Source organism: Microtus oregoni, unplaced genomic scaffold (genome assembly GCF_018167655.1).
Source record: "Microtus oregoni isolate MIOR12 unplaced genomic scaffold, Mior012 000045F_ref0000178, whole genome shotgun sequence".
Lineage (NCBI taxonomy): Eukaryota > Metazoa > Chordata > Mammalia > Rodentia > Cricetidae > Microtus > Microtus oregoni.
Window position 1 is genome coordinate 1,789,658 of NW_024543219.1, and position 288,358 is coordinate 2,078,015.

At 41.9% G+C, this 288,358-nt stretch overlaps 3 protein-coding genes across 14 annotated transcripts; 1 reads left to right on the forward strand and 2 right to left on the reverse strand.

Moving 5' to 3' along the window:
- Positions 1 to 6,820: 6,820 nt before the first annotated feature.
- Cab39l (calcium binding protein 39 like) lies at positions 6,821 to 110,563 on the reverse strand. 6 transcript variants are annotated; one of them, XM_041633817.1, is made up of 12 exons: positions 110,443 to 110,563; positions 98,422 to 98,560; positions 97,168 to 97,237; positions 69,589 to 69,783; positions 58,203 to 58,344; positions 54,935 to 55,099; positions 43,841 to 43,959; positions 34,053 to 34,221; positions 26,377 to 26,436; positions 24,279 to 24,344; positions 17,116 to 17,259; positions 6,821 to 7,825 (listed from the first exon to the last, which is right to left on the reverse strand). In XM_041633817.1, the coding sequence occupies exons 5-12, from the start codon at positions 58,311 to 58,313 to the stop codon at positions 7,646 to 7,648; spliced, it is 1,014 nt and encodes a 337-aa protein (XP_041489751.1). In that variant the 5' UTR covers positions 58,314 to 58,344; positions 69,589 to 69,783; positions 97,168 to 97,237; positions 98,422 to 98,560; positions 110,443 to 110,563; the 3' UTR covers positions 6,821 to 7,645. The 6 variants fall into 6 exon arrangements, with proteins under 6 accessions (XP_041489751.1, XP_041489752.1, XP_041489750.1 ...); XM_041633818.1 differs by having other exon boundaries at positions 97,168 to 97,267; XM_041633816.1 differs by lacking the exon at positions 69,589 to 69,783.
- A 37-nt stretch (positions 110,564 to 110,600) lies between these two features.
- On the forward strand, positions 110,601 to 176,563 carry LOC121434852 (histone-lysine N-methyltransferase SETDB2-like). Of its 3 annotated transcripts, XM_041633815.1 has the most exons (23): positions 110,601 to 110,933; positions 113,448 to 113,781; positions 117,349 to 117,474; positions 118,738 to 118,797; positions 122,046 to 122,139; positions 129,646 to 130,206; positions 132,145 to 132,261; positions 134,567 to 134,736; positions 135,819 to 136,017; positions 136,648 to 136,747; positions 137,276 to 137,366; positions 140,136 to 140,473; positions 143,851 to 143,939; positions 145,522 to 145,609; positions 157,275 to 157,394; positions 160,467 to 160,574; positions 166,960 to 167,093; positions 169,000 to 169,049; positions 170,133 to 170,197; positions 171,137 to 171,200; positions 171,773 to 171,904; positions 173,694 to 173,765; positions 175,905 to 176,563. In XM_041633815.1, exons 2-23 carry the CDS (start codon positions 113,766 to 113,768, stop codon positions 176,087 to 176,089), a joined length of 2,979 nt encoding a protein of 992 aa, XP_041489749.1. In that variant the 5' UTR covers positions 110,601 to 110,933; positions 113,448 to 113,765; the 3' UTR covers positions 176,090 to 176,563. The 3 variants fall into 3 exon arrangements, with proteins under 3 accessions (XP_041489749.1, XP_041489747.1, XP_041489748.1); XM_041633813.1 differs by lacking the exons at positions 143,851 to 143,939; positions 157,275 to 157,394; positions 160,467 to 160,574; ... (5 more) ...; positions 173,694 to 173,765; positions 175,905 to 176,563 and having other exon boundaries at positions 145,522 to 146,363; XM_041633814.1 differs by lacking the exons at positions 110,601 to 110,933; positions 113,448 to 113,781; positions 117,349 to 117,474; ... (9 more) ...; positions 143,851 to 143,939; positions 145,522 to 145,609 and adding an exon at positions 153,131 to 153,242 and having other exon boundaries at positions 157,273 to 157,394.
- Positions 176,564 to 178,708: 2,145 nt separating this feature from the next.
- Positions 178,709 to 220,022, reverse strand: Rcbtb1 (RCC1 and BTB domain containing protein 1). Of its 5 annotated transcripts, XM_041634012.1 has the most exons (14): positions 219,623 to 219,643; positions 218,898 to 219,045; positions 207,316 to 207,384; positions 207,034 to 207,202; positions 206,581 to 206,731; positions 202,287 to 202,453; positions 197,500 to 197,658; positions 194,526 to 194,633; positions 194,015 to 194,157; positions 192,351 to 192,541; positions 190,908 to 191,034; positions 189,349 to 189,500; positions 188,580 to 188,710; positions 178,709 to 180,870 (listed from the first exon to the last, which is right to left on the reverse strand). In XM_041634012.1, the coding sequence occupies exons 4-14, from the start codon at positions 207,157 to 207,159 to the stop codon at positions 180,730 to 180,732; spliced, it is 1,596 nt and encodes a 531-aa protein (XP_041489946.1). In that variant the 5' UTR covers positions 207,160 to 207,202; positions 207,316 to 207,384; positions 218,898 to 219,045; positions 219,623 to 219,643; the 3' UTR covers positions 178,709 to 180,729. The 5 variants fall into 5 exon arrangements, with proteins under 5 accessions (XP_041489946.1, XP_041489945.1, XP_041489947.1 ...); XM_041634011.1 differs by lacking the exons at positions 218,898 to 219,045; positions 219,623 to 219,643 and adding an exon at positions 219,884 to 220,022; XM_041634013.1 differs by lacking the exons at positions 218,898 to 219,045; positions 219,623 to 219,643 and adding an exon at positions 217,403 to 217,452.
- Between the last annotated feature and the right edge of the window lie 68,336 nt (positions 220,023 to 288,358).

Here is a 288,358-nt window from a genome sequence, read left to right on the forward strand (position 1 = left end):
CCCAAGCCTCAGGCCATCAGGAAGCTTTCTGTCTCTAGACTCCTGTGTTGGACTTTCTATGTGAACAGATCATTTAATGTTAGCCTCTGTGACTTCAATGGTTCTCCCAAAAGTTGCAAAAGGAGAACGTTTGTTTGTTTTGTCCTAGTCAGGTTTGTTTTTATTCTATCCTCTCTTTTAATTTAGATGTCTGTTTTTAAATGACAGCAGGAAAGGATGTGATTTTGGGAGGGTGGGGAGGACCTGGGAGAGGGGAATCACACTCCAAACCTATAACAATCTACAAGACATAATGCTCAGGTCATGGGCTCTGCTTTCATGCACAACCACGGTGCTGCTATCTGGCTTCTGCGATCACGTGTTGATGTAGTGAGAGGGTCCTTCCGGATGATGGTGCCTTGGCACTGAACATCCCAGCCTCTGGAATGGTGAGCGGAAGCATTTCTGCTCCTTTCACAGGACTGGAGCTCATACACTCTGTTACAGCAGTAGAAAATGGGCAGACAATGAGCTTTGGTGTCTGGCTTTTTTTACTTAGCACAGTGTCCTCGAGAATCTCACACAGTGTGTTGTGGATCAGAGCGTCCTTTACTTCTGTGACTGATAGTGTCACTGTGTGGCTACAACAGATTCTGTCCATTTTCCAGCCTTCAGCACTCATCAGAATGCCTCTATACACAATTCCTTGTGTGAGTTCCTGTGTGGCCATGTTTTCATTTCTCTTGAGTGTACAGCTGGGAGAGAAATTGCTGAGCCATTGGTCAGCATGATCAGCACTGTGCTTCACTGTATGGGGAACTGCTAGACTGATTTCCACGATTTCATATCCTCACCCAGAGCATGAGTCTCAATTTCTCTACATCTGTATGTTAACTAACCATTTGATTCTAGCCATTCTAGTGAGTATGAAGCAGTGTTTCTGGTATCTTAGCTTGCTTCTTTATTTGTGTGTTCTTTAAGGTTAGCACGGAACTCACTATGTAGTCAAGGCTGGCCTCAAACTACAAATCAGACTATTTTATCCTCTTTATCTTGGCTTGTTTGTCTATTGATCATGATGGTTCTGATCTGTGTTTAGCTTCCTGAGCTAGGATCCTGGAGGAAGTGAATGAAATGGCACTGTTGGTATCTCTCTACTTCTCCTCTCTGGAAGCTGCATGTCTTCCCACCATTGCTATGGTAAAAGTAAAATGGCACTGTTTCCCAAGTGGCCCACTGTCCCCCAAGTGGCCTGTGGGCCACGAGGGGCAGCGGATCTCCGGCAGAGAGCCACGCAGCAGGTGAGAGACCTCGGCGGGGCAGCCAGTCCCATGAGGAGCCACAGCCACATGTGAGAGACAGACAGATAGGCACACCATGCAGAGTGAGGTTGGATATTTATTTAGTGGGTTATGGAGGGAAAAGGGAAAAGAGGGAAGGGAAGAAGGAGAGAGAGAGAGAGAGAAACAGACGGAAGGGGAAGGAGAGGAGCCATGGTACCAGCTACCTCTTTGGGAGAGAGCCAGAAAGGAAAGGGGCTTGGGCTGCAAGCAGAAAGGAAGATCTGCCTGCCTCAGTGGTGGATGGAGAGGGAGTGGGAGGGGCTTGTCTTTTAAAGGGACAGGACAGATCATTACAACCATGATTGACTATACCTTGTAGTAAGAATTTAATTGTTCTCAATAATAAAAACCCAGAGTCAGATATAGGGGTTAATGCTGAAGATCAGAGAAGCAGAACAGTCAACCACTAGAGAGTTCTTACTTCTATCAATGCTCAGACCACAGGGGTGATCCTGTCTCTATGAATCCTCAGACTGCTGCTGTCTCTACAAAACCTCAGGCTACATGCTCAGACTGAATCCTCAGACTGAAATGAGCTCCTGTGTCCTCCTGATTTATATTCCCCTCTCTGCCCAGTCATATCACTCCTGTCTCCACCTCCCTAGAGCTGGGAATAAAGGTGTGTGCCACCACTGCCTGGCTTCTAAGGCTAACTAGTGGCTTAACTCTGCACTCTGATCTTTAGGCAAGCTTTATTTGTTCAGATCACAAACAAAATATTGCTACAATACCCTTTAACTGTGACCTCTCCCTTCGCTGTCAAAAAGAAAACAAACCAAAACAACCCCCCAACTCTTTTCTCCTTAAGTTGCTCTAGTAGAGCCTTTATTCCAACAACAGGAAAAGAAAGACAAAGTGCCATATTGCTCCAACTCCATAGTGCCCTGTTCCTGGCCCCGACATTCTTTCTGTATGTGACAGTTTGCACAGGTCAATGTTCAGGGGTTAGCATGATCATCAGTAGCCATCAGAGCCTCATCAGGAGAGGAGCTAAACAGACACTGGGTGGAGGTCTGTCTCCTTTTCAATGATGTGCCACTGTGTATTGGCCTTGGAAGGTCAATAACACCCTGTTCAACATGTGACACATCTTGTCTAGGAGTACAACCATATATTTAGGGTTGTGGAAAAGGGCCCTAATGATGGGGCTTGAGTCTCTGGATTCAGCCATACCTGAAACTGGATCCTAGGAGGTCCCAGGTACGTGCGTGCATGTGTGTGTGTGTATGTGTCTCTCTCTGTGTATATATATATATATATATATATATATATATATATATATATATTTCCCCTTAAGCTAATTTAAAATGTGTTTTTATCTCCTGCAACTTACAAAGGTCCTGTCCTATTCGGGTCCCTTTAGCCACTATGACTTGGTGCTCCTGAGCTGAATGAAAGATTGCTTTATGATGAGTCGGAGTGTAAACCCTTCATAGGTTGCAAAGGACTTAGAAGGGGGCAGGGAATCTCTGGCTGGCAAAGGCAATACAGTGAAACAAGGAGCTGTTAGGGGGTGAGCCCCCAGGCTGGCAGGGCAGGAGAGGGTGGTGGCGAACTAGTAACTGAAGATGCACTCTGAGAAGTTCAGTAATGAGCATGAGACAGGCTGAAGGGAGAGCCTAGTGGTCCACACAGGTAAGGTAGTGGACTGTGGGAGACATCTCTCTCTGCCTAAGCGAGCTGAGGTGTTAAGCGAAAGCAGCTGCCTGTAGATTCAGTCTCTGCGAGGACAGATGGAAACCAGGTCTCAGCTAAAGCAGTGCTTCTCAACCTGTGGGCTGTATATCTGGTATCCTGCATAGCAGATATGTATATAATGATTCATAATAGTAGCAATCTTACAGTTAGGAAGTAGCAGCAAAATCAGAAACCGTATCAAAGGGTCACAGCATTAGGAAGATTGAGAACCATGGAGCTGATGGGTCTGGTTGAAGACTCAGAGCCACGGAGAACATGCAAAGAACTCGGAGAGGCAGAGGCAATGCCTACTACTCGTGAACACCAGTCTCTTTCTGTCTCCAAGGCAGCCCCTCTTTCTTCCACGTGGGCACTTTCTTCTAAACTAGATTTTGAACAATCTGAGCAGGAGGTGCCCAACACCAGCGCAAAGGGTTAGAGCAGAATGCCTTTGAGTATGGATGTGCAGACAGGACCCCAGAGCCAACCAGAGCCCTCAGGGCGAAAGGTGACCTCTCTCTGTGCTCAAGTAAAAGTGACACCAACTGCCCTCTTACCCACCCAGTTCAGAACAGAGCAGCAAATGTACCTGAGTGCCAAAAATGTCCCCTCCCTCTCCGAGTTGGAGAGATGCACCTGGGATGGGACAAGTGGAGACACTCACAGTTGGACACAGGCCTCTTGGGGCTCTGGTTCTCTTGCAGCCTTTGTTCCCAGATGAGTCACTGTTTAGAGGGCAAAGTTAGCCTCACTGCAACCCTTGACACCGCTCCAAGCTTAACCCCCAAGGAGGTCTCATTTTATGGCAAACTGGCACACTAGCCTTAGGAGGTTGGTACCCCCCCCCCGAAGGTCCTGGTAGGAAAGGGACAGCATCTGGCCAGTGGGCTGTGGTCAGAGTGGGAGCGGTTCCCGTATGGAGGCTCAGGGTGCTGTTCACTTCCTTTGCCCTGGCTTTCTCATCGTGTATACCCTCTGGCTGCTAGCCACACGCTCCACCTGAATTCAGACTGGCACAGCACACTGACAGCTGGGTAAAGTTGCTCTGCCCTAGTCAAGGTGAAGGTCACAGCTGGAGCTGCCAGAAGCAGGCCGGCCAGCTGTGGGTGTGCCCTTATTTTTCCTCCCACACCCAAGGCAATACAGAGGCTCATTCATCCAGGCAGGGCAGGGCACGGCCATGTGAATGTCATACTCTGTGCCTACAGAGACGGCAGAGGCTTTTTCCCTTCACAGAGACAACAGTTTGCAGTTAGAGCTTTGCCCTTCCTCTGAATCCCGGGTCAAGAGGGCAGGCTGGGCACACAGAGAGTCCCTGGTCTGTGGTCAACTACGTGGACATGATGGCACTTGGGTTTTTTGTTTGTTTTTCTTTTTGCTGGTTTTGTTTGTTTGATAGGGTCTCATGTATCCCAGGCTGGTCTTGAACTTGCTATGTGTTGAGGATGATGACTTTGATTCTTCTGCCTCTATCTCCTGAGTGCCAGCATGCCTGGTTTACACAGTGATTGAACTCATGATTTCAGGCTTGCTAGGTAAACATAACTAACAACTCAGTTACACCTCCTGCCTTGACATTCCCTTTGGAGACAGGTCTGAGGATGCTGCCCAGGCTGGTCTGAAGTTCATGAGCTCAAATGAAGGAAGGAAGGGCCTGCCTGGGACGGAGGCTGAAGCAGGGCCTAGTGGAGACAGCCTATCTTCCAAGATTCAGACTTTTGGGTCAGAGGTGGCCCTGATCCTGTGGCCTTGATCTTGCTGCTCTTTCTGAGGCTACGTGTTCCCTGCCAGGGCAGGTACGGCTAAGTCTGCATAGTCCAGCATAGGTAGGCTTAGCTCTGCTATCTTTAATCATGGCAGACACACACAGACATTCTCCATACTTCAAAACTAAATCACACTCCTGTACGCGTCCTTCAGCCTGTCCAGTCGCCTCAGGCAAACCAAGTCTAGCCTTCCAAGGTCTTTATCCAAAAACCTTCCGGAAGGAGTGCCAGTGAGGAGGTGTGGCTATTCACACCACACATGCAGGTAAGCAGGAAAAGAACCAAAACACATAAAATGCTAACTGTCTCTGATACCATAGTAGTCTGCATACTGAAACAGTTCACGGTGGAGAGTATTAGGGAAGAGGAAGGAGAGCAGCGGGCCGGGGAGGGGATGGAAGGTAAGGGTCACAAATACACTCAAAGTGTATGATACATGCATGAAGATGTAATTAAGCCCATAATTTAACAGTGAATACACACCAAAGACAACAATTGTGGTGGTTTTGAATTCCGTTCCCTTCACATCCTAACCACTCCTGGGACTTGTGGACTTTTCAGGTGCCACCGTGGCTACGGCAGCCAGCATGGCTAGTGATGGAGACTTTGAGATGCTCACACATCACTCCCCAGAGGCACCGCAGGATGAGGAACGGCTGAGGCTTAGAGTCAAGAACATTTACGAGGGGTGTATGCTGCTTCTCAGCCTTTTCTCCAAGAACAGTCCTAACTTTGGGCAGATGCCTGGCTTTAGCCGAGAGCCTCATCCAAGAACATTGTGATCTCAGTCCCCACTGGCTGCGTTCCAGGACCCTGACACTGAGAACCTCCCAGGTCTCAGTAGGGGAACACCACATAGCTCCAACGCCACGACCTTTCTCAGGTCACTCTGCACGCCTGTGTGGTGTGTCCCACCCTAGGTCTGGAACATTCTTCTTATGACTTCCACATCTGTTGATGGGAATGGCTCCTAACTGAGGAGGCAGCAACAGTGGCTAGTGCTTGGTCACGGGATGCAGACAGGGTCTCTGTTGTGTTCAGTGTGGCTCTGGGGTATTCCTGGCCTGGGCCCTTTCCTGTTTGGAGACAGGACAAGAATCCAACCACACCCGCACGAGTAAAGAGAGAGGAACAAGACCAACAGAGTGTGTGGTACTTTTTATTCAGTCTTTAAGTTGTGCTTCTTATTAAATGTGACCTTCGCCGAGCTCCAGTCTCACAGTGTGTGTGGTGACCTTTGTGTGCGCACAGCGTGAGTGAGTTCCAGTGCCATTTCGATTCAAACCCACACTCCGGCCACTTCACTGACTGTAGAGCATCTCAGGCACACAGCCTCCATAAAGGGATGCTGGGAGAGAGCCAGTTCAAACGCAGAGAAAAGACATGTTCTTAACTGAAATAAAATTAGTACATGGCCTTGTCTGTGTTCCATGGTGCTACAGAAACACATTTAAAAAGTTTTTTTTTAAATCTCTTTTAATCAAATAAGCAAATCCAGAAAAGTAAAAATCTAAGGGCCTCCATACTATCAGGGAATATTATAAAAATAATCTGACTTCTGTGACTGGAAAATGCAGGTTACAGGGGCTGCACGGAAGCAATACACCTGAACCGTGGACAGAAGGCAAAGGGCCCTGCTAGGGAGTTCTCTGCATGGAAAACCCACTAGAGGCATTTACGCTGGAGAACACATTCCCTTCCTGTCTCTGGGTGGAGACATATGTGGCCAAAGACAAGAACGACGGCAGTTAAGGGTCATGGGGACTCAGGCAATGGAGAGCAGACAAGCAGACAAGCAATCGCAGCATTAGCATCTGGGAAATACCACTTTCAAATTCCATTCCAGAGGTTTGAGGTCTGAAAGCCAATCACGGACTTAAATGAATTTTTCTTTCTATGCCTGTGGGGCATAGAGGAGCGCCTCAGTTCTTCTAGCACACAAGAGGGTGTCTGGGAGCAACACTTTCAGGCTTTTTAGCTTCTCACGGAAGACACCGGTGGGCAATTACGGAGTGCAGTTTATTACAGAACAAACTGGACGAGAGAGAACCTTCGGTCATTTGAGAATTTTTATGCATGAATCACTTCCCCCTCTACTGATGAAAGCCTACCACAGCCCTCTGGCCCCATGGTTTGCATCCACTATGACCCCCACCTCTCCAGTCACCACAATGCATTCTTCCCACGACAACAGATGCTCGTGAAATACCCCCACACTCACCGACTCTCCCAGGGGTGCACAGAGCAGTGCTCTACAGCCACCTGTCTGTATCTCTCTTCTGAAAGTCACACCCACGGATGCTCTCTGCCCCCATGGCCCTCGCTGACCTCACCTGGTCCTCAGCTGCTCCCAGGCTAGCCATCAACAGTGGGAATGGGCATGAGCCCTGGATCAGGCTTGGGACACAATGAGGGACAGTGAGTGGAAACTGAGCACTGTTCCTCTGCAGCGAGGAGGGAGCAGACAGAGGTCAAAGTGTACACACATACAGCCTTGTCTCCCGTCTCTTTGGTGTCTGAAAAATCCTGTCTAAATGAATACACATAGACATGGTTCCCTCCCCGTTCTGTCTCAAGAGACACTTGTGGTCCTTCTACTTGGTGACCTGGGTGATCCAGGGTCCAACTCTGGAATTACACTTGCTTTGATCAATGTTTAATATAATGGCTGATTCCATATAAGCAATCAGAGATTTGATTAAAATGAATATATTATTCTAGATTGATTTTTTTCCATTCAAATGTTTATATTCCATCTACCCTGAACAATCAGCTGAGGAAACAGGCACCTCCAAAGCCTCCCCAAGAGTAGAAACTGTTGAAACAGCATTGTACACACTGGACAAGGGAGACAAACAGCCGTCAGGGCAGGGGCCACCTTCACGGGGCTGCTTTCTTCAAGTCTCGAATCTGTTTAATCAGGTAGTTCTTCTCGTCAGCAAACTGCTCGTCATCTGTCCTTTCTTTCTGGAAGCTGCTCAGAAATTCAATGAGTTTGGGCTGATTTTTTAACAGAATCTCCACAATAGGCTGCGTTTTGTGAGGGCTGGCCACGAACACCTAAAACAGAGGGAAACATTTCAGCAATGTCTTTCTGGAATGATTCACACGCCACCGACAGGAACATGACTCAATAATGCTTGTTGCTGGTTTCCTCCATCACCAGCCTTGGGGCGTCTGCTTCCTCGACAGGAGGGAGCAGCGCAGCTCCCCCGAGAAGGCCATGGTCTCCCTGGTCCCTACAGCTCATGATGGAACAGTCTCTAGCATTGCTACCCACAATGCCTCAATCCCTAGAAGGAAGAGGCTCCCGAGACTTCTACCCAGTAGGTCCAGAACCATAAGGAGACAAGGCTTTGGCCTCCTGGTTACACAGTATCTTAGGTTCTTCCTAGCCACCAGAACAAAGAAAGCACAAAGGTGATTAGTAAACACCTTAAGACAAGTGAAAATGAAAATATGAGAAACAGCACTCAGGCAGGCAAATCGTGGCTGTAAATGCCTACATTCTGAAGAGAGTTAACTTCACACTTTAAGAAACTAGGAAAAGCAGTGAATCGAAGCAATAAACAGAGGAGCGAGACAGAGGAGAGAAATGACTAAGCCAGAAACTGGCTCTTGAGATGAAGCACCTTGACAGGCCTCTGCCTAGACTGTTAGGAGCCGGATTCTGAAAGGTTAAACTTAAGAGTGGAACACTGCTAGCAAATTGACTGAGACCAAAGCTGACCAGCAGTGGTCCAGGCCAGATAACGCCTAGTCCCTGGTCTCCGTGGAGGCTGCAGAGAACGTGAGGCCAGCACTCCTGTCCCCTCCTCACCCAGTCCCTTCCTCCAGCCACAGGAAGACACTGTCTACATTTAGGGTGGGGCTTTCCACCTCAGACAAACTGATCTAGGTAGTTCCTCACAGACGTGCCCAGAGCTTTGTCTCTTCTGTTATTTAGGTCCTGTCAAGTGGACAAGCAATATTAGCCACCACAGATAGCTGAGAAAGATATTTAAATTCCTCAAGAAATAGAAAGTTTCAGCAAACTTATTATAAAAGAGATCAAGTCAGTAACCGAAACCCACAACAAAGAAAAAGCCCAGGCCTGCTGACTTTCACTGTTAAAATTTCTATCGAACATTTAAAGAAGAAAATGAATGTAGTGTTTCTCAAATTCTTCAAAGGAGGAGGAGCATTCCTAGCCCATCCTATGAGGACAGCAATGTCTTGACATAAAGCCAGACAAAACAAGGAAGAGAGCTCTCAAAGGCCAATATCCCTCATGAATGAAAAGGCAATTAACAGAGTCACACAGAGCAACCAAGTGGAACTTAGTTCCTCATAAGACATTGAAACACCAGATGTACTGTGTTCCCCATCCAGATTCATTTACAGCCCAACCCTCAGCACTGACGGTGTCATTTTCTATGGCAACATGAACGTTACAGATTCATCAGTCTCAGATGATGTCATACTGGGTTAAGGGACCCCAGTGTCACGACTGGTAACAAGGAATTTCAGATACAGAGGTGCATGGGCACAGAGAGGAATGGAGTGATGTGTCCACGAGGAAAGACTGCTGGCAAGCACCAGGAGCTAGGAGAGAGGACAGAAGGATTCTCCTTGAAGCCACCTTAGCCTTGGACTTCTGGTCTGCAGAAGTGGGAGAGAATACATTCTGCTCTTTGGTACTCTGTCATGCCCTAGGAAGCTGATGTCACACCGAGTAAATGCAGGAAAACCATACGGTTATCTCAATTTTTTCAGAATTTGACAAAGTTCAATACTTTTCAGATAAAAAAATATTACAGAACGAAGCTGGGTCCTCACCTCACACCCTAAACAAAAATTCTTAAAAATGAACCAAAGGACTAAATATAAGAGCTACTGGGACATTTGGAGAAAACTACAGAGGACGCAGTCGTGACCTTGCCCATCAGATGAGCGGCCCTGAAGTTAACTCTTTGGTATAAAGGACCCTGTTAGGAGGGAGGGAGAAAGTATCTGCAAGTCATAGATCTTATGGATCTCACATCTGAACTATGTAGCTCAACAAGGCATAATCTATCCACGGAGCAAAGGACTTGAGTAGAGCTTTCTCCAAGGAGAAATAAAAGTGACCAGTAATCCACAAGAAAAGAGATAGGGCAATGCAGGCCACACTGCCGTGGGGTGTACAGGCATTGAAATATAAAACAGAAAACGTGTGCCGAGCACAGGAGACCCTGCAAACTGGGATGCACATGGTGTAGCTGCCATGGAAAAGTCTGGCATCTACCCGGTCAGCTAAGCAGCGAGGGACCGTGTGACTAAAGCATGCTGTCAACCCAGGCAAAAGGAATGTCCAAATAACACCCGTGTTCAGTGCTGACTGCAGGAGCAGTCACCAGCCCAAATGTTAACAGCCCGAGGACCCACCAACTGATTAATGATACCACGCCATGGGGTCTGCCATGGACATCACAGGAACAATGTGTTGAACAAGACACAACATGGATTTGACTCCATGTATATAACTGTCAGAATAAGCGGATCCAGAATGAAGAGCAGCCTGGTGGCTTCCAAGTGTAGCGGAGAAAGGAATGGAGAGGCTCCCTAGTGCACAGGCCTTCCTTTTGGGGTGCTGGAACACCCTGATATAACCTGTGTGTGTGGGGGTGACAATTCTAAACACAGCTCTGCCTTTTCTGCCTGCTGTTCACACAATACCTGTCACGATCTGGCCTTTTCTGGTTGACATTTGTTTATAGGAGAGCTGCTAAAGTTCTCACTACAAACGGCCTGGCGTTCTGTGGGAACTACAGAAATAACTCACAAAAGCTCTGCTTACAAAGGAGAGAGACCAGCGCACTGGACAAACCAGACAGGCATGCTGGAGGAACTCTAGAGCCCACAGCCTAGACCCAAACCTGCAGAAACGGTCAGGAGCTTGCAAGCTTCAATATTGTCCCTTTTATTTCTGCTGATGACTCCTGAGCCCCCTGTTCAGAAGGCAGTTGGTCACTAGACTCTCACACTGCCACTGTCTAAGGCTTTACTGGTGGGGTGGCAGGACCACCAGCTGACGTGTAGGAGACCTCAGGGTGGAAACTCAGTGCTGACTGATGTATACTGAATAGCTGTTGTAGCTCCCATCCTACATGCGATTTTCAGAGTCCCGCTAAACCATTGTAAACACATGAAAACTGCCTGCTGTGTTTTGGATTGTTGTCTCATGGCCTGCATCCCTCAGTTTACATGACAGGTCTCAGAAATGTAATTTACAGAGTTTTCAAGCCCAAAGGAAAAGGCAGTAGCCACATTCAAATATTTAATTCAGGAAACAAAATATTTTATTCTTCATTTTAGATTCGAATGCTTCTTATGAATATTAAACCTTGCATACATCTTCACTGATCTCATCCAATTTTTTTTTCATCAGTAAGGATTGGAGCTGATGAGGCACAGGAGGGTTTTGCCCAGCTTTGCTGTCCACTGGAACACTTTGTACATGTGACATGGAGTTCCACAGAAGTAAAAATAGTCGTTCTTACACACACACACACACACACACACACACACACGCACACGCACGCATGCACGCACACACACGCACGCACACACACCCCTCACACGTGCACACATACACACACAGAGGCACACACATATGCATGCATGCACACACACCCCTCACACGTGCACACATACACACACACAGAGGCACACACATACGCATGCACGCACACACACCCCTCACACGTGCACACATACACACACACACACACACACACACACACACAAACACACACACACACACCAGAAACTGGTGATCTTAGAGACGGCTAGCTTGCTTCTGTTACAGAGTGACTGGCCAAGCTCTACAAGGGAGGTGCCCATGCCATGGATGACTAGGCTCCCTGAGCACCAAGGCAGGAAGCGAGGGTGACAGAGGCCAGCGGCTGGAAATTGACTCCCAGAGCGCTCACAACAGAGACACTGTTCTGTCACTGCTCTCTTGTTGTGAGGAGGAGAGAAACCAGGGAAATGACACGTGAAGTGAGCAGAGCAGCTACAGTGGCGGGGAACTTGTAAAGCACTGGGTTCCATCCCAGCACCACAATAAATAATACTAACTCAGTCCTCCAAACCCCTCCACTCAGACAGATTCACTACGAAGAAAGACTTACGCAGTCTTTCATCTTAAAGAAAACTGAGCTTGCATTTTTTTTTTTTTACACACTGGTCTGTACTCTGTTCTATCATTCTGCATTTTTGCTGTTTTGTTCTGTTTTTGTGGTACCAGGGGTTGAAGGTAACACCTCATACATTACAGTCAAGCCTTCTGCCTTTGAGTCACACACATGCCAGCCCTGTTTTACTTTTTGGGACATTGGTCAGACTGCTCCTGAAACCATTCTATAGCCCAGGCAGGTCTTGAACTCACGATCTTCCTGGTCAGCTGGAGCAGCAACTATTACAAGCCATTACAGGCCTTCAACACAGAGTCTCTGTATACTCGGAGCTGGTCTCCACTTGAACAAAGCCAGGGTGGACTCACTGGGAACTGGCTAGCTGACTTATATATGCCGTAGGCTCTCATCATTACAGGTCTGGGGTAGGGTAGGGTCGGGGAGAGGCTGCTTGCTGTGCTCTCTAGGTGAGGCTTAGAGCACGGATACAGGCAATGGCTACTGCTGGTTGTCAGGCCAGCACTGTGCCACACACAGGCAGATCATGCCTTTGGTTTAAAGTGCGTGCTCTCACCCACAGACAAGAGCAAGGAGAGGGAAGGGTACAGTCACAACTCTCCTCTTCTGTAAAACAGCTTCAAAAGCAAAGAGCAGGTCAAGGGAACAGGAGTGCCTCTGACCTTCCTTCTGAAGTTTTGTTCAGCTTTCTTCATATTGTCCTTGGATGTCTCTAGGAATTCACTTAGAGATAATGAATACATTAATTTGACTCATATAAATCAAGCCTTGCAAGTCTGTTGAACGGATATGAAGCTTTCTGATGACTTGCAGGCCATTTAGGTTTTAAAGTTTTTTAGAACCAATCGTATCGACACATAATTCATATACCATGTAGTCTGTCCATTTAAAAAATATATCCCAACAATTTCTGTATGGTCATAGAATGTATGGTCAACACATTGAACTTTAAGATACTTTTATCAACCCAAAGAAGCCCTACACCCAGCAGCAGTCACATCTACTGTGCCCCCCCCCCTGCCACCTACCTCCTATCAACAGACAGTCTACATCAATGACAATGTAGCTCAGCACGGCGTTCTCATGACCTGTTCGTGCTGTGGCAGCAGTAGTTCCCGGCATGCTTATTGTCAAAACATTACTGAGTTTTGAGAAGGATTAGAGGATGCCATTCCTGCAGTCACCCTCACACAGTCACTGCTGACTTCATTATTATCTATCTCCTTTCTTAAATTGTCACCAAACCACACAGCTGTTTCCCAAATACCCAAGGTCACACTACAGCCCCACAGCTAGGAGATGAGGTTCAGTGGCAGAATGTATGCTAATAAACTTGTCCTTGAATCTCCCACACAAACAGCTTCCTCAGCCACCAAATGAGGGTCCTCCACCTGCCCAACTTTAGGAGCGTGAGAGGCATCTTCTGCCGGGGAAAGCAATGACCAATGCAGACGATGCAATGCTGGCACTGCCCTTGACTAGCAGGTATTCAGATACATCTTGGAGACTTCACACAACTGGGGAGATAATGTAGGAGATGATGTATCCATTCCAAAATTATATCAAAAGCAACCTAAAATTTTCTAGCGCTGAAGTCTACTCAGGTTGTAGAGTAACAGCTAAGCATGCATGAGGTCCTGGGCTCAATTTCCAGTACAGAGAAAAATGGTTATTTTCTTATTCTGTGTTACAGGTACTAAATATGGGCTTCACTTTTTATTCTCCTAAAAATGTTTTGGGACGCTCTGAGTACTTTCACAACACCAAGCAGAACCCTACTAAGCTGTACACTCTACTTTCACGTTAGGAATTTCTTTTTTATTGAAAAATTTATAAAATATATTCTGAATTTGTTTTTCCCCTCCCCCAATTCTTCCCAGATCCTATCCACCCGACTTTACGTTGTTTCTTAAAATCAATCTCTCTCTCTCTCTCTCTCTCTCTCTCTCTCTCTCTCTCTGTCTCATGCACACGCACACACACACAGCAAAGAAAACCTTTGATGACTCTCTTAAGGGAAGCACGTTTTAAGTAGGAAGAAGCAGCGTCTTGACTGCGCGTTCTCACTTCCCTGCTCGGCCTGTGTTAATAACTGAACGGAGCCAAGCAACACCAAATGAGGACAGCATGAAGGCGAGCAGTCACTGTTTAAATCATGCCTTGAACCATTAAACCAGCAGAACTATAAACAGTCCATGTGTTTTGAGACAGTCTCACTAGCTGCCTAGGGAGGCACCAAACCCCTGGACTCAGGCGACTGTCCTGCCTCAGCCTTTGGAGGAGCTAAGATGGTCAGGTATGCACCACCACGCCCAAATACACACTCCTTCAGGTACTGTTACAACATAGGATGTTAGTAAATCATTGCCAGTCCTCAAGCTCACTTAGTCCAGGAATGTCCTTGGAGCTGCTGCCAGCAGAGCAGGTGTTCTGGGGAAAGCTGTCCTCAAGGAAGTGAGTGATTCATGGCTGGTTCTTCAGCAGCTGACCTACGGTCTGGCATTCCTTCCAGAGCGACTGGTAGGAAAGCTACTCCTGTCCAGAGGCACTGTGCACCAACTTTCAGCTGGACTGTCAGGCTGGCTTCTGTACCTGACATTTTCATATACATGTCCGTCTGTAGTAACGGGGGCTTGAGTCTTGTCACTGGCCATATCTGAGTTCCAGTGGCTTTAGGGGTCAGTCCATGCCATGGACAAACCCCTCTCAAGGTTTGGTGGGAAGTGGCAACATAGCCCATTGTTATTGGGGAAACTGGAAAGGAAAGGAGCAGGGAGAGGTGAGCTAACAGCGGCTCAAGTTCTTTTCTGGGACAGCAAGGACACAAAGACACAGGCCTGAGAGCCCAGTAACTTTGTTTTTAATTTAAGCACTTCATTTTCAAATAAGAGAGCAGGTGGATATGCCCATGCCTTCTGCTGGCCCTGGCGCACAACCCAGACTGCTTCTCCTGACTCTCACCCCAGGATTTCCCATGTTGCGGCTGCACTTCCAGGGCCATGGACTTCCTGAAGTGGAGTTGCACAGAATCCCTGAACTCAGCCAGGTAATGGGATTGGCAATGTTGGCCTGAGAAGGCATTTCCAGGAGCCTGTCCCAGATTCTGTAGCTCTACAGAGGACCCTTTGAGGGGAGAGCAACTGTTCATAAAGAAGTGACAAGGTCTGGGCCTTTTGTTTTTCTAAATAGCAAAACATTATTTTTGGGAAGTAAACAAGTCATACTTGAGTGGAAGAAAAAGCTGAGGTGCAGGGTAGGCCCAATTCACACACACAAGTAAACAGTGGTCAACTATTTTTAAATGTTCCTACTCTGTCCACTGATTAGGGAAATGAAATTCGGATTGTCCGAGGACAGGAGCAGGCCATTTCTGGCTGGCAACACACTAAATCTTTCTATATTCATGCTTTCTGAACAAAATGAGACACAGAGCAGCCTGGCACAAGGCTTTCTGTGCTGTCATTCCTCAGGAGAGTCTGAGGCACGTCTGCTGCTCTCTGCCACTTGGGAGTTTCCCGGAACCACACGCTCACACTTTGTTTCACTGTTTGTTTACTGTTCAGGAGACAGTTTTAACACAGAGAAGAATGTAGAGTAAGATGACACGCGGCACCTCAGACACACACAAGCTGTACATCGCCTGTGGGCTGCTTTCAACCACAGTGCAACTGCTGGACACCTCCCCTGTCCCCACTCCTTTCCTCTGTGCCTGCAAATGTATGAACCTAGGCAGAGTCAAGTTTTCAAATAAAAAAAAAAATCAGCTTGTCAATTGTGGGAATAAATGAAATTTTTAAGTTAACATTTTAATTATTCTAGTGGCTTCTTGGAAAATACCTGGAAGCAGAAATACTAAGTTTCTAACTTGTCAAAGCAACCATAGCCTTATAAACTGCTATGCTCTCCACTAAAAGACAAAGAACTCTGTCTCTGAATATACACTTTTAAGACCAAAAATTCCTGAAGCTCACTGAGCTTTTTATGTCTACTCTACACATCAACTTCCAGAAAACAACCTGAAACTGGCAAAAGCTGGCCAGATACAGAGTGTGAACTGCAGTAGTAAGAAATCACTCGGAGCCATTTATCCTAGAATAAAATGCCCAATGACTAAGGAGGATGCCTACTGTTCCGACATTACACATGGCACACATGTTCACGGATGGCACAGCATGATGTGATGAACTAGGATACATTAGTGGGATAATGTCAATACAGCCGAAGGAAATATGTCCATAGTAGTTAGGAGTATGGGATTACAAACTACTTTTACCTTCTATCTGTATATATTTAAGTCTATTATCTAAAATTTCCAGGAGATAGTTTTATTACTCAATGTTAACAAAAAGACCCCCATTTCTAAAGAAGTAACAAATGAACCCTAGGAGCTGGGTGCTCAGGACGTCCCCTGGGGTCAGAGAGGAGACTGGCAAAAGCAGAAGGCAGCACTCAGGTCTTCCATGCTAGCTAATCTCGGATCACACTTGTAACCTGTGGGGGAAAAGAAGTCTTTCTTTTTAATTATGTGTAGGTATGTGTGTCTGCATATGGGCATGTGCATATGACTGCAGGTGCCTTCAGGGACCAGAGGCATGAAATCCCCTGGAGCAGGAATTACAGATGGCAGTGAGCAACCACATATGGGTACTGGAATCTGAACTTCAGTCCTCTGGAAGAGCAGCCAGTGCTCTTAACCTATGAGCCATCTCTCCGGCCCTATGAGGGAAGGAAGCACTGAGCTGCTAAGTATGGTGGCAGAGCCACAAAGCTTGGCCTCGCTGCGCTTCCCATCCTCTTGGCTTCTAGTGAATGCTAAAGAGGCCTTTACCAGGCAGGTCAAACATCATTTACTTTTCAGTGGATTTTAATTTGAAAACAACTGCTTATCTTACTGCACGATACTGCGTGGCAGACCCTCTAAAGTTAGATCAGCTTGTTGCAGATGTCAAACTTCTCTAAAGTTACATGTAAAGACCAGAGGCAAATTTAAATTTGCCCAGTTGTGGCTAGAACTGAAGCAATGGTTTTCTGCAATTAGATTAGTGGAAGAATATAATCTAAGTTTGCAAAACAAAAGAATTATCTAATTTTCTCCCAAGTAAAGTAAAGGAAAAAGCAGATACTTTGCCATTTCACAGCTGAAAAAAAACTCAGTCAGGTATCAGCTCTCTTTACCTTAAAGACATGGAAGGCTTCAAACTGGATGTTAGGACTTTTGTCTCGAAGTAGGTTCATCATCAGTTTCAGGTTCTCTGGCTTGCTGATGTACTTGGTCATAATGGCAAAATTGTGGCGGTCCAGGATTAGCTCACCTAGCAGCTGCAAGACACAAAGCCAAAGCCATTATCTGACTCTTCACATATAGCTCACCAGGACGGAATCAAAACCCAAGGCTAGTGTGAAAAGTTGTGAGGCACCGTAAATGACAGGTGTGTGCCAGGCACAGTAGTGCCTGCTGCAGCCCCAGCTACTTGGGAGGTGGAGGCAGGAAGAGCACTTGAGTCCACAAGCTGCAGACCAGTGAGCATAGCGGGGGACCCTATCTCAAACAAACAAACAAACAAACACAAACAAACAAACAAACCAAGAGATAAAGAAACAACAATCAACCAGTCTGTAGTGATGATGCCAGCAGGCCGCAGCCCGGCTCCCACATGGCTAGCTTAACACCTGAAATAACAACACACAAATTGTATTCATTTAAACACTGCCTGGCCCATCAGTTATAGCCTCTTATTGGCTAATTCTCACATCTTGATTAACCCATTTCTAATAATCTGTGTACCACCAAGAAGTGGTGGCTTACCAGGAAAGATTCTAGCCTACATCCATCTTGGGACAGAGCTTCATCACGTCTGCCTCACTTCCCTTCTTCCCAGTATTCTGTTCTGTTTACTCCGCCTACCTAATTTTCTGTCCTATCAAAGGGCCAAGGCAGTTTCTTTATTAACCAATAAAAGTAACACATAGACAGATGACCCTCCTCCATCACCAGTCAGGCCTGAAAATGATATTGTTGCTATTTCATTAAGCTTTCCTATGGCTTGGCTACGAAATGATTATTATTTATTGTTAATTCTTGAAGCAGTTTTTCAGTCACTTACTGCTCAGCATACTAAGAGATAGCCTGATCCACATCTGCGTCCGTCACCTTGCTTCCCAGCCTCGTACTGTTCTAAGAACATTCAGGCAGAACACAAGTAACAAAACTGATGCAGGAAGTCTTATTTTATCCTTGTCTTAATTTTTTTAAAAATCAGATGTGTTTTATTTTATGTGTAAGTGTTTTGCCTGATTGTATGTATATGTAGCGTATATATGATTGGTGCTTAGAGAGATCAGAGAAGGGTGCTGGATCTGTCTGCCTCTGCTGAGGTAGTGTGTTAGGGGTATGTCACCACAGCCTGGTGCAATATATGTTTTTAACCACAGACTTTTATTATAAAACCTGACCCAAAGCCAAAAAGTAAACAAACATGTATCCTGAATCTATATGAAAAGTTCTCATTCCAACCACCCCTGGAGAGGGAGACAGGAGTGTCGCCTTCCTGAACTAATTGAGGGCAAAGGGCTCTTCAGCCTTCAAGATAAAGCAGCCCTGACTGTCAAGCCAGCAACTGCTTTCCAGCACTAAAGCTGGAACCTTTCTACCTGGCAAACACACAATAAAACAATGCGACACAAACATAACACAAGTAGCAAAGGGAAGCTCTAACCGTGTGGCTTCATTTCATTTTTATCTCTAACCGTGTGGCTTCATTTCATTTTTATCTCTAACCGTGTGGCTTCATTTCATTTTTATCTCTAACCAACTGTGTGGCTCTGTTTATTTCTCTGCTCTCCCATTCTATGAATCTGCGTATCTGTTGTCATTATGACAGCTCTTCAGATTAACTTGGACTCTGGTACAATGATTCCTCTGGCTTCCTTCCTTTTACTCGGGCTATTCTTTAGCTTTGGCTACCTGGGATCTTTGGTGATTCTATACAGAGTGTATTCTTCTATTTGGTACATATTGAAGAAAATATGAGAAATGTTACACATAGCCCAGGCTGGCTTAGAACACACTGTGTAGTTAGGATGACCTTGAAATTCTGATCTACCTCCCTAGTGCTAGGATCACAGGCATGTGTCATAACATTTGGACTATGTACTTTTGGTGACTGAATCCAGAATTTTGTGCACATTAGGCAAGGACTCTACCAACTGAACTAAAAAATCCCCCTACAGTGGAGTTTCATTTAGTCATAAAGAAGAATGAAGTAAGTTCTTTGCTAGAAGTAAGTTGTTAACAACTGGAGATCTCCACACTAAGCTAAACAGATCTGAAAAACAAAAATCACCTGTTTTCTCCCATTTATACAGACACATAAAATCACCTGTATGCACATGTGCCGTGGAGATTAAAGTCAAGACTGGGAAAATGAGGGGACTACAGGAGGTAGAGAGAAATGAGTATGTTCAAAATGTATAATATACTAGTATGTAAATGAATCTTTATGAAGCCCCCATACTACATACAATAAGTATACTATAAAAATTTTTTACATAAGAATTTACACCGATTCTTCAGTAAGGATTTGTTGAGGTTCCATTGATGACTTCAATTGGATTAAGTCATTCCAATTTTATTTTCTGCTCATACAAGCTTTAGCCAGGTGTGTGGTGCACTTAAAAATCCCAGCTGTGGACACAGGAAACAAGTTCAAGGCCAGCCTAAGCTCCATGAGGAAACCCTGTCTTGAAAAACGAAGGGTGGGAGTCTAGCTAGGTGGAGGAGCACGCACAACACGCTCACAGCCCTGTCTCCAGAATCCTATACTCTCTCTCACAGACACACAAAATATCCATGACCTTGAGCTCAATGTGTTCCAAAACTGCTATTACTAGCTTTCCTTAAAATAAGCATGCTCAGGAATGCGTTTTTAATTGAGCATGCTCAGTAGTACACCCACCCCTAAAGTGATTTCCTACATGGATATTCATGGATATGCATAGCTTATATCTCTAACTCAACATTACTTTGGAATTAGTAATTAGGGCATTACTTTGGAATGACTCCTGTGTTCTCCTTAGTGCTGCAGGCAACACATATTTCTCTATTCTTCTATTTTGGGGGGGCCATGCTTATCCAAGCTTTGTGTTAATTAACATGTGAACAATATGTTTAGTTTTTAAAGTCTTTTGGCCATTAGCTGTCAATCTACTTTAATTAGCAGTGACAAGGACAATGGTGACGCACTGCCGTGCAGCACAACACATCACAAAGCCGCACTGTTCTAAGGAAATGGAACACATCCGCATTTTACTTAACCATGAGGCTAGTGTAATTAAGAGGTTCTCCTCTAAAATGTGCTGTTTTAATGAAATTGACCAAAGCGCCAAAAAATTCCACCAAGCTTCTTTTTAATCACAATCTTTCTTGCTAGTAATTAAAGCCAGGCTTCTGAAGGTCAGAAATAAGGTCCTTAGCTCTAGCGCACGAGGGAAAGGAAACTCTCTCTTAATTAATTTTTCCTGGCCCAGGAGTCTAAGCATCCCAAGACCAAAGAAAGTCTAGGAAACTTTAGAACATGACTGACAAAAGGCAGCAGTAGCCAACGCTCTGGAAGCACAAAGTGACTTAGCACTCCAGCCTGTTCATATGATGAAGCTGTTTGCCCCTGCGACTATCTCGCTTCTCATTTCCTACAGCTGGGGACATCACAGACACAACCTTACAGGGTCCGTATTTGTAAATGTGGTTACTGGGACAGCAGCTACTGAGACCATACATCTAATTCCTCAAAGGAAAAATCACGCTGGCATCAGCAGAGCTCCCCAGAGTAGCACTTTTCTCTGAGAAGGGAGCCAGCATTGCTGAGTAAGCTTTACGCTGACATGTGGACCACTTCAGTCCACCACCCTTCAGCTCCCTTGCAAGGGTGGCAGCCGCAGCACTATTTTCAGCAGCATCCCTGCTTCTAAGCCAGCATCTGAAGCCAACTTGCCCTTTCATAGCTCTGCATTTCGACACACACTTTGGTCTGCTCCTCCCCGTCCCATCTAAGCAATGCTCTACTTTACCATGTGTGTCCGCCAAATTTGAGATACCTGGTCTAGAAAGGAATTCGGACAAGAAAAGCAGGTCTCAGGGGAGATTAACGAAGAACAGCAAACAATACTCTTGGGTACACAGGAGCATTTGTAAATCAGTAGGAAAGGGAGAGTTACAGGTGTTTCTGAACTAGGTACAAAAGTCTGCTCCAGGCCTGAAGTGGACGTCTAGGCAGGGGAAGGGCACTGAGGCAACAAGGACAGAGAACTTCTTGTCCACTCTACTGTCCATCACTCTGTTGGAAGGAGGCCACTAGTTGGTTCCTGGCTGCTTTGCCCCGAAATAGTCACACAGAAACTGTATTAATTAAATCACTGCTTGGCCCATTAGCTCTAGCTTCTTATTGGCTAACTCTTATATATGAATTTAACCTATTTTTATTAATCTGTGTATCGCCACATGGTGGTGGCTTGCTGCGGTGGGGCTACATGATTTCTCTCTTGATTCCGCCTTCCTTCTCCCAGCATTCAGTTTAGTTTTCCCCACCTACCTCTGTTCTACCCTATCAGGACAAGCCAGTTTTCTTTATTCATTAATGGTAACCACAGCATACAGGGGGATCCCACATCATCAGTCAGGTGCTGGATGGGTAGGTTCTACTCTTGGGTGCAGATGTGCACTGTTGAAACCAGTTTCATAAGTCCACCAATCCCAGCTTTACCAACAGAACATTGTTAGACCCTTCCAGAAACTGACTGAGGAAGATGAATTCTAGGGTTAATGACTAGCAATATTTACTTGAACAACTTAGTTCGATTCATTGAACAAACACCTGTAGTTCCTACTTCTAGGCAGGGATATAGCTCAGTGGTGCTTGTTGACCCAGGTCCTTGGGTTCCATCCCCCGTACTATAAAAATAAACAAATAGATTAAAAAGCCAGTATGTTCTTACAAGTAAGGCTCTGTTCTAATCTATTAAAATATGGACAGGAAAAGAGGACAAGATGGGGCAAAGCCAGCTAGAGAAAAGAAATGGAGAGGTGGGTGGGGAGACAATCTGCTAGAAAGAAAGGGCAAGACAGGCCAGAGGGAGAGCTTTCTGACTGGGCCTGAGGTCTCAGAGACAGGAAAAGTTTGGTCCGGTTTCTGGTCGTTGCTGAAAATGGTTTGAGGATAACATTTTAGGACCAAGGATAAAGTTCAAAGACCATCATCTTGGGGTGGGGCTGGGAAAAAAAATAAAAATAAAAACAAAGACCCTCATCTTTCCTCTTTTAATTTGGTTCAATCACTTAGTGTCATACAAACTCTACTTTGGCGCAGTATCTGTCAGCCTCACATTGAAAACAGGGACTTGAGGCTGAGCAATGGTGGCGCATGCCTTTAATCCCAGCATTCGGGAGGCAGAGGCAGGTGGATCTCTGTAAAATTGAGGCCAGCCTGGTCTACAAAGCAAGTTCCAGGACAGACAGAGTTACACAGTGAAACCCTGTCTCAACAAACAAACAAACAAACAAACAAACAAAGAGGGACTTGGGAAATATCAAAGGCAGTGGTTCAACTTTCTTAATGCTGTGACTCTTTAATATAGTTCTTCATGTCATGGTGACGCCCAACTATAAAATTATTTTTCCTGATATTTCATAACTGTTTATTTGCTACTGTTATGAATCACAGTGTAGGTGTCTGACATGTGAACCCCATGAGAGGTCTGCTCAGCTCCCAAAGGGGCTGTGATCACAGGCTGAGAACCACTGCTCTAGGTCATCTCTCATGCTGGTCTTTCTTTACTATTCCAGTGCCCCTCCCCTCCAGCACCTCTCCTATACTTTCTCTGGCTGTCCCTCTGTCCCTTATATAGGTCTAAAGCTGTGACAGTAGGGTACATCTTAATTTTCTTGCTAATTTTCTCTGTGACAACTCTGTGTGTGATACATTTCTGTTACTTTTAGCCCCTACTCTCATCTCCCTCCTGTTAAGCCCCATTCATCCCCACAAGTTCTTTTCTACATTCAGGTGTTTCTGTTTAACCAGGGCCATTGATGTGGTCATGGTTTGGAGCTATCCAGTGGAGCTCTGATGGGTACACCAGGAGATACACAAGTAAAAACAAAGATTCCTGTCTCAGAACTTTCAGTAGTGGCAGTTAAGCAGGGGGCTTCAGCACATCTCTGGACATAGTACAACACAGTTTTGAGGTCACTGCTCTGCCTAAGGTCAGTTCCTTGGCCTCAATATGAGGAGCTCTGGAACAGGATGAAGTTTCTCTAAATGGATCACCTTTCATTGGTTTCTACGCAAGGGGACCTCAATAACAAGTGCTGAATGATTGGCTGAAAACTGACGTCAACTAAGTCAGAAGCTGGGACAGCGAAAGCATGAATAAAGGGAAACACAGCGTGACTAACGCAAACCACAGGAGAAGAAATGTAGAAGTCTTACAAAACAGACTTAGTTCATTACCTTACTTTAAAATTGCATCGAATATTGAGAATATATGCACTGTCTGTCCTGTGGTCACCACCATCCTGACATCCCAAGTGAGCTGTGCAGTGACTAGAAGGTATACAACCTGCACGGCTGATGCAGGATTACTAGCTGATAAAAAGGGTTCTGACAATGAAATGTGGTTGGCAAATGCATTTCAGGAAAATAGTTACAACCCTGGGGGAGAGATGTTTCTCCTAACATAGAAGCCCCATGACAGTTCAACGCTATAAGTCTGTATCATAGCTAGAAGCAAAAACATTAGGTTTATCATCTCCAAACTAAAAGCATTGAGAGGAATTTAAACATTTGTGTTTTGTGTGCTATACTTTGGAATTGCCACTTCTCTGAGTGTCCTGCACAGAGATGCAGGAGAGGCACTGGATTGGTTCATTCTGAAGTTTCTGTTGTAAGGTACACTGGCGTGATTTCTAGGGGCTTTTACTGGGTTGTCCTGATAGTCACCCCATCCCAGTCACTGTGACCAGTTTCTTCCTCTTCATCTCTAAAATATTCTCAGAAGAGAACCATGTGGTTCTGCTTAAGTCAGCTTAGGTTTGGTCATCTTCCTTAGTGAAATATTCCACATCTGACTTCAGCATATACTTATCATTCATGTTGCTGTTTCCAGAGTATCTGAAGTAGGACACTTCCATTATTTTGCGGCAAAGCTCAATCAGAGCATAAAAGCATAACTGCTGAATTACTTCTCAAACTGAAGGACCCTGAATTTTCTGTATTTACTTCTGCAGAGTAGACACTGTTTGTTAGCAAGATGCCAGCTTACAAGGACTTAAGAAAATTTGCTATTACCTTTAAAGATTGTCTCTTAGTCACGTAATTCTCCGACTGCAGCAGTTTCTCATACTCTTCAAAGACCTAAGAAGAAGAAAGGAAGTCTGTAAGAGCAGCAGTGTGCCCTCTGCAGCAGGAGTGTGCTCACTCCTCCAGAGGTCCTCAGACCCAGCCCCATCACCGCTGCACACAGAGGGCTCAGCAGCTCACTCCTCATATGGACACAGGACCAGGACAGGAAACTGAAGGCATATGGGATACATGCTGACCATTAGTTCTACAAACCAGAAATTCAAAAAAAATAAAAATAAAAAAACAGAAATTCAGTTGAAAGATAGGATAATTTTGTATCCTCTAAATCTATTAAAAGCTTCAAAAGAACACATTTTAAAGAAATCTGTTTCTGTCATTTGGAGGCTGCAGGTCCACACTTTGAGAAAAGAGTAAACTATACTTAGGCCTTGCTTAGGACTGTCTAATCCATAATGTCAACAGGAGTCAACAGGTGAGGCTTGGGCTATGTAATGACCATATCACTCCTTTTGGCCCGTGTGAACTTTCGCCATTCTCACAAGAAGCCATGACCCCGGGACATGGATCTTCCTGCATCTCATTGCAGTCACTGGTCATGGGCTAGAGCCTTTGGAGCACAGAGCACAGCAGCTGGGGAAGCTTGTTATCCACTTCCCTCCGTTTGTGGGCGCATCATTCAGAGAACATTAGAGCTGGAGGAGCAAACAGACAGAAGCAAAAACCCAGGGGATAAAGAGGGACAGGACAGCCTCAGGGGGCTGAGTCACAGGCTTATGTGCACACCCATCAAAACTTTTGATTTAGAATTGAGAAGTACAAGTATGCAGCTCAGATTAAAGTCACGGCACTATTCTCTTTCATAAGCCATTTTGTTCTCTTGAACGCAGGGAAAATATTATCTATCGCTCAGCTACGGAGGTTCTCCCTAAAAACCCATGTATTGAAAATCTGGCCCCCAGCTTGTGGTGCTATTAAGAATGATTAATAGTAAGAGTGTTAGTTTCTTCAATAGACTAATTCCTTGATAAAGTCATAGTTGAATGGATTTTTAGGAGAGGAGAGATACGCTTCTAAGGGTCATGATCGCTCTATCTCTCTCTCTCTCTCTCTCTGTGTGTATACAGTATACATGTTTACACTGATGGCTGTCTTCTTTGATTACTCTACAGTATATACTGAGACACGGTATTTTATTGAACCAAGAGTTCACCAGTTCAGCTAGTGGCTAGTCTGCTTGTTCCAAGGATCGTCTGTCTGTTCATCTGTTTCTGTCTCCTATGCACTAAGATTGCTGGGGTTCTGCTATGCCCATCTGAGTTTTTAAGTGGGTTCTGGGGACCCAAACTCCAGTCCTCATGTTAAACCTGCTGAGCCCTCTCCTCCAACCCCAGGGGCATGCTTTTGAAGGGTGCATTTTGTCCTGGCTGCCATAGGGTGAGCATCTTTCCATTGCCACATGCTTTCCACTGTGAAGCTCTGACCCACAGAGTCAGTAGCAGAGCCAAGTGACCATGGTCTGAAACCATATTCCAAAATAAACTAAGTTATTCTTCTTATATTCTGTCACAGCAACAAAAAGAAGACCAACACTTGACATTTTATAGATTAATATAGTCACCAGGCAAATTATGTTCACTGTGAATCTAAAATATAAACACAGCGGAGCCAGAGTCCTCCTGGTTCTTTCCCACTGTCCCTCTCAGCCTTTCCTTCTGGTCCAGCTCCATTTCCTTGTGACACCCACCTGCTGCAGAAACATTTTCTACCACAGCCACCATAGAGGGGAACACCCATCCAAAACAGACAAGATCAGATATCTATGCTGAACACAACTCCTTCCAATGGGCAATCTGAACCCAGAGCCATAGGCCTCTAGCCTGGTCACCTAGAACTGCAAATTTCTGGCTTCAAAGGACACAGGCCTTTAGTGCTCAGGTCTTAGAACTAAAAGCCTCTGAGACTGCCAGCTCAGGCCCCAAGCCTTCTATATTTCCTATCTATATGCAGGTTCCATCTAAACAGCCAGCCATGAGTAACAAATCAGAAGTAAAAAGAAAGAAGTCTTAAAAATGACTTTACTTACAGTGTCATAATTTTGCTCTAAGAAGTCCGCTACCAACACTTTGTGTCTGGTTAACAAATCCTAAAAAAGAACAAGCAATGAAGACATATTACTACAGCTAGTGACCTTGCTCATTAAAATGGAGGATAGTCTTTGCTTCTATGGGGTGATAAATCTATTCACTTCAAACACAGAAGTTGGAAAAGAACATTTTCATTTACAAGACAAAATTATTTCCATCCACACCTTAAGATAATGAAGCCCCAGTTTGTTTCAGATTAAAACAATGGCAAAACACTGACTGTCAAATCTAGTGTTTTAAATAGTAGAAATAAAATTTAAGTGGTACACACATCATCTATGAGGTAACTTTACAGAATATTTTTACATTATGATTATAATCAACATCCAAATAAAGTCTGATGATCTTTATCAAGGCCAGTAACTAATCGTCAAGCCCCACCACAAATACAACTTTGGAGAAAACTGCAAAGAACCATGAAGGAACTTCTGGTTGTCTTCAACTCACACCTAAATCACATCCCTATTTCACCCCAATGTTTGGAAAAAGAAAATAAGCCTCATCTAATCTCTTTTATATACTTAGAGGCTAAATACCCAACTTAGGTTATGTGAAAAATTTAATTAAAAACAAATTTTTAACCTGTCCAGAATAAGTATAATACTTTAATACAGTTAATTAAAATTCTCCCCCTCCCTTGACACACAGTAGGTGGGGGGAGGGGCATGTGAGTGGAGCTGCCTGTGGAAGCCAGAAGAGGATACCGGATCCCCTGGAGTTAAGAGTTACAGCTGTGAGCTGTAGGGCAAGGTGCTTGCGACTAAACTCAAGTCCTCTGAAGACATCCCCTGAGACATCTCTCTAGCCCCCTACTTCTATTTAAATAATAAAAAAGGAAACTGTTTAAAGCAGTTTGCACAGCCTTTAAGGGACCTTGTCTGTTGGCTGTAAACACCTTCACTGTATGTGGATGATATGCTGGTGCACTGTGCACTGGTCTGTGGCTTGCTGTGCTTTGGATCATCTCCCCATGGTGCTGAGGATCACCTACACACACCGCGGGGTATGGGGAGGGAGGGAAATGAAGTCTCGCTATGCCGGCTCAGGCTGAACGCCTGGGTGGCAGTGGGACTTGTAGCTAGGACTACAGGCTGTATACACGAGAGCTCAGCTGGAGGAGTGGGGACTTTGAAGGGACCGCATTTCCACTCTCTTTCCTTCTAACTGAAGCGTGCAGCACTGATCCACCACACCCTCACTGCCAGGAGTTTCTGTTTCACCACAGCCCCAAAGTACCAGTCAGCTAACCATGTTCTGAAACTGTAAGTGAAGATGAAGTTTGTGTATCTCAAGTATTTTGCCATACAAAGCTGTGGAAAGGTAACACATGATGCAGTCAGGTAATTTTAGCATATGCATTACCTAATATATTTGCTTATTTGCGCTGATAACAAAAATACACTCAGCGATTTTCACAACACAACACATTGCTATTAACAGGCACCAACATGTTCCATAATAAACCAACATTTATTTGTATGCCTAATGGAAATCTTGTATCCCTGGACCAGCTCTTACCCCAGGACCATTCTGGTTTTTTGCTTCTATGAGTTCAGTATCTTTAGATTCCACATATAAATGATGCCATGATTTGTCTTCCTGTTGTGTCTTATTTACTTACCATAATTCCTTGAGGTTCATCAACGTTGACACAAATGGCAGGGTTTCTTTCTTTTTATAGCTAAATAGTACTCCATTGCAATGAACAACACATTTCTTTTCTTTTGTGTGTGTGTATGATGTGTATATGGTGTGTGCCAGTACAATGCAATAATGGACATCAGTGGACAATTTTGGGGAGTTGTTTTTATTTCGTCTTCAGCCTTTGTTTTGAGCAGTGTTCTCTCATTTCTTAGTAAGCAGAACACTCCAGGGTTCTGGGTGATTCTCCTCCCTCTGCCTCCCATCTCACTACTGAGGTGCTTCCATCATCAATGCATGCTACCACATTTGACTTTTAATGTGGCTTCATTGTGGGGATAAAATTCAGGATGTCAGGCTCGCAGTGGGCCATCTCTCCGGGCACTACATCATCTATGTATTCACTTGTCTGTCAGTGGACACTTAGGCCGATTCCTTTCCCTGGCTATTGTGATCAATGCTGCAATAATTACCCTTCGACACACTTACTTCATTTTCTTTGTCAACACCCATGAATGGGACTGTTCGTCCTATAATAACACCATTTTACATTTCTGAGGTTTGTCCATACTGTTTTCCACAGTACTTCACTATTTTGAATTCATATAAATAATATACAAACATTTATTTTTCTTCACATCTTTGTCTCATGCTGTCAAGACTAGTTTCAAACTCATTATGTAGTTAAAGCTGGTCTTCCTGCATCTACCTCCCAGCTACTGAGATGACAGGCCTGTGTAGCTCAGCAAGCTTCTGTCTTTCTTAGAATACCCTTTCTTGAAGATGAGAGGAGGCTATTTGTAGTTTTATAATCTTCAAGCTCAACCTTTAACTTGACTGAGCCTTTAACCTGACTGGTCCCTTTGCTGATATGGTGAAACTTTTCTTAGTTGAGCAGAGCACTGAGACCTGTTTTGGAAACGGGCTTTCAAGTAGGGAAACACTCTATGGGGCTCCATTCCTACCCAACTGGAGTCCTATCTAATGAGTTCTGTGTCATCCAGGAGACATTAAGCTGTTGCAGAGCATTTGGGGCAATCTCTAAGCAGATATGAGATCTTCATCTGTAGCTGCAGCTACCCCCACATCTGGCAGGAGCCCCTGTGCAGCTTGGGGAATTTTCCATGCTCAGAGAAACAGAAGCTGTATCTTTATGAGTTGCAGCAGACACTGTAAACTGTGCACCTGTGGGGGCTCTCTAACCGCTACATTAGCCTCTGAGCATATGATAAACACATCAATAAACCCTCAAATTCATATATATGGAGACCATGTGCTAACACTGAGGGATCATATCGCATGTGCATGCCTATGTACACGGTTGTTAATTTTCTATAAATCATAATATAATATGAGGGGGGAGATGCAGAAACATTAGCTTGAATCCTACCCAAGAAGGAAACAGTAGAAGCATGCAAAGTAAAAACAAGTAAATTTTAAAAGAATTTTAAATTAAAAAAAAATTACTGAGTGAATTCTTTCATTTTATTTCTTAACAATTTGGTTTGATGGGGAAAGTTCTTCACAGTATCAATATTAATTTTAAAAATCTGCTGTTGACATTTCTAATGAGTCTGCCGTGGAGAAAGTGGTATGAAATGATGAAGACACCTGACAGCAGGGGCGGGTTAAAAAGTCAGTGGGGAGATGCCACCTGCTGCGGTTTCTCCAGATCCCAAAGGAGGAAAATGAAACTCATAGGCTCAATCTACCTCAAGAACCATTATACAACCCATCCTACCACAGAGACACTTGTTTAACCATGTATACTCACTGCTGCTCTATTTACAATAGACAGAAATTGGAAGCAACCTAGATGTCTGTGTATGGATGAACAGATAAAGAAAATAAGCAACATTTACACAATGGAACGACATTCAGTCATTAAAAAATGAAATCATTAAATTCTCAGGTAAATGGGTGAAATTAGAAAAATTATTCTAAATAAAGCTACTCAGACCCAGAAAGACAAATATGTATTTGTTTATATGTGGGTGTTAACTTTTAAGTCATTCATAAGCAAGCGACAACTCCTACAGTCACAGAGTAGTGTGTGAGGGACTAGGGCATAAGGATGGATTCCCCTAGGAAGGGGAGATAGAATAGATCATTAGGGATGGATGAAGAGGGGCCCTGGAACAGGAGGATTAAAACAAGGAGGGAAAGGAAAGAGGGTGGGACAAGGGAGGGAATACAGAGAGGGCCAGATAAAACTAAGCTATTTGAGATGTAATATGAAAATATAATACAGTAGAAGCTTCTTAAAATATATACATATATGAAGGAGTTCTAAATGAAATTGCCAAATAATGGGGGAAGACAAAGACCCAACTGGCCATCTCTTGCTACCAAAGGAAGCTGCCAATACTGGGAATAGGATATATCTAATCGAGTTCTTGGCCAAAGGGGTCCCACAGGAACACCCAAACAATCCAGGCTATTGCTCAGGCCATTGGTAGCTTCCACAAACTGACGGTAAGGACCTACTGCTAAAGACAACACCTGCACAATCCACTAAACATGGAGAAATCAAGAGTGCCTGCCTAGAGCCTTCACTACCCCTATTGACTAATGTCCATGGTACGTAAGGTACTCTGCATGCTAGCATTCGAGAAAGGTACATACCATGCCAGTTACAAATTCTTCAACCTACAATGTTGCCCTGCCTACATGAAACACTGGTGCAATACTAGCATAAAGTTTATGAAAGTAACCAACCAATATTTGATTTGAATTAAGGTTCACTCCATGAGATGGAACCCATACTCAACATTGCTTGGGTGGCCAAGAACCTGGATTAGATAGGCCAAGGACCTAGGAGAAAACCATATACTACTGTTCTACTAAAGGAATGTAGCAATAAAATGACTCCTAATGACATTCTGGTACACTCATTGATCCAGGCCTTGCTCAGTTATCATCAGTGAAGCTTCATCGTCTAGCAAATGGAAGCATAGACACAGACCCTTAGCCAGAATGCTTTGCCCTTTGAGGCTCAGTTGTGTGTTTTGGTAGTAAGCCTTCGAAGCCTCCACACTTGGCGCAGTTTGTTCCCAGGCTCTTCTTCCTCGTCCCTGGTCTTGCCAGTTTTCCTTCTTCACACTGCATGTCTTTCTCTGATTTTCATGGTCTCCTTAATTCTCCCCTGGATGGATCCAGCTCAAGATGGCTACAGAAGTCTTAGTTGTTATAAACATCTTGTCTGTCAGGGAACCTTAAGAAGTTCCCAAAGTCAGAAGGGTAAATCAAACTGTTAAGATAATTGGCCATGCTTTTATTGATGGCCACCTGGGTCTGAGCTGTTTCCTAACTAACGCTTGACACGCTAATTGTTTTGGAGAAAAGTCAAGTACATTTCAGTTGTACAGTGAATTCACAGCTTACCTTTGCATAGCTTACATGTAAACCCCTTCCCCCTGCCTGCTGCCCAAGACTTGCTCCTTTCCATGAGTTCCCAATAAGTTGCACGTTGTGTAGCTCTGAATCTGTCCGCTGTTTTTTGGTTCTGTCATTTACTACTGACTCTCACACACTAGGCCTGACTTCTTCTGAAATAGTCCCCTGCCCCGCGTCCTCAGTCTTGCTAGACTTCCTGTTCATGCAGATTAGTTGAGATAAATCAAATAACCCTAATGGGCTATGCTGGCCCTGCCTTCAAGCCCTGTGTTGTTTACTGCAGGCCAGCCTGCAGTTCCTTTCTTCTATAGCTCCTGGAGATTCGGCATGTCTACCAAGCAAATACACCTGTTGGTGCCTATCAATACTTCCATCATCTTAACCTGTATTCTTCTGATGGTTCTTGTCAGGTGAGTTTCCATTATTTCATAAGATTCCCAGGTAGCTGCTCAGATTTGCTTTCCCCGTGACCATACTCTGGTTTTGCTCACCAGCTCCCATCATCACAGCCCCCACTCCACTCCAGTTTCAATCCTTTCCCTATAGCAACTTTCCTTCCCTTCAGTCCCCACTTCTGCGTTTCCCAGCCCAGTCTGAGCCAGCTCTGGACTCTTTCCATGTTCTGATACTTTCCCCTACTTAGTTTTCATGAGCTCACACACTGCTATTTTTTTTCAAACATTCTCAGAATAGGCTAAGCAGGTTCTTAAGGTGCAACTAATAATTTCCTGAGCTGAAAACCACTGTTCTCCTTTCTCCACCTCTAAAGAACTACTCTGTAAAGAACTTTTTATCACCCAGTCATTCCAACTGTATAAACTCTAAGTTCACCATGATGTACAGAATAAGGGACCGAACAAGGTACTATCTGAATGGATACTTTAATTTAGTTGTGTGATGAGTTTCTTACAATAGCAGTTTTATTAAAAAGTAAGATTAGAGTATATGTCAATATTAGAATATAAGTGTTATCACTATTGCTGTAATGCATATTTAAGATAATATATAGAAATTAAAAGTAACAAGTTAAAAGTTTTCTAAAAGATGTCATGTATTTATACCCTGAAAAGAATAATAGAAGTACATTTACAATTATGTGAATGAATAAACTGCTGAAATGTTTTTGAAGAAATGACTCAATCTATATATTTAAATGAACTTTATCCACTTCCCAATGTCTACGTTTCTAATGATGCCTTTACACAATTTTTGGAATTTCTTTTCAGAAATTACCTTCAAAAGAAATGTGATAGACAGTGAAGAAAACCAGACTCGATATTAGTTACCTTAGAATTTACTTTTTTCCATTACGACTTCTGTTATAAGCCAAAAGAGAAACAGCTGTAGCTAGCGAATCGTTTGCCTCGTCCTCTTAACTTGGGTGTCAAATAGCTTTATGTTCTTCAAATTTAAAAAATATATATCTGCTTACTTATCTATTTTATGTGTTGGTGCATGCACCCAAGCATACATATGGGAGTTGGTTCTTTCCTTCTACTATGTGGGTTTCAGGGTCAACAGGCTTGGTGGCAAGTACACTTAGCTGCACAACGACTCTGTATGTATGACCATTTCCAAAACTTTCAGCTGTCTTTGAAGGAAAAGGTTTTCCATTATAGAAAAACTGAATATATAACTGCCATTGATACCAATTTCAAACAAATTAAATAATAGCAGAATCATAACCATAAATGGATTGCTTTCTAAAATGAAATCCTTAAAGGTGAATGTATCATTGAAAACATAAGTTCCAGTAGCTTCATTTGCAAATTAGCTACGCTATTTTCCGACATGCTCTCTGAACATCCTTTTGATGGTAAAACACATAAAAACAGAGAGTGGAATCATGGTTGGGGACTAGAGGGAGGAGAGAAAGGGAGGTTAAGTAGGACAGAGTTTCAATGCTGCAAGATGAAAAGCTTCTGGAGAGGGATGGACAAAGACTTAGCCATTTAAATATGCATAAAGAATGGCTAATGGTACATACATTGTACCATGACTAAAACATTTTTAAATTAAAAAACTAAGTTATGTGACATATACCCACAAAATGACAAAGGAGACAACAGATGATTAAAAACACAGATGATTATACTGTCAACATATAAAATATAAGTACACATAGATGACCGATCATATCAAAATATTAATATACTTATTAATATTTTGCTTACCCCATGGAAGTGTGAAAGCTACACCAATACAGTGACTTGATGTCTTCATACTCCACGGTGCTGGTGCCTATCTCCTCCTCTCACCCAGTTCCGCCCAGGAGGGAGCCTCTGCGGCTGGCTTCCCCACACCCTTCCAGAGCTACCCTGAACACGTGCCTGAAGTGGGGGCTTATCACCTTAACCTATTCTTAATGTGCAGCAGTGCTAACACACGGGAACATATTCCTTCTGTCTCTTCAGGGGACACCATTCCACTAAGCTTGGGTTAAGTACTTTACAAATGTGAAAGGCTGGCCTCACCTCATCCGTGGCTGGTGACATTTAGGCCTAGGGAGTAGAAGTGCCTCTCTGAAGGTCAACTTAGTTGAAATAAATATCTTCTCTGACTTAGGGGGGAATTTTACCTTAAAAGTAGCAAAGGCATCTGAAGCGATATCAAATGTCGACAGCTCCACATACTTGAAGAAGTCTCTGAACTGACTAGAAAAGAGGACGATTTTGGCAAGTGGTTCGTGTCGAATACATTCTCTTAGCATAATCCCACAGCGTAGGGCAATCTGTGGGGCTTCATATCTAAAGCACAAACAAGAGAGAAAGCAGAACAGTTATTCTACTAACAAAATCCATCAATGGCATCAGAAGCACCAGCTCAGTTGTGCTGATCACAGAAACACAGACACTATTTGTCACAGTTCATTCGAACACCATTCATTCAACCCACGGCCTGCTATGTGCTGGGCACTAGTCCCGATGTTGGGGACACAAGAGCACACAGGGAGGTCACTGTCACTGCAGCCCCAGCATTTTAGTGAGGGTGTGTTTGTTGGGAGGAAGAAGCTGAATAGAAAGAATATACAGGTCATTTGCTAGGCTCTGAAGTGCTGTGAAAACTGAAGGCAGTAAACTCGGCTATCTCAAGTGGACTACTTACATGTATGCCTGTGAGAATATGAGGGAGTATTTTAATTTATACTGAAGGAGGAGGAAGAAGCTTCAAGGCAAGAACAAGCTTGGTGAGTCAGAGGAGAGGAAATGTAGCCAGCATGGTGGGATGGAGAAGGCAGTGAGGAGGATCACAAGAGGGCAGGGCAGGACCAGATCATACACATACATTTGAGAGCTAAGGTGAGCAGTTCGGTTTAAGTGTGATGGAGTGTTTAAAGCAGTAAGTTATTTTGTTTTCAATAGAATGCTCTAGGGGTGGGGTGTAGTGCAGTGAGAGCGATTTTCAGGCATGCTGGAGGCCCTGGTTCGACTCCCAGAGTCATCAAAATAATTTAAAAAGGCCCTGGCTACTTGTGAATAAGGAGTAGACTGGGCAGCTAGAGTGGAAGCTGGAGGCAGTGAGGGTGAGGAGGGGATGCCTAGCAACAGTAATGACAGCCTGGTACGGTGGCCGAGGGAGAAAACAAGACTGTAGGTAGACGTTGATGATGCTGCCTAAAAGAAGAGCCAACAAGATTTAGAGATACAGGAAGTGGGGTTGATGAGGAATGAATCCATGCTAAGGATTCAAGAATGATTCCTGTGCTTAGCTGGGTGGATGGTGGCACCATGCACAAACTGATAGAGAAACGAGATAGTGAAAAAGTTAAGAAATTGCCACTGACGGTCGGCCTCAGTTTAGAGATGGCTAATACAAAAGCATTGATAACTCCTTGTCAGCAGAGTACCCGTCTTGAATTAAAGAAAAAGACAGGAGAGAATTATATATAATATAGCCTGTAAGCAACAGATGAACAGTAGAGGACTACCTCCTGACTGGCTCACTGACATCATGAAGTGCAATTATGGCTCATAGAAAAGTACACTAGAGAATTTCTACAGAAGAAACAGAGAAAGGCTGGCACACCAGATCAGCCCCATTTCCAAATAGCATGTCTTTCAAATGTTAAATTCAACATCTGAATGAACACGGGACTGCGTTACATTCTACTTCAAGAAAATGGTAACAGTCCAGATAAGACAATTCCTGTATTGAATGATCCAGTGGCAACCATGTGCTAAATTCAGAGAGACAGAGCAGAGGCAGCTGCCGCTGGAGAACACTGGAGAAGCAGAGTCAAGACAAAATTCTACCATGGTTTTACAGATTGACATTTTCCATTTCAATCAAATTCGCACTAAGATCTGGTTTCAGTGCAAGGCCTACAGAGAAGACTGCTCAATGTCTCTGCTCTTGAAAAGGCATCGAGTGCAGTGTTCTCTGAGAACAGGATGGTGTGGCACCCACAAAGGAACAGGCTTATCTTTCAAACTTACCACAAGTTATGAAAGGGGATATACAACTTATTGTTCTTCTAGCTCTGGTTTTAATATGGATGTTTTGGGTTTAGTGATGGATTAAGTACATAAATTATATGTGACACAGAAAGTATAAAATTTAAGGTGAAGCTCCACAACTTCCATTTTGAATGCCAATTCTGTTTATAAGCTCATTAAGCTATATAGATTTTGGGTCTGGTTTTTGATGTGTTTTTTTTTATTTATTTGCAAATGTTTTTATAATAAAGTTTATTTTAAAAATTTAAAATGAAAAATATCTACATAAATTAATTTTGTCACAGATTATGTTTTTGGTAAATAAAATAAAAAAATCAAATGTCTGAAAGCCAAAACTAAATAATTCTTAAATAAAACTTAAAGAGGCTGGGGCGAAGGCTCAGCGGTTACAAGCACTACTGTACTTGCAGCGGAGCTGAGCTGGGAGCCCAGCATCCCTGTCAGATGACTCACAGCTGTGGGCAGCTCCAGCTCCAGGGGAAGGACAACACCTCGGCCTCCAGGGCATTGGCACTCATGTGCACATTCCCACACACAGATGCGTTTTATACATAATGATAAGTAAATATACAAACTTTAAGATAGTTTATGAAAACTTACCAACTACTAATGCTAACATTTTGTTAAGTAATAAAAAACAATGTACCCTTTTTCATATGACCATATTATTTTTGCATGAAATTCAGATACAAAAAATAAAATTCCGTTTCCTACACATTAGGAAGTAGGCTACTTTACAAAATTCAAATTGCCAAAAAACAAAACCAAAAAACAAACAAACAAAAAAAAACAACCAACCAAAAAACAGTAAGGTAAATAGCAAAGAAAATTCAGGGTGGTACGGATTTAGTGTCACGTATGCTAAATGAGAACCGCTTTGAGTACTATTTCAGTGTTCCTTCAGTAGATCACAGCAGCACAAGATGCGGATATGTTCAGATAGACGTAATTCTCTTTAGAATGGAAAGAGTGGCCATTTCTATTAGCAATCTCTTATGAAAGGAATTTGGAAATCAGCCTACTGGAATTCACTGCTGTTAGATATGAGATGTTATAAAGATGTAAAGAGGGGCATATTTTCTTAAATGTCAAGGAAAAAATACTAGTTACACTTACCTTACTACGAGTAAGAGTATTAGAGGCCATAAAGTAAAGGCCAGTGGCCTAGAGCAGTGTCCTCAACCTTCCTAATGCTGTGACCCTTTAATACGGTTCCTCGTGTTGTGATGACCCCAACCATAAATCTTTCACTGCTACTTCATAGCTGTCATTTTGCTACTGCTATAAACTGTAAGGTAAACATCTGATATCACACTAAAGGGGCCCTGACTCACAGGTTGAGAAGCACTGGCCTAAGGGGTGAACAGGACTAGATAAACACACTATCTAGGACTAATTAAAATCTACACTCACTGGTGAGATATCTGTGACCTTACAGGATCTGGCTTGAGGCCACCAGTTTTCTGTCCCACCTCAGCCCTTGTGCCCATAGAGGACGAAGTTCTCTCGGGCAGAATGTCCCTCACACGTCTGGCACCACAGTGCATCCTCCAGCACTTCCAGGGCCCATTTCAAGTCCTTCGTACTCTTCCTCCGTTGCACCCCACAGAGCCGTCCCTAACCTCACACCTGCACTCTTCCCATCGCGCAGTATCCTGTCACACTGTACTAAGTCCCGACAAGCCGGCTTCTATCACTTCATTTCAAACAACTTCATGTCTGGGGATGTGTTCCACTCGCCCTTTTACATTTCCCTGTTCTTCCAGTCCCAGTGGGCGTCTATGTCCTGCTTATTGTTACTTCCCCTCCCCCATGAGCTCCAGTGCCTAGCATGCTTTTCAGTGTAGGCACATGATGACTCCAATGACCCTCAAGCTCAGACTCAATCTACCGATACCAGAGAACTCTAATGGGAGTCCCTCTGCCTTACACAAAGGCTGCATGATCTCCAGCCAACATCTCTCATTCCTGAATTTAGTTTCCAAGCTGAGACCATCTATAAAAAGTTTCCACTCCAAGTTTTGGGTATAATTAGTTCTATTTTTCCTTTCAGTTCAAGAAGTTTATTGGAACCATCTGTGATGCGCTGATGGTTTAGTTTTGAGAACCGAGAGAACATTTAAAAAGTACTCCACTGGGGAGAGAGTACTTACCAATTCATCCCAGGAGTTTACCCCAACAGTGGAAAATGTCATTCTCCGACACAGCACTTCTTAAAGTAAGGAACACAGTGGGATGTTTGGGAATTTTCTGATTTTCCTCAATATCGTCTATGGGGTCCATAACTCACATACATCACTTCAACCTGACAATCCTGGTTTCCTAAGTTAATGCTTACTATATAAAGACATGTTCCATGCACCAAGCCTGTCTTAGGTTTCGAAATTAGTCTTTATCCTTCCTAATCTGTTCTATTCCTGTCACAGGGCCTGTGACTAACCACACCACAAATGGCTAGCCTAGGGCGGGTCACTGTTTTATAAAGCTGAATCATATCTTCCCTGATTTATAGGTTAGACAACCACAGTCTGAACCCGACTAGTTGTGTCAGCGTGGAGAAGGCGCACTACAACATATGCATGTTCACTATGGCAGCAGATCAGAGAAGATCTTTCTAAACTTACTTAAAGCAAAACGGAAGAGTGAGCGTCTTTAGAGAAATCAACCTCAACTGACCAGGAGTCTCTCTCCCTGCTGTCTAGCTTAGGAAGTACAGGAGGGTACTCTGCATGCTGATGGAGGAGAAAAGACATCAGCAGTCTCACCCACCACTGGATCCCGCACGTCAGAATAACAACCTGGCTGGCACGATGTCCCCATTGGTGCAAACAGTGGTGTGATGGTTACGGGGTAACAAAACACTTTCTTTCGTCTTTTTCTTTAAATTAGATAAGAGGCCTGGTCCATAGGAAGGATTTCAAGGACTGGTATTGTAAAACTGGTATCAAAAACCTATGGTCAGGGAGATCAAAGGCTCTACAGGGAGTACTTACTATTGCTATTAAATGGTCATACTGTTAAACTGCTTTCTAAATGCTTGTTTATACCCACGGATTTGTGTTCTTCTCAACTTTGCTTAAAAAAGTCGCTTTTTTTTTGCATTGCACAGCATTGAATGCAGAGTCTCACATCTGGTCAGGGTGCTGGGTATAAGAAACCCTAAGTGTTCAGCTGAAAATCTCTATTAACTCTTCAACTCCCACACCAGGTGCAGGGAAAAGTTAGAGTGGCCAGAGAGAATATAAGAGGTGACTGATGGGGAGGAGAGCTGTGGAGTACAGACTTCTGGACATGACATGACAGCAGCCCACTCAATTCACAGAACCTGTGGTTATTTGCATAATACCTGCACACGATTGTAGTAATAAGGGCGGCGGGGCTGTGTTCCCAGCACCCGGGCCGCCTGCTCGGCTAGCTTATGCCCCAAAATAATTACACAGACACTGTATTCTTTTAAACACCGCTTGGCCCATTCTCTTCTAGGCTAATTCTCACATATTAATTTAGCCCATTTCTAATAATTTGTGTATGGCACCCCAAGGTGCGCTTACCAGGAAGATTCTAGCCTATGTCCATCCTGGGTGGGAGCTTCATCCCGGGAGCGGGGCATGGCGTCTCTCTCAGGCGTCTGCTCCCTAGAGGAGAGCTGTCAAGTCTCTGAGCTCACTTCCTCTTCCTCCCAGCATTTTGTTCTGTTTACTCCTCCCACCTATCCTCTAACCAATAAAATGGGCCAGGGCAGTGCCTTTATTAGCCAATGACCTTCCTCCATCATACGATCAAGCCAGTAAGAATTTTACTCGGAAGCCCCACCCTAGGCAAAGGAGCTAAAAGCAATTCATGGTTACTGAAGGAATGAGAGTCACTCTCTTTTGGGGATGCAACCACTGATAGTTTGCCCATACCTCAGTGGATGGTTCCATATCTGTGTGCATGTGGACAGCATTAACTGGACTCAAGGTATGATTTTTCCTATATTATGGTGTTATTAATACCAAAAGGCATTCATTGATATGATAAAAATATTTTATATAAGTATATAACAGTTTTAAAGAATAAAAAGCATTACTAAAATAAAAAGGATAAAAAGAGCAAATGTTTCAAATGGTCATGAGTGCAATGACAATTACATAGAAAGTGCCAGAAGAAAAATCTTGTGTAAGAGCATCTCAAGAACAAAGACTGTATTATACAAAAGAAAATGACTTGTTGTTACTGCTGGGAACAAACAATGCCATGTGACAGCCGTTGGCAAATGTCTTATAAAATGTCATTTACTGAACATTTTACCTACTTAATAGTCAAAAAGATCTACTTCTAATCTGGAAGCATTTACATAATTTAAAAATAATTAATTACCTTGTTCACTGTGAAAGGTTAGGAATGGTAACAAGTCAATTTAAGAACTGGGAGTCTAAACTAATTTCTCTAAGAACTATTCCTCATCAAAGAACCAGAGGCCAGATCTGTGTCTGGAGATGTGAAGTTGGGTCTAGTAGATCTTCTTGCATCAGAAAGCAAAGAAGTTCTTTCAGAATATTTTGGTGAGGTGAAAAGACTGTATCCAGAAAAGGCCACAGTTAATTCAATGTAAAGAAAATTCTGCACAATACTGAACTATGTTGGAATATTTCCTCAGTTAATAAGATGCCAGATGGGCATGCTTGTGTATGTGAGAGGAGATGGAAGTAGAGTAGAGACAGATGCAGATAGGGAGAGAGGAGAGGCAGGAAGTCACCAACACCAATGTAAGTTCCTAGGACAATTACTTATCCAAGCTGAAAAGGAAAATAAGTATTTATTCTGCCTTTCTGATATGAATTCTACTTGAAAATAACAGTTATGGTGTATGAAAGTTATTTTTCTTTTTAGAAAACTAATTAACAAAAGATTGATTTTGAAAATTACTTTCTGTGACCCCTAACAAAATAACTAAATTAGACAATGCTTATCACTGGTTGATAAAAAGATCAATGTAAGGATGACAGAAGAGCCTTATGATTAATTAGATGCTACCATCTGAGCCCAGGACCCAGTCTCAGCATCTTTAGAGGGATGTCTACTGATGTGATGGGAATGTTGACTACGGGGAACTACCAGTATAATACTACTGCCAAAATAAAAGCTCAGTTTGAATCTAATAAAGTCTTTAAACAGACCGAGTCTAGAAGCAAGTAAAAATGGAAAGATTTACTATTATTTTAAAAACTTATTTAATTCAATATTATGGGGAGGGACAATACATATGCCATGCATAGAGGGCAAAGAACATCTTTCAGGAATGGGTTTAGTGTCAGGCTTGTACAGCAAGCACTTTTACCTGCTGGCCACCTCATGCCAGATTAAGTAACAATTTAAATTACTCTATAAGAACGCAGTGTGACAAGTCCACAACAGAGGACACTGTGCAGGACAATCACTTATCAACAGACTCATAGCACAGAAATGTGTGGATGGATGAGGTGTTGAGTGAGAGGGACTTAACATTTTTTGGCTAACAAAAAATCATAACCAAATACACTAAGTAGACCTTGTTAGGATACTTATTTCAATATGTGAAGTATAGGGAAAAAAAAACTATAAGGAAAATTGAGTGTAGGAAGGGTATTGTTACAGAATTTTATTAACTTTTAAATATACTGTGGATAAATGAAGTTATCTTTCTTTTTGAGATACTTATTAAAGTGTTCAGGGAATTGCTTTTTAAAATACCTCAACTAAAAAGGTTGGGTGCCACAGAGACACTGATCTGAACTCCTGAGAGCTCACAGTCTCTAGACAGACAGCTGGGGAGTCTGCATGGGACTGAACTAGACCTTCTGCATGTGGACGACAGTTGTGTGGCCTCATCTGTTTGTGTGACCACTGGCAGTGGGACCAGGATCTATCCCTGGTGCATGAGCTGACTTCTTAGAGCCCATTCCCTATGGTGGAATGAATGCCTTGCTCAGCCTTAATGCCCATGGGAGGCCTTACCCTTTCTGAGGCGTGGATGGGGGGATGGTGGCTTGGAGGGAGGTGGGCAGGGAGCAGGAGCAGGGGAAGGAAGGGGAACTGTACTTGGTTAAAATAATAAATAATAAAATGAGTAAAAAAATAATTTAAAAAAAGAGGGTTGGGTGCTGCACAGTGGCAAGATGGCGTGTACCAAGCTAAGTAGTGATGGCTGAGTGATGGGAACATGAGCTGTTGCATTTGGTACTTTTGTAGATGGTTGGAAATTTTTGCAATGAACTTAAAAACTAAGATTTGGGGAAATATGTGTGGTTTTAACATTAGGTAGAACATCTCATCATAGCTTTGATTTCTTTATGGAACACCGAGAGAACTTTAACGACCTCATTTGCAGCTGGAATGTCACCTGTCTCAGCCAGGAAAAAGTTAATTTAGAATGAAATGGTCCTTTAAAAAGTCCTTTTTATAAAATGTGGGCACTAAGTTCCTTATGCATCACATGTAGATTCTTCTTATTATACAAGTATCAATTTCTTTCTACGTGATACTCCATGTGGCTGGACTTGTGTTTAGTGTAGCATATTACCATTGAGCCCCTAAACAATGCCACTGTTTGATATACAAGTTATAGCCTAAATTTTCAATGACCTTCACAACAAGTAATTTAGTAAAAATGCTGACTTTAACAAAGGGCTAAACAGGAAGTGCCCCTTCCTACACTGGATGAGTTAAAGCTAATCCAGCCAATGTGTCTCCTTATCCACCCTGTCCCCAGAAGCACCAACAATTTAAACTCCTCCTCCCCCCACTTACATCTGAATGAGAATACCTGGAAAGAAGTGGTGTCTGCAGAACTGACTGGCTGAGGACTACAGTGGTGTGGTGGGGCTTTTGTACTGCAGGTCTGAGCCTTATCTTGGGGCTGGATTTAGCCCCTAACTAGTCATTTTCTTGCTTATTTCTGTGTCAGAACACCCTGTGACTGACAGATGAAAACCTTTAGGAATCTATTAACTTGATAAACCACTAGATTCCACCAACTCAAAAGCTAAGAATTATTTGTAATGCAGAGGTAAATGTATGATTTTTATAACTCAATAAATAAATAAAAGAGAACGGCTGACATTGGGCAACGGGACAGAGGGATGGAGAAAGAAAGAGCAGACTCTCAAACTGTGTATATGCCACTAACACAGTAAGACATTTACACATAGGCAGGGGAGGAACGCGACACAGGTGGGAGAGACTTCACGTGCGGCACAGCACTGGAAACAAGAATACTAGGCAGTGAAATGAGCTGTGCTGGCTTGAGATACGGAACAGGAACAGAAAGGGAGCACGGGAGGGGGGAAGGACCGTCACCTGCTGTCTGCATGTCTCATGGCACCTAGAGCACCAATGTTGAGGATTCAGAGTGGCTTCGATATGCTCAAGACACGTGTGTGAGTAGACTAAAAAAGCAATAACCAGGAATTCCTGGAGTTCAGTGTTCCTCTGCCCCTTTATAGCTCTGTGTAAACATCTGTTTATACCCACAGAGATCATTTATCTCCACTCTGACATGTTAGCTACTGCAAGAAGGCTTAGCCCTATCGTTTGAGTTGGAGAACTAGAATATGTATGTGCGCCAGTGCATCTGTGTGTGCAATGATGGGACAAAAGATCATGCAAGCAGAAAAACAGTAATAGGGCAGGTATGCACGGGGAAGACGAGGAAGCAGAAGAAGTATATAGAAAGACATGGACAGCAAGAAGGCAGAGGAAAGAGAGGCAGGAAATGCAAACAACACTGACAAGGGGAGAGCTCAAAGGAAGGATGTCCTCTAGGTTTACGCCATTTAGAGCCGGATCTGGAGGGCTGCTCTTACCTTGCAGACACTGACCCTGCAGTTCTGGGGCCAGGGGGCACACTGCATACTTTTTAACAGCTACGCCTGAGAAGCCAGGTACCTACCCTTTGAGGAGCATGGACAGGATGTGAGGGTGAGAACTGATGTACTCCACAGTAGGACTCCGTGCACCAATCTGTCTTCTCAGGATGTTGTTGAATATCTGGGTCACATCTTTTTTTCCCTGTTAAAGAGACATGTCACCATTAAGTAATACACTTTAAATGGATGAACTGCATGACGTGGGATACAGACACACATTCTCATACAGATAGTGTCACCCAACATGAAATGAAGAAGCAGTAGTTTATTCTGTTCATTTATCTTCACAAAGTAGACTAACTGGGTGCAACGCTTCACCCAGTGCACACAGTGGGGACCTTAACAAGCTAAAGTCCATTTACACAACTGGAAATAGGAAGGCACAGATGGGTAGAAAGTAGCAGTAAGAATTGAATTTTTATGCTTTTTCTCCTTTTAGTTCTCCCAAGAAGAAAACAGTAACTGATATTTTTAAACCTCCATAAATGAGAGAAAATAGAACAGAAGTTAAAAATAAATAAAATGTGAGGGTCAGATTCTTCTTTCTTGACATATAATTCTGGGGAACACTATCCCTTCAGTTTATCTACTCTTTTACCTTGGATCCTTTAAAAAAAAAAACTATGTTTTAAATGATATATACATTTAAATTGCAAGTTTTCCGTATGTAATATATAGTTTGCATGTATATGTCTTACCTATGTGAAAATAGACTAGAGGAGGAGAAGAAGAAACTTTTGGTCCCAATTGACTGAGTGAGAACTACTGCCAATCTTGGAGAGAGACGGTTTTTGAGTTCTTACACATCTTACCACCTGAGCTGAGCCTGATCCTCTAAAAGAATCCATGAGCTGGACCATGCCTCACATATAGAAAGAGAGGCAAGAATGACACCAATCATCCTGCTCTTTGTCAACTGATGGCCAAAGGCTCTGACAGTTACTCTGTGTCCCCTTCAAAGCATCTTCACTCTGCAAAACCAGCTACCAAGAAGTGATGGCAGTCTCTTCCCCTAAGATCCTCAATACCTCCCTTAGGCTTAGAAAAGTCCAGTGCCTTCCATTACATGGCCCTGCCTGTTGCTTTGCATTTCTGCACCAGGCTCTCTTACTTCCAACTGACCGTATGGCGTATGCTCACAGTCTTCAGTATTCGTGCAGCTCTGGCTCATGTTCTCCTTGTGTCCTACATGCAGTTCTACAGTTCATTTTTTAAGACTCAATAGGGTATTCTACTCTGAGATGAATGTCCTTACTATATTTAATAATACATGCAGATCTCTGAGTCTGAGGTCTACAAAGTGAGTTCCGGGACAGCCAGAGCTGTTCCACAGAGAAACCCTGCCTCAAAAACCCAAAAACCAGACCAAAACAACAACAACAAAAGGTAAGCAAACAAATAAGAGTGTATCATCAGATACATGGAATACCCATATATCTCTTACCATAAATAGGGAACTGAACCCTCTCATTTTTAAATTTGTCACTTTTCAATACAAAAGACACACTTAAAAAAAAAAGACCCAAAACCCAAAAATGAGATCAATAAGGTTATTCATTATTAACTCAGTCTTAAAACTGTTCCTGTCCTCTCCAGGATCTCATATATTCCTAGTTGGCTTCCAACTTGCTCTAGCTAATAATAACTGAAACTTGTAATCCTTCTGCCTGTACTTCTTGAGTGCTGGGATGATAGGTCTGCACCACCACACCAGACTGATGCAAGATCTATGATTAGGCAGAAAGTTCTTAGCCTTCACAGTAACAAGATAATGAAGTAATAAACTGATTTCATGCATGCCTTTAATCCCTGGGAAGCAGAAGCAGGTAAATCTTTGTGAGGTTGAGGCTAACCTGGTCTACAGAGTGAGATCCAGGACAGCCAGGGCTATGTTGAGAGACCCTGTCTCAAAAGAACACACCCACCAAAACAAACAATCAGGGGCTGGGGAGATGGCTCAGCAGTTAAGAGCACTGATTGCTCTTTCAAAGAACCTGGGTTCAATTCTTAGCACCTACACGGGTGGCTCACAACCACCTGTAGCTCTAGTCCTAGAGGATCTGATACAACCTCTGTGGGCACTATCCATACATGGTGCACAGTCGTATGGGCAGGCAAAACATAATACACATTAAAATAAATAAAATTAAAACCTAACAAACAAGCAACGCTGAATCCAAAACAACTTTTGTTCTCAAAAAGTTTCTGTCAATAAGATGAAAAGAGGGCAGAGTGGGGAAAATACTGTAAAAAGCATCCACAACGAAATACCAGTAGCTAGAGTACAGACTTAACAGGTGAAGACATGAAAGATACTTCATTCACCAAAGAGGCCATGTAGCTAAAGACAGGAACATCATAACCTTCAGGAAGTGTAGGCAAAAAGCGCCACGAGATGTATATTACTCATTCTGACAGATATGGCTGAAATGAAAACTAAAGACAACGGGAAATACAGCAAAAATGAAACTCACACTGTTAACGGAAATGTAAAAGATGGGGCAGGGAGATGGTTTGGTGGATAAAAGATAAACGCACTTGCTGAGGGCCTGAGTCTGATACTCCCAATCATGGCGGGAGTGGTGCAGGAGAATTGACCATACAGCCAATCCACTGTGCCAATAAAGCAACCTTGAATCAAAGGATGGAGTCAATGATTGGCTCACCAGGACTAGCCATAAAGTTTTTGGAGGGTTTAGGAGCCCCTCCCCCAAGAGGAGGAGGAGGAGAAGGAGTTCTGGGGAGTTTCTGCTGCTGGTGGTTCAGAAAAAATGTGGAGAGAGGGTCAGTCAATCACTCTGCTTTCATTGGATTTTTCAGGTCTTTATTTCAATTTCTGACTTACGAGGTTTTATTATACTAGAATAAATTGGGTAATCATTACATGTAACAGCCTCATGGGAGAGAACCCACTCCTGAAAGTTGTCCCGACCTTCACAGGAGTGAGCTGTTGCAGGTGTGCCTATGCACACATACAAAAATAGAAATAAATATGAAGTTTTAGAAAGGAAATGTAAAACATTTCAGCATTTGTCTAAGAAACACATAACTAGCTAGCCTATCAGGCACTTAGGCAATCATGATGGAGGAAGAAGTACATGATTACCCGACCGTGATGCTCATGCATTACTTGTAGTAGCTGAGCTGGAAACAGCCAGAAAATTCTGCAGCAGTCAAATGGTTAAAAAAAACTGTGGTCATTCAGCAGCCAGAGTAATAAACAGATTTAGTTTAGTAACTTCGATGGGTCTTGAGAAATTTGTCCATTATGAAAAACCAGAAGGAGAAGGTTCCACACTAGAAAGCTCCATCTATATGAGGATTTTGAAATAATCAAGTTCTAGAGAACAGTCTAGTTTGAACAGCTATAAGTCAGGGATGTCTGTGGTAACGGAAAAGATCCACATCAGATGCTGTCAGCGTTGACAATCTGGCTGTGTCAGTTTTGCAGGACTTTATTCTCCCAAAAAGAAGGTGAGGTCCATGGAAGTTCTCTGACCCATTGCTTACATACAGGTAATTAACTACTTCAAAACAAAGAGGTTAAAAAAACAAAGAGGTCAAATTTTTAAAAGGCATTTTTCTTTGTTGATCATGTTTTAAATAACAAAATTCAGCTCTATTTTTATGTAGACACAAAGAACTATCCTAGTTGCTACAATAAAGAGCAGCCAACTGCTCGGTATGGTAGCTCACAACCATGATCCTAGCTTGAGCTACACACTGAGACTGTCTCAAGAAACAAATCAACAAAATAACTAAGCAATAAAAGACTTAGTAATGAACCTAAGTTCAATCCTGGAAGGAGAGAACCAGCATCTGCTGTAGCACACACCCACAAATACATGTGCTAAAAACTGTGGTCTAACTAACTAGTAGAAGTAAGAAATTGGAATGTCAAAATATCAACAGATGATTTAATATCAGAAATAGCTACAGTTTTCCATTGCTGTCACTTTCTTTCAGAAATATTAAGAAATTAGGGCAGAAGGGGAAAAGAGGGTGGAAAAATTAAGTGTGTGTGGGGGGGTGTTGGTTGATTTAGGGGACTGAGAAGACAGGGAAATAAAAACTCAGTACTGTAAAAGCAAATTATTTCTTTCTTTAAAGTATCTCACCATACCCAAATGCAAATTTTAATAAAAAAAAAAAAGCAGGACTCTTGAGAGCCTGTGATGTACTTAGAGGAGAAGGACTGCGAGGCACGCCCTAGCCCCGTCCTACCCCCACTTTGGGAGGGGAGCACTTCAGTCCATAAAAAATGTTCATAGTACCTGAACTTCTTTTATGGGCGCTGTAAGTACTATATTCGTTGTATTAAAGAGGCATTTCTGTAAGCATAAATGTAGCTTTAACTGAGAGCAATCCTGTGGTATGCAAATCTTCCTAGACTCTGCAGGGCAGTACCGTGGACTAAATGCCAGCCCTGTTCGAAATGTCCTAAGGCTCTGTTTTTCATACCTCCCAGTAAAATGCCACAAAAACATTTCCACAAGGCATCCCGGTGACCAGCAGCAATGCAGCTCCACAGAGCTCCGTCCAGCTTCCACACAGAGGGAAGCATTCTTCCAGTTCCTTAGCAAGTACGTGCAGAGGCAGAGGGAGCCCCTGTGGGTAACAAGTTTTGCTACTAGAGACCACTTCTCAAACCAGACCAGAGGGTCCAGATAAAGAGAATTAGAGAAAATGGGAATGCAGAAGTTGCCAGAGAAGTAAAAAAATAGAAAACGACTAACATGTTGTAGATTATAAGGAAGCTACATCCCAAAAATGAACAAAAATAATGCAGTAATTTAGGATTACATATTAATTAATGGATTTTCAGCCTAAAGAGCACTTTTCAAGCAGGATTTTGCTGTAGCTTTGGAGCCTGTCCTGGAACTGGCCTTGAACTCACAGAGATCCATCTGCCTCTGCCTCCTGAGTGCTGGGATTAAAGGCGTGCACCACCACCGCTAGGCTCTGAAAAGCACGTCTTAGCTGGCAAATCCATAAAAGGTGGCAGCTATCTGTTTAATGAATTAATGAATGGCATGCCAGGGAGTAGCGACTGAAATCAAACAATAAACTGAGCAAAGGAGTAACATGGCCAGAGTAACTGCTGGTAAGTGCAGAGACAAGGGAGGACAGGGTTAGAAAAGACTTGATTTAAAATTGCGGGTGTTGACTTACAGACAGCATGCACTAAAGAATTCCTGGGCCAGCAGGATGGTTCAGCATGTAAAACGCTTGCTGGGAAGCCTGACAACCTGAGCTGGATCCTTGGACCTCCACAAAAACGGAAGGAGAGAAAACTCCATGAAGTCATTCTCCTGTCTCCATACACATGCTGTGGCAGGCATGTCCACGCACTCACACAATAATAAGGAAAACAAAAGTATTCTTCAAAAAAGGGACAAAAGAGCCCCCACTTTATAACAGATATTATGGTAAATAAACACAGGAAAATAAACTCATTCTGATTAGTTATTAAGAAATTGCAAAGCGAATTGGCAGTGAGAGAACACTAGCACCTGGACAGGTAAATGAAAAGACAGAAGCAAACAGCAACACCCAGCCATCTCACTCATGGGCACTTTGTCTACGGGAAAAGAAAATCTGTTTTCATATTGAAAAACACTCTACACAAATGGACATACAGCTTTCCTTGTACATGATAAAACTGGAAACACAGCAAGTATCCCCCAGGGAGGGATGAATGTCCAATGCAACATCCATACAATGAACCCATCAATGAGAAGGAGTCTGGGCAAGGCAAAGGCTGAGGAGAATCTCCAGGGCGTCACACCGAGTGAGAATGAGTTAATTTCTCAGTGAGAAATCACTACACACTTCTAGGCTAACAAAAGGAAAATCTCAAGTATCCTGTTATTCAACAACAACAACAACACAGACTAACTGTAACAGTATTGTGGTACTGTGATTACTTTTAAAGGCCTGAAGAGAAATCTTGGTATTGTGTTCATGAGGACCCAAATCCAGTCCCCAGAACCCATGTAAAGGTAAAGGGATGGAACTGATTCTACGAAGTTATCCTCTGACCTCTACAAGGAAGGTTTGGACTGTCAGGTTTTATGATTTCAGTTTTTCAAAGTAATAAAATCAAAAGCAAAGAATGGCTTTAAATGGGGCCAGAGAGGAAGGAAATATGTTTAGTGACTAAAGATTTTCATAAATTTTGGACAATGAAGCATCTTACTGAAATGATGAGGAATCTGTCTTGTGGGGCTTTCTACCATGGTGAAGGTACATATAGAGGAAGAGGGTTTGAAAGCCCCCACTGTGCTAGGCAGTCATGGTTACCATAGCAGCTGCATGCTCTGGGACTCTGAAATCTCATGATCTGGCTAATTTAACCTTGAACGGGTTCATCCTGGTTCTGTGTCGAGAACTAGTACTATTAGAAAGAGTTAAGTAGCTTGAAAAATGCTTTCTTCCAGCTTATCACCAGTTCTTTCCTTGAATGTGTAACACCAGCGAGCAACAACCGGTCAAGAGCTTGTGCTATTCTTGTCAACCAGCCCAACTGTACCAACCAGTTCTCTGCACCCCTCTTTTGTTCCGCTTATCCTTGGCTCTTCAGGTGGCTCTCCTCATCTTGGCTTGAAACCCTTCGCTCACACACTCTTGTTGACAGTGACTTGTTCCCTTGCATTCTAGTTTGACAATAGGAAGAAATGACCGCTAGATCGCAGTGTCATTTTCTGCCACTTGGAGTTGGTTTCTCATTTAGCCTGAACACTCGACTTTTGCACCCACCCCTACGTGGCAAGGCATACCTGCCTTTAAAGCAAATGTATCAGTCCTGTCGTGCAATACATTTTTAACCCCTTCATCTCTTACCACCTGCATTACAGAATATGAAATGACCTAAAGCTATGTCTTAAGTAGTGGCCAAACTTCAAAAGACACAGTTCTAAGTTTAATCTTGAGCCCACAATATCAGAGGTCTTGACATTTTAGTCTTAAGTGCCATGTTTTCTTTTGTAACACAGGGTCTAACAATGTTGCCTGGCCTGGCACTTAATGTATATGCCAAGCTGGCCTCAAACTCAGAGTTTCGGTGTTTCTTCCTTTTGAATACTGGTACTAAAGAATAAGACGGAGCCACCAGTTACAAAATGGCACCATATCACTATTTTTTGGAGAGAATACAATAAATTTTCTGTTGTCTTTTTTGAGGATCTGGAGCATTATAGGAGGCTGATCTTGCCGCTGAAGTTGAGGCTCTTGGAGCAACGGCAGGAAGTAGCAATGGCATTGCTTATGGAAAATTCATGTCCTAGGACTCCGACCTAGTGCTACTGGATCCTTTACAACAATCTTCAGTGAACGGGCTCACTGCAGTTTCCCAAAAGGAAAGAGCATGCCACAGTCCCCTTGCTGGTCCACGGGAGTTCAGCAGCATCACAAAGAAGGTCTGGGAGGTCACCGCCCTCCAATCTGTATCCCAGGATGCTCTGGAGAACCTCTCTGTCAGTACAAAACATGCCTACACTCCTTAGTCTCTCCTGCCTTACAGACAGTACAATACACATCCTATAAGCTCAGTCAGTATGTGCAACTCTTCTTCATGTTCATCTGACTGAGATAGATGCTGGCAACTGCTCCTGACACCCCATGACTCTTCCCTTCCTATTTAAACTGCTTCTCAACCTCCAGACTCCAGGGTCAGTCCATGGTCTAACTGAATGACTTTCCTGTCCTATTTTCCTTCACTTACTATCAGCTGTCACTCAGACTTACAGTCTGAATAAAGCAGTCTCCAGGTTTTCCTCTCACTGTGCTCCAAAATGGGCTCTGTTCTAATGGGGTCCAGGAAATGTCTGGAGGCGTTTGAAGGGAAAGCTGCGTCACTACCCCTTGGCTCTATCAGTCTTTCTGAATCTAGTAAAGGTAGGTCAGTCTGTCCTTCCTTCCTACCTTCTGTCCCTCCCTAAACCTTATAATATACTCAAATGATTATTTTCTGTCAGCAAATTTAAAGCTTAAAGGATTAGTTAAGAATTTATGGCTGAGGAATGAGATTTCTTTTTTATACTCAGGTCTGTCTTTTCGCTCTTACTTACTGATGGCAGAATCTTCTCCTCTTGTCCCATTCCCCACAGGTCACTTTCCTCTGGATTCTTGAAGGAGAAATGAATTTGTCACATACTCCTGCGTTAGTCCCAGATGTCAACTCTGATGTCACTGCTTCCTGAAGCACTACTGCTGCCAGTGTGAGCTCTGAATCTCTGTCTCCCAGTTTGCAAACCCTGTTAACTGTCTTGCTCCAGCAACAGGTAATTCTCATCCTTCTGAGCGTAGAAAACCATTCTTTGTCCTTCCCTCAGTATACACCATTCACACCAGTCCCCATGGAAGGCTCCAGGACAATAACGGTGAAGCCCGGACCCATGAAAAACACCTTCAGTCTGCCCCGTCATCATTTTCCTTATACTCCTTCCTTTCTGGTGGTGGTCTCAAGCCTTCTCTTTCCGTGTTCCAAATGCTTCTCTTCTGCTAAAGAAGACTACTCTCCTGTTTCTGTCACCGTTCTCTGAAAGGGGTAGCTAAGTCCATTGCTTTCCTGCCAGTCATTGCTCAGAGACTGTATACAACCTTTACAACTAACAACCTGCCTCATGCCCACCACAGTGGACACTAAACAAAAGTTCATACTTTTGTTGTTCCTTTCCCCCTGCTCTCTGCAAGGAATGTTTCTTCCCCTGGGTTATCTGGTAAGAACAGGAGCCCATCCCTAAAACAGTAATTTTCCTCCCAGTTATACAAACATCAGAAATTCTAGTCAAATGCCTGCTGTGCTCTTCAAAGACACACGGTGAAAGATTTCCCCTTTTGGGAAATGCTATAATCACCATTCAAAGGAGCCTGAATTGTCTACCAAATAATTTATTAATTCCTTAAGAAAAATGGCTTATTGATGTCTTTTTTTTTTTTACAGTTTTCTAAGTAGCCCCAACAAGCCTAGAACATCTGATCCTCTCAGCCCAGCCTCCTTTCTGATTGCTGAGGTTGTAAGTGTGCAATTGTGCCTGGCTAGGATACCTTCTTTTATTCTACCAACCAACCTAACATTTGTCTCTTTCCAGAGGGCTGCTGGAAAGAATATGACCAAGGGCAGGCGCAGAACAGCATGTTCAAAGTGCTATGTAACACTGGACGGAGTGCACCAAAGAAAATTCCAGGTGCCTCACAGCTTTGATTAGCAGTAGCTCAGTTGTAGGAAACACAGTCCTAACATGCAAGGTAGTTTCAAAACAAAAGGGGCTTCTGAATGCTACCTATGACCCGAGAGACAAGGGTTAGGGGTTCTGTATGGTTAGAATACATTTTGAAACAAGGAAGAATTTTATCAAGCAGTCATTGGCTTGAATTGATACTCTGGTCTGAAGAAGGAACGGTGTGGCCTCTAGGCTGCGGGGCCTTGCCTGCGCTTCATGGAGATGCATAGCACATTCCCGTAGGCAGGCTAGGAAAGTTGGAGAGACCGCCTCCATCCTCACAGCTCTGCGTGCACGTGACGGGATGCATGTCTTCACATAGTTTAGTGCTGTCAGAAGTGTCACCAGTTCCCGTCATTGCGCTACAGAGACGAGAAGATTTGGGCTAGAAGAGTTCATTTGCTGGCTGTACAATGAGCAGCAAAGGCTGGACTCCAGACAGCTGCATCACCAAGTCAAGTGTTTTCCACTATGCCAAGCTTCTACTATGTTCATGCTATCTAATTTTAAACTAAATAAGAAACATTTACATATATGAACATAGTAAAGGCATGCTGTGATTCCATGCCTAGCCAGGGTGAAAAGGAAAATGGGAACAAGTGGAGGGAGATGGAGATTTAACAAGTCAAGCCCAAGGAACAGAAGACACTATGCGTCAGAAAATGCCAGATGGAGAAACAGAACAAGGGAGAGAAAGAGACAGCCAGTTGTATCTGAAAGGAAGAATGAGTTAAAGCCGGGATTCTTTGAGGCCCTTCTCCAGCACACGCTGATTTTATACCCCACCAGTCTTGTCTGCTCTTTTTATGTCCACCTTATCTGTCCAGGGAGCTGTGGGTTAGTTTTCCACAGATTCCTAGAACCCTGACCTTATGTCAGCTGAATCACTGTAGTTAATTTTCTTCTGTTTGTAAACAAAGATAACATCAATTTGCTTTAAAAAAAAACCTGCATTACCTACTGTCCATAAAAAGCAACAAAAAACAAAAAACAAACACCTGACACTACCAAGTATACTGGTAGAAAGAAAGAGATAGGAAAACAGGCTGACTACCATACCATCTAAACAGTGGATATACAAACCTGCCACAAATATTCCCATTATTCACTATTAGATAAGGTATACAATAAATAATAATATAATAATAAAATGCTTATAACATACTTACTGCTTTTATTTTATCTAATTGCTTAGTAAATTTGGTTTAACTGCTTTCAAAATGATGTCAAAACATATGACCATATTGGCATTTAATAAATTTTTGGTTTTGTATAGTATTTTAATGAGAACAGGCTTGATAATACAGTCTTTGGATCACAGATGCAGCTTAGCAACTCCATGGCTTTAGGAAGATTATTTAAAATCTTGAGTTTTGGGTTCTTTATCTATACCATGGGATAAACAGGGCCAATGAGATGGCTCAATGAGAAAAGGTTCCTGTGCCTGATGACCTGAGTTTGACCTCCTGATCCCGCAAGGTGGCAGGAGAGAACTCACTCCAAAGAGTTGTCCTGACATGGACTAGGACACACAACTACCTGCACACACACATACACACACACTAATAAATGAATACAATTTATTTGCCATAAAGGTTGTTCTAAGAATGAGTTGTGCGCTTGAAATTGTACCTTGTGTACCAGTAATTGTTACCTCCTGTGAACAGTGGTCACTGACCCAGCTGCAGAAAACTTCATTACAGTTTGCCTTTTTGCCTGCTAATGAGTCTGCCTGTAAAGGTTTTATGAAAGCTGTTTGTACCATATGTGGACATTAACTGTGTTAAGTGAGAACTTGTTTACTGCTAAGACCCAGGAGGAACATCAGTCACTGTAAGTCAAATACAGACGCTCACTAGTTACTCAAGAAGCAGTCTCGGACAGAGCCTTCACCTCAAAGTCTATCAGCTGGAGGTCAGCTATCAGTGTCACCAGCAGTCCACTGCTGTAGAGCTCTTGTGCCAGCTGGGCCACTGCCTCTGTAGGGGGTTCCTTGTCATTTGTACCACACAGAATCTCCTTCATTGCTTGCAGGGACTTCGATACTTCTTCTGAAGCCTAGTGACCAGAAAGCATGTTAACAGTTAGAAAGAATACAAATTTTAGGTTGTAAGGGAGCACACAACACATACACAGCAAACAACTTCCAACAACAACAACACACACACATACACACAAACATTTCTTGGGCCTTGTCTATTTATAACCAAAGATCATTTTCTGACTATAAATAAACAATAGCAGCAACATTAGTAGGTATTGCTTTCTTTAATCTTGAAAAAAAGTTACTAAAATTTATGTAAAAAGATTCCTTATATTTCCTCTTAGAAATATAACTGAAGTCTCAAACAATATTATTCAGTCTAATTTGAGACAAGCTAAAAACAAAGTGTATTCTTGAAAAGTCGAGTATTTTCAGGAATTACCAAGTGCTACAAAGTTTTTGCTACAATTTCTCAATGGCTCCCTACTCTCTTGGTCTTCCAACAGTCCAGGCATAAAACCCCAAATTGTTATATACAACTCATAATCTTTTGACATGTTTACTCCTCCTACACAGTCGTATTTTTTCTATTTGTAAAACTTGTATCGGTTTACTACAGTTCAAGAATAATAAGCAGAACTCTAGAGGCAGAATGCAGCCAGTGTCAAGTCGGGGAGTGGGATGTGAGGAATGACTACTAATGGGTGTGGGTTTCTTTCAGGAATGATGGAAATGTTCTTGATTAAATAGTGGGGATGGTTGCACAATCTTGTGAGTTGTAAAAACCCAGAGTTGAGAAATTATATGGTATGAGAATTCTACCTCAAAAGCCCTCATTAAACTAGTACAGTTGACAAAAGAAAGACTTATTTAGTAAACAATTTGTGTTTCTATTTTTAAAAAAGTTTATTTTGGTTGATTTTATATTGCAAGTATCACATCACTAAAAATGAGAAGAAAATGAATGGAAAATAAGACATGATTACAAAAAACAACTTCTGTCAGCATGGCACTACTTTTTAAAAGGCATTTCTCAAATTCTTTAGCTTATTACAAGCTTACGAATACCTATAAAGAAAAGGTCTCTGCTCTCATGAGTCCAAGCCAGGAGACCATATTTTCAGCACCCTGTCACCTTGTGCACCTTTTTATACTTCATGAGATTATAATAATTTGGATTTAAATGTTCCCCAAAGGCCCATATGTTCAGTGTGGCAATCCTGCTGGTGGCGGGCCTCAGGGGAGGTCTCTCCTAGTCACTGAGAATATGCATTTGAATGGGATTGTGGGATGGGCCATGATCTTTTTCCGTTCCTTTCCCATCCCAGCTACAAGCTCTGTCACAGGTTCCCTATATGATGATGGGCTGTCCCTACAAGAGGCCCCAGAACAATGTGGCCGATTGGTCACAGACTGAAGTTTCCAAAACTCGGAGAACAAATAAACTTTGCCTTTGTATAAGCAAGTAACCTCAGGCATAATGACTGTTTCACCTTTCTCTACTTTCCTTACCTTTGTGCTGCTGTAACCCCTCTAACTTGGGAATTTAAGGAAGACCTGTACCCTTACACACTCTACTCCTTTCACTCAGCTTCCCATTGGGGGAACTCCTCTCTGCCGCTGCATAGAGGCAGCAGTTTATCAAGTGCCCCATTTCTACTCCTCCACTCACAGCTGGGTATGCTGCAACGTCTTTCTTGGTCCTATTGTTTGTGAATTTGGGGGCTGTTCTCTCATTAAGAAGCCGTGAACTACAATACATTCGCATGTGTTTCTCCTGGTGTGCTGTTGTGGAATATTATTTTAACTAGGCAAAGATATGTTACATGTGTTTATGCTGCGGAATATTTATATATAACTGTATAAGGGGTGTTACTTTTGTTTCTGCTGCGTTTGCTTAATTATGTAAAGATGTGTTGCATTTGTTTCACCTTGTCTTCACCTAAGACACCTGATTGGCCTGATAAAGAGCTCAATGGTCAACAGCTAGACAGAGAAAAGATAAGTGGGGCTGGCAGGCAGAGAGAATAAATAGGAGGAGAAATCCAGGCTCGAGAGAAGAATGAAAGGGAGAAAAAGAGGAGAGAACAAGAGAGATGCCTGGGGTCAGAAGCCAGGCAGTCGCCAGCAAAGGAGATATGAGAAGCAGTGAAAGGAAGATATACAGAAGAGAGAAAACTAAAAAGCTCCAAGGCAAAAGGTAGCTAAAGAGAAGCGGGTTAATTTAAGTTAAAGGACCTAGCCAGAAATGAGCCTAAGCTAGGGTGAGCATTCAAAGTTAATAATAAGTTTCTGTGTCATGATTAGGGTGGTGGTTGGTGGCTGAAAAGAAAAAAGCCTGGTATAGTGGGCATATTCAAAAGCATGCCCACAGAATGTGTCCAGGTATCATTAGTGGGCCAGTAGGATCTTCGCAATGCATATTTCCCACTCATCAGATAATACTGAACATGTCTCCAAAGCTCAGACACATGTACACTGTCACTTGCAGCGAGCAGAAGCGGTCCTGCTCTTAATCCTCGTCTGCGGTGCTGCGAACGTGAATGTTCTGGGCTTAACTGACCTTCTCCCAGTTAGGAATGAAAACCTGGAGGCTTTTAATTTTTCTTTTTAATGTTTGCCATTTAAATACTTCATGAAGGTTATTTTTAGTTTGTATTTAAACCAAAAATTGGCTGTCTCAAAGACTGTCCGAATTAGAACAAGATATTTCTCCAATTCCTTAGTAAGGTTAAGGATTTATCACACACTGAGATAGAAGCACACTATGACCCTAAGGTCTTTTATTTTATAACAGGTCATCTTGAATCTAGTCATTGCAGAGAGAACCAACCATGTGGGGCTTAAAATTCCTTCAAAGAATGAACAAAGGCCTCTCTATGAGAAAGTCCCTTGGTCAGACCTCAGAACAATGTGGAAGAACTGTGCCAGTTCTCTCTTTCCCATCACCATAACACAGTACAACGAGACAGCTCTGATGTCTACAGAGACTTGGGCTGGGTCAGAGGGACACTGAAGAAAGGTTCAGTACAACAGACCCAACATTTACTAGCTGCATAAAAACCCGAAACAACCTATGAATATGACAGGGACCACACTTAATTCTTCATTAAGCTTTTACATGGGCGTGGCCTTAAAATACACACATTTTAATAATGGCTTTGTTTTAAATCATACCTTATCTGTCTTTTTGTCTTGCTTTTCCAAAATGGCCAGGTTGTCTTTCAGGATTTTCACAATTTCTGCTGGATTTTTGTGTGATTTACTAAACAAAGGCATTTTTTTCATGTCTAATAATCTCTTCTTCCAATATGGAATGCTAAACAAACAAAGAAAAAAAAAACAAGCCAAGTTAAAACATGGTAACTTTCAGCTCCTAGCATGCCCACTTCTCCATGGATTGGCCAGTCCCATCCACTCTCAACTGGATACCTTTCCCATGGCACACACTTGGCTACTGATTTTACTCTCTGGGCACTGTTTGACCTGTGTCTAGTTCACCCACTCACACTTAAAACGAGCCAACTGTGATGCAGAACCATTTGCTACATAAACACAAGCTCAGGCATGTGGCTCAGTTGCCTAGCATATGCAAGGGCCCTCCACTCTATCCCCAGTACTGGGAAAACAATACTTAGTTCTTATCTAGTCTTGATGAATAGACTAGATTCAGAATATTCTTGACTATCATTTTTCTATTTTAAAATGAAATGGCTCTTAAAGTAAAGAAGGAAAGGTTAGATAATGATAATGGTAACTTTTTTTTTTTTTTGGTTTTTCGAGACAGGGTTTCTCTGTGGTTTTGGAGCCTGTCCTGGAACTAGCTCTTGTAGACCAGACTGGTCTCGAACTCACAGAGATCCGCCTGCCTCTGTGCTGGGATTAAAGGCGTGCGCCACCACCACCCGGCTAATGGTAACATTTTTAAACCTAAAATGATGGCAAAGAATATAAATGTCCATATATATTATTATATGTGTGTAGGTACTTTATAGCAATATGAAGAAAATAAAGTGTTATCTTAAAAAACCTAACAGCAGAGAGGGTAGTGGAAAAGTCAGCCACAACAAAAGGAAACAAGGAATAAAATCTCAACAGCAAAAGATATAATGTCTAATATGAAGAAGAATTCTTTAAACTCCATCACTTAAAGGACTTTTCTAGTCAAGATTAATGATCAGATATAAACGTAAATTTGTCTTGTGGCTTTTAAAAGAAATAAAAATCCTCTTTCAAAGCACATTCCAACAGAATGGCCTTTCAAAAACAACAGCAATGTGCAAAAAATAAAAAAAAAATCTTTGGACTGGGCAACCCCATGCATTCTCACAGAACCATAGGAAAATAAACATGGTTCTGGGAAGGAAAGTGTACAGCCTCACAATTAAATCTCTAGATAATATACAATGGCTGCACACACAGGTTGTATATGTCTACAAATATAATGCTGAAAAGATTAAATGGAATCAAGCCCACAAATAGCTCAACAAAATTAATGCTAAAAATCTGAAATGGTTCTTGAAAGGAAGCCTTCATATAGTTGGCAGGACAAGTGGGAGGGTGTGAATTTACAATTATAATTCATTCATATGAGAAGAACAATAAAAAAGAATTTAAAAAGTTAAAAAGGAAACCACGCCAAATATCTCCAAGAAAAGAATAGAAATAGTGACAGAATCAGAAAGAACTAAATCAGAGACAAGGAAACAATCCCTGTAGTTACTTCATCCCTGTTCTGGTAGCATCTGTCTGCCTTGGGCCACACCCCAACCCCTGGGAGGGAGGGATGACCACCTGCGCAGTGCCAGGATGCTCCACACCATGCTCCATAATTAGGTCTCAAATGAACTGTGACACAAGCCAGCCAAATACAAAAAGATGAAAGGCAACAAGTGTTAGTGAGAACATGGACAAAAGGGGACTCCTGGGTGCTGGTGGTGGAGATGTAAACTGGAATAGCTGGGACAAGAAATGGTGTGGAGGTCCTCAAAAAAATTAGTGGTAGAACCACCAACTAGTTGGTCAATATTTTTCCTCCAGGAGACATATCCAAAGGGATAAAAGTCAACGTGTGAAGGGGTATCTACATCCCATGATCACCGAGCACCACTCCCACGGCTAACACACATCACACTTCATAACACACATGTCTATGAATGGATTGATAAAGACAGATATCACATAATGCTATTTGATCTTAAAAACGAGGGAAATCAGGCCAATGAAATGGCTCCATGGGTAAAGCACTTGCCTACGCAAGTCTGACAACCTGAGTTCAATCCCTAGAACCTATGTAAAGGCAGAAGGTGAAAACCAATTCTTTGACATCCAGATAACCCACTGTGGTGCATGCACACACACGAACAATACTGAAGGGGAGAGGGCTATGTCACATGTGACAACACAGATCATTACTGTATTATGTCAAGCAGAGAGAGACAAGTATTTTAAAACAACTGAATACACAGAAATTGGGAGTACCATGATGGTTGCCAGAGGCTGGGCAACTGAGAAGGGAGGGAATGAGCAGGTGCCGATTGAGAACTTCAGATAGACAGAAGGGATTGATTTTCAGATCTAATACTATAGGATGACTAAGAGCAATAATAATGTGGTCTATATTTGAAAATAAAATTCTTCACTAGCACTTTCCTCAGTGGTACTTTAAGCTAAATGAAATAATGTATTCTAATCTAAAGAAATTGCTATTTTACTATGATATTTTATTATAAAGTTCTAAGGCTCTAAATAAAATGGTTAGATTAATTTAAATAATTTAAATTTTTTTCCATCACTTTTAATTATATGTATGCATGTGGGTCTGTATGTGGTACGTGCATATGAGAAGTGCTTGTAGAAACCAGAGGCAAGAAGACCTCGTGAAGCTGGAGTTACAGACATTTGTTAGCCAACCATCATGGAAGCTGGGAACAGAACTCCAGTACTCTGAAAGAGAAGTACATGTTTTAACTGCAGGGCCATCAGGCCCCTAAATATAATGCTTTTAAAGGAGTAGAAAGCTTCCTATCCATCTCTTAGAAAGAGGTGAGACAGAGCAAGCTCCCTGGCTGCTCGTGGAGCATCCTATTGTATAACTATGTCCCAATGATCTCATCTGTCCTCCAGATTCTTACTGCTCTTAACTACTAACAACGGCAAGAATTACTATAGCACATATTCCTTTGCCTGTCTGCTTGCACATATGTACCGGGGTTTCTCCAGAGCAGCAGTTTCAATGCTTGACTGGCAAGTCTACATAATATCAAAACACCAATGATTCCTAAAATTCATGGTTTGATATAGTTCCAATCACAGGTTTAAAAAACACCCCTAACTGAAATTATTAACGAATAAAAGGTAAGCAAGCACAATAGATTTGTTTTTTTTTATATTTTTGCAAACGTAAATGAAACTAGGGCCGTGATTATACTAAGCTTGTTTCCTACCACTGCATCTTTCCCACAGACAATAACAAAATTTAAAAAGATTAGCAGGGAGGAAATGAAAAGCGCAATGAATTACTGTAACAGTGACATCAAAAACACACAGATTAATGGAGAAATACCAGAAACAAATACAGATAAATTTCTAAAGTTTTAGAAACAATGAAATAAATCTCAAAGAAGGGGCTGGGGGGGGGCGTATAGCTTAGTAACAGAGTGCTTGCTTAGCCATGAGGCTCAAGGTTCTATTATTCCCAGAACAGCAAAACAGACAGACAAACAAACAACTCAAGCAATGAGATTGGAAAGTCAACGTTATTATAAATAGACTACAAACATAAAAAAATTGAATTTCTTTACAAAATTAAAACTTCAGGCAAACAAGAAAATTCTGTGCTAGGAATTCGAAAGAGAGTTGGTTAGCAACCCTCTAAAGGAAGACCTCAGCCAGGTTGAAGACCATCGTGAAGTTGAGGCAGGTCATGAGTTCAAGGCCAGACTAAGCTTCACAATAAGACCCTGCAAATTAACCAGTTAAAACTGAAAATCTCTTTGAGAATAAAAACAATTCATCAGAGAAATAACATGTAGATAATAGAAAAACACAGAAATACAAATACATAGTAAACATTTAACCACTCTCTTTAATTTAAAACTGAAAACTCAAGGTGAAAATTACTTTCCCCACAACACAATAAAGTGAGTTTTGGTTTTATGTTTTATTTTGTTTGAGACAGTGTCTTACTTAGTCCAGGCTGGTCTTATAATGACTACATAGTTGAGGCCTTGAACTTTTGATTCTTTTGTCTCTATCTCCTAAGTCCTGGAATTACAGGGGTGCAGAGCTATACCCAGCTAAATAATGCAGCCTTTTGTTATTATGTTGACAAAACTCTACCTGGATGATGGTGCAATGCAACTGGTGAGGGTTAAAGTTGTGCAATAATTTGGCCTTATGGTTCTAGAATATTAGATACAACCTGACTTAGGAGTTAAACGCATTTCTGACAACCTAAGATAATCAAAATATGAATCTTATTATCCCACCTTAATATTCAAATTTGTATAGAGCAGGTTTATTGCAATATTTACTGTAACAGTGAAAACCCCCAAAAGAGCCTAAACATCTCAAAAAAAAGAAAATAGTGCTATAACCACTCTATATACTAATAGTGAATGTTGTGATCTTTTCCAACTTGGAAAAAAAAGTTTTCTAAATACTAACACCTCCAAAAATGAGGTGCGTCTCTTGGTTGATAGTGCTTCACACTAACTAGCAACGTGTCCCCCCGCTTTAGTGACAGATAAATCAGTCATGTTCTTTACCACCAAGAGCTTCTTAAATTTGATGAAACATGGTTTATGACCATGATAATGTTTCTAAACAATGTGAAATAGAATGGAAATTTAATGTTAGAAACACTGTCATGTTCATGTTACAGGGCACAACTGCAACTATGTAAAGCAAACAGAAATACAAACCCACAGAGCCTATGCACAATAAGAATACTTTTAAAAAGCGAATAGTTTGGCTCCATTTGCAAAATGCTTATTGCACTAGCATGAGGAAACACATTCAGTCTCTAGAACCGACCTAAAAGCTGGGTGAGGTGGTATGTGCCTGAAATTCGAACACTGGGAAGTAGAGATAGGCGGATGTCAGGGCTTGCTGGTCAGTCAGACTAGTCAAAACTAGTCTAAGGTCCAAGTGAGAGAACTATTTCAAAAAGGTTGAGAGCCGCCCTGGGGTATACCTCAAGCTGTCCTTTAGTTTCCAAACATACGCGTGCATGTGGATCTGCTCCACCACACACACACACACACACACACACACACACACACACACACACACACGGAGCCAATAGTAGCAAGCTCTGGAGAACACAGTCAAACTATTTAATGAAAGGCCAACGCATTCATCATGAAAACACCTCTCATATAGTACTTCAAACTACTAAACAGCCTTTTTGTTTTAAAGTCCGCACTGGAATTCTGATCCTCCTCATCTTTCCAAGTCATCAGTCAAATAAAATTTCTGAGGCTATGAAGTTTCATGAAGAGTGGTACTTGGCTCAGGTTCTAGAGAGAAAGCCAAAAAGATCGTTTAGCTCTGTGCCCAGCGAACACAGGCGGGGAGGTTGTGTGGAAGATTTTGGCAGCACTCCTACCTTGTGTGTAAGAGCCACTAAGGATGGCCCAAGGTCAGTCATCTGAGCAACTTCAATGGAGAGGTGTGCTTGGAGAGGGGTGTGTGAGACACTGCATGTCCCCGCTGGTATCTTACATCAGACATTTCAAAGGGGTCTAAGTATCTGGCTGGGGTGGGTAGTGAATATTTCTAGACCTTTTTTCCCCTAACTTCCAACTGTGCTGTTCAATAACAATTCTCAATTCAAAGGTTTTGCCAGCATTTTGAAGGGAGTGGTAAGTCTATCTCTGAAGAAATCTCAGGCTTTGAACAAGCACAAAAGCATCTGTATGACCTCTACTGCCAAACTCATTATTTTAAAAAACTCAACTCAGGTTTTTTTTTTTTAACCTAAGTTTATTTTTCAACCGACAGAGAACACGCTGAGACCATTTCCAAGGTTCCCACAGCTCTTTAGTTAAAGCATGTGTGTGTGTGTGTACTTGTGTGTGCACATGTTCATGGGAACTGAGTGTGGGTGTCTCTGTACGCTAGGCAAGTGCTCTATTGAGCCACATCAACAGTCCCAAACAAACCCAAGTTACTACTTCTGTTGCCTTTGCAATGCTAGCGATGACGTTCTGGCTTCACAATCGCCTTCCACTAAGCTACACCCCAGTCTTCCAAATGCACCTTTCTTAAACACCCTCAATATCCCCACCAATCACCACATTAAAAAACATTCAGGAAGTCCCAAGGGTTGGCATTCTTTTACCTGTGTTCTAAGAGGACCACAAACAGAAATAAATACAATAAAAATGCATCAGGAGCAGATGACTAGGCATATAAAGATGTATTTTTAAACTCAATGGCTGGGAGTTATATCTTGAGTAAACAGTGCTAATTAAATCGTTCTTTTACAATGGGTAATTTGATTAGATGTGAATTAGAAACTGAAAAGTGTACCTAAAAGTTCTATATTTGCTGTGTCCAAAGATACCCCTACCGAATAAAAATTGAGAAATGCTGTCACAGATAAATTACAAAATGCATCACTATAGTTAGATAGGCCACAGCACCAAGTATGTGGCAAAGTATCTTCCAACCTTATTTCAACTTTTAAATATGCATACCAATGTTATTAGAAACCACACTGAATTTAAATATGCATACCAATGTTATTAGAAACCACACTGAATTTTGTATTTTGACAGACAAGTGAAAATCAGCAGACTACCAATAAAGTATAAAAATGATTTCACAGGTAACTCTTACTCTAGAGCAGTGGTTCTCAGCCATCCTAATGCTGCGACCCTTTAATATATACAGTTCGTCATGTTGTGGTGATCCCCAATCATAAAATTATTTTCACTGCTACTTCATGACTGTAAATTTGGCTAGTGTTGTGAATTGTAATGTAAATACCTTTGTGCTCTGATGGTCTTAGGTGACCCCTGTTAAAGCATTGTTTGACTCTCCAGGGGCTCGTAACCCCCAGGTTGAGAACCACTGCTCTAGAGGTTCAAATTAATTTGAATACCTCCTTTTTCTGGGCTCTTAATAGCTAGGATTACAGCTGTGCACCACTAGGCCTGACTTCACTTAGTTTTACGTTTTATTTTGTTAACAGTGTCTGTGGGGGAGAAATATTTTCTAAAAATGAATAATTTACACAGAAATAGAATATTTGTGGAAAATGTCTTATGAATTTTCATTCATCTAGACACCTTGGGTGACTTATATGAGAATAAAAACTCTTTTATGAGAGACTCATGTCTTTTAGTAATTATGCTTTATTTCCAGTGCACCATGTTACATAAATTTAAAACAGAAATAATATATGAGCTTAATTAAGAAGACATAAAACTACCCACATGAGTTTAGGAACATATTACTCTTCTAGAAAAGGCCAGGAACTTTATTAGTTCCACATTAATATTTCTGCTGACAGCTTCGGCTGTTTACAGGAGCAAAAATGTTCTACATTTAAAAACCATGAATGACTTTTAATGAGGGATATTTTGCATTAGAGTTTCACAGTCGCGATTTGTAGTTAGATCAGCATTCTCCCAAACCAGTAGCCATGTCAGCATTCAAGCTCACTGAAATCCCCAAATGGTTTCCTTTACAACAGAATAATCAAGGGCTGCTGAGATGGCTCAGGAAAAAATTGCTGCTGAACCTGGTGACCTGAGTTCAATGTCTGAAACCCACGTGGTGCAATGGAAGAACCAGCAACCTCAAGTTATTCTCTGACCTCCATAGTCACGCCATGGCACATGAGCAAGTGTATGTGCATAACACACACACATACACACACACGCACGCATGCACGCACGCACAGTAAATATAAAAAAATACTCAAGAGACTGATACTCCAGCATTTTTCAGTCTTCTGCAAGCACTACGCAGTGTACACAACACTTAATTGTGGTTAGATCCCGTTCTTGACGTTAGTCTGATTTCTAGGGATACTGTAAAAACAATTATTTCATAGCATCAGGAAGTTCTGCCCTTGTTACTGCCAGTCTACAAAAATATTACCGAAGGGTATAGACATGAAGGTGACTCAGCTGAAGCTAATTACTCAAAATACACCCACAATAGGTATAGTTTTTCTGGCTGATATATTAATATAATCCTTTGTCTTTCCAAAGTTGGAAGAAATTTGTTGAGTCTCTGCTAGAAACTTAAATTGCAAAGTTAGGAAGTTTGTTTTCTCACTTATAGACAGTAAATATTTCTGTTTAAGCCATTCTTTAATTACCAATTGAAGAGTATAACTATAATATGCATGTCAATAAGGTCATAATAGATCTTTTTGCTTCTAGAGGAAATAGGCTAGTTTCTCTAAGTTGCAATATAAATATGTATTTATGTGTATACAACAGGAAAGCATCCAAATCTATTAATTTATTTAATAAGTACTAATTAAGGACCTATTATATGTCACTTAGGACAACTCAAAATCACTACTTTTAAATTATTCTGGAATGGAAGGAAGAAAGGGTGGTTCCAGCTAAGTGTAGCCTACAACTATTTATTGGCCCGTGAAACGCATAGATGGTACTGCTAGCTTTCATATTTTATGTATTTTGTGCATGAACACTTTAAAGAAATTCCAGGTCCAATCTAACTGAACTGGATAGCTAAACTTGGATAGAGTTAATCTGAATTTTTCAAGTAGGCCATGTTTCTTTATATTGTTCCTAGTATACATATGAAATAGATAATCCCTTTGAGTTGACACCTGACTTCTGACTTCAAAATGTTTCATGTATTCAAGATACTTAACACATACCCTGGCCTCCTTTCATCACCAAGCCATTAACTCAGGACTGCCACCTAGATGGGCTACAGTCTTTTCTAAGTTATGACCACTCTGTCCTATTTTGCTTGTTCATATCTCATAATTCAATCCATTTACTTCAGGCCATTTCTTTCTTATAATGGAAAGTGTGTGCCCTTAGGCCCCTATACTTCTTTGGACACTTTGAGAAAGCTATTTCTCTCTCTCTCTCTCTTTCCCTCCCCTCCCTCCCTCTCATGGGAAAAGCCTGTGTGTGTTGTTCATGTATGCATATGTATGTGTGAGTGGGTATGCATATAGGTACACATACAAACAGAGGCCAGAGGTTAATGTTAATTCTCTCCACCGTATTTTACTAAGACAGGGTATCTCATTGAATATGGAGCTCAGCAGCTCGGCAATTCAGCAAGACTAGCTGGATAGCAAGCACTGGAATCCGATATTCACCTCCCCAGTACTAATATTGCAGGAGTGTATTACTACACCTGGATTTGTAAATTTTTTAAAAAAGATTTATTTGTTAATTATGTATATAGCGATCTGCCCTATGTATCCCTGCAGGCCAGAAGAGGGCACCAAATCTTATAGATGGTTGTGAGCTACTGTGTGGTTGCTAGGAATTGAACTCAGGACCTCTGGAAGACCAGTCAGTGTTCTTAACCTCTAAGCCATCTCTCTGACTCCCTACACCTGGATTTTTAAGAGGGTGCCGGGGTGGCAAGCACTGTACCAACTAATCATCTCACCAGCTTCTCCATTCCATTGATGCAGACCAAAGACACAGGCCAGTCCTCAGGTGGTCTCTTATCAGGCACCTACGGTGTGCTACTCACACTGTACTGGACTCCAGAACTGCTACACAGAGAAGCAGAGGCTAGACCGTTTCATATACCGAAAGAAATCTCTGACAGCAGTGTTAGATTGGGCACTATAAAAACTGAAACCAACTTTGGAAATAACTAAGAATCCCATTTAAGCATCCTTCCAAATGTACCGACTTTGTATCATACTTGCTGTTCTTAAGCATTGATACGTGGCAGAAATAAGCACCTTCCCATGGTTGGTTCTCATTTGGTTCTGGCACTAGAACTGACTTTTTAGTCTCTTGAAAAGTGACAATGGTCTTTCTATAGCATGAATAAATTATATTCTCAGCCTAAAATAAAAACCTAACAGCCACTTGATGAATGATTTCCCAGGGAAACGGGCTCTTACATTCAGCAGTCTGCTTACAAAGGAGCTCCTGAAATAAAGCGTTTGTAAATTGTGATGGCACACTCTTTCTCTCTGTGTTTACATTACTGTGTGCCTAAGAAGTGGTGACATCACTAGGTAACACTAGCAAATTACTAAAGCAATTTCCCCCAGAAGACTGTCAAGTTTAATGTAAATTCCATCCATCTAAGGATGGAGTATTGAGATTATGTAAAGAAATAAAAGTGCTGACTTTAATTGTATAAGAGTTTGTTCAGAAGTTTCCACAGGCCCTGAGTTGCTTCTTATATGTTAGATCAACAAACTGGAGGGGAAAAAAGCCACAAAAGAAAACCTGTTCTACAGGGTTCTGTACACGTAGACCAGAGGAGCTACTGGAAAAAGCAAGCCGTTCTATGTCCAGGCTCTACGCCTGTCCAGAGTTTACTGGCTCTCTGCAGGAGCCTTCATTTTCATTAATTTTTTTCTGCCTTAAAAGACTCACTTGAATCAATAGCCAAAGGCACACATTTCTTGAGGCTAGCACAGGGTAGAATAGAAACTTTGCTCAAAATAGTTGTCTTTATGCAATGAATCAATTTAATAGTTAACAATATATATACTTCCTTCTACAGAAGAATAATCACACACTTATATGCATACTTTTTATATAACACATATGTCTACACCTATATGCAGCTGTAGAAAATATACAATATCCTTTTAAAGATTATACAAATGAAGGCTCTATTGAAATGTAAATAAACATAGCAAGAATTTACTTTTTTGCTCTTTACACATATACTTCTAGTTATATCTCTGCAAGTGAGCTACATGACCGACTATATGGGAACTTGGTGTCACTATAAGAAGAAAATGCCTAACTCTTTTAACTCAAAAATGTATATTTATTCATCTTACATGAATGATAAGTTATACAGGTAAATTATCTCCTTTTTATTTTTCTCACAGAACTTTGGAAAAATCAGGTGTTACTTTGGGTTTCATAGTAGCATCTAACATTTAAATTATATGTACTTTCAATTAATGCTAGCAATACTTTAAGCTGAATTATGGTAGAAGGATGTAATTCATAATAACTTATAATATCAAACACTATGACAATAGCTTTAAATTTTCTGACAATATATAGATAGATAACTTACAAATTTTCAAACACGTGATAGGAAAACATGAAGAACAGAAACTGCCACTATTTTTGGAAACTGTAAATAAAAAACCATTTCCAAAATAAGATATTTGGAGGACACAGAAAAGTTGGTAAGGATTCAAGTGCCTTAGGCAACAGAGAAGTACTGTTTTGTAGTTGTTGTTTTTCCGGACCTCTCCTAGTAACAGCAGTTCATCGTGCAAAGAAACAAGCAACAGTCCAATTTAACATATAAGTATTGCTGTAGAACTCAATTATCTCTTATTAATTCACTTTCCTCAACCCAAACCAATACAGAAAACTTTGCTGTTACTCACCAAGGGCTATAGAAACTCCCCAGCGTGTCTAAGCAACAAAACGTAGAGCCATGGTGAGGTGCTGAAGACAGCTCTTTTCTCGGGGTCAAAGCACTTCAGATGAAGTAGCCTTTCTCTTCCATTTAATAAAGGATGCCTCCTCCTCCTCAAGTGTGGTGGAGAAAGACTGCACAATTCTGTCTTGACTTTCTGACTCTGAAGAGTAACAGTTACCGCCGGAAAACGTTAGCAGAAAATGATCACTTGAACACTCACAGAGAGCCGCAGTAAATTTCCACTCTGCTAGCTCTCGGATTCCAAACCTTGCTTGTCTCTTAATCTGTCATAGGCAGTTCTGTTTCTGGTCAAACCAGCTTGCTTATTCGCTCGCTCTCCCTCTCTAGCACGGGGCTTGAGATGCACACCACACAGTCACAGCTCCTTTTCCCCCCTCCCTGCCGCCCCTGTTGTGTAACGTTACAAGACTGCCTGTCTGTAAAGCAATTAACAGAGACAAAATTAATTCTCGGGCAAAAAGAAAAGTCTGAAGATAAACAGAAATTTGTCATCACTTTTTCCCTCCAAGTCTTGAACCAATTTCTGTATGGGATTTTGTCAGACGATTAAGCTGGCTCGACCATCTTACTCCAAAATATAAATGTAGATTCCCAGCAACTGCTCACTGACGGTAACAATAACAGGCCTGACGGCTAACGTGTGGGCTCCTCAGGGAGAATGCTGTCACAATGAGAACGCGCAGTGAGGAGATATGCAGGCACTACCAGTGTAACCAGAAAGCAAGGGAGACCTCAGAGTGTTAATAACTGAATTTTAACAGTGTAATTTTTATAAAAAGGCAATCAATTTTTTAGTACTTTACGTTTTCAAATGCAGAGTAACACTTGCAGTTATAATGAAAAAATTATAAGAACAGAAAACTACAGACACCAGAGATCTAACTAGAGTCTCTTATGTTTTATTGCAAACTAGACGCAACTATTTCAACAGAAAGTTTTCTATCTAAGCATTTGTGGTCAAGCTCCGCTATTCCTATTTAGTGAGAATTGGAAAGGCCACAGAGAACAGTTAAAAATTCTCACATCCATATTCGTATAGTAAAACACCTTCAAATTATGGCTTCGAGACTAGGCTTTGGGGAAGGCAGAGTGAAAAGGTGACTTGGACGACATTTTCAGGATTCTTTGGAACTGAATTCCCAGGTCTGTACTGAAGCCAGTTACAGCTGCTTTGGAGTGTCAGCCCCCAGCCTCCAATATGCAAGAGTCCTTGGTTTCTCTCCCCAGGACTCCCCATTACGGACCTGACAACAGTAGTTATGGACCTATTACTCAGACACTAATGCTTCTCGACAGAACTAGTTTATCTCGGAGTATGAGCTCAATTAAAGTCTAACTACCTCTAAATAGCTGTTTAAATGCCTGAAGAAAAACAAGCATATAAAATTTGACTTTAAAATAGAGATTATTGGGCTAGTGGTGCAGCTAGGAAGATAAAGGTGATTGCCATTAAGCCTAGTTCAATCTTCAGGACCAGACAGCAGGAGGAGGGAACTGACAACACAGGTTGTTCTCTGAACACATGTACAGAGCGGCACATGCACAAATACACACAACAAAATAAATGGAGTATATATACTTAATGAGGTCCATTTAAAGCAGTGAAGTTGGGGTTAGTAAATTTTGTTTTCCCGAGCTGGAAATCAAATCCAGAGGCTTGTGCTAGGTAAGTGCTTTATCATTGAGTCAAAGTCCCAGCTAAAACATAGTTTTGAATTTTAAATATACTATACATAATTAGTTAGGTATTTCTTAACATCTAAGAATAGGTATCAAATTTGTCTAGAGATCAGCCAAAAATTATTCTTTCAATCACATTTGAAAATAAATCAATTTTATGTCCTAGTCTGTAAGTCTTCCTTTTTCTCACCTTTCACAACAAGGCCTCGATGTTTAAGTCAAATCTGGCCTTGAATTCCTATCAGCCTCCCAAGTGCTGGGTTAACAGACATGACCAGATCTTGATGTCAAATGCAAATTATTCTAAACTGGTAAGGACTATTAATGCCTTGTACCCTGGATATATTCTCAAGAGTCCTACCACAATCAAAGAAATTCAGAATTTATAAGAGTGGTTCTTAAAAAGACTTCAAGGTAAATGTTTTAAAGTATTTTTGAAATCAGAAGACCTATGGCTTCAAAACTCAGCACAGAAAGTAATATCCATAGGGGATAGGGATAGGCGCAGAGCACTAAGGGCAGAGCACTCACCAATCTATCCTGTATCTACAAAGGCCCAGCGCTCCACTCCAGGCCCCATTGCCCCTCTCATATGAATACATAGACTTAGTAAGAAGGCTATTAGACCACAAAGACATCGATTTTACTTTTTCTAAAAGACAAAATGGGATGGGCCTCCTTCTCTGACCACAGTAATAGAACAGATGTTATAACCAGAAGTTGCTGGCCCCACTCAGGCCTGATTCACTGGTGGACACAGATGGCACCTACTCCCCCCACTACTTCTGAGTCTGCAGGGGTCACAATCAACCAGGAGCCCACATGGTGCCAGATCTCTAGGCCTAGAAATGGGAGAGAGGAAAAACAACGGCTCCACGCTATACCTTGTGGCTGAGGCGGCAACCCAGTCAAGTGCCACCGTGACCCACCTAAGAGCCCAGGCAGTGGGCAGCTGAGCATCAATGTGGTGAAAGAGTACAGGGTGGGATATGGAAGAGAGGGAGAGGCAGATCAGAAGAGGTGAGGGTGCTGAGGAACGTGCTGATTGAATGACCAGCTGGCCACCCGAGTCCAGGGAGATATCAGGGCCTGGGCTATGACTCGGCTTGATCTGTGGCCCTGGAGCAGCCAAGCAGGCCGTGTTGATTATCTGTGTTTCATGTTGTGGCTAGGGGCCACCTGGGGCCACGTTGGTATCTGAGGGTTGTACTGCTGCGGGGGTCACACCAATCTGGGTGGCGTGCACAGCCACTTGGGGTCAAGCTGGCCCAGGCTGTCAAGGACCATGTCTGGGTCCATAGTCCTGCTGTGGCTGGGGTCTGTGTTTATATCCCTGGCCCATGTTAGTGCTAGGGCCCACATGGATTCTAGAGGTCTGGGCAGCAAGGCACCTGTGTCCATGTTGGTGGCTGAGGGACGGTTGTACTGCTGCCAGGGTCAGGCCAATTGGGTGACTAGGGCTGTCAACTGGAGCCATGTTTGTGTCCATGGCCCTGCTGCAGCCAGGATCTGTGTTGATGTCTGTGGCTCCTGAGACAGTCAAAGACCATGGCCATGCTGGGCCACCTGGGACCATATTGGTGTCGGAAGGTCACGTTGAGGAGGGTTGCCTGTGCTGCCATCTGGGGCCATGGTGACAACCTGGCTGTGGCCATGGTCCTACCACACCCAGGGACTGTGGCTTGTATTGCCACCAAAAGCCACATAAATGCCTGGGATCTGGGCTGCAACCTATGGCCACGAGGGTATCCGAGGGCCATGCTGCCACCAGGGGCCATGGTGTTGTCCAGTGACAGGCCACTGCATAGGGCCATGTCAGGGTCTGTGGCCCTGTGAGAGCTGGGGTCTTGGGTGGTGTCTGTGGCTCCAGTTGCCACCAAAAGCTCTGTGGATGCTGGGGTCTGGCTAGCCATCTGTGACCACACTGGTGACCTGGGGCCATGCTGATTTGAATGGTCTGTGCTGCCACAGGGGCCATGATGCTTGGGCATCTGGGCCCAAGCTGCTGCTGAAATCCCTGTCTGGGCCTGTGGTGATGTCCACTGCCTGGATTAACATGGGGTCACTGGAACTATGCTGTGCAGAGCCAGCCCCACCCTTCACTGGCCCTGCCTCTTGCCTGATACTACAGCAGGTGAACTGGCCAAACCCCTCAGGGGAAAGCTCACCCCCTCCCCTGGGAAAGATGGCCCTATACCTCTCGCCTACCATGTGGGGGCATGGGTAAGAGAAAGATGTTCTCCCCATCTCACCCATTACCACTTATAGCAGATGAGAGAGCTAGGTGGCCCTGAGGTCACAAGAGTGGGAGAGCTAGCCCTGACCCCCACCGGCTACAGTGAACGAGAAAGCAGCCTCTGCTTCCCCTATGGGCAGCACACTAGAGCTGGCCCTGCTGTTGGCGAAGCAGGTGAGCCAGCCCTGAGGGTGTGAGAGCAACAGAGCTAATTGCCCCCATCTGCCATACGGTGGACATAGCTGTGGAAAAGATGTCCTCCCCTCTGTCCCTTGCTACTTGCGACCCGCGACAGAGATGGCCCCAGGGTCATCAGAGGGAGAGAACTATCCCTGTGCCACACCAGCTGCAGCACACTCAAGAGCAGGCCCTGCTCCCCGCCTAGGCAGCACACTAGAGCACACTGTGTTGTTAGGGGCACATGTGAGCCATCCCCGAGGGCATGAGAGCAGGAAAGCTGAGCCTGCTACATCAATCACCTTGCCTAAGCACAACAGTAGGGCTGGCCCTGGTGATGACAGTGAGAGAGACTCACTCTGAGGGCCCTAAAGAGAACTGATCCAGCTCTTTGCTGTAGGCTGCACTGGGTGAACTAGCCGACACACTGCTGGAGAGCTCATCTGGGGAGTAAGGATGAGGCTGACCAACACAGCTACTACCCAGGCCCAGAACCAGGGCTACGAGTTGGCCTACCCCAATATCCGCACAATCTATTAACTGTTGGAGCATGTGAAGGGGATGAGCAGACAGATCCAAAACAACAGGATCCCCATGACACAGGACAACAACAGGATATCCAAGAGGAGCCCCATGACACAGGACAACAGGATATCCAAGAGGAGCCCCATTGGAGCCCATTATTGGTTATGTAGCAGAAACCCGAGGCCTGGAGCTGACAGAGGCCTCGTGGCAATGTGTTGTGGAATACTAGTTAAAGATGTGTTACATTTATTTATGCTGTGGAATGTTTGTTTGATGATGCAAAGATGTGTTGCATTTGTTTAACTCTATGAAGCTGTGTTACCTTGCCTGTTGAAAACACCTGATTGGTCTAATAATGAGCTGAATGGTTGATAACTAGGCAGGAGGAAGGATGGGCGGGGCTAACAGGCAGAGAGAATAGGAGGAGAACTCTGAGAAGATGGAAGAGTGAGCAAAGAAGGGGCCAGTCACCCAGCCACACATGAAATAAGAAGGAAAAGCCGGGTGGTGGTGGCGCACACCTTTAATCCCAGAGGCAGAGGCAGGCTGATCTCTGTGAGTTCAAGGCCAGCCTGGTTTAAAAGAGCTAGCTCCAGGACAGGCTCCAAAACTACTGAGAAGCCTTGTCTCGAAACCCGCCCCTCCACAAAAAAAAAAAAAAAAGAAGAAGAAGAAGAAAAAGAAAAAAGAAGAATACAAAAATAGAGAAAGTAAAAGCTCAGAGGTAAAAAGTTGGCAGAATAAGTTAAGAAAAGCTGGGTTTTGAAGATGCTACAAAAATTGTAATCAAAATAAAACATTAAGAGAAGAACCATTTCCAAACCAATGAATAGAGTGTTCTTAAACTATGGGAAACCCCAATCAGACTAAAGTATAAACAAAGCATTTGGATCTCAGAAAGAGAAACAGAATAGGAAACACAAAGCAATGCCTAGGGGATGAATGTCTTAAAAACTTTAATTATATTTACTTATTCATGGTGCATGGGCAAAGCCACTACTGCATGTGTATGAGGCAGAGGACAACCTACAGGTTCTCTCCTTCCACCATGTGGTTTCCAGAAATCAAAGTCAAGTTGTAAGTCTTGCTGACAAAGCCTTTCTTTACCTACTGAGCAATCTTTTAGTACTGTTTTCAAATTTTCATGAAACCATAAACACACAAATCCAAGTACAAAAATCACCAAATGTAAGAAACAAGAAGAAACTAATTCCAATGAATACTATAATCGAATCACTTAAGAACACCTCTAAAGTACTTTAAGAAAAAATCTAGACAAGAATAATTCAGATGTGCACATGTACCACATATGGTGCATCATACACACAAACATGCATGTGTGCAACCAAGAAACTAAACCAATGCAAGAACCAAAGAAACAATAAAGAACGTATCAACTAAATGAAAAATAGAAATAAATGAAAGAAAAATAGATCCTTTGAAAAAATTTGATAAAATTTAAAATATCTAGCAATGTGTCAAAGGAAAAAAGACTAAAACATTAAATTATAAAACAACTAAGAGAGACTATAAGGAAATATTTATCTAGTTACTGGATGTGTATGGTAATTATTCAAGCTAGACATAATTGTTTGGAAATCACCCCTCCCTACCTGCTTTTTAAACTGATTCTTTGTCAAGAAATGAAGTATAGTCAAGAATTAGATAAAACTTGAGAACATGCTGAAGGTGGTATCATTTAACCCGCTCCTTTATCCTGTGTGTCCTATAAACAAGAAACTAGATATAAAAAGTATAGCAAAATAAATGCTTTTGTCAAGATAATTTCATTAGTCCACCAAGAATACACTTGATAATGTTTCAAGATGTTCTTGATTGTCATAGCTAGTATCTACAGAGAAAAGCCCAGGGGTGTTGGTAATCATCCTGTAATCAGAAAACATACATCCCCAATGAAGGATGATCCAGACTAAAACGTCCACAGTAACAAAAATGAGAAAGCCTGGATTAAAAGCTGACTCAGTTCAAGCTTAAAGAGTGTCATGGAGTTAATTATTTTTCTGCATTCCTATCTCCTGAACTTTCGTCATTCACAGTTGCGATCTCTCCACGTGGTGATGGTTCTGATAGACCCTTGGTCATCAATATCTCAAAAGCCTCTTGATAACTGTGTCAGTCTTTGAATCAGGACCCTGGCCTTAACCATGGACCCACCTGGCTAGGTATACACGAGTGGTATGAGATTGAGAATCCTAAAAGGTGAGAAAGGGATACATCAAGAGGCTTCTAGTATATGGCTCTTAGGGACTGAGGAAAGGACAACTTAAATCTTCTATTAGTTTCCTGTCAGACATTAAAGGGAACACTGGGCAAGATCAAATGCACCATGATTTAACTGCAAGGAGCACACAGTTAGCTGGTCACATTCATATACCAGTCCAATCTAGCTGCTGAGCATCCATTCCTATCCTTTCCCAAATCTATACTTTCAAGAACAGTTCTGCCTAACATTAGACAAGTTTTCCAGATGAGATTAATAGTGTGCTCACCCCAATCTGTCGGCTGGCTATACCAAAATTATAAAATTACTGCCTTCCTCACACATTCAATGACAGGAATTAGGAGGTGTGGCCTTGGTAGAGGAAGTGTGTCACCGAGGGTAGGCTTTGAGGTTTCAGAAGCCCACGCCAAGCTCAGAGTCTCTCTCTAACTGCTGCCTGAGGATCCAGACGTAGAACTCTCAGCTACCATCTCTGCTCGCACTCTGCCATGCTCCCTGCCATGAGGACAATGAACTCAACCTCTGAGACTGCAAGTCAGTCATATTAGAAATGGTTTCCTTTATAGGAGCTGCTATGATCATGATCTCTTCATAGCAATAGAACACCAACTAAGACATACATGAAAAAGCAAAGACGAAGAAACATCAACATATATAGTCCACCCTATAAGGGAGGAAATATGTTTCTTTTGACAGGCACTGTTGGTGTTCCTGTCTGAGATCTTTCCTATCAAACAAGTAGGTAGGTGTGTGTGTCTATGTGTGTGTGTTTATGGAGACCTCTGAAACTGCCCCAAAGCACACAAGATACCTACATTACGCTCTAATTATTCTCAAATAAAGCAATCATAATACAAGTTTATGCTCAAAACAAGTTATATCGGAAATGGCTGTTGTACTTTACCTTCATAAAATACATGTATATACATGCATGTTCTACACTACGAGATATATTAAAAATGTGCTGGAGACCCATGGTCAGTCTCTTCTAAAATGCATAAACACAAACCTTTGGCTTTTAAAGTGACATTTATGTCTCTTTTCTCCCCACTGTCTTTCTAAAATTTAATTTTCAGAAAGACTTTAATTTTCAATTAGGTGAATGTGCAGGTCTGTGAGGGGTATGGATACATGAGTGCAGGTGTTGTGAAAAATAGAAGAGGGTGACAAACCACCTGGAGCTGGTTGTGAGCTGCTTGACATGGGGCTGGGAACCAAACTCTGGCCCTTAAGGGAGTAGTGTATGCTCTTCATCCCTGGGCCACTCCAGTACCCTCCCACTGTCCTGCATACTCACTTTCCATTCATGTTTTATTTCAATATTTTTTGAATCCTTAAGCAACAGAGCATAGATATAAACTATTATGGATTTACCTTTGGCTGATATAGAGCACAGGATTAATTCTGCAATAGCCTGACACAAGAAAAGAGCCACAGAGCAAAGAACCTGCTATCTGCCTTTTCTCCTGGCAGACTGCTGGAACATCTGTATGTGGAGATGCCTCTAGCTTTTCTTTCTTTTCATTTTTATTTTAGGAAGAGTCAACTATGTGGCCCTAGGAGTTGCTAAAGACATTTAGTTTGGTTTTCATAAAATCAGAATATGGAGGAACCTCTAAATGATGAATGCTTTGGGAATATCCCAAACCTTAACTGTTCTGGTTTCTCCTGGCTCACTTCCCATCTGCTATGGCTATTTTTGGGAAGGAGGAAGCTGAATAACAAATCAGGGAATCTCCCATTCTAATTTAATTGGTGGTATCTGTAGCTGAGAAGTGATTCTTTTCCTCTTTCCAGGATAACTGTCATTTTGCTACAGTGGGACAAACAGACATAGGCACAGACTCTGAAGGAGCAATAGACCTGGACGGACAGCTTGTTCAGCCAGTGGAGTATGAGAAACAGAGACAGTATGGGGCTGAGAACAGTAGCGAAGACACAATGGCTACGGAAGGAAAGAGCAGAGAGTATACTACAACACCACTGTTGTTGGGAAGAGACCTTCAAGAAGAGGAAGTGTTCGCTACTGACTGAGGAGAGCACTCACTCTGGTGTCCATTTTTAATTGCTTCAAGGCCTTCAAAGGAAAAGGGGCCTTCAAAGAATCCCTCAGGAAAACAAAAAGGACTTCTTAAGAAGTCATGTTCTCTAAATTCCTAAAATGACAAGCTCTCTCTATGTATCCCATGCTGCCTTGAACTCATAGAGCTATTTATACTCCTGCTTCAGCCTCCTGAAATTAGGAGAGTGTACCACCACGTCTGCAGTTTCTTTTCAGTGAGAAGGAAAGTGTGAGGATAGGCACCGTCCAGGTAAGAGGAATGAAGTTAGGAAGCGCATGTTGGTTTCTGTCCCCCCCCCCCCCAAAGTAGAACCCAAATCATAGAATAGAATGTGCCACACCAACTCCAGTGTCGTTTGTGTGACATGACATATGTCATTATGCCGGACGGGAGCTCCGTGTCCCATGGGACTAGGCTCCCTGGAGGTCAATGGTAGACAGCCTGGTATTGGCCGCTCTTGGGGCCTAGACGGATTTCTCGATTAGCTGGCTATGTGGGATATGGGCTTTGCACAATCTCTTTTATAATAATGATATTCTATATATCTACAAGACAAGGATTATCTCTTCAGGAACAGCTCTGGGATAGGGAAGCACAGTATGGGAATGTATAAGACTACAGCAGAACCTTTGTCATACACGAGGTGTATGATGAGCAAGGGAATAGATGGGTTAATGTTGATGGACAAAGACTGTTATACTTTGAACTTTATGGATAGACTTGCTAGATCCCAACCCCCATGGTGTCTGCTGCATAAGAAGGTACTAAAAAGTATATTTCAACAGGTGCAGAGAACTGATTAGGTATATTTGGTAACTAGATGAAATAAAGGGTTAGAAAGATAGCAATAATGAGACAGAAACTTTCTATTCTTAGATAAGATGAAACCACTTGTCTGAGGTTTACATTCCCAAGGACAAGATTTCCTCTTCTAAGGATGCTTTATGTCTAACACCTGTTCCTGATGATATTCTTTTCTTAAATATTGCTGATGTGACTAAAAGAAGCTTTCATACCGTGCCAACCAATGATACATGACCTTCTGATTTGTTCTTTGTTGAATACTATATAATGAAAACATGAATTCAGTAAAATCGCAACAGATTCCAACCACTCTCTTGTGTGTTGTGTCTGTCTGTCATTCGCCGAACTTGTGCCTTCCTGTTACCAAGACCCTGCTTCTCCCACGGTCTGAGTGGCTCCCCTGAGCCAGTCTGTGGAAAGAATGCACTTAGGTAAAGCTGTTCTCAAAAATCAGAAAAAAACATATGAAAAAATATAATATAATTCATGTATGGCATATACTGAATTCAACAGTTACAATTCCAAACAATATCACAACACTAAGTGAAATACATTCTATGGTCTTCCATTAAGTTCTCAATTTCAAAAATAACATACCAGCATTATAACCAACAGAATGGGCTCAGTGCTATATCTACAGACCACAGTAACAATATTCATTTTGTTCCTGGATCAATTTTCTTTAGTTGTTTAGGTAAGAATGAACAATACATTTTAACAAAAGAGTATGAGGGTGGGTCAAAACTATAAAATACCCTTTAATAAATAAACAAAGAGGTTGTAGAAGAGATGGTTCAATGGTTAAGAGCTTTCCCTGCTTTGGGTCTCAGCATGGATTACAACCACCTGCAACTCCAGTTCTGGGGGATCCAACTTTCTCTTCTGGTCTTGACCTCCAAGAATATCCTGTATGCATGCAGGCACATACCAATACTTACACATAATTAAAAACAAATCTTAAAAATAAATGGAGATAAAAATGTAAGTCCCACCCTGTGGAGAATATACCTTTTCTTTTCTTTTCTTTCTTTCTTTCTTTTTTTTCGAGACAGGGTTTCTCTGTGGCTTTGGAGCCTGTCCTGGAACTAGCTCTTGTAGACCAGGCTGGCCTCGAACTCACAGAGATCCGCCTGTCTCTGCCTCCCGAGTGCTGGGATTAAAGGCGTGCGCCACCACTGCCTGGCTTACCTTTTCTTTTTTAATATGGGGCATAACGCTCTAATTTTCTAAGTTCTCACAAACTTTCACTTTTCTAAAATTCGTACAATACTGTATACTATACTACAAAATACCTATAATATTCTTTTTCTGGACAATCATATCACTACTGTAATAAATCTAATGCTCTAAAGCAAGACCAAAAATAGGATCTAATAAAAATACAGGGAAAAAAAACCCTCACAAAACCAAAAACAACCGGAAAAAGAGGAGGCTGAATAAAAGGACAGAAAAATGAAAATGTCAAGGGAAACCAGTCTCAGAATGTCTCCTTCAACAAAGTTAAGAACTGGTAATAGGAATACTTTAGACAGCATGGAAACATCGGACACAGCCATAAATAAACACAGTATTTGAATAAAGCGTATTCAGAGTTCACTGAACAGCAAACCCTCTACAAAACAATCATAGCGGACTTCATTGTCATTGTATGTGGCATTGAGCTCAAAGTAGGATCTCGCCCAGCAACGGTGGGTTGAGTACTATGACCAGAACTCATTTCCAGTCCTCCTGCCTTGACTTCCTAAGGATCACCTTCAGGAGGTCCTACGCACAACTTCTTTTCAAAACTGTTAATCACAGAAAACAGCTTTTCTAACTGCAATCAGAACTACATCTTGTTCCACAACTCAAACACAAAATAAAGCTTTTCCTAGTTGATTACAAAAAGTCTTTTGCAACCCCATCTACTGTTTGCAAATGCCCTGCTTTCTTTTCTATTGCGCTCCAATCACCCACAAGTACCAGCTGCTCTCTGTCCTGCAAACCTTTTTCTTGGGCACACACACATACATGCCTGCTTGAATTCCTAATGAGATAAGTCTTTAAAACTGAACACACTGCTTTATAACTTATTTTTATTTCTTTATAGTAGATCTTGGATTTCTTCACACACTAGATTTGCTAGATCTTCATTCTTTTAAAAAAGCAGCATGGTGTTCACTGTTGAATCCCAACTATTTCTTTGAGCCATTTAGGTTTGTTTTCCTAATTTATACTATACTCACTTATAACAGGAGCACAAATTAGGATTTATGTTCAAGTTACAAGAAATGATCATCTAAGAGAAACAATCATTTTCTTACAACTGATGTGGGCTCCTGAAAACTAGCAATCATACAGGAAAAATCCCCTAACTACCCACTGTTTTCAATACACTCTTATCAAGAATTTTGAAAACTTAACACATAGAACTGTTTCTCAAATTAGCTACATACAAAGCCTTCTGCAATGCACCGCATACCCAGTGTGATTTGAGAACTGAGTCTCACTAATTCTCCATCATGTTGAACTCTTTTCCAGTGTTTTTGTAAGCCTACTATGGCACAGTGTTCTCTAAAGAGTCCCAAAGAAGTCTGTGACAAAGGACAATTTAGGGAAGCTTGTACCACTCTGGGGAGAAGGTGGAAGTCAGGAAAAGGAAATGAGCGGCAGAGCAATGCCCTATTGCATGTTGGCTCCCGGATCAGTCCCCAGTACAGAAGGATAGAAATTTGAAATACATTAGTTTTGTTTCTTAATTTTTTTCTTTTCTTCTTCCTTTCCACTCCCCCCTTTGTTAGTGCCAGGAATCAATTCTAGGGCTTCACATACGCTAAGTAACTGCTCTACCAATGAGTTACATCTCCAGCCCTTCAAATTCAAATTATGTACATGCAACTGCATATGTACATGTACATACAGCCATATGTATATTACATGTACACATAACTTTATGCAGCTGAAATACTAACAGGAAATACAATAAATTTTTAATGGTACTGTCCTTTGATTCTTAAGATTATGGATTAGTTTTTTGTTTTTCTATACTAACCAAATTATCATAGCATAGAGAATTATAATGAGTCACATAAAAATGGAAAATACATAGAGTCTGGATCATGTATACTACTGTGTTTTCTTTAGATTTTTTGACTATTAATGAGCTAACTGCAGAGAGACATTTCATTGTGGGGGCTGCTAAGCTAAACCAACAAAAAGGTATCTTGACTTTAAAATTTGGGTCTAAGGATATGTTGCTTTGGAAAAGAAGTTCTGCTTTTGCTTCCCCAGAAGATGAGAAGCTATGGATTCCTTCCAGAATAATATGGTTTGATCAAGTAAGATCCCGAGAGGTCTCCATGGGAGTCATGGCCCAGGTGAGCCAACATCCAGAGTAGGCAACTGACTGAGACAATGCAGCCTCATAGACTACTACAGCCAAGATGTAAGCATAATTATAAATTTTCTCAGGATCCCCATAAGATTACCAGTGCCCCCAATCAGCAGGAAGTAGTATAAAAAATTACACCTAAATTCCCAAAATATTGCTTATAAATGTTTGTTTTCATTTCAAGGGTGTTGGCTATAAATAGTTAATGGTCACTGTCCATCTCTTTCTAAAGAAAAAAGGAGGATATGATATAGAAATGATGAAAAAGGCAGATTATTGAATCTACTTTAATTAGAAAATAACTTAATCTCGAAATACTTTATATTGGTATGGATTTTGGTTTATTGATACAAATTTAAGGTCAACTATACTGTATGTATGTTATACTGTATATATATTTCTACTCTTGTTTAAGGCATTATGTTTGTGCAGCTCATTTGAAATGTAATATAGAGTAAAGAAATACAAATTAATAGTCATCTATAACAGTCAAACTTATGGTCATGTTAGTTTGATTTTCTAGATATACAGAGATATATTTCAGATGGATAAGTAATCTTCATACACTTCAAAGACCTATAGAACACAGCTAAAATGTTTTAAGAACTTAGACTTTATTTGACAGTGAAAGACAGCATCAATTACTTCAAGAGGATGATGGACATGGAAGATGCTCCTTATGGAGTTTGCTTTCAATGTGGCAAGGTTAGCCATTTGGGCAAGAAACTGTTCTTGCCTAGACTGCTTGATAGTATGCTGTATAAACTGGACATGCAGGACCCACAGGAAAGTGACTGCTGAACTTGCCAAAGCAAGATGGGACAGTCTTTCAGGGTTCCTGCTTCATGGAAGAGACTGCCAGACATTCTGCAGGATACAGAAAAAAATGACTAACAAACTGTCAATATAAGTGTGACAATTTCAAATTTCCTGCTTCACCGGGAAATCTGCCAGATACTCTAGGCATATAGGCTGAAGATGGATGTCCTGAACTTACAGAATAACTTTGGGTGACTGTGCAGGCAGCCAAAAATCTGTTATTTCTAGAGTTTTAGAAGTTGCTTACAATGTACTTCCTGTTTACTTAGGTAATATTATAGCCTTCTTGGGCCTTTGATGGAGTTGAAGACTAGATAGTTATAATTATAATTTTCCTAAGTTATGATAAACAAAAAATTACATATGAAACATTAGACTCACAAGGAGAGAATAGATGATAGAATATTTTCTTTGATTTTGTTAAATACAAATAGACCAAATATTGGAACTGTAATTCTTGTCTAATAACCATTTTGCTTATGTAATTTTACTATGCTAAAGTTAGAACCTTATTTTTTAATTAGACAGAAAAGGGGAGATGTTGTGGGATGCCCCTCTGTATAAGGTGAATACGCTTTATTACCATTAGTTAATAAAGAAGCTGCTTTGGCCTATGGCAGGGCAGATTATAGCTAGGTGGGAAAGTCAAACTGAATTCAGGGAGAAAGAAGGCAGAGTAGTGGAAGATGCAAACAGCCACTGGAAAAGCAGATGTAAGGTAAGAAGTCTCAAGCCTCATGGTAAAATAGAAACTAATAGAAAAGTATTAATTTAAATGGTAAGATCTAGTTAATAACAAGCCTGAGCTAACAGGCCAAACAGTATGTAATTAATGTTAAGCCTCTGAATTGTTATTTTAAAAGCAGCTGCCAGGACCAGGTGGGACGGGAAAGCTCCTGTAACAGTTAAGATTATGGATGACTTTTTTTGTGTGTTTTTCATTTATGTTTATATAACCAAATTCTCTATCATAGCATTCATAAATAAAAAATAATACATCTCAAAAACAGGAGCTAAGTATATAAATAGCTTAGACAAAATATGAACTCTGCTGGGCACAGTGGCTCATGCTTGTAAATCTAGCACTTGGAACAGTAAGACAGGAAGATTGTGCCAAGTTCAAAGCCAGCCTGAGGTACACAGGTAGACTCTGTTTCAAAACATAGGGAAAAAAACATGGGCTCTTACAAACTAAGCCCTCTGCACTACTGTTTATAGTTATTTTTTTCATCAATTGGACAAAATATTTTACATAAAACCAACATTAGGAGGGAAGGATTCATTTTGGTTTGTGGTTTAAGGAGATCCACCCCATCATAGCAGGAAAGGCTGGTGACGGGACTGTGAAAGAGCGGGTCACATGTCTGCAGCCAGAGAGAAAGGGATGCTAGCCCCCAGCTGCCTTCCTCATTTTCCCTTTCTTCAGTCCAGGACACCAAGTCATTTGTGGTCTTCCCTGCTCTGTTCATTTTCTCTGGCAATGCCCACAGAAATGCCGCTGACTCTAAATACCATTGAGTTAACAAGGAAGATTAACCATCATAGCCATGGTATCTTATGCATGCATTTTATTTAGTGAGGCTGAAGGTTTGTGTTTCTGTTACAACTCCATCCTCAGGAAGGGTCCTGTTGAAGCTAAGAGCTGATGTCAATGCCTCTAGGATATAAGCTGTGTGAGGGCTGGTTCCATCTGCTTTGTTTACTGCCCCATTCTCAACTTCTAGAATAGTGCTTGACACGTAGTCAAACAAATATTTGTTTAAAATACCCTATTTGAAAAAAATTGTTATTTATTTTGTGTGTATATGAGTGTGTGTGTGTGTGTGTGTGTGTGTGTGTGTGTGCATACTGTGTGCATACTGTGTGCATGCCATAGCAGGCAGGTGAATAGGGACAGCTGGCAGTAGTCAGCTGTCTCCTACCACGTGGGTTCAGGGGAATTGAACTCAGGGTGTCAAGCTTGGTGACTTCTCCTGAAAGACATTGGAGTACTTGGGTTCATTCATAAGTACTTGACTTTAGGACTCACCTGCCTCATAATAAAAGAATGTATGCTAAACCTTATCTTCTAGGAAAGTCGTGTTTTTATCCCATTGTTTTGCTACTTACGGATGAGCAGAGGTATCTAACCTGGCTCACAGGAAGAGCAGAACATGTTGTTATTCCTTCTAAAGAGGCTTCAGAACAAACACAGAGCGGCAGCCTGGTTCCAAATGAGAAGAATTTGATCCCCTCCCTGTGCAAACCTCTTCCACCTGCACCATGACCCCTAATAAAAAAGTACACCTCACTCAAGCCCCAACAAAAACTAGCATGCATGTAATTAAAGTACAAGTCCCACAGAACACTTCATGAATTACAGCTGATACACTCTGATATTGTTGAAGTTATTTAATTTCATATTATTAAGATACAAATTATGACCTACCATGCTGAATCTACAAGGTTGGTCAATCAAGGACCCTTATCTTGGCTAAAAGGGCAATATCAAACTTATAGAAAACATACTGATTCAGATCCAAAAGCTCCTAAGCATATAAGGATGGTCACCATGACCTTTTCGAGGATAAAGTTTGAAGGGGCTGTGAAGTCAAGGTTCTCTAGAGTAGCAGAACTTATAGAATGAATCTCTCTCTCCTCTGTCTCTCTCTCCACACACACGCACACACATACACACACTATGCAAGCAATATATAAACATAATTATATACAATGCATATAAGACATTATATAATATATATTATATAGATATATGTGAAATTTATTAGAATGACTTACAGGCTGTGGCCTAGCTAATCCAACAACGGCTGGCTCTGAATGGAAAGTTCAAGAATCCAGAAGTTGCTCAGCTATGAGGCTGGATATCTCAACTGGTCTGCAGCAAACTCTGGAATCCCAAAGAAGTAGGCTCGAATGCCAGAGAAAGAAGGATTTGCAAGCAAGGAAAACTGAAAAAGCTTCCTCCTTCTACACCCTTATATAGGCTTCCAGTAGAAGGTGTGGCCAAGACTAAAGGTGTGTCTTCCTGCTGGATCAAAGGAGTGTGTCTTCCCACCTCAAAGGTCAGGACTAGAAGAGGATCCACCCACTTCAAACCAAGCCAAAAAACAAATCTCTCAAAGGTATGCCCTCAATTTCTGTATTCTAGTTAATTCTAGGGGTAGTCAAACTGACAACCAAGAACAGCCATCACAGGCTGTAAGAACCAACCATTCCCAGCAGGTAAATATAGCACATAAAGTTTATAATGACTGTGATGGGAAAGATGCAGACAGACAAATTATCATCTTTGTTCAAAACATCCATGGGCAGGGATTTAGGGCCACAGACTTTATTCAAAAAGGAAGCCCAGTATACAATACATAAAGAAAATAAGACACTGCAGAAACAGCTGTCCTAAACTCCAACAAAAAGGGTCAGTCTATTGTGGAGCTGGGCAGAGCACCAGAAGACAGAAGAATGGTGCCTTCACCAAGGACTAAGGAGTCTCATGACTCCGAAGGCTGTGATCATTATTGCCCCACAGGGCACACAGGTACAACTGATGGTAGGGATACTCACTGACTTGCTCGCCAGCACTAGGGCTATAAATCCCTAATCTTGCATGTTCTGAGCAAAGATGGTAGACTGCCTGTCTCTAATCGCTCTTAATTTTGTTTTTGTTTTTTTCAAGATAGAGTTTTTCTGTATAGCTTTGGTTGTGCTGGAGGGACTTACTCTGTAGACCAGGCTGGCCTTGAACTCAAGAGATCCACTTGCCACTGCCTCCTGAGTGCTGGGATTAAAGGTGTGGGTCACCAATGCCCAAATGTGAGCTCATAACTTTGACAACAAATGTTAGTGTGCTTTGAAAACTCTCAAAAAGGACACTTGGTGTGCTTCATGCATCTTTAATCCCAGCACTTGGGAGGCAAAAGTAGGCAGATTTGTACAAGTTCAAGCCCAGCCTGGTCTACATTTAGAGTTCCAGGCCAGTCAGACTACCCAATAAAATCCTGTTTCATTAAAAAACAAAACAAAAACGTAACAGCTCTCTAGGATGATTTGTGTCTGCCCCAAGTTTGAAACTCCAAAACTTAAAGAGGCCATTTAAACTACCAGTAGCAAGGGCACTGACAGGCAAGTTCTCCTTCAGATAATGGGAAAAATTCTTCAATATGCACTGATTTTTCAAAAACCAGAGTACACCCTCTTACTGCTGGGCAGTAGCAGCTGATGGTGTTTTTCTAAAGGAAACAAAAAAAAATTGTATTTATACAGTTAAACAATTATCTCTGAGCCACAATGTTTTACTCTGATTAGAACAAAAGGGTAGATACTAGCAAATTACTAGGAAGCTATGTAAATAATATATCCTTCTAATGCGACCCTTAAAACAATACCAGCATTGAATGTTGTAAAAAAAAAAAAAGCCAACTTGTTTACAAAAGAAAACACTAAAGATCCCTAAAGAGAAACTTAAAAAGACGGAAAACCATGGAATAACGTATTACAAATCTGAAATGATGCCAATGAACGTTGTTCTATCTAGCAAAATTACATTAAACATCACGTGAGAGAAAAGAAACATTTCAAGACACACACAAACTAAATCAATTCATAACCAGCAAGTAGGCTTGCAGAAGATACATAGAGAAATCTTGAACACAACGGGTAAAAGGTCTCACCCAGGAGAGCACAGCATGGAACTTCAGGGAGAAACAGATGAACAGCCGGGCACTGGCTGCTCTTGCACAGACTCAGGTTCAGCATCGACATGGCAGGCAGCTCACAACTGCCCATAACTTCGGTTCCAGGGAATCTAATGCCCTCTTCTGGCCTCTGCAGGCACCAGCTATATACTCGGTGCATGGACATACATGTAGGCCTGCCCCTGGGGTCCCGACAGGCTATGTCCTCAGCTGCAGCCCCTAAGAGCACCTCCTGTGCTTATTCACTACGTTCCCTTCTAAAAGGGCCCTGCCCACCTCCCATCTCTCTGTCTCTGTCTCTCATTTTCTGCTGCTCCTGTACCCAGAGGGCGTTTCCCACTCCCCTTCCCTCTTTTTATAGTGCCTTTCCCTTAATAAAAACCCCTCCACATGAACTCTGTTGTATAGTGTCTTTCTCTCAAGCACTGCTTTTTTCTAAATTACAATAAAGACACCTACACAATAAAATAACTTAAATGTTTTTAAAGATATAGACATAAGAACTTTCTGAAAAAACTCCAGTGGGTCAGGAAACAATAGCCAGAATTGATAAGTGGGACTGGGATGTATATAAAAATATCATAAAGACAGCCATAACTTTCTACACTTACTAAATGAAACAATAAAAAAGTAAGAAAATTCCAGAAATGGCTAAAATAAAATAGAAACTACCTTAAAATAGAAACTGTGACCTTAAAGAAAAATAACAAGCTCAGATATTTGAAAACATCAAATTTTCTGTACAATTAATAAAGCAAAAAGACAGGATGAATTATAAGACTATATCCCATTACCCCAATCACTCCCTGTGAAAATTCATGCATGTGTAGCTACACATGCATATGCTTATATACATAGAAAGATGAATATAGAATTCAATTATGTTATATAAAGAGAATAATTTCTAATACAACAAGTGAACCAAGACACAGAAAAATGTGTTGTAGGCACATTAGCTAAATGATTTGGTAAATTCCAAGGGCAGGCAAATTTACAACAATCCCCCACTATATAAGGAGAGAATAATTTCCAAGACACCTAGTGGATATCGGAGTGTTTAGATAACAGTGAACCCTGTCTATTTTGATTTCCTCCAATATGTACATATTTGTGGTAAAGTTTACTTTATAGATTAAGAGATTAACAATAACATGACAAAATGGATAACTATAACATTAGATTTTAAAGCTACTGGCAGCATGTTCTCTCCTGTACCCTTAGGCTATTACTGAAGAAAGGAAAGTTTATTGAGTGCAAAAACTGTGATGAAGTGTGGACACCCTGAACAAAGGGACGACTCCTGCCCCAGACAGGACAGAGTGACAGCAAGAGGTCTCATCACACTATACAACTTACACTTTCGAATGATTTATTTCGGGATTTCCTACCTGCTACATTTGAACCACAGGTGAGCATGGATCAATGAAAGTGAAGAAAGCAAAACCACAGGGAAAGAAGACACAAATGATGATACACCCTTCAGCTACAGCTTTATGGAAGGCAACATGGTAATAACTCTATAGTAGTGAACATATCCAACAGAATTAAATGTAAGAGGGAGAAGTATTATCTACGGAAGACTCTCAAAGCAATGCTATTTTTAAAAATGCAGTCTTTGTTTTGTGTTTATTATTTTATGTGTATGGGTGTTTTGCCTGCATATATTTCTGTGCACCTCTATCCACCTAGTGCCTCAGCAGGCCAAATGGGGACTTCAAATACCCTGGAACTAGAGTTGCAATCCACCATGTGGATGCTAAGAATCAAAACCAGATCCCCTGGACAAGCAGCCAGTGCTCTTAACTGCAGAGCCATCTCTCCAGCCCCAGCAATGCTAACTTTAATTAAGAACATCTTGAAAATCTCAAAAGTCTATGTGGTAGTTTGAACAAAAATAGGGAGGAGTGGCACTACTAGGAGGTGTGGCTTTGTAGGAGTAGGTGTGGCTTTGTTGGAGGAAATGTGTTTTGGTGGAGGCAGGCTTGGAGGTCTCCTATATGCTCGTCAGGTCTAGTGGTTCAGACCACTTCCTGTTGCCTGCAAATCAAGATGTAGGAATCTCAGCTCCCTCTTCAGCACCATGTCTGCCTATACTCCACTATGCCACACCACAATGATAATAAACTAAACCTCTGAAAATGTAAGCATCCAAATTAAATATTTTAGCTTGATAAGAGTTACTGTAGTCTCTTCATAGCAACAGAAACAGTAAGTAGCCTAAGAACTAGTAAATTGTAAAGTAATAAATTAGTTACAGTTATAAAAAGAAAAATATGGACCACATCAGCAAATGTACACAGTTATTTTTCTATCACCTTTGTCTGCAGTTAAAACAAACTGCCATGCTAACCAGAAGAACTCTTCAATGAACCCACAGAACACACATAAATGCTGGGTGAGCTTCCCACCCATAACTCCAGCCTCACCAGGGAGACAGGATCCATCCATGCAGCAAGCTGGCTAGTTAGACTAGCTTATTTGTAAGCTCTGAGTTTGACTAAGACCATGCCTCAACAAAAAACACAGAAGATCAACTGAGGAAGATTCTTGATACCAACTTCAAACCTCTATTCACTTGCTGCATACACATGCGCACCCCAGATATAAGTCAACCTGAAAATCTATACATGTACACTATGCAGACGTGAAAAGAATAAAAAGAGGGATTTAAAGGACTTTAAGTAATTCACCTAACAATAGAACAGTGTATTAGTTCTTTATTGCTACATGATAAACTATCCCAAACATAATGGTTTTAAACAAGAAGTGTGTACTGTGTCACTCAGCTTTGGAGCCATCAGAAATTTGAAAGGGGCTCTGTGAAGTCTTCTGCCTCAAAGAATCTTCTGAAGTTCCAGGGGACCACAGGTATCTGGGAAGTCTCATCTTTAATTTGGAGACCTTCTACTAGGGCTCCTCAATCAGCCTAAAGCCCTGCCCTACTCCCTCCCAGAGCTGCTTACAGAAGGGCAGGTAACCTCCCCCCCAGAAAGTGTTCTCTGTGGGAAAAGAAGAACCTGCAACCTTCATAACAATCTCAGAGTGATGCTATCATTTCTGTCACTTTATTCAACCAATATACCAATTCTGGTCCACTGTGTGTTGGTATGGGAAGTGTTAAAGGTAAGCATACGATCAGGCAAGGACATTGAGGATTATGTTAAAAGACTGGCTATTATGCCTTCTGACCCTTGGCAATGTGATGTTTTATGCTGAATTCACTTGTCAATTTGCAAAAAACCTAAAATATCATCAGTATCTCTGCCTTTAACTCAGATCCAGGTATCAGGCTGTTCCTGGCCTGTGTTTCCATAAGCATTCCCTAGGATGGTTTCTGTTGTTCTATGACAACAGCACTTGGCAAACCAAATTTGGGCCAAGTCTGGTCATAGTTCTCCATTCATTGCCTATAGTTGCTTTTATGCTATAAAGTTTGGTAACTGCAATGATAACCAAGTGGCTCACAAAGTCAAAGTACTTATTGTTTGGCTTTTAACAAAAAAAGAATATCTTTATCTTTTATTTATTATATGTATGGGTATTTTTATTGTGCCTGACCTAAAGAAACTGGTTAATTAGCTTAAAAGATTTGCTTTTGGTTAGATACAGATAACCCTATATATAATCCTATTCAAAAATGGGAGAGGGCCAGGGATACAGTTCAGTGGTAGAGCATGTACTTAGCAAGTTTGAAGCCCTAGGTTCAATTCTAAGTTTGAAAAAGGAGAAATGGAAAGTACATATGAGGAGGTCACTGAAATTCAGCCATGTATAACTTCATTCAAAATTTTTATCTTATACCTATAACTATATATTATATATGTATTTTTATTATTTATTTATGTATAAGTATCTGTCTAATGTGTGGTTGCCTGTAGAGGTCAGAAGAGAGCACCATAGTTCATGGAGCTAGCAAACCAGGTGTCAGTCATGTGGGTGCTGGGATCGAAACTTCAATCCTCTGGAGAACAAGGGCTCTAACTACAGAGCCATCTCTCCAGCCCCTATATATGCATTTTCAAGTATAAAATAGTATAGTTCCCCATGACTTTTTCAATCAACCCTGGTATTCTTTATTTTTCCTCCTTCCTCTCAATCCTTACAAAGCTCCCTTTCCCATTTTTCTCTTCATAGTACCTTTTCTCTGTCTCTACAGCTCCTTCCTCTGACCCCCCCACCCCCACCCCACTGTGGTTCCTTTTTATTTCCCTGGTTTCTGTGGCTATTCCAGGTCATATACTCATTCTCTTAAAGATTTGGAGATAGGATCCATGAGTAAGAAAATCATGTGACATTGTGCTGACCCTCAAGAGCCATAGATTAACAAAAGCCCTGGATCTAGGCATTAGAAACTACTTCAAATTGCTGATCAGGGAAGTCAAGAGACTCCCAAAACAATATTGCCCTTGGTTACTACCCAGAACTTGAAGGAAAAAATCTAATACTGAAGATATCACACACTTGAGACACAGGACTTCAAGGAATTGAGCCACAACTGATCTAGATACCTCTTCTCTGATGTCTGGCTCTCACAGTTTCAGAGGGTGTTATGTAAGCTGGCAAGAGAGAGAAGCCATCAGCAGCTCTACTCAGCTGTAAAGCCTATGAACCACAACAATGCTTAGAACAGTAAGTTATCCACAATGGTGCAATAGTGGCACTTTTATCTTGGTGGTAACAAGCAGCTGTCTAATTGGATTTAGAGCCTACTCAGCAGAAGGGAATTTATGTCCAATACTGCAAACCTAGCCAAAGAGCTACGGCTGGAGCGGTCATAGACCTTAGAGATGAATCTTCAACTGCCATGTTCCTAAATCAATATAATTTCTAACTGTATTCTAAATATCTTTACACCCATAAATAATGTAGCTCTCACTCTCACATTTTGTCTAAGAACAGTTCTATTGGGAACTATTTCTGGTGGAGGCAGAATGGAGTCTTAGTAACCTTACAGTTGCGGCCTGCTTAGGTTGTGAGTTAGGGACCCCACAATCACTTATTCTCTACATTCTGACCAGTTGTGGGTCTCTGTAATAGTCTACATCTACTGCAAGAAGATTGTACAATTTTTTAAATACTGCACAAAATTCTCAGAAGCTAATAAAAAAACACAAAAAAGAAATGAAACTGAAGTAGGTGGGCAACTAAAGTAGGTGACTGCTCTTTTGTTTCCCAGCTGCCCAGACCTGAATAAACACACAGAAACTATATCAATTCCAACATTGCTTGGTCAATGACTCTAGCAGCTAGCTCTTACATCTTAAATTAATCCATTCCTATCAATCTGTATATTGCCACGAGGTTGTGACTTACCAGTAAGGTTTGTAGGGTTCCGGCGTGTCCTTCTCCTTCAGCAGCTACATGGCATCTCTTTGACTTCACCTACACACACACACACACTCTCTCTCTCTCTCTATGTGTGTGTGTGTTCTTGCCTAGCTATATTCTTCCCTGGTATAGGCCGAAGCAGTTTTATTCATTAACCAATGGCAATAAAACATATTCACAGCATACAGTGGGGAATCCCACATCAGGTTACAGCTGTAAGCTCCTTATTAAGACTGTACCAGAAATAGTTCCTCATAGATAAGGTCAATATCTTCATGACTCAACTCTTTGAGTCATTCTTTTCCATGAATGTTAGCACATGTTGAACTGCCTTACTTGCTCTTCCTATTTATGTAAGTCTGGGAGGAGAGGTATCTTTGCATTTTGTACTCTGTGCAGCCCTTAAGTTCAAGGTGGCATGAATCTTCAAAACATAGTTTTCTTAAAACTTTGCAGGTCTCTTAGGAGTCTCACTTTTTTCCCAGCATTAATCTTGACATTCTGATGAAATAGCAGAGATGAGGATCATTCCCTTAAGATTCTTAGAAGACCTATTATTTACTAAATGAATTCGCCAGTAACACTATTAGCCATTAAGGGAGTAGGACTCAAAAGAAACTCAAGGGAATCTGAAAATACATCTGAATGGAAAGCCCTTTGGGGCAGTACCTTTCTTATCAACAAAGGATTTTATGACAGAACTCTCAGCATATCCTCAGAACTTATTTTCCTGACAGCTCCTTGGACTGAAACCAGCTTCTCCCTACCACAGCTCTGTTGGATATGGAACCCAGAAACAGCCATGCTGGGAAAGCACTCTACTACTAAGCTAAATTTCCAACCATGAAAGGAGCTACTTCTTAAATTTTATGCCATTTGCTGAGTGATATTCTTCATGTTTACTGATCGATCCCTTTGCTTGTTTTTGAGTCTGATTCTAACGAATGCAGTCCTGGCTATCCTAGTACTCACTAGATGGGCCAGGCTGATCTTGAACTTGCAGCAATTTTTCGCCTCCACCTTCTGAGTGCTGGGTTGCAGGCATTCACCACCCTACCCAGAAGACCTTTCTTTACACACTTCTCTCACATTTTACTGTAAGAAGCAACAATAAACTAGGCAACACCTTCAACTCTGTGGGCGGTAATTTGCTCATCCACATCACCCAGTTCATAACATACCTTTTCTAGTTTGTTCATAACTATGGTGACAGTGCTATAATGATCCTCTTTCCTCGGTTTTAATTAGATTCCCCTGAGTTTCCTTTGAGTCCTAATTGGCGACCTCATCAAAGGACATGAGTCTACAGTTTCCTTAAAACTGGGACTTCATGCTTTCATTCAAGTGGATCTGCAAAACCCACTATAATCATCAGTTACTCAAAGCTGTATCTACTCCAAAAGCTATTTGTTCTGAGGCAGGAGAGATGGTTCAGTGGCTAAGAACACTGACTGCTCTTCCAGAGGACACATTTCAATTTGTAGCACCTACATGGCAGCTCTGCAATTCCAGTTTTTGGGAAACTTAAGCCATCTTCTGGTCCCTGCATGCATTGCATGCATGTGGTGCACAGATATACATGTAAACAAAACACCCATATACATAAAATAAAATAAACTCTTTTGTTCTGACAGCATCTGTCTTGATCTGCTTAAGCTACTACGATGGAATACAGATATTTCCACCCTGGTTCTGAAGGCTGGAAAGTGTAAGATCAAGGCCATAGCAGATTCACTAACAAATAAAGCTTGCCTGAAGATCAGAGTGCAGAGTTAGTCATTAATTAGCCACAGCGGTCAGGCAGTGGTGGCACAAACCTTTAATCCCAGCACTCTGCACAGGCAGACAGGTCTCTGTGAGTTCAAGGCCACCCTGGGCTACACAAAATTGATCCAGTCTAAAAGAGAATCAGAGCCTGCAGTGGTGGCTCATACCTTTAACCCGAGTACTTGTGAGTAACATCCCAGCACTAGGAAGGTGGAGACAGAAAGGGATATGGCTGGGCAGAGAGAGGAATATAAGGTAGGAGAAGAAAGGAGCTCACAGCATTCAATCTGAGGTTTTGTAGAAACAGCATTCAGTCTGAGGAGTTCATAGAGGTAAGAACTAGTGGCTGGCTGCTCTGCTTCTCTGATCTTTCAGCTTTCACCCCAATATCTGAATCCAGGTTTTTATTATTAAGACCAATTAGAATTCGTGCTACATAAAAATACTTAAGTACTGGATATTTCTAACAGCTGAAATCTTTTTTTTTTTTTTTTTTTAGTTTTCGAGACAGGGTTTCTCTGTGGTTTTGGAGCCTGTCCTGGAACTAGCTCTTATAGACCAGGCTGGTCTCGAACTCACAGAGATCCGCCTGCCTCTGCCTCCCGAGTGCTGGGATTAAAGGTGTGCGCCACCACTGCCCGGCAGCTGAAATCTTAAAGATGCTAGTTTTTTGTTGTTTCTGCTGAGTCCTGATCATATAGTACCTTGATTTTCGCTCTTACATTCTGTGATTTTCTCCTAACATTCTGTGTAAGAGTCTTATGTATAATTATCTTATGGCTGCATATGTCAATCCACAGAGAATTTGTGATTGTTTCTACCTAGTATCTAAGAGTATTACAGAACTATATCCAGTTTTGATTAAACTTCTCCATTTGTAGAGTTTTAGAACTGTGAAAATATTATAATTCGAAGCTCTAAAGTTCAAGAAAGTAAAAGCTCATGGCCAGGGCTTATTAGCAGAGTTATTACCTACACGTAGACCTGAAGCCTCAGCAGATGGCCTGACCATCCTTCCTACTTTACTGCAGAACACAAGATGTTTTTCTCTAGGACCCAGCCACCATGTACAGAAGATTTATGCCAACAGAAATGTGTTGAAGGAAAACATCATTCTGGTGTTACAGTAGAAGGGAAATGGTCCTGAAAGGACCATGTGGAGTAAAGGAAGTAACTGTGAGTGAAGAGAAGGCGATAGACAAGCGTGTCAAGCCAAAACTGAATGGAGGAGGAGACAGTGACAAAGTTAAACTAACTATTGTATTAACTGTCAGTGCCAATCCCCTACCCGACTACTCCAATAGGTAGCTGAATTTAAAAAAATGCCATATCATCAAGGAAGACAGTGGGAATGCGAAGGGCCAGCTTGGGGAAGGAAACTCAGATCTCTGTAATCTCCACCAGCACCTGAACCCAACATCAGGAAAGAAAACTCATTTCAGGCCATCCCTTGAGAAAGTCTTTGCTGGTGAGAAAACACTCTTTCTGTTGGCACTCTGAGGATATCCTCAAAGTACCCAGTGACTCCAGCACCCGATTACCTTATAAAATACATGGGTTTTGGTTCTACCTCCAAACGCTTTTATTTTTTTACATGCCCATCCATTTATTTTAAAGAACATTTTGCCTGTTTGGTAGAGGGGGGAGGTCCAACTCTTGACTGAACACTTCGGCAAATAAAATTCTATTATTTCTAAAATGGTTTTGTAAAATTTCAGTTTTGAATAGTATATTCATTCTTGCTAAATTCTTAACGTTCACTATAGTTAGCAAATTGTCAAGAGAAATGATAATCCAGACCTTGGGCTGTTATTATCTCACCTCAGAAAGCTTGTGTCTTCTGCAAATCTCTTCCAATGCGTGCAGCTTCCAGTCACTGGTCAGCACAGTTCTGACAACCAGAAAACGCTCAGAGTTAATTCTGTAAACCATATAGAAAAGATTATAGCAAACCTAATACTCTTTCCCATACTTTTCAGGTATAGATAATTACAAATTACATTCTCTAGCATAATCAAATACAGAGAAATCAAAACAAAACAAAACTAAATCCCTACTTAACTACACCAATAGGTAGCTAAATTTAAAAAGTGCTTTATCATCAAGGAAGCCAGTTCCCATGAAGGGTCAGCGTGGGGAGGGGAACTCTGGGACCAGCACCTGAACAATAACACATTTCAGCCCATCTCATCTTCTGCAAAAGGATGTGGAGAACGTTGGCTGATGTAAGACTATTTTCTTCTTATCACAGCCTGGTAAACTTCAGCTCTATTATTTCACAGCAACAAACAAACAAACAAAAAATAAAACAAAACCCCTACAACTTTGACTTGTCACAAAGAACATCTGGGCTTTAAAACTGTTTGCTCTTTTATTTTTCAATGTTAATATTTGTGTGTGTGTCTGTGTGTGTGGTTGTGTTCAGGGTGTGTATATGAAGGTCAGAGGACAATTATGAAGTTGGTTCTCTCCACGTTTTTGTGGATTCCAGTGATCAAGCTCAGAATGTCAGGCCTGTGTGGTAGACACAATACATAATGAGTCTACATGACAACCAAGTTTTGTTCTTTTCAACTTCGCCATACTTTTAATTCAAACGTTTTACTCAGCCATTTGGGACGTTGTAATATTTATCTCTACATCAATAACAGTTGTGTATGCATCACTGTGCTGGCTGGTTTTAGGCCAACTTGACATACAGGGTCAGTGGAAAGGAGAAAACCTCAGTTGAGAAAATGCCTCCATAAGACCTGGCTAGAGGGCATTTTCTAAATTAGTAACTGACGGGGAGGGCTGAGCCCACTGTGGGTGGGGGCCATCCCTGGGCTGGTGGTCCTGGTTCTATAAGACAGTGGACTGAACAAGCCATGAGAGCAAGCCAGTAAGCAGTACTCATCCATGCCCTCCATATCAGGTCCTGCCTCGCTTGAGGTTCTGTTCTAACTTCTTTCAATGATGAATAAACCAAATAAGCCACATAAACCCTCTTTCCCATTTGTGTTGGTCATGGTGTTTTATTATAGCAATAGTAACCCTCGCTAAGAAAATCCCCTATCAGAAATTAGGAAAACTTACACTTCTCTCCTTTAGTACACTACTCTTGCATGAAGAATATATAAACCACCAATCTGGAGTCCGCATCTTCATTGTCCAAGCAGGTTTAAACTGACCCTTAGCTCCTGATGTTCTTTGTTCTTCAAGGTGGATGTTTATCCTGCAATAATGTATAATAATAAATAAAAGTAATTTAGGCCTGAGAGTCTCATGGACCTGGGTTTAATCTCAAATCTTCCACTTAATATTTGTATAAACTAATCAAATTACTTGAAAACTCTCTGGACCCATAAAAAGAATCCTAGGTTGCAATGTATAGATCAAAAGACACAACAAAAATGAAAAAATAAATGCCAACATAAAATAAAACTGCAGCATAATTGGTCATGTCCTCTCTGCCCCCTAACCTTCTCTCTGACCCTTCCCTCTGTCTCAACAGGTTCTTGGTCTGTAATCCAGGATGGCCACAAGGTCTCCCTTTGCCCACCACCACCTTGCCAGTGCTGGGGCTACAAATGTTGTGAGAAGACATCTGACTCGGGGGACAACTATTATGTTTGGTGCTCTTCTAAGTCATTTTGACTTAATTCAGTCTGTACAAAATGCCTTTCCAGTGTAAATTTTCTTAAGTCATAGACTTGATGAACTTGCTTCGAATGATTATCAACATTCAGCAACACAAAATATACCTAGTAATGCATATACCTCTCTAAAAAGTAACACACCCAAACTCTACTGCCAAACATACCACACACCACTGTATAGTCCAAATCTATGCCCAAAAACTACTAGAAAGTTCCTTTTGTGTTGATGCTCCCAAAGTGTAAAAATCTTTTAGTTTTCAGGTTTTTTTCTTTCATCCTATCATTTTATTTAATTTTGTGGCTAAATGTGTAAATAGTAATGATTCTGAGGTCAAAATATAAGCAAGTTATCTCAAGAGAAAGCTCTCTTTAATTGTTGGCATCTTCTGTCTTTAGGGGATTCTATGTATTGTTTCTCCGGAGAAAGAGGGTGATTTGGAAGGGCACCACCAACCTAGAAACTGTCCTTTTATTTATTGTTTGGCTGCACTACACAACAGTATATCCAGTCAATCTCCTATTAATGAGCACTTGAAATGTTTCTGATTTTTTAATTAAGTGTGATAGTTAATATTAAATGTCAATTTGGTGAGATACTGAGTCAATTAAGAGACACGATTCAGGGTAGTTCTGTGAGGGTTTCTAGAAAGGACTAGGTGAGGGGAACAAACTCTCCCTCAGAATGAGTGCACCTTCCAACAATTGGCCCAAATATAGGGACCAGAGAAAAAGATGTAGTGGCCAGACTGCCTTGTTTCTTGCTAGTGAGTATGGATGTTGCTGCTGCTGCTGCTGCCGCCGCCATGTTTCAGAGCTCAGACTCCTGCTCCTTTGGCCTTCCAAAACTGAAATCCAGAGATCCTCCAACAATCTTCAAGGTCTTGAGCACCAATTAGGACAGAGGCATCCAGTTCCATAGATCAAACATCTACCGGGTTCTTACCCTCTCCAGCATATGGATAGTCATTTTTGGAGTACCTACCTGCTAACATGTAAGTCACTTGAATGAATCTTTTTTAAAAAATGTATTTTACTGGTTTTGTCGACCAGGGCACCCTGTCTAGTACCAGCAGTGCTCAGTGACCAACAGTCCAAAACTGTGAGAGTGTATTTTCTTAGTGTTTCTAGAAGAGATTGCTAAAAGTTTAATGCCTGTGCTAAAGGATACATGCATGTGACTTTCCTGGATTCAGCAGGATTCCTTCCCAGATACTTTTTTATGTATCCACATTTACAAGCAATGTACCCATGTGCCTATTTTCCCACCAGCTGGTCCTAGATTTTGTTGAGAAATGCTTAAGAGCAGTTTAAATTGTGTGTGTATAAATATTTGTAGGCACATGGACACGTAGGCAAGAAGTTTGTTTTAGTGTCTTCCTCTATCTTCCCATGCCTTAAGTTTTGAGATAGGAATGCTCACGGATTCTGAGTTCACCCACTGGCTAGGCTGGCTAGTTAACTCCAAGGACCATATCTCTACCATCCCCTGCTCCCTAGTCCCTCACTCCTCCCAGTGTTGGAGCTGCAGAAACAGGCTGCTCTTTCTGGCTTCTATGTGGGCTGGGATCCAAACCTAGGTCCTAATGCTCGCAGAGCAAGCACATTACCAATGAAGCCATCTCCCTAGCCCTCCCTCAACAGTCCTGACTCTTCAGCACAGCTTTAATTTGAACTTCTTTGTGACTGAAGCTGGGACCTCTTTTATCCAGCTATCATTATGACTCCTCTTCTTGTGAGGTCTCTTCAAATCTTGGCATGAGTTGCCTAGATTTTCAAAAACAGGTTTTAATTTACACTAGCTTCAAACATTTACCTCATTTTGTCATCTGTCTTTGCTTGCATTTTTCACCATGTAAATACTTTTTTTCAACACATTGGGATTTATACTGATTTCCCTGGCAGTGAGTCATGGTTATAAAAACCTTGGCTTATGATTTCACACTTTAGCCAGGTTGTACCACAGCTGTTTTGCTCAGTGTTGCTATTGAGAAGTCTGTTGCTAGCCTCTTTTTTTGCTGGAAACCCAAGGGAAATTTTCTTCACTGTCTTGAAAGTTTCCCTAATCTATAACTTGATGCTGATCACTATGGGTCAACATTCCTAACACATAGAATCGCTTTTAAAATGGGGGAAGGGTCAGCATTGCCTACACAGTTTTGGTCATGCTAGGTCACCACTGTACCAATGACACCTTTAGTCTGAAGGCCTTTTTAGTGTGAACACTTGAGTCGTCTCTATTTAAAGGATGCTTCCATGGACAGAAGTTTAAATATCAGCCCTACTATTGTTTTACTTCTCAGGAACTTAAATCTTTCATCTTGTATCTTAACCAACTCCTAGATATTCATGATGTGACTTTGAAGGAGAACACATACCTAAAATATAAGGCCCTGGGTTCAATCCTTAGCATAATACACATCTGTCTGTTTCTTTGCTGTGTGCACACACACCTGTGTATCTTTCTAGTCCCATTTTCTTTTCTTTTTTTTAATGGCTGTCTTCATGACTTGTTCAGTGTGCCTTATTTCCCTTTATGTACCTCAGAGTTTAGTTTCATTTTAAAAGATATATTTTCTTAGTTCAAAAAAATTCATCTTCATACCCTTTTTGTTTTTGCTCTTTTGGGGTATGAGTAGGCTAGGTTTGCTGGCAAGGGGGCCCCCAGGAACCTACCATATCTGCCTCCTTAGCAGTGGGATTACAAGTCTGAGTCACCAAATCCAGCTTTTTTACTTGCGTTCTGGGGACTGAATTCCTATCTTGGTGCTTGCTTGCAAGGCAAGCACTTTCTGATTGAGCTATCTCTCTAGCCCTAGAAGTTCCAATTATCTGATGACAGTTGGTTCATCAGGCAATCAACCCCAATCTTACAAGCTTCTTTCCTGGTGGCTAGCTTACATGTGCTAGAAGCTGCCATGTATGTAGGCTGCCGAGGCAAGGAAAGTCATCAAGTCTTACCCACTGTGGAACCTGTGAGCTATAACATCTGGCCTGGAAGGTGTGTCCATTAGTGCGATAGTGGCACAAATGTTACAGAGTTAACCAACAACTTTCTATTTAGACTTCAGTCTCACTTCATGTCTGGTACTTTAAAACTAGGCAAGAACCCATGGCAGGGGAGGCCATAGCCCTACCACTATTATTTTGCTCAAGGAAATCAAACTCCCTTCTACATACTTATCCTTATACCCATAGACCAGTGCAACTCTCACCCCTCATTGCTTCTTTACATAGTAGACAGAAGTTAGTACAAAGACTGGTAAGTGGTCAAGTGCAGAGAATAAATGACTGTGCTTGGCCTAAACGGGACCTCTGCACCACACCCCTTAGTGCCCTCCCTCAAAAGGCAGGGAACGCTGCAGGAAGGATTGGCGGTCTGGTGACTGCTATGAAGTGCTGTCTTTAGGACATGGTGACACCACCGCACTCATGAACTCAGTGCAGCTGTGGCCACGAGATATGCACAAGTTCCAGCAGATGAGCAATCCAGCACGGAAAAGGGGAGGGGCACATGAGGACAGTAGACAGAAGCTGGAAAAGGAAGTCTTCCTCAGGGGTACGGCCCAGGGCAATCTGCCCATACGCCAGTGGATGGTAACCTATACCCATAGGTATATGGGCAGTAGCTAAAGGACTTGGGGGGGAAAAGGGAGGGGGAGGAAGACCTACGCTGTTGGAGGGGGATGGAGTCTGGGATGAGTTGGAGAAGGTAGCAGGAATGGATATGATCTAACCACATTACATTGTATTTGTAATGAATTAGCAGAGAATAAAATAATTTAAATTGATTTATGACTTTCTGTATCTATAAACTTCATGCAGTTCCTTCCAGAAAAGACCTCATCATCAGAACAACCTGAATCCATCCATCCTCCCAAGACATGGCTACTCATATTCAGCTCGGGCACATCTAGAACTTTTATTTCCTCTAAAATAGATTTCCTGACATTTTTTCCAAGTCACTTGTCTTTTTTTTTTTTTTTTTTTGTCCATAACTGAAAAAAGGTTCAGTTTTAAAATCCAACCATTTTACGACTACATCTCAGTGTTAAGTGTTCTGGGCTGAGTTCCAGATTTTGGGGTACCTTTCAACATAGCCAGCCTTTAGTGTTAAATGTTCAGGAACTGTGGCTCTGACAGTTATTGTAGTCCAATGCTTTGCTTTACAGGGTTCATTATGAAAACATGAGCACAAAGTTTACCATTTAAACCACTTTTAACCTTTCAACCTACTGGCAGTAAGTATACAATGTTGTACAGCCACCACTGGACTTCAGTTTACATGAGAGAAACCCTTTATTTGGCCGTCTGTCCTGTCTTTTCTTTTAAGAATGTAGTCCCTGACTTGTTAGGAACTCACAGAGGAGCCACCTGCCTCTGCCTCCCAGACTCTGGGGTTAAAGGTCTGTATTACCCATGGCGGTTTTTGCCCTCTTTTGAGTCCTTATTTCTTTCTCTCTTATTGTGCCATCTGTGGTGCGTATTTATCATTTTCTAATTGGCACTAAAAATGCCTGCTTTTCTCAAAATTTCCCTGAGTTCTATAAGCCCTCATTTGTTATTCTTGTATGGTATAGCTATGTTACTTCCAAGATCCCTTTCTTTCTGATATTCCTGTGTCTTTAGAAGATTTTATTTAGACTAGACACAGTGGCTCACACCTGTACCTCTAGCGTTATGGAGATAGAGGCAGAAGGATCAAGTTCAGCCAGCCTCAGCTACAAAACATACAAATCAAAGAACAAAAGATTTCAGCGTCGTTACAATTTCTCTAAGCTGAAATACTTAAAATTACCATTTTTATCTCCTTTGTAGCCACATTTCTATAGTATCTTTTCATAATATAATCTAATGTATGAACTTTTATTTTTCCTTATAATTTGTTATATATTTACATATTTTCCTGATTGAAAGAGGGCTCCTGTGTTAGTTTTACGCATGAGTTGGAGCTTTTGAAACTGTATTTGCCCAATGACCCGAGTTGTTTCCAGTTTTGGCGGTGGTGACAAACAAAATTGCTATAAATACCTACATAGAAACAAATACAGGTTTTCATCTCTTCATCAGAGAAGAACATCATTAAGAGAAATGCAGATTAAGATGTAAGATACCAGTCTCTCTCTCCTGCTGTAACAGCAGAAATATAAACAAACAAAGAACCAAACACTGCCAGTATCAAATGCCAGCTGAGCTTTCAATGTGCAGATGTACTTCCCCAGGACCTGAAGGCGGCAGCGGTGTGCAGATGCTGACCCAGCCAAAGGCTGTGCTCTTCGTGCTCTACTTTAGAACAGCAGTCTAGTCTATACATTAGAACAGCAGTCTAGTCTATACATTAGAACAGCAGTCTAGTCTATGCATTAGAACAGCAGTCTAATCTATACATTAGAACAGCAGTCTAGTCTATGCATTAGAACAGCAATCTAGTCTATACATTAGAACAGCAGTCTAGTCTATACATTAGAACAGCAGTCTAGTCTATACATTAGAACAGCAGTCTAGTCCGTGCTGTGCGGTGCTCTTTTCGTCCTCACAAGCTGTTTCTCCAGATACCCACGTTTTCATTGAACATAAAACAGCTACCCCAAGAAACCCTTGCAAAAAGTCACGACTCAACCCACCATGACGATCATGCCATAATGCACAATGTATAGACCATTCTGGTAGCTCCATTTTCTCACAAGGATAAAGCTATAGGAGAGCATAAAACTTGGATTTAATTTCTTCAGGACTCTCCTAGGAAAGGTCAAGACAGACTTCTTGGTTGATGCATCTTTGAAAGGTGCTTCCTGAAAAATGATGCAAACCCACCTGAACCAGTTACTAAGGACTTTTATTTCTTATATCCCGGACTTATTTATCTAGAAATTAAAAAAATTAATTTCACTGATTCCATATGTCCTTCAATTTTTACAAGTTCTTGTTGTTTTCTATTGAAGAAGTTGTTTTTCCTCATCCCTTTGTGTTCTTTTCTATTTGGTTTTGTCATTGATACTTACTTTCAATAAAAAAAACAAGACTATGAATATACAGACTTTCTGCACCAGTGTGTCCTACGTTTTGGCAGTGCAATACAATGCTGTCAACCATAAACTCAAGTCTGCCGTAAGATACTGCACAATCAAGTTACAAACAATAGCTTTCCTGGGCCTCAATTTGGACACCTAACTGTAATGCCTGAGAAAGTCTTTATCATGCCTCTCCACCGAAGCTTTGATTTGAGACATACTTTATTTTTTTTTCATTTTCCCATTTTTCCTGTTTATTAGACATAGATTCTTTTCTCTTACAATCTATTCTGATTATAGTCCCCCCTCCTCCTTCCAGTTCTTCCCTACCTCCCCTCTCCTCCAGACCTACTCCCTTTTTGTCTTTCATGAGAAAACAGGCTTCTAAGATATAGCAAACAAACAACAAAATAAAATATAATAAGAAGAAGCAAAAACTATTATATCCAAGTTGGCCATGGCAATCCAGCAGGAGGAAAATAGTCCCAACAGCAGGCACAAGAATTAAAGACCTACTTGTTTTCATAGTGAGACGTTCCATAAGAATACTAAGCTAATAGTTATAAAATATATGCAGAAGACCTGGTGCAGAACCATGTCAGCCCTGTGCTTGCTGCTTCATTCTCTTTGAGATCATATGGGTCCTGATTGCTTTAAAGTCTATTTTGTCAAATACTAAAATGGCAATACCATCTTGCTTCTTAAGTCCATTTGCTTGGAATATCTTTTTCCAATCCTTTACCCTGAGATGATGTCTATCACTGATGTTGAAGAATTTTTCCTCAGATGCAGCAGAAAGATTTTATTGGGGAATAAAGACCATTGATATTGAGAGATATCAATGACCAATGTTTACTGCTTTGTTATTTTGTTGTTGGTGGTTGTGGTGTTTATGAGTGAGTGAGTGTGTGTGTGTGTGCCTGTAGGGTTGGATTTGTAGGTGTATATTGTTTAAATTTCACTCAATCATGAACTATCTACATACTTTAAATGAGCAGAAATTTATCACACAGGATATTCGTCATTACTTTTAGTAAGAGGCATTTCCTCTCAAGGAATCCCAAGTGGCTTAACTAACTTAACTTCCTTAGCTGAAGGAACCCTTAAGAGCTGAGCCTGGCACAATAACCCAAGGATATATAAGCTCTCCTGCTTCGCTTCAGTTGTTTTCATTTTAAATAAAGCAAAACTTGACTAATTCTGTCTGATTTGTTAGGTTAGGCCCTAGTCCCAGCATGTGTCAGGCAGAGACACTCTCAAGTCCCAACCTAGTCTGGACTACAGTAAGACCCACCCTCAAAAATAAACCAAGTAAGCAATCCCCAGTCTCGAACACAAAACAAGCAATCACTGATGGTGATAGGCATTGATAATGCCAGCGCTCAGGAAGTTGTCAACCTGGGTTACATAGCAAGATTCTGATCAGTCTCCCACTAGCTCAGCTGGAGCTCCTAATAGTCTCAAATTATGTCTTGCTATTTTCCTTCAGGAACGTAAGCTTTCAATTGTTTTATGTCTTCTAGTCCCGGTTGGTCTGGACCTCATGATCCTTATGCCTCAGCCCGGCATTGCAGGCATGAGAAAACATGCCTAACTTGCTACTAGTAGCTTAGTGATTAACAGCAAGGTTAGCTATTCCTGGGCAAAGGAACTATCTGCAGACAGACATCTTTTTTTTTTAAGAAGTCAGTGACACTGTTCTTTTCACAGCTAAGGTCCTTAAAAACAAAAACAACAAAAACCATTTACCGTGTGTGTGTCCCTGCATGTGCAGTTCAGAGTGCAACTTGTACGAACTGGTTCTCCACATCCACCATATGGGTCCTGGAACTGAACTCACTTCACTGAGCCATCACTCAGGCTCCAAGGCCAGCATCTTAAAACTTTCTTTTCTCTAGATTTAGAGAACTAGATTTAGGATATCTGTCTTTGGATGGTATCAAAGTATAGATTGTTGGGGAATGTTATTTTCAGGCGTGTGACTTTTGTTTACACTGCATTTGTTTAACTCTGTGAAGTTGTGATTCTCTGCCTGTCTAAAACACCTGATGGTTTAAGAAAGAGCCAAATGGCCAATAGTGAGGCAGAAGCAAGGATAGGCGGGGTTGCCAGGCTGAGAGTATAGAGGAGAACTCTGGGAGGAGGGAGAATGAGAAGTGAAGAAGACATTAGTGCCCAGCCAGCCACGGAGAAAGAAGTAGAGAAAGGTATACAGAAGTTAAGAAAGATAAAAGCCCAGAGGCAAAAGGTAGATGGGTTAATTTAAGAAAAGTTGGTTAGCAACGAGCCAAGCTAAGGCCGGGCATTCATAACTAAGAATATGCCTCCGTGTTGATTTACTTGGGAGCGGGGTGGTGGGCCCCTCAAAAAGCCAAAAGAGTAAAAGACCACACAACAATAGATCATGGATTTGCTAATCTTATTCTCTAACTAAAAATAAAGCATCTTTAACTGGCTCAGAAATCACCTGAAAAACTACAGAAATTGGCCTAAGAAGACAAGAGGTGATTGATGCCTCAAGGTTAACCCAGTAGAAGAAAAAACAAAACCCAGGCTCTGGGTGAGAGAGAACCTACTCATCCAGAAGACTTCCTGACCCTTGCTTCTCCCCTACCTCTCTAGTAAAGCTCTTTGCACCCAAATTCTTCTCTAAGTGCTCTTTGCTGGTGGCAGTTTCCCATCTTCTTTGATATCTGTCATTCCAAATCTTTTCCTGAATCACTGAGGAGCAGTGGGGAGAAGCCAGACCTGATCAAGTACCAGCAGCAATTACTTCCAAAGGAATGTACTTGTTAGTATTGGGAACCACTGCTGCAAACACAAATAAATGAAAAGCAAAGAAAGCTCTATGTCCACAGATAAATAAGGGGCCATACACATGATTTTTGAGGGGGACAAATTCGACCCACCTAGCCCCAGAGAACCATCATGAATGGTACCAAAAGGGATAAAATTATTACATGAATTTGCATGACCATGTAAAAATTACTTGAAATAAATGAAGGCACAAAATTCGGTTATTAGCATTTGCAAATACTTGTCCTCTAACAAAATAGATTTTATCATTCCATTAGGAACGTGGTATGTATATATACACAGGACACGAAGCAGCCATATCGGTTCATAAAGGGAGCCACGTGGTGAGAGCATCGGAAGGGTGGGAGTGTGCAACATGGGCACCTGCATAGCTAATATTCTTCTACGTGGGAAAGTTCACCCTCTAAGGCCACATTTACTTTTTAGTATCTCTATCATAGTAGCCAAACTGTATCTTAATCCCAAGCTAAGGACTATAGGACTTGTCATGAATATAGTGACATATAAATTGTTTTACTAAGACAGGGTCTCACTACAAAGACTAGACAAGACTCAACACTGGAACTTGCCTATCCCAGTCACCTTGGGGACTGATACCTGCACTGTCACACCCAATAAAATGTTGAATTTAGCGAAGGAGAAAGAGCAGAAAGACAAAAGGAAAGCCATTGCAGAAACTGCAGCTATAGTCAAGTTATTGTGTAAAAAAGGATTAATTTAATTTTAAATCTGACCACACAGAAGACTCCCCACATCAATGATCAGGATAATACAAAAAACACGAGGGAAGAAGTATGTTTGTATTAAGATCTGTCAAGACTATCTGAAATGTGTTTTTAGTGCTTGAGCAAAAATTTGACATATCGCTCTCACTTGCATTAAAAAGTTAGTTTAAGTAACAGGAACAGATGAGATTGTGAACACAGAGTTAAAGGATAACCAGGAAAGGGTGCCTCTATCCTGTAAGAAAAATAAAGCAACAAGGAACACAAAGGCTTCCCAGGATGCCTTCCACTTAATCCTCAGTAGCTAGAGGGACACAAAGCCAGAGCTAGGATGTAGATGGGAGATCAAGTGCTCAACCTTTTCTTTTTTCCCCAAGAAAAATTTAGTATGGCTCATAACTTTGAAAAGTAAATTAATAAATTTGGGGTTTTGTTTGGTTATTTCTGTCACAAAAGACACCCTCCCCTGCCCTGTTGACTCAGCGGAACCTCCAGGTAACCTTGAATAACTAAAAACCAAAGTGAAGGAGCTGAGGAAAGTATCAGCTTCTCAGTATATCAGAGCTGCGAAATTAATCACAAAATATTTCTAACTGGCTAGATTTTCAGATCTGGCAGTCTCTTCCAAGAGAGATACAACAAGTGTTTTCTACTTCTCAAGGGGGAGGAGGCGGGAGTCAATTTTTTTTTCAAGAGCAGAAGAATCTAAGAGGAAAGGGTAGGGTCCTGCTCTTCCCAGGAACACTGCAAACTTGAACATTCTCCTTAAAAAAAAAAAATAATAGTCTTCTACGATGAAACCACCAGGCATAGCAATGACAGATCCAGAAATTTACGACTCTGTCGTGTATATATTTTGGTTTTGGTTGTGGCTAAGTGCATTATCACATATTCAATATGTGTAAATTCAAGGTGAAACTTCTCCACTCCGTTTCTGAAGGCCAGTTATGGGTGTATTGAAGTTCATTGAGTTGTACCGAGTTGAAGTTCGGTTAATTTTGGTGTGATATTTTTATTTATTATTTTTATTTATTTATTTGCAAGCTTTCTTATGATAGTTTGTAAAATAAAAAAAATGTGTAAAGAGGAATTTACACTAAACTTTCAGCGCACTTGAAACAAGGACAGGTTCTAAGTGAAGCAATCCTGTAAACCCGTAACTTGGGCAGTGGCGGCAGAAGGATCAGTTCAGGGCCAGCCTCAGCTACATACTTAGCTTGAATCGAATCTGGAGTATATGAGTTTTGTTTCACAACAAAAAAATTAGTGAAATTCTCCCCTCACTTTCCGTTTCTGCAGACCAACAGTTTCTGTTTCGTTTTGAGCCACTGAAAGAATGTTGGCCGTACACTTACGAATAAAACTCTCCCACAACCTGATGCCCACTGAAACCAAGGGATGTGACCATAAGTCTAAAGGGCTACTCCCACGAACTCTCGAGAAGGGCAATAAATAGTTCAGCAGTCAGTCCCTGGCAATTGACAAAAAAAGAAGGGTTCTCTATCGCCCCGGGGATCAATTGCTGAGATATCTCCCGCACCCTTCCATGACCGGCTTTTTCCGTTCCGAATCCCGCAGTCAACCTCCTTCAATCAGGAGAGGGATAGATCGATGGCGGAAATCTTCCCGCCGCAAACGCTGCCGAGAATTCTCGCAAACCCCGGAACCAAGGTTAAGGCATGAACGTCTCTAAAGAGCAGCAAGCCAAAGCCCGGGCTCGCCGCCGCCGCCACCCAAACCCGGGGAGGAGGCTGCGGCTGAGCAGAGCCCCTGCTAAGGAGGTCTCCCCATCCATCACTCCCGACAGTCCGGTCCCCGCGCGGGGTCTCCTAGAACCAGCCGCTACACACACTTCCAGGGCAGCAGGCCCGCCGCCAGCCACACACAAGATGGCAGCCCCGCACCTACCGAGTGAAGAGCCGCACCGCCACTCCAGCGAGGCCGCTCTCTAGACTGCGGAGAGCCCGATTGGCCACAGCAGGCAGCGTGAGACCCGCCGAAAGCGGCGCTGACCAATCAGGGAGCGGCGCTCTCCGAACAGCGCCTCGGGGCCACGGGACGCGCGTGTGGCGTCAGGGCACTGAGTGGCAGGAGCTGTAGCCAATGAGCGTCTGGCGAAGGCGGGCGCTGCGCACCGGCGGAGCTCGTTGTGGGTTCGCACCTGCCGGATAGATGGGAGGACGTCTCTTGGCGGGAGTGTCAGAGTGTCGCGGCGTGCGGGGCGCGCTGCGGGTCAGCCCGGCTGTCCCTGCGCGTGCGGGAGGCTCACAGTCCCGGTAGCTGAGGCGGCCCGGTTCCCGAGCAGCTCGGCTGTAACGGGCTGTGTGCTGCGGAGTGCAGCGTGAAACGCCGGAGCCGGACTCGGAGGGTGACTAAAGCCAGGTCCGTCCGTTCCACAGGTAAGATGGCACACGCCCCTAATAAATGAAATTGCTTACCGACTGAAGTCGATTGATGTCGTCGGAGCCACCGACGGGCTCCCCACCCACAGTCCGCGACAGAGTCCATGATTGACAGCTCTCAGGCGTGAGGAAACTTAGGGCGGTTCTCTTTATGTGAGTGAAGACCAAAGTGGGGAGCTTTGTTTACGTTTAGCCGCTCTAGGCTGCCACATGCGATCTGACATGCTTTCTACCCCAGAAGCTGTTTTCCCGTTATTACTGCTGTGTGGGTTAAATGGGAACCCATGGCGTAACTTAAAACCTGCCCGACCCCCGACTGACACGCGTAAATGTCATGCCTGTCAAGGAACCAACGGGGTAGTGGTAACTTAGCCTTCTTAGTTTAGAGCCTACTCCCCCTCCACACACACACTAATAGCCTGAAAAGTAAAAAGGAAACTTAGAGATCTAAGTAAAAGGGGATGTGTTTTCTACAAGATAAAAGCAGCACGAGACTGGAAAAGAGCCAAATTTGCAATTTGACTGCTAACCTGGTGGAGGTGGCTCACGCCTTTAATTCCACCCCTCCGGAGGCAGAGTCCACCTAAGAGTTCAAGGCCAGCTTGACCGAAAGACAAACAAAAATTCCTCAATGAACTGTTAGTCTTATCCCTGGAAGATGAGTCTGTGGTTTAAATTTTTTTCTTAACATTTCTGTTTTGCAAAGTTTTCCAGTGAATTATTGTTTTTTTTTTTTTCTAATGTAAATCAGTCCCTAGAGAGAGCTGCTTCTTCAGTTTCTTGTTTGCTACCTGGGAGCTCAGTCCAGCAGAGGATGACCTTGAACAACTGGGCCCCTGTCTCCACCCACCCTTTGCTGAGTTACTGGAACCACCCTGGAAGGCAGCTGGGCTGTGTCTCTTAGGGGTCCTTGGACACCTGTAGACTTAATTTACAATTGAAAGTTTGCTTGGCTAGAGGTACAGTTCCTGATTTATATTTACCTTTTAACATTTTGCATTTCTGATAAGTCTCATTACCAGTCTGCTACACACCCGTTTTTGATTAAGAGATTTTCTTTCAAGTTTCTAAGAACTGTTTCTTCTTTTGGTACGCGGAAGCGTCTCGTGATTGGTGGTGGCTGCGGAGCCTGTTCTAGGGTTTCACCTAGGTAATAGCCCTGGCTTGGATCCTGCACACCTTTGTAAATCCAGTGTGGTCAGGAAGATCAGAAGTTCAAAGCCACCTTGGTGTAGTAGCCAATTTAAGGCCAGCCTGTCTCAGAAAACAGAAAAAGTGTATTCTACTTGGCACTCAGTGGACAGCGGCTTATGTTTTCCATTTTTGAGAAATACTTAGGCATTATCACTTCATTATTTTTTCCCCATAATTTACCAACTGTGATTTTCTAGAGTACTAAATGGCTTTTCCCATGAGTCTTTGTTGTTTTTACCTAAACAGTTTATTGGAAGAAATGTTTTTATATCCACGAGACTTCATTGGCTATTTTCGGAATTGTGCATCTCCTCAGCCCTTTGAGGAGATCAAATACATTCACATTTGTCTTAGAAATATTTAACCCTGTTTAAGCACAACCCCAGCAGTTTCGTGAGCTTGTTACTTCTCATTTTCACGGTATAATCCTCTTCATGTATTTCGGAGCTCTCATCTCATGGGGAGGCTTCCTGTCATCCTTTTGTGTTACGATTTTGCTTGGCATATCTTGAGTGTTTCCTGTTTCATTTCCTCACAGTGGCCTCACAGCCTGTATCTGTTGAGAGTTCTCTTTTAGTTTTAAACATGACTGTACATAAGTTTAAAGTTTTCTCACGTTCCTCTGGTTTGTGATGTAGAAAAACCAGAAAAATTTATCATGTATTTACTGACATTGGGATAATTCAAAAAAACTGTATTAGTTCTCCCCTAAGGATACAATCAGAAAAATGCAAGAAAAAAAATCCAAAATATTTGTTCCAGTATGATGTATAACAGTTTAAAAAAATAAAGTTTAAATGAATGATACAGAACTTTATATTGCCAATTAATAATTTTAAAATATTTATTAAAACTTTTTATATGAATTATTATCCAAACTATATAAAGTGGCCATATAGTTATATAAGAATATTAATGAGGGGCAAAGAATAGATATTGTGAGCATGGAAAAAACATAAACACTGAAATCTAAATTTTGTTTTAGAATTCTAGTCTGAGAATAATGGTAACATTGAATTCTTCCTATATGTCAAATACTATTCTGTGTGATAATTTTATTCTCACAACAATATAATGAGGCAGATACCATTATTACTCCTAGTTTTTAAAGTTTTATGAAGTACTAAGAATAATAGTTTGTTGATTAGTAATGCAGTATAAGGTTAACTAACATGTTCAGCATGAGCAATGGGATTATGGGTGATTCTTCTCTATACTTTTCCTAATTTTGGTGTTTGGTAGTTTATTTTCAAGTTAACTTATATTCTTTTCATAATGCTTTGTATTATTCTTAAAGGTTCTTTGTTTTCCCTGCAGGATGTTTCATGCACTTGTGGACCAGAGCATAGGATTAATTTTCATATTTGAAAAGACAATGCCAGTGGTCCTGCTGCAGCTGCCAGTTTGGCATTGACGAAGATGCTGTGCCTGTCTTGCTTGGACTCGTCGTCATTCTGAAAGTCTTTTCAAGCACAGCTTCTGTTCCAAAACTCAAGTATCAAAGAATATTAGGTAATGGCATAGCAACACACTGAGTTCATAGAGACGCCATCTGGACTCCAGTATACTCTCCAATCAAAGTGGTTCTCTTGGTTCACTGAGTTTTGAAGAATTTTATGTACGAAACAGCAAAAGATGGGAGAAAGAAATGGTAGGTCATGGAGCGTGTTGTTATATCATGTCCAAATGTCTGTAGACAGTTTGTTCTAAACTGTGGACTCTCAGCGTTTTTACTCTCAGGCATGTCATTTTCCTTTCTACCCCCATTTGGTGTGTGTGTGGCCTATATATACATTGTGTGTAGAAGTCCACACTCATGGATGTCAAATGTCAGAAATGGGTTATCTTCCTGTGCTTACAATTCGCCTTTCTTCAGTGCACAGTGTTCGAACAATACAGGCCATTGTCAAGTCTTTCCCAACTTCTTGGGTGATCTCTTCTATGCAGTCCAGACTAGCCATGTCACCCTCAGAGTTGTGCTTCTCCTTCTTCTGCTGTTTGCCCAGTGCTGGGGTCCCAGGTGTGTGCCAGCACGCTTGGCTTCTAAGTGCTGGAAGGAAGGGGCTTATCTAATCACAACACAGTATGCTTAGACCTGAGTAGCCTTATCTAGAAAAATAAAGTTAGCATGACTCTTGTGTTGGAAATGGCTTGGCTAGATCATAAGAGGACAGTAACTAAAACTATCTAATCTTCAACCCCATAGAAGGCCTGAGAAGGGAGATAATATTACTTGAGCAGGCAGGAAGTACAATCAGGCAGCTTCCAAAGCGAACAATATATGACAGAGACAATCAGCTACCTGAGCAATCAGTCACCCAAAGTCTCATTTTGCAACGTTGAAGCAACCAACTTTGGCTAAGGCCTAGAGTAACTGGCAGACCATTTTCAGAGGCAGGAAAAATTTTTCAAAACTGTCTTATCCTGTCTTGGCAAGATTTGACAGTCCTGCTTATCCATTTCCAGACATCATGTAACTTGTCAGTGGTTGAGGCATTGTCAGTCCCTTGCCCAAAGACCAGTTTTGCCAAGAAGAAAACAAGGTGGAGTATTGTTTGGTGCTCAGCATTTTCTCAGGAATAGATTGGTGCTGTCAGAAGCAGTTGTGTCTCATGTCAACGGAACCCTAAGTTATTTAAATGCCATGTTCCACAGATCTTTGAAGTGGTTGAAGATTACCTATCTAGACAGAATACAGGCTCTATATATCTAAAGAACCTAATTGATCTGACCGTATATACAACAAACATGAACAACTATTGACCTGTAATAATTAATACCCGTATAACTTAAAGACTAAAATTTTATGTCAGAATATTAAATAACCTGTAAACAAATGTGCAACAAATGAGGACAATGACCTCAAAATGTAAACAATATATAAGTATCTTGATCAGAGGTAGGAGTAATATATAATGCAATATGAAAATATATCCTAAAAGTTGTATCAATTTACAAAATGTCCTAAACAGGGGTAATAACATACATATATAATCTGACAAATAACTTTGTGTAGATGTGCAAATAATGTAAACAAAAGTAACAAATATAATTTGAACTTGTATTAATATACAAAAACTATACCAATGTAAATTATCCATGAATAATAGCTCACAAGTATTCACTCTATTAGGCCCTTGGTGTCATCGCCCCTTCCTGGCCTGTAAGTACCATTTGCCATCCATTTTGCTCTCTCAAGTTTCTTTTGTTTCAAATCTTAAAAAACCTTGTAGCTATGCTATGGGGAATTACAAGTAGGCTTCATCTTGTGGAGTACGTATCAGAGAAATAGCACCCCTCTTGAGGCTACTTGGCAGTAGTTCTAATTAACCAGAGATCTGCTTTGGGAAATCAGAGGGCTCAGATTCTGCCTCCATTGTCAAACTTGTGCATTTAGGACTCAATTTTTATTAAGTATACGATTTATGTAACTAAATTAATACATCAATGTTCGCAGGGACTACTCAAGTGGCCTTTCCAGATTACAATTATTTCTTGTTTGCTTAAGATCCTAATAATGTTAAGTAATTTTATTTTGTTGTTGTTTAAGACAGAGTTCTACTGTGTAGCCTTGACAAGCCTGGAACTCAGAGGTCTGTCTGCCTTTGTGTTTGACATTTTAGGGTTTTCTGTTACATTTAAGTGTAAGGTAAATGTGAGATTTGGGTCTTGTTAACCTTGGTTACTTGTGTCACTTGTTTTCAACTTGAAAAACTTCAAGAAAAGTTTGGACTAAGATTTTAGCTTGCTGTATAGCAGAAACGACAGCCCTTAATTTATGTAAATCCCCTTGGAAAAACCAGGTAAAGTTAATATAAAATACTTTTAAAATTATTTTGTAAATATTTTAAGTGTAATTGTGAGAGACTGAGACATAGTGAGAGACTGAGATATAGTCAGAGTGACAAAGACGTAGTCAGAGAGACAGAGCCGTAGAGAGAGACAAAGTCATAGTGAGAGAGTGAGATAGAGACAGAGAGAGAGTGAGATAGAGATCGAGACAGAGTGGTCTTAAATGCAGGCATCTTTGGAGGTCAGAGGCATCAGAACCAAACTCAGGCCCTCTGGATGGGCAGTATGTACTCTTAACCACTAAGCTATCTCTCCAGCCCTGATGAAAGACGTTTTAAAAAGTTATTGTTAGACATTTTATGATTTCAACAGTCATTGAGATGTTTCTTTCTTTCTTTTTTTTTTTTCGAGACAGGGTTTCTCTGTGGTTTTGGAGCCTGTCCTGGAACTAGCTCTTGTAGACCAGGCTGGCCTTGAACTCACAGAGATCCGCCTGCCTTTGCCTCCCGAGTGCTGGGCTTAAAGGCGTGCGCCACCACCGCCCAGCTGAGATGTTTCTTTCTGAAATGATCTACTTCTACACATAGTGGAGGTTGTATCTTAGGAATGTTAAAGATGGATATTATCTGTACATATGCCCTACTATGATTCTAACCTGGAGTCATTCTTGTTTCCAGTTAAGAAATAGTGGCATTGCCGGGCGTTGGTGGCGCACGCCTTTAATCCCAGCACTCGGGAGGCAGAGGCAGGCGGATCTCTGTGAGTTCGAGACCAGCCTGGTCTACAGAGCTAGTTCCAGGACGGGCTCCAAAGCCACAGAGAAACCCTGTCTCGGAAAAAAAAAAAAAAAAAAAAAAAAAAAACAAACAAAAAAAAAGAAATGGTGGCATTGAAGTTTTTGATTTTTTTTTTTAAGATAAGCTGTCTTGTAGGCCATGCTTGTAGGCCATGTAGCCAAGGATGACCTTGAAATTTTTGTCCCTGCCTTTACCTCTTAAGGGGATTATAGGCTCTACTACCACCTAAAATTCAGGGCTTCATATGTGGCATGCAAGTACTCTCTACCCACTGAGTTATATCCCCAACACCACTTTCTGTTTTTGTTGTTTTTTGAGAAAGGGTCTCTCTGTGTAGCCTTAGCTGTCCTGGAACTTGTTCTATACACCTGGCTGGCCTGGAACTCATAGAGATCAATCTGCTTCTGCCTCCAGAGCACTGGCATTGAAGGCGTGCACCACCATAGGTAAGATACTTGATTCATATTCTGTATGTCTTCATAAGGAAATATGACCAATTTTTTTTTCCTCAAGAAAAGTGATAGACCAAGTTAATCTTAATCTTTGTTTAGAAATGAAGTAGATTTTTCTGTAACTTATGCCTTAGAGAAAGTGATGCATTTCTATTAAACTTACCACTTTTATTTTAGGTGATGCACGGACTTTCTGGCTGGAGCTACAAGATGATGGTAAAGTGGACTTTATGTTTGAAAAAGCACAAGATGTGCTGCAGTCTCTGAGGAAGAAGATAAAAGATGGCTCTGCCACCAATAAAGGTCTGGAAACGACCCTCTGGCACTTCCTGCTGGTGTTATATGTGACATGAAGTGTGACTCGACTTGAGTTTACCTACTTTGTATATGCTTTGCTTCTACAGACTTGCTTTTCACATACATCCCGTAAAAGAGGGTAAACTTGATTTTTGTAGATGATAGCTATTGAAAACACACACACACACACACACACACACACACGTGCAGTTCCCCCCCTTTAACCTCTTCCCTAGTAGCTGAAATCAGGCCACATTTTTCTCCTTTATTTATACTTCATATCTTTGAAGTGGAGGGGAAGGATGTTACATAGATAATACCTGCTTCTTGTATAAGTTTAGCATAAATAGGACAATCCAACAAAAATAGTCTTATCATTTAGACAGCTGGTCCATGTGGTCTATTCATGGTAGAAGGTGTGGTCAGCATGTGTAAGGCCCTAGGTCCTATGCCAGCATACAACAGCATAAATATTGCCTGTTTCAAACAGAACTTTCTGGACTAGTTTTATGAAAACAAACTTTTAGTTCTTGATTTTCCTATGTGTTTTCAACTCTAGTTGGTTGCAGAACGTTAGGCTCTAAACGTAAGCTCCTCCTCTAGCTCACGAGGATATAGTTGTAAAGCAAAGAGGTCCCCAGCTGTTGATGTTCTCACCAGCTGTAGCCCTTGATCTTAAAGAAAATCAGAAGATGGACTGGTAATGGGAGGATTTTTTTTCTTTTTTACAGTTTTGTTTATAAGTGGTAAGAGAAGAACTCATGTTTCTCTACCTATCCTGGAACAGTATTAAATTGTATGTGAAAAATGAAGTGCAACCAGCATATAAAATATATGTAGATTTAGCAAAGATACAGGTTAAAAGTTTCTTTGGGAAGGAACAGGTAAGGTATCTCTTGTCACTGCCAGAAGCCTTTTCTCTCACCTTGGGGTCTCTGCTATGCTATGCTGGCATTCCAGACTATGACAGTTCCACTGTTTGTTCATTTTTTTGTTGTTGTTGTTGTTTGTTTGTTTTTTATAAAAGAAACTTTCAATCCTTCATGGGTCAGATATATGTAAATTTGAAACAGTTCTATCACTTTTAGTTTATTCACCTAAATAGCTAACCTCCCAGCCTCATTTTTTTTTTTTTAAATTACAGATAATCATAAGGTTCTCTCAGGGGAGTCGTAAAGATTAAATGTAAATTGTTTAGTATTATAGCTGGTAACCTGAATAGAGGTGATGGTGATTGTGTTTATTCGTTTATTTTTTTTATTTTAACAGACTATGTCCAAGCAATGATTCTGGTAAATGAAGCAACTATAAGGAACAGTGCAACAAAGGGTATGTTCATTGCTTACTCCAATCCTAATATCTCTGTTTTTTCCTTGCCAATCTTAATCTGTCAAGTTAATTAAAGGTAACTTGAATTAACATAAAAGATTTGCATTGCTAAGTTTTATGAACCACAGTTTTCCTTTATGAAAAATCCTACCCCTCCAGAGATAGGGAACACAGTCATGCCAAGGGCCCAAGGCAAATAGAACTTTATTTCTTTTCTTCCTAAATGCCATGTAAAGAGGGCAGACAGATTTCTATAAACAGCACTGTTAGGAAGGTACATCCCATTATAGGTAAGTTGATGGCTAATTTTTTATTCATCTTGGTTTCAAACTACCAGTCTTTGAAGAGCCAAACATGTTTGGTTTTAAAAGATCAAAGATAACAAATGAAAACTATTCATAAGACTTCTGCCATCAGATGTGTGCATTTCCTGCAGCAAGCAAATTTCCAGTTTTATGTAGCTACCTTTGAGATGTGAGATGTCACATGTTAAGTTGTCAATGCCCCGAGTTTTATGTAGCTACCTGTGAGATGTCACATGTTAAGTTAGTCAATACCCCAAGTTTTATGTAGCTACCTGTGAGATGTCACATGTTAAGCAGTCAGTACCCCAAAACTGGCCCTTGAAATGTCAATCACATGCCCTAGGCCTCTGTTATTTCTGACTTGCCTGAAGATTGTTGTGGGGAAGGCTCCCCATAATACCCACCATAGGTTTAATAATTTGCTGGAGAGGTGGTTTAGTTGTTAAGAGTGCTTTCTGCTTTTTCAGAGGTCCTAAATTCAGTTTCCAGCACGCACACTGGACACCTCACATGCACCTGTAACTCCAGCTCCTGGGGCTCTGACACTCTACTCTGGCCTCTGTGGGCACCTGCACTTGTACATGTCCTCCTCCACACCATCCACACACAGACAGACATGCATGCACATCATATGAAAATAAATGTAAATCTCTTGAAATTTTTGCTGTAATTACTTAAAAAACTCAAGTAAATGCATTCTGTCCTCTTAACAGTTTATTATGAAAGTGTTACAAAGATTAACAGCCAGATGAGGAATGTGGGAGACATCTGGCAGAGCCTGAATGCAGGTACTCCAGCCTCAAGTTTTGGGAGTTATGAATGCTTTCACCAACCTAAAAGCCTCTGACCCACATTATGAAGAGCATTTGTGGGGATCTCATTACATAGGCATGAATGCGTGAATCACTGGCCACTCGCGATTGACTCTGTCTCCTGCCTTTCTTACTTCCTGCACTTGGTTCAGTCTGAAAATTACAACCCTGTAATTGTGCTTTTTTTCTGTCTTTCTAATGGAACAGCCACCATCTGAAGCTCTCTAGAGATTCTAGGTAGCAGTCACTTCACTAGCAAACGACAAACATTACCCTGGAGGGCCAAAGCCTTTTGGCAGTGTTTGGAAGTAAGAACAGAAGTTGTAATAGAAGATGCTGCTCTCACTGTCACGGGGGAAATCACAAGGACTGCAGTAATTCTATCAGGAACTAGGACAGACAAAATATATAATTCTTATTATGCCACATATATCAAGAGTAGAAAGCACAGTTTGAAGTTATTTTATCAGCTATCACCATTCCATAAATTTTAATCTATCATAACTTTGCTGTAAGTGTTGAAAGAGCATTTACCAAATCTTCATTTATACTGTTAAGTATTCTTAGCAGATTTTGCTGGGCTTTATTTTCCTATCAAAATTTGGAGCCTTAAAGTTTTTAACTATGAAAAAGTTGTCTAGCATGATGCAAGTGTATTTTGGGATTTTTTTTTCCCTCAGTATTTTCCATTCATTGCTAATATGTATTTTTAGGGTAGGTTTTCTTAGAAATTCTTTCTTTTCAGTATTCTTCAGTAGCATTTGTAGTTATAGGGGAAGAGTGTGCTTGCGTGTGTGCGTGTGTATGTGTATTGGAGCCTGTAAATTAAACTTGTAAAAGAATGTTTGCAGTCTAAAAGGTATGCAGATGTATTAATTCATTGTACATAGTGGTGGATACTCAATGTAGCTACAAGCTTTGAAAGCTGGGGTCATGTTAGTAGGGAAGGTGGACAGAAGGGCACTCTAGGGCAGGTGACTTCTTAGAAGAGAGTAGAGAACAGTGAAGAAGGTGTGACTTGAAAGGTGAATGAGCCCTGAGGAAAATAGATGGGAAGTACTATAGACTGTGATAGGGTCTGTATGGTTGTGGTGTGAGCATCCTGTGTTTTCATGTGATAGTCTTCTGGTTGGATCTTCAGGAAGAGGAGGTTATAGCTTTCCTTCTTTTCCTTTGAGGATCCCTGTTTTAGAATATTAAGGGGAGAGAAAACCTTTTCCTGCATGTGTTGATTCTCAGATATTTCAGCTCAGAGCAGTCCTTTCGCTACTTCCGGGAGCACCTCTGTGTCTTTCATAATGAACACACCCTTAAGGGACTGCAGTAGTTTTACAGGAGAGGAAATGGCGACAAGGAATTAATCCTAAGAGATATTTGTTTTCCTCTCTAAAGCATTTTATTTTCAACTCAGTTTGGAGTCATTGTCAATAGAAATACTATATCATAATTCTAGGTTTTATATAGTCTGTTCACCTGAATTGGAACAGTTTTATCAGAACAAAAATATATCTATTTGCCAGTATAGAAAAACAAAAAGACTTGGTGTTGAGGTCAAAACAAGCCCTTAGAGATCTAGTCTGTACTCCCTAGATACTGATTAAGCCACTAGTTGCCCTTTCTTCCCTTGCTTAGTTACAACTTTAATCACTTGTTTCCCGGTTTAAAAAAAAAAAAAAAAAAGAACAAGCAAAAAATAGACTTGGGTAAAAAAAAAAAATAAGAAATTACAAATAGATCAAAAGAGTTAGTCACATGCATTAAACCCTTTCTCAAACAAAAGGAAACAAAAGTTACCCAAACTTAACGCTTTTTGACCTATTTGTCTATAAAATATAAGCAGAATTACCAGCACTTGATATTTGCCTGGAATAACTTACTTTGATTAAGTTGATATCAAACTCATTCTCCAGGAGTACTTTCTTCAAAGGTTTTAAATTTATATTGAATTTATTTTCTTGGTACTTTTGAAAATATCTACAATCTTATTGCCGAGTCTCAAAAATCTTAGTATCTTTGGAAATGTTAGTGTTCCGTATGATCATGATTTCTAATCAGTGAAGACACTGTTTGGCTGTTTTAGTGAATGATTTTTAACTCTGTGTTTGTTTTGCTCATTACTTTTTCCATGTAGATCATATACCTGTGACTCAGACTGAGCAGGAACACAGATCAAATGCATTTCCCTCCGCATCATGTGAGAGCTTTCCTGAGGACTGTACCACTCTGTATGTATATTACCCGTGTTACTGCCCCCTTAGTATGCTATTTCCTAAATATCGCTAGGGAATGACCTCCTTCTCTAAAATTTAGCTTAAGATGTCTGTGTTTTGTGAATCGACTGAAATCTGCCAAATCACCTTTGAGAAAACCCTTACATTTGGAGTATTAAAACTGCCTCCAGTGTCAGCTCAGCGTTGACAGCGCCTGTAAGAGTGACAGGTGTGAGGAGAAACCTGGCTGCTTTACCCCAGAGTTCAGTGAGCGTTCCTTAGCTCTCAGGAGACTTAGGCAGAGCAGATCTAACACCTGACAGACTAGGTAAGGCCTGCAGCACAGCCTCCTGTCATTGTGGTGAAGCTCCTGGTGTGTTGCTCTGATCTGACCCTTTCAGCTATAGAGTTAACGCTGGCCCTTGTAAATAATTCTTAAGAACTCTGGTCTGTGATGATTGTAGATAAACACTGTTACATGTGATTTGTATAGTTCTATGGACGGTAGAACTGTCTTGTGGGATTTTGTTGTTTTGTTTTTCCAAACAAGGTCTCACTAAGAGCTAAGACTGTCCTTGAATTGGGACCTTAACCTACCAGTTGAGAAGTCAGTGTAGTTTAAGTCTCAAAATAATTTAATATGCTCTTACACAAATCTAAGTTCACATTTCTTATAACTCCCCTCACTGACTTTTAGTAGCTCACAAAACTTATTATTATTAGAAGTGATAACCCAATATACAGCCTAAAACCTTGTTAGTTTTTCAACACAGACCCAGCCATTCTAATATAAGATTTCTTTTTTTCACAAAAATTTCTGCCCAACAGGCTGCCATCCAGTTTCTGTTAGGCAATAACATATTTTTAAGGATACATTTTGTTTTTTAATTATGTGTATACATGCGTGGATATGTACACATGTGAGGGCAGGTATGTTGGGGACACCAGCCTTGTCAGAAATACCTCAGAAATAATAGCAAAGAGGAAGAAGGACATGAATAAAACAGTAAAACAGAAAGCAAAGGATAGATAGTATCTGGAGGGAGTTCCAGTGAATACTGTAATTTTTTTTAAATGCATTTTTATACCCCATTCCAAAAGGGGGAAGGCAACAAAAGACTTCTTTAACATGATACAAAGGACAACTTGGCCAATTAATTGCTTCACTACTTTGAGACATTAAGTCATTAGCATTCTGTTTCGGTAGACCAAATACACTGAAGGCAGCCGTTCTCTCCTGTTACAAAAGAAGGAGCAGAAGTATGCTTGCTTATCCTGATCACCTGTCAGGATGGAGTGGATCTACCTGTATGCGCCATCTTAATGTCAAAAGAACCAAGTAACCACATCCTGGGTCAGGAGTGTACCCCTGGTCTTGCAAGCTATTAAAGCCAGTGAGGGAATTATAAAAAGTGTGAAAACTGAGACCTCCGTTCAAGAGGGGTCCAGTCCTCTGGGACTGGAGTTACAGGCAGTTGTTAGCTACCTAGCATGGAACTGAGCCATCTTCAGCCCCAAGCAATTATATTTTAAACCTAAATTTAAGCTTTGGTTTATTTCTGGTAAACTTTACCTTTTGGACAAGTTCATTATAACAGCATACCAGAAAGCTTTTAATTTTAGACTTGTTTGTAATGCTCTTTGTCTTTCTAACTTTTCTTGTATAAATACTTTTTGAACCTTTTGTTATGATCACTGAAAATATATTGAAGTGTGGCCAAAGCCAAAACCCTCTTGCTTACTTACTATATCAGAGACTCTTTTTTATCCCTTTTCAGAAAGATCTGTTCAAACAACTTTAAATTTGCTTCACTCGGTCACTGTCTTACATACATGTCTCTTGCATGGCTGTCATGCGAAACGGAAGTTTACTGCTCTAGAATTCTGTAATAACATCACACTCTCTTAAAACTTGCATACATACACACATAGAGTCTTCTGATTGACCTAGAGTTTTCTGACTTAACTGTTGGTTGACAACAACTAGTGTTGGCTTCTTTTTAAATTCTAAATACTTAGAAGTCATGTGCTTGGTGCCCTCTTCTAGCAAATCAGGGTAGCATTTTCTCTATTTTGTTCTTTAGTATTTGAAGTGCTTTCCCCCCCCCCCGCCCCCCCCCCCAAAAAAAACCTCTGGAGTTGAATATAGAGACCTTGATACTTTTAATACAGTCAAATTCTATTAATTCTTATAATTGTTAGACCCTCAGTTCCTTTCCATTTGTGTCTGATCTTCATAACCTGAGAGCCATATTTAACAGGTGAAAATGGTAGCAACAAATGGATAGAGACTCTTCATTCTGTTATGTGCCATGTTTCTCCTAATATTAATTTCTTGTCCTAAGCCTAGGATTAATTTTTAAAATTTTTCATTTGCACTTTTGAAAGCCTCAATTGTTATCAGATTTGGTCTTAACAGTACCTTCCTTACAGATTTAGACCAGCATTTTTGCTCATAACCGATCATCCTTCCTTTGTCATATTCTTTTAAAATTTCAGTGGGTCATAGAGCGCATAACTGTCATCTGAGCATTGAGGAGGCAGAAGTAGGAGAATCACTGTGAGTTCAAGGCTGTTAGTGAGTTCTAGTCCAGTGAGGTCTCCACTGGGAGACCTTGTTGATCGATTAACTGATTGATAGGTAGGTAGGTAGGTAAGCTTCCCAGAGACATTCGATTAGCCATGCTCGTGATTTCACACTCAAAACTTCATTTCTGTACTTCTGAGAGCTCTCGAACTGGGCTGTCACTCAGAAATAAGACCCAAGTTTGCAATCTGGAGAGATCTTTCCAGATGAAAGTACATGTCTAATTAGACTCATAATTTTTTTCTTTGTGTTAAGAATTCCAAAGCTCACTCTTGACTAGAATTCTGCTTCTTTCTTTCTTTTTTATTTTTTTCAAGACAGGCTTTCTCTGTGTAGCTTGACTCTTCTGGACTGCTCTGTAGACCAAGTGACCTTGAACTCAGCAACCTGCCTGCCTCTGTGTCTCCTGAGTCCTGGAATTTTTAAAGGGAAGTGCCATCACTCTAGAAACTAGAGTAATTTTAAAATAATTCCATTTGGATTTCCCCTGGAGGTTATGGGGGTATTTTGTTTAGGGGTGTGTATGTATGTGTATTTTGTTTGGTTAGTGTGTTTAGTTTTTGTTTTTCTTTCAGTAGTTAAACTCCTTAATGGATAGTAGTCACATAGGCAGACTAATAAGCTACATGGTTGATTCTCAGCCCCTGAATTGCTCAAAATAAACAATATATCCATGTCATAGTGGCAAAATCAAGTATGAAAGTCTTAGGGGTAGGCGGTAGACTTTCAGCATTTCGGTTTTGAGTTTAATTGGATTTCCATTCCATATAGGCGATATTTCAAATTGGTAAATGTAGTAAAACGTTTAATTTTTTTAAAGGCTCTCTCCTTTTATGAAAACCAGTTTAATTTATTTTTCTTAGTCAAGTGCTTTGGTTTATCAAGAGCATTTTGGTAGAACTTATTAGGTGCAGTTCTGGCCATCACATAGTGACAATGAACTTGCAGGTGCTAAAACACATGGGTATAAATATAAATCCCTTGGTTTCTATTAGATGAGCACATGAATCTGGCAGATTAACTTTTATATATGGATATACACGTGCATACCTGCATACATTCACAAACGCCCAGAGTGTGGCACAGCAAGCAGTGTAGGCACTAAATTGGAACCAGGAAATGGGTGCTGAGATGTTGCTTCCTTGTTCCTGGTTCTTGTTGCCACAGTATTTTATATAGCTGCCCAACTAAACTCTTACGATCCTAATTTCATGTGTTACTTCATGATGTATTTTTAATTTATATCTTGAGAGATTATTTTAGATATTTAATGATTGTATGTTCCTAGTGGCTGCTCAGCCTACTTTCTTATAGAACCCAGGGCCACCAGCCCAGAGGTAGCCCAACTCACAATGAGTTGGGCCCTTCCCCATCAATTACAAATTTAAAAAAGGCCTTACAGGCTCTCGAGTGCAACCCAATCTTACGAAGGCATTTTCTCATTTGAGGTTCCTTCCTCCGCTGACATAAAACTAGGTAGCACAGTTTATTAAATTATAAATTCCATTCATTCTTAATCACATTAAAAGTCAGCCTGACACTTGCTGCCATATAGCCCAATTATTTTGGATATTAGTACATAGGAGAGGAGGCATCAAACACTATACTAGTTAAGTACCAGGATAACTCAAAAGAGTTAGGAGATTTCTTCTTTGTAAAATAATTTCAGCCAGTGAGATGACTCAGGAGGGAAGTACACTTGTCTCAAACCTGACAATCTGAATTTAATCCTTGGAATTCACAGGATGGAAAGAGAGGACAGACTCCCAAAAGTAGTCCTCTGACTCCACATGTACACACAATAAACAAATACATGTAAAAAGACAAGTGTTTAACCACCACAGCCCAGAGAAGCCCGTAATAAAGATGTATTGGTTCAATTGCAAGTCTGTGTCCTCCATAACACAAGCAGGACCAATAAGGCGCCTCCCATCTAGTGGTGAGGACAGTGTTCTGGTTTGAAAGTTGTAGGGCGTGAAGAAGCAATAGTCTTATAAAATGTAGCTGTAAAAGTTTTCACGCACTTTAAATGATGACAGGGCCTACGTGAAGCAATCCTGACAGTTTGGCTGAGACCCAAACTCCACTTAACAGTCTTTGCATCTGGAAGAGTGACACCAGTGCCGGGGACTCATTCCTTCCTGCCCTCCTCCCCCACAAAATTTTGAACTTGAATCTTAGTTTCTAGGACCACCAACTAACTTACATTATTGTAGATAGAGAATTGAATTAAATATCGTCACCACTAGGTGGCATTAGCTAATTTCCAAAATGTGACAAATGACATGGAAGAAGTGACAAAATTCAATTTTAACAGATATTATAAAACGAAGGGGAAGATGCACTGATACTACGCTAAAGGAAAAAAAAGTACTAGAAGCATGAAGTTTGGGTTTGGACAAATAGGTGATGTGGGTCAGTAAAAAAATACAACTTTGTTAGAAACACCTGCTGAACTGTTTTGGGCAAAAAGATGTGATGACAGAAGCTTACCTTAAACTATTTCAGAAGAACGTGGGTGGGCAGGAGAAAAAAAGAATAGAATAAATTAAGTTAAAAGGTCTATAATTAGTAAAGTCCATTGCCAACGATCAAAGTTAAAGGTTGGTACAGCCATGTTAGTGAGACTTCAATTAATAGTTACTGACAGTAAAGAAAGAACTAAATTCCAATCTTTATTGTGTAGGAGTGACTGGGCATCTAACAGGGTTATGATTAGAGAGTAATTTGGGTTCACGTAAGCACTTAGGAATGTTTGGTTGGTGTGAGTGATTAGAACAGCTGTGTCTATTAGTTAACATTTAACATTATTTTTTTTTAAAAATTTATTTATTGTATTACAGTATTCTGCCTACAGGCATGCCTGCAGGCCAGAAGAGGGCAACAGATCTCATTACAGATGGTTGTAAACCACCATGTGGTTGCTGGGAATTGAACTCAGAACCTTTAGATGAGCAGGCAATGCTCTTAACCACTGAGCCATCTCTCTAGCCCCCTAACGTTATTATCAAAGTGAGGATGTAGTGAATTGCTCGAGCCCATGACTACCATGCACAAGGTCTGCTATCTTTAGCTCAGAACAAAATACCATTGACATTGAAGTTAGAATTCCATTCTCCTTCAGAAACTGGAAGACTGATGACCTCAGAATTACTTTTGTTCTCCCAAAGCATTGTTTTCATGTCTTTGAGAAAGAAAATTTTGTGTTAAGAGACACATACATAGTAAACTGGAAGGAATAGGAAATTCATGACTATTAGCTCCTAATAGTCCTCTGAGAAGGTGTGGAGAAGACTGGTAGTATATCTTCCCATCGTTATATCCTGGAACAACTTTACATTCTCCTGGTAGTATGGACCTTCCTCAGGAAGAATTTGGGTTTTGTTAGTGTTGTTTTGTTTGTACCATTCTGTATAACCAACCCAAAACCTATGCATGCATGCTAAGGTGTAGTGTATCTCTGAGCTGCAATCCCAGTCCCTCGGGCTTTTTAAAGGAAGGCATGGAACATCATGGGTGTGTATCCTTATGCTTACTAGAAATTATGCCAGAGTTTAGTTATTCTAGTGCAGAAGTTTTGATAATGTCCTTATTTGCTAAGATATCTGTAGTTCTCAAAGAGACATTTGGGTCTCTATAAGAAAATATATTCTTGGGGGCCGGAGAGATGGCTCAGTGGTTAAGAGCATTGCCTGCTCTTCCAAAGGTCCTGAGTTCAATTCCCAGCAACCACATGGTGGCTCACAACCATCTGTAAAGAGGTCTGGCGCCCTCTTCTGGCCTTCAGGCATACAGACAGAATATTGTATACATAATAAATAAATAAGTAAATATTTTTTAAAAAAAAAAAGAAAATATATTCTTGTATGTGTTTGATTATTTTTATTAATCAAGATTTTGTTGTTGTTTATGTGTATTCCTATTGACTAGTAATTCCTCTAAAGGGATGCAAGAATAATCAGGAACTTGGTCAAGGATTTATGTCTGAAGATGCTCATCAAAGCACTTACACAGAGACAAATTGAAAATAGTTCCAACATTCAAAGATTTACAAACAAGTGGTAGTGTATTGTTTTATCCATTAGACTGTAATCCAGAAACAGAGACCCCCTTCATTGATGAAACTGTGTATATAAGCAGTTGAAGGAACTTGTCCCCTGAGGAAAAATTGGCAATATTAACAAAATTGTTATACAGTAGTATAATGTGATTGACTAACAGGAATGACAGGAACAGCTGTACACCATGAAGTTGCTTCACATGCCACTGGTCATCGACTGATGTGTAACCTCAGAAAGTTCAGTGTGTTTCAGTGTCTAGTACATACTAAGATGCAGGTGTTTGGGACAAAATAAAATACCTATTTTAATGTATAATGACACTTAATGAAATAAAATTCAAGTTCTTTGAAGAAATTTAAAAATTGGGTTCAAAATACAAGAACTTTCTTTTTATACTTCTTCCCCTTAAATTGAATACTATCTTTTTTTTTGCCAGTTTGCTATTATTCTCAGAGTATCAATATGATTGGCAGCTGGATTACATATTATGGGGAAAAATTCAGCTAAACAGTTGCTGAATGAAGGCACTAAAAGGAATCTTAACAAATTGTCTTAGCTACCTTAGTTTGACGAGGCAAAGGTGTGACAAGTCCTACGTGAAGAAATGCTGCTCCCAGCTTGTGAACAAGGGCAGGCTCTCAGTGTGTATGTCAGAGCCTAGGAGAAAGACACAGCTAGCTCCAGCTCCCTGGAATAGTCTTAAGTTACACCTCATCTTTGAATGCCTCAAGGATGTATGAAATGTTTCAGAGTCTAGATTATCTTCCTGCTGTCCAAGAAGATATAGTAAGGCAATTGCCACCTTAGTCTGCGTTTTAAAAACTGAAGCAGGACTGTGACTTTGAGATACTGATGATTAACTTACTCTAATAGGTCTCCAGGACAGAAAGCACTCCCGCCTGCGAACAGTAAGGCTGCAGACCTGGGGGAGAAGGAATGCCCTTTGAGCGTATCTTTCCAGAGCCACATCTGCTCCAGTGCTTGTCTGATGGAAACACCGCTGTCCTTGAAGGGAGAAAACCCTCTGCAGCGACCAATCAGATGTCACTTCCAAAGACGGCACGCAAAGACAAACTCTCATTCTTCTGCCCTCCACGTGAATTATAAAACGCCCTGTGGACGGAGCCTACGGAACATGGAGGAAGTTTTCCATTACCTCATTGAGACAGAGTGTACCTTTTTATTCACAGACAACTTTTCCTTCAATACGTACGTTCAGTTGACTCGGAATCACCCAAAGCAAGATGAAATTGTTTCTGATGTGGATATTAGTAACGGAATGGAACCAGTGCCGATTTCCTTCTGTAATGAAGTAGACAGTAGGAAACTCCCACAGTTTAAGTACAGAAGGACAGTGTGGCCCAGAGCATGTTATCTAAACTCTTCCGGCATGTTTTCTGTTTCATGTGACTGTTCTGAGGGCTGCATAGACATGTAAGTAGAAGAACGTGATGTTACAGACAATCCACACCTAGACACATTTGTCTAGTCTTACTGTGTTCCTGGTTGTCATTTTGTCTGTCTAAAACCTGTGCACAAATTGTCTAAAATAGATGAAAAGATAACATTTCATTTATTATAACTGCCAAAAATGGTAATTTGAAATTTATTTTCTCTAAGGATGAGTATTTCCTTTTATGTGGTAATTTAGTTATAATAGCAATTGCAGTGCTGTTTTTTTTGAGTATCACGCATGCCCAGACTCTTGAAATACATTCATTCTCTTTGTCACCACACCAACCTGTGTGTTAGGTGATGTATTTCTATCACACAGATAAGGAATAGGTCTATGAAACAGATTCAAAGAGGTCACAGCAAACAAGTAGGAGAGGCAGTATTTGAACATTTATTCCTAATTTCTATGTCATTTGTTATATTTTACTTTTACACATTAAGTATCATTGCTGGCTAATTTTTTAGAATGCCAGTGTGCTCCCAGCTTCTACTCTTTAACCATTGTATTGGCATTCCATCAAGAAAATGAAAACATGTTCTGATACGTCAAGACCTTGAGAAACATTCTTTTAAAGATGTGTAATTCATATGCATCTGTAGGTTTGCAGGTAATAGGGTAGATATGTGTTATATGTATAGTTATCTCTCTTCAAATTATCTACCTATACTAAGTAAAAGAGAAAGGGAAGTTATTTTAATATTATTTTTCCATTATTAGCTGAGAGGTACATTCAAGGACCCCTGAGTGTTTAAATTTTTGTATTAGTAACAAAGTCTGTTCATTTGTATTTCCCGTATGTACCCTGAAGCACTACAGGTATCTTGATCTGATAATCCCTATGGTCGTTTAGTGACTGACTGACTGATAAGCCATGGGGTCTGCCTGTCATTTTTCATTTCATATTGGAAAGATGATGAAGACTATCTACACTACAGCAGTTCCTTTACTGTAGCTTCAGTTCCTATGGTCAACTGTAGTCTAGAATTACTGTGCTGGAGGGTTGTTTCAGAGATTAAGAGCACTGACTGCTCTTCCAGAGGACCCAGGTTCAATGCCCAACACCCACATATCAATTCACATCCAGTACCAAGGGATCCACTATCCTCCCTGGGCAGCAAGCATCAGGCACACAAATGGTGCACAGATAATAATAATAATAATCAATAATCATTTTGTGGAGAATTCTACGTACACTCATTTCATAAGTTTTAAACTACATGCTGTGTGGAGTCATGTGATGGAATGCCCCACTTCATCCCCCCTGCAATGTGAATCATCTCTTTATCCACACTGTTCATGACCTGCCAGGTAGTCACTTAACAGCCACATTGATCATCAGATCAAGTGTCATACTTGCAATATATCCAAGTAAGACTTATTTTCCTTAATAGTGGCTCCAAAAGACACAAGTAATAATTAACATGCAGGAAAATAAAGCATGCAAGGACAGATTAATTCTGGCATCATGTGGCAATGTTTCAGACTATTGAGAAAAGCACAAATAAATAGACTTTGGTACTAATATAAGACTTTAAGCATTCAGAGGTCCTTGAATATACCTCTCAGCTAATGAGGGAACAACTATTAAAATAACCTATGATAGACAAGCAGAACTACAGCTTTCAACAAATGAGTATTTGCTGGATAAAATGTCCATTTTGAAAAATTAAAACCCATATAACTAAATATCTGTTGCATGGTCAGATAGCTCAGTGCAGTTGATATTAGTTGTAATAAGCTTTTTGTTGTTATTATTATTCATATTGTGTCTAGAGGAGTTTCCATATAATCCTTGAGCAAAAGCCGTCTTATAAATAAAAGTATACCATTTTTTTTATGTCATTTACACTTTTACCGAGTCTCATAACTTGGTGATTTTTTTTTTTATTCTGACTTCTCTACTGCCTTTCTTTTAGACAAAAATGTGCATGTCTTCAGTTGACAGCAAAGAATGCCAAAGCATGTTCCTTGTCGCCTGATGGAGTATGTACTGGATATAATTATAAAAGACTGCAGAGACTTATACCTACTGGGTGAGGAACCTTAGAGATTTGTTGCAGGGTGCATGTCTGTGGAGGATGGTACTTTTGTAAGTTGTGTGCATGGTGCGGTCATCTTTGTGCCTGTGTGTGTACACACTGGGAGTCAGAGGTCAAAGTCCAGCATCTTCCTCAGTCACTGTCTACCTTATTTTTTTTTCTTATACGTTCTCTTTCTGAGACAGGAGCTTCCAACTTTGGCTAGACTGGCTGTCCAGCAGGCCCCAAGGTCCTACCTGCCTCTGCTGCCCTCCCCACACCTGGGGTTGCATATGGTCTCTACCGTGTCCAGCTTGTATAAGAGTTCTGAGCAGCCAGGCAGTGGTGGCGCATGCCTTTAATCCCAGCACTCAGGAGGCAGAGGCAGGCGGATCTCTGGGAGTTCGAGGCCAGCCTGGTCTACAGAGCTAGTTCCGGGACTGGCACCAAAGCTACAGAGAAACCCTGTCTCAAATAACCAAAAAAAAAAAAGAGTTCTGAGCAGCTGAACTCAGGGCCTCATGCTTCCATAGCAAGCATTTTAACTGCTGGCTCATCTCCCAGGCCCAGAGAGTACTGGCTTTCAATATGGTCTACAGGCTTACAGGTTTTGTTTATATTTGTTTCTCATACTAAAAATTTAAATTACTGATAGTAGCTTAAAAGCATTGTATATTCTTAGAACTGGAACTCAGATGCCACACATATATCAAAATATATAACACTCATCTGCTTCAAGCCTAGGTCCTCAGGAAATGAGTGAGTCTGAGTTGTCAATTTTCCCATTAAAACTTACACCTCCAGCACATGGGAGGCAGAGGCTGGATGATACTGAGTTCAAAACTAGCCTGAGCTACATAGAGAAGCTGTTTCAAAAACAAATGAAGGGGCTGAGGAGCTAACTCAGTGGGAAATAGCATGAGGACATGGGCTCAAATACCCAGAACTTAGATAAAAAGCTATACATGCCTATAACCACAGTGCTATTCAAGGTTCAAGATATAGGTCCTCTGGGACTTGCTGGCCCTAGCGTGGCTTCAGGTTCAGTGAAGAGATCCTGTCTATAGGGACCAATGCAGACAGTGGTAGAGCAGGACACCTGACATCCTTCTCTGGCTTCTGTGGTTGCATGGCTGTGTGCAACACACGCATGAGCATGACCACACACACATACATACACACATGCACGCACATACACTAATATATATTTATTAAAAAGAAGAATGAAGGAAACTAATTTGTCAGTCGATAATTTTCAGTCTATCAAAATTGATGCTAAGTAATAAAACAGAACTAGAATTAGAAGAGTTTCATCCTATAAATTTCCTTTACACATTTAAAAAGCTAACATTTCCTGTGTGCTGAGCACCATGTTACATATCTGGGAAATATTGTGATGTTGAAACAGTCCTGTAGGTTAAGCTCTATTATATAAACTTCTCATTTGAGGTTGGAAAGATGCCTCAGTGGTCAAGAGCACTGGCTGCTCAGGTTCAAATCCCAGCACTCAAATGAGGGTTCACATTGGACTATACTTCTGGTCTCAGAAATCCAGTGCCCTCTTTTGATTTCCGTGGGTACTAGGCATGCAGGTGGTACAGTTATGCATATAGGTAAAACAGTCATATATATAAAGTTAGATAGATAGAAAGATAGATAGACTCCATTTTAAAAACATAAACTATGCTGTAAGCCATGTTGGGCTGCCTTATGCCATACGCCACCTTTTTGGGGTGACTACTGTTACCCTAGTCACAGAGAGGTCTAAGTCCTGAGTTTGCCCATGTTTATTTTTCCATATACTTTTAAACACCAATATGAAAGGGAGAAAGAAGGCAAAAGACTGCTTTAACATGATACAAAGGATGACGGGAACAGTTACTTGCTTCAATACTTTGAGACGTCAAGTCATAATTCTTGAGAAAAACATTCTGTTGTATAGGCAGTGGACCCTTTAGGCATCAAGTATCCTGAAGGGAGCCACACCTCCTAATTTAGAAGAAAAAGCAGACGTTGCTTCAATTCTCTGACCTTTGTTCAGGGTGGAGAGGATATACCTCTAGGCACCACCTTAAGGTTCAAAACACCAAGAAGTCACACCCTCGGTCAGGGTGTGTAGCCACAGTTGTTACCAACAACTTTGAGCAACCTCAAAGACTCTGACCTTCAGACAAGGTGGAATAGGCTCACATTTTGGGCCTCCACAAAACTAAAGCTAGTAACCCAGGCAATCTAGCCCTAAGTTAAGTGAAGTAGCAATACACGTTTCATTTTGCTTTTTAGGCCATCTAATTTACATTGTCTTCTGTGTTATTGCCAGCATTTACGAATGCAACCTGTTGTGCAAGTGTAGCCGTCAGTTGTGTCAAAACCGAGTTGTCCAGCATGGTCCCCAGGTGAGGCTGCAGGTGTTTAAAAGTGAGAAGAAGGGCTGGGGAGTGCGCTGCCTGGATGACATTGACAGAGGGACATTTGTGTGCATTTATTCAGGTAAAGCAAAGATTTGTTTTCTGGTTATTTCCCAATTGCATCTGTATACATCTGAATCTACATTGTCCTAGTCAGCATTGGCACCTTTTAGCCGGGTGCTGAACAACAAGATGTAGGGGAGAGCACCAAAGGAGACAAGTCACTGGGTCTTGTGTCCAAAGGCCATAGGTGCTTCAGAAAGGAAAGACTGTGTTGCACTAGGCCTTGGGACTTACACTGTCTTCACAGCCACAGACACTCTGGAGTAAGGTAGGGAACATTCTAAATAAGAGATCTGCATGGCTCACTGAGGTAGAAACAATCAAACCAAAGCTCCTCAACGTTAGTATTGTAATGAGTATTTGCACATGATGATTCAGACAGTTGGTCTAAGCATCTCACTTGGTTCAGGGACTCCACACCACTAACTACACTACTCTACCCAGCCTGCCTAGACATTCGTCCTGTTTCTCAGAGTAGCTCTCGAGTGGAAGCTGCCTCTGCACCCTAAGTGGTGTCCAGGAAGCATGATTGGCAGTCTCTAAAGACTAGAACATACACCTAAGGTTGACCTAGAAAATGAGTGGAATATCTAGTTACAAATTCTAACCTAAGAAGTATAATTTTGAATCCTGAAAAAAATTGCATTCAATGAGACAAAGATTTTAATATTAAACTGAATATGAGCATAATAGGTAGATCTCACACATTTTAAATAGATCATTTTTCAAGAGTCTAAGGTTTTAAACTTAAAAAGAATTTAAACAAGTTTGCTTTTCATTGTCTAGAGGACTTTTTTCGTTTTTATTTTACATTACTGTGGATTTCTTTCTTTTTAAATTGCCAAAATAAAAGACTATTGCTTCTTTTTAAATAGTTGATATTTATTATGAATGTAAGACAATGAGTCCCCCATTGGCCTTTTTTAGTGTCTTGGAATGGTTTTCTTGGATGAGTTACCTCAAGTCTAGACTTTGTAGGGTGAGTTTATCTTTTCTAGAAACACAGTACACTTAGCACAGAGTTTTTATTTACAGAGAAGCTGGTGCCTACTTGTTGGAAGTGGTTGTTTTCTGTTTTGATCACTGTCTGTTGTATTTCAGGAAGATTACTAAGCAGAGCCACTCCTGAGAAAACCAATACTGATAAAAACAGAAGAGAACAACAAAACCATATGGAAAATGAGCTTTCCAAAAAGAGGAGAATAGAAGTTGCATGTTCAGATTGTGAGACACAACCTAGCAGTCCTAAAACAGAGCAATGTTCTCTTAAGTTTAGCAGTGATCTCAGAGAGCCTGTAATGTAAGTGAAAACTTCAGATCATGGTGTCCTCCCTTGTTAAGGATCAAGAATGTTTGGGTTTTTCCCTGTTTGTGTGTATGTGTCTCTCTCTCTTCCCACCTCCCCTCCCCTAAACATCTTCTCACCTTACAAATTAAATTTAACACTCCTAGAAATCCAGTATTCTAACCTTAAAAATCTGGCCAACACATTTCCTTTGGTGTCCCATTTCTGAGTTCACTGTGAATAACTTTCATCTGACTCTATGAATGTTATAAATTTTAATTTTACTTTTATATCACCATTCTATTTGAAAAGCTTTATTGGGATCATTTTTTAAAACACATTTTCAAATTATTGGTAGCTAATGATTACCTTTTCCTTCCTCGAATAAATAATATAGATGTGATATAGATTAATTTCTTTTTTTTTAAATTTTTAATTTTATTTTATGTATATGGTGGTGCATCAGGGACCAGGGTGGGTGCTGGGAATCGAACCCAGGTCCTCTGGAAAAGCAGCTAGTGCTTTTAACCAATGAGATATCTCTACAGCCCATAGATTAATTTCTAACAATAATGGACATTTATGAAGTAGAGTTGTTACCTATATTTTAGTGATATACAGAATAAATTTTCTTTTCCTTTTCAGAGAAATGAACTGTAGAAATATTTCAAAAACTCGGCGTCACTCAGTCATTAGAAGTCCTAAATCGAAGACGACTATTTTTCACTGCAATGAGAAAGACATGGTAAGAACTACAAGAACAGACTGCATGGTTGCATGCCTACTGTGCTAGTGCTTGCAGGCCAGTTCAGGAGGATCATGAGTTTGAAGTCAACTCAGGCTACATAGCAAGACATTATTTTCAAAACAAAAGGAGCTATGCCTTTCCAAGGCCCTTAACTATGATCTTACCTTTCTAGCCTTCACTGAAGTATTTATGCTACATAATACAATGTAGGATTGACATTGTTTTGAGCATACAGGCTATTCGAGTCTGAGATACACACAGACTTATTTTTGTATTTTTAGTTCAAAAAGTATCTTGACAGTTGTTGCAGCTGTCACTAAGGTGCCTAGAAATAGACAGTGGGAAGGGGGTACATGTGTTGGCTCCACTTATGTCAAGACTCCTTACAATATCAGCTCTGGGGCTTTTCAGAACTAACCTAGTATGTACGGCCTATAAAGGGTGATTCTTGGTGAAAGAGGTTCAGCTGCTTAGTACTTTCTCCTGACTTCGAGAGTAGAGCTGTCTTTCTTATTTTCTTTGAAGGGTTTTGTTTCTTCAGAGTCTACCACCCCTGAAGATGGGAATGGATTTAAGCCAGCTCCGGAACACCTAAACTCTAAAGCTAGAGCTCACGGTAGGCTTTATTTCCTCATGGCTGTCCCTCTCTTGCCTCTTTGTCCCTTTTGTTCAGTGTCTACCACTTCTTTCCATAGACTTCATAACAAATTGGTGGGTTTGTCATGTGGAAACTGGTAAACTGTATCCAAATCTGACCTGCCAAATATTAATTATGGTTGGTAAAAGATGCTTTTTACATTTTTAAATAATTGAAAAATCAGATGGTGCATAATATTTCATAACACTTGGGAATTATATGAACTTGTAACACCAGTGTCTGTAAAAAAAGTTTTCGTGGAATGTAGCTACAGGCATTGATTTACATGTTTCTACTTTCCCTCTACATCAGCATAACTGAATAGTGACAACACAGATTCTATGACCAGTCCTCCGTTCACAGGAGTTTGTAGACGTCTGGTCTGGTTTCAGCAATGACTTACTGCATGGCAGAAGGGGTAGAGTGCATGGCTCTCACCATGTGGTCTGCAGGTGTTGTCTGTGGCTCTGGAAGCTCTAGCTAAAGCGGCCCACTTCAATCTTTCCCTATGGACCTCTAAAGATGCATTCCTCTAGCAGTTCTGCCCATACCACTGTATAGGGTCCTCAGTATAATGCTAGTGAGGGTACAGACTCCCTCCACAGAGTACTGTCTTTTGGAGTACAGCCTCTACATGACAAATGTTACAGCTTGGGCAGACCGGGGTTTGCAACTTTTGTATTTTGATGAATCCCTCAATAGGGAGATGGATGACAAATGCCTTGTTTTGGAGAGCAGGCCGGCCACTGCTGCCTCTTCTCCCACCTCATACCCTTAATCTGCAACCCCAAATCCCCAGGTAGTGTTACAGGGTAGATTGGTGGAGGTATGGTTGCTCCTTACTGGGAAATTCTATTAAGAAAGAGCATTTTACGTAATAGTTATTTTACCCTTTAATACACATGAGCCAGAGTGAGTACAGTTGCTTTGGCTCTTTCCCCATTTTCACCAGTTGTTAAGTATATATAGCAGGTAGATCAAATAACAACATCAAATAGCTATTAGAAACTATCAGAAATCTTTGACTAAAAAAAGTACTGTAGGAGCAGCATCCACATGATAATGAGTAAACCATGAGCTTTTATTTTTTAGTAAGTAGAATTTCTTTCTAAAAGTATTTTTACTAGTTGCATGTATTTATGAGTATGATAAGACAGTTATTATACAGTGTGTAATGATCATTTACCTCAGAGATTTGTTATTTCTTGATGCTGGGAACATTTGAAATTGTCCTTATTGGCTATTTGGAAATATATCATTAGTTATTGTCAACCATTGCTGTCTTACTGTGCTGTCTGGGACATTAGAATTAGACCTCCTATTGTACTGCGCCCATGCACTTACTAGCCACCTCACTCTGCCCCCTCTTCCTCAGCTCCTTCCCAGGCTCTAGCAACCACTGTTCTGTTTCCAGCTTCTTTGACATTAACTTTTTATTGTTCTTGAGCCAGGGTCTCTCTGTGTAATAACTCTGGCTGACCTAGAACTCACTCTGTAGACCAGGCTGGCCTCAAACTCAGAGATCCGCCTGCCTCTGCCTCCCGAGTTGTGGGATTAAAGGTGTGTGCCACCGCCACCCAGCTAGGAAAATACCTTCAAAGATTTTTGCCTTCCCTCTTTTAAAAACAATATTTGCCCATTTATTTGAGGGAAAGGAATGTTCACGTACACATGCCATGGCATGCCAAGATTAAAGGACAGCTTTTGAGAATCTGTTCTTTTCTTCAACCACATGGGGTAGCAAGGGTTGAACTCAGGACTCCAGACTTGGCAGCAAGTACTTTTACCCTCTGTACCATATTGGCAGACTAAGATCAACTTTTTAACTAAAGTATAATTTGAGGGGAGGGCACCGAATTATATAGGCCTGAGTGGGTTGCTTTTTTTCTTTTAAGTACATGAATTTAGTTATTCTGCCTGACATGTATTCATACTTTGGATATTCACTAAGGGTTAGTTCCATTATTGATACAAAAACTGACTAAGTTCATCTCCTTTGTTGGTTTATAATAGTCCAGTTTTTGACTGGTCTTAAAGGCACCACACATCAGTGTGTGCAAGCCCCTGGAAACACGGTTGTTTTTGCTGGAGTTTGAGGAAAAGAACTCCTGACAGTGTTCTTAGAACTACGACAATGAGCCGGGCGGTGGTGGCGCACGCCTTTAATCCCAGCACTCGGGAGGCAGAGGCAGGCGGATCTCTGTGAGTTCGAGACCAGCCTGGTCTACAAGAGCTAGTTCCAGGACAGGCTCCAAAACCACAGAGAAACCCTGTCTCGAAAAATCAAAAAAAAAAAAAAAAAAAAAAAAAAAAAAAAAAAAAAAAAAAAAAAAAAAGAACTACGACAATGTTAACGGCCTCTCCACTCTCTTGTTGCCTGAGTCTAGAATATACTTAAATACAGAGTCCAGAGTCAGTGAAATGAAAGCCACTTTTACCAAATTTGATATTAAATACATTAATAAGGAAACAACACGTAGATGCATGAAGAGCTGTGATGCCAGGGAAAGAAAATGGGCTTTAGAATTTGGGCATACTCGTGCATTTCTCTAGTTCTCTGTGTGAGTCAGGGGAATCTTTTTAGTCCTCGAGACTCAGTGTTCTCATTTATAAAAGTCAGGGAACACTGCCTACCTTAACGCGTGATAAGGGTTATGCGATTTAAAGCAGCTGTCTTCTAACCTAATCTTAGCACTGTGACTCAGCCAAGTGTATGCCCTGACAATTCTTCCTAACAATGTCTACTAGAGGACTTAAGTTCAAACCAAGTTGGTTACTCCGAAGACGGACAGCTCGTTGAATCAGACGTGATAGATACAACTAGAAGTCAAGAAGACACTTCACCAGAGGGCAGGTGGAAGCATGTAGCCACGGTGAATAATGAGAAAACTGAAAAGGTGCTTGAGGTTCCAGTGAAGTCCCGAGAAGAAGGACCTGCAGCCTCTCACAGTCAGCCGGGCTTCTGCGATGAAGAGTTGCCAAATGAAAGGTCAAAGACTCTGTTACCTTCTGTAATGAGCCTCGGTAAAGAGAATGTGTTCCTATTGGATGCTTCAAAAGAAGGAAATGTGGGCCGTTTCCTTAATGTGAGTATCAGGGTTAAGATTCCTATTTCTAAGCACCCCTTTCTTTAAAATTTATCAGGAAGGGAGAATTAATAGTTTCTAAAGACAGACCGAGCCAGTCTTCTGTTTATGTACCTCTGCATACTACTTCTTGATACTTAATTCCTAATATGGAATTAATATGGGAATGACTATTTAGGGTTTTTTGAGGATCATACTAATTATTATAAACTGCTTGAAAGTGCTACCTGATGGAGGAAGGTCATTGGCTAATAAAGAAACTGCCTCGGCCCATTTGATAGGCCAGCCTTTAGATGGGTGGAGTAAACAGAACAGAAGGCTGGGAGGAAGAGGAAGTGAGCTCATATGCCTTAGCTCTGCTCTCTGAGGCAGACGTGATGAAGCTCCAACCCAGGATGGACATAGGCTAGAATATTCCCGGTAAGCGCACCTTGGGGTGTTACACACATTAATAGAAATGGGCCAAGCAGTGCTTATATGAATACAGTTTGTGTGTTGTTATTTCAGGGCATAAGCTAGCCAGGCGGCTGGAAGCAGGGCGGCAGGAATGCAACCCGCAGCTCCTACTACACTTACCATATAGTAAACATTGGCATTAGAAAACTTAATAAATGGGTGGGCATGGTGGCTCATGCCTTATAATCCCAGCACTTTTCAGGCTGAGGCAGGAGGATTTCCTGTGTTTTAGACTAGCCTGGGCTACAGTGTGAGAATCTGTCTTTAAAACACAAAACAAAGCATAAAACCAAGGAAAAATAAATACATCAGTCAGTTTTCAGGGCTGGGAAGATGGCTCAGTCAGTAAATGCTTGCCAAGCAGGAGGACATGAGTTTGGATCCCAGCATCCACATAAAAACCTTATGTGGCAATACGCATGCCTGTAACCCCAGCACTCTTTAGGGCTGGAGATAGAGGCTTGCTAGGTCCAGTTTCAGTGAGAGATGCTCTCTCAAGGGGCTATTCTGGAACATGATAGAGCTGCATCCTCTGGCGTTCTCACGCACATACACAGACATGTGTATACTTGTATACACACAATACCACACACAGTACATCATATACAGAGACACACAAAACAGGCCTCATGGCATGCACTTGTAATCCTAGCACTAGGGAGAAGACAGGAAGATGCTGGGGCTTCCTGGCTGGTCTAGCCATACATCAAGCTCCAAGTTCAGTGAGACCTTGTCTCAAAAAATAAGGTTACAAAAAATTACTATATGATGAAAAAGTAAGGTGAAGAGCAATCAAGACATCTGGCATTGACTTCCAGCTTCCATACACAGGTATACATATATGCATGTCTTCACACACGGGTGCATAAAACACACAGTTTTCAAATTCAGTTGTCCAAGTTGCACAAAAAGTTGAATAGGAGCCGGGCAGTGGTGGCGCACGCCTTTAATCCCAGCACTCGGGAGGCAGAGGCAGAGGCAGAGGCAGGCGGATCTCTGTGAGTTCGAGGCCAGCCTGGTCTACAAGAGCTAGTTCCAGGACAGGAACCAAAAACTACGGAGAAACCCTGTCTCGAAAAATCCAAAAAAAAAAAAAAAAAAAAAAGTTGAGTAGGAAATAATTGAAACTAAGTGATGGACATATTCAAGGGTATTGGAGAGACTTGGTGTCTATGAGTCTTGTGATGTCAATAATAGATGTCAATATTGAGAAGACAGTGGGCAGCTAAGAACTGGGATGATGGTATTGAGAGTACTGCCATGTTACAAACCTTGGGAAGTGGTTACGCGGCTGTGTTGAGAAATCGACTGTTTATCCATGTCTATTCTTCAGAGATACTGGTTTGGATTAGGATATAAGAACTATATTGTGTGTACTCTCTGTGTTAAAACTCTGTCTTGCTCATTTTCAAGTCCTTTCCATGTATGTATGTATGTTTTATGTTTTTCAGGACAGGGTTTCTCCTCTATGTACCCCTGGCTGTCCTGGAACTTACTTGTAGACCAGCCGGTCTCAAACTCAGATATCCCCCTGCCTCTGCTTCCCAGTGCTGGAATTAAAGAACGATGTGCCACCACTGCCCAGCCAAGGCCTTCTCTTGAAAAGTAGTATGCTGCCAATTTCCCTGATCCCGTTTTATGGCTCTTGTTTCTTCCGCCTCCACTTTGCAAATGCAAGTAAATGCCTATGTGGTGTCCTTTTCTATATAGCTTATTATTCACTTTGGGAGTGTGTATGCGTGCATGGATGGTGGCTTCCATGCACTTGTGTGCCTGTGTGTTTGGGAGACACAGGTCAATTGTGTTATTCCTGCAGTGCCATGCACCATGCATGGTCTTTTAAAACAAGAGTACTTATAATGGCCTGCAACTTACCAGTCAGGCTGCGCTGTCTGGCAGCAAGCCCCAGGGATCCTCCTTTCTCTACCTCCCGAGCCCTGATATCACAAGCATGTACCGCCACACCTGGCTTTTTCACATGGGGTCTAGGGATTGAGCTCAAGTCTACTTAGTCCATTATTAATTGAGCTCTTTCTCTTTTTCTGAGACAGAGTTTCTCTGTATAGTCCTGGCTGTTCTGGAACTCACTTTGTATACCAGACTGGCCTCAAACTCAGAGAGGATCTGCCTGCCTCTGCTTCCCTCTGCCTCCCTCATGCTGAGATTAAAAATGTGCACCACCACTGCCTGGCTTGACCTACCTCTTATATTTGCTTTTTGAGTGAACAATACTATCCTGAAGATTAATATGTATCAGTACACAGGAGCTCCTGGTACTTTCTTTTTTACATTTATTTATTTTGTATATAGGGTGGGGATACATACATGCCACATGCATATGTAGAAGTTAGGGAATAAACTAGATTGTTGGTTCTCCCCTTTCTATCATGTAAATTCCAGGAATCGAACTCAGGTTATCAGGCTAATTATTGGCAAATGCGTCTACCCACTGAACCATCTCATTGGCCCCGATTCTTCTTGTTAGCATGTTTCTCCCTTTATGCTGCGTAGAATGCCATTGTGTCAATTTTAACTAGCTCCTCACAGGCAGCTTTTATTTCCAATTGTTTCCTGTTTAAAAACTGTTCATTAACAATCTTACATGTAGATATATCTATGCAGAAGGGTCTGTACAATACATTTTCCATATAGTGTTGTTGAGTTGAAATATAAATATATAATATTAAGTACTGAGAAACAGCCCCCATTTAGGGGGTTCTATCTTATACTTCAGTAAGATATCTGGCTTTACTGAATGGGTTCCTGCTGTAACTACACTGTGAAGAGCTGTGGTAGATTGTATATTACTTAAAATGAGAAAGACGAAATCAGTGAGATATGTAGGGTATTTACATATTTTAAATAACTAGGTTCTAAATTTTATGCTCTGTCTAACCTTTAATTCTTTTTTTTTTTAACAGCATAGTTGTTCCCCGAATCTCTGTGTACAGAATGTTTTTGTAGAAACACATGACAGAAATTTTCCATTGGTCGCCTTCTTTACCAACAGGTTTGCAATTGTTTTGTTTATACAATTATTGCTGCAGCTATGACTTTTAAAATAGTAGATATGAAAAAAGAATGAAAAGATGAAATATAGCCCCAAATATCTGATATCATAAAATACTCAGTTATCCTAAACTGTTAACTATTCAGTAAAAATTTAAACAGTTGGAATTTGCATTCTTATTCTCATTTAGAATTTTGTTTGTTTGTTTGTTTGGTTTTTGTTTGTTTTTCAAGACAGGGTTTCTCTGTGTAGCCCTGGCTGCCCTGGAACTAACTCTTGTAGACCAGGCTGACCTCAAACTCACAGTTCTGCCTGCTTTTGCCTCCCGAGTGCTGGGATTAAAGGCTTGCATCACCACCGCCCAGTTTAGAGTTAATTCTTAAGGGGCTGAGGACATCAGATTGCATAGTTCAGTTCAGGAGAACATGAGGAAAACTGGTTTATCCTTTTTGTTTTGATCAACAGAGTTCCCATTTTTACTGTGCATACTCAGACTATAGTATTAGAACAAACTTCCTTATGTAGTTTTATAATTTGACTTACTACTAAATATAAATATTTTCTTTTACAACAGTTAATAAAATTGTGTATGTTGGAGAAAACCTTCAGTAATTTTGCAGAAGGTAGACGGGTCCTGAAGGACCCCAGGATGCAGATCCCTCCATTCAGACAGCAAGGTTTATTTAACAACTTACTGCAGGTTCCTCCTGGTTCTGACTGCCAGGTCTCCTAGCCCAACGCAGCAGTGAGTCCCAAAACCATACTGAATGAGAAGTACAGTCTTCCACAGTTCTTAAAAATGTAGGAGAGGGGCTGGAGAGATGGCTCAGCGGTTAAGAGCACTGACTGCTCTTCCTGAGGACCGGGGTTCAAATCCCAGCGCCCCATGGCAGCTCACAACTGTCTGAAAATCCATTTCCAGGGGATCTGACACCTTCACACCAATGCACATAAATTAAAGCTAAATAAACTATAAAAAAAAAATTTAAAAAATGTAGGAGAAAAATACAAGAAGAAATATTGAGAAAAAATAGCAAATGGCTTTAATTCACAAAATCATTGCCAAAACACCCAAAGGAAAACATTAGTATCCCGAAGTAAAAATAGCAGTTGAAGCCGGGCGGTGGTGGCGCACGCCTTTAATCCCAGCACTCGGGAGGCAGAGGCAGGCGGATCTCTGTGAGTTCGAGACCAGGCTGGTCTACAAGAGCTAGTTCCAGGACAGGCTCCAAAACCACAGAGAAACCCTGTCTCGAAAAACCAAAAAAAAAAAAAAAATAGTTGAAAAAGACAGCTGTCCCACATAAGGTTTCCTCTATCTTCTTTAAAGTCTGAATTACCCCATCTGCTGTGTGCCACAGCCTTTATGTTTGCACAACACCATTCCTCATAGATATACTTTGTTATATAGTATTTTGGGAGGCTTGAAATAAAAGTCAAATGATTAGATGGTATGTAAAGAGAATAGAGCAACTTGAGGATGGTTCATTTTGTGAATATGAAAATTGGCATATTCAAGGTTGATTCATGTGAAAGAATTATTTAGGGTGATTTATGATTCTTTTTTATTTCTACTTTCTAGGTATGTGAAAGCAAGAACAGAACTGACATGGGATTATGGTTATGAAGCTGGGACCGTGCCTGAAAAGGAAATCCTCTGCCAGTGTGGGGTTAATAAGTGTCGGAAAAAAATAATATAACCTTGTCTTAACCGTCTCTCGTCAAGCTGGACCTACATCAGTTGTCAATGAAATCATGGTTGATTCTTTGGTTTCACTTGCTCAGGGTATTCATGTTTTATATCTAATTTCCTATAACGTAGGTCAAAACAAAATAAGGACACTCTGATATGCGTCAAGTAGCACTTGTTGTTACTTTACTTGAGTAGAATGTAAATAATATTTTATGTACATACCATTGTATAATTTATAACTTTCTAGTTTATATATTTAGACAAAAATTACAATAGAATTTGTATGTTTCTAAATTGTTTTTGTGATTTGTTTTGTTTTTTGAGACAGGGTTTCTCTGTAACTTTGGCTGTGCTGGAACTCACTCTGTAGACCAGGCTGGTCTCAAACTCACAGAGATCCGCCTGTCTCTGCCTCCCGAATGCTGGGATTAAAGGCATGTGCCACTACCATGCCGTGTGTGTGTGTTGTGTATGTGTGTGTGTTGCCCCAAAGGAAAAAATTTTACTTCTTTAACCTACAAAGTTGATGTTAAATTCCTGACAGTTCACTGACCATTATGAACTACAGGTGAGGGGCAAGAGTCTAAAGAACGCGTAGGCACTAACTATATGCACATTAAAATTGAAAGTATTGTTCCTTGTTGAGAATTGAACGCATGGCCTTCTGCATGCTAGGCAGTCACTCTACCAAAAGCTACATCTTCAGCCCTCCAAAGTTATTTATTACTTCATTGTCCCGTTAGCCACTCCCGTAGGAAGTTGTTCTGAAACTTCCTTTCCAGTTCCTCTGTGGGGGCTGCACAAGACCACAGGAGCAGAGAAACCTGGAAGAACATTCCTATTTTTTTCTACACAGATAGAGTTACCAGTAAAGGAATCTTGAAGCTAGTGAAAATTGGGTTATGTAGAATGAAAGGAATCACATTACAAAGAGAACACAGTTGGCGCTGCAGGCAGGTGAGTTCACAGTAAGTTACTAAAATGAAGTGAGGAGACCGGATAGTTATGGGGAATTGCTTGTCCAAAGGGGACTGTCGGGAGACAGCCTGCCTCCTTGAGCTCTTCCTTAGGAGTCAATTGGACTTTCAGAAAAAGATGTTTTATCAATGTCATCCTCTTGGAGAAAGTTTTTCAGAAAGCCCGAGTACGTTACCTGGTGTTGGTCACTGCCAGCACGCTCCACTTGACAGCCTAGACTTATCCTTTTCCTTGTGTTTTTTTTTTTTTTTCCCCAAAATGGGTGAAACAGTCACTTTTGAAAATAAAGACTGAGAAGTAAGTGTTTTGAGACTATACACTCTTGGAATGTCTGTTTTAGACTTTCTGGGTGTTTTGGCAGGGTGTAGAATTCTTACCCACTTGACATTTGTAGTATTACCTTTGTCCTGCTGCACTGTCTCTAGACAACGTCTGTTTTCATCCCTTCTGTCGGGTGCTTAGTGAGTTTTCAGCCTGAAAACTTTGTCCTTCCATTAGAAAATTTTAACCAATTTAAGGATTTCTCTTCTTTGGGATTAGTTACCAAAATGTTAGAATTACAAATTGGCTTTCCAATTTTTTAATGTAATTTTTTATTAATTCTTTGAGAATTTCATGCAATATACTTTGGTCATATTCGCCTCCACCCATCCACTATTTTCCCACTCCCTCTCAACTTTTTCTTTCTTATTTTTTATTTTTCTTATTTCTACATTTTCTTTCTTATTTTTATTTTTTTTAAGTAACCCAACTCCAATTTATGCTGTCCATATATTCCTGTGGCCATCAGGTGCCACTCACTCTCCTTTCCCCAGAAGCCATCAACTGTGAGTATCTCCTCAGGGTTGGGGCTCATGAGCCCCACCTCATGCTAGAAGGCTGGTGGTGGTGGGTTTGCTCTTTTGCAGGCAGCCGCAGCAGAGAGTGTGTCATGTCCAGAAGAGTCTTTCAGTTCAGTCCTATCGTTCTGCCCCTTCAGTAACAGCCCGAGCCAGCTTTCTGACCTTTTTAATTATAACTTTTTGGTTTTTGCGATTATAATAAAATATCATTCCCCCCACTTCCCTCTTCTCTCTCCAGTACTTCCCATGTACCACCCCACCACTTGCTGTCAAATTCATGGTCTTTTTCTTTTATTACATTTGTGTGTGTATATTTATTTAGGAATTTGTATATATTCATATATATTATACACGTTCCTAAATAAATAAATGCATCCTGCTCAGCCTGTGTAATGTTACTTGTATGTACTTGTTTTCAAGGATGGTATTGGATGACCAATTGATGTGGTTTTCCCTAGGGAAAACTATTTCTTCTGCTTTCAGCGTTCCTCAGTATCCTGCAGTTCTTTGTCTAGGACTGAGACCTGGGCTTTTCCCTTTCCGTGCTGGCGTATCTTGGTGTCGTCCTTATTCAGCTTATGTTTAGGCGGCCATGTGAGACTGTGTGTAACTGTTCTGTGTGTGTCTGCCATGTACCTGTGTATGTGTGTGTTGTATGGTGTTCCCCATAAAGGGCTTTATTCTGTATTTACTGAATAGCACAGAAAGGAACATATGAGCAAAGGGATAAAATACTTTTCAGAAACCTGTAAAAGAGTTTTACAAAGGATTGAGTTATTGGCCTCCAATAACTACAAGAAGCAGCACTATAAATAAATACTGTTTATCAGCCAGTCTCCATAAGTGCATGCCTTCAGCCTTTAAGATAGCTGGTTGCTGCCCTCTTCCAAAAGCTTGCATAGAAACTTCTGGTACCATGGAAGTTAGTCTAAAGAGGTTCTCAAGTCAGACCTAAGTTGGGTCCTCTGGGACCTATGTCTGAAGTGCATAGTGTCTTTAGCAATAGGGATTTAACCTCTCATCTCATCTCAGAGCAATCGAGGGCAATAGCAATACCCTGTGTATTTTGGGAGTCTGTTGGACAACCCTGGACAACAAATTAAAAGGGCTTCCCGTGTGTGGTGTTAGGGGTCTTGCTAGATAGGCTTGAGGGAAACACTGCCAGCCCAAATGGGGAAATTCCATTTAAACTTACATGTGTGCACAGACTGAAGTGTATTATAGTTCTTTTTACTAGATACGTTATGATTCTTAAGACTTGTTCAGACTTCCTTACTGTTATTTTAAGGTCTTCCCCTCTCTCCTGTATTTGTGCCTCCTGCCCCCACACACTTTCTGATTTCTTACCTTTTTATTTGTAGTTTTGTCTTCCTCCTCTGCTTTACAAGTACCCAGTCTTCAAACTATCTGTTGCATTGTGTTTTTCTAGTCTGCTAATTTTTATTTCTATTGGTTTATGTAAATATGGTCATTGTGTGTTCCACTTTATCAATCTCCATCCCGGCCCCTTGAGACAGTCTGCACTGAACCTGGCGTGCCATTTTATCCAGACTGGGTAGGCAGCAAGCCCAGCCTTCTCTGTTGCACATTCCACCCCTGACTGCCCGGCGTGAGTTTTGTTTCTAAGAGCTTTCTTGTCTTCTTTGAGAATTCTTTGTTTGAGACAGAGGCTTACTGTGTAGCCCTAGCTGGCCTTAGAGCCATAGAAATTGTCCTGTCTCTGTTTCCCAATTACTGCGGTTAAAGGTGTGTGTCCCAATGCCCAGGGAGAATCCTTTAAAGAATCCCATTTTGGTCCATAGCTGTAATAGTTATGTCTTTTAAGATATTATTTATGGGCCAAAGAGAGGGCTCAGCAGTAAAGGCACAAGCTGCCATGCCCAACAACCTGACTTCAGTCCCTGGTGGTATAAGTATGTTGGTCTGCCCTGTCACCCTTTAAGAGACAAGTTCTGCCCACTCCCAATACCCCCTTCCCACCAAAGCAAGCTGGTCTCCCTTCTGTCTTCCTCTTTCTCTGTCCCTTCTTAAGAGACAGCCTCAGCCTCCCTCCTCCCCCTCCTCTTTCCTCTCTCTGTCCCTTCATCTCTCTCTTTCTCTCTCCCTGCATAATCCTTCCCTACCCTTACACCCTCTCAATATCTCCTTACCCAAACTCTTTTCCAGACATGGTGTATCTGTCTGTCCCTTACCTGCCAACTGTGGCGTGGTCCCTTGCAACAGCAGGGGGACCTTCAGGGTCACTCGTGCTGTAAGCCTTTCTCCTGGGACCCACATGATAGAATTACTGTAATCCGAAGTGACTGACTGCCATGTGTATGCCATAGCACACATGTACACATTGAAATGTGCACTAATAAAAATATACTATTTAAATGTGTATGTACCTGCATATACAAGCAGTCATGTGGATATGTTCCTTTAAGGCCTCTGTTTTTTCTGTAAAGTTTCTGCACCTTAAGCCTCTCCACCGATTCAATAATCTGAATCAGACCAAATCAAACCAAATTAGAAAAAGCCCAGGTTTAATAAGATACCCTGCAGAGGGGAGACTGGAAAGGAAGACCAGAAAACCACGTGTTTATTCTCTGGGGGACAGTTTAAATACCCTTTGGGAGTGGTCTTGACTATTTTGGGGAGAGGTCATTGTTTGGAGGGCTTTCTCTGGGGCAGAGTCTGGACTGAGGCAACTCTCAGGGGAGAGGGGGTTTGGGGTGGAACTTTCGTCCGCACATTCCAGACTCTTTGGATATATGGCTGCCAAGGACTGGGTCGGGATTTTCACCCAAACATTCTAGACTCTTTGGATATATGTATGCCAAAGGCTGAGGTCTTCAATCTGAACACGCCCCAATCTTGCTATGGTCTTTATCTGTGAAGTTAGAGGAGAGGCTTTCCTCGGAATTACAGAACTTGCTCTTTAGGTTTTTTGAGACAGGATTTCTCTGTGTAACTCTGGCTGTCCTGGTACTCACTCTATATACCAGGCTAGCCTTAAATCCTCCGCCTGCCTCTGTCTCCCAAGCGCTGGGATTAGAAGTGTGCACACCACTGCCCAGCTTGCTCATTTATTCTTTTTTTTTTAAAGTATTTATTTATTATGTATACAATATTTTGTCTGTGTGTATGCCTGCAGGCCAGGAGAGGGCACCAGACCCCATTACAAATGGTTGTGAGCCACCATGTGGTTGCCGGGAATTGAACTCAGGACCTTTGGAAGAGCAGGCAATGCTCTTAACCGCTGAGCCATCTCTCCAGCCCTTGCTCATTTATTCTCTCTGAAGAGTGTGAGAAAGGACTTGTCTTGTACCCATCCTGTGCTAGGACCTTTCATTTTGCCCAAGCTGTCCACGTTGCCTTGTCTAGTTGTCCTTTCTTCTGTCAGGCCATCTGCACTTTGTCCCCTCAGTGCAACCTCCCCGAAGTTTATCTTTAAGTCCCCAGCAAAGCCCCGAGCTTTTCAAATTATATTTTCTATATGTTAGTACCTACGTGGATATTTCTGTTTGTCACACGACTGAAAAGTCTGGATTTGCATGGTGCTTTGTGCCACATTGATGTTAAGTAAAGATTCCTTACTGGCAACTCTGTCTAGGAGTCTTAATTTTGTTTTGTTTAAAGATACTACTGCGTAGGCCAAAGGGTGTGGTAGAATCTTCAAAAATACAGATCATTTGTTTCTTAAGCTAAAAACAGGAAGAGTGGGGGTTCCTGGTGTGGTTTTTGCTTATTATTATTATTTTTTTAAAAAAAAAAAAACTTTTTGAGGACTATTTGGGGTTGTCAACTTGACACACCTGGGAAGAGGGAACTTCAAGGATTTGCCTCCATCGGATTGGAGGGACTTTTTCCTGACTGCTAGTAGATGCAGGAGGGCACAGGCCACTGTGGCAGCACCACCACTGGGCAGGTGGTTGTGGGTTGTACTGCAAAGCAGGTTAGAGAGCCAAGGGAGGCAAGCCAGAAAGCGTGGCTGCTCCTGCCTTCTTCCTTGTCTTCCCTGGCTGACGACTAAACTGTTGGTCAAAAACGCCCTCTCTTAGCCGGGCGATGGTGGCGCACGCCTTTAATCCCAGCACTCGGGAGGCAGAGACAGGCGGATCTCTGTGAGTTCGAGGCCAGCCTGGTCTACAAGAGCTAGTTCCAGGACAGGATCCAAAGCCACAGAGAAACCCTGTCTCGAAAAACAAAACAAAAAAAATGCCCTCTCTTCCCCTCAGTTATCTTGGGCCACGATGTTCATCAATCACATCGACAGAGAAACCAAGCTGCTACAGCTGCAGCATTACGTTGGAATTGCTCAGTCATCTTTTCACGAGCAACTTATCAGAAAAAAGCTAAACCAAAAAAAGCAAGGCTTTTAGCATTATTGGTTTGTGAATAAAGTAGCTGTCCTTTGCTATAGATTTTTGCTGTAGCTGACTTCCCTTCTGTTACATATTTGGGAATTAATTCCCTAGTTCAGAACAGTTTCCTACTGCCAGGCCTCATTCCTCTCTCCTAGTTAAGTGTAGAGATCTGCCTTCCTGCAATTATCTTTATCAGCAGGCATTTGGTCAATGCTTAGTGTGCAGGCATAGAGCATCCCTTCTAAGATAGTCACAGATCTCCAAGGACATAGAATTACTACCTGTCCAAGCTGCTGCTCTGGTTTACCTCACTCAAAAGATTCCTAACTCCTTAGGCTCATTTTCGCCTCAGTTTACTGATGAGTTTTAGTTCAGGACTCTCAAGGACAGCAGAAGGGATAATTAACTGCAACCCAGGGAAAGACCCACAACCCCCACGATCAGAGCAGCTGATAACAGCAAACCCCAGAACTGCTAATTTAGAAGCCTGGGTCTCTTCTTCCCCTAGAGCCGTAAGTATAACTCCAGACCTAGACTCATATTCTCTACAGCATCTGGTGTATGTGCTAACCCAATCAAGAGCCTTTTATGTAGGTTGCTTGGTTACCTGATTCTATGGATGCTTGGAGAAGAAAAAAGCAGTGCGCTGATTTAAAATACAATCTGCGCCCTGTTCATAGTCTTACTGAAAATAAACATTTTAGTTCCTTATTTACCACCTAATAATGCAGCGTAGTGCACTAACCTTACCTCTAAGAATCCCCGGATGATTTAATTTCTTTCTTAATTAACTTTATCCATTAAGTTCGCTGGATGTCTACTAGCCACTCCCATGGATCGATCTCTCTCTCTCTCTCTCTCTCTCTCTCTCTCTCTCTCTCTTTGGGGGGTGGTGGTGGTGGTGGTGGTGGTAGTGGTAGAACCCTTATCTGATTTTCTATGGGTCCCTGGAACCTGCTAGGGCTGGGGAATTGTTGGTTTTTGTAACAGGTAGAACAAGGTAGAACAAAGAGCAAGGGAGAATTGATAGAAACGAGAAAGAAGAATAAAGAAACATGGACAGGTGATTCCTGTTTTGAGTAGGTTTCTTTTCCCTCAGATCTTTACCCCTCCCCCTTTAGCTATTCATGGCAGCGTCTTTAATTGAACCCTGAAGGGAAGCTTTAAAGGCTAGAACTTTAAGGCTCCCCTTACCAAAGGAGAACACCATTAAAAAAAAAAAAAGGAAAAAAAAAACCCACTATTCAGAGCTGAAGATCTCCAAGAAAACTGCCCCGATTTGCACCTCCTCCCAACATCCTGCTTGCTCTCGCCACTCAGACTTAGAGAAACGAAACTAGAAATTAAAACTAGAAATTAACTTATCAGTGGCACTTCCTGGAGCACAGCTGCATAGCCATGGCCCAAGAGACACCATCGGCTGGTGGCCCAGTCCCTGCTGGTGAGTACCAGGTGGTGGCCAGCGGGAAGGGACCACTCTCCACCTACCCCTTTCCCCAGCCCTGGGAGCCTTGATTACCATGGAGACTGCAAGGTGTGGCCAAGGGCAGAGCTGGGCGTACAGCCACTGGGAGAGCTGTAGGCACTGGGGACCTCAGGAGGCTGAATCTTATAGGCTGGCTGGTTCCATCCTCTCGGGTCCTTGCTTCACAGGTTCGGAAGCTCTGCACTTTAAAAGTTAGTACGCAAGATGTGCTTTTGGGAAGGGAGGGTAAACTTTATGGGGGATGCTAGAAACCTGGACAGGAGAAAGAGTTTGGCACAACTGAGGAATACCGAGGGACAGCTAGTGGGGGTTGCAAGTAGCCATCAGTTTCTTAGATGTTTCAGGTCTACCCATAGTGACAATCTCCTTGTGATGATATGATCTTCTCTTGAGGGCATGGTATTGTCAGTTTTGTGATCCAAAAATTCCCGGAATCCTCTTAGAAAGACATGAACTGAGGAATGTAAAGGAAGGGCTCTTCCGGGACAGGAAACAGAAACAAAAGCCAGTGTTGACAGGCTATTACAGGCCCCCCCCCCCCCCCCCCCCCCCCCGTGTCTCCAGTAGAAATCTGACACCAAGGCTAAAGCAGAAAAAAAGGATCCAGTAGGGAGGCACTGACGTCAAGCCTTCTCTGTCCCTTCCCTCACTCGCCAGGGCCTGCGGTGATCCCTGGCCCAAGTGAATTCAGTATTTTCAGCAAAAGCAGCCTTCCATCCCTGAAACTTAACCCAGGCCACCATCATCCTGACTTACTTAGTAGTTGTCTACAGCTAAGCTTTTAGGGGACTGAGTCATTCCAGCTGGTGATCATCCCCCACTAGCATTTTTTAAAGATTTATATCTATGAATGCCTTTCCTGAATATATGTACCACATGTGGATTTGGTGCCTCTGTTGTTTAGAAGAAGAAGGCATCGGGATTCTCCTGGAACTGGAGTTAGAGATGGTTATGAGTAGGGGCAGGGAACCGAGCCTGGGTACTAGACAGGAGCAACAAGAGCTCTTGTGTGCTGAGCCAGCACTCTAGTGGCTGATATGTCTATGTACATATTTATGTATTTGTGTGTGGAGACCCTGGAGCTGGAATTACAACATGAGTGCTGGGAACTAAACTTGGATCCTTGAGAACAGCAAGCACTCTCGCTCTCTCCAGCCCCCATCCTACTTTTTCAGCTCAAGAGTCAGTCATAGGCAGAAAACTTGAAAAGTTGATGCAGGCAGAGAGGATGGCACAAATAAGGGTACCAATCTCCAAAATACACGGCAACCACTAGACAAATACCCACGTGGCACACATTTCCTTTAGCTAATCTGTGTGCGGGTCTGTAGGGTGAGGGAGAGAGGAGGCTCCAGGCCACTTCCCATACTCTGTGTCTGCACACCCAGAATGGGTTTGTCCCCAAGAAAACTAGGGTTCTGAATTTTTAAGTTTGAAAGTAAGCTGGAGAGATGGCGATGGAGGGAAGAGCACTGGCTGGTCTTGCAGAGGACCCTGGTTTGATTCTCAGCACCCACACATTGGCTCACAACCATCACAACAACTCCAATTCCAGGGGATCCTATGCCCTCTTCTAGCCTCAATAGACATTAGGCATTCATGCGGTGCATACATGCAGGCAAAACACTCACACACGCAATTTTTAATAAAAAATTAAGCACAATATTAGTGGGAGGTCAGGGGACAAAATAGAAGCCACAGGACCAGAAACAACCATGGCTAACCATTATGAATATGAGTTATATGTTCATCTTGTACTTTAAAATAAACTCCATATTAATATTATGAAAATGAGAGTTAACTATCTTCTAAATATATCCCCCTTACCTAAGATTAGAAATCATAAAATAGTTTTATTATTTTATTTTTTTAATTTAATTTATTTATTTTTTATACAGTGTTCTATCTGAATGCCAGAAGACGGGACCAGATAGAATTACAGATGGTTGTGAGCCACCATGTGGTTGCTGGGAATTGAACTCAGGACCTCTGGAAGAACAGCCAGTGCTCTTAACCTCTGAGCCATCTCTCCAGCCCCATAAAATAGTTTTAAATTTATTACATAAGGCCTATAGACTATTGCTCTCCTCTCTCCCTCCCCTACACCAAGATAGGGTTTCTCTGTGTAGCCTTGTCCATCCTGGAACTCACTCTGTAGACCAGGCTAGCCTCAAACTCACAGAACTCCCAAGTGTCACGTAGACTTTTAAAATACTAATTATGTATGTGTATGATATATGTGCATGTTGGAGAATGTCCACTGATGTACGTGCAGAGGCCAGGGAAGGCTGCCGGGTGTTTTGCTCTAAGTGATAATATTCTGAACATGTGACAAGCTCTTATAAATCTGTAAGAATATAATAATAGAAAAAATGGGCTGAGACAGTGCTGCTAGGGAAGAAATGCGAATAGCAACACTGTGTCTGCCACTGAATTCACAAATGTGGGGTATGACCCATTTTTGCCTATGCTGTCTGTCTTTTGACCTGTTCATCTAACTATCTATCCAAGTGGTTCTATGAACACACGACTCTAAATCAAGCAGGTGTGATACCCTGTCTTGTTTTCTCCAGAGCTTCCTCACTGTCAATCCCCATGTTCCCTAATAATTGCGTCTTTCAAATTCTTTAACCTTGGGATTTGGGTTGAAATTACATTAAGCCCAAAACCCTCTTGGGGGAAGTGGGGTAGAATTTCTCCCTTTGTATATCTGGCCTCTGATCCAGACTTGGGGTGTTCTGCTACGTCTACTGGGACCTTTATCTCACGCCTTCCTTGCCTTGTGTTTCTCAAATCTTCCCTTGATCTGTTCTCCATCTGGACTAGTTTACTATCTCCAATTTGTGCTGAGCATATACTCATGTACATGGCCACCCACTGGAGCATGGTGGACCTACCAGGGGCCACATCCTCCCCCACAAACCTTCAACTGACAATGGGGCGGATGCTCCTGAGTTCTGCCCCACCCCACCTCCGCCATTTCAGCTAGAATTGTGACTGCTTTGATCTTGTGCCGGTCTTGTGCAGGCAGCCACAGCTGCAAACACAGCTGCAAATACAGCTGCACTCACAGCTGCAAACACAACTATTTTGAATTTATGATTATAGCATTTCTGTCATGTCTAGAAGACACTGTTTCTATAAACCTTAGAATCTTTCCGTCCCCTTTTCCACAGTGTTTCCTGAGCCTTGGGGGGTTATTGTGGTTGTCTCATTTATGGCTGAGCATGCCACAGACACTTACTCTCTACACTTGGACGAGTTGTGAACTTGAAAATAAGACTCCATTGCTGAAGATGCCACACTTTTTAGTCAAGGGACACAGAAAAATTAAGCAATTACCAGGAAGTTCTTCCTTATTGGCTAGTTCTCATAGTTGTGGAAGTTGCCATGTAGACTGTTGGGGAAAAAAAGGAGTCAACAATCTTACACAGCTGTGAACACTGTAAGCTCCCATGACAACCAGCACAGAAATGCATGTTCACGGGTGCAATAATGGCACAAGTGTTATAGGGGTAGCCAACTGATTTCTACCTGGACTTAAGGCCCACAGGAGGCAGCACATACCTGATACTATAAGTCTTGACCAAGAGCTCGTAGGCCCCAGAGGTGGGCCTACTACTACTATTTTTGCTAAATAGATATGGTATCAAACATCACTCTAAATTCCCATCTCTGCCCAAAGATAAGTGCAGCTCTCAGACATCAGAGAATTTCCTTGTTAATTTTACACATTCAGTAAGGACCCTGGAAGCTTTTCAGTGACACCACAGCCACCTTTGTGGCTTGTTCTGCTTCTGTTGACAACACTGGTCTAGAACACAAAACAGTGGCTGTACCACACAAGAAACACTACCTCTTACGCTGCTGATTTTGTCATTGTTCCAGGAGTTAAGGCTGTCATAAAAATCGGCTTCCTTAAGATTGGAAGAGCTAGCAAGGCCATGAAATGCTTTTCTGTCTTTAACCTGGATGTTATTTGTAGAGGACTGTCAGGCTCCAGAAATGATGGAGAAAAAGATCTGTGCCTTCTGCCCTGAAAACCATGACTGGAGTGTGATATACTGCGCACGATCAGAGAATATAGCTGCTCATGAAAACTGTTTGGTAAGTTACTTGAAAACACCTTTAAAACTACATGTGTAGGGCTGGAGAGATGGTTCAGTGGTTAAGAGCACTGGTTGCTCTTCCAGAGGACCTCGGTTCCATTTCTGGGACCCACGTGGTGTCTCATAACTACCCATAACCCCAGTCTCAGGGTCTCCGGCCCCTAAGGGCATTTATTACACATGTGATAATCGTCTTACATGCAGTCAAAATGCCCACAGATACAAAATAAAGATTTAAAAGCATAACATGACGCCTACGTGAGCACTTTCACCTTGATGACTCTGTACCCACTGAATCATCCTCCAACCCCCAATTTTATGATCTCTTAAACTATTTGTTTCATTGAGTTTCTCTGGAGCATTCTATTGTGGTGATAATTAGGAGCCTTGTCTTGTTTCTATCAAGAGTATTGTTTTTATCAGAAGTATAGCTTTTAAAGTCTCATCTAAATTTGCATATACTTTAGACTGTAATATTTCATTTTTAAAAAAATGTCTTGACTATTCTTTCTACACAGATGTCATCTTTTACTTATTTTGTGTTGAAAGTTAGCACATTAAAAATGTTTTCTCTCCATCTATTGAAATGATCTTCTAGCCAGGCACTTTAATCCCAACACTCAGGAAGCAGAGACAGGGGTATCTCTGTGAGTTCGAGACCAGCCTGGTTTGCAAGAGCTAGTTCAGGACAGCCAGGGCTGTGACATAGAGAAACCCTGTCTCAAAGAACCAAAAAAGGAAAGAAAAAAGAAACTATCTTCTAAATTTATTTTTTAATCTCTGGCTACATCAGGGTACATTATTTTATTTCAGGTTGGTTTGCTTGTTTGGTTGTTTTTTTCTTTGTTTGTTTTTTGTTTTTTTTTTTCCATGTGTGTTTTGAGACAGGACTCCCTGGCTAGCCTGGATCTCGGTATATAGAGGAAACTGTCCTCAAACACACAGAGATTCACCTGCCTCTGCCTCCTGAGAGCTGAAACTAAAGCTCTGTGCCACCACACCCAGCTGTCGGGTCTCTTTGGGATTATGTGCCATCTGTCCTGTAAACTTAGTGTTTCTACAAGCAAGGACATTCTCTCATTTAGTTAGAATTTAGCCAACAAGATCAGACATTAGCATTGGGTCTGTAGTACCATCAGTCCCCAAATTGGAGTTTAGCCTGTTATCCTAACAACACGACAGGTTGAAGCATATGGGTTCCATGAAACTTTCAGCCCCAAAGCCTTTTTCTTTTAACCTGTGTGTACCTAGATTTTTCCCTGTTGTTAAACCATTTCTGATGGACTGTTAATTCGCCAGTATTTTTAGCAAACTTTATTGGCATACTTTTCACAAGCCAACTGAAGCTTCCTGAAGTGTGCAGTTGAGTCTTGAGAGATGTAGGTTCCCATGTGATCACTGTCACTCTCCAGAGAGCTCCCAGGACTCCAGAACATTCCCTCATATCTCTTTGCCGTCAGCTCCCACCTCCTCCAAATCCTTCTAGAGTGATGGTTTCTCAGAGAGCACGTGACAGGACTCTTTAGTGTGCAGAGATTCTTCTATGTCATGTGTGCATTTGGACATCTTTGGGTTCTGTATCTACATACTCATTCAAAATAGTCAGAAAAAATGCACCTGCTACTCAACATACATGTACTTTTCCTTAACAATTATAGCAGACAACATGTCCACAGCATTTACAGTGTATTATTCCAGACACGCGCCACAGTAGGGCAGGCATAAGCTGTCTTAGTTAGGGTTTCTATTGCTGCGATAAAACACCGTGGCCACAAAGCAAATTGGGGAGAAAAGGGTTTATTTGGCTTAAATTACTATATCTCTGTTCATCATTGAAGGAAGTCAGGACAGGAACTCTCAAACAGGGCAGGAGCCTGGAGGCAGAAGCTGAGGCAGAGGCCATGGAGGAGAGCTGCTTACCGGCTTGCTCCTATGGCTTGCTTAGCCTGCTTTCTTATAGAACCCACGACTGCTAGCCCAGGGATAGCACCACCCACAGTGGGCCCAATCCCTCATCAATCACTAATGAAGAGAATGCCCTACAGTCAGATCTTATGGAGGTGTTTTCTCAATGGAGGGTTCTTCCTTACAGATAGCTCCAGCTTCAGTCAGTTTGGAGCTGCCCCAAGTCAGTGCTGGGAACTGAATGTTGGTCCTCTGAACACTAGAAGAGCGATACACATTCTTAACCACTGAGTTACCTCTCCAGCCCCTAGAATATTGAAGAGGAAAGAAACTCGTGCCTGCTAAAACATACAAGGGGGTTTGTGGCCAGCTGTAGTAGCCGATACCCACATTTCCACTGCTCAGAAGGCTCAGAAAAGAGGTCAAAGTTCAGGTAAACTTGGTGGATAGCAAAATCACTTTTTTTTTTTTCTGAGACAAGGTTTCTCTGTGTAATGGTCCTAGCTGTCTAGTTCTTGTAGACCAGGCTGGCCTTGAACTCACAGATATCTGCCTGCCTTCCCCTCTGAGTGCTGCGATTAAAGGTGTGCGCCGCCACACCCCAGCTGCAAGATCATATATTTTTAAAAAACATCATAAAAGCCAGGTGTAGTAGTGTATGCCTTTAATCCCAGCACTCAGATAGCAGAGACAGGTTGACCTCTGAGTGAGTTCCAGGCCAACCAGGCTATAGGGAGACCCTGTCTCAACAGCAACAAAAACAAAGGGCTGTGGAGGTAGGTATGGCTCTTGAAGTTAAAGAAATGGGCCCTGGAAAGCCACCAGGAATGGCTTCTTGTCCTCCTTTTCACTACTCTGACTTTAGGGCTTCAGCCATTGTGCAGCCTGCTGCACCTTCCTCGGCTAGGAAAAGAGTGGTGTAGCGGCCACTGTCTGCCTGGGTCCAGAGTCAGGGGAGGTGAGCTACAGAACACACACCCTGAGAATGAGATTACTCACAGCAGGCCGATGGCTCATGTGTGTTCACATACCTGCAAAGTGGTCAATACTCAGAGCCATCGTTCACTCTGCATTCCCGGTTCGGCCTTTTCCGTACCCTCTCTGACTTGTACCCATCAGGACTACTTCATGCCAACTCTGGACTTTTTCCTCTCCCAACCTGCAGCTGTATTCATCAGGACTGGTGGAATGTGAAGATCATGGTCACCTGAGTAAAGCCAGAAATTTTGATGTGAAATCAGTGAAAAAAGAGTTCAGGAGAGGAAGAAGATTGGTAAGTTGACATGTTTTTATTACTCATACAGAATGAGTCTTGGGGGCTCCAGTTAAGGGAAAGTCTATCCGGGACTAGAGAGATGGTTCAGCAGTTAAGAATGCTTGCTGCTCTTCCAGAGGGCCCGAGTCTGGTCCCCAGCAACCAAATGGCAACTCACAACTGCTTGTAACTCCCGCTCGGGGGTATCTGACACCTTCCTCTGGCTTTCACGGGCGCCTGCACTAACATACTCATTCAGACACACATACACAGAAATAAAATAAAAATTCTCATTAAAAAAAAAGTCTGTTGGTAAAGTGGGGTTAGAGAGACATCCTGGAGAGCTGACAGCAGGACAGAGAAAGAGACTCAGCTAAACTCTGTCTAGTTACCACAGACTACCCCACCCGTCAGTCCAGTAGGCTGACAATGTTTCGGTGGAGAGAAAACACTCCAACCAGACAGACAAGGCCCTTGGGGGGGTCATTTCACCACAGCAGACCTCAATTTGAGCAGCTCAACAGCACCATCTAGGGTCTTCCTTATGCTCTCCTACCCCCAAGGCAGCTAGCAGGTCCTCTGGCATCCCTGAAGTTGCAGGCGGTAGAGCTCAAGCCTTTATCCTTCTGTCTACGTGGCTGCAGTCCTTCCGCCCCAGCAGCTGGCCTGCTTATCATCAATCAGCATCTACCTTGGAGCTGTGGTCATGGGGCCTATCCAGGAAAGGACGGCTCAGACAGTATCCTCCCGGGTTCATTGGGCCTCCAGGCTTCCTCTGTAAAAGTAAGATCGTAAGGATTTGAAATATTGAAGGATTTAAAAGAGTGTAGATTAATAAACAAGATAGCAAGTCTGAGTGCCACATGGCTGACCACAACCACTGTGAAGTGTTAATGACTGGGGACACACAGGTATGTGCTTTGTGAAGTGTCAGGGTCTGTCCCAGCAGGCTCTATTAACCTCAACGGACACATTGCTTTTATCATTTGCTAATTGTATTTGAGGGAGTTCATGGATAGTTAGGGAAAGGTACTGTTAGATTCTGGAGCAGTGGTTCTCAACCTGTGGGTCACAAGCGTTGGAAAACACGGAATTCTGATAGTCTTAGGAACCACCAACCATAAATTAACTTTTGTTGCTACTTCATAACTGTGACTTTGCTGCCGAGAAGTGTCTCGGTTCCTAAGACCATCGGAAATACGTTGTTTTTGATGGTTGCCACCCGCAGGTTGAGAACTGCTGTTCTAGAGGGTGCCTACAAACAGCCCAGCTGCAGAATGAGGGCAGCTGGGTACAGGAGAATGCCAAGAAAGAGGTGGTTACACCTGAGATTCCAGAGGCTTCCCTAGTGGGAGAACTTGGAGATGCAGGGGAAGGGAAGGGTATCCAGAAGGAATGCAGTTACGTGAGGTGGTGGCTACCCACTCACTAGCAAGCGTTTCCAGAACCTTGCTACCTGCACAGACGCTCGATGCGTACTTCATGGGGGAGACAAGTCAGTCCCCAGGCAGTAATAGAACAGCTGTGTACATTAGTACCCTCCATGGGAAGGCTTCCCCTGAAACGGGGCCTTTGAACCCTTTCCGACTGTGGAAAAGAAAGATAAGGAATTCCCAAGAGAACTATTTCGGGTTATGAAACACTATGACCAAAGTGAGTTGGGGAGGGAAGAGTTTATTTGGCTTACACTTCCACATCATCATAGTCCATCATGAATGAAGGCGGACAGGAACTCAAACGGGTCAGGATCCTGGAGGCAGGAGCTGATGCAGAGGCCATGGAGGGGTGCTGCTTACTGACTTGTTTCCCATGGCTTGCTTGGCCTTCTTTCTTATAGAACCCAGGACGACCAGCCCAGGGATGACCCCAGCAATGGGCTGGGCCTTCTCCCACCAATTACTAGTTAAGAAAATCCCCACAAGCTTGCCTACAGCCCAAACTTCTGGAGGTTCCCTCCTCTCAGATGACTCTAGCTCGTATCAAGCTGGCATAAAACTAGTGAGCACAGGAACCAATGTGCAAACGTGTTAAAGGCCAGAAGAAGCTGGGGACACTGGATCACTCAGCCTGGTATGCTACTGTTCTCTTTCCCGAATCCTCACTCCTACACAGCGAGGTCATCGCCTCTCAGTAACAAGTGTACAACTATGTTTCGCCATCACAGGCGACATTTCTGCTTGACCTACTGGTGTACCTCTCAGTGGATACTGATAGTTCAGAACTCCATCTTAGTTTAGAATGCTGGCCTGGATGGAGAAACTGTCTCTGGAGAAGGCTATGCCCATTTAAGCTTATGTGTGTGGTGGACAGTTTCTGCAGAGAGGCAAGCCTCACCTTTACCTCCAGGATCCCTGGAGAGGTTAAATGTGGTTCCTCTCCTCTTTCCATCCCAGCTAGAGCAGTTCCTCGGGAAGCCCTCTGCAGTCAGTGGACCACATCACAGTCCCAGCCCACCAGCATGGCACCCCTTCCACACTCAGTGTGACCAACCTCCCTCTCTATGGTCTGTGTAGACGGAGTAGCACCAGCCCTCACACGGTGCTGGAGGAAAGTCCCCTCTGCACTGATGCCCAAGTCACAGATACAAAGCGCAGCAGGGCCTTGGCCACTTCCTGTTTTACACCTCGCCTTTCGCAGCTGCTCCTCTGAAACCTCTCCCCACCCAACAGTAAGCTCAAGTGTTCTTATTCATCAGGACTCATCACTCACGCACACCACACATCTGCTAGTACCTTATTTCTCTTTCCGAGAAAACAGGCGTTTCCTGCCAGCCTCCTTCTTCCCATACGGCCCGCCATTTTCTACTCCTCTGCTCGGCTGAAGAGATCTGGAGACCTAAACCTGTGCTGGGCACCTTCCTGGGTCTGAACACAACCTAAGTGACTCCATCCACCTCAGCCAGCTTAAAGAACATCAATATGCCAAGGACTCATTTACTCTAGAATTCCAGACTACCACCATCTCCATGGATACCTAAGACAGCTCTCATTCAACTGGCTAAGAGCATCACCCCTCCATATAAACCTTTACACCCCCTCCAAAAAAACCCCCAGCACCACCATTCATCTGTCCTCCAAACTGTAGGTGTAAGGGTCATCTTTCCCTTACCCCCTCCTGCTTGATGCCTCTTAGGTACGTCCTGCATCCTCCGGTAACTTGCCTCTCAGCACTAGTCCATCACAGAGAAGGGGCTGCTGTGGTTCTCCAGAGCTGCCAAGGGCTACCACTTGGTTTTTCTCTTCCACTGTCCCTCTACCCAGTTTATTCTGCTCCTCCAAGCTTGTTCTCTGCATGGCAATCAAAGAAAATATTGATGAGTTTATGTCATCTAGGTGGAAAAATAAACATCTTCATACTCTTGCCAACCCTATATGACCCGGCACGTTCCTGACATTGCGGCTCACTGTCTGTCCCTCAGTGGCAAGAGGCCATCCTTCTTGTCCTTCTAGTAAATTTGCCAGTGGGAGGCTCATCTTTCTCATCAAGCCTCAAAGACCTCTGCTTAGAATATTTCTCTTTTGGTTTTTTCCTTTCTTTTTTTTCGTGCCAAAGGCTCTTAGTATTTAAGTTGCTGCTTCTCTACTCCTCTGTTCAGAGCTGACACCTCCTTGGTCTGAAGTTTAAGAACATGGCACTACTGCTTTGCTTTACCCCCACTGTTCTGAGTTGATTTGTTGCAGTCTGGGAATCAAACCCAGGTCGTGGGCTTTCCAGGTAAGAGTACTTCTGCTGAGCTGCAACTGTGTGACATTTGAAATTTTGCTTTATTAGATCATGTAAATTTTCCTCCCTGCCCCACTTATTTTTTTATTTATTCTTATTTTATTTATTTATTTGTCAACTTAACAGAAGCTAAAGTTGTCTGGGAGGAGTTCTCTGAATTGAGACAATGTCTACAACTAGGTTGCCCATAGGCAAATTCTATAAGGCATTTTCTTTTTCTTAAAGATTTCTTTATTATGTATACAACATTCTGCCTCCATGTGTGCCAGAAGAGGCCACAAGGTCTCATTATAGATGGCTGAAAGTCACCATGTGGTTGCTGGGACTTGAACTCAGGATCTCTGGAAGAACAACCAGTGCTGCTTTTAACTTCTGAGCCATCTCTCCAGTCCCAGGGCATTTTCTTAATGACCGATGTGGGAGGGTCCAACCCATGGGGGGAGGCAGGTTGTCTTGAATTGTGTAAGAAAGTATTCTCAGGGCTGGAGAGATGGCTCAGAAGTTAAGAGCACTGACTGCTCTTCCATAGATCCTAAATTCAATTCCCACCAACCACATGGTGGCTCACAACCACCTGTAATGAGATCTGGTGCCATCTTCTGGCCTGCAGACATACTTGCAGGCAAAACACTACATAATAGATAAAAAAAAAGAAAAAGAAAGTACACTGAGCAAGTCAGGAAGCAAGCAACACTTATTCATGGCATCTGGTTCAGTTCCTGCCTTGACAGTGCTCAGAGATGGAATATGACCTGGAAGAATAAAATGAAATAAACCAAACCCTTTCCTCCTCAAGTTGCTTTTGGTCACGGTGTTGATCAGAGCAATAGAAAGCAAGCTAAGACAGCCCCTCTAGATTAAGTGTAACTTTCAGATGAGCAGGTACCTTCTCTGCCTTCTCTACTCCTGTCTTTCCTTATCCTAAAACAATGGCTGCAACATCACAGCCATCATGCCCTCAATAACCTGTGCAGACTTTACCTGGGTACATCTTACCAGTTGTTTGCATTTCACCACCCATGATTTACTGCTGCTGTTCTTCTGTGGTCCCCACACGTGCTACTATAGTTTGACTCAGACTCGGCCACCGAGGGCAAATCCTTCACCACTGAGCTGCTTATCTACCCCTTTCCCCTTTCGTCCTTTCCAATCAGGATCTTGTTAAGATGGTCATCTTGGCCTTGAACCTGCAATCCTCCAGCTTGCACTTCTTGGAGAGCTGGGAGTGTAAGTGTGCACCACCATACCAGGCTGGGGAATCTAAATCGTTACCCTTTAATTTTCTGTGAATACTTTACTTCCTGTCTTTCCTCACCTTTAACATCTTCAGGTTTTACTTGTCCCTGTAAGAAACAGAACCACCAGCCCTTATGCTTTTCTTTTGGGACTTCTGTTTGTTGCCCGTGTTTCTTTATAGCTATCCTTTGTTGTAATGCCATGCTTTCTCCTACTGTATTTCTTAGTTTTCTAAAATATTTTCATTCTTCTTCTAACTTAAACCATTGCAGAACCGACAGCAAGTGTATTGTGAGGTAGCAGTCTCATGCAGCTACACTGTTATGCAGGCAGCTTCACAATTAAAAATAGCCACTCCTGTATGCTCTGATTTAGAATTCTACCTATATCTTAATCTTGTTTTTCAGCTACATTCGAATTTTCCTTATGTGCTTGCTTGTGCTTACCTGGGACACCATGAGTGCCAAGTGCTGTCTCTTGCTTTATGGCATAGTCTCATTGCCTTGGACCTCATTCAGCCGAGGATGGTGCCAGTCAGCCTTGGTCGTGGCTGGGTTGCCCCTCATCACAGCATAAGAACTAGCACTGCTTAATAGGTTTCCTGGAGCTATACAAGGCCTAACAATCTCTATGTCATCTTCATATAAAACCCAACAGGGAAATAAGAACAAGGGAGCAAGAAAAATACTGTATTGTTGTGTTTTTGTTTAGTCTCTACAAATTTGAAACAGGTTTCCTTTATTCCATAATATCCCCAACAGTAACTCGGTAGAGCAGTCACCAGCACCCCAGGGATGAATGTCTAGGAGGAAGTCATAGCAAGTGCCAGCTGAGGTCACACATCTCAGTGGCACAACCAGGAGCTGCTCTGGCTTCAGGTTCTGGGTTCCCCAGCCAACTCCCTACCTAGGGATAAAGAAGTCTGCTAGTTTTGCTCTTTAGAAATCACTATTAAAATGGAAAGATTGTTTTTTGAAGCCATCTACATGTTCTTGCGTTTACATGGACCATGATGTAACTGTCTATGCCAGGCCTTATATTCCAGTTGGCTGCAGTTTTGCTGAAACTTCCACATGGGGAGCCAAATCTAAGTCACATTTAGTGTGGGTATGGAGGCTGGGATATACCAGTGACAGCCAGGATAAAAACGCAGGGCTGCTGGCGTAAATGACATTTAATGACATTCTTATTTTTTTAAAAAAAAGATTTATTTATTTGATTTGCACTGGTGTTTTGCCTGTATATACTCTATGAGAAGGTGTCAGATCCCCTGAAACTAGAGTTACAGACAGTTGTGAGCTGTTATATGGGTGCTGGGAATTGAACCCAAGTCCTCTGAAAGAGTAGCCAGTGTTCTTAATCACTGAGTCATCTCTCCAGCCCAACATCCTTCCTTTTTATCAAAGAAACAGGTACTAACACAGTCTGATCTATCCTTCTACAGACTTGCACACTTTGTAATAAAAAAGGAGCCACTGTGGGATGTGAAGAAAAATCCTGTGCGAAGAATTACCACTTTTTCTGTGCCAAGAAAGACAACACAGTTCTACAAGTTGACGCAGTTAATGGAACTTATATGTAATTATGTCCTTTAAAACTACATGGTGGAGGGGGTGGGAGGGTATGAATGGCTAGATTAAGACATACTTCTTTTTTTTTTTTAAAGATTTATTTATTATGTATTCAGTGTTCTGCCTGCATGTATCCCTGCAGGCCAGAAGAGGGCACTAAATCTCATTACAGATGGTTGTGAACACATGTGGTTGCTGGGAATTGAACGCAGGACCTTTGGAAGAGCAGGCAAAGCTCTTAACCACTGAGCCATCTCTCCAGCCCTTTAAGACATACTTCTAAAGTTTAGTTTATGCAAGTGCTTTTCACATGAGAACAGGACTGAAGTCACCCACCAGGAACTCTGCTTCACATTTCTGCACAGAACGGGAAGAAGGCCACTCAAGGTTTTCTCTGTACTCTCTTCTTCCTGCTGGAGAGGCTCATTGTAGGCAGCGTGGCCTCCTAACCGGTCACTAGGAGACAGGAGCCAGTTCACGCCTGCTGTTCTGAAGCAGGAAGATCTCCCTTCGGGTCACATCCACGGGCACAGGCTCAGGTGTCTACACTTCCACCTGGTGGGAATGAGTTCTCTTCTTCCAGTGTTGGACCTACATAGAGAACTCAGGTTCCGACCTGATGGCAAGCACCTTCACCTGCTGAGTCATCTCACCAGACCCCCCAGTCATTAGTTTTTAAAATTCCATTCAGTTTTGCGCTGCACTTTTAATATTTGATTTGCTGTGAAACTTATACGTAGTTATATTCTTGGAACTTCACTTCCATTATTTACTTCCACAAAGAACTCGCTTTACTATTAGTCTTAAATTAATCAAATGAAAGAGACCGAAGACCCTGCTGTATCTACTTTTTGTTTTTGAGACAACATCTCACTAAGTAGAGCCTTGAACTCTAGGAGGTACCTTAAAAGTTTCGCTTTGTTTAACTTAGACCATTTCCATAAGGAAGAGGCAGGCTTCTCAGCAGTTCACATTTGAATTTAAACATTGAGGTGCAGAGATTACCTCACAATGGACTAAAGGACACGAAGGTAGAATGAACCTAGAGGGTGTCACAGGTTAGAGGAGGGACAGAGAGAGGCCACTGTGAAGACTAGCACATGGGAGGGGATAAAGTAGGAGGAAGGGACTTTGCCTTGACTTGAAAATTACTGACCCTGGGGATGGGAGGACATTGTGGGAGGGTCTATTCTAAGACTTCCTATAGTTTTTTACATGTTTAGAAAACCTATAGCCAAACATGATAGCACATGCCTAAAGTCAAAGCACAAGAGGTGAAGACACAAGTTCGAAGTCAGTCTGGGGTTACAACTTGAGACCAAATGCGAAGTACTCAGAGTATCAAGTCTAAGGGAGAGGAGTCTGAGCTGGGTGCTGCTGGGGAGGGTGCATGGAGGGACCTGGTGCAAAGGGGAGGAGGACATTAGGTCCCATAGGGCTAAGACAAGGCAATCCCAGGAGCTAGGAAGTCCCTTAGAACGTCAGCTCTCTACCCCGCTATGATGCTGTCCTGGCGACACCCTTTAAATACAAGCTCTGTGAAGGCGTGTTCTGGTCTGGAAAAGTCCTCCAGATTAATGCATGTGCTTCTGTGTTAGCTTTCAAGATCAGCAAAGTTCTGGATAGTAAGACTGAAGCTTGAAGCCCTCAGACATTAGTTCTTTAGACATCCCTCAGCACAGCACAGGAACTAGTCCCCGTTCTCATGCTCAAAGGGCACAAAGATAGGGACCAGTCTCACCACACTTGATGTGGGTCAGTCATTTTACAGACTTACACACATTCTTTTTAAAAAAACAAATACTTTAGCCGGTGTAGTGGTATACAACTGTAATTCCAGCACTGGGGAGGCAGAGGCAGGCGGATCTCTACAAATTAAAAGATTCAATGACTCTGAAATTCTGCACTTTCAGATTGTTTTGCCAACAACATGCTCCAGAACTACCAGGGACCAGTCAAGGTGGTAAGTTTCTAAAGTAGGCTTAGGAAAAGTTATTTAGGTAAAACATGAAATAAGCTAGTTTCTTCTCAGTTGTAATTTCATGTGTACCTGTTTGTATGGATACCTTAGGTGACAGACGGTTGTCAAGAGCCACCATGTGGGTGCTGGGAACTAAACCTGGGTCCTCTGGAAAAGCAGCAAGTGCTCTGAAGCACTGAGCTAGCTCTAGTCACAGTCATTATGTGTTCAGGTCATTGGAAAGCACCATGAAAGGGTTGTTTGCCATCACTACACTGACAAGGGATGAGGGAATGATGATAATACGTGTGTGTGTGTTATATATATATATATATATATATATATATATATATATATATATCACACACAGAGAGAAAGAGAGTTAGTTCGTTCTAGGCCAGCCTGAGCTACATAATTAGATCTTATTTCAAACAAAATTACTCACCATACAACTTTGTCCCACTTCCTAACCACATTGTTAAGTACACTTGCTAAAGAAAAATCACTGGGCCGAAGAACACAAATGATAAAAATCTGGCTAAGCAACCACTGCTAATAATCTTCTGAAAAGCTGACTCTAGATGGGGAAAATACGACTGCCCAAATCCCTGCGAGCATTAGCTAGAACATCTGTCAGCTCTGAGGTGGACGCGCATTACTGTATCTTCTCAACACCTGCCTATGACCTGAGCTGATTTTCCTGTTCAGTGAAACACCATCTATCTATACCACTTATCAATGTTATATTAGCTTATGAGCTTAGAATTAAAACTAACCCTTTGTTGTAAGTTCACATACCCAAGTCCAAATTTACCCAGTATTCTGATTTTGTAGCAACTCTTGGCACATATTTTTTATTTTATGCAAACAGGAATCATATATATTTATATATGTATGTATGTATATATATGTATAGGTATATAGCTTCTCTGTGTTGCCCCGGATATCCTTGAACTTGTTCTGTAGACCAGACTGGCCCTGACTCAGATTTCTCCTGTCTCTGTCTCCCGGGATTAAAGGTGTGCACCATTACCACCCAGCAATCTTTTGCTTTATATTCTATGTTTTAAATGGTTTCTATTTTAGCTGAGGGCCCAAGCTTACAAAAGAGAGGAAGGAAGAAACGCCCCCCATCAAGCATCCCCGAACAGGTAATTTGACTTATAGATCTAATTTACTCACTTAAAGTTCTCACTTAAAATTTTGAACACTTTTCAAATCATTGGAGGAGTTGGCATTTGCATACCACCCTTCATGTGTGTTGATGGAGCTAAAGCTAGTCTTCAGGTAACATCTTGGGAAGAATCTGGACGTGTCAGTATACTGTGATTAGTAAGACGCTAAAAGCTCAAGAGATGACATTATTCCCTTGGCTTCTATCAACCATCTCTTGGCACCATTTTAGAGAAAATATCCAACCTTACAGGATACTTAGCTCTAAACAGGCTGAGATAACATACAAGCATTCGTTCAAAACCAAGTGTTTTCCAGCTATGTGTCCACACTTGGAGCTACATGGCCGAATTTCTAATTTTCAAGTTCTAGATTAGTAAATCTAAAATGTAAAAGAATTTGGAGAGATTTGAAACAGTATTTCTTTTTTTTTAAATATTTATTTATTTATTATGTATACAATGTTCTGTCTGTGTGTATGCCTGCAGGCCAGAAGATGGCACCAGACCTCATTACAGATGGTTGTGAGCCACCATGTGGTTGCTGGGAATTGAACTCAGGACCTTTGGAAGAGCATGCAATGCTCTTAACCACTGAGCCATCTCTCCAGCCCATTGAAACAGTATTTCTATCAGTTCATATAAACTAAGTTAGTACAAGATAGCAACCCTTCCTTCTTATTGTTCATTCAGGCATTGTTTTCCCGGCCCCAGCCAGCATACCCCATAGGTTTTATCTATTTGAGAGTGCCATTTGGATCCTGGAGTTTGCCAAGACTAAACAAAACAAACAAAAAGTTTGCCTAATACAGATCTTTTGTTACATTTAATTAATACAATTAATTATATAGCAAAACATTTTTATGTGGTATTCAAGGGCAACATGAAGTGTCAGCATAATCTGGTTTTCTCTTCTAGCCAACAAACATGAAGTTTAGTAGATTCAAGAAACGCATGACAGAAGAGGCCCCCGACCACAAAGGTTTGTTTTCAGTGACAGTTGTACCAACATGGTGGCCTCCAAATACTTATAAAAATTCTGGCCCATCTATTCTGATGCTGGTGTTAGGCTTTGGTCTTTATTCTTCTGGACTCTGGTACCTGGCATGTCTTTGTTTTTATCACTACTATGCACTCTATTAGAGCCCTGCACATGAGATTATTTGAGTTGGAATGGCCTACTTCTCAGTCTGAGGCATAATTAAAAAGGAAGGCAGGTTTGCCTGAGGTCAGAATTCAGTGGTGTGCTACCACTCAGGTGACAGGTGGCCTCTGATCTCTGAGAAGGGGATGTCCTTACAACACAGCATCTGCCACAAAAATGAGGGCTGTTACCACAAGCACTTGAAGCTAAATTTTACAAAATCACATGTATTCAAATATTACTATAAGTAGAGAAAAGTTTTCATTTTTTTTGTGCCATTTACTATTTGAACTACGAAAAATCAGACAATTTACTCACCCATCAACTGGTAAAGTATAAAGGAATCACCATATAGCACGAACAGCTGCCCTAAGACCATTTCCTGCTAACGATGCGTTCTTTGTTCTTAGATGCAACTGTCAAAGTTCCTTTTATTAAGAAATGCAAGGAAGCGGGACTTCTTAATGAATTATTTGAAGGGATGCTAGAAAAACTTGATTCAATTCAAGAAAAGCTCCTGAATGAGACCGCTTCAGAATCAGGTACTGAATTGTCTAAATGTAAATGAATATTAGAAAACAAAACATTTTCTTTCCAAGCTTTTCCCTTCCCTTCTTTACCCCATTCTTTAAAAACACTCATTGTGGGCTGGAGAGATTACTCAGTGAAGAGCACTTACTATTCTTGCAGCAGACCCAAGATCAGTTCCTAGCGTCTACATGGTGGCTCACAACAGTAACTCCAGTTTGGGGGAAACCCAACACCCTCTTTTATCCTGCATGGTCACTGCATGCACATGGTACACATATGTACATGCAGGCAAAAACACTCATACGCATAAAAACTACATCTAAAAAAAATCAAGTTATTGCCAGATCTACTGTCCACAATAAATCAACAAGTCATGAAAAGTCAGATACTTTAGTGAGGAGAAAACTGCATGGAAGCCCGAAAAGCTGTTCTTCAGAGGCACCCAGAGCTGAATGGGTAGAGGTACAGTCATTGCAGCGGTTGTGTTGTCGCTGCTATAGTTGATGTTTTAAAGTACACTTTTTAAAATATGTTTTAATTATGGTTATGTGTGGGGGGTATGAACATGGGGGTACAAGTGCCCATAGAGTTCAAAACTGTCTGATACCCTGAAGCCAGAGTTGTAGACAGTTGTAAGCTACCCATCATGGGTGCTGGGAAGCAGCCTCCAGTTTTGATGTGCCTCAAATTCTATTCCTTAATAAATCAAGGGTTTAAAAAATTATTACAGGGCAGGGCGGTGGTGGTGCACGCCTTTAATCCCAGCACTCGGGAGGCAGAGGCAGGCGGATCTCTGTGAGTTCAAGGCCAGCCTGGTCTACAAGAGCAGGTTCCAGGACCGGAACCAAAAAAAAGCTACAGAGAAAGCCTGTCTCGAAAATTAAAAAAAAAAATTATTACAGGGACTGGAAAGACAGCTCCGTGAAGAACACATACTATTCTTGCAGAGGATCTGGGTTCAGTTCCCAGCACCATGTCTGTCAGCCTAAAACTGCCTATACCTCAAGCTCCTGGGGATCTGACATTCTTATGGACCCTGAGGATACCTACACCCATGTATGTGTGTGCGTGTGCACGTGCACACACACACAAAATAAATCTTTAAAAAATCATATTGTGCACCTGACACAAGACACACGTGGAGGTTAGAGAACAAGCTGTCGGAGCTGGTTCTACTTCCACCGTGTGGGTTCTGGAGACTGAACTTAAGTCACCAGGTGGTAGCAAGCACCCCTACCTGCTGAGCATCGTGGCAGATCATGGAGTAGTTCTTTAGATCAACTCTGTAACAGAAGTTTCTTTCTTAATGAGTTCCTAGGGAATCAAAAGGTCCACTTACAGTGTGCAGGTATATAGTTACTGTGACCTCTTATAACCTACAGAATGAGCTAAAAGCTTTAGAGTTCCTTGTTAGGGGAATCTGGATATTTCATACTGTGACAATGTAAAATCTGGACTTACTTAAAAACAATTTATGATAAAGCCAAAAGATAAACTACAGCTAAACATTTCCAAGAGCTCAATAATGCTTACATAATGCTTACATTCTGAAGGCCAAGAACTCTCAAATTTGTGGGTGCCTCATAATCAGCTGGGGGTTCCCTGAAACATGGGTGTTTCCCCCCAGAAGTTCCAGCTGCACAGAGATGCTGAGCTGATGCTTCTCATGGGTTCCCTGACAGCTCTGCACTGTGCTGCACTCCTCCTCTGCTTACTCTTCCATATGGGGCTATGTTCTCGTCTCCCCCCGTGGGATTTAGTCACACTAAAATTAACACAGGAAGTTGTTTCTCCCTCTAGACTATGAAGACATTGAAACTTTACTATTTGACTGTGGAGTGTTTGAAGACACATTAATAAAATTCCAAAAAGGTAGGTGATTTATAAAATGATGGACAGTGTTGGTTGAGAGACATTTATGATTCAGATCAAAATGACAGGTGACCAAACAATAATCATGACTTCTAAGACAGTTTTTATCTAATGAAAAGAGCCCATTACAAAAACAGCATGACACACAGAGAAGAAATACATGCAAAAAACCGTAGTTATACACACACACACACACACACACACACACCACACCACACCACACAGATGATAGAAAGACCACACCCTGGAAATAGCAGTGATTTGTAGGATTACATACACTTCTGCTTTCTAGGGAGATACGCACATGCTTCTGTAACCAGAAAAACTGACTATAAGGCAGGAACACAACATGCTTTTGACTCTAAAATTGCAGAGTATTTTAAGCCATGTATAAACAGGCAGAGAGACCTCCTGCAGCCTCTCTGCCCCCGGGAGCAAGACAGAGGCAACAGTGACCCATCCTGCAGTGTGCCTCCCTTGCACTTAAAGAAATGTCATTTCTTTTCCTAAGGTTTACCTTCAGAGCTCATCTCCTGAAGCAGCGAGTACTGGAATCCTAAAATTCATCAGGGGAAAAAAAAAGCAAGAATAGCCAAGAAAATTGTTTTTTGTGTTTTCTTTATAAAAAAAAAAGTGATGCAGGTAGCTTGGTGTTGTGGTCCACACCTGTAATTCCAGCAGTTGAAAGGGTGAGTGAGGTAGGAGGATTGCCAGCCTAGGCTACACAGTGAAACTGTGTCTGAAAAACCTAAGAACCACGCATTTATTATGCCCCCCCTTCAGTACTAAATACCTCTGTGTGCTGCACCTATGGACTGGGTGAGGGCCAGATTCCCACAGGATTGGTAGGAATAGCTCATCTCATTACTGCATAACACATTGCCCTAGACTGGTCTTTTCTACAGGTGCGCCTATCAGACATAATGATAAGACAGCAGGTTTTTCTGCCCAAGTCACCTCAATACACACAGCCTCTCTCATTTTGCTTTTCTGTTACTCATTCCTATTCGAATTCTGAAATATTCATTTTTAGTCAGCAGAAAAATTACTTTAAAAGTTGCTTGAGCATGTCTGCTAATAAGAATAGTTCAAAAGAGTCTTCAACGAGCTGTGTTTCCTTTGGTATGAAAGTTCTATGTCTGACACATGTCACACAGCATAAGATGTGGTTTCCTCGAGATCCTAACCAGGACTGCACGAGAACCCGTGGGAAAGGCCAACACCTGACACAGGCCCTTCTGGCCTGGCTGATCTCACCCAGTATTTCAAGCTAACTGTGGGTGTGTAGTCCCTCTGGCAACCATGAATTCGAAGCTGCAGCTGTGAAACTTTTAGAGCTATCTAAAATGACCCTGGGAGGTTTCCATAGGAAAGCCTTTTCCTCCCTAAACACACCCACAGCTGTGATGTAACCAATGTCCTTAGTGCCAGAGTTGTGCTCACAAATGAGTTTCCTTGGCAGTCTAGCTACATCCTCTAGTCTCTGACGAATGATGCGTGTAACCGTGTTCTACTATAAAGGAATGCACACTCACGTGATACACGTTGGGGTTCTGTAGAAAGGAGCTGCGGGCTGCATTCCTGCCACCCGTCTCCCGGCCGCCTGGCTAGCTTATGCCCCGAAATAACAACACACAAATTGTATTCTTTTAAACACTGCTTGGCCCATTAGCTCTAGCCTCTTCTTGGCTAACTCTCATATTTTGCCTAACCCATTTTTAGTAATCTGTGTAGCACCAGTCTTACTGGGAAAGATTCAGCATGTCTGACCTGGCGGCTTGCTTCATCGCATCTGCCCTGGAGTGGAGAGGCATGGCGTCTGCCTCACTTCCTGTTCTTTCCAGTATTCTGTTCTGTTTACTCCACTCACCTATGTTCTAACCTATCAGGCCAAGCAGTTTCTTTATTAATTAACCAATAAAAGCAAGGGATCTATGACACTCCCTCATCAGGGTTCCATCCTGAGTCACAAAAGGAAGCAAAGACAAGGGAGGAGCCGTTTCTGCTCGTTATCACGGTCTTCTCCTTTGAGACACAACTACCATGGGGTGTATATTTGAACTGACTCAGACTAGAGACAGTACATTATTTCTAATCAAACTAGTGCGTAAACTAAAGATACTTTATTTTCTTTCAAAGCAATAAAGAGTAAAGCTTGTGAACAAGAAGAAATGCAGAGGCAGCTGAAGCAGCAGCTGGAGGCACTTGGGAACTTAGAGCAAACCTTGTGCTCATTTCAAGAAAATGGAGACCTGAACCACTCAAGTTCTACTTCAAGAGTCTCGCCATCTTCCCTGTTCGAATGCGAGGACTCTACTGACTGAAATGCAAGTAGGCTCAGAAGACAGGCTGTGACAGACGCAAAGTTTTCCCTCCCCATCACCCGCTACTGCTCATGGCTATTTTATACCTGACTGGGTGTTTCTTGTCACTTCTCGTTATCTCACTTGTCCTCCTTTCTCCTTGTTAGTAAAAACTGTTCCTCAGGTCAACTGGATCAGCTGAGAACAGATCTTCCCATGTATTTGCCAAGGAACAAGGAAGTCTTATGTATTGGTTGATGCCTTCCCTACTCACCCCAGTCAACTGCAGCAATACCAGAGCCTTTGCACATCCTGCTGTGAAATCTTAGAACTCTTCCTTGCCTCTGCTGGCCCTCCAGGTCTCACAGTAGTCTCCTCTCAGTATTAGTAACTCCATTACAACAGAGCAGAAACTCATTCCCATGGCTTGCTTACTGTTAAACTGGATTCCTGCTCACTACATTTCCAAGACTTAGCGTACTCAATAAATGTTTGTAAAATACACTGTACAGAGTGGACGGTTTATTTAATACAGTTCACAGCAGCCTCAGCTGTAACAATGTAGAATGCACTGCTGTTTTAATGATTTTATGGGTCTTCATCAGTCTTTTTAGAAGTGTCTTTTTGGTCACAGTTATTATTACAAGGGCATGCGTTGTCTTCAAGACAAGCACCAACATTTGAAACTTGGCTCTCTGAATAAGAGCACCATTAGGAATATGGAATGGGAAAAATGAAGACTTTTCTCCTCCTAACAATAAGGAATTCAGATCTGTATGCCCACATCACTCTTGACCCTCGACTCCTTCTCATTCACATTTCTCATTTCCTACCATGATCCTCTCAGGTCCACATTAATGCTACCAACAAACCAGTACGGGACTGAGCCGTGTCTCCAGCATGGTGTTGAGTCTGGAATCATTCCTGGTGCAATACTGTGGTTTCCATGTCACTTCATGAAGGGTGAACTGGAATGACTGCAATATGACCACCCGTCAGAATGAGCTGGGAATTTTTATATTAAAGTTTCCCCTTCTGCCTTACAATTCAACTTTAATTTGTTAATCACAGTAAATTGTATGGCACAAGGAAGCACCACTTGTTTGGGTTCATATTGTTTGCACATATTGGGCAAACTGATCAAATAAGCCTGGCTCTGTTACTACTGGAAAATGAGCCAAATAATCCCAGCCATTATTTCTATATAAGAAAATGTATGGAAGCCCAGGGTACAGAAGATGGCACCGTGGGAAGTAACATTAGGGACTGCACACACATTCCCTTATCCAATGATGAATTTTGTAAACCTAGGGGGAGGCACATAAACAAACTGTTTTATAGATGAGCTAAAAACAACCCCCATTCTACACAAATCAACTTCTGAACAATTGTTGGTTGGGTCAACTCCATTTGGTTCCATTACTTTAAAAAAAAAAAAAGGGGCTGGAGAGATGGCTCAGTGGTTAAGAGCATCGCCTGCTCTTCCAAAGGTCCTGAGTTCAATTCCCAGCAACCACATGGTGGCTCACAACCATCTGTAAAGAGGTCTGGCGCCCTCTTCTGGCCTTCAGGCATACAGACAGAATATTGTATACATAATAAATAAATAAATTAAAAAAAAAAAGACGGTGAGATGGCTCAGCACTCACCTCCAAGCTCAATGACCCGAGTTTAATTCCAGGAACCCACACAGCAGAACTGACTTCCACAAGATGCCCTCTGACCTCCACAAGAGTGCTATGACATGCATGCTCCCTGTGTACAAAATTAACTTTAAAAAACTTTACAAGCCGGGTGATAGTGGGACACGCCTTTAATCCCAGCACTCAGGAGGCAGAGGCAGGTGGATCTCTGTGAGTTTGAGACCAGCCTGGTCTACAGAGCTAGTTCCAGGACAGGCTCCAAAGCCACAGAGAAACCATGTTTCGAAAAACCAAAAAAAAAAAAAAAAAAAAAAAAAAAAAACTTTACAAATATCCTATTATATCATTGATTGTTAACCCAATCTCCACTTTGCCCTAATAACTGCCAGGTATCACAGGGATAGCCGCTACTACTTTTCATCTTTAAGTACTTCCAATTCAAATGCATTTCCCACTCTGATAATTCAACTATACTCTTTTAACAAAAATAAAATCTTTGGGTTGGGGTAGTTGAGAAGTAGTCGACACATTCATAGTGGTATCTTATTTTTATTCTAATATGGTTTTCTAAAATTGTGATATATGTAACAAAATTTACCATTTCAACCCTTTTAAGATTATCAACTTGTCTATGGAGCTTTGCTAACTGTAAAAATAATCTGTGCTTAATTCATACAGCTGTGAGACTCAAATCATGTATGTGAGAAAAAAATATAGTTCAGTAACATCAAATATAGTCAAAAATTATCATTCATCCAAAAACATCTTCCTCTTGTAGAACGGAAAGTGCCCATGTAAGAGCTTCCTGTCCCAGCCCGACAACCACTCTTTCCACCTCTAGGAACACATAATTGTCTTTTTATGACTTTACTTTTTTTTTTTCACTTAAGTCCACAAATTAATCCATGTTGTACCAAAATAACAAGTTCCTCCCTTTTCCAGGATGTATATACTACTCTACTTTAAAGGGAAAAAACAACCACAACTGTACACGGCCTGCCTTAAGAGATTATTTATTATGTCATTCAAGAAATTACACAAATGCATCCTAAATACTTGAGTATCAAACATTGTTCCAGTAAGTTCAAGGATACAGTTTAGTCTATTTTAAGAAACTGTGACATCTCTGGCTTCCATTATTGCATCAGAAGAGTACATTAGTTTCAAGAATAATTTTTGTTTTCTATGATTAAAAACAAAACCAAATAGAAAAATAATAAGATTGCATTAAAAAAAATCCTCCAACCCTTCTGAAAGGACTTGCTCTTTCACTGCCATACACTCAAGCCCCCAGTAAGCTGAGAAGTGTGTCTACAGCTGTCAGAACTCAGTAGGTTCTTGCCAGGTGAATTATCTATGGATATGGATTTATAGCTGTAGTTTGTGCTTTTCTGTGGAGAGGTTTTCAAGTAAGAACAATAGTAAACATATTAACGTTACCACCTTGGGATTCCAAGTCTAGAGAACTGTGGTTATTCAGATGGCCTATTCCAGCAAATTTTATCAATGTGCACTCGTCATCCCAGGAAGGAAACTGTCACTGAAGAGCCAATTCTGACTTACCAATACACCAGGCAACAGTCACGTGTGACAAGATCAAGAAAAGGGGACGCTGGGTTCTGGGTTGGCATGTGTCTGGCCTGTCAACAACTCCTGCCTTTGGTGCCTCCCTCAGCACTCCACCCCTCACTGCTGCACAGCCCCCGCAGCATTCCCTCCCTGTTAATTGGCTCTGAACGCAGCCTAAGGCCAGAGATCCTCTGTAAGCAGGAAACCGAACACACTAAGGGAACACACACACGTAAAGGAGTTCATGGAGCAGAGAGCAAACAGACAATGGCTCAATGGGCAAAGCTGGGACAACAACAGTCTACAACCCAGTAACATTCATAGCCAGACTGAAAGACAAAGAGTCTTTTTAAATGGTCTTTTTAGGAAAACTGTGACTTTGGGAACTCTATTTCAAGGCTAACATAAGCCCAAAAGCATTCCTAACACAAGTAAAGCAAGAAAAACACAAAACGGGAGGTGAAGTTCCAAATAAATTTGTGATGGAATGTGGCCCAGACTCCCCGGCACAAAGTGACCATTCTGAGTCCTGTAAGAAAGGTGGTTTTAACAGTCATGTCAAGTCACAAAAGATCAGATACAGAGAATGTGTGTGTTTACAGGGTGAGGCTGAGGGGTAGTGTGTACTGCACTCTCAAATGCAACCCAATGAAACACTGCTGAGAGTGAGTGTGTCAGGCTAAGTCCAGAATTAGGAGTTCTAAACCATTCTCCTTTACCAAACAAAGCTTCTTTTATCGTGTCTCACAAGTAGTTCTAGCCATTACTCTTTCGGTACCTAATCTTTTAATTTTTATTACACTTTCTTATTGTGTGCATGTGTGTAGTCACGGTGCATGTATAGCGATCAGAGGACAACTTTTAAAGTTTGCTCTCTCCGGCATGAAGGTCCTGGGGACTTAAGTCATCAGGCTTAGTCATAACAGTCTTTACCTGCTCAGCCATCTTTCCAGCCTGAGGTGCCCACATCTTAAGACAATATCGGCAAACCTCAACACTTCTTGACTGTTTACGTGGGTCTGATGCATATTCGACAGTATTTCTTGAGAGCCTCCCACAGTCGGGTGCCCCACAGGAAGGTGGTGACAGCGAGCAGCACTCAGGAGCAACGGCAGGGCTTGTCCTCCACATGCAGTGTGAACAGGCGTGTCGCCAAAGGTCCAGGAACATCTCACCAGCATCCTTAGTTCCAGTTCAAAAGATTCTCTCATCAAAATTAAAAAAATCAAAAGCAACTAAGCTTTCATCCTTTCAGAGCATTCAGCCAAATGTTAAGGAAATCCCATTTCAAGTACACATATCCAGAAAGAAGAGCTGTGAAAAACAGGCTCATGAAGAGCATCCTTCATATACTCCTACTGTCTCTGATGTGACAAAAGCGACCTGGCAGGTTTTACCTGCAGTCAGTCTCACATCACCCACTCACACCCAGCCCAGCAGCCTCGGGTTTCAGTTCTTAAAGGCTCCACATTTACTGGCTTTAGCAATGAACTCCTTTAGCAGGGGGCCATCCATTTGCCAAAATGCCGCAGTCTGTGTAACGTCTGTCAAATGATTGATGCAAAACTTAAAGCAGAATTCTTCTAAATCCTGGACATACACAACAAAAATAAGAACAGGAAGAGGCCTTTGTTTATTAACCGTGAACTGTTTCTCTGAAAATCCCCCCATCCCAATTCTCTCACCCATCCCAGAAGAGATACTTGAGACCAGATAGCTCCCACGAGGCAAGCAGGAGGACTGCATCTCGTCAGAAAACCGCCTGCCATCCGCTCACTAGAGGGAAAGCATGGTTTCCGTAACCCAAGTGTGACACACACGCAAAATCATCGGCGGCCTTCCATGCCTGTCACCTGGCACAAGTATCTCAAGATACTGTACAAAGCCCAATGCCACTTTAGTCCATACATGTTTTGTTACATTTAAGAAAACAAATTAAAATATGGGCTAGTTTAAAGAACAGAAGGTTTTAGGAAACAGATGAAAATTTATGGTCTACCTAAAATTATATTTAAAAAGAAAATCTCCAAAACTTTATTTTCATGGTCTAATAAATATGAATTTATCTTTATAGCCCCCACTAATATGTCTTCCAGCATGCTATTAATAAGTTCCCAGTCAAGCCCAGACAAGTGTATTTATACAGACTAGAGTTTTCAGGCAGATGAATCAAGTCACCAATAGCCAACATTAATCAGTAAAGCATCATATAGATATGGTGTCACACTCACTCATCTCCGAAAGCTCCCAGTAAGCAGGAAGTCCACACACTCATTATAGAAACTGGTATGGATATAAAGAGCTGCTGCCCAAGATTTACTTCCCAGACAACTCAAAGGGCATTTACAACATTAGCATATCTCTGGATCCAGGTTTTGTTTTGTTTTTATTTTTTGGTTGTTTTTGTGTGGTTTATAAATAATTTTAAAGACAAGGTCTCACTATGTAGACCAGGCTGACCCTGACAAAAACTCACAATTCTCCTGCCTCATCCTCTTCAAGTTGGGAGCTTATAGGTGGGTCCCACCACACCTGGCTAGATTTATGTTTCTTTCTTCCTTGGATTTTAATTTCTTTATTTGTGGTGGAGAGTAGCACAGGCAAGCCAAGGTAAGCAAGTGGAAGTCAGAGAATAATTTGCAGGAGTTGGTTCTCCTTTTCTACCACTTGTGTCCTGGGGATTAAACTTATGTTGTCAGGCTTGGCACCCTAACCCACTGAGCCATCTCATCAACCCTGGATATATAAGTCAGTTTGCTTCTGATGTGACGAGGTCATCCTCACCTTCTCTTCAATGACCTGGACATTGAAAATGCAACTAGATACAAGACCACAGCCTTTGCACAACTAGAAACCAACCATCAGGAACTGCTATGCTTCAAATATAAAACATTTTTTTAAAAAAGGGGGTCCTTTTTACCAGCAGATTAAAAAAGGTGTTCACAACAAATCAAAGTAGATGAAGAGGCATTTAATCAGGAGGTGAAAAAAAATTCATGCATAATTAACTAAGGATTCTTAAGCTTCATGGACAGGGAAGAGGAGAGAATACAAAACTGAGAGTCTTTGTACCAGGAACTAAGATGTATAAATCTGTGGAGAAATTACAAAGTGGCTCCAGGCAGGTTCAGCACCACACTTACTGTAGTTAGCAGGGAGCAACAACACACTTGTAAATGACTACTTTGAAAAAATATTCCAAAATAAAAAAAAAGTACCTGGGGGAGGGGCACAGGCACAGAACTCAGAGGACTTTAGGAGTTGGCTCTCTCCTTCTACATGTGTGGTACCAGCTGAGTTGGATTCCTGCTGGGGATGGTGGCAGGTACCTTTACTCACTAAGCCATCTTACAGGCTCTTGGTTCAAATCTTTTATGCTGAAATCATTCCAATCATTACACAATCTGAAAACCAAATTGCTTTTCCTTTCTACCAATTTCTTAAAATATTGGGCTGGAGACCTAACATTCTGTTTAAGATGCTAAAACAGTAATTAGCAGAATTCTTGCAGCCTAAGACTTCCACAGTGTAGTCAAACTCTGCCCCTTCCTTGAAAGGCCCCTCAGCTGGCGTTTCCCTCAGTGTTTAAACACATGTCCTCCTGCAGCACTTAACTGCAACATGGAGGCAGTGCTTCAGCTCCTCACGGCTCCGTGCTGGAGGACCGTGACTCCTCCCAGTGCACTGTAGAACACGTCAAGTCTGACAGTGCACACCCTAAGACTTGCACATGGCCTTGCTTTTCTAGGTACAATTATTAAGCCTGAATTTCTTTTGTATATTAACTTCACGTTTCCTTCAAAGAGCACATGGAGGAGTCAGTCACTGTAACTGAGCAGCAGGTAGCCTTCATCTCCTGAGCACCAGCCATGACCCAAAGGCAGCTGCTACCCCAAAGTTAGGCTTCTAAAATCAGTTTTCACCGTTGATTACCAGTCTCAGTCACTTCCTATCACCTAAGGTATTGATGTAGGTGGGTCTTATATCTATCTGTTGTTTCATTGGTTAATTAATAAAGAAAACTGCTTGGTCTGATAGGTCAGAACATAGGTAGGCGGGGAAGACAGAACAGGATGCTGGGTAAAAGGCAGTGAGGCACACGCCTGAGGCAGTTGCCATGATTCTCCTCTCCGAGACAGACGCAGGTTAGGATCTTTCCTGGTAAGCCACCACCTCATGGTGCTACACAGATTACTAAATATGGGTTAAAGCAAGATGTGAGAATTAGCCAATAAGAGATTGAAACTAATGGGCCAGGCAGTGTTTAAAAGAATAGTTTCCGTGTAATTATTTTGGGTAAAGCTAGCTGGATGGCGGGAAGCAACCCGCTGCACATTCTACATTTGGCACTCCAACGTGATGGACTAAATCCACTTAAAAACCTGAGAGGGCTTTAAAAAAAGGGAGAGAGAGTTTAACACAGCTTTTTGCTGTTTGCTAGGACATGCTGTAGAGAGATTTCCTGTTTCAGCAATAGCGGCAGAAAAAAAAAGCCGGTCATTTTAAAACGCAGCTTCCTGGGGCTGTGCCACCAGTGGGAACTCCGGCCTTAAAGTATTTCAATGGCTTTTATGGGACTGGATGTTTGTGTTCCTGCTTGAGATTGGAAAGAAAGCACTCTGAGACCATGCCTGCACTCCCCGCCTGGGCAGACGGCGGATTCAGACTTGGTCAGGCAGGAGAGCATGGTGGATTTCTGCCGCCATACAGAGAGATGTTTGCAGGCTGCGCAGTGCTCTGCGTGTCAGATTTGGCTGTAACTTGGATGAAAAGAGGTTCTGTGCTACACGCTCAGTCTCAGAATTAAACTGCCGAGTGCAGCTCCAGTGTGGACTTGCTGTGTGCCTGGAACTGTGAGCAGCTCAGGGGCACCAAATGGATCTGAGGCAGGAGCGGCTGCTCCACACTGAACTGTGCTGATCTCAGGCAGGAGCTTTCATAATTACCATAATAACAGTGCAGTTAAGGTTTAGACTGGGCAGGAAATAGGCGGTATCATATTACCTCTACATGGCATAACTTAAGTTTTTAAGAAGTGCTTAACATTTTAAGAAATGCTCCTGGATAGTAAAAAATTACAGATTCAGACATAGAAGACCTATATATCGGTCACAATGTTGGATGAGTGTATGTAGGCTTGGGAGAGAGAAGTAAAAGAATATAGAGAATAAAGTTAATGCCTTAAAAAGAAAGGGGGTATAGTCTTTAAGAGACAGAATAAAGTGATAGAGTAAAAATAAGCCATATAAAAATGGAAAATTCACAGAGAGCCTGGATTCTGTGTATTATTGTGTTTTCTTTAAAATTTTTGACTGTGAAGGAGCTAAATACAAAGAGACATTTCATTGTATGGGCTGCTAAGCTGATGAACCTGCATATATGTTCTAAAGGTATCTTGACTTCAGAATTTGGATCTAAGGATATCATGCTTTGGCAGAGTTTCTTTTGTTTTCACAGAGGATGAGACCCTGTGGATTGCTTCTATCCCAATATGGTATGATAGACCACGCCCTCCTGAAAGGTTGCTGTGAACACCCTCAAAAAATTACTTCACTCAACTGCCAACTGAGATAAACCTGGCACATAGGTTACACCCTAAACGATTTGATTAACAGCGCCCCATTCAGCTCGAAGCAGTTTGGAGAGAAATAACTGCGCCCATATTCCCAAATATTGTTTATAAATGATCTTTTACATTTAAAGGGGAATATGATATAGATATGAATAATTTGCATTGGTATAAATTTTAAGGTCAATTTTGTTATAGGTGTATGTATTTCTGATATTAAGGTATTGTGATTGTGTAGTTCATTTAAAAATGTAATATATAATTAGGAAATATAGGTTGTTAATGGATAATCATCAATAATAGTCAAGCTTGTAGTCATGTTAGATTTTCTAGATATCTAGAGATATATTTCAGTTAGATAGGCATTCTTCATATCTTTCAAAGACTACAGAATATGGCATTTAATGTTTTAATAAATTAGGGCCTTTCATGACAATGAGACACGTCTGCTCCTGGCAGCACCAATCTACTTCAAGAGGAAGATGGGCATCGAAGAGGATCCTTATGGAGTTTGATAGCCATTTGGGCAAGAAACTGCTCTTGCCTGGACTGTTGCATAAACTGGACACAAAGAACCTACAGAGAGAGGACTGCTGAACTTGCCTATAGGTGAGATGGTCTTTAGGGGTTCCTGATTCCTGAAAGAGTCTGCGAGACATTCTGCAGGACACAGTAGAAAGTGACTGAACTGTCTTTGAATTTTCCTGCTTCATGGAAATGTCTGCTGGATACTATGGGCCTGAAGGCCGAAGATGGATGCCCCAACGATACAGAAGAACTTTGGGTGTCTGTCTAGGCAGCAAGATGTCTCTATCATTTCTAGAGTTTGGAAGTTGATTATTTCTTGTTTGCTTAGGTAATATTATATCCTTCTGGAGTCTTTGATGGAGTTGAAGAATGGTCAGTTATAGTTTTCCTTAGCTATGATAAAAGATAAAATAGATATAAATATTGTAACTGTAATTCTTGCTTGATAACTGTTTTGTTATATGTAATGTTACTATGTTAAAATGAAAGCATTTCTTTTTTGTTTAAACATAAAAAGGGGGGCTTCTTGTTGAAAAAAAAACAAAAAGGGGAAATGATGGAGGAGGGTCATCTGTCTATGTGTTACATTCATTGGTTAATAAAGAAACTGCCTTGGCCCTTTAATAGGACAGAAAATTAGGTAGGCGGAGTAAACAGAACAGAATGCTGGGAAGAAGGCAGTCACCATGATTCTCCAACCCTAGACGGAAAAAGGCTAGAATCCTTCCCAGTAAGCCACCACCTCGTGATGCTATGCATATTATTAGAAATGGGTTAATCAAGATGTGAGAATTAGCCAATAAGAGGCTACAGATAACGGGCCAGGCAGTATATAAAAGAATACAGTTTCCACCCTGTCTCGAAAAACAAAACAACAAAAAAAAATACAGTTTCCGTGTAATTATTTTGGGTAAAGCTAGCCAGGTGGCGGGAAGCGACCTGCCACACATTCTACAACGTATGTAATGGGTTTGATCTGAACACCCAACATTATGGTCACTGACTACACTCCATGGCACTAAGGAAATAAAACGTGCAAGTATACCCGTTCATCAGATAGCTCAGTATCGAAGTCCTAGTGTACCGTAATGTTCTACTCTATTTCCACACTCAGTATGTCATGTCTGTGGAACTTAAGGTGTGTCTGCTATCATGAACACTTGTTTACAAAAGTGCCCCTTTGTACTGAAGTGCTTTAAACATTTGTTCACTCAATATTTATTTTTGGTATTTCAAACATGTCCAATTATTTGATTCAACATATCCCTCTGAGTGCTGACTCTGCCTACTTGGTGATAAACTCCAAGTAATCACATTTATTTGTAGCCTCTCTAAAGGAAGAGTTTTTTTTTTTATTTTTTCATTCAATAATTTACACTTCCTCCCCTCTTCCCACTCCCCTCCCGATCCCCCACTCACCCTCCTTCCTTAAGAGAGGGCAGGGAATCCTGCCCTGTAGGAAGTTCAAGCCCCCCCCCCCCACCATCCAGGCCTAGAAAGCTCCCAAAAAGCCAGTACTTGAGTAGAAACAAGTCCCTTTTTTTGTTGTTGTTTTTTTGAGATAGGGTTTCTCTCTGTAGCCCTGGCTGAACTGCAATTCGCTACACAAAACAGGCTGCCTTAAGCTCTCAGAGATCCTCCTGTTTCTGTCTTTTAAATTCTGGAACTAAAGGTGTGTGCCTGGCCCTATCCTGTAAACTTTTAAAGGTGGATTTTAGGTCAAAGTGGGGAACAAATTTCCAGTAAGAGGATCTAAGCTGCGAGCCTCTTGTCAGGTTGTTGTGACCGTTGTCATCAACAGACTGCGCACAGAGCATGGAGAAGTGTGGAGACACACAAGCAGTCTGGAGTCAATCCCCAATGGACAGAAACACCATCAACCCAATTTAAAGTTACATTGCTATGTGGTAATGAAGGCTAAATTAGAGACAGCACTAGTAACAGACAGGCTCAAGGTGTGACAGGAAGGGAAGAAAACAAACCACACCTCCATTTTCCATTCGATAGTTAACTCTGACCATCTTTCCATTTGTCCTCAGGTTCCACAGCCAGCTACACCTGACCTTGTGAAATATTTATTATCATAAAAGAACCTCAAGCAAAAATAGGATATGCTTTGAAAATAAAAGGCATAATGGTCAACTCAATCCCTAAGTGTGACAGACAGGAAGTTTATCCTCTGTTATACCTCAAAAGCCACAATATTTATCTTTAATAAATTTCCAGCTAGCAGAGACTGACTGTCTTGTCAAATGACAAAACACTTCCAAAAGAGAGGCTTATGGTGTACTTAGCAAAGCTAACCATTTTGGACCTGCTATTTTTTATGAATCTGTATAAAACTAAGCAGGTCAGCTATGAGTTCATTAACTATCTCTGCTGCACCCCTTGTGGCACTCTCTTCACAATTCAAGAGCATCTGCCACGCCTCCCTGCTTGTGCCAGGAGCTGCAGCATCTGCCACACCTCCCTGCTTGTGCCAGGAGCTGCAGCATGGTGAATCAGGTGCAGCGTCTGCTCATGATTTGTGGCTCTGTTCAACTTTATGAAAGTTCAGCATCATACATACTACAGAACAGCACTCATCAGGCTCTAGAAATCTGAGAAACCCAGATTTGACATTCAACTAGTATAGAACAAAGTAGGGACTACTGAGATGGCTCAGTGGGTAAAGACACTTTCTGTGTAAGCCTACGAACTGACTTGGAGTGTGTACAAGGGTGGAAGAGGAGAACTGACTCCTGAAAGTTGTCCTTTAGTCTCCAGACATGTACACACACACACACAAAACTTTTTTTTTTTTAAAAAAAGAGGGAATACACAGTAAGCTCTTTACACAAGAATGATTGAGCTACATGACAGTGACGGAATTACAGGCACACAGATGTAAAGCAAACAGTATCCTGGGCTTCTGACAGGTGAACTTAGCAAAGTGGCCTTGAGAAACACAGATGCACTGACATCAGAGGATGGAACTAAGGCATGCTGTCTGCCAGTCCAGGGAGTTCAGGCAATCAGGTAAAAGCAGAAGCAGAAACACAGCTGATGCTGAAACAGTGAACAGAGATGTAAAGAAGCAAGGCCGAGTTCATCTGAGGCTTTGTCGCTGAGTCACTAAGAGAGGTGAAGCTAGCCACGCTCCTTGTCAGAGGAGAAAGGGAGGTGGGCTGGTAGGGAGGGAGTTGGGGCACTTCTATATTACCTCTGCGTCATATCTGACTGCAGCAGAGAATAAGGAAAATGCGTTCTCCACAGTGATGCCTTGCTTGATGATGTGCTGACAGAGTCTCTTCAGTCTGTTTTCACAGTATGACGTTGCCAGGTCCAGAAGACCTAAAAGGCAGAAGCACTGGGTCACGCCAGCTCACAGCACCCACGGCAGCTGTAACATGCCATGTTCAGTTCGTGAGAGCCATTTCTTAGCAAACGCTATTCTGAAGGTGAGTAAATATCGTTTTATCTTTTTATTTCATTCCTCATATCTCCCAAAATCTACCTGTCCTGTAATTAATTACTGTATACAATTTCTTCCATAGTACACAGAATAAAAAAGGGAGTCTCTTCCTTATTTTGTTTACAAAAGGTTAAATGCAGTAGAAACTTACACTTTCATATTTTTAAATAAGTCTACAGTTACAAAGTATGTCTATAACTTTAAACAAGAGCAGCAGTTTAGAGATGTTTACTTTAGACATTATTTTTGTTTTGTTTTTGGTTTGAGACAGGGGTTCTCTGTAGCTTTGGGGCCTGTCCTGAAACCAGTTCTTGTAGACCAGGCTGGTCTCGAACTCACGGAGATTCACCTGCCTCTGCCTCCCGAGTGCTGGGATTAAAGGCATGTTTCACCACCACCTGGCAAATATTATTTTTAAGTATACAAAAGTCAATATACCTGTAATTAACTATATATCACTGCTCTAAGAATAGGACAAAGTCACGGGCACATGGCCTGGTCAGTCCCTATGCAGTACCTATGGCATCCTCAGGTGGCAGATCAACTGTGTCTGTGTAGAGGTACTGGAGAAAGGCACGGTACACAGGGTAAGAAAACTGGTCTATCTCTATCACCTCCTTCATGTCCTCATTCCAATAGGACTGGAACATGGATCGGAAGTGCTCACACCTACAACAAAAGCAAACCATACCAATGAAAGGGTTGAAAGCAAGTAAAAGGTATTACAGGTATCCTCTGGGCTGGCACAAGCTGGGATCATTCACTATTAGCACCAAAAGTATTTGCTATGCAAGAACTTTTATGTGAAATGTTGCTAAAATCACTCTCATCTTGATATTACCATTTAAAAGTATCGATTAGACAGAGAGCCAGGAGTACAACAGCACTGTCTCCACCAGTCTCCATTCTAACTAAGTGTTTGAATCATTTGCTTTAGGTTTTATGTATACAGAAATGCATTTTAAACAATACAATGAGGACTGGGGATGTAGCTTAGTGGCAGAGTGAGGTATGGTACAGAAATACACAATATTTACTCAGAGTTCTAAAAAAAAAAACCATATTCAGTGATAGTTACTTTGAGGGGTTAAAAAATATTTCTAAGCAATGCAGAATGGATGTAGCAGGTTAGAAAGGCTATGAGAAAGACACACACAGCCACATTGACCACAGAGTCATAGGTGAAAACATGCCTATTTTTTTTCTGTTTGGAAAAATTTAATCTTTAATAGTAGAAGAGAATATATACTGAGATTTACTCACAAATTTAATATGCAAATAAAATTGAGTATCTACTAGAGCTGCAATTAATTTATTAGTTCATTTATTTTGAATGTTGGGGAATCAAACCCATGCTAGACAAGTGCTCTACTATTGAGCTATAGCCCCAGCCAAATCTGTAACCTGAAAAACAACTTAAGAATTAGTGATGTGGGATGTCCTTCTGAATATGTGTTGCTTTTATTGGTTGATAAGTACAGCTGTTTCTGCCAATGGCTTAGCAAAGCAAAGCCAGGCAGGAAATCTGAACAGAGATAAAAAGAGAAAGTAGGCAAAATCACAGAGAGGCCATGTAGCTGCCAAAGTGGAAGGATGCCTGGAACCTTTCTGGTAAGACACAGCCTCATGGCAATACACACATTAATTAATTCACAATGTAAGAGCTAGCTAGAAATATGCCTGAGTCATTGGTCAAGCCGTGCTGTAATTAATATAATTTCTGTGTGATTATTTGGGTCTGGGTGGCCAGGAAATGAACAAGCAGTCTCCACTTACCAATCAGGGGTATTTGCCTAGTATGCGCAAGTACTGGCTATAATTTCTAGTACTACAGAAAACTAAATGACAGAAAAAAACATAGTTATATGTCTCAAAAAAGTTGCATGAATACAAGCAAAAGGCAGTCTTTGATAACAAGTAGAACTGATAACTATCTGCCCAAAATACTAAATTGTCAAACTTTTTTGTACTTTGATAACAAAATTTTTTTTAGTGTCTATTCTGCAGTGTAATAACAAACAGAAATAACAAAAGGGAGGTAAAGTTACTGATGGCTCTAAACTCATGCAAAAATACCTGATTTTTAAAACAGCTTTATGGACATGAATATATTTCCCATCAATTCGAAACTTCAGATCAGCAGTTTCTGGACTATCAAATTCTTTCTTCAGTGAATCTGCAACTGTTGAAAAGTCTTCATGCTCTGAAGGCAACAGACATACCATTAATACAAAGCTCAGGAGACAGAATCAGGCATGAGAGGCTTTCAAAAGATAATTACGGTACCTAATTCCACTCTATTTCTGGTCAATAAAGCTCATGAGTCATTTAACAAATCAAACTCACAGTATTAAGGTAATTGATCTATAAACTACAAATGAAACAAGATGAGTATCTGGGAAAGCCAAATAACAGTCTTCAAATATAATTAAACATGAAAATATGCACTAAAAATAAATCTCATGCCAGGCAGTGGTGGTGTACACCTTTAATCACAGCACTCAGAAGGTAGAGGTTGGTGGGTCTGTGTGTGTCGGAGGCCAGTGTGGTCTACAAAGCAAGTTCCACAATGGGCAGGGCTACACAGAGAAACCCTGTCTTAAAAAAACAAACCCCTGGGCTAAGAACAATGACTGAGCCTGGAGCGGGTGGCTTTAGAAAAAGACCAGCCTCCCCTGACCCCATAGCCTAAGTGCTGAAGAGCAAAGAAAGGAGATGACTAAGGTGTCCAGGATTCGGGTGATGGCTAACCACTCACCCAAAACCAAGGTTTTTATGGGTGTCTCAGCATCTCATCACAGCATGGAAATAACTTTCCCTCTTTGTCTGTGATGGCCAGTGTACCCTGCTTTTTAGAGAACTACTTCTCTCTAACAGGAGAACTCCCATCTAGAGGAGAAAACCCTCTTACTTACTAGAGGAGCTTGAGCAGGACATGGAAATCCCAGGCTGTGGTGTATTGGCCTATTTGGCTGTGTATACTAAACATAAATGTGATTTCAATCAAATAGTCCCATTCACTGAACCAAATGTTTCTTAGTCATTGTATTTATTGCAAATATATACTGTATTACACTGAGTATAGTAAAGTATTTTTAAAAAATATTCTTTGTTTCTCCTGAAGTTTAGTAGCAGCTTAATTTTTCCTGAACATCCTCTTTCCCCCAAGAAAAGGGGATGTGAATGAAATGTGGCTGCTTAGTGAGTTGTGGTTGCCTTAAAAGTAATAAGAGCATTCAGAGCTTAATACAAACAGTGAGTGCAAAGCATTATGAATGCACTACATTCCACTTGATTGTACTGGTTAATTTTCTTATTTAATATGAATTCAACTAAAATAGAAGAACTTAGGGAAGAAAAAAAGAGTCTCTGAGAATGTTTCATGACCAATGAATAAATCTGATTATTATTCAGGAAGAACATTAAAACTAGCTTACAGAACCTAAGCAGCTCACAGGTATCAAATATGCAAGGAACAGTATTTGGTTACCCCAGGCAGAGACAGCTTGAGTGGCTTACCCACAGACAGGAGGTGCCACGAGACAGCAGGAGTGGCAAAGCAGGCGAACACATGGTCGGTGCAGGAGAAGTGGGTGAGGTGGGGAAGGGTCACTGACTGGCCCCGGCACTGGCCCCACATGTACACGTGCCCACCCTGGGTCTTAGCGGCAGATGTGTGGGTGGTGTGACAGGCTGCAATCTCTACAACCCTGGGAATATTGAAGAAACACTCGTTACTTCTTTATCAGACGTGCCTGCAGCACACCCTACAGAGTAATTTAGAAATTCATGCTTCAACACCTCACAAGTCAGCCCAAGGTCAGTGATGTAAGCCACAAACCCTGCCTACAAAAACCACAGGTCAGGAAAGAGCTCCCCTAATCTCCCTCCCTCCTCTCTCTCTCTCTCTCTGAGGGCCTACTTCTCACCTAAGTTCATCTTGAGGTAGGAATACATAAATAATACATACTGTTGAGACAAATGTGGAAAGAGACTGGAAGTTAAAATCAATGAGGACAGTGGACAATGACAAAATGTCTTCACTGCTCTGGGAAGATAAGCCGTAAATAAATAAAAGATACTGGGGCTGGAGAGATGGCTCAAAGGTTAAGAACACTTCTTGTTCTTGTACTGGATCTGGGTTTGTGTCACAGCATCCACATGGTAGTTCACAACTATCTGTAACTCCAGTTCTAGATGGTCCAACACAGTCTTCTGACTCCACAGACAACAGGCACATACTTGGTGCACATACATACATACAGGCAAAACACTCATACATATAAATCTTTTTAAATAAAAAAAATCTATTGTGTGTGTGTGTTCATGGGGGTGTGTAACAGTAGTGTGCACATCTGTGTCAAGGCCAGAAGACAACCTCAGGTTTAATTCCTCAGACACTGTAAAACTTTTTATTGGGATAGGCTCTCTTAACTGACCTGGCACTCACTAAATAGGCTAAGCTAGCCAGCGGTTACAAGTGCACACCAGCACATGTGGCTTTTTAAATATAGGTTCTGGTGATCTAACTCAGGTACTTACAAGCGCTTTCCTGATTCGAATATCCCTCTCATCTCCACCATCCCCCCGTAAACATTATCTTCAATAAACATTTTCTTATACATATATTTTTCCTTATCTTCACCCAAATCTCAACATCTTCATTAGGATGACTACCCCTGGGCTGAGGGTCCTGGGCTCTGAAAACTGCAAACTAAAAGGTCATCAAGCCAGATCAGTTTCATTTCTCACAGGACTAAGGCAGGGTACCCTGCATAAAACCTCACAATCTGATGAACAAACACTACACACCTATCCCAGTAGCATATAATAAACCAAATTAGTATTTAAATAATGACCTTTAAAGAAGAATTTTTCTTATTTAAAAGTGAATTTAAGTGGTACTAAGTTAGTGCTTTGAATTTCAGTGTGATCACAGACCCTAAATAACATCCCTACAGCTCCAAGCCTTTCAGAGCTAAGACGCCTTAGTTCCCACCAATCACAGGTGGGTGCTTCGGAATACAGGCAAGTTCACACATGTTCATTCTGACTTATAAACCATTTGGATCAAAACAAGAATGTTAACAAGTATGAGTCACAAGCTGAATACCACAGCCCCACCACACAGTCCCACGGCCACACACACACATAGTGTCCAAGACATGGCACCGCAAATTTACCTTTCTTTTTCCACCATGATGTGTGTTGGGTTTAGCACATTAATTTTATTGCCATTTCCCAGCTGCCCATATGTGTTAGCTCCCCAGGCATAGAGCAAGCCCTCATCTGTTAGTGCTAGAGTATGTGCATACCCGCAGGCAATCTGAAAGTAAACACACATGGTTACCATCCTAGCAGTCAAGGCAGAGCAACCACCTGCTTAGGCCACAGTTGGCCTCTGCAGAATGCCAGGCCAGCAGCATGTGTGGACTGGCATCTGCTGCAGCACTCAGAAGCATCAGGGGGAAGTCTAATTCTTTACCCACTGGTCGACTTCATAAATTTCTTTACCCTGTGAAGAAGACCATGGCCAATATCATGGGCTCCCCTTTTCTAACAGAAAAAAAAAAGGAAGGCTAAAATATTAAATGTGAAAAGTGAAGGCATAAAGAATTGCCAGAAATGAATGACAAAAGAATTAACCTCCAATACATCTGCTATAAAATGTATGGCAAGAAATGCAATGTACACCTGGTTCACACACACGTTGTGCAGGGCTGCCACCCTCACTGGAGTCAACTGGTTGCCACTGTTTCCCAAGCCCAGCTGTCCATTGCCATTATAGCCCCAGCCATACACCTGCAAGAGAAAGAGAGAGGACAAGTTGTAGAAACTGCCAACGGGAAGAGAAGTCCTGTCCTACACAAATCAGATACTCCAAACCTACATTGTGGGCTACAGGGTCCTACAAATGCATGATGTTCCCATTCCATGACTTCACAAATGAAAAACTGAGGGTCATTAGTGATTAGCAAGCACCTACCACATGTCCTACACAATGAGAGGCACAAGGAAGGAATCTTTAGCCCAAGCCTGCCAAAGGCAAGAAACATGTGCACACTTGGTGAGCAGGTAGTAAGAGCCACCACAGAGATCAACGTACTGCAGGAATAGTGAGGTTTCTTCCCAAGAAGCAGTGTGAGGAGGAAGATCTGATAGAAAGTGGAGACCTGAACAGGACAGACGACGGCACTCCAGGCAGAAGGCACAGTGTCACGGCACAGACAGAGAGAAGTAGGAAGAACAGTGGTGGAAGAAAAGAAGAAAGAGCCAGATAAGCAGATAAAAACAAAACCCCCTAGAGCGAGGCAGTACATGCCTGTAATCCCAGCTTTAAGGATGCTGAAGCAGGAGACTGCAACAAATTAAAGGCAAGCCTGGGCTACATATCAAGTACCAGACCTGCAAGGGCTATACAGCAAGACACCACCTCAAAAAACAAAACAAAGGGGCAAACAAACAAACAAAACAGAAAGTGAAATATAGTTAAGAATTTTACTATACTATTCAAAAACAGAGATTGAATTTTCATTTTTAAAAGATCACAGAGATAAAAAACCCCATAAAATAAATAAAAGTCAGGGGGCAGCAGCTGGCACAGGCTAGTCAGGAGGGCTAATGGTTTGTAATATTCAGAGTGGGCCATAGTAATAAATTCTAACCAAGAACAGATTTTAAAAGGTCAAGTTCAAATTAAACGCCTACAACTTCTGGTGGCACCAAGACCCACATAGATGCAGGCAAATGCACAGCGGGGCTTCCAGGACAAAGTAAAGCAGAAAGGTCAGAGGGTGAGAAGTGGCTATGTACAATTTAGTGTAACAGGTACTGGCCTTCTGGAAAGAAATTTGGCAGCAGCTATCCATATTCTTAATGGCATACTTCTTGACCTAAAAATTCTATGCTGAGAATTTATTCTATAGAAATGCTTATATGATGTACCAAGATAAACATACAGCAACTGAAATTATTGCATCATAATTCACAACAGCAAAAACAACCGAAAGCCCTCCAGAGAGGTCCAGGTGTCCGTCACCCTTATAGAAGCAAACTAAGCAGCATTCTGAGAAGTGCTACAGAGACAGTCTCAGACAGTGCACAAACAACCCAATGCTGTGAAGTGCGGCAGGGAACAGAATGACAGAGAGAGGCAGCAATGTATAGGTGATTGAATAAGGTAATTAAACTCATCTGTAGATAACTGCTTGGTATGGGAAGTCCTTCTGTATATGTGTTGCTTTTATTGGTTAATGAATAAAGAATCTGTTTTGGCCAGTGGCTTAGCAGGGCAGAACAGAGCTAGGTGGGGAAAACTAAACTGAATGCTGGGAGAAAGAAGGCGGAGTCAGTGTAGCCGCCAGAGGGGAAGGACCCGAGCTGCCAGCTGGAACCTTACTGGTAGGCCATGAGCCTCATGGTAAAATATAAAATAATAAAAATGGGCTAATTTTAATATGTAAGAACTTGCTAGGAATATGCTATAGTGATTGGCCAAGCTGTGATTTAATTAAAACAGTTTCTGTGTGGTTATTTCAGGAGTCTGGGTGGCTGGGGAACAAACAAGCAGCCTCCTACAACAATTGCTTATAAAGAAAAGTCCACAAGGACACATATGAAACTACTAACGAGATTAGGAAAAAAGCTTTTTAATGCTTACTTTGTAGGCTTCATTGCTTTCCCCTTTGTAAAAGTAACCACATAATAATCATTTTAAAGTAAAAAAATCAGTGAGATTCAGCAGTTAAACCAGGGTACTGCTCTCAAAGACAACCTAGCTCAGTTCCCATTAGAGGGCTCCCAACAGCCTGTAATTCCATGTGCTGAAAACCTGATGGCCTCTTTTAAACTCTATGGGCACACTGCACTTGTGTGGCACACACAGACACTCATATACACATATAATTCAAAAATGATAAAAATAAATCTTGAAAAAATAAAAGCATGAAGAATACTGAACAGAGGATATTAGATGATTGATAGCCCATAGATTCTGAAGTATTCATGAATGATTGCAGGATTGAATAAAAAAGGAAAAAGTCAACTTATGTGAGGTCTCAGTAACATGTACAGCACCCCAAACCCATCACTGCATGACGCCATACGAAAGACTGTATAGTCTCCACGCACCAAGGAAAGCATAGGTGGTACATGGCCCATTTAAGTGACATCAGTAATTTCATAGATGTAACCATCAGCTCAAAAGGGGTCATGGTTACAGGGCAGAGGGTAGGTTAATAACAAGTAGCTAACGATGATCTTCCAATAAAACAAGATGCCTCCTCCAATACAATGTGAGATGTCGTGGATGGTTTTATGAAGAATTCATTAGCTGACTTTAAAACTGTACAACTCTTCCACTGGAAGGAAGGTCGTTCTTTCTCAGTCCCAACATTAAATCCAAACACCCACACTGATTAGACTGCACGCTCTAACGTTGACCCCACCCTGCCTTTACTATGAGGCTACAGGGATCTTGCAAAAACTAAAATTAAGACACAATAGAATTTTTACTTGACATCTTCAGATTTGAGTCATTTTGAGGACTGAGCAAGCACTCGCTAGCTGGTCCTCCTTAGGGGGTCAGTAAACAAGACAAACTCTCCTCCTCTGTATGCTGGCACCATTGCATGCAGGTGGAAGGGACAGGGAAATGAAGAGGACGAACCTCACCACTATCCAGAACAGCCATGGATGAGGTCTGACCACAGGCAATGCTGACCACTCTCTTAGCATGTAAACAATTTGTAACTTTCCGAGGAGTTGGCTGGTTTGCTGTAGATCCGGACCCCACCTGACCACAGTTGTTATAGCCCCATGCAAATACCTACAAGAGAAGGAACAAGGAAACCAGTCGTTAGACCTTCGGCATGGTTTTGAATGCTTTACGTGCACTTACCCACTGATCTTCACAGTAATCCCATACAGGGGCCCTGGGGGTCAGTATTCCCATTAGCTGGGCAATGGATATATAGAGCCCAAGTACTGTACTATTTTTCAACAACTCACTATGGTACCCTCTGAGTTTGGCAACAAGATAGACATGTACATTTGTTAATTTTGGAACTAGTAAGGCGAAGCATTGATAATGTAAAAAGCATGCCTAGCTCTTTGGGCAGAAATTCTTTTGTTTCTCATGGAAAGCTTTCCAAACCATATTGTTCTTTTCCCTGTCTCACTAATCCACAACTGATGCCTCAGGACGACTGTTGAGGTCAGGCTGTGCCCTGCCCTAAGTAACTACACATTGTGTAAAATGGTTTTCAGACTGTGCCTTGCCCTGAGAGGGTCCATCTTATAAGCAGCTTTTTACTCTACTAAGGATGATGACTCTCTGCACTTGGTGGACACCTAAACAGCACCGTCTGTCTGGCATCATCCACATGACACAGAATGATAAGAGTGCTACTGCATAAATTCATAAACATAAACTGGGACCAGAACCGCCCATTAAAATTCTATCAGAAAAACCAGGCACAAGAACTTATCAGACACACCAGACTAAGAAAAAAGCGCAACACTCACTCGGCAGTGGTAATAATGACTCTACAGGTTGTCATCTGACCAGTGTGTACAGGAAGCAGAGAACTCCCAACTGCCCTACAAGTTCTATTCAAATTGCTATGCACCTGTATGGACCTACTGTCCATCCACCTGCCATTCATCCCTCTGGAACCAATCCTACCCCTGGCCTCTAGAGCCTCTACTTTGCTTCACTTCTGAAGCTCAATTCTGACCCCAAGCCTTGACTCTGGCAGCAGCAGCAGCAGCAGCTCTCACCTTTCCCAGAGAGCTCCAGCCCAAGTTCATCTTAACTGCCAGAGACTCTCTTTGACTTCTATCAGCTTTTGCCTCTCAGGTCTCTTTGAAATGCTATGGCCTCTTTAATTCCTTTGTAATATTTATGTTTTACACACACATGCACACACACACGGAGAAATATAATGTGTGCTCTTTGAGCTAATATAAATAATTAAGACTGGAATGTTAAAAGACTGGAATAAATAATTTGTAACAGCCTTCAGTCAGGGCTACCAAGGAAAGCAAGGCTACTTGACAAATTGCTACAAAAGTTGCTGTACCTAGTGAATTTATTGTTACTCAATAAAATCTGACATGATGTAGACACAAACATGTTAGCCTATTTCTGACAGTACAAAACCCACCAAGCTTGTAACCTTCCATTGTAATTTCTCACCATAACACAGTAATAATAGTCATAAGTACTAAGGATGTGTCTGTTCCTACAGAAATAGCATTGATTATTAGATCGTTCTTCAAGTACATGAGTTCTCTCTTGCTACCTGTCAACTTTGCACAACCTACTTTTGCTATTATCTACCACAATCTGAACACTAGATTTTTATTGGAGACACACAGGCAGGTTTCTATGCTTGTCAAAAACCAGAAACAAACATAAGAAATGAAAAAAAAAATCTGCCAATGGCCACACCCTTAAAAAAGAAACAGTGATTCTCCCTGCCTCTCCCACAGCAGCTACCAACTACCAATAGCTCTCAATAAGAAGTGGAGTCTGGAGATGTCTCCCCATCTCTTGTGGGAATCCAGGCTGATTTGGTCTCATGTGGGTAAGCACAGTTGTTGTTGAGTTTCTGCATACGATGGAGATGTGTCTGGGAAGGATATAGGGCACTTGGAGGGGGAAATAGGGACTGGAGAGGCTTAATGGCAGAAGAAGAAAGAACCTCTTCTAATACTAACAGGATTTCTAAGACCCTACATTCACCCCATTCCTTGGCCTGGACAAGCAGTCTTCACACACCCTCAGTCTGGCTTCTACATCTTTCTTCCCTGTCAATACTTTCTAATTTCACATGTTGACAATAGTCCAACATACTGCTGATGTCTCGACTATGAAAACCCAGATGAAATACACATTTTCAGGTAGAAGAAAAGTAACATATACTTCACCAAGGGACAGTCACAGAAACATCTAGTTTAATAAGGCAGGGATTCTGGATTCTGCACCATTATTAAAATTAACACATGCTAACAATTAAAACAAAGCAAGAATCCAGGCTTCAGAAATGAGCAAGATTTGTCTAACTTCAACGATCATTCCTCAGGTATTTCTGGAGCATTCCAAGTTCCTTACAAACACCACTGTCTTTCACTTTAAATGGGGGGGGGGGAGACCATGTTTCCACTCAACAAGCAATGGGCAAGGAGACAGCAGGTTTGGACACAGCCTGTGTGCTATGCCTACCTCTGGTATATCCCAACAATAGAACCTGGGTTACCATCAGCTTTGTGGTATTTTCTTCTCTACCTTGTTCCCAACTGGTATAACTAATTAACACCATTGGAGAACTTTAAACAGGGAACAAAGTGACTGACCTAATTTGTGCTTTAGAAATCACAGAGGGCCAAGGAAGACTGGAAAGGTGAAACTCAAAGTTATTAACAAAGACCAATGTCAATAGTGCAGGCAGGAGGCAAGGCTTGAGCAAAAGCATAAGGTGGAGCAGAGTTACAGAGGTCAGAGGGAGAATGAACAGGGCAAGGAACCTCAACATAAGCAGAGGCATGGGGCTGAGCAAGTTACTCTTCTCCGAAATTATTACATACACTGAAAAACAAAATCTACCTAAAGACTGGGGGTCCTTAGAAGCTTACATAGCACATCTATCTGAGATCATGGCAAAGAGCATGAATGTGAACACTGAGTTCTCACATCAAAAGATGTCGGTGACCATGTCAGAGGAGCAGCAGGTGGCACTTGAATTTGGGAGTTTGGCCCACCAGAATGAAAGACACTGGTGGATAAATCTCAGACAGGCAAGACCCCTGGGTTTCAACTCCAGAATGTCTCTTGCTACTGTTGTGCCTTTATATGCATTTCCAATGCTGTTCTTCTCTGGTATCTGACACAGTGTGAATGGGCATGGGGTATTCCCATTGCCTTTAATATAGTGTGATTATTTCATGGAAATATTCCACTCTACTGACATTTTTACCTGTGGATTATTATGAAGATGATTTCCTCTTAATATGTACTGTTTAACTGAAGCAATGACTTTATACAATAATAGTGTTAGTTTAAATAAAATTTTGATGATTGAGGCTTTTTAATAGAGTAAAGGATTACAATAGAGGCTGGTTTAGTGGGAAAATCAATATAGGTATAGGTAGGATATAATGTTGCCTCCACCCCTGATGAAGCAGGGGTTGTAGAAAATAGGAACAAGGAAATATCACACAGCTAGGACGTATGAGTATATCTGGATAAGCAGTATAGACGTGCCTTAGGTTAATAATTAAGGAAAACAACTCAGTCCCAGCTGGGCTACCTCAAGTTCTTTCAGTGTTAATGTTGGGAGATGTGTCCACGGGTTTCAGTGTGCATCACAGCTGAAACAAAGCTTTACTTAATGACTTAGGGTTATGTTGTTTGTTAATGGCTTTGAGGTACAAAATCTTGGGGAACAAAGTTTAGAATGGCATATTTAAAGGTTTTTGTTAGTTTATTTTTTTTAATTTGTTGAGACAAGTTCTTCCTCTGTAACACAGGCTAGCCTAGAAATTTCCATCCTGGTTTTAAGTCCTCGGTGCTGGGACCATGGACACGTACACACCAAATGCAGCTAAGGGTGATTCTGACGAGACTACACAAGTATTACTGGAGAAAGAACGTATTCACATGTGTTTTATTGTTTGTTTTTAACTACAAAGTCTAGTAAGTAAAACCAGGGGTTTTCACAATGGCTGTATAGTGGAAATGTCCCATATATATATCAAGGTGAATGAAATAGGCTTAGGGTAGAGCACTTGCCAAGTATATGTGAGACCATGGGTTCAATTCTCAATACCCCTTTCACACACACATGGACAAAATGTAACATATTTACAATGGAATAATGCAATGTTATTAAATTTGAAAAAGAAATACTTGGAAGAATACTGTGAAATATCTTGTGGACATGACACAGAGGCTGCACTAATGAACTCATTGCAGTTATGGCTGCCTGCACAGGACTAAGGCAACAAGATCAGTCAATAGTCCAGGAGCACTAACCGAAAAAGAAGACATAAATGTAGGGGTAGCATGCTGGAGGGGCCTAGAAGAATGGAAGAGTGAGGTAGAGAGGATCAAGATACGTTGTACACCTATGTACAAAATTGTCCTACACCAGAGAAATGAATGAACTTGAGGACACTATGCTAAGTGAAATCGGTCACGAAATGACAGATATTATCTGGTTCTATGCACAGGCAGTACCTACAGTGGTCACTGTTGTAGTGTCAAGGAGAAATGATATTTAACAGATTTAGAACTTCAGCTTTTTTAGATGAAAGAGGTCTGTGAATAGACAGAGCCAACAGTGTGAATGTACTTAATGCTATCAAGCTGTGCATTCGACATACTTATGATAAGAAGCTTTGCATTGTGCAGTTTATCACAATTCTTTAAAAGGAATCAAAGTGCACACTTACCTCTCCATCAGCTGCTAAGGCCATCGAATGATGTGAACCACAGGCTACCTCAACCACCTGCTTGATCAAGAGGTTAGTACAGACTTGGACAGGAGCAATGCCTTGATTGGTGGTCCCATTCCCCAGCTGGCTGTATCCATTATGGCCCCAGGCGTAGACAGCTCCATCTAAACACACAAGCACATGAAGCACTAGCTCCGACAGAACTGGTAACCCCTTAACTTCCATTGCTCTAGCGTTTGTGCCTTCCTCTCTGTAAGATAACCACTAGTAGGGAGTCAGGGAGTGAAGGATTACAGAATAGAGGACAGAAGCAAACCTTTCATCAAAGGACTTGGCACCTATATACAAGATCAGTTTGGTGGTCAAAGTCAAAATTTATGTATAAAAATAGGCTTCTCTATATTGGCCTCTTGCAGTAGGACAAGAGGATCTTGAGTTCACGTCACTCTTGGTTACATGATGCATTTGAGAACAGCCTGGGCTACGTGAGACAAAACTTTGTAGATGGAAAGCAGACAGATATTGTAGCTAACAAAGCAAACCAGAAAAGACATCAACCAGCAGCTACAAAAGGGGAAGAGGGTGCAGAGCCAACTCCAGCTGAAAACTCCAAAAAGATGTGCCATCAGTTATGAGAAATTCATAGCAAGAATATGTCGTGGTTCTGTTATCACCAGTTGGGACTGGGTTGTGTGGTGCTGCAAGAACTGGGTGAGGACTTGGGGTACACACACACAGACAGACATTGTACAAACATGGGTGTAAGGAAAATTTATTTATATATGGTTTTAGTAAGTTAATTTTCCAGAACACATAGAAAAGAAAATCAAGAAAATTAGATCATAATCTCTTTTATATAAGAAAAAGTCCAAAAAGAATGGAACAGGAAAAAATTATCTATGAAAAGTTATAAAAATGTTAGAGATGGGCCGGGCCGTGGTGGCGCATGCCTTTAATCCCAGCACTCGGGAGGCAGAGGCAGGCGGATCTCTGTGAGTTCGAGACCAGCCTGGTCTACAAGAGCTAGTTCCAGGACAGGCTCCAAAACCACAGAGAAACCCTGTCTCGAAAAACCAAAAAAAAAAAAGTTAGAGATGAAGGCAGGACCTACAGATTACTAATAAGCTAAATGTTCCCACTACAGAGCAATCATGACTCTTAAAAATATTTGGAATAAAGAAAAAGATGTCTCTAATGTTCAAAAAAGGAGGAAACAGTCACACACAAAGGAGCACAAGTGGGGCTGAGCACATGGCTCTATGGATAAAGTGCTCGCAACACAAGCATGAGAAACTGAGCCCAAATTTCAGCACATGTGTAAAAATCAGGGTCCAGCAGCATACACAGTGATCTCAGGGCTGGGAGACAGAACAGGAGGAGCCCAGGGGCTCATGGGACAACCAGTCCAGTCAATGGATGAACTCCAGGTTCAGTGAGAGACCCTTTCTCAAAGATACAGGTGGAAAGAACACTGACCTCCTGCCTTCATATGTGCTCACGTAGGTGTGCACTCACACACAAGGAGAGAGTGGAGGTCTGAAAGGAGTTAGTGTCCGTGATAAATCTTAACAAGCACCAGGACTTGAAAATGATGAGAAAACAGACTCCCACCTTATAATTCTGATGTCAGCCAAGCCACTGAGTCACATCTGTGAGAGGGAAAGACCTTAAGACAGAGACTCACGAATTTCTCTCAGATCCTTTTTTTAAAAAGTTCTAGAGAATGTGTTTCCCAGATAAGGGTGGAATTCGAGGAGAATGACTCGAGACACACATATACAAAAAGGGCTCAAGAGGAAAAAGGAAGAGACTTTTGAAGATGATAGTGCTGGCACCTGTGCAGGCAGTCTTGGAGTGTAACCAGTCAAGATTAGCAGTTCTGGAGGAAAAATGAAGCTCCAGAGAGCATCTGATACATGCTACTCTGTAAGAGGTGGACACATGTTAAGGATAGATGTGTATAGGTGTCAGTAAGTGAAAATGCGCAAAGCAATTATCAACCTCAGAAAGTGGAGGTGGGGGTCATACAAGAAGGGAAAGGCTTCGGTATAAATAATACTTACACAGTCCCCAATAATGAAAACATCAACACTAATTTAACCAAAATACTAGTATCCATGTGTTTAAAGGATAAAGGCAAGAAAGACAGAGGACAAAGAGCTACCTTCTATCTGCCCCAATACAAAGTTGAATGCAATACCCAAGATTGGAAACTCAGAAGTAGACATATAAGTATCTTACTTAAAAATCAGAAAGAAAACAGGCTTGCAAAATAGCTCAGTGGGCAAAAGCTCATGCTACACAATCTTGAAAACCCATATAAAAAACGAAAAGAAAAGCTGGATGTGATGGCACACACGGGTAATCAGCACTACAGGAGGATGGAAGCAGAGACAGGAGAATCTCCCAGAAGCCAGTGGAGTACACAGCACAGCAGAAACAAGAGACTGCCTCAATAAGGTAGAATGATGGGCCAGCAAGATGGCTCAGTGTACAAAGGTACTTGTTACCCAAAAATGCAAGCCCAAGAGAAAAAACCCCAAAAGTTATCCTCTCAATTCTTATGCACGCTGTGGCACACATGCTCACCCTCATACACATACACAACAATAATAATATGAGAGATCAAATTCCTGAAGAGACATCTGAAGACTTAAAGTGGTTCCTTCTAAACAGTAGTTGAATCTCCAGCAACCCCACATACACACACCCTATACCTACCTGAACTCAAACATGAATACACGTACACACAAAGTTTTTAAAATGATTTGATTGGTTATAACCATATAATATAGATACTACAATCAATCATAGATATGGCACACAATATATAGTATGCTTAATATATATTGCATAAAATATAAACATAAAGATTAAACATAAGAAAATATTCCTCATCAAGCCCTAATTATTTGTATACTAAATTTAATACTCAAGATACTTAAAACATATTGTCTAGACTATAGCATAATTTCAAAAGAATCATGACATATTCCAAAGGTCACAACTTTAAAGAAAGGCAGTAATTTGAAAATATGTCTTTTAATGTGTTTGCAATATTAAAAATGTTCTTCAGTATTTAGAATCAGATATCAAGCACTGGTTATGACTGCTGTGTTTGAAAACTTCAAATCCTTAGGCCATGATGGTTGAGAGTGAACCAGCTGGTAGAATATCAGCTGACAGGGCTGAGTGGTGGCAGTCACATGATGACTCAGAGCAGGTGTGACAGAGCTGCCATACTATGCCCAAATCCTGTCAGACTGCTGTGTGGGCACTGGCTCTCACAGCCTGAGAGAGATGGAGAGAACATGGAGTGGATTCAGATTGGAGCCACTGGAAGTCAGGTGGCCACAGAGGCTGAGGCAGCATCCATGGGAGCTGAGGCTTCCCTAGTGCAGACACAAACAGAGATGCACTGTCTCCCACAGGCTGCCCTACAGGACCACCTAACAAAACCTGAGGGCCTCTGTAAGGGATAAAAGGCCTAACCCCCAAAGGGAAGCAATTACACGTGACAAACTTTCAGAGTGCTGCTTGCCCACAGTACAGACAATTACCAAAGGAGAATAGCAACGCTTCTTTGGTGACCTCGGTGAGAGGCAGTCTAAAGGACAAGAACCTGTCCATCTCTTCTAGCCCTTCAATATGTTAGCCATACGGATGCTCTTCAGAATAAACTAAGATATCCTGATTCAAGATTCAGCAACTACATAATGGAGAAAACCGAGATTATGTGTGTTTATAGAAATATACCAAAGAGGGCTGGAGTGATGGTTCAGTGGTTAACAGCATGTATTGTTCTTCCTAAGTTCAATTCCCAGCACCCAAATCATATGGCTCATAATCACCTATAACTCCAGCTCCATGGGGATCTAACACCTCCGGCCTCTGCAGGCCCTGTGCTAGCATATACATCCCCCACGCTGCTTATACATATAGTTCAAATAATAATAAAAATAAATTTAAAAAATATATAAAAGAAATCTTCTCAAAGTTACCCTGAAACCACACATTCACTGAAAAATTAGACTGGAGGAACCACATCCTTTGACCTTTCAGCATTCTGCAATTTACACTGGAAGTCTAAGAATCTTAGAGACTGTCTGTATACAAGACACATTGCTGCTATCCCAATTGTCCTCGAGTGTCCTAAATTTTATCTTAATTATATACTCTCCCACAAACAAAGAACAATTCAAAGTTAGTTACTTGATACAGCACTTTTCCTTGACTCAGAATGAACTGTTCAATTACTCACAAAACCCAACACAGAGTTTTCCCTCTTTACCTTCAGTGCTGAGGAGGACATGGGGGCCACTCCCATAACTAAGGCTTTTGATTTTTTTTCCACACAAGGCTTCTAGTCTTTTGGGCACCAGAGTGCTCTGGTTGTCTCCAGTTCCTAGACAGTTACTATAGTTCAGTCCAAACACGAAGACCTAGAAAACAAATACCTTTGTCTAATCACATGTAAAGCTCCTTTCCCTGCTCAGAAAATAAGATACATTCAAGTCTAGTTTGAGCCAAGGCAGCAAGAAGAGACTAATATAGCAGGAAATGTCCAGCCTCTGCTGAGAACACTCAGGCTTTGCAGTATTAGTCCATACTATAGAACAGAAGACATTTAAACAGGAAACTGGAATGCATCAGAGTTACCACCCTGAAGTTCAAGTTCTCTTTATCCCAAACCTACCCCAAAGTCCAACCCCAAAACAGGTCCCAAACTAAACTCCAGTCTTACCTCATCTTTGTCAGTGACATAGATGGCCTCGTTGGCAGAACCACCAAAGACACATGCTTTCCTGATGGATGCAGTTTCCCGGGGTGAGAGCAGAGTGAAGATTGGCCACTTTCCTACATCCACCATGACTCTGGCTTGGGTGATTCCTATAAATAAGCTGACATCTCTGCTGCAAGAATTAAAGAAGGATTTCAAGAAAAAAAGTAATAACCACTAAGCAAACTTTAATAAGAGTTTCACTAATTATTAATAAAAGCTACCAAAAGATAATCCCAGACCCACCTTTATAGAAATGGAACAATAACTTCCTCAGTCTGTCCAATCCTCTAGCCTTCAAAACCAGGTCTCTCCCTGAAATGAGAGCACAGCATACTATAAGGAGTTTCTCTTGCCAAATTCCAGCAGACTTACTGTTACACACATGCACATATTAGTATCTAACAAAGAGAAAGCTGGCTACCTACATGGATCTAGACTCTCCTAGAAATATTTCACTCAGGGATTCAGATAAATATTACAATACTAAACCAGGCATGGTGGTGCACGCCTTTAATCCCAGCACTCTGGATGTAGGGACAGGTGGATCTTTGTGAGTTTGAGGTCAGCCTGGGATATAGAGCAAAGTTCCAATACAGCCAGAGCTACATAACAAAGAGAGACTGTCTCAAAAAAATAAAAAAACAAAAAAATTACCATCATAAATTGTCAGTTCTTAACCAGGAGAGGGAGGGAATTAGAAAAGTCAGAAGTATTATCTCTACTTCCACACTCACACATGCCCAAACCCAGGGTACCTGAAAAACTCATTTCTTGCAGAAACCGCCTGGCATACAGAGCCACTGCTTCACAAGAATGTGGTAACCCTCCTCAGAAAGCCGAGAGGAGGTAAAGCTGCAAGAGGAACTGAATGAAACTGTCTACACACTGAAACACAGCCCTCACCTCACATTTACAAAGATAAGACCGTTTATCCCATCTGGGTGCTGAGCTGGTGACTGAACTTCAGGCCAGGTTTGGTTAGCTTAAATTGTGCCGTAAATGAAGCAGATATGATTCTGTTTATGGAGCTTTATGCAAAGAATCCTAGGTGGGGCTCTTATTTCTGCAAGGCTGAAAAGAAGGGGTGGGGATATTAGGGAGTCTGTGCAAACACAAAACCCCATCAAACTAGTGAATTTCCACTCACTTCTCACCTCTGCAAACAGAACAAAACCAGGCTCTTGTAATAAGGACCCAAAACTGTCAAGCTCCCATTTCTCACCCTTGGCTCTTTGAAAACAGCCAGGAAAGGCAGTTCTCTCTGCTCTAACACCTCCCTACTTAAGACGTTCTCTGGGAGTGCTCTGGCGCTTCAGCACACCAGCCAATGCTTCAGTTCTTGGCATTCACACTTCTAACAGCACTGATCTGAACATATCACACAGTCAAGGAGGGGCGAACACCACAGAACATCACTAGGGGTGTCTGTCACTGCTGCCAGGCATGAAACTTAAGCATTCTTAAGGACATTGAGGGAAGGCAAAACACATAAGCACAAGAAAACTGTTCCATATGGTACAAAAGAATACTAGAAAGAGAATTCTCCTTCTATGTGAAAGCAATCACTATATTAGTGGTTTGTAATTCCTTCCAGGGGTAGTGAATACCCGTGAGTATAGTGAGTGAGTGTGTGTACACAGTCTGCGTGTGTGTACATGGCATGTATGTGTTTTAGAACAAAACACAAATATCCTCTTTATCCCCATCTTACTAATGGAAATTGCTCCTGCTTAGCAATAGGAGAGCTACATCACTTCAACCTTAGAAGGTATTCCATTATACTGATGTAGCAATTTGCTTACCTCTTACTAATACACAGTTAAGTACTTGGCAGTTTTATTCTAGAACACTGAAAGTACTGTTTGCATACAGTACTGAGAAAATGTCACATTTGATACATAAATGTCTAAAGTAAATTCCTAAAAATGAAACTTCTGGGTCCCAGGTTTAATAATTTCTTTACCCTTGACAACTATTTCAAAGTGTCCTTTATGACTCACTATAAATGTAGATCGGCATCTGTTACCCTTCATCTGTAAGCAGGGCTAGATTATTGTCAAGACAGAGACATAGAAGGGGGACATGGAAGATGAAGGAAGGAAAGAGAAGAGAGGAGGAGTGAGCAGGAAGAAATATCCCCAAAATGTCAGGTTTCTGCCTCTTACAGAACAAATGGGGCAGAAGCCATGTGTGATGTAAATGCCTCCAAGCAGGTTGTTGTCAAGAAAATTCAGAAGCATCTTTTCCTTTTATAATGCAAATCACACAGAATTCTTCTTAACCATTCAGAATTTTATGATATTCAATTTATTGAAAACATATGATTCAGGGTCAGCAAAATTGTTCAATGATTGGTGAAAACTGGTCACCTCTTGTCAATCTTGAAGACCTGAGTTCAATCCACAAGATCCATAGGACAGACCAGCTTCTGAAGCCGTCCTATGCCCTGCATATGGTAGAAGGAAGGACAGACCAGCTTCTGAAGCTGTCCTATGTCCTCCATATGCACACCATGGCACATTCACATCTTCCCACAATTTTTTTTTAAAAAATGTAATTTAAAAATTGTTAAATTCAAGACTCACAGGCTGTGGACTATAGCTAAATTGATACAGTCCTTTCCTACAAGCACAAAGCCCTAGGTTCAGTCCTTTTAGTCCCAACATGATAGAATGGAGGCAGAATCACAAATTTAAAGGCATCCTCACCTACACAACGATTCTGAGAGCAGCCTGGGATGTCTTCCTGTCTGTCTGCCTGCCTGCCTGTCTGACACACACATACACACACAAATCAGGCATGCCAGGGGGTCAGTGAGAGACTGACTCACTCTGCTCCTCAGAGACCACAACACAGGGGCATCACCACTTGAAACCACACAAATTCCAATGGTACAATTACTCTGAGACTGGCAACTCTGCCTTCAGGGCCTGGCAATTTCCTTCAAGATCAAGTTTACCTTCTAAATGAGGGTTAATTTTATGAGCTGAGTTTGCTGTGGCTAAATTAGGTGAAGCTTTATTTTACAAGGCATTTCTCCAAAGGCTGGTATTTTTTAAGAATCAATAAAAGAAACTGCTCAGACATCTCCACAGGCACACAACCCCACTACACAAGGAAGAGTATCACCAGAGACCTTCGTGTAGAGCAGGGACAACATCCTGAGCAAGGTCTGTGCTGTAGGATCACACTGACATCTCTAGTCAGTGTGATACACTTTTATGTTTCTCGAAACTGTTCTAAAACTATATAATTCCTGTTCTAGAACTATATAATTCATATTCAACATATAAAAAACATCTATGGGGGATTTCTTGAGTGCATGAAAGTCAGTGCTAATACTGGTCAAGTAGGACTCTGTCTTTAAGATGAGCCTGGCTAACAAGACCATTGTCTATTATATAAAGAGCAATATTAGTTAGGCTGACACAAACAGGAAACACAATTATTGACAGATTTGCTATTAGCATGGGTTATTAATTATGCAATCGTATAATTCTAAACATATTAATTTACTTATTGGGGTATGTGGTAAGTAGGCACATCTATGCAGGTACATACATTTATGCATGTGCATGTGGAGGTCAGAGGTCGAGGTCAGGTGTCTCCCTTTCTTCTCTGAACCTGGAATTCACTGACAGGCTAGACTGTCTGGAGCAAGTCTCCAGGATCCACCTGTTCCCCCCACACACCCCTGCACTAGGATCACAGGCCAACACTGCCACAATCTGCTCTTTATGTGACAAGAACTCATGTGTGCACAGCAAAGTACTTTACCTACTGAGCCATCCCCCCAAGTCCCACTTTAAAGACTTATTTTTATTATTTTTAAAATTGTGTATGTATGCATGTGCATGTGAATCCATGTACCCATAGAGGCAAGAGGTATAGGATCCCCCTGGAGTTCCAGTGACAGGAAATTGTAGGAACCTGATGTGGCTGCTGGGAAATGAGCCTGTGTCCTCTCAAGATCAGCAGTGCATGCTCCTAACCACTGGCTCAATACTCCAGCCCTTCTTAAGCCTCATTTTAAAAGAATGTAAATATAGTTCAATTAAACTTCGCTTACATCATCTCAAAGGCTGTAGAGTAATGTTGGTGCTTCACAGGGTAAGACATGAAGTGATTCTACTGAATGCTCAAGAGTCACTGCTAACAGAAAGCAGCTTTAACTGGCCCGCTTAGCCCAGCCTCCAACAGGTATGGGCTGTGTAAGGTGTTGAAAAATATTCAGCCATGTTTCCTCAGACACATAACCTCATGCTGTCCTTTCTTATGCAATCCTGCGACCTACAAACCAAGCTACTCCTGAGGAAACATCACAGAGAAAATCTTACATAGCCAAACCATATGCTTAGTCAAGTTCAAAATAAAATCAACACAAAAACATAAAAAGCACCTATGAGATTTAACAGCTATGTCACCAAGTACTATACACTGCATAGTTACAGTTTTGAAATACAAAGAAAAGGCTAACACATATCTAGAAGTTACAGGAGACATTTCTTTTATTTTAAAAATATATCCTCAGATTTCTCCAATACTTTCTGACCAATACAAGTAAGTATTTTAGGGTCAGCAAAAATGGCTGAGAAGGCAAAGGCGTTTGCCATGCAAGCCTGGTAAACTGAGTTCAATTCCTGGAATCCACATAAATGTAGATGAGAACCAACTCCATGAAGTTGTCCTCTGATCTCCATGGTGCTGTGGCATGTGCCCGCTCCCCCCCCCCACGCCACATACATCATGTAAACTCATGAAATAAAAAATAAAAATTTACAGTCTTTAAATATGCATTATTTAAATAAATATATAAGTTTAACTATTTGGGAATTGTTTGAAGGTTCTAGCACAGAAGAACCCATCTTCCTTTATTCATGGGGGAGGTCGTCACCCACCACGCAGGGGCAAGCATGTAGTTTCAGGAGGAAGCACATGGAGCCATGAGGGAGGGAGGAAACACCTGCCTAGGTGGCCAATCAGCCAACTCATCCATGATTATCAGTGGGGTGGCAGAAGCCCCAGTCAGACTGTCCTCACATCACATCTATTGGAATTATGTTTTGGTCTCTCATTCTTCAAGAATTTTAAGATTTATTTCTGTCTTAGGTTTTTAACTTAGAACAGTAGACTGTTTAGACAACAATCTCTAAAGTTGGGAGTTGGGGGCAAGGTTCAGTGGGAAAGTGATTGTTATGACGGCTCAGTGACAGATTTCGGCCCAGAGGAATAGAGGAAAGAGTCCCAAAATTGATCTCTGGCCTCCAAATACACACACACATACATACATACATACATACATACACACACACACACACACACACACACAAATCTCTAGTTAAAATCATGTATTACTAATATTATCATATGTAGTTGGCATGGTGTGTCTGCACATGTGGAAGTTAGAGAACTTTATGGGATTGCTTCTCTCATTCTTTCTTGAGTTCCAAGGATTGGATCTTGGTCACCAGGCTCGCAAAGGAAGTGCTTTTACCCAGAGTCATTGCACTGACGATAAATCTCTAAACTTAGTAACAAAAATTTAAAACGTAGGAGTATCAAGCTGGGCATGGCAGCACATGCTTATAACCTTAGCACTCAGGAACCTAGAGATGAGGATTCAAAGTTCAAAGCTAACCTGGGCTACATAACAGGACTTTGTCTCAAAAAAAAGTTGGAATATAAGATGATGACACAGTTCTTCATATGAATGAAATATGATCTAACAAATTCACTTTTAGTAGAGTCAAAAGAATTAAAAGCACAAACTAGTTATGCAGCAGTGGACAAGCAATATTATTTGACAGATGAATAGTTAAGTAAAATGTGACCTACCCATAAACTTCACCTTGGGAAGAAATCCTGAACATGCTACAGAAAGGATAAACTTTGAAGTTCCTGTATTACTATGAAACAGGCCAATCACACAGGACAAATGCACAGTTCCACTGTGTGGTATCTAGAACAGTCAGATCAGAAGCACACAGGAGGCAGAGGCAGGAGGAACTCTGTGAGTTCAAGGCCAGGCTGGTCTACAAAGTAAGTTCCAGGCCAGTCAGGGCTATGTAGTGAGACCCTGTTTCAAAAAACAAACAAACAAAGAATGAAAGAACAGTGGTTGTCAAGAACTGAACATCAGAGGAAATAGAAGGGATGGTTACTGCTCCGGGGGTACAGTTTTAATTTGAGATGATAAATGTTCTAGAGATGAATGGTAGGGTAACTGAACAAAATTATCAATGTAGTTAATGTCATTAGACATTTATGAATGTTAAAAATGATACAGGACTGGAGCGATGGCTCAACAATTAAGAGCACTAGCTGCTCTTGCAGAGGACAGGGTTTGGTTCCCAGCACCCACATGGTGGCTCAGAACTATTTGTAACTCTAGGTCCAGAGGATCTGGAGTGCAAGCATCAGGCACATACACACATACAGTGTAGAAAAATACTCATATACATAAATTCTTAAAAAAAATAAAAATATTTAGGAAGGTGGTAGTGGCGAACACCTTTAATCCCGGCACCGAGGAGGCAGAGGCAGAGGATCTTTGTGAGTTTGAGGCCAGCCTTGTCTACAACAGCTAGTTCCAGGACAGCTAGAGCTTTTAAAGAGAAAAACCATGTCTCAAAAAACAAACAAACAAACAAACAAAAGTAAACTTAATGTTACATACATTTCACCACAATCTTAAAAACTCCAGTGATTTGATGGGCTGATCACAAGTTCAAGGTTCTCTTCTGGCTACAAAGTGAGTCTGACACTAGCCTGGGAGATCTGAATCCCTGCCTCAAGAAAAATCCAAGCAATAACAGGTTTACATTAATCCTTCAGTAAATTCAAGTATACGTTATTAAAATTAAGCAGAAAAACGTTTTAATCCTAAAAAGATGTACCTGCTAAAGTATAATTAGAGATATATTCAAAAGAATATTTCTAAAAGAAAATAGTTTCTTAGAATTTTTCAGAAAAAAAGGCTTTTCCAGCACATACAGCAATATAACAGACCCAATAAAATTGCAAAGGCAATGAGTCTTCCCAGGGCTGGACTGATGACCACAACCAGGAGAGGTAATTAGCACATTCAATAGCTATTCCTGTATGCTTAACTAAGATAGTCATTTTTGCTATTTTTCCAAACCTGTATTTTTTCCTAGGAAATGCTTTCTCATCAACAGCATTAACATGTTATTTTTTTTTTACTCTGGCGATAATAAATAACGAAAAGAACAGAGAACTGACAAGCAGAGGCAGAAGACGACTTTGAACACCGTTCACCCAGTTGGTTCTTTGACACTGAAAACAGAGCCTGCCTCCTCTCTGTCCATTAGCATTGCAGATCAATAACCCACTCCCAAACATGGCTTTTTCAGAGAGCCTGTGGCATACTGAGGAAAGATTATTTTATTTCCTATTCTCAAAAGTAAATTCAGGAAATACAAACACAAACCTTCCAAATTTAGAACCCTACATTTAGAACTAGATGGCCAAAGGAGCAGTGAATCAATCCCCGGTGCCCTCTTAAGAGCCCATTTACTTTACTTTCCCCTAGGAATCAAGTATTAAGGCCAAGACGGGGAAAAATTTTAATTTGCTGACCTGGCAAAAAAACATATTTGAATTTGTTTAGAGTTTGAAAAACAGGAAGTTGAGATCAATAATACAAGAAAGTTTGATTTTGATGTAATAACTCAATATTAAAAAAATACTAAGAATGTATGGCTGACCTATAAGTGTATGTCTTTGATAGACCTCAGGGCTCCTCTTCCAGACCAACCAGAACGTATATGGAACAAAGGGAATGATGTCACCAACAGGACTTTCTCCCTCTGAACAGCTTTTCCGCTGACCTGAAAGCTACTAAGGAAAAGAGAGTAAAGAAAGCAACTCTACAAAGACAGCCAGCACCAGAATTCTAAGCAATTGGGTGTGATCTGTGGAGCAGGAAGGAGTCTCTACCTTCTCCAGCATAGAAACACTGGGCAGTGAAAGCACAGGACCCCATGGGCTAGATAATCCCAGCATCTCCTCTAAGGCCAGACTTATGCTATTAGAAGCCTCAATGCCAAATACACCAGGCCTCTAAATTCCAGCTGTGTTTAATTAAGCACTTAAGATACATGATGAAGATTCCTACCACAGTGTTTCTATTTTATAGGCTGAATCAGTTGTGATTTGTGCCATCAGTTTAAGAAGTTAAGCTGCCTCACAACTCAGCTGTTTTTGTAGCTTATGGGCTACTGATAGACTCTAAGGGGCCTCACAAAAAAACTCCAACACAAAGTAATAATGTGAACCAAATTAATAGTAGAGCTAACTAATTCCTCTGCAATCACTCTAGATACCAGTCAAGGTAAGGACATTGTAAAGAGAGCAATACAATCCTGGCCCATACCCTCTGAAGGTCAAAAGCCTTGATAGAGATTCTAAATGCAAAAATAACAAACAAACAAACAAACAAACAAAAAAACCCATACTGGTCTAAGCAAATGATGGAAAACAGCAAACAAGTACACAATCCATGACACAATCATGTGCTAAAACTGCAAAATAGGACAATTATACGAAAATTATCACAGAAATGCTGGCATATGAAATTCTAGAGGTCAAATGCTCAGGGATAAATAATGATGAAGCATAAGCATTTCCTTAGGAAAAAACAACGTATTCTCTCCAGAGCGAGCCTCCTTAATTTTCTTCCTTTCCCATCAGTCTTGTAGGTACTGGGATGACATGAATATGTCGCCCTGCCCAGCTCTAAGTGCTCACCTGTGCATAAAGATTTAACAATATGGTTGTTGTCTCCATTTCTAAGCTTACTGTATCCGTATTCTAGGAAAACTTTCTAATAAAAGGGTTCCAGGGTTTGGGGCAAACTTTTTGGAGTACAACCTTGCAACTATCATCTGTCTATGTTACAGCATAAGATCAAGAAATCCTTTGGCTTACTGTAGAGCCAAATGCTACCTTTGGGATACCAAGACGCTATCCCTCCTGATCAAACACTCATAGTGTGTTCAGGTCCAGCCTCTAAAATAGACCATCCTCAAATCTTTTAAAACAGAAATGCACCTTAAAACTTCTCTCCTTCAATGTTATAAGGGATACAAATAAAATGCAACTTCAAAATTTTTCTGAGACACTAATTCTATCACTGCCTCAGCTGCAAGGATTGCTGACCGAACTAGAAGAATCAAAGGGAAAGCATGCCCTGAGTCTGGTTAAGACTTGACACCTGAGAACACAGCATCCGCTCCTCATCAGCCACAGCTAAGGCCACCTGTACAGAGGTCACTGAGGATCACTTCCTACCTTCGTTTAAAGCAGTATGACTACAGTCCTAGAATTTCCCAACACTGACAGTGTCCACATTTTGTATAACTGGTTTGTTCAAATTCATTACTTAAGATGAGAATGGAAGGTCCTATAGCCGTCCTTCCCTAAGAGGCAGAAATTATCTGACTTGAAGCATAATCTGCAGTAATGGCCCCTGTCACCCAAGGGGCTTCTTTCATTTCACTGCCCGGAAGTTTCTGGCAATTCTAGGACAGAGATTCTGACAGCTCATTGATAAGTGAAGAAATAATACTGAACTCATACGCTCTGGTTGGAAAACAAACGACCCAAGTGCTTACAGGGTTAGCCGGAGAAACCAGATCTTGTAAGGCAGGCTATGATAAAGGATACTTTTCTTTAATCCCAGCACTCAGGAGGCAGAGGCAGGAAGATCTCTATGAATTCAAGGCCAGTCTTAACTACATAGCCAGTTCCTGGTCACTCAAGACTACAGAGTAAGACCATGTCCTAAAACCAAAGAAACAAAATAAACCAGGTGAGGCGGAGCCCCAAAACTGGACACCAAAGTCTCTGGATTCTACAGTCTAGAGGTATAGTCTGATCTCAGAATTTTCTTCTCCAAGAAAAAGGTTTCTCTTTCTGTTGTTCTTTAAGCTCTAGCCTAAAATGGAACAGGAAGCTGCTCAGAAGATCTTTCTCAAAGGCAGAGACAAAAGTACTCCTAAGAAAACATCTGTTTGCTCAAGGTCTGATGGTAAACACATTAGAAATGACATTAGAAATAAAAACACATTAGAAAGGATTTAAACTACACGCTAAGCTTCAAGAAATAACAAACTACAGAGGGAACATCACGCCCTCATCATTCGGATAACATCACAAAGCATTCAAGTAAAACCAGTGGTGATAATCACATCAGTAATAGCCAATGACACAGGAGGGAATTGGCTTTTATATTTAGCCAGTTACAGTCTTCCCTTTAATTCAGTATATTCCTATGTGTTACAAAACAAGATATATAGCAAATACTTACCAGGTGAAGCATCAACTGTAACAGCAAATTTCAGAAAACCAAAGAAGATAAGACAAGCAAGTGTGGCTGGCGCATGCAGACACACCTGAAGGAGTCAGCAGTGAGCCTCTTCAGGGATACATAGCCATCCGAGGAACTGCTTATCGCTGAGCGACAGTTACTGATGATGACATTCCTATTTTTCCTCAGGAATTTCTTATGAAAATTGTTTTTATGAACGCCTACATGCTCTGAGTACTTTTAAATGTCTTTGTATATTTGTAATAAATTGCTTATGTTAATGATCAAAAAAAAAAAAGATTTATCACCAAAGCCTGGTACCAGACACGTTGACAACAATTTTGTCCTTAGGGTTCAATCTTGGGACTCAGTTATATGTCGCCTAGATTGATACCAAGGGTTTTAAGGTACAGGAGAGTATGCTGTTCCAACTACCTAGTTTTTAAACAATGTCTCTTCACAGTTCAAGGCAGCCTTGAACTCAAGGTTCTTTCTCTCAACCTCAAAAGTGCTGAGATTCGGTTATCTCTTGGTACGTAATTTACCAGCCTGGACCTGGCCACCGACTTCACCAGAGCAAAAGCTAAAGCTGCCACGCCTCTTAATGGCCATTCCCAGAACAGTGAACACCCTTCAAAAGCCTAGGTTCAAATGCAGCAGAGAACACCATCTCCACCTGCTGAGGAGAGAAGCAGGCAGTGAGGCTGCTCTAGGTGTCGCGGGAAAGAAAGTCCCACAGCTGTAAGCAATGGCACCCAGAGGCCTCCACCACGCTGAGCCCAGGATTGGCCGGCCCATCTGAGAAAGCACATTTCATCTCCACAGCCACAACTTTCTCCAGTGCATCACAAAGCCAGTCCAATGAACAGCTGGACACTTGGAACGCTCACCTCTGCAAACCACAGACTCCCTAAGACTTAAGAGAAGGTTCCAGAAAAGGCCTCCCTGAATGAACTCCAGTGCTTCCTGGAGTCACTTCACACCTTGCCATCAGCGAGTATGGGAGCATGAGTATGACCGTATTTTAAAGAGTATATTCGCTATCTCAAAACCCCTGTAGCAAGCCTAGTTACTTGAACTGCTATTCAAACTATCAAAATTCTAGAGTCAAGTAGACTTTGGCAGCTTGAATCCCCAAACACTAGCTAGCTTACAAACTGAAATCTAAGTGAACTCTGCCAACTCCCCAAAGTAAATAGAATTCACACCCTAAGCTAGGAACTGTTTTCTCTAGGTAGTAAAACTGCAGAGGATGTACACTCTTCTTCATATTAACATTTCCTAAAATCTCCTCCTCTCTCTGCTTGTAAACATTTTACAAACAGTACAGTGTGGCCTAGATGTCCCTGAAAACTGAGTTCATATTGTGAGTCAAATACATAACAGAAAATTATTAACTGACATCCTAGGAAATCCATTTGAACTAAAGTCAAGAAATTCTCATCACATCCCTCAATACATACATACAAGGTAATGTAACATTTTAAAAATTTACCCATTGAACCTAGCAGGGAAGAAAAATATGTCTCGCGGTCTTGTCTGGCCCCTAGACTCTTGTTTCCTTATGCTTCTTTAAAGTACCGGATACAAAGCAGCCCTTCAATTTTATCACTGGCAGATAAAGATCGCATATTTTGCAGCTCCTGGAACACACGGGCACTCAACTGAAAATCTTAAGAAACAAACTTGAAACTACAAGCGCCATAGCTTTGGTTTTCTATATATTTTCTGAGATTCGTGTTACTCAACGCTTTGGATCACAAGCCATAAAAGTCGCTTGCGGAAGAAACACTTCAAATATGAAGGCATCACTTCTTCTTCAATAGGCACAAGTTCAGAGGGGAAAGAAAAAGACCCGCTTAGAAGTACTAATAAATTCACTGGTGTTCACACAATAGGTTAAAAGCCAGCCCACAGACGAAGAGAAGCTAAACAGAGTTGTGATTTAAGTTGAAGTTAGAATTCACAGCATACTCTAATCTCCTGTCAGGGTCCAAAGGGCTTCTCATGCCTGCCAGCATCCCTTGCTTTTGATGCTATCCCCGCTACAGCACACACCAGCCTCAGAAACGCAGGGTGCGCCTCCTACTAGCCATGGACCTCGTCAACAGCAGGGCAGAGGCAAGGGAGACCCTGCGGGTTCTATTTAAAAAGCAAGGTCGACTGTCGTCTGACCCGGCAGCCCTCGGCTTCCCGAGTCCACAGCGGACAGCTTCCCACCGCTAACCGGCCCGCCTCGACGGTCCTCTCCGGCGGGGCGGGGGCCGCGTCTCGTCGCCGGCAGGCCGCGGGCGACCTCTCCTCAGCTCGCCGCACTCCTCGGGGCAGCTTCCCGCACGACACACGGGCTATCCCGGCGTGCGGGGTGCGCGGCGCCGGGGTCGCGAGCGCGTCTGCTAACCCCCGACCCCGGAAGGCGCCGGTGCGCAGCCGCCTGCCTAGGGCCCCGCCAGCCCGCCCCTCCGCCGCGCACCGCTCTACCTGCCAGGCCGCTCCGCCGGGCCCCGGCTCCCCCTGCTCCTCAGCGCCGCCGCCGCCGCCGCCGCCGCCGCCGGCTCCGCCCGCAGCCCCGGTGGCCGCCGGTCACGTGGGCGGTTCGCGTCACGTGGCGCCCCGGCGGCGCGCGCCCTCCGGCTCCTGAAGCCTCCCGGCTCGGGTTTGGTAGCAGGCCCGGCCTGAGGGGCGGTGCTGGGTTACGAGGGCACGAGTAGCCGCGGCCAAGACTTACTTTCTAGGGAGAACCGGAACCCGAAAGCTACCCAGCGTGGCGGCGCATCGCCGCCTTCCTCCCGCCCCGCGCCCCGCCTATTCCTGGCGGCTGTTTATCTGAACACGTGTTTGTCCGTCCGGCCCTGGCCCGGATTGAAAGCACCGGAGCTAAAGTCCGGACACCGGGGCTAAGCAGACAAAGAGGCCAGGATCCTGAAAGCTGTCTGCCTCAAGACGTTCCTAATGCTAAGCGGGTAAACTGAGGCCGGAATGGGCGTGGGTGCGTGTGCAGCGCTTCCGAGTGTAGTAGGGGACTTTACAGCTGATAGCGTTCCTTCATGTTGGCTAGTGCTCGTTTGGCGTTAGAGAATAAAGTCCAAACTTCTTGGCACAGTATCCAAGCAATCTTGTTCAGGCTCACCTTTCCCCTTGGAGCTCCCAGAAGTAAATACAAATCTCCCTCTTTTTCTGTGCGCCTCGAAGCCAGTGGTTCTCCACCTAGCGCTATGACACTTCAATACAGTTCCTTATGTGGTGACCGCCCCCCCCCCCCCCCACACACACACACCATAAAATTATTTTGTTGCTACTTCAGAGCTGTAATTTTGCTAGTTAAGACTGGTTCTGGAAATCTTAGACCCCTAGGTTGAGAACGAGCCCTAGTAAATGGGTGTGTTCTTACAAAAACCTTACTTTCTGCTGGGACTTCCTTGACTACAACACTGCGTTCTGCCTTTCGAGAATTCTTGTTTCTCTTGAGTATTTAAACTTTCGGTGGATTACATTTTCCCTTAACTTGCTGTAGGCCTCTCTGGATTTGTTCACTCTTTTTCTTCAATCTGCAATGTCCAGAATCATCACCACCTTCCTTGAAGAAAAGCAGGAGGAGGACAGCCATTTATTTTTAATAGGATAGGCAGGTGTTGGGGGTATTCAATCACACTGTGATTCCGAAGTTTGCATCTGCATTAATTAAGTAATAAAATTAACTTTGGACCAGGAGGTTGAGTCAGCAACTAATTGACAGAAAGTAATCCGAGAGTATCAGAGGGCACCTGGAAGAGATAGAGAGGCACACTGGAAATAGTGGGGAGGGATTTGGAGTGGCGCCGACTTTTTCTATTTTGTTTTGGCAGAGCTGAAGGGTACTCTCTTGGGGAGACAAGCAAGGACAGAAGGCTACCTAGTTGCTACTCAACTTCTCTTGTAGAGATATTTCATTTGTATTTTAATAAATAAAGCTTGCCTGAAGACCAGAATGCAAAACAGTCACACTAGTCAGCCATGCAGACCAGGCAGTGGTGGCACACATCTTTAATCCCAGCAACCACACTAGTTAACCATAGAGACCAGGCAGTGGTGGTGCATGTCTTTAATCCTAGCACTATAGAGGAATATAAGGTGGGATAAGACAGGAGCTCACTCTCTTTGCAGTCTGAAGATTTCGTAGAGCTAAGAGCTCTCTAGTGGTCTGGCTGCTCTGCTTTTCTGATCTTCAGATTGAGCCCCAGTATCTATCTCTGGGCTTTTATTGTTCGTGCTACAATAAATCACTCAAACTTTCACAGGTGCTCATCCCCAACAAGGTTCTGGAAGACACAGCATAGAAGGGAGAGGGTTATTGTCGGCTGTGGCAGTAGGAGCAGACTACTCATTACATTAACCTTCTCTGTCTGTTGTTACCGTGGAAAGATGGCCTCTAGCATCCTAAAGGAGCTGCTCCAGAACTCAACTGAGTTCTGAGGCTTTGCTGCCTGTAAACCATTCTAGATGATGTATCGCCCTGCCTTAGTTACAGCTGTTGACAAACAAACATCTTTGGATCACTTCAGCTGAGGAGAGCTGCCTCACCCAACGGAAGGCCTCTTCTGGGGAGTGAATGTCCACTGATTGACTCCCAATATTGTTTCTTTCCTGTTTCCCCAGTGTTGATTGCATGACTTCTTGAGTGTGTTCATGTGTGTGTGTGTGCAGATACATGTGTCATAGTATGGGTGTGGAAGTCAGAGGACAACTTTTAGGTGTTTGCTTTCTCCTTCTGAAATAGAACTAGGTAGAAAAGACCCATTATTGGATATTGATTTACTAATTTATTTAGTGATTTACTATAGCACTGCTTATACTGCCTGCTTGCCAAGCATGATGCTACCTGGAACAGAATGATTTGGAAAAATAGCTGAAACCACAGGTCATAGACGTTAAACTGCTGAATGCCATGTATAAATCTGTAAGATCTAGCTTGCTCGCCTGACCTTGTGGTTTTAGAGTATAAAACAAGAATACAAATTAGACTTCACATTGACCCTTTTTAGGAGCTTTAGTCCGCCAGTGACAACCCCTCTCTTCCCCTCTCATTGGTGTCAGAGTGCTTATTCTAGGAGATTCCATAATGCTGGTACCCTCAGAGGTCAGAAAAGGGCATTGCATCCCTGGGAACTGGGATGGTTGGTGACTGCCATATGGGTCAAACCCAAGTTCTCTGTGAGAGCAGCAAAAGGTCTTAACCATTAAGCTCTATCTCCAGCACTTGATGACTGAGATGTTATTTAATACAGGGCCACTTGACGGAGGCTCAGGGTCCAAACTGTAGCATACACGCCTTCGTATCTTCTATCTGACAGTGACCTTTTCATAAAGTTCATGTAATTTTTTGTGACGTCCATAGAATGAGATAAATAAATCTTACCATCTATCCCTTGCTGGTGTGTCATGGAGACACACCTACTTCTGCCTCTGCCATTTTACAAGTGCTGGGGTTAAAGGCCCTTATGTGTTATCATACCTGGTTGAAGTCCATGTTGGTTATTGTAGACCTAATTGATAAACCAAGATAATTGTCCAGCGTAAGATCTTTAATCACACGTAGTAGTTTTGTCACCTGACATGATACGTCCGTCTGAAGCATAGCTGTCTTTGAGCATTGTTCAGTTTATTGCATCTTTTGGTCTTACTGGAAGGTTCTACTAACAACATGCTTAGCAAGTTCCCTTAGAATTGTCTACACAATCCCCGTGTGAGCTAGAGAAACAGTTTCGCTTCCTCTATTGAATTCTCTTTCACATGTATCCTGTGTGCCCTGCCTAGAACATCCCAGGAAATACATATAGAGCTAAAAGTGAGCATCCTTGTCTTGTTCCTGATCTTAAGGAGCGTCTTAGTTTGCTTTCTGTTGCTGTGAAAGAACATCATGACCAAAAGCAATGTAGAAAGAGTCTTATTTCCAATTACAGGTCTATATAACAGCCCCACATAGAAGGGAATCGGGACAGGAACTAGAGGCAGGAACCTGGAAGCGGGATCTGAATCAGATACCATAAAGGAACACTGCTTAATGACCTGATCTCAGGCTCACGTTGAACTCTCCTTCTTATACCTATTAGGCTCAACTGCTCAGGGGTAGCAGCACCCACAGTGGTCTGGATCCTCCTGTCCCAATCTTGAATCAAGTAAATGTCACATAGACATGCTTACCTGTCAACCTGATAGAGGGATTTTTTTTTTTAAGGTTCTCTTGTTCCAGATGACCTAGATTGTGTAAATTGAAGAAAACAAACAAACAACCTGACCATCACAAAGAGAAGGCGCCAGAGTCTCACCATTCAGCACGATGTCTTCTATGGGGTTTTGGTGATGTATTTTGTCACAGTGAGATCATTCCCTTCTAGTCCCAGTTTGCTGCAATTTCTTTCTGTCATTGAGGTACTAAGATTTGTCACTTTCCCTGAATGCTATAATGTGGATTTGTGCTTTATGTATTCGATTCAGTATTCTTTTGTGTCCTGATGTTAATTAAATCTTGTTAATTAATTCTATGTGGAATATAATCCTTTTTACATGATGCTTCATCTGGAGGCTTTTCTTAAGGCATTTTTTCATGTACATTCAGAAGAGAAAATATATTGTTTTGTATTTTAATTATCCTATGAGAGCTATGTTTGGCTTTAGCATCAGGATATTTCTGGCTTTATATACTGCATTGGGAAATGTTTACTCCTCGCTACTTCTTTTGAAAATTTGGTACCAATTATTCTTTAAATGTTGGGTGAGCTCAATGACAAAGCTGTCTGTGGATGAGACCTTACTGTAGGAAGTTTTAAAATGACAAATCTCTTTGTAAGACATCTGTCAAGGTAGTCTATGTTTTTAAAGAAACTGTTCACACAGGGCAAGAATCTCAGCACTTAGGAGACAGAGGTAGGTGGATCTCTAACAGTTCAGGGCCAGCCCGTTCTACATAGAAGCTGAGTTCTGGAGCAGCCAGAGCTACATAGTGAGACTGGGTCTCCAAAATCAAAAATTATTCTCATTCATCTAAATCATTTACTCATTAGCTTGCATTCATTCATCAAGTTCTTAATGATGTCTTATGTTCCTATAAAATCTGTATTAATGTCTACAATAAGTGATTTTAACAATTTGAGTTTGCTTTCTTCTCGATTTTTCTAATTAAAAGTTTGGCAATCTTATTGATCTTTTCTAAGGAATCGCTTTTCACCCTACTTACTCTGTTCTGTTTTCTTTTCTAGTGAATTAGTTTTTCATCTGAACTGTATTTAGCTCTTCATTCTACTCACTTTCTGTTTAATTCTCCTTCTTCCGAATGTGAATGTGCAAGGCAAAGTTGCTGGTATGTATGAGACCTTGCTTCTTTTCAAACGTAGCCAGTTGTGGCTGAGGGGAGAGCGGGGAAGAGAATAGGAGAAGAGGAAGGAGGAGAAACTGCGGCCAGATTAAATAAATCAATAAATTTAATTCATAAAAATTGTGCCTATTAAACTATAAACTTCCTCCTTACCACACTACATCTGCAGCTGATATGATACATCTAGAGATGTCTCCATTCTACACGTTTTCAGAGTGTTTTCTTGTTCTCCTGAAATGTCCCTTTTGTTCATCTGATACCTGGGAGTGCACTGTTTCCTTCTGTGTCAAAGCTCAGGAACAGTCATGAGTGTGGTGGCTAAAAGAAAGTGTACCCCAGTAGGATCAAATATTTGGAAGCTTGGTCTTTAGTTGGTAGAATATTTGGGAAGGATTTAAGGTATGATCTATTGGAGGTATGTCACCGGTGGACGGGCACAGGGGGTGGACTTTGAGGTTTCAGAAGTCAATGTCATTCCAGTTGGCTCTCTCTGCCTCATGGATGTTGCCCCAAGATGTGACCTCTGGGCTACAGTTCCGGCATTATGCTTGCCTAGCTACTTGCCATGTTTCTGGCCATGATCGTCATTGACTGACCCTCTGATATTATAAACAAGTCCCCAACCAAATGCTTTCTTTGGTAAGTTACCTTAGTCATGGTGTCTTTTTGCAGTGACAGAAAAATAACTAAGACAATGAATTTCTAAATTCTTCGTTTTATCAAATACACTGAACTATCAGACACTCATCGCAACCACCACAGAGCTGTCATCTGTTACAGTTTGTCAGAGAAACACACTATGAACTGATGGATGGATCTGGATACAATTTGCCTACCTTTAATGCTTCTGTAGAGAACTGAGTGGTTTAAATGGGATGTTCAAGCACAGCTCAACCTCCGAAGCCACCTTGGGAAATGATCACAGGTCCATCACAAAACTATCACGAAAGTCTAAAGCGTCCTGTCATGTCACACCTCCTAGGTAAGTTTTCTCTTCGTGGAGATAAGTTCTAGGTGCTTTCTGTCACAGCTAGCATCAACTACATTTCCCCAGAAAGAATTGGAAATGGATATAAAAGTGAGAGCGTGTGTCTTGCAAATGGATCACTCACCTCAGCAAAAAAATCACAGAGTAGGTAACTGACCAGACGTGTGTAATCATGTGCTTCTCTCTGCTCAGTTACTGCCAACACCACAAGTCTACTGAATGTAAAGTGTAGGTTTTTAAAATCAGTTCAGCCAGTGTGACTCTAGATTAGATTAAAATAGCTCCCCCAATTTTCCTCTTTTAGGACATTATCAATTGTTTCCTGTTGAGGTAATATTTTTTTTTTATTGAAGCAAGTTCAATAGATTTGAAAGTACTTAGTTGAAAAGTAAATTACTTTTCTCTTTGTTGTGATAAAATAGCTAACTTACAGAAAATAGCATTTATACCGGCTTATCTTTCTAGGGGATCATTCCATTGTGGCTGAGACCACACACACACACACACACACACACACACACACACACACACACTTGCATACCTAAGTTAACTAGACCCAAAGACTATATGTGAACTTCTACATAGAGTAGCCATGCAGAATGGAAATTGTAACTCCACAAGAAGCATAAAACTCTCTTTACTGCTACATAGTATCTTACAGGGATTATTTTCAACGTATATCTTTTGTGATTAAAAATTCCCAAGGAACCAGGCATAGTGGCTCTTGCCTTAAATTCTAGTACTTAAGATGGAGAAGCAGGAAGAGCTCTGTGTGTTCCAGGCCAGACTGGTCTACACCTGAGAAATCCTGTCTCAAAATAAAAAATCCCCGGGAAAATATGAACACCATAGAAATCAAATAGAACATGTAAGTATAAATAAAATATAAACTAAGGAAAGGTAGACCTGGGATAATGGCTCAGTGGTTCAGAACGCTGGTTACTCTTGCATAGGACCTGTGTTCAGTTACCAGCACCTACACTGAGTGGCCCACAACCACCTGTAACTCTAGTTCCAGGAGATCTGATGACCACCTGTAACTCTAGTTCCAGGAGATCTAGTGTCTGCAGGCATTAGACATGCACATGGTACACATACATATATGTAGACAAACAATTGAACTAAAGATCTTTAATCATTTCTATTTATTATATTGTGCAACATGAAAACCTTTTAATTTATTTTTTATGTATTTTATTTATTATGTATACAATATTCTGTCTGTATGCCTGAAGGCCAGAAGAGGGCGCCAGACCTCTTTACAGATGGTTGTGAGCCACCATGTGGTTGCTGGGAATTGAACTCAGGACCTTTGGAAGAGCAGGCAATGCTCTTAACCACTGAGCCATCTCTCCAGCCCACATGAAAACTTTTTAAAAAGGCACTTAAACTGGCATCCACACATTTTCCCAGTTCTTCTTGTAGGGCTGCTACCCTAAAACCCAGGCACATGGACCTAGCCCATGTATCTGACTAGTCTCCACCAATGAAAAGAAAGCATTAACCAATGGCAAAGACAGATGCGACAGCCTCTGCTCAGTGCTATTTGCCATGGTCATGCCCACACCTAGACCCTGAGCCCATTTCTCTGGGAGGGGAGGCTGCTGTCCTCCTGGAGCAGAGGGAGGGTGTGCACACTTCACAATGGGCATTCTGTCACGGAATGAGGTGAGGGCTCACCTGTGTCATAACTGCCACAGCGGCTCTAGCCAAGCTCAGCCACTAACTGTCATTAGTAAAGTATGGCTCTGCAGGGTTCTGGGAAGATGAGGAGACAGCATCCAAGAATTTTGGGAAGTCTACGCAATCCTCTTCCTCTTCAGACTCCTCCCCTGTATTTTTTTCCAGCCAGCGTCCACCTCATCCCTTCTCAGCCATCCAGCCTTCATCCTGCCGTCTATGTCCATCCCTTGTCTGTTTTCTACCCTACGTCTTTCCCTACTCTGAAAAACACTTTCTACTTCCCCACCTTAATGATGGCCATGCCCAGCTCCTCCTGCCTGGCCAAGCTTTACGCTAATCGCTCCACTGTCTTCCAACCCTCTTCCTATTTGTCCACCCTCATGACCACCCCTCCTAGAAGAGCGCCACTGGAGAGATACCTAGTCTCTCTTTCCCATCCGGAAGCTGACTGTCCTCAACTAGACTGGGTAAGTCTAAAGCCTCAAACAAGGGATCCTTACAAATGATTCACATCTCTCATGATTTCTGCATTGATCTTGTCTCTGATGGATTCCAGCTCTACCCAAGAAAAAATAGTTTTTAAAGAAACCAGAAACCTAAGCAGGGCCTTTTACAATCATCAGAAAGCCTTCTTGGGAGGGATCCACACGTGGTTTTTTAATGTCTTTCCACATATTCTTCAGGAGTTGAGGAAGAATTCTCCAGACATGGAGCCTGGAATTGAAGGAAACGAACTGGTTCCCACATCCCTGGTAAGTAGGGCTTGGTGAGTGTAAGGAGGTTCAGCAGTGCTGCAGGTGACATCTGAGCGGAGCGAGCCTGGCCTGTCTGGTTTCTGGGTTCAGTTTAGCAATAAATTAAATTGTGGGGAAATTATTTTCCTTTTATTGGAAATGGGTTTTTTTCCCCCACATAATATCCTAATTATAGTTTCCCCTCCCTCTACTCCTGGCTCTTCCCCACCTCTCCTCCCATGCAGACCCACAACCTTTCTTCTTCTCAATAGAAAACAAACAGGCTTCTATGTGATAATAATAAGAGAAAACAAAAATGAACAGTTTTTGTTCATTTGGAATCGGACAAAAGAAACAGAAGGAAAAGAGTCTAAAAGAAGGCACAAGAATCAAAGACCCACTTGTTTACACACTCAGGAATGCCAGAAAAATGCTAAACTGGAAGTCAAAAGATATATATTGTAGAGTAAAAAAAACAAATAGACATAAAATAATAAGATAAAATTTTAAAACAGAAGAGCCCTGACATGGCATTGTGAGGCAAGGAACCTCCAAAGAAGCCTTTGAATTCTTTTTCTGTTGACCTACTGCTGGGTGTCTGCCCTATCTTTAAAAGTAGTTTGTTTCCCCAGTGACAGCCCTGGAAGAAGTTTTTCTTTGCAAGTGGCTGTCAACTGGAGATGGCTTCCGTGTCAGGGATGGGGGCCTGTGTCCACTTATTTCTTCTCTAAAGTCCCATCGCATGCAGACTCACTCAGTCTCTCTGAGGTCATATGAGCATGGTCATCTTGACCGAGGAGAATGGGTTTTCTTGATGTCGTCCAACTCCTCTGGCTCTTAGACTCTTCCCTTCCTCTGGAAGGCTCTGGTTGGGGAGCAGCTTGACTTCTCCATGCTCAGTGAGTTGTGTAGGTGTTGCCATGAGCAGCGGAGCTTTACTGTCAGTTAGTACAGAGCATCCTAGAGTCTTGGCGATAGCCTTGGGCTATTTGAGGGTTCCCATGAACCCCTCTGGCCAACTACTCAACCCAACCCCCTTTGTTGTATGTTCCTTGAATCGCTAATCTCTCCAGGACTTTTATCATGAAGAGGGGGTGGATTTTTGTTAAAGGCCTTTTCTGCATCTAATAAGATGATCATGTGTTTTTCTTTTTATGTTTGGTGGGTTTATGTGGTGGATTAAATTTATCTATGTATGTTGAACTCTATGCATGCCTGGGATGAAGCCTACTTGATCATGATGGGTGATCTTTTTGATGTGCTCTTAAATTAAGTGTGCAAATATATTACTCAGAATTTTTTTCTTTTCTTTTTTTTTTTTGTTTGTGTTTGTTTTTTTGTTTTTTGAGATAGCGTTTCTCTGTAGTTTTGGAGCCTGTCCTGGAACTAGCTCTTATAGACCAGGCTGGCCTGGAACTCACAGATATCCACCTGCCTCTGCCTCCCAAGTGCTGGGATTAAAGGTGTGTACCACCACTGCCTGGATAAGAAGGCATATTCTTTTTTGTTGGGGTGAAATGATCCATAAATATCTGTTAGGTTCATTTGATTCATCATTTTCTTCTAGAATTTCTCCACTTAGTTTTAGTTGGATGTTTCTTTCTCACCCACTAGTTGCCAAATAACCACTCAGAGGCTTAATTTTAATTACAAATGCTTGGCCAATAGCCCACTTAAATTAACCCATATTTCCTATTTATGCTCTGCCATGTGACTCATGGCTTGTTACCTTATTTTCTACATGTCCTGCATCCTCAGTGGTTGCCTGGCATCTCTTGTGACTCCACCCTTCTTTATCCCAGCATCATCAGTTTGATTGTCTCACTTACCTTTATCCTGCCTTACTATAGGCCAGTCAGCTTCTTTATTAATCAATCTGAGTAATACATATTCACAGTGTACAGAAGTATTATTCCACAGCAGGTCTGGCTCATGCAAAGTCCGTCTCTGCTTTTACTGAAGAGAGAGGTCTGGAGAGTCTTCTGGAAAGATGACAAAATGACTCTCTAACATTTTATATATTAAACCTAATTTCCACTCCGACCCCCCCTCCCTGTTCTTGTTCCAGTTGTCTTTACCCCGTCCTGTCCTGTCAGCTCTGTAACCTTCAGCTTGTTCCCCAGCCCAATCCATCCTTTCTGTCTTCTGTCCCGCCTTCCCCCTCTGAGCCACACTCCCCACCATTATCCCACCTTATCTCTATGCCCAGCTCTCCCTCTTTTCCAGACCTTTCTCCGAGCATCTGTTCACACCGTCCCCTTCACTATTGGGCCCGACCTTCCCTAACACTTCAGTTCAGTAGCTCCCTCTTCTTTTATCCCCAGCACAAGCCAGCCACCCTCCACCAGACTGGGTGAGTCAGTCTTCCTTCATGGAGGGTTTCCCCACCATACCTGAGGTTTAGCAGTCAGGGCTATGCCTTCCAGCTTGTGTACACGCGGAAGGAGAGCCATAGCCAGCCTGCTGCCCAGAGCATCACTTTATCCATTGCCTCACTGACCTTTTTCTTTACCTGGCCACACCTGAAAAATATCCCAGGTATTTTTCAGGAAAGAGTGAAACCAGTGCTGTAAAGATTTTGCTGCCAACTGTCAGGATAATGGCCTAGCTTTTCCTGATAAACTGAGGGACTCAGAACGGCTCATGAATCCCATTTACTGTTTCCTCAGGTACAAGGGAAGCAGCCCCCGGAGACACAGACTGGAAACCAGGAAGCGGAAGAGAGTCAAGCCCTGGTTAAGTTTGGCGCCTTCACTCAGTAAGCCCTGGCAAGTACCGCAGCACTGGAAGTAACACCTAAAAAGCCGGGGTGGAGATCCAGTCTCACTGGGGTTTAAATCTGGTCTCAGGTTACCACGTGGTGACCTTGGTGTGGCTGGATAGCCACGTATTGGTTCAGCATCCTTCTGAAAATTTCAGATCAGAGGCCGTACTGGTTCAAGCCGCAAAGTGTCAACTAATTGCACCTGCTTGTCCATCATTACAAAACTGGGGACAAGGCCACTTGGTGCTTCTAGCAAACACAATGGTTCCATAAACATTAGAACTAGGAGTCCTGGACTCAAGAATTAATATGGAGTTTCAGAAATATGTGTTGTGGCTACCTGATACTTGATTGGCCCCATGTGGGCTTCACTGTCTGTTACCGTCTTCAATATAGGGAAACAGGAGGTCACACTCGATGGGAAAGCTTGCCTTGTGTCAACTTGTAACTTGTGATGAATGCATGTCGGTCCTTCCATTTGTTTTCTGTTGTTGTATTGAACACCATAACTAAAATAACTTGGGGGAGGAACAGGGTTTATCTTACCTTACAGCTTATAGTTCATTATAAAGGGAAGTCGGGGTAGGAGCTCCAAGAAGGAATTGAAGCCTGGGCTTTGGAGGACTGCTCTTTACTATGCTCCCCATGGCTTGCGTTCTTATACCAACCAGGATCACCAGACCAGGGTGGCACTCTCCACATCCAATCGGGCCCTCCCATATCAATCATTAATCCAGAAAATGACCTATAGGACAAGAATATGGAGGCATTTTCTCATCTGAGGCTCCCTCCTCCCATGTGACTCTAGCTTATCAAGTTGGCAAAGCCCAGCCTGGACCAATGTCTTTTCTATTATTAATTGCACAATTTAGATTCTCTAAGTGTTAAGTGAAAATCTGCTTTTTATTCAGTTCGGTGAAACTTCAACAGACACATTCTTTTATTAAATATGTCTTAAAATGGAATCCCCACCATAAGCACCATTTTCTAGGATCTAGGCAGACAAACATAAGCTGTAGTTTGGCATTCTGGGACCCTACTTGGTTTGGGCTACACATGTACTACTTTCTAATAATGCACCTGGCAGCCTGAGAGCCGTCTGCATTATGCAGATAGACAGCACTCTGATTCAGTAGCCTTCCTCCTGCCTTAAAGACCATCAGACTTCGAGAGTTTCTATTCAAATGGATTCTCAAGACTTCCTGATCCAAGGATAGGAGAAACAATCTGTCCTGAACTGGTTTTAGGTACATGTATGGTAAGGTAAAACTGTCCCCTTATGAACTTTAGGACAAATTGCCTATTCACCGTCTCATGCCTATGCATAATTGGGTGTGTATATGGTTAATAACACACTCACTACACCCAGGAGTAACCAAAAACCTGTTTCTCTTGAACCCCATAAAGAGAAGCCACATACAGATACCAAGGCTCTTGTGTAAATCCAATCTGTGGCCTTTAGCCCTCTTACAGATACCAAAACTCTTGTGTGTATATTCACTTTGTGGCCCTTAGCTCTTGAGTGTACTCACTCTGTGGCTCTTGGCTGTCTTACATTGTATTCTGTCTGATCCTATAGATGTGCTTTGAATACTTTTGCAAACTGTAGGAGCCCTACTTCAAATACTGGAAATGCCTGGCCTAGTCCCAGCCAACAGCAGCACCAGGACTCCAGTAAGACAAACGTAGCACTGGAAGCAGCTGCCTTCAAACACCACGTTCCTCTTGAGGGTTTTGCTGAGCTCCCATTGGAGTGAGCTTTCTGCTGGAGTCTCAGACTCTCACTGCAGATTCTCCTTCCGCTTCATCACACTTTTGATGTCATATGACATTATCGTCACTGCAGAAACAACATTTAGCAAGGAAAGAAAAGACCAGAGCAATCTTTAAATCCTAGTCCAAATAATTCAAATCCAGACTGTTCCAGTCCCTGATACTCATCTGTCTTACCTTTTTTTTCCTCCCTCACCAGAGAAACATGAAATTCCAAAATGACAAGATCCCCACGTGACTCCAAGACCCAAAGTGACATCACTGTGTAGGGGACAAGATCATGAATAAAGTAGAATACCTCTGGGCATTAAATAAACAGAGTGGACACTGTTCACAGAAATAAATGTTTCATTTGCAAATAAATCAATGACTAAGGATTTATTGACTTTAGACAGAACTGATTCCAAAGAGGGAACTATTTGGAGTTAGTACTCAATGAGGAAAAAGAATCGAGTATGTGTATCTGTATGAAAAAAAAGCGACAAGTTGCTTCATGGGAAATTATCCTAAAAATGAAAGTGGAAGCAGGTGAGATTATCTTCAGTGGCCATTTCAAGCTCCCCTTTTCAGAAGTGGAATGAAGGAGACAGTGAAAATCAGCCAGGACACAGCTTTACTTGATCGTTTGTTTCCAGGTCGTACATTCACCGCATGCTCACCACAGGCCAGAGTCAAGGTCAAAGCACATCTTTAAAAAAACCGCCAAGAATAGAAATCAAACTTTCCCCACTCAAATCACTAAACTAGAAACCAGCACTAAGACATAAATTTTTACCGGGCACTTCGAGGGGAGTTAGTCTATCAGGACAAGGGAGAAGAAAGAATTCTCAAGAGGAGTTTAATTAACAAAATTGCAAACAAATGACGTTTAGAGCAAGGACTGTGGGTTGAAAAGATGACTCAGCTCTTGCAGAGGACACGGGCTTGGTTCCCTATACCCAAAGCTACCTGGTAAGTCAGTTCCAAGGGATCTAATGTTCTCTTCTGGCCTCCTGTTCACATATGTACACTCACATACACACATGTATATGTAAGATATCTTTAAAACAAAAATTGTGTAAGTTTGTCTGGATGTTAAAATAAGACAATTCCTGAAAAAATAAAACTAGGTAATTTTTTGTTTTTGTTTTTTTGAGACAGGGTTTCTCTAACTTTTTGGAACCTGTCCTGGAACTAGCTCTTGTAGACCAGGCTAGCCTCCAACTCACATAGATCCACCTGCTTCTTCCTCCCAGTGCCGGGCTTAAAGGCACGCACCAACCGCCCAACCAAAACTAGGTAAATTTACACACAAAAAAAGACATTTTGAATAGATCTGTGTGGATTAATGAAATAGAGTCAGGTATCTACAAACTCAGAGTGTGTCTTGGTTATAGAACACTTGCCAAACATGTTGGTGGTTCCTCAATATTATCAGAAAATTATAGCTCACCCAAATAGAAAATACCAACCCTAGGTGGACACACTGATTGGTCTATCAAACATTTTCAGAACAACGTTGCCAGATGCAGAAAAGGCAGTTGATACAGTGACTAGCGAATTAGACATGATCCATTTCAGAAAATCTGGAAAACCACTGTGAAGTCTATCACAGAGAAAGTATCTACTTAGAACTAGTCTGTGAATAAGGAAGGGGGACGCAACAGTGTCCTTCCTTTTGACCAATGCACTTCCATTTAAAAGTTCCTACAATTTCTTTTGTGGATATTGAAGAGTTGATTTCATAAAACCTTATAAATTGAATTTAAAAGTTTTTTTCCGCAGTTATAACCAACTCATTAGTAAAGACAAATCAATCAGAGAACGGGCAGTTCCTGGAATAGCAACCTCTGATGTCCCAGAATGAAGGCAGAGTGGGTTTCTTGCAGAATAGACAGATCATCAGTGGAGCACGAGAGCCCACAGATGCACAAATACAACCAATGCATCTGGCGAGCAAGAAAAGACAGCACAGAGGAACAAAGAATTTCAGTCTAGCAACTGTTATGGAGCCATTTGACATCTGCATAGAAAGTCAGTCTTGCCAGTGACCTGGAGCTTCATGTGTAGGCCAGGTTGGCCTGGAACTCTAGGCTGGCTTCGAACTCACAGAGATCCACTTGTCTTTCTCTACTGCCGAAAGGCATACACTACCACACCTGGATGACTTTTGCTCATTTGTTTCTTTTTGTTTTCTCTTTGTCTCTGTCTCTCTCTCTTTCTGGTGTTTTGAGACAGGTTTGTTTGCTTTTTTTTTTTTTTTTTTTTTAGCTTTGAAGCCTGTCCTGGAACTAGCTTTTGTAGACCAGGCTGGTTTTGAACACTCAGAGATCTGCCAGCCTCTGCCTCCTGAGTGCTGGGATTATAGACATGTGCCACCACCGCACTGCTGACTTTTCCTCATTTCTAATCAGCGTTATTCTTAATATGTTTCTCACAGTATCATTAAGACTATCCTTGAATTCTTGCCTCATCTCTCAAATGTTACACGGAGCCAAGCTAACAATTTCTTAATTCGAAGATTGGAAATTCATTTTGTGTTTAAGGTAATTCCTTTTTCAACTGTCTTAAACAATATTTTTAAAACATTACTTTTTAAGATTATGTGTATTGGTACTTTACTTGTATGCCTATGGCCACCATGTGAGTGCTGGGGACTGAACTCAAGTCCTTTGGAAAAGATCCAGTGCCCTTAACTTCTGATCCAGTCTCTCTAGATCCCTTTGCAAACATTTTACCTCAGTCTGAGGTTTGTCTTTTTATCCTATAGACTGTGTTTTTCACCCAGCAAACATTTTAAATTCAATAAAGTCTAAGTTATGTCCCAATCCCCTGCCAAGCTTTTTTCTTCTTTTTAATCTGAAAAGATATCAGCATAGTTTAAACAAGGCTCAGGCGTTACAGATACTGGCACTGTTTGTAGGGGCCCTGGAACCTTCTGTGGTCCATCTACAAACCCAGGGTGTGTTTTAGTGATAGAGCACTAGATACAGGGTCTTGTATCTTGTTGCACTCTCTGTCTCCTGGCCAGCACCATGTCACATACAGATCCTACCCTGCGGCTTCCATAGCCACAGTTCCTTATTCCACTGTCTTTCTCTCCACAATGGCATGTATCCAGAACCCCAAGAACCAGCTGAGCCCTTCCTCCCTTAGGATGCCCTTGTCAGATATTTGGTCACAGTTATGAAAACAAAACCAACAAGACCTAACAAGAGGCGTGGACTTTGTGTCCAGACAGTGAGCAAAAGCATTAAGTTTTCTCAATTACTAAATGTTATTTCCCATACACTTTGCAGTTTCCAGCACAACTAAGAAGAATAGTGTTTTCATGAAGCCCCACTGAATCTCTAACGAACATTTGGTAGCACAGTGGAGCAACGGTTACGAACAATAAACATACAATGACCTGTTATCCCCCAGTGTCTTTGGTGTACTGAAAAAACATGACAAAGTCCAGAGAGAATGGCTGCTTTTTTTAAAACAACTTTTAAAACTCCTATTTAAAATTTATTTTAAAACCTACCTTTTCTCATTTTACATGCCAAATCCAGTTCCCACTCCCCCACCCTCCTCCTGCTCCCTCCACCTTCCCATCCCACCTCCCAGTCACCGCCTTCCACTCCTCAAAGAGGGTAAGGCTTCCCATGGGGAGTCAACAAAGTTTAACATATTGTTCTGAGGCAGAATCAATGTCCTGCCTTCTATATCTAGGCTGTACAAGGTATCCCTCCAGAGAGATTGTCTTCTAAAAAGCCAGAACAAGCAGTAGGGATAAATCCTGGTCTCATTGCCAGTGGCCCCACAGTCTGTTCCAGCCACACAACCATTACCCACATTTAGAGGGCCTAGTTTGATCCTATGCTGGTTTTCTTGCTGTCAGGACAGAGACGGTAGGCTCCCGTTAGCTCAGGTAAGCTGTCTCAGTAGGTGTCCCCTTCATGGTCTTGACCTCTTTGCTCCTGTTCTCACTCCAGCTCTTCAGCCCAGTGCTCCGCTGTGGATCTCTGCCTCTGCTTCCATCAGTTGCTGGATGAAGGTTCTATGATGACATTTAAGGTAGTCATCAATCTGATTAGAGGGCAAGGTAGTTCAGGCACCCTCTCCACTATTGCTTAGGATTTTAGCTGGGGTCATCCTTGTGGATTCCTGGGAATTTCTCTAGTGTCAAGTTTCTTGATAGCCTCATAGTGACTCCTTCAATCAAGATATTTCTTTCCTTGTTCTCCGTCTTTGTCCTTCCCCCATCTTGACCATCCCGTTCCCTCAAGTTCTCCTTCCCCTTTCCCTTCTCCTCTCCTCTTCCTATTCTGCTTTCCCTTCTCCCACTCCCATGATTTTAATTTTGTCAGGAGATGTTATCTATTCCCCCTTCTCAGGGGGATATATATATATATATATAATATATATATATATAATATATATATATATATATATATATATATATATATATATATATATATTTCTCTGAGGGTTCTCCTTGTTACTTAGCTTCTCTGGGGTTGTGAACTATAGGCTCACTATCCTTTGCTTTTTAGTTAGTATCCATTTATGAGTGGGTACATACCATGCTCATCTTTCTAGGTCTGGGTTACCTCACTCAGGATGGGTTTTTCTAGTTCCATCCATTTGTATATGAATTTCAAGATGTCATTATTTTTTACTGCTGAGTAGTACTCCATTGTGTAATGTACCACATTTTCTTTATCCATTCTTTGGCTGAGGGGCATCTAGATTGTTTCCAGGTTCTGGCTATTATAAATAATGCTGCTATGAACATAGCTGAACAAATATCCTTGTAGTATAGTTGAGCATCCTTTGGGTATATACCCAAAAGTGGTATTGCTGGGCCTTGAGGTATGTTGATTCCCAATTTTCTGAGAAACTGCCATACTGATTTCCAGAGTGGTTGTCCAAGTTTGCATTCCCACCAGCAAAACCCAGAAAACAAAACAAAATAGCAAGAGTAGGTCAAACAAACCAAACCAAATGACAGAAGAGCCCAAAACCATGGGACAAGTACAAAAGGGTGCCACTCATCTGCCATGGGACAAAGAAGAGAGAAACACAACACTATTTAACAAGAGAACGTCCTCTTAGCATAGTTTCAGACAGGTTACAGAGTAGTGAATGGGAAAACCCTTGAAAAACTATAGTTCAACAGTGGACTTGGAGCTACTTCAAAGCAGGCTAAGAAAAGAGTTGAAAGTATCCAGAAGAGGGCAGGCCACCTCAAGCACTGGGAAGCAACTGTAGGCACTGAATACCACTGCTCCAAAGAGACCTCCAAGAAAGTTAAAAAAAAAAAAAAAAAGAGTACAATATTTAGCAGTCAGAGGAACAAACCCCACCAACTTAGAATCCTGTACCCCCCAAATCTGTACTTTAAAATCAAAAAGATACAAAACCACACTGCCAGGCTAAAACAGAAGTCCTCTGACAGCTAACAGTGTCTTGCCAGGAGACCGATGACCAGTGATGGACAGGATGATACAAGAGAAGATATATAATCCAAGTGAGATCTTCGAATCTCCAGGATGAGACTGATTGTGAAGGAGAGTGAAATGAAACAAAGGCTACAAGTGCATCCCTGTTAGCAGTGTTAACACGGGTGTGGAGAAAAGGTTCTGACGATGCACTGGGTTTTACAGAACCTTCTATGCAGTTCCTGCTGATATTAAATACGAATAAGCTTAGATGTTACATACATGTGTGTGTGTGTATATATGCATACAGAAACGAATAATTTTCTCTCACACCTCACGAGGTAGGTTCTTGTCTCCATGGAGATAACTCTCAGGTACCACCAGCAGGAACTAAGACTAACCCAACTTTCCTAGAAATAGAAATGGATGGACTTCCCACTTGAAACTGTTACAGTCTAGTAAACTGTATTACAATCTAATAAAGGTATTACAACCTAATAAACTGTATTACAACCTAATAAAAGGTGAGGATAACCTTAAAAGTTAAATCCTAAATTTTATGTGAAGCGTCACAGAAAACAACCTTGACATTTTAAGTATTTTAGATTTCGAGAAACACAAGTTATCTCGTGCTGAGGTTTACTTACTAAGTGGCTTGCCTAAAGGGACTTTGCTGTAGGCTCCATTGTTGATGGCTTTCTTTATGTCCCTGTGAAGCTCAGAAACACCCCACCTGCCTTTCTACAGGTGTGACCAACAGCGGTAACACTGTCCTCCTCACAGTTCATCCTGAGTATGGCCTCTCCTTATGTCTACATTTCATGGGTCACATTTGTGGTCAGTTTGGTCTCTATTGCCTTCATATTTTTGTAGGCATTTTTATCATAAACGAGACACACTGGCAAACTTAAGCGACCACTTGGCAGCAAAAGAAGTCTTATAAAATGTTTTTGAAAGAATGTATTGCTACTGGTATTTGACATGGCTTGCTCTGTTTGCTGGAATACGGTGTGAGCAGTAGGCTCCTCCATGAGCTCCTCAGGCCTCTCTCTGGCCCCTCACCAGAGCCCCAAAGCCTGATCTTGAACTAAAATCTCTAGGACCATGAACTGTGAACCCACATCCTCTCTGGAAGTTAACTCTTTCAGATGCTGTGACACTGAGGTGAAGTCAGGCAAAGATGGACAAGTCTGAAGTCTTTCAGGCAAGGTGGCTCAGTGGGTAACGGTCCTTGCTGCCACGCCTGACAACCTGAGTTCCATCCCCAGTTCAGCCATGGTAGAGCAGCTCATATGGGGAACAGGTGACTCCTGAGTGAATGTGTATTGTTGACATGGCTTTGGCCATGGTGTGGAGTCCCAATGCCTGGGACTGTGTTGGACACAGCTCATTACTGGATCAGGGCCAGAGTGTAAGCCTAAGGTCTTCACTGGGGCTTTTGGCTTCACTGGCCATGGACTTTTTCGTCTAAATTCCTAATAATGAATTTCCCCCAGTGGGTGGGCCTTAAGTCGAATCAGAAAGCAGGGTTCTGTCCTTACTCACTGGTGCCACTATTGCCTTATCACCTCTTTCATGGGTCTTCCACTGTGAAGCATGCAGGACCTGAGTGGGGCTTTGAGCCATAGCTCTCCCCGACAACCTTAGGAGCAACCTTTAACACGGCAAGGGCTATGCTCAGGAGAAGGACACCTTTAGCTGAGTGGTCACTTCCTTTCTGCAAATCCTACAACCAAATCACGCCACATCTTCAGCAACGCAGTCGTACCTTTGCCAATGAGAACTCCAGAAAGAAGCTGTGTCTGCAAAGACTGGCCGACTGGGACCGCAGTGATGTGGAGAGGCTGCAACATTACATGTCCTGAGGCTAATTAGCTTACCTCGGGCTAACTTTAGCCCCTTAAATAGCCATTCCTTGCCACCTCTGTGACATTTTAGGATTAACAGATAAAAAGTATGTGCAATCTATTTATGTGGCAAATCACTAGCTTCCACCAACCCCTGAGCTAACGACATCAGATAGCATCTGAGGCCTACAAAAGAGCCTCCCCCATCTCTCTGTCCCCAGCTCTCCCATGTATCCACCAATGTGTTTTAAATTTGATTTATGACTTTCTTTTTTCTTTAAAACTATAACACTTCACGAGGGGCTGGAGAGGTGGTTCAGTAGTTAAGAGCACTAGCTGCTCTTCCAGAGGACCCAGGTTCAGTTTCCAGCACTCTCATGGTGGCTCACAACCATCTGTAACTCCAGTTCCAGGAGATCCAGTGCCTCTTCTGTCCCCCCCCCAGGCACCAGGCACACATGTGGTGCACAGAAATAAATAGAAACAAAATATTTATACACATAACAAACTTTAAAAAAAAACTGTTGAGGGAGGCTGCTTGTTTATTTCCTCACCACCCTGACTTGAAATAATCACACAGAAACTCTATTATGTGCAATACTGTTTGGCCAATAGCTTAAGTGTATTTCTAGCCAGCTCTTATATCCCTAACTAACCCATCTCCATTAATCTGTGCATCACCAGGAAGTCGTGGCCTACCAGCAAAGTTTTGGCAGGCTCCAACAGCGGCTACATGGATTCTCTCTGACTCTGTCTACTCTATATATCTTTTCCAGCTGGTTTTATTCTGTTAATTGGCCAAAAGCAGCTTCTTTATTAAACAATGGCAATAAAACATATTCACCGCATACATCACCTCCCACACCACAAACCTTCATGAAGCTGCTTCTACATAGGAACACAGGGTTTGGGGTAAACTAATCTGTGTTCCTGAGCCATGGCCACTCGAATACGGCTCCAGAACAAACTTTCAGTTTCCCTTTAAGGAGAGAGCCATGCATTTTGAGTTAATACCTTCAAGTTATGGAATGCAAGCAAGAGCAATGGCAAAAAAAGTCTTTATTGTTTTAGGGGGCGCTAGGGCCTCTGTGACAAGCAACTCCTAAGACAACCACACACACACACACACACACACACACACACACACACACACACACACTTCCCAGTCAACAGACTATGGCTTCTGGCAGATGTTTCCACTGTCACGGGACACTTTGCTCATTGTTTAGCATTTGCAGGGCCCAGGCTGTTGCAAATATTTCTCAGTCACCTAGGTTGTATCGTCTGTGCCTTAGTCAGCCATAAAGTTTCCAAGAAGCTCACAGCTGCGCCTGGCCTCGAGCCCTTTGTGAACCAATTTCCCACAGCTGTTCTTTCTAGTGCACTCACTCCCATGATTTGCAAAGGGATTTCCATATCTTCAAAAATACTCAAAACTTAACGTCATCTACATAGCAAAACCTTGTCACAGAGGATAAACAAGACAACGATGCAAAGTCCTGACCCCACCCCCCACTTCCGCTCCCGCCCTGTGAAGCACTCCCACAGGTCACTGCCATCGATTTATGTTACTAAAGCACAGCATAAAATCCTCAGTTCTCCGACTGCCTCACCCTGCAACGGTCTCACAGGGTCTCCAGGCATGCTTCCCATTCCTATAAACTCTGTGGAGGAGGCTTTAGCTGCTGAATTAGGTCAGGGACAAAGGAGGAAGAGTTGCCCATCTCTTTGGTTATGCCTGCACCCACCCCCTTGGCTACACCTGCTTGTCAGTCTGAGCGAATGCCTGCCTGGTTATCAGGACTGGCAATCTGGGTTGCTACCTGCTGCCAGCAAACAGGGCTGGTGAACCCATGGCTAGCATAACCCCATAGCAGCAGCAAGCTGATGCCTCCATTGGCCATACCTTGCTACCGAAAGCCTCTGGCTGGGCACAATCTCTGTGCCCAGCGGAGAAAGGCATACAGATTACTCAGGGGTGACGATCCCTAGATCAAGTTCAAAAATTTTCAACTGCCCTGCTCTAGCTTCATCTCTGTCAGCTGACAATTACCATCTATCATGTTTTGGGGGACACTGGTGACTAACACACACCATGTCCCAGCTTCTACCATATCCTAACTTGGAGGGAATCGACATTTAACAATTCAATATCAGATGTCCAGTCATCCTGCACGGTCCTCACCCGTTGGCACCGCTGAGTACAGGGGGAAGTGGTTATTGGGTTCTCATTCCTCAGCATCGCCTTCCTCCACGGCAGCTGGTACCGTTCAGCTCATCAAATCCACTAAACCATGGCCCCGTCGCCAGGCCTTGCTGAACCAACCTCTTTCTCTGAACTCCAGTTAACACAGTCCTATCTTGCCAAGTGACCAGGGTGTCAAATAAACCCTAATCCATGGAGGGAGGGACAGCTATGTCAGATTTTCCTCTGCCGAACCTCAACCCTGAGACAGCAGAGTTTCCAGCCACGTGTTCCATCACTCATAGCAGGGATCATAACATTGCTCCTCCCAAATTAATCCTCGCTTCTTTTTCTTATCTTACCCACTCTACCAAGTGTTGCTAAATTACTTCCATCAGGAAGATGTGAACAAAGCCTACCCTTTGATGCTAGGTTCCTAAAAATAAGTCCAAGCACGAGTCCACCACAGTCAGTCACGGAGAACCAATGAGTCTATTGGTCTGGCTTCCAGAGCACCGTGAGGTTCCTCACAGGTCTGAGTGTGACACCAAAGCAGCTTCCCACAGAATGCATGATGGCTTCCGCATGGTTGCACAGATGGAGCTTCCTTCTGCTTGTCTTCCCCCACCTGCATGCCGTAGCCCCTCCCCAAGGATCTGAGTCCATGGGTTACATCAGATAGGGAACAAAGGATAAATAAGTAACAGATCCATCAGAGTTCAGCTTTGCAAGCTAACCAATGTATTCTTTACCATTACTTAAATGGGCATGAACCACTCAAAGGATGCTGCTTCACTGAAAAGCCCCAACACAGATGACGAAACCTGAACACTGTGTTCCTTGTACGCTCAGCGTGACTTGCAGGCAGCTCCACGAGCCATGGCATCATCTCTCTTCCCCAGTGTCCTCACTACTTCTAACTTTGGGGAGGAGCCTTGTGAGTCTCACAAGTTTCCCTTTCCTGGACTAGAGATTATTGACTTCCCTCATCTCCTAAGGCTCTCTCATACAATACTCCACCCCCTTCTTCTGGCTTTCACATTCTTCCCCCTCTTCCCATATGACCCCTGAGCCGTGGAGGTGATAGAGACAATTATTCTCCTCCATCTATGACTAAACACTGTGCCAGTCTACCGGAGTCACCTTTTTTAGGGGCCTGACAGGTTACAAGCCTCTGTGATACCCCATCCTCTACAAAAGGAGCCTTCCTTCCAAGACACGCTGTAGCCGACAGCACCGGTGATGCATTGGCTTAGGCACAGGAGTTGAAGAAAGCAGTTTGATACAGAGCATCACATCCATTCAGCAGACGATACCAGTTGCTTCCCTGAGAGGCCTGTGTCTTCCCCAGTCACAAGTTTTTTGTCCTGAGACACAGCACCAGACATGAATTCCTTCTTGTGGGTAGTGTGGTCCTTAAAACACAATTGGAAGCTAGTTTTTGCATTCGTAATGCTGGGTACCTCTTGTCTGGCATGTTGGCACTGTACCAGGAGGGTACATAGCTGGTCAGGGACATTGGCAACAATTCTCCCCTAGTGGCCCGAATGGCCCCTTCTGGGGTTATGAATGGCGGCCAGCAGACAGGAGGCTTCACGTTAGTCTCAGCTTCATTTCTTCACACCCTGCAACCAAAGCCGCATTACCTTCAGCAAAACTGTGGCATCTAGTTTGTGCTTAGAAACATCAGTAAAATACCCTTTGTCATTTTGTGAGACTGTGAGAGTTCCCCAGGCTGACAGACCACAAGGAAGTAGTCTGTGAGGTTCTGGAATGTTCACATAGTAATCTTCTTTTCTTCTTCTTCTTCTTCTTCTTCTTCTTCTTCTTCTTCTTCTTCTTTTTAAATAAAGTTGACAATGGCTTTTTTCTTTTCTTCTCTTTTCTTTTTTGAATTAGGGCTTCAACATCTAAAATAACACAGATTATCCAACAGACTCTTCAGTCCTAAGGACTAAGGAACCTGCTTTGGTGGAGAAAGTCCAGAGATCTGGAGCAGACACATTCCAGGCTGGCCACGGGCTGGCTCCCCTCTGCAGCAACTGTCAGGGGAAGCAGAAAGGTGGGGTTCATCTAAAGCAAAGCTGGATGATGCACCAACCGAGTTTCTCCCTTGCCCGCCTTTCTCATGTTCTCCTCATGGGTACTGGACCCAAGGCTAGTGGTGCCACCTATTCAAGAGCATGCAGATTGTAGCAGGGGGCTCCAGACCAAGGGATTTGCCTTCTGTTTGCTGCTTGAAGCACCATGGTAGAGGGCAACATCATGTTCTACCCCACCACATACGCATCTCATGGCTCTTAATTGTCCATTATCATTATGAAAAAGTACTGTTTTTTACAAACCCAATTGCATACACTTTTTGTTAATGATTGAGTCTTCTCATGCTTAAAAAAATGATTCAGTTTGTTTCGGGACAATGTAGACATGAACATAATGCACTCGGATTACTCTGTGAGCGATTTTCACTCCTTTCTACTTCTGTTATCTCTTTCCTTCCTAGGGAGCCCATTTCCAACATTCATGGGCTTTTGTTTTGTTTTGGGTTCCAGTGGATTTAACCAGGACCCTTGGTAAATGTGGCTCACTCACTTAGAAAATATGGTTAGTCCCAGTAGTAAGGGACACGGGCTTACAAGGGAAGGAAAACATAGGTATTTCAACTTGTTGGATTTAAAGCTGGATACAAGCTACTAGTTAGGTTACCTTAGTTAGCAAACCATTTGTGACTCAGATGCCCTCCCATGAAGAAGAGACAACAAATGCCTGACTGATATTATGAGACAATGAACCTCCAAAGATGCCGTGGAGCTCAGTTTCTGTTGGCCAACTATGGCTGGGCACGCACCCTGCCGTCTGAATAGTTTGTTTCTTTTGTTAGGATCCCTTGGAGGAAACGAAAGTTTCATTGGCAAGTGCTTATCCGTGGAGATGGCTTCTGGATTAGCTATGTGGACATTTTCCCACATCTCCTCTCAGTTCTAGGGCCCCAACTGGCACAGATCCAGTCAGGCCCTGTGTATGCTGCCCCAGTTTCCGTGAGTTCATATGAACTTGGATCATGTTGATTGGGAGGGATTTGTTAGCTTGGTGTCCTTCATCCCCTTTGTCTCTTACATTCTTTCTGTCTACTCTTCAGTGGGGTTCCCTGAGTGCTGGGGGAAGAAATTTGATGGAGGCATTCCATTTAGGTCTACGTTCCAAGATCTCTCACTCTGTTTAATGTCTGGCTATGGGTCTCTGTATTTGTTCCAATCTGCAGCAGGAGGGAAGCTTATCTGATAACTGAGAAAGGCACTGATCTATGAGTATAAGAGAATGTCATTAGGAGTCATTTTATCATCACCTTTCTGTGAACTCTGTTTCTCTTTTAGACAGAATCAATCAGGTGTAGCCCAAGATGGCCTTGAACTCATAGAGATCCCTTGTCTCTGTCTCTTGAGTCCTGGGATTAAAAGTGTGCACCACCACTCCCTGGCCTGTATGACAGACTAGTATGGCTGCTTTGCCCTCTGATCTTCAGGCAAGCTTTATCTATTAAAACACAAACAATATACTAGCATAATGAACATGGTTGAACCAGTGTTTGTGTGGCAGGTTGAAGCATCCTTTGTGTATATGCCCAAGTGGTAGAGCTGTATCTTGAGGTATATCGATGCTGATCTTCTTGAGGAGCCACCACAATGATTTCCATAGTGGCTGTACAAGTTTGCACTTCCACCAGCAATGGGGGAATGTTCCCCTTGCTTCATATCCTTGACAGCATGAGCTCTCACTTGTGTTATTGATCTTAGTCATTCTGACAGGTGTAAAATGAAATCTCAAAGTAGCTTTGATTTGCTTTTCCCTGATGGCTAATGGAACATTTCTTTAAGTATTTCTCAATCATTTGAGTTTATTTTTCTATTTAGATCTGTATGCCATTTTTGTTTGCTATATCCCACCTGTTTTGTTTTTGGATATCTAGCTTCTTTATAGATTTTGTACAGTTGCCCTCTATTGAATGTGTCATTGGAAAAAAATCTTTTCCCATTTTTTTCTGAATGATTGCGTACTTTGCCTGGCAGTTTCATGAGGTCCCATTTATTAATTGTTGATCTTAGTGCCTGTGCTAACAATGTTCTGTTCAGAAAGTCTTTTCCTGTGCCAATGAGTTCAGGTCTATTTCTCACTTTCTCTTTTATACAGTTTAGTGTATATATCTGGATTTATATTGAGGTCTTTGACCCATTTGTAATTGAGTTTTATGCAGGGTGATAAGTATGGATCTACTTTGATTTTTCTACATGCAGACATCTGGTTTAGTTAGCACCATTTCTTGAAATGTATTTTTCAATAAAAAATATAAAATTTCAATAAAAATTTTGAAAATTATTTGTATTACCCAGAAAGTGTTCAAAGGCTATAGGCTTGGGGGGAGATGCAGTATGAACTGGCCAGTCTTTGTCTAGGGCTCCGATTGGACTGAGGATTCCCCTCCCATTGTGTGGGGTCCTGCCATGTTCCCTTCTAGGAATTACATTTCTGCTAAAGTGGTGGATTGAGGTAGACGCGCATGTGGTTTGCTCCTTCAGCTTTCTCACACTCCAGATGTCATTTGATCCTGGCACGTCCACATGGAAAGAGCGGGAGGGCTAGGACTGTAGAGTTTCAGGGCTACCTCTGGCCTCCCTTCTTCTATCCAGGTTCCACCTGCCAGAAAGTTCCAAATTTTTCAGACAGCACCACCGAGTGTTCTAATAGACAAGGAAAAACGCTACACTACCCAGTTCCCAGAAAGAATAAAAGAAAGCCTATTACTATACAAACGTCTAACATCATGTTGCAGTGTATTAAAATCTGTTAGGTTAGCTGATACACCAGCAATTGTCAGGACAATTTTTTAATGCACCAATATCAGTTTTGAAATTGTGGATCAATGACAAGAATCACAATAATTGTTAAGGAGTCAAACACTGTTGCTTTTCCAACCCCATGCTACCATGAGAATGAAGCCATCACTTAACTAAAAACTGACAAAGGCATTTATATAGCCATGGTTAAAATCCAGGGCTTTGTTGTACTGAAAACTCAAAATGTCAACTTCATTTCCAAATCACCATCCCCATTTCCTGTAATGTTTTCAAATAAAGTAAGTGAATTCTTTTATTTTACCTTTGGTGTATGTATGTGTTTCTGTGGGTATATATGAGTTTGCATGTGCAAGTGCCTACACGTGTGTGCATGTGTGTACAGGACAAGTGGTGATAGCTGGTATCTTGTGCAATTATTTTTTATTTTTAATTTTTTTAGACAAAATATTTCATTGAACCTGGAACTTATCAACTTGTCTATACTGGCTGGACACTACAATCTGGGAATCCTTATGTCTTGACTTGGAGTTAAGAGTCCATGAGGGCAAAGCAAAGGTATGGCAGCTGAGAGCTCACATTTTGATCCACAAGCATGAGATAAAAAGACAAAAAGGCAGAGAGACAGATCACTGGGACTTGCTCAAGTCATTTGAAATCACAATGTGCTTACATAGTGACACACGTCCTCTAATAAAGACACACCTCCTAATCCTTATCCTTCCCACACAGTTCCACCCAACTGGGAACCAAGTTGACATGAGTCTACGGAGGGCATTCTTATTCAGACCACCTCACCACACTCTGGTCCCCATAGCAGTAAAGGCATTTTTAGCTTATAAAAATTTCATAAGTATGAAATAAATATATTTTTAAATTAAAATCCAAAAATAATTAAAAAATAGCTGATTTAACATTGCTTTGATTTGCTTAAAGGGCTGTAATAAATTTTTTTGAGTAAAAAATTTTTGAAAGAATTATATACTGTTCCTTATGGAATTTTAAGAATCAGAGACTAGAAATTTACCTCTGAAATGAGTAATAACATCCTTAGCATAATTGTACATGGGAGGACCAATATAGTGATGATTTATATATTTTTCAAATTATTTTTATATTTTTTCTATTTTAAAATTAAAATGTGTCATTTCTCCCTCTCCTCTCTCTCCATCTCCTCCAACACCTTTTCTTCTCAAATGAATGGTTTCTTTTCCTCTAACTTTTATTGTTACATACATGTGGTGGCTTGAACAGGAATGGCCCCCATAGGTTCATGTGTTTGACTGCTTGCCCTAAAGCGAGTGGCACTATTATCAGGCATGGCCTTGTTGGAGTAGATGTGGCTCTACTGGAGGAAATGAGTCACTGGGGAGGCGGGTTTTGAGGTCTTACAAGCTCAAGCTATGCCCAGTGTAACTCACAGTCTCCTTCTGCTACCTGAGGGTCAAGATGTAGAACTCCCAGCTCCTTCTCTGGCACCATGTCTGTCTGTATGCTGCCATGTCCTGCCATGATGACAATGGACTAACCCTCTGAAACTGTAAGTGAGCCCCAATTAAATGTTTTTCTTTATAAGAGTTGCCAAGGTCATGGTGTCTCTTCACAGCAATAGAAACCCTAGCTAAGACAATATATAAGATAAATATGTAAGTGTAACGTGCTGAGTTTGTTTGGTTTTTCTTGTATGTATGTGATTTCAGAGTTGACCAATGGGGGCTCATCCTTGAGGAAGCCTTATTCTCCCTCTCTCAGTAGTCATTAGTCAACCAATGTTCTTTTTCTAGGGGTGGAGCTCCATGAGAATTTCCCCTTCCATGTTAGCATGTCCAGTGATGCCGCTGTTCACATCTCCTTTAGGCAGCCATAAACTTCCCTGTCATTTCTAGGGCACAGACTCTCATGGCAGACTTCCTGGTCCTCTGACTCTTACGCAACTTTTCTGCCCTCTCTTCCAGATGCTCCCTGAGCTTTAGGTGTGGGAGCTGCACTATAAATGTATCAACTGGAGTTGGGCACCTCACCATAAATGCACCTCTGCATTTTGAGCAGGTGTGGCTGTCTGTAACGTTATCTGTTATCTTCTGAGAGGGGCTCCTTTGATGTGGGGATGAGACAATAAATGCTTATCCTTATTTGGGGGCATAAGGCTAAGTATTTAGAAGGTAGTTAGGGGTTATATTTGTCTACTAATGTGGTGGTAGTAGGTCCTCCTCTAAGACCCATGGTCTCACTAGCCCAGAATAATATATAGCCATAATTTGACATTGTCAACAGACAAAATTATCATTTAGTTCAAAGAGACTTAGTTGTTTCTTATTTATGGTTCACAAACCTGGAAGCTTCCTTTGTACAGTATTTGCTCTTATTGGGTGGTATTAGGGCAGTGTTAAAGCCAGTTAATGCTGCTAAGACTCTGTTTTGATTTGAACCCAGGGTCTTATACCTGTTCAGGTGTAAAGCAAAAGGGGCCTGCAATGGTTGAGGCAAAACCTATCATTAAATTTTATCTTAGGTGGAGAATATAATTTAATTTCACCAGGTGCCCATGAGTTTTGCCAATGGAAAGTTAAATAGGTCAGAACACCTGCTCCACTTCTCAGAAAGTGACAGGAAGGACAGAGGAGCTGTGTTACAAGGTGGAGCCCTCCCTCCCATGGGCATCTGTCTCCAGTGACTGAGGACACTATCTGGCACAAGGAGTATTCAGATGGTTAAGGGACAGGCCCCTTTGCAGTTATAGGGCTAAAAGCTTTGTATGCATGATGACAGAGAATATTATTGCTGATTTAATATGTGATGAAAAACTAGAAGAATTGGCTTGATTTATTTCTCCTCCCTTGCTTGAAATTTTGTTTTAAAGGAAGACAGTGATGAGGCTGTGCTTGCAGTAGGTAGGCCTTTGCCCCTAGGAATGTCTCGTGGAGTCAGAACTGTAGCTCCAGTAGACAAGATGCAGTGTGGTGGAGAGACCTCTTTTGGCTTCCTCTAAAAAAGCAGTTCTCAACCTGTGGGTCACAATCATCAGAAAACATATATCTCTGATGGTCTTAGGAACTGAGATACCACTCAGGAGCAAAACTAGTTGTGAAATAGCAACAAAAATAAATTTATGGTTGGGTGTTCTTTCCTAAAACCATCAGAAATATGTGTCTTCCAACAGTTGCGACCCACAGGTTGAGAACCGCTGCAAGGCTGTGGAACTCTTGAGCTGTTTGTGGCTTCTGACAGCTGATACAGATGGTCACATTCATGTGGAGATGTCAAAAGCTCCCCCAAGCCTATGAAAGTGTCTCTTGCAAGTGGAGAAAGGTAGGAAAAGGTGCCAAGAGCCAGTGTCTGGTGAGAACTAAAGGCGAGTGGAGAAGAGAGGAGGGAGGGGAAGGAAAACTGAGGAAAGAGTTTTGAAAGAGGAGTTGAGATTTAGACAAATGAAAAGAGATGCAGACACATTCTGAAAAGCATTTCTAAGTCTCTGTCATCACTCAGGAGACTATAAGGTACCCTCTGTAACACACACACACACACACACACACACACACACTCCCATTGGGTGGAGGCAGAGAAGTCAAAACTCAAGATTCCAGCAGGGGAGGGCTCTCTCTTGATTTGCACCTGAGTGCCATCTGTCTTCCCTTACCTTCTTATGGTAGAGAAAAAAATTTAGGAAAAAAGTATCACTCAGTAATGGTTGCTTATTAGTGTATGTTAATGCTGTAGACACAGAAATAATTCACTTAGTTTACTTCACTGGGTAAGTAGGTGTTATAGGTGTTTAAATAAGATAATATTAAGATTTAATGAATGGGCTAGAGAGAGAGCTTGGTGGGTAAAGGCGCTTGTCACCATGCCTGATGACTTGAATTTGATCTCTGGTATTCACAGGGTGGAAAGAGAGACCAGATAGGGGCAAGCTGTCTTCTGACTTACACACACACATACACACACACACACACACACACACACACACACAATCATACACAATCACACATGCATACACCCAAGAACATACACAATCATACATGCACACACTTAATCTCATACACACACACTCAATCACACACATACATACACACATTAAATCACACACACATATACTCAGACACACATATGGTGAGAAGAGAAAGAGAGAGAAACAGGTAAATGTAAAGCAACAAAGAAATATTAAAAATATTTAATAAGAAACATTAAATCTAAATCTAGCAATTCTGCTAATAAAGATTTAGTGACTAAATTCACCAATCTGGAAAACACAATATTGAAGGGGAATCTTCATCTAGTAGCAGACATCACTATCCCAAGTCATCACAAACCATACAGAAGGCAGAGATCAGACAGATCTCTGTGAGTTCAAGGCCACCCTGGGCTACACAAGATCAATCCAGTCTAAAAGAGAATTAGAGTCAGCAGTGGTGGCTCACACCTTTAATCTCAGTATTTGAGAGTCAAATGCCTTTTATTCCAGCACTAGGGAGGTGGAGACAGGAAGGGATGTGGCTGGGTGGAGAGAGGAATATAATTCAAGAGGAGACAGGAGCTCAAGGCACCAGTCTGAGGATTCCTAGAGACAACATCTTGTCTATTTGGTATGAGCATTCAAAGAGATAAGAACTCTAGTGCCTGGCTGCTCTGCTTCTCTGATCTTTCAGCTTTCAACCCCTAATATCTGACTCTGAGTTTTTATTTAATAAGACTAATTAGAATTGCGCTACAATAAACAGAAAGTATAAGGTCAGGTTAACAATGGAGAAAAGTAATTTATATAAAAGTTCAATTAAAACCATGATGTTAGGAAATGTGTATGTTATTAATAGGAACATAGAGCAGGGGCAACAAACAGGAAAGAGTAAGGGACATTAGATACTGTTCCAACTAGTGCCAATGATTACCTTTCATGGTAATACTTTAAATATATCAATGAAAACACAGATGGTCAAGGTTGAACAATAGATCTCATCTACTTGCTGCCTTTGAGATTCCTAGTTTAAATATAACCACATGTATGTAATTAAAATTAAAGGCTGGGTCTACCTGCCTATGTCATTTCCATTCTGGGTGGGCAATGTTCTCCTTGTGGGTTTAAATGGACAGAATATCCTGTTTGATTACTCCGTTATATAAGAAGTAGAAATACTAGCCATGAATACATATGCTGCATTAGCCATATAGAAAAAAATGGTTACTTAAAAAAAATTGTTCTTTGAGGAGGTATTTTCTCACCACGTCCCCCCTTCTTTTTCTTAAAACTATCAGATCGTTTTATTATAGTGTTAATATGTGAATTACATTCGTATACATAAAAATATGGCATTTGTTTATTTTATAGAAAAATCACTTAACAGGGCTTGTGGTTCCAGAGTGTTAGAGCCCATGAGCACCATGGCAGGGAGCATGGCAGCAGGCAGGGCACTGCAGCAGTAGCTGAGTGCTTACACCAATCCACAAGCACCAGGCAGACAAAGTAAGCCAACTGCAATGGCATGGGCCTTTTGAAACTTCAAAGTCTGCTTCCCAGTGCCATACGACCTCCAAAGAGGACACAGCTCCTGATCCTTCTCAAACAGTTCCTCTACTTGGGAAGCAATATTCAAACACATGAGGCTATGGAGGCCATGTTCACGCAAACCACATTGCATTCCCTAGCCATCGTAGGCATACATATATCTTGATATAAAATGCAGTTAGACCAGCTTCAAAAGTACCCATAATCTTTCAATCTCGACAGTTTAGAAGTATGTTCTGGGACTCAAGCCTGTCTCTTAACTGTACCCCTATATAAAATCAAAGACCAGTTACATACTTCTAACTCACAATGTTACAGAATATATGTTACCATTTAGAAGGGAGGAAAAGGAGCTCAGTGAGGAAACACTGGACTAAAGCAAGGCTGAAAAGCAGCAGAGCAAGTTCCAGATCCTACTGTGAAAGGGCAGAGATGGTCTGTGCTCCCAGCTTTCACGACTGCAACATCTCCCTCGTGCAGGTGGTGCTCCCTGTGTGCAGCATCCGTTGGCAGCCATCCCTCAGCCCTGGCATCTCTAACACCTTGGAGTCTCCAACACAACCAAGGTCCACTGTCACGGCTTCACGAAATGACCACTCAGGACCTCAATGCAGAGAGGAGTCCTTATCCACATGCTAGGGTTCAGCAGTGATCCTTAAACATGGATGAAGATTCCACAAGCCCTTTATTTGTTTATCCTTCATGTCTGTAAAGCCAGAACCAGGTTGCCAGTGCTTTCCAATTCTGCTGCCCACCTGGGATGGAACCTGGCCCCCTTCCTTTAATTAAATTGCATAAGCTTTGATTTGCTGTTGCTTTCTAGGGACAGACAATTCCGTAGGATTAAATGGACAGGGACCGACCCTGAGGGCAACGCTCTTTTCATTTCTTCTTATCTCTTTTAGCACAAGCCTTAGCTCTAACATTAAATTTCCTGGTGCCCTTTTTCTCTTCAAACTATACATTTTTTTTATTTGTTTCTGCCCCACTTGTTCTTTTTCGCTGTAGACCTACATAAAAGTGAGCACGAATATATGTCACGGTCAATACTAGAGTGTCTTAGGATCTCCTCTACCAAAGAAATGAGTTCAAGCCTCTTTGGTTGAGCTTCAGGCAGACTCTTAGGGCGAAGGCAGAGAGCAGCCACATTCTTTGCCACACTATCACCAGAATGGTCTCTAGCCCAGTTGCAAACATTGCTTCCCTCTGAAACCCCTTGAGCTGGGACTCCATGGTCCACACTGCTCTTGGCAATATTGTCTTCCACGATCCTCCTAGAAGACACCATTAGGTCCTAATTATCATGTTTAACTTCTTCCTTAGTCTAAAGCCCCAAAGTCTTCTCATTGCTCCAAAGCAGCATGATCAGGTCTGTCACAGACAAGACCAGCACTCTCTGGTACTCCATCTGTTCTAGTTGCTGGGAAGAGACACCATGACCAAGGCGACTTACAGCAGAAAGATTTTAATGGGCTTACAGTTGCAGAGGTCGAGTCTGTGACCATCATGCTGGGAAGCATGGCAGCAGGCAGGCCTACGTGATGCTGTGGCAGTAGCTAGGAGTTGACATCTGATCCAAAGGCAGGAGGCAGAGAGAGAAGAAGGATTTTTAAAAGGGACACACCCCCACACAAAGATCTGCAATCATTTCTATTTCTCATATTGTGTAACTTGAAAACCCTATTAAAAGGCACTTAAATCGATGTCCACACATTTCCTCAGTTCCTGTTGCGGGCTGCTGTCCCAGGATCCGGGCACATGTGACTAGTCTTCACCAATGAAAGGAAAGCATTATGCAATGGCAAAGACAGATGCGACAGCCTCTGCTCAGTGCTATTTGCCATGGTCACGCCCACACCTAGACCCTGAGCCCATTTCTCTGGGAGGGGAGGCTGCTGTCCTGGAGCAGAGAGAGGGTGTGCGCACTTCACAATGGGCATTCTGTCACGGAATGAGGTGAGGGCTCACCTGTGTCGTAACTGCCACAGCGGCTCTAGCCAAGCTCAGCCACTTACTGCTATTAGGAAAGTAAAGGCTTTGCAGGCTTCTAGGATGATGAGGAGAAAGCATCCAAGAATTTTGGGAAGTCTACGCAACCCTCTTCCGGCTCAGACTTCTCAGTCCTCTGTCCATCCAACCAGCATTCGCCTCTTCCCGTCTCAGCCATCCACCTGTCTGCCTGCCTTTAATGCAGACCCCCTGTCTGTTTTCTACCCGACCTTTTTCCCTCCCCTAAAGAACACTTCCTACTTCCCCACCCTCATGATTATCATGCCCAGCTCCTCCTGTATAGAAAAACTTTCCGCCAATCGCCCTGCTGTCTTCCAACCCTCTTCCTCTTTGTCTACCTTCACGACTACCTCTCCTGGAAGATCACCGCTGGATAGTAGCCTAGTCTCTCTTTCCGATCCGGAAGCTGACTGCCCTCAGCCAGACTGGGTAAGTCTACAACAAGGAATCCTTGCGGTCGGCTCACTTCAGAAATGCCATGATTGTTTTCCAGGCCACCCGTCATTGTGAAAAGGGGAAAGCAGGGTACGCAGTCAGCTGATAGCCTGGATCTCATTTCTCCCCATTTCTGACTGCCTCCTCTCACTGAATCTGGCTGTAACAAGAAACAGCCTAAGAAGGGGTTTCCACAATCATCAGAAAGCCTTCTTAGGAGGGATCCACACAGGGTTTCTGAATGTCTTTCAGCATGTTATTCAGGAGTTGAGGAAGAATTCTCCAGACACTGAGCCCAGAATTGGAGGAAACAGATGGGACCCCACACAGGTGGTAAGCAAGGCTTAGTGAGCATGAGGAAGCTCAGCACTGCTGTAGGGGACAGCGAGAGAAGCAGGAGCCAGCCTGGCCTGAGGCTGGGCTCAGCTTAGGAGCAGGCTCTATTGGGAGTATAACCTTAAGCCATTTCATGACTCAGTTTCCTTGCCATGAAATGGAGATACTGTGGAGTAAGTCCTTTTCACAGCGGCTAGTGATGGAGTGATGAGTGCTCGCAACGGATGCCAGTTAACGCTTAGGCTACTTCACAAGAGAGGAAAGGGAAAGACAGGCAAGGCAGGAGAAAGGTATTCAATTAGAGGACTTCAAACACACACAGGCACACGTTACAGAGAGAAGCATTACTGTCAAATGAGATAACAATGCAACAACTTTCAAGTAGAATGAGCGTGTTGTAGGTAGGGTGTATTGTGCTTTGAGAGCGTATCTGGACTGTAAGCCTAGGGCAACCAGCAAGAAGTTTACAAATGACGCATAACTGATGGGAGAAACAAATGCTTCACATAAAGACACTCATGTAAACCTGGGGAACGACTTGTGCCGAGAGGGAGCAACACATCACAGGAAGAACAGATGCTCGTCAGTTCCAATGCAGCAGATAACGACCCGACAACTACGTGGTGCATTAAATCCACCAGTCAGATGACTGAAAAGGCCTCCCTGAACAAAACAAGACCCACCTATTTGTTGTCAGCGAGAAAACTGGTTTAAGGAAGGGGACATTTATGTTAAAAATCAAAGGCAGGTGTGCCTTCTGAGGAGCCCTCTCTCCATTCCTGGTCTGCAGATTCCTCCTGCTTGATAGAATGGAAGAAGGGTCTCCAATTGTCTGAGACTCACAGGTGCTGGAAATGGGATGAGAGGCCTTTGGAGATGCGCTCATGTGGAACTCACTCTTTTCATAGTTCCTGATACAGGGAAGCTCCCCCAGGTTCCAGCAGGTTGCCTCTGTCCTGTGCCTTGTCCCTGCCATCTGAAGGGAGGTAGATGTCATGTTCCCACAAGCACAGGTAGATGTCATGTTATCCTATAAGCACAGGTAGATGTCATGTTATCCCAGAAGCACAGTAGATGTCATGTTATTCCACAAGCACACACTAATGTTCCAGTTCCCCTTCTTTTATTTGCCTCTCGTCCCATCACTCTTAGACTAGACAAGAGCTTCTATTGGCTGATGTACTGGATGAAGAGGGAGGTGGTGGTGCTTCACGGTGTCTGTCAGACCCAGCGGAACATGAGGTGAGCTGGAAGGTGACTGTTACAGCAGGTCTGGCTCATGCAAAGTCCCTCTCTGTTTTTACTGAAGAAAGAGGTTTGGAGAGTCTTCTGAAAAGATGACAAAATGGCTCTCTAGCATTTTATATATTAAACCTAATTTCCATCTTGGGGTAACTCTGACCAAGGAAGTGAAAGATCTATTTGACAAGAACTTTAAGTCTTTGAAGAAAGAAATTGAAGAGGACACCAGAAAATGGAAGGATCTCCCTTGCTCTTGGATTGGGAGGATCAACATAGTAAAAATGGCAATTCTACCAAAAGCTATCTATAGATTCAATGCAATCCCCATCAAAATCCCATCAAAATTCTTCACAGATCTGGAGAAGACAATAAGCAACTTTATATGGAAAAACAAAAAATCCAGGATAGTCAAAACAATCTTATACAATAAAGGATCATCTGGAGGCATTACCATCCCTGACTTCAAACTCTATTACAGAGCTACAGTATGAAAACAGCTTGGTATTGGCATAAAAACAGAGAAGTTGACAAATGGAATTGAATAGAAGACCCTGACTTTAACCCACAAACCTATGAACACCTGATTTTCGATAAAGGAGCTAAAAATATACATTAAAAAAAAGAGAGCATCTTCAACAAATTGTGCTGGCAAAACTGAATGTCAATCTGTAGAAGAATGAAAATAGATCCATACCTATCACCATGCACAAAACTCAAGTCCAAATGGATTAAAGACCTCAATATCAGTCTGAACACACTGAACCTGATAGAAGAGAAAGTGGGAAGTACTCTACAACACATGGGCAGAGGAGACCACTTCCTACGTATAACCCCAGTAGCACAAACATTAAGGGCCTCATTGAATAAATGGGACCTCCTGAGACTGAGAAGCTTCTGTAAAGCAAAGGACACTGTCACTAAGACAAAAAGGCAACCCACTGACTGGGAGAAGATCTTCACCAACCCCGCAACTGACAAAGGTCTGATCTCCAAAATATATAAAGAACTCAAGAAACTAGACCGTAAAAGGCTAATCAACCCAATTATAAAATGGGGCACTGATCTGAACAAAGAATTCTCAACAGAAGAATTTCAAATGGCCAAAAGACACTTAAGGTCATGCTCAACTTCCTTAGCGATCAGGGAAATGCAAACCAAGACAACTTTAAGATACCATCTTACACCTGTCAGAATGGCTAAAATAAAAAACACCAATGATAGCCTTTGCTGGAGAGGTTGTGGAGAAAGGGGTACACTCATCCATTGCTGGTGGGAATGCAAACTTGTGCAACCACTCTGGAAAGCAGTGTGGCGGTTTCTCAGGAAATTCGGGATCAACCTACCCCTGCACCCAGCAATACCACTCTTGGGAATATACCCAAGAGAGTCCCTATCATACAACAAAAGTATATGCTCAACTATGTTCATAGCAGCATTGTTTGTAATAGCCAGAACCTGGAAACAACCTAGATGCCCTTCAATGGAAGAATGGATGAAGAAAGTATGGAATATATACATATTAGAGTACTACTCAGCAGTAAAAAAACAATGACTTCTTGAAGTTTGCGTACAAATGGATGGAAATAGAAAACACTATCCTGAATGAGGTAAGCCAGACCCAAAAAGAGGAACATGGGATGTACTCACTCATATTTGGTTTCTAGCCATAAATAAAGGACATTGAGCCTATAATTTGTGATCCTAGAGAAGCTAAATAAGAAGGTGAACCCAAAGAAAAACATATAGGCATCCTCCTGAATATTAACCTACAGCAGGCGACGAAAGGAGACAGAGACAGAGGCCCACATTGGAGCACCGGACTAAAATCTCAAGGTCCAAATCAGGAGCAGAAGGAGAGAGAGCATGAGCAAGGAACTGAGGACCTCGAGGGGTGCACCCACACACTGAGACAATGGGGATGTTCTATTGGGAACTCACCAAGGCCAGCTGGCCTGGGTCTGAAAAAGCATGGGATAAAACCGGACTTGCTGAACATAGTGGACAATGAGGAATACTGAGAATTCAAGAACAATTGCAGTGGGTTTTTTATCCTACTGCACGTGCTGGCTTTGTGGGAGCCTAGGCAGTTTGGATGCTCACCTTACTAGACCTGGATGGAGGTGGGTGGTCCTTGGACTTCCCACAGGTCAGGGAACCCTGATTGCTCTTTGGGCTGATGAGGGAGGGGGACTTGATCGGGGGAGGGGGACTTGATGGGGGGAGGGGGAGGGAAATGGGAGGCAGTGGCGGGGAGGAGGCAGAAATCTTTAATAAATTAAAAAAAAACTAATTTCCACTCCGACTCTTTCCCCCCGTTCTTGTTCCAGATGTCCAGATGTCAGCTCTGTAGCCTTCAGTTTGTTCCCCAGCCCAATCCATCCTTTCTGTCTTCTGTCCTGCCTTCCCCCTCTGAGCCACACTCCCCACCATTATCCCACCTTATCTCTATGCCCGGCTCTCCCTCTTTTCCAGACCTTTCTCCAAGCATCTGTTCACACCGTCCCCTTCACTATTGGGCCCGACCTTCCCTAACACTTCAGTTCAGTAGCTCCCTCTTCTTTTATCCCCAGCACAAGCCAGCCACCCTCCACCAGACTGGGTGAGTCAGTCTTCCTCCATGGAGGGTTTCCCCACCATACCTGAGGTTTAGCAGTCAGGGCTATGCCTTCCAGCTTGTGTACACGCGGAAGGAGAGCCATAGCCAGCCTGCTGCCCAGAGCATCACTTTATCCATTGCCTCACTGACCTTTTTCTTTACCTGGCCACACCTGAAAAATATCCCAGGTATTTTTCAGGAAAGAGTGAAACCAGTGCTGTAAAGATTTTGCTGCCAACTGTCAGGATAATGGCCTAGCTTTTCCTGATAAACTGAGGGACTCAGAACGGCTCATGAATCCCATTTACTGTTTCCTCAGGTACAAGGGAAGCAGCCCCCGAAGACACAGACTGGAAACCAGGAAGCGGAAGAGAGTCAAGCCCTGGTTAAGTTTGGCGCCTTCACTCAGTAAGCCCTGGCAAGTACCGCAGCACTGGAAGTAACACCTAAAAAGCCAGGGTGGAGATCCAGTCTCGCTGGGGTTTAAATCTGGTCTCAGGTTACCACGTGGTGACCTTGATGTGGCTGGGAACCAGTGTGATGACACAGCAATCATGTCATCACTGGAGACTTGACTGAAGTCTGGAACTGGTTAGGAGGGGCAGATAAGTAGCCTTGGTGATTTCTCTCAGTGCTGCCTGACACACTGAAAGACCTCAAGAAATGTAAGCGTGCACTTGTGGATTTGGGCTTACATGACTAACACTGGCTTATATGGACATGAAGTTGGAACTCTAAAATAATCAGGTCAGCTTGAAAAATACCTCAGGATAGTCCTAGTTGCCTTTTATCAAGAACATAATTTTTATCAAATAACCATTTTGGGATGAGGAAGGAGAGGGTAAGATAAAAAGCTTACTCCATTTGTTTGTGTTTTAACAAATAAAGTTTGCCTGAAGATCAGAGAAGCATAGTGGCCAGCCACTAGAGAGTTCTTACCTCTACCAAAGGGACCACTCTGTACTCAGACTGACTTCTCAGAATGACTGCCTCAACTGCACTGCTCCTCAAACTGTATTGAGCTCCTGTCTCCTCCCTCTTTATATTCATTTTTCTATTCAGCTGTATCGCTCCTGTCTGCACCTCCCTCCAGCTGGGATTAAAGGAGTGTGATCCCAAGTCCTGGCAGCACCATTGTGTGAATCCTGTTTCTCTTTTAGACTGGATCAGTTTCGTGTAGCCCAGGGTGGCTGTGAACTAACAGAGATCCATCTGTCCCCCGAGTCCTGACATTAAAGGTGTATGCCACCACTGCCAGGCTCTTTTGGCTTAGCTCTGCACTCTGATCTTCAGATAAGCTTTGTTAAAACATGAACTATCACTGCACCCATTAGCAAGTCAGGAAAGTCAGTCCCTCTCACTACTTCCCCTTCCGCAGATGACATCTGCAGGGGCAGACACTGGCATATGCAAGGGTTGCAACTTGAATCTGCCAGGACATTTCACAGCCCCTTCATCAAGATAAGAAGCCCAGCTGGCTGCTGGGCAGTGGTGGCGCAGGCCTTTAATCCCAGCACTCGGGAGGCGGGGGCAGGTGAATCTCTGTGAGTTTGAGGTCAGCCTGGACTGCGGAGAGAGTTCCAGGACAGCCAGGGCTACACAGAGAAACCCTGTCTTGAAAAAAACAAAACAAAACTATAAACCAAAGCAGCCCAGGTGTGGCTGTCCTGGCCAGGAACACAGCCCAACCCCTTCCACACATTTCAGATCAGAGGCTGCGCGTGTCCAGGCGTGAACGAGTTCCACGTGCTTGTTCATCCTCACGAAACTAGGACATCAGCCCTCGTCGGCATGATTGGTAAACACAGTACCTTAGAAACATTAGATTCAGGAGCTCAGATCTTTCTGAACTGTGGCCAGAAAAGACTTGACAGTCCTCCCTGTGGTATTCGTTGCTCTGGAGTGTCTTACATTCCTCAGTATAGGGAAAGAGAAAGTCATACCCAGTGAGAAACTGTCTCCTGTCAACTCCTAACATTTGCTGAATATCTGTCTTTTCCATTAATTGCATAATACAGATTCTCTGAAACTCATCTATGAGGTTTGTTCTTTTATTCATTTCTTGGTGAGACTTCAACAGATTCATCTTTTTATTAAATATGCATTTTGATGGCATCCCTCCCATAAGCGGGGTACTTGCCCAGGATCTAGTAAGGCAGGCAAGCATAAGGAATAGGCAGTTTCAGTCTCTTCCACGGTACTAGGGAAGAACCACGTGAGCAGGTTTGTCCCAGCCCTGGCCGTTCACTCCTATTGCTGCCCTAGTTCCATTCTGTTGCTGTGATAAAAATACCCTGAGAAAAAGCAGCTGAGCCAAACAGGGTTTGTGTGGACTCACAAGTCATCTTACAAGTCACATCATTGTGGGGGAAGTCAAGAAGGGAATCTGGAGCAAGCTAGTCAATCATATCCGTAGTCAAAGAGCAGAGAGACCTTTCACTGTGGCATGGGAATCTAAGTGACTCTCCCTCCCTCCCTCAGCAGTCACCAACAGCCAGTAACTCCTCCACTCACACACCCAGGCCAGATTTTGACTGCCTTGATCCTGTAAGGTCTGTGTAGGAATTATAGTGGTAATGTGTGCAATAACCAAGTCATGTTCAGAAGCTGGCATTTCACAGCTCTCGCACCCATTCAATGGCTCTGACATTCTTTCTGTACCCTCTTCCAAGATGTTCCTTGTTCCTTGGATAGAGGAAAATCTATCATAGATGACCCCTGATGAGCTTTCAGTTACTCACGCGTGGTGCTTTGACCAGTTATGAGGGTCTGCACTAACCATTACCAATTGTAAAAAGAAGTAACCACATCCCACCTCCCCTCAAATCCCATTAAAAGCAAGTGCCAAGCAACAGTCTGGGCCCCCGAGTAACTTTCCTTCTTGGCCATTGGCTCACTTGCAGTGTTTTCTGGCCCATTCAGTGGTTTTGCTTACAATGTCTCTCTGTTACTTTTGCAATGTATAAGGCATATTCATTTCAACTCTTGAATAACTGGTTGAGAACATGGAAACATCCAACCCTGGACACTGATCACCAGTAATACTAGAATCCTAACAAGACTTATGCACCAGCTACCCCTTAAAACAACTTATCCCCAAGAGTTCTCTAACTATTCTCTCTCTTGAAGCTAGCTAGCTCTCTATGTGGAAGGTAGAGAGTCTCAAATAGGCAAGCACATTCTCCTTCAACTTCATTATCCTTCTGATGTCGTGTGTTAGTCCACTGTGGAAAGCAAATCCGGAGGCACAGGATAAACCAGGTCCAGATCATTCCAATCCAGACGGTCCCTGCATCCCATGAGCTTCCATCTGATCCTGTTCTCTTCTCTCCAGGGAAACCTGCAATGACAGGACCTCAGATTCCCAAGTAACTCCAGGACCCAAAGATGACGTTACTGTCTACAAGGCTAACGTATAACATCTGGAACATAATGATCCTCAGAAGTTGCATGCTTCCCATGTAGCCATTACATGTATAAAATAAAGTGGACATGGTTCAGAGAAATAAATGTTTCATTTACAAATAAATTATTAAGAATTGAATCAATTTTAGACTACAGATTTCTAAGCAAGTTAAGAGGGAGAAAGAGTTATTTTATACTGATAATGGCTCAGTACCAAAGAAAGCATTACCTTTTTTTTACCTGTATTGAAAGAATATAATGTATCAATTTTTTTAGGGAAAACTATGAAAAAATAAAAGTGGAAATAAGGAGAAATTACAATTTTTATTGGGCATTTCTGTCTCCTCTTATCAAAAGTGGACTGAAGGAAAGAATGAAAACCAGCAAGGATGCAGCTCTACTGGAAAATTGACTTTCTGCATCATATAGCCTTCTCAAGTTCATGGCAGACCAAGTCAAGGTCAAGCCACATGGTAACATCTGAGAAGAATAGAAATCAATGTAGCAGCATAAATGAATGCAAAACAGATTGTAAAATATATACACAGCTTTAATGGGGAAATTATACTTACAGTACCATGGTTCCCGTGGAGAACAGGAAGCAGGAAGGGGTGCGCTGGCTCCCGTGCGCCCGATTTATAAGTAAACATTCGCCCTAGGCAAGCCCACTCCCTAAGGGGCTGGCTTAATCCTACATCTCCCCCTTTTGTCTAAATAAGACAGAACTAAACCAAATACAACTATAAACAATAATAACAAATAATAAATATAACAAACAATATTGAGAACAAAAGTTTTGCTAGACATTCTATCTCAAGGAGTCTAAATAATGTAGAGAGTAACTACAATTATATAATCTTCAACTCCGTCAAAGATCTGAGAAGGGAATAAATATTACTAACAAATGAGAGATATCCAAAATGTGCAACAAATGACAGAGACAACTGACTACCTGGGCAATCACCCAAAGTCTCGTTTGCAATGTTGAGTCAACCAACTTTGGCTAAGGCCTAACATAACTGACATACCATTATCAAATGCAAGGAACTTTCTTAGAATTATCCTACCCTGTCTTGGCAAGATAAGACAATTCTGTTTCATATCTTAGTCAGTAGTTGAGGTATGGGCTTTTCTTAACCCAAAGGACAGTTCTGTCAAGAAGACAAGCTCCCAGTGGAGTGTCTTTGGTGCTCAACATTCTCTCGGGAGTAGAGTAGCATTGCCAGGAGTAATTGTGTCTTGTTGGCACAGAATTCTAGGTTAGATTAAAGGCCATTTTCTACAGCTCTTCGAAGAGGCTGAAGATTCTACTATCTATACTAAATATAATCTCTATGTATCTAAAAGACCTGATTAACCTAAAAATAAATATGACAAACATATAATGCTCAATACCTATCTAACTTGAAGACTAAGAGAATAAACAACTGTGCAATATATGAAGACAATGATCTTCACCTGTAAACAATGTCATTACATATCAAATGTAAACAATGTTATTACATAAATAGTATCAGAGGTAGAAATGTACATTGAGATATGGTAGATGTATCAATACAATATAAGCATACTCTTTTTAAATTTATTTATTTATTAAAGATTTCTGTCTCTTCCCCGCCACCGCCTCCCATTTCCCTCCCCCTCCCCCAACTAAGTCCCCCCCCCAGCCCAAAAAGCAATCAGGGTATAAGCATACTCTTATACAAAAATAGAGGTATGAACACTCACATTCAATACTCAATATATCAATATACAAGAAACAGTACCAATATAATTTTCTAAAAACAGTAAATCACAAATACCAATCATCCCATCAAACCAGTTAATCCCCCTCCCTTTTTTTTGAAAATACCCCTAATTCCATAAAATATCTCCCCATCCCCTCAACCCTAAACCAACCACTAAAAAAGGTCCCTAACCCTGTGGGCAAACTGTGTTGGGAGAGGGGACGTCGTCCTCTTAGATTGCTTCTAGCTGACATGGGGGCAACATTCTCCTTAGGGGCCCCTGTGAAAGCAAATGATGGTAAAATTCCCAAATTAACCTTTGACCTAAGAAAATTATAACTAGTCTCTGAGCGTTTTGAGAAGGTCCGGCCAAAGTGTTGTCAAAAATGTGCACCATTCGAAATTGTCTCATGCAGTTGGTACCAAAAAACAGGTCTAATTTTAGTGCTTAAAAAATATTCATAGGTTTGTGGGTTAAAGTCAGGGTCTTCTATTTGATTCTATTGGTCGACTTCTCTGTTTTTATGCCAATACCAAGCTGTTTTCAATACTGTAGCTCTGTAATAGAGTTTGAAGTCAGGGATGGTAATGCCTCCAGACGATCCTTTATTGTATAAGATTGTTTTGGCTATCCTGGGTTTTTTGTTTTTCCATATAAAGTTGCTTATTGTCTTCTCCAGATCTGTGAAGAATTTTGATGGGATTTTGATGGGGATTGCGTTGAATCTATAGATAGCTTTTGGTAGAATTGCCATTTTTACTATGTTGATCCTCCCAATCCAAGAGCAAGGGAGGTCCTTCCTGGGTCTGAAAAAGCATGGGATAAAACTGGACTTGCTGAACATAGCAGACAATGAGGACTACTGAGAACTCAAGAGCAATGGCAATGGGTTTTTGATCCTACTGCGTGTACTGGCTTTGGGGGAGCCTAGGCAGTTTGGATGCTCACCTTACTAAACCTGGATGGAGGTGGGCAGTCCTTGGACTTCCCACAGGTCAGGGAACCCTGATTGCTCTTCGAGCTGATGAGGGAGAGGGACTTGATCGGGGGAGGGGGGAGAATGGGAGGCGGTGGCGGGGAGGAGGCAGAAATCCTTAATAAATAAATAAATTAAAAAAAATATTCATGACATCATAAAAACCAGATTGAGTTGATGTTGTGGGGCCCCATCTTCATCCTGGAAACTTCAAAGATTACTGTAAGAAAATTTGTTGCTTGTTACGGGAAATTTAAACATCAACAACAAGGACATATACTGACATATAAAGAAAGACACAGATATGAGGAAAAGCAAGGAAAGTTAATCAAGTATATAATTATTCTTATTCTGTCCCATTTCATGGCTCCTGACCTGAGGCAGAAACTCTGAGATATCTCTTATCAACAGGCTTGGAATTGAAGAGGGACTCAGTCATAGTCCAACTCCAAAACCAGCTCTACATGTTTATAAAGAAGTGTTCAATAAAACACACACACACACACACACACATATATATATGTCAATACTTACAGAATGTATAGAATTTTATTGTTGATCCTTAGTGGGTCGTAACTATTTTCCATCCATCAGTAATTAAATATTCAGGGTCCCTTAAGTTCTTTGAAGATGAGTATTTTCCTGTGGAGATAAGAAAAGAACCCTGCCCCCAACCTATCTGTATTACCATCAGTATGCTCGCCATCCTTGTGAATGAATTGTTATTTATCTTTTCGAAGTGGCTTCTCTTCTTCAAACTGAACCTTTATTAATTTTGACAGTATCCACAATTTTTCCTCACCTGTGGAGATAAGAGCAAAACCCCTTCCCCAATGCAGCACATCTCCAGGCTTCCATTGTGAGGTCAGCACATCCTTGAAATAAATTGGTTGATTTAGTTCAGTAGACTTTTCCATTATCCAATGTCTTTCTGCAGCCATTGTTCCCTTCTCATTAGCGTTGAGAAAATTCAAGGTTAACAAAGCATTATGTAACCTATTTCTGGGGGTGTTTTCCACCCCTTTCTGTTTGTTCAACATATCCTTTATAGTTCGATTTGATCTTTCTATGACTGCTTGACCTGTAGGATTGTATGGTATACCTGTAACATGCTTGATATTGTAATAATCAAAAAACCATTTCATTTTCCTAGAGACATAAGCAGGACCATTATCTGTCTTTATTTGTCTAGGTATACCCATGATAGCCATGACTTCTAATAAATGAGTGATTACTGAATCAGCTTTTTTTGAACTTAAAGCAGTTGCCCACTGAAAGCCTGAATAAGTGTCAATGGTGTGATGAACATACTTCAATTTGCCAAATTCTGCAAAGTGGAACACATCCATCTGCCAGATTTCATTCCTATGGGTGCCCTTCGGATTAGCCCCTGCTGGCAGTGGCATTTGGTTATAGAAAGAGCAAGTAGGGCATTTCTTTACAATCTCCTAAGCTTGTTGCCATGTAATAGAAAACTCTTTCTTCAAACTTTTGCTATTAACATGATGTTTTTTATGAAATTCAGAGGCTTGTAGCACACTACCAATCAATAATTGATCAATTTCTGCATTACTTTGTGCTAGAGGACCTGGCAGACCCGTATGGGATCAGATGTGTGTTATGTACATAGGGCAAAGCCTGTTCCTGATCAAATCTTGAACCTGGATAAACAATGAAGTTAGTTCTGTATCATCAGGTACAAATTCAGCAGTTTCAATATGTAAAATAACTCTTTCTGCATATTGTGAATCAGTAACTATATTAATAGGTTCTTTAAAATCCCTTAGCACCATAAGAATGGCATATAATTCTGCCTTCTGGACAGAATCATAAGGACTTTGCTCCACCTTACCCAAGTCTTCTGATTTGTAACATGCCTTCCCTGATTTATTGGCATCAGTATTGAATGTACAGGCTCCAGTTATTGGAGCATCACGGACGATTTGAGGAAGGATCCAAGAAGTTCTCTTTATGAAGTTAAGCTTCTTGCTTTTTGGATAGTTATTAATGTCTCCCAAAAAATTAGCACAAGCTCCTTGCCATGGCTTGTTCCCATAATTTCTTTAGTTCATCAGCAGTGAAAGGCACTATAATTTCTGCTGGGTCTATGCCTGCTAGTTGATGAATTAACTCAGAGACTTTCTCCACATAAGTTTTCAGTTTCTTACTTGGTTTATGTGGTAAAAAGATCCATTCCAAAATAATATCATCTTTCTGCATTAAAATTCCTGTAGGAGAAATTTTTGATGGTAGTATGACGAGAATACAATCGAGCTCTGGATTCACCCTGCCCACATGTGCCTGTTGTAATTTTTCCTCAATCATTGTCAGTTCCTTTTCTGCTTCAGCTGTTAATTCTCTGGGACTGTTTAAATCTTTATCACCATCCAAGGTTTTGTTCAAATGAATTATTAGATCAGGTGTTATTCCAATAGCTGGTCATAGACTGGAAATGTCTCCTAACAGTCTTTGAAAGTCATTAAGAGTCCGTAGGCGATCTCTCCTAATTTGTGCTTTTTGTGTCTTAAGTTTTTGCAAACCTATTTTATAACCTAAATAATTAACAGAATCTCCCTTCTGAATCTTTTCAGGAGCGATTTGTAATCCCCATTTAGGTAAAAGTATCTTTATTTCTTCAAACAGTCTGTTCAAGGTATCCATGTTTGAATCGGATAACAAAATGTCGTCCATGTAATGGTATACTATAGATTTGGGAAATTTCTTGAGTATTATTTGCAATGGTTGGTTCACAAAATATTGGCACAGGGAGGGGCTATTTAACATACCCTGGGGGGTGGACGGTCCAGTGGTACCTCCTCGAAGGTTGAGAATTGTTATAAGTAGGCACTGTGAAGGCAAATTTTTCTCTATCTTCTTTTTGCAAAGGTATCGTGAAAAAACAATCCTTTAAATCAATAACTATGAGAGGCCATCCTTTTGGTAATAAAGAGGGCAAAGGAATTCCTGATTGCAGAGGGCCCATAGGTTGAATAACCTTGTTGATGGCCCTGAGATCTGTCACCATTCTCCATTTACCTGATTTTTTCTTAACCACAAATACAGGAGAATTCCAAGGGCTGGTAGATTCTTCTATATGTCCAGCATCTAATTGCTCTTGTACCAGCTGTTCTAAAGCCTGTAACTTTTCCTCAGCTAAAGGCCATTGCTTTGTTCATATTGATTTCTCAGTCAACCATTTTAGAGGCAAGGCTGTTGGTATCTCTGAAGGGACATCAATTGCTTGTTCTTGAACAGCCCGAATGGCCGGTTTTCTCTGTTTGTAATATCTTTTAATATTATTCTCAGAAATATAGGCTCTAGAAGTAGCAGGAATGTTAATTTGGGAATTCCATTGTTGTAATAGGTCACGACCCCATAAATTCTTTGCAATATTGGCTATATATGGCCTTAATTTTCCTATTTGTCCCTCTGGCCCTATACATACAACCCATCTCGTGCTCTGCCTTACTCGAGATAGGGTTCCAATTCCCAGGAGCTGAACATTTACATTCTGAAGAGGCCAATATGGATGCCAAGATTCTGGGGTAATGATACTTACATCAGCACCTGTGTCCAGCAGGCCAGTAATAAAAATGCCATTTAGACACACTCTCAGCTTAGGTCTTTGATCATTTATAGAAGTTTGCCAAAACACAGGTAACTCATCTTTCTGATCATTATTGCTTGTAACAGTAGGCATGGGGCTTCCTAATTGTCCTGACGAGGCACGTTCTCTGCAGTAACTGGAAATGACTGAACCATGTTTGCCATGGGGGCCTGTGAGGCCCCCCTCTCACGTTTCCTGTCTGTATCAGGTTGCCTTGTCTATCACTTGTAGATCTGCATTCATTTGTCCAATGTCTTCCTTTTCCACATCTTCTACATAAACCTGAAGGCTGAGTCCTCCTATTTCTGTTATTTCTAGAAGACGCATTATTATTATTTCTGAAAATTCGTTGTCTATAATTCCTTTTCATATGACCCATTTTGCCACAATTAAAACATTTGGTATTCTGGTGTCTCCTTTTACCATTGGAAATTGCTTCTTCTACCCATGCTTCAGTGCCATAGTCAAATGTATCAACATTCAGTGTATGCAAGACCCATTCTTCCAAGGGTGCTGATCTGAGCTTTAAAGGCCCCAAAATCTTTTTTGCATTCCCCATTTGCATTTTCATAAGCCAAAGACTCAATCATTATACGTCTTGCTTTTGGGTCAGATATCCCTATTTGTACAGCCTTAATTAGTCTTTGTAAAAAGTCATTAAAGGGTTCTCTCTGACCCTGTTTAACTCTGACAAATGATTCCATTCTCTGTCCTGGGTCTTGTACCCTGTCCCAAGCCCTTAAGGCTGCTGTAGTACACGTGGAGAGTGTGTTTTGATCCAAATTAGCTTGTTCCTGAGGGTCGGAAAAGAGCCCTTCACCTAGAATTTTATCTAGGGAAATGTCAATTCCCTTTGCCCTTTCCTGCTGTTCTAATACTCTAGCCTCTTGCCTGAATAAGCATTTCCATTTCAATTGCTGTCCACTCTCAAGGACTGCAGAGTTCAGCTGAAGCCATTCCGAGGGGGTTGCTCTGCTTGTTGTGGCCCAAGATTTTAGCATTTCTTTAACAAAAGAGGCATGCATCCCAAAAGTCATGACAGCCTGTTTAATTTCTTTGACATCATTCATACGGACAGGCTCCCATGTATCTTCCTTGAGGACCCTAGGGTTTCTGGAACCAATCACCTTTTCTGTTGTTATTACAGGAAAGGCATGTAGAGCTGTAGGTAGAGCTTTGTGGAAATTGTCCCAGAGGGATTTACCCACAGATGTAGTTAAAATTTGCCTTTCTACCCTTTGGTTTTCTTCATCAGAATTTAGAAATTCCTCAATCTTTTCAATTCTATTCACCATTGCCTTCTGCAATGTCTGAATCTCCTGTCCAGAATTATGTTCCAAAGCCTTCATTGAGGATTCTAAAGTATGAAGTTTGTCCATTAGAGATAACTTCTCATCTTTGGACATAATTTTTATGGCATAAACCGTGCCTTCTTGTATTGACAATCTTTCCGCCAATCTGTCATAAGTTTTAGACAAAATTTGATTGTCACATTCAGCAGTTTTGATTCTCTCAGTTAATGTTTCAATTTCTACAGAAAGGGACTGATGAAGTTTACGATCCAAAACAGCTGTTCCTTCTTCCATAGTAATGAATTTCTCTTTAACATCAGCCTGTACCTTTTCTAAATTTTGCTCAGTTAACCGAGTCATGTTAAACAAAGATCTGTTCTCTTCCTGGAGAACTTCAAACTGATTCTTGAGAAGATTGTTGTCATTCTCAATAATTTTTAAACGTTCAATCTCTGCCATAAGAATCCTGGATTCATCTCTTGAAGACTTTATCATATTTCTAATATCAAACCATATAGTGCCAAGGAAAACTACGAATCCCAGAAATATCCATAGATGTGAGGTGATAGACACCTCTTGTAAAATCTCCCACATGGTACACTCAAAAAGGCTGTTAAAGTCCTGAATTGTAATGTTTTCAGACATTTCATTTATAAAAGAAATTTTTTTTTTTACCTGCAATGACCGGTTCCTGCCAGTGGTGGCAAAAGAGTCTACTTGAGTCCACGTGGAGAGCCGGTCTGAAATAACTCAAAACCAAATGTTATTGTTCTGCCTGAGGAGTTAGAGTGGTCGTGGAAGGGGTCACTTTGAATCAGACCAAATCTGCCACTGTGGCGGCTTTTGTTGCAAAACCGCAGGTACTTGAGCTTCCGGGTTTTGCTCCAAACGCCAAGGCAGGCAGGGAGGGGTTAATTGCTCCGGCGAGGAGGCGGGGCGGAATGGGCATGGCCGAGTGTATCTCAGACTTGGCACTGGGGCCCGAGTCACGAACTAAAAAGCAAAAGCGGCACTTGGGAGCGTGCTGTGTTAGCTAGCAGGCTACGCGCTTTATTCCAAACGCGCTTCCGGTAGCTAATCTTGCTCGCAAAGGCTGGTAAAGATAGAGCTCAAGCCCCCAGTGCTGGGGCGGGGGCAAGTGCCCGACGTTGGACGCCAAAAAGTAGCGGCGTAAATGAATGCAAAACAGATTGTAAAATATATACACAGGTTTAATGGGGAAATTATACTTACAGTACCATGGTTCCCGTGGAGAACAGGAAGCAGGAAGGGGCCTGCGGGGTCCTGTGCGCCCAATTTATAAGTAAACATTCGCCCGAGGCAAGCCCACCCCCTAAGGGGCTGGCTTAACCCTACAAATCAAAGTTTCAGCTCTCAAGCCATAGGAAGTTAAAATAGAAATCATCACCAAGAAATAAATACAAATTTTAGGTACAGTGATAAAATTAAATATTTTTATATCAAGTAATGATGAATAACTTAGGAATTTAAAATTATTTTTAAATAAAGGGCTTTAAAACAAAGTTTGTGTGAATCTGTGTGAAGAATTTTATGAGGAACATTAACACCATGTAAAATAGGCAAAAGGAGAAGAATTATGCTTTTATATTAAAATACAGACACTAAAAATGAAAGAAATCGAAAGTAAACATGAGGAAAAATATAATGGTAGCCAATGAAATCTTAGAAAAAATAGAACAATATACACAGGTCAGTTAGGTGAAAAGATCAATCATGTCAAGTTTCTAGCTAATCTAAGAAAACATGAGAAAAAACAAGGGATATTAAAAGTAAATAATTTGCCTCCCTCTAAGTTAACATATATTAGAAATGAAAACAAGCTATTTCTGAAAAACACAATAAGGAATAAATACACGAGACACTGCATCAATGTACATATATTAAATCAATTCTTGGAATTCAGGATGTAACTTGTTGTTAGTGCACTTACCAAACATGTGTCTGTTCAGGTGTGCACAGAGGCTAAACTAACCTTACAGGCATGAGCAGAGGTTAACCCAATCTAGACAGTGCCTCATACATGCCCCGGGAGGCTTCGTATCATTCAAGATTCTAGATCCTGTCAACTCAACAATACAAACATTCACTGGCAGCTTCCAACCATCATATAAGACAAGACAAGATCTGGCACATTCATGGTGGTATGGCTGGAGACCAACCATCATATAAGAAACGAAAGGAACTTTTCATGGACCAATGAGCAAATAACACAGGGACTAGACAAACTCTTTGAGAACAAAGAAGTTACATGAAATTTCTGGTATTAGAATTAGTAGGAAAAAATCAAAATAAAATAGCAAAGATTCAGGAAACTAGAAAACACCCATTATATGTGTAGTAGAATGCCAGAAAGAGGTGGGATGGGGAATGAGCATAATATTTGAGGCGCTAAGCACAATACTTTAGGTTCTAATGGGTAAGAATTTTCTATAAACTAAGGCAGGGCCAGAAACAGCATCAGAAGGTTGCAGGGCAGGTAAACACCAGAAAGTTCTACTTACTAAATGATAAATGATCAAATGATACCCGTTGCCTCACATAAAAATTCATAAAAATAATGATTAATAAAATACTTAAATGAAGGTTGGGGTCACATGACCTGCAAGTGAGCGACAGTCTACCTCTGGATCTAGGGTGACAGTTCAGGGGTGAAGTGCCTGTTTCCCATACACAAGTATTGAAGCTCAGTTCTCAACTCTGATGGGCACAGCGGGGCAGGTGCAGCAGTGTGCACCTGTAACCCTAGCACTGGGTGGACACAACATGGGCATCCCAGGCTCACCTGAGGCCAGACCACCTAAAAGTGCTGAGTTACCGTTCAGTGAGAGAGACTGTCTCCAGTCTCAATATCCAACAGTCACACACACACACACACACACACACACACACACACACACACACACACCAACATCAAAACCAAAAGGAATTACATGTAATTTTATACAAAATACCTCAGAGCTTAGAGGAGAAGAGTTGGGTTAGAGTTTCTGTTTGCTGTAAAGAAACACCGTGACCACAGTCACTCTTATAAAGGAAAACATTTAATCAGGGCTGGCTTACAGTTTCAGAAGTTTAGTCCATTATCATAATGGTGAGAGACATGGCACTGTGCTACAAGTTCTACATCTTGATCTGCAGGCAGCAGAAGGAGGCTGTGTGCCACACTGGGCATAGCGTGAGCTTATGAAATCTCAAAACCCACCTCCCCAGTGACACACTTCCTCTGACAAGGTCACACCTACTCCAACAAGGTCACACCTAATAGTGCCATTCCCTACAGGCCAAGCACTGAAACACATGTATCTATGGGGGCCATACCTATTCAAACCACCACATTCCACTCCCTGGCCCCCATAGCCTTGTACCCAGAACATAATGCAAAGTGCATTTAGTTCAACTTCAATTGTCCCAATAATAGGTCACAGTCTCCACAATGTTTAAACATTCAAAATTCAAAGTCTCCTAACTATAATCGCCTACAAAATCAAAGTCAAAAAGCAGATCACTTACTTCCAGCATATAATGGCACAAGATATACATCACCATTCCAAAACATAGGGAAGGGAGCATAGTGAGGAAATAGTGGACCAAAGCCAAGACTGAAAACCAGCTGGGCAAACTCCAAACTCTGCATCTCCATGTCTGATATCAAAACACTCTTCAGATGTCCAACTCCTTTTATTGTTATTGATTGCAACACACTTCTTTCCCTTGGGCTGGTTCCACTATGTTAGCAGATTTCTTTGGCAGGTATCCCATGACTCTGGCAACTCCAACATGTTCAGGTCTCCAGGCCATCTAGGCTTCAACTTTTTCCTGGGCCAGCCTCGACAAAAATACCTCTCACCAGGGTAAAGGCATGGGGATTTAAAAATGTAGTAAAGAATATGAAGACGTGAATGAAAATAATAAAGTGAAGAAATATATAGGATAATATCGGGAGGGAATTCCAGTGAGTACTAAAAATTTGTGTTTAATTTCCAACTGGTTAAAATATTCCTGACCCCAAAAGGTAGGAGTAAGACAAAAGACTGCATTAACACAGGATACAAGGAAATGAACATACCAATTAACTACATTCATAGTTAAAACATTCTGTTGCCAGAACAAAACAAATCACCAAGTCAGGCTCCCACCCTACACCAAATATTCTGTAGGCAAACCACTCCCTGGGTGGAATTCAAAGTTTTCTTCTTAAGGGAACTGGAATTTAGCCAGATCTTTAGACTCTTGTTTGAGGTAGGTACAGATCTGCTTCTCTATTCCTGGAGTACAAGGTCTGGCTATTAGCCACACCTGTTGACAATAGCCTTGAGAGAGAGCAGAACTCTCCCGTCAACATCTAAGTGGGGCCTTTGTTTGAGGTAGAAGCATAATAACCTTGAAAGAACTAGAAACAATTTCCAACTCTCTGACTTTTGGTCAAAGTGGAAACAGGCTCACATTTTTGGGCCTCCATACAACTTCATAGCTTCACACAAAGGCCTCCCTGGGCCTCTATTCAGGGACACCCCTGACACATGCATGACCAGTGGCTTTCCTGAGTCACAGAAGAAGATTCCATAACCCCTTCTATCCTTGACTCTAAAGCCAGAATCACATGGCCAAAGCTGCCAAGTTCTGCTGCTTGCCAGGGCTGGAACATGGTCCCCTTCTTCAATTACATCTTCACCAACTTTCTGTTTTCAACTGTTTCCTTCGCTGATTAAGCTTGCCTGTCTTGAAACTGGATCTGTAGACCAGGCTGGCTTCAAACTCAGAGATCTAGCAGCCTCTCCCATCCCAGTGCTGGGATCAAAGGTGTGTGCCGCTAAATATGGTCCTAAGCTTTTCATTAATTGTTTTTCACAAGTTGGAAACTTAGCTGGGTGGGATTTTGCCCTGAGGTTACCCCTACCTTTATTCCAGTTCTTAATCTACTTATCTCCTTGAACACAGGATTTAGCTCCATTCTACTTCCTGGTGCTGTTTTTATCTTTAAATTATATATTTTATGTTTTCACTTTCTCAGCTTGCTCCTTTTCATTATGAACCTTATTCCTTTTCATTATAATAACCACATCACAGAGTCTATACTAGGCTGCTTTGAGATTTTCTCTGCCAACAGAATTAATCCAAATCTATCTATCTTTCTTTCTTTCTTTCTTTCTTTCAGATTTCTGACTCCTCCCTGCCACCACCTCCCATTTCCCTCCCCCTCCCCCAGTCAAGTCCCCCTCCCTCGTGAGCCCAAGGAGCAATCAGGGTTCCCTGACCTGTGGGAAGTCCAAGGACCACCCACCTCCATCCAGGTCTAGTAAGGTGAGCATCCAAACTGCCTAGGCTCCCCCAAAGCCAGTGAGTGCAGTAGGATCAAAAACTCATTGCCATTGCTCTTGAGTTCTCAGTAGTCCTCATTGTCCGCTATGTTCAGAGAGTCCGGTTTTATCCCAGGCTTTTTCAGACCCAGGCCAGCTGGCCTTGGTGAGATCCCGATAGAACATCCCCCTTGTCTCAGTGTGTGGGTGCACCCCTCGTGGTCCTGAGTTCCTTGCTCGTGCTCTCTCTCCTTCTGCTCCTGATTTGGACCTTGAGATTTTAGTCCGGTGCTCCAATGTGGGTCTCTGTCTCTGTCTCCTTTCATCGCCTGATGCAGGTTAATATTCAGGAGGATGCCTATATGTTTTTCTTTGGGTTTACCTTCTTATTTAGCTTCTCTAGGACCCAGAAAACAAAACTGAAAAAACCCTCAGATTTTATCAATGCACCCTTTAAGTAATTTTTTTAAAATTATTTTTTCTTTTAATTTTTGAAAGCAGCTTAACGTAAATCAAAAGCAGTTCCTGAGTAACTGCAATAAACAGTCTTTAAATACATATACATGTACACATACATATATATTTGCAACTTAGCTCATTTTGGTTCTGCCTTAGTTTGCCTCCCTAGAGTTAGGTGAATCCCACCCCTTCCTTCTTTCGGTTCTTATGTGCAAGTACAATAATATCAGCTCTGGGAATCGGCATGCAGATGTTTCCCCGGTGTGAGCATCTGCTTGTCTTCAGCTAGGGGCAGGACTTCACAAGCCCTCCCTATCCCTACTGCCATTCTGACTGGCTTGATCTTGAGCAGATCTTGTGTTCAGTGAGTTCACATTGTAACATCTCTGTTTGGCTGCACACTCCAGTTACTTCTGACTCCAACAATCTTTCTGGCTCCTCTTCCATGATGGTACCCGAGCCTTAAGAAAGAGGATATGATACAGATGTTCCTTTTAGGCCTGAGTGGTTCACGGTCTCTTATTCTCTGCACACTGCGCAGCTGTGCATCTCTGAAACAATCACCATCCACTGCAAAGAGAAGCTTGTGTGACAGAGGCTGAAAGATGCACCAACCAAGGGAGAGACTTTAAATCCAGTGCTGTAAAATCATCAACTAAAGAGGATGCATAGAAAAAGGTAGAAAACATTATTATTTTTTGTTTGTTTGTTTCATTTTTTTTGAGATAGGGTTTCTTTGTAGGCTTTGGAGCATGTCCTGAAACTAGCTCTTGTAGACCAGGCTGGCCATGAACTCACAGAGATCTGCCTGCCAAGTGCAGGATTAAAGGCATGTGCCATCACCACCCGGCAGAAAACATTAATTTTGATGATGTCTGAAAATTACAGTTTAAATATGAACACATATATTTGTTTGAAATAAAATAAGTCTGCCTGTGGATGAGAAGAATTAAAATTTAAAAAATGGCTATCTTATCAAAACAAAGCTGCAGATTCAACACAATCCAAATAAATCAAATCCAACACCATTTCTCACAGACATAGAAAAAAATGACCCAACAATTTATAGGAAGGCACACAAGAAAATCAAGGATCGCCAAAGCAATCCTATACAAAAAGAGTAACGCAGGGGATCATCACGCCTGATTTCAGATTATACTACTGAGCCATCATAATAAAAACAGCATGGCATTGGCTCTAAGCAGACACACATATCAATGAATTGTGATTGAGAACCCAGATATGAGGCATGCAACTGCAGTTATTTGACTTTGACAAAGATGCTGAAAATACACAATGAAGAAAGAATGGTGTTTTCAACAATCAGTGCACGGAAAATTGGATTTCAGCATGCAGAACAGTGAAATGAGACACCTGACTTTCTCCCTGCACAAAACTCAGCCCCATTTGGATCAAGAACCTCAATGTAAGACCTGTTACCCTGAAACTGTCAGAGGAAAAAGCAGGTGTTCTTCCATTCATGGGAAGAGGTAAGGGCTTCCTCATTAAGACAAAGTATAGGGAGTAAGACTGACAGAGTGGGAAGAATGGAAGAGCTGGAAGATGGAGGAGAGCTGTGGGATGCTGTCTTCTGGATTACCTGCACAAGACCTGTACAAGAAAAAGCCAGCTAAAATAGGAGGAGAAGGTACTTCTCAGGGCCCACTCCATCCTGGAGCTATTGGCAGGTAATAACTATTGGATAGCAAATCATTCTATTTTGAGGGCGTGGCCACTGGGAGGTTTCCCATGCTCCTGTAGATGGTACCCTACCCATGCACATATTGGCAGCACCAATTGGACTTAGTGGGTTATTAAAAATTAATACAAAAAACACATATGAAGTTGAGAGGGGAATGTGTTAGAGGAGACATTGGGAAAGTTGGAGAGGAGGCTATTGGGTAGAATATGATCATTTTTTATTTTATGCATGCATGAAATTATTTATTATGTACACAATGTTCTGTCTGCACTCCAAAAGAGGGTACCAGATCTTATTACAGATGGTTATGAGCTATCATGTGGTTGCTGGGAATTGAACTTAGGTCCTCTAGAAGAGCAGTCAATGTTCTTAACTTCTGAGCTATCTCTCCAGTCCCCATGAAGTTCTTAAGAATAAAGAAAAAAAATCAATTAAAAAAGGAGAAAAGAGAAATCAAAGACATAAGTCAAAAGACATTCTTCACAGAAATAGAAAAAAATTCTAAATTTCATATGAAAAGGCAAAAGAGACCGATAGCCACAGCAGTTTTGAAGGAAAATAATACTGGAGGGATTACCACACCAGATTTCAAGTTATATTCTAACAGGCCCAGAGCCCTCAACACAACTGAAGCCATGTTGGAGGCACCATTCCTACCTTAGAACCCAACATGTAGGCCCCAACATCTGCCAAAACAGGAACCAAAATTTAACCCATTTAACCTAGTCCATACTTCCAGGATCTGAAAACTCTCTAAATGTATTAACCTTGCCTTTTCACTTCCATAGTTTCTCTTCTTGCCAACTGTTCTTGCTAACCTAAGTATGTCAACCAGGATGTGGGTTTTGTGCATAAAAGGAAAATAATGGTGAGCTTCGGGGCTGCATGATTTGGGCAAGTTCCCCAAGCAGTCACCAGCTGACAATATAGACTTTCTCTTTCGCTTTAGGACTGCAAGTGTTCTCTGGAGACACAATATTACAGAGTCATGGTAATAAAACTGGTATTGGTACAAAAGTAAACAGGAAGAGCCAAGTAACAGAATAAAAGTCCCAGTCTTAAGCATATTGAATTACAGTCATCGACATGACAAAAACACACACTGGGGGAAACACAGCATCTCCAGCAAATGTGCTGGGATAACTGGATATCTACATGCAGAAGAATGAAATGAGACCTGCATAGATCACCCTGCATAAAATTCAACTCTAAACAGATCAAAGACTTCAACGTGGAACCTGAAACCCAGAAGAAAGCACAGGTAGTGCCCTACACGACATAGGTATAGGAAACAACTTGCCAATGAGTGCCCCATTTGTTTGGAAATTAGTTCCACCAATGACAGATGGGCCATCATAAAGCTTCTGAACAGCAAAGGAAACAATGCAACAGCAAATAAAGATGAAATCCTGAGGCAATGGATGGGACTGGAAAATACACTGAGTGAGTAACCTAGAATTAGAAAGACAATGCTTGTACTTGCTTATTTGCGGGTTTGAGGAAGTCTACAACCTCAAATAATCATAGAAGAGAAGAAATTAGACATAGACTATTTGTGGGGTGGGAGAAGAGGGAGATGTAGACGGGGGATAGCAAGGCACAAGTGCAATAAAGGAGGAAAAGGGGAAATGCATGTGAGTGCTTAACAGAGTGGAAGGAGGGTAATGTGGGGGTGGGAGAGGGAGGAGGGGTAATTAACATTAAGAATGTTCAGGAAAGCTTTAGGGAAACTCACTATTTTATAAGCTTACTTACACACACACACACACACACACCCTATATCACCACATAAATAGCTTGCCTGTGTGTCACGTAAACACACACATACTGTAGCACCACATCACTATGAATAGCTTGTGTGTATATCACATAAACACACATACAGTTTTAATGCAGTTACTATACAAGATAGGAAAATGCCCCCCCCCCACATTCTCCAACTAGTCATAGATCTAACAAAAATCCACACTAACAGATAGGGACACATCCCTTTGAGTTGTTGATCAGGAGGGTCCAAGGGACCCTCAAAACAATCCAGGTAATTATGATTGCTCTTGGTTGTCTGTCGGAACATGAAGACAAGACTCTACTGGAGAGACCATACATTTCTGCCACAGGGATTGGAGAAATCAAGCTACACCTGACCTCCCTGAAGGCTGACCCTCACAGTTTGGGCAGTGCTATGCAGGCTGCAAAGGGGAGAAAAGCTACCAACAACCCAAGGCAGCTGTAAAGACCGAAAAGCACAGAGATGATGGCACAAATAAGCTATCTCCAGTGGTGCAACAGTGGCATTTGTACCTTGGGGGCAACCAACAGCTGTCTTGCTAGACCTAAATCCCACTTAATGCGCGCCCGCGCGTGTGTGTGTGGGTACTCACACCTAGTATTGTAAACCTAGGTAAGAATCCATGGCTAGAGAGATCAAAGTTCCTAGAGGCAACCTAGTGCTACTATATTACTGAAGTATTAGAGTTTTCGACTGCCTTCTGAACATGCATCCTCATACCCATAAGCCAGTACAGCTCTCACGTCTCATCAAAGCAGCTTCTTTCTGCAGCAGACGAAAACCGTTAGGGTCATCCATGATGACTCAAAATGCAGAGAATAAGTGATTGTAGGGTGCCCAGCTCCAGGGGAGACATCTGTAACCCCACCCTATGCCTAAGGTTCAGGAAACTGAAGGGGCAGAAAGGTTTTACAAGTCTGAGGTCCAGGATGACGACTGAGTAACAGATTCTTCTGGACAAGACAGGATGGTTATTCCTGTCAACTATTAAGAATATGCTCGCTAAAGCCGGGCGGTGGGGGCACCTTTAATCCCAGCACTCGGGAGGCAGAGGCAGGCGGATCTCTATGAGTTCAAGGCCAGCCTGGTCTACAAGAGCTAGTTTCAGGACAGGCACCAAAGCTACAGAGAAACCCTGTCTTGAAAAAAACAATCAAAAAAACAAATAACAACAACAAAAAGAATATGCTCGCTAAACAAGACAAAACCAACTGATATGCCAACATGGATGGAGGAAAATTTCAAAAGACCTAACCCCTAGATGAAGATCTACAGGCAGTCAGTGGTTACTGATGGAGAGGCAGTGTTTCTTTCCTTTTCCCTTCCTTCTTTCCTTCCTTCCTTCCTTCCTTCCTTCCTTCCTTCCCTCCTTCCTTCCTTCCCCTCTTCCCTTCCTTCCTATCATCCTTCCTACCTTCCTTTCCTTTTTCCCTTCCTCCCTCCCTCCCTCCCTCCCTCCCTCCCTCCCTTCCTCCCTTCTTTCCTTTCTTTGTTACTTCCTTCCCTTCTTCTTTTCTTTCTCTTTCTGGGAAGAAAGCCCAATCCTAAGGGGCCAGCTCTAAAAATAGATGAATAAGGGCAACACTAATTAGACTCAGTATGTTAAATGTGTGCATGTATATTTATATAAAAATAACTTCATAAGAGATAATAAATTTGAGATGGGTGGTTGGGGGACCAGTGAGGAGCTAGACAGGGAGAAAGGGGGAAGAAAGGATAAAAATGGATTGTACTCAAGTATAAAATCCTCAAATTAAAAAAGGGAAAACGTAGGGACTAAACATAGATTATGAATATAAATTAAATAAAATGATGAACAGGCCTGCCTACCATGGCTCCCTCCTGGTGTACAGAGCTATCATGATCAACAGGGCCGTTTCTCTGAAATTCTCTTTATTTCCACATTTCTAAGTTCTGAAAAAGGTAGAAGGTCCTGGAAAATGCATAGTCAAAGTGGGGTACTGGCTTGTTCCAGCTCCAGGTCCTGCAAAGTTCAGGAAAGCTCCTCAAGGCCTCAAGCATATGGGCATATGCCATGCGTGGGCCCACCCTTGACCAACAGACAGCCAATCTCCATGTGGTCCTGGGAGCAGTGCCATTGTCAGCATCCCATTCCTGCCCAGCACACACCCTTACCCAGACCCTGGCTTGGCTAGGCTGGTGCTCTGTACCAGAGGGAGAGGTGTACGCATCACAATGTGTACGACATCATATGTGAGGTCATTGGTTACCTAGGAAATAGCTGTCACAATGTTTCCCACAAGCTCAGTTGCTCACAGACTTTAGCTGTGTCTTCTCTGAAAAGATGACCAGAAAGCTTCCTAGACCCCTGGGCTCTCTGCGAAACCCGCTTCCTCCACCTCCTCCTCCTTCTCTTCTTTCAGACTCCTTTCATTTCCTGTCTTTGCCAGTCAGCTCCCCTAAACCTGCTGCAAAGAGCAAGTCCCTTTCTGTTTACCTTCCTACCCACTTCCCTCCTATAAGGCACACTTCCTTCTTTCCCACCTTAATGGTTCATATGCCCTCCTCTTCCTCCGTTGACAAACTTCCTAAGTGCCCCAATATTTCTTCCTCTTCCTATAGCTCCTCTAAGTGTTCCCCAACTCCTCCTAACAGCCCTACTAAAGCACTATATTTTGTCTCATGCTCACCACGAAGGCAGCTACTGACTGCTACATTGGGTAGGTCCAAGTTTGATTCTGGGAAGACTTAGTTGGAAACGGTGCAGACCATGGTTTTCAGGACATGGGGTTCTTAGCAGCCTGACATGCTGAGTCCAGGGAAAGCAAGGAAGATGAAGCCAGTACTCAGCCTAGAGCCTCTCAATCCTGACTTCTCTGCTGGGTTCTTCTCTTTAACAGGTCGTCATGAGAAACACCCCAGACATTCCAAGAGAAACTAGTGTCCTTAAAGGCTACTTTGCAGTCACCAAGAAAGCCTGTTCATTCATGGGGCAGTCTGGAAGACTTTTTCTATGGTGACTGAATCTCCTTCAGTGTGTTTGTCCTTCAGGACCAAGGATGACATGTCCCAGGACATAGAGACTGTAAGTGAAGAAAGCGGGTGGGAACTGGAGTCTTGAGCAAGTGTATAGTTTCCTCACTTGTGAGGCCCTGGGAGGCACAGCAGCAATGCGGTATGGGCAGGAAGCCGAGGGCTGGGCCACAGTCTCCTGGTAAGATTTGGGATCTTTACTATCATATGTGACTGTGGAGGGTATTAAACAGCTTCCTGACTCAGTTTCCTTGTAACTGAATGGGGGTTTCATGAGTCCGAGGCAGTAAACGAGGTAGTACTGTCAGTGTGTTCACTAAGTATAGATAATCTTCAAAGTGAAGGAAGTCAGGCAGTGGGGGAGAACGGACTCTGCCGATGCCTGTGCTCTGCACAGCTCATGTAAAATGTGGCAGAGAACATGTTTCACACAATTCCTAGGAGTTAAATATAGAAAAAGTTTAAGGACTATTTTGCTCTAACAATATCTTGCAGCACCCGAGACACAATACTGTCATTGCCAAAGCGAAATTCAATGGCTTTGACTGTATGTAAAGCATTTGCCCTTGTTTCCAGTTAGTTACTTGGTTTCTATCTCTCTTGCTGCCCTCCTCCTCTTCTGGTTCTCCTCTTTCCAATGCCAAGATGATTTCATTGGTAAAAATCTGCACAAGCTGTCACCAACTATATTTCAACTGAGACTGACTGAGGAATTTTATGCAAGAATTTCAAGGTAAGAGTTAGAGTTTCCTGAAAGGAGTATCATTGATAAGGAAGGGGGTGATAAAATGGTCTATCTAGTTACTCAGTGGATGCCAACATGGCAGACAAGCTGTCGCTAACAAAACGGGAACACACAGGAGGGACAGCCACTAACGAACTGCAACAAAGACAGAAATATGTGTCTAACTGGAATGAGTTACTACCTTAAAATGACCAAGTTTCTGATGAGACAAGAAAATAGGCCCAATCTATATGTTATCTCTATTTTATATACATATACACATATACATAATATACGTAATAGCTATAGTTCTCTGTCTATGACAACTCCACCCACAGTGGACAGATGGTTCATCCAACTAAAAAGGACAATGTCACATGTCTGTTTGCCTGCCATTCACCCAGTGATGATGACAATGACAGCAGCCTCTGGAGAAATGCACTCAACTGTCTTGGGTGTTGACTCTTTCCATACTCAGTTGACACCACAGTGCCAGGCAAGCTGCTGTTGACAAAACAGGAACATGCTAGAGGGACAACCGCTAACTAAGCATCTTGAGATGCTGGGTTTCTTGCGACTATATTTCAGGATTTCTCTCGGACTGTGGAACTCAGATGGAGCCTTCAATCAGCTTATGGCATCTCTTCATTGATTGTTCTGTTGACCCCCATTGGATACCTAGTCACAATGGAAAACCAGGCAGATTTAAAGGAAGTAAGCCCTGTAAGATGCAAGCCTATAGTCCACAGAAAGCCTATGTTACACATTGGAGGGACTTGTGTATGGTTCCTGAATGTCATTTGGTGTATATCAGAGACCAAAGGAAAAAACAACCAGAGCCACAGACTGGATTTCTCAAGCACAGGTGTCAGAGTCCTTGGAAGTATGGTTCATTTCCCTTAGTAAAGACTGATTGCTCAATAGTGAGGTAGGCGTGGCTTAGAGAGGTGGGATTAGACTAAGCTGTATAGAAGTCTAGAGTCAGTCCACTAGTCTAATGAAGCAGGTTGTCTGTCGGTGCTGCTTCCCTCATGAGGTGAGATGTGTCTGGACGCATCTCATGAGAGGGAGGAACACAAGGGACGCATGATTACTGTTGTACCCGAAAGCAGTCATGGGAAGCACACCATACCTGTAGGGCTACTGGAGGAAGGCTTGGTCTACTTGATTTGGGAGGACTGGTACTAATGTAGAGATGAACATGAAATTACTCCGTCTCAGTTGGAAAACAGTTGGGGACAGACAGCCTATGCAGATTTTTGTCAATGACATCATTGTGGTCACGGAAGGAGGAGGACTGGAAGGGAAGGAGGGCAAGGAGATGGGCAGAAATCAGGTCACTAGCTGGAAACTCAGGCAAATACTCGGACTGTAAGTTACTTAGCTCACCTTGCCTCCTTTCCTAGGGAAGCCTGGCCTGGTGTGTGGAGCTGGAAACCATGCAGGGGAAGCACTGACCTTCCAGCACGGTTCATGTAAGCTTACCACACCACAGGAAGCAGAGCTGCAGTTGCTCAGGCATGGCACGGTTCAGGCCCTCCATGAACTTCAGGTGAAAGATGCATTTGTGCATCTTGGCAAGTGGCCACACGCACTGTGTGCCTGTTCACCATTACAAAAGTGAAATGAGCTACGGACCGTGGTGAAACACTTACTTCACAGAGAGAACACTAGACTCATTTAGAATATGCCAAAGATCTCCAAGCTCAAAGTGGAAAATGAGGCGCTCATTTGGAGATAGGCAAAGCAGTGCACAGACGTTTCACAGAAGATGCAACTTCATGTACATGGAACTACAGACTTGGATGTGGTCATTCTCTAAAAGCCAAGAAACCTAGGAGCTTCTACTTTGGTTCTAGTCCCTCTTGTATTGTTTTGGATTGTTTTATTTTGTGTCTAAACATACTGCAGAGATAGTAAAACCTTTATACCTTCATTGTTTTAATCACTTTGTTTTGCTTTTAATCTCTTCTTGGAAATTACAATAAAAATATGCTATAAAAAGCTACTACAACTCGGATTTTCACCTATAACGTTTAAATAAGAAAATGTTTCCTGACTGGGGGGATGGTTCAATGGTTAGGCACAGCAATAGCTACCATCTGCAGAAAACCTGGGCAATGAGCGGGTATGGAAAGTGTCTCTGCTATGGTCAGGGCTTTGTACTGACTGTGAAGGGAATTACCACAGTTTCTTTTCTGTGGGTACAAAGACCTGATCTAAAAGTTATACAGAAAGGAGACGACTCCAGGTAACCCAATAGGAAGGATGACCTAAGTCAGAAAGTTGGTACTTCTTGGGATAACAACTGCCTCCAAAGCCTCAGAATCAGGGCAGAGCAGCCTTCCTGAGACAAAATGAATCACATATATCAGCAGGGCAAAAAGAGGTCGGACATAGGCAGGCAAATGTGGTAAGTTCGTCTTTGCCACCAAAGAAAAGGCAAAAAAGTGGAGTAAAGAGTTTCAGTACAGTAGTTCAGACAGAAACATTTGAAATTCCAACACTGTAAATCTCGTTCTCCACAAAGTGGACTCGAAACCTACTGTAGATATGAATGAAAATCCCAGTAAGAAACTGTGTTGTGAATTTGCAGTCCTTTGAAACCAAAGCATGCTGCGCATGACAGCAAACAACTATGCTGGTCAATCTCTTAAGTGTCCAGTCAGATCAGGTTCCACACACGGCTTCCTGGTTGTCACCATGTCACCAGCAGGCTCCACTATAGTACTCCCATGCCTAAACACGCTTCTTACTTACACTACCATGTCTTCCCATCTATTAGGCATGTATCTAGTCCCCCTGGAGCAAATTAAAAATACTTTAATTATCTAACTATTTAATTATTTCATATTTTTAAGAGAAACCTAATATTGTAGACTTGGGCAGCAGGAAAGGTGTTGTCTTGTTCACTGAGTTTTCTGTCCTGCCAGGTTCCTGCAGTGGTTAAGTCCCAAAGAAATCATACAGAGTATGCATTAGTTATAAACTGATTGGCCCATTAGCTCAGACTTCTTATTAACTCTTATAACTTATATTACTTAACTACTTAAGTTGAGAAAAGCAACTCATAAAGAAAATTGGGACTGTTGTGCCCAGATTACGACCCCCAGAGAGAGAGACCACCAGAGAGGTCCAGACTGTAATAAGCAAGGTTTAATCAGCATAATACAAACATGTTTGGAACTCATCTCCATCCCCGTTACAACAAGGTAGAGAGGAGTTGTATCTCCTCTGTGGGGTAAGCTTTTAAAGGCATAACTACAAAGAGAATCTTTGAAGATGCTTTGGCATGGGTACAAGGACTTTTGCTCCCTCCCATTCTGTTAAGTTAGCTTTTTCCTTGTTTTTAGAGCAAGGTCACTGTTCCTGAGTTAGGCCATCTTTATCAGCCTATACCAGGTGGCTGGTTGGGCTGAGCTAAGTGACCTTGTGCTTGGAATCTCCTGGGTGGGAGAGGGGAAGGCCACTATCTTCCTGAGAAAACATTCTGCTAGGAAATTTCTTCTTGCTCCTTTGAGAATAAGGGGTGAGGGTCCCACAGGACAATACAGTGTAGCCATTGGTGTAACAGTAATTGTTAGAGATAATCACAATTAAAGTCATATTGTAGACTTGGAAAGCAAGAAAGGTGTTGTCTTGTTGACTGAGTTTTCTGTCCTGTCAGGTTCTTACAGTGGTTAAGTCCCAAAGAAATCACACAGAGTTCTGCATTAGTTATAAACTGATTGGCCCATTAGCTCAGACTTCTTATTAACTCTTATAACTTATATTAGTTCATTATTCCTGTCTATGCTAGCCATGTGGCTTGGTACCTTATTTAGCGAGGCAGTCACATCTTGCTTCTTCTGTGGCTGGGTCACGACTGCAGACTAGGACTTCCTTCTTCCCAGAATTCTCCTGTTCTCCTTGACCCGCCTCTACTTCCTGTCTGGTTGTCCTGCCTATACTTCCTGCCTGGCTACTGGCCAATCAGTGTTTATTTAAAATATAATTGATAGAATACAGAACATTGATCCACACCATTGGTAGCAGAGGATGGTTGTTTTTAAATAGCCTTTGGCTATTAATCTACTGAACCTGTATCAGCACAATAAAGCTGCTTCCTGGAAAAAAAAAAGTCTAGGTGTCCTGCTTTTTCTCTGTATGAAAATCTCCTGATCCCAGGCATGGACTTTTGTTTTGTGATCTGCTGATTTTAACTAGGGTTGTCTGGGTTTGGAATTACTCAGCAGAGCCTGCTGGGCTCACTGTTGGTTATACAAATGAGGACAATGTTTGCCTTCCCCTAGAATCCTCAGTAGTCCATATTTCAGCAGAGATGGGCAGGAGTTCATGAGCCCCTTCCGGAATCATGACACCTGCTGATAGGCCCAGTCCTATGCAGGGCCCAGTGCTGGCAATCTTGGCTACATGACATTTGCAATGGTTATTATGTACCAGGAACTACTGAGTCCCAGCACTCTCTCAGGGTTCAGAACAGGACTTCTGTGACAAGTGAAAACTGGCTTGGGAACAGGATTTGAGGGGTAGAATGAACTGACTGACTTAGGCACGTTTTTTTATTCCTTGGGGGAGAATGGAAAAAGGGAAAGAAGATGAAGCATAGAGGTATAAGGAATAAGGGTCAGGACAAAGCACAAGGGTAAAAATGATGTGATCTCCACAAAGCTTTCGGTTTATATAGGCAGACAGACAAGCTAGCAATCCCATAGGTGGTAACAACAGTATCAAGCATGCATTTTCACAGAATCACAAGAAACCCATAAATAGGGCAAGGAGCTGCTTTACATCTCAGGGGGGCGTGGCTGTGAAGTTCTGCAACTGGGAACACAGCCATGGTAGCTACACTAACCTGCAGGCTTGATTTGCATTAGCATCTAGTTGTCTAGTTGGTTGAGTTAAAAGGAATCTCTTCTGTGGACCCTGCTCCTGACTCCCAGCAGGGTGCCCAGGTGAGATTTTTTTTTTTTCTCTCTGAAGCTAGTTTTAGAGACTCAGGCCTTTTTCCTGTATAAACAGTTAATTTCCTGGGTTTTGTTAGTTGACACCAAGGTAAAGGCTAATACAGAATATTAGTAGCCTGTTAAGTCAGAGCAGAAGACCAGTAGATTACAGCTTCCCGAGTCTCCTGTTAGAGCAGACATGTTACCTCCTGTATGAGGCTCCTTATTATCAGTGACTACCATCAATAAAGTTTGTGGGTGACTATTTTTTTTTTTTAAATTTTGACTACGAGAACAAGGACTTGACTGAACCCTTT

Coding starts and splice junctions, on each gene's coding strand:
- Cab39l (XM_041633816.1), bottom strand. CDS start 58,313: ATGAAAAAAATGCCTTTGTTTAGTAAATCACACAAAAATCCAGCAGAA. Junction 55,100..58,202: donor AAGACAAAAAGACAGATAAG/GTATGATTTAAA, acceptor TCTGGTCACTAG/GCTTCAGAAGAAGTATCGAA. Junction 34,222..43,840: donor CTGTCCATGCTCCTCAAAGG/GTAGGTACCTGG, acceptor TTTGTGCTTTAG/ATATGAAGCCCCACAGATTG.
- LOC121434852 (XM_041633815.1), top strand. Junction 117,475..118,737: donor TGGCTCTGCCACCAATAAAG/GTCTGGAAACGA, acceptor TTATTTTAACAG/ACTATGTCCAAGCAATGATT. Junction 122,140..129,645: donor CCTGAGGACTGTACCACTCT/GTATGTATATTA, acceptor TTACTCTAATAG/GTCTCCAGGACAGAAAGCAC.
- Rcbtb1 (XM_041634011.1), bottom strand. CDS start 207,159: ATGGTGGATGTAGGAAAGTGGCCAATCTTCACTCTGCTCTCACCCCGG. Junction 197,659..202,286: donor CCTTAGCAGCTGATGGAGAG/GTAAGTGTGCAC, acceptor CTTCTCTTGTAG/GTATTTGCATGGGGCTATAA. Junction 180,871..188,579: donor CAGTCAGATATGACGCAGAG/GTAATATAGAAG, acceptor GTGTATGTCCAG/GATTTAGAAGAATTCTGCTT.